The sequence below is a fragment of the Acomys minous genome (genome assembly GCF_964271855.1).
Source record: "Acomys minous genome assembly, chromosome: 12".
NCBI classification, from domain to species: domain Eukaryota; kingdom Metazoa; phylum Chordata; class Mammalia; order Rodentia; family Muridae; genus Acomys; species Acomys minous.
Window position 1 is genome coordinate 27,727,490 of NC_140493.1, and position 277,030 is coordinate 28,004,519.

The window sequence follows — 277,030 nt, forward strand, 5'->3', positions numbered from 1 at the left end:
ATCTCAGAGGCAGGAAGGCCGCAAAGTGACTTCAGAGGCACAACCACACTTGGAATTTTCCAGACACTCAGCCCACGTCTCAGCACCTGCTGATGACTACCCTTCTAGTCCCACGTATCCACACCTGCCAGGATTGTCACCTGCCAGGACTGATAAGCCCTGTGAGGGTGAACAGGGACTCACACAGTCCCTTCGGTCCAAGTGCTCTGAGTCCTCCTCCCCACAGCCGCCCTGGTCTCCAAGAAGTCTGTCTTTATATCCCATGTCACTGTCCTTTTGATACCTCAAGTGAAGGCCCCAGCAATGCCATGGCCCCTGAAGATGTTAGCTTACACCCAGCCTCAACCTCCAAGTGGAGGTAGATCCAAAGGATGAAGACCACACTGCAAAAACACTGCCAGATGTGACCATGTTCTCACTCTCCCCAGGAAATTGTCTCCAGCCTCCAGCACATGATTAGTCTCTCCTCCAAGTCTTCTCATCTTGGTGTCCACCTCCAGGTGGTCCTCCCAGGCTACACTATGCATGCGCCTCATCTCAAGACCTCCCTGAACTGGGATCATATGTCTGAGTTGTCTCCTTGGGTCTATCCACCCTTCCCCAAGTGACTCACATAGCCATCCATAAGGGCATGTGTCGGTCTCTTGTTACTAGATTCCGGCCACAGTAGGAGTCACAAACACATAGGACAAACAAGCAAGGAACTGCTGGGGTCTGTGCCCCTCCAATCATATACCTGTGGGCCAGGAGCCCATCAGATACCTGGCTGAGCCTCCCTCATGGGCCATGTCAAAGTCTATATAGGATGTCCTAAGTGGGAGGAGCTTCTCAATACCTGTTGCCTCCCTCCTAGGACCCTGGGCACAGTGCCCACCATGAGGGTGATAACCACAGCTGTATCATTGACACTCACCCCACCATGGACAGAGTCTGCAGACACCCAGGAATCAGTCTGGCTGTCATTGCTAGAGAGGCAATATGGGAGTCCAGAGCCTGACGGCCTGGAAGTGTCTATACTTACTGTCTTAGAGGCCGGTGCCATGCAGAGAAGGGACAGGCTCTTAATCATCCTCCTTCATACCCTGTGCCCTGCCCAGGCAAGAGCTCTAACGGGGCTCAGGCAAGATGGCTTTCAGTGTCAGCTATGCAGAGACCAATGCATATTGACACACAGGATGGCAGCAGGCAGCTGCAAGCCACCTGACAATTTTTTATCAGAGTCACAGGGTCCTGTGACACCTGTGTACTGTAGACAACAGCACTTGCACCTTCAGGGCTTTGATTTCTTGATGGATTCTGGGGGACAGAGAGCAGCAAGTATCTGCTGTTCTGAGTAGCTCTCATCATAGCTCATCCTTTAAACAAGTGTAGTCCCTTGTGAATGAGACAGGTAGGTATTTCTGGGAACCAAGGGTCTCCATCAGTCTCTTGACTTCTTTCTTAGCATCAGCTATGATAGGAGCCAACCAAACCCCTGTCTTAGCCACGGGTTCTGAACATGGACCCAGGTTGCCTGCAATGCCAGGGAACAGAGCTTGTTAATCTTGATATCAACCCAGTTTCCTGCGTACTTTATACCAAGGACCCTAGCCCCTAAGACCCACACCCCAGGAAGAACATCCAGGGAACCCTTCTACCACTCTGACCCTGATGCCCCATCCTTGGCACCTGCCCACTCTGCTGCAGGCTCAGCCTCTGACTTGTTTCCCTGGTCCTCTTGTCATTACAGGCCCCTTGTCAGCCTGATCTAGCTGAGTCACACGTCCCACTGCCCAGAGAAGATCGTGCCCATGGCTTGCCATGATTTGAGTTCTTACACCCTTGTTTTTCATCTGCTCATGGCCACCTCTTAGGGGATGCAACTTCTCAAGCCAGGGTCATACTTATAAGGCTTAGCATCATCATTGGCCTAGACCTACAAGGTGCCAACACCACTGTCCAACCCACTGGTGACACTAAAACATGTCCCATGACATCAATGGTTGTCACGTGTATGGACAGTTGGTCCTGGAAGTCAATGCCACCCCTAGCTCAAGGCTGACCCTACTTCATACCATCTACTCTGGTCACAGTTAGACTGGCATTTTTCTAGGCATCTGGGTCCTTTGTTCTAGAGACTAGGCACCTACTGTCCCCTCAATTACTCACCATGATTTTAGGTCTTACACCTTGCTTTGCATTCAGCAAGGCTACCTCTTAGGGAAGTCAGCTTTCCACAGCAAGAGCCATCACATACACTGGAATTGCCCATATCCCCTGACACTGAGCATGAGGTATGTGAGCTGGTTCCCACCGTTCACCCTGAGTCCCCACCCCACCCTACCTTGGAAGCTCTACACCAAGGGGCTACAGGAACTCAGGACACGCCCAGTATGGAATACTCCCAAAGTGTTACTCAATCTGCTGCCCTCCCCTGTATATTCACCATCTCTGCTGTTGACTCAGCCACTGCCAGGCCCTCTCCAATCCCCAGCACTGCTGTGTCTTACCATTATTGTCTCTTGCAACCAAAAGCAGTTCCTTGTCAGCCTAGCCTATCAGGGTCATACTTCCCAGCATCCCCCAGGGGTGGTGTGCCACGCTCAGGCAGCAGAGGGATGCAGAGACACACGGGTGGGGGTATTCAACCAACTCTGAAGTGGACCGGGGCTAGGCACTGAGTCCTGAGACAGAGCAGATCATGAGGCCATGGACACCTGAGGTGTGCGACTGAGACTTGGTGAATGGCAGCAGTTGAGAGGCTGGCTGCCCTTGCCCCCACCATCCTGCCACTCCTCAGCCTGCATAGTGTTCACTTCCTATACCAGGCAGCTGGGCCTTAGGGCCTGCAGGGAGGAAGCTGGGCCACCACTGCCCCCCAGAGGCTGGCTGCTAGCCAGGTTGCCCAACACAATGACAATCTTAGAAAGAAAAACCCGCTCAGTCAGTCAAGCCCAAAACAGGGAGCAGGCTTACCAGAGCCCAGCTACTCTCTCTGAAGCCTGGGAGCTTTAAGAGCAGACCTGCATGCCTGAGAAAAGCAGAGTCACCCAAGGAGCCAGCCAATGGGGAGTGTGGCCCAGGAGCCTCTGCCCACTTCCCTGAGCTGACAGTGTTCCTTGAACTCACGAGGAAAAACTGAGGTTCCTCATGTTTCCTTATGCAAGGCAGGCACTACTGGGGTCTTGAAGGCTCCTCTCCCATATGGGGTTACTAACTCTGTCCCAGGACAGAAATCCCTGAAACTCCAGGCAGAGCTAGCTGATGCAGGGCAGAAGCTGGCATACTGAGATATGCAGGCAGCGGACACCTCAGCTGTCCAGGTTCTTATGAGTGGCCTCCCACATAGTCTGAACTCATCAGAGGCCCCCCCAACTCCCCAGTATACACTCACTTGTTTACCCACTCCCCTCAGACCTCTGGATGGGGCTACACACCTCACTCACAGCCCAGCTGTGACTGCTGCTGCAAATCTCAGCTGAGCCTCCAGGTTAAAGCCCAGCCCATACATAGCCTCTAGCTGTGACTGTCCATACAGTCGCCCCCACTTTACAGAACCAGACTCTAAGATCCAGAATGAGTAAGGAGCTCAAAGTGTCCAAATCAGAGACACGATTCCACAGGTGGCTGAGAGAGGACACTACAGACAGTCCCCAGGACAAGCCACATCACCACTGCCCTCCAAACATCTATGCCCAGCCAGGTGTCACACAAATGTAGCTTCCTTGCCCAGGACCTAGGGCACACTTCCTTCCCACAGAGCCTCAGCCTCAGCAGGGGCTACTCTGTGGTTGGCACTGTGCACAGCATACTTTGTGGCTTGAACAAAGTTCCTAGAACCATGAGCCCTAAATGAACTAAGGACCCAGTGCTTGGCAGAGAAGATGGGCAGAGCACAGGGCTTCCTTCCTGTGGGGCTCAATTTGGAAGCCAGGGCAGAAAGGGCCAGAAAAGCTTGCTGATGCAGGTCCTTCAACATGTGCTTACCAACAGAGAATCATGGTCCAAACAGGGGGACCGGGAGTCAGATACATTGGTCTCCCAACTATGATGGTTCACACTGCGCCAGGTCTCCGAGGCCAAGGAACAACAGAAACCCCTCAGACAGGGATGGGTCATGGTACCCCACCAGGATCTATATTGACCACGGGAAGAGGCAAGGGTCTCCTGGTCAAAACAGACAGGGGTTTCAACCAACAGTCACATGTTGGGCATTATGTCCTGCTTTGGAAAGTGCCTTCCTTTCCACCCTCCAAACTGTCTTGGAGGCAGGTCATGGCCTCTCTGGTCACACATGGGGACATCAGCCTTCAGTAAGAAGAGCCAAGCAGGGCCTCCTAGCCATAAGAGTGAGGATCATTGCAATGCCCACTTCACATCTTCTGAAAACCACAGGCATCTCTCCACTGGCGCTGTCCTGCGGTCACTGTAGAAGCAATGCCAGCCTCCCCCTCCCTTTTCTTGCTGCTCAGAGATATCTGCCATTCAGCTCCTCCTCTGCCTATTGATAGGATGGTTGGGGTAACATCCTACAGAGTTGCCTGATGGATAGTGGCACTTTGCTCTCAAAAATAATATTGACAGTGCCAACGTTAGCACACCCCTGATCACACTGCCAGGTGGCATCTGCCTTGGGTCATGGAGGTGACTGTGTCCTCATCTGGGGAGGTCACAAAGGCAGACAACCCCTTACAGTGCTGAAGTGACAGCTTGAGACCTAGCTGGCACCTATCCAGGAGGCTGGCACAGATAAGTCCCATCCAGAAGGTACCACAGCAGGCCACCTGCCAGTCTTTCAGCCGTGGTCAGCTGAGAAACTATCCCCTGAGAAAGTCCTGTGACAGAAGTGTACCAGAGATGAGAAAGTGGCCCTTGCCCAAGAGGAGGGAAGATGACAGATCAGGCAGAAGATGCCAGCACTTTACCCAAGCAAAGATGTAAGAGGTCAGTGACTAGCCCACTTTGCTTTGTAAATGAGAAACTGAAGGTCGGGGTGGGGGGGGAGGGGTAAGGGGGAAGGGAAGCAACATGCCAGAGATCACAGTGGTAGGTGGAATCTAAGCTCAGGGCTTCTATCACGCTCTTGTAATGAGGAGTGTTCCAGCAGTGGCATTACTAGAAAGGTCACGCCCATGCATCCACTCACCCAAGGCCCATTTACTCACCTATCCGCCCATCATGCATCTATACTTGTCCTACCGCTGGTCCACTCACTCACTCATCTATCATTGAGCTCTCCTATACATCCAACCACCCTTTCCTCCTCCCTGCCGTCAATTCATTCCTGTTTTATTTACCCGTCTGCACCTCCATCTCTCCTATTCATATTCATCCACCTATCCATCCCCTATTCACCCTTCTACTGCTCATCCGTTCACACCCCACCCGCCTGTCCATCTTCACATCTCCCCATTCATCCACCTGTCTAACGATCCGTACGCTAGCCACCTGTTCACCCCTGCATCCACATTCCACCTATCTAATCCACACACCATCCACCCACCCACAGACCCATCAATACATCAGCCTATCCACCAACCAGATGCTACCTACTCACTCACCCATCCACCCAACTAACTGTCTACCTACTTACCCATCCATCCATCCATCCATCCATCGACCTGTCTCCCCACCACCCATCCCTTACTTTCCCATCCATCCATTTCTATACCATACAACTATAACTGGAGAAGGCATCTTGCTCAATACTGGCCACCATGATAACGGGGAGCCAGTTTGGGAAGGAGAATGAGGAGGAGGGTGAAAATCATTCTTAGAGACACCTGCCACTCTTCCAGACTCCCCAGACGCCACACATCTCACCTTCGCCATTTCCTTACCAGGATGTGGGTACCATTCCTTTGACTTTTCCTTCCTCTCCGTCCCCAAGCTGTAAACAAAAGTGACCCTGGGATCCACCCTCACACTGACATGACCCTGGATAGCAGGTAGAGGGTATGGTGGTTTGAATGATAAATGCGCCCCCATCCTCTCTCTACTCCTAGTTCACGCTCTCTGCTTTGTGCTTTTGTTTGAGCAAGTGAGCTCTCAGCCTTCTTCCTGCTCTGGCCACCATGCCTGCTGCTCGCTGCTTTGCTTTTCCGCCATGTTGAGCCCTTATGTCTTTAGAACCATACTCACAAATGAACTCCTCCTCTAAGCTACTTTTTGTCATGGTATTTGATCACATCAACAAGAGGGTGCAAGCACCTACATCATAGCACTGTCGTGATCTTCTCTAGGCCTTAGTCTATACATCTCTGTGCCATAAGACAGTGTGGCCAGAGAGTCCCCAGGGCTCAGAACTCCCTGCTTCATAGACCTAAACAGCCCAGAAAAAGAGTGAGGTCTGGATATGTGCAGTGAGCACAGGGGGTGGGTCACTGCCGGGCCTGCCTCTTCCCTGGTGAGGTATGCTGTGAGTTAACAGGCTCCAAACCTACGAGCCCTGCCGCCCTCCTTCCCCATGACTCACCTGTCAATGCTTGATGAGTCAGTGCTGTAAATGGGGCATGGCTCCAACCACCCCCATATCCACCAAGGACTGAAGCTCTGGTGGAGGGTGCCCAGAGTTGGGGAGACTGTTCAGGGGAGGCCCATTCCCTGGCCCATTTCAGCCACTAAGGTCATCAAGGTCCAGAAAGGTGACCTACCTTGTGCAAAGCACACAGATAGATAAGGCCGGCAAGCCTCCCCCACGAGAGAGTCCTGGCTCAGACTTCAGCAAGGCCCTCAGCTGGGTAGGGAAGGCCCCAAACTAGCTTCCTGTATTCTCATCTCTTAACCTTGCTCCCCTCTTCCCCTTTGTCCGCCTTGGAGAGAATGTGGATGGCTGGGCTGGTCCGTGAAGGGTCTCTGCGTCCTCCAGGCTCAGGGCTAGCTTCAGAACTTGAAGGAGTTCCTAGCCCTGGATACGGAAGACTAGGCTATATGAGCTATGGTCCTGTTTTAGCTCATGGATTGGCAGGCAACCTGGAGATCCTGGAGTGGGGTCTGCCTGGTGCACAGCCAGGGTATATTCAACACTATAGAAGGTATGGCTCAGCTGAAGAGCTGCATAGGCCCAGATCCAAGGGTACTTACTGACACTCCATATGGAGGGAGTGGAGACCTTAGTGATCATCAATCTGCTTCAGGCACCCTCGTTTGCTCCCTCACTCCTTCGCAGCAGGTGTGTCTGCTGAGCATGTACAGGGACTTAACATTATATCAGCCCTTTCTGCCCTGGATTCCTGGATGAGGCCTGCAAGGGTGTGCTGGCTGATTTAATGTCAACAGGTCACAAGCTAGAACTATCTGAAAAGGAAGGAACCTCAAATGAGGAAGTGTTTCCATAAGATCCAGCTGTAGGGCATTTTCTTAATTAAGGATTGATGGAGAAGAGCCCAGCCCATTGTGGGTGGTGCCACCTGGGCTGGTTGTCCGGAGTTCTAGAAGAAATGGGCTGAGCCAGGTGTGGTGGCGCACGCCTGTAATCCCAGCACTCAGGGAGGCGGAAGCAGGTGGATCTCTGTGGGTCTGAGGCCAGCCTGGTCTACAAAGCAAGTCCAGGACAGCCAAGGCTACATAGAGAAACCCTGTCTCAAAAAAAGACAAAACAAAATGAACAACAACAACAAAAGTAGGCTGAGCAAACCATGAAAACCAAGCCAGTGAGCAGCACCCCTCCATGGCCTCCGCCTCATCTCTGGCCCTGCTTGCATTTCCACCCTCGCTGCGTTTGAACTGTTATATGGAAATATGAGTGAAATAAACCCTTTCCTCCCCAAGTTGCTTTTGGTCATGGTGTTTCATCACAGCAATAGTAAAGCCAAACAAAGACACTCTGCTCCTCCACCAGATTCCACATGGCTTGGACCCTTTGTCTATTTAGGACTCACAGCCCCGGGTCCTTTGCTTTAGCCAATAGAGTATAGTGTGTGCAGTTAAAACAGTAGAGCGGTTTCCCCTGACATGTACAAGACAGTATTCCAAGTGCTCTGTGAGTGGATACTGGCCACAGAGGGTCTCCATGGATTGGGGGGCACAGACAAAAGCCAGAGCCAGAGAGCAGGATCCAGTATCTGTCCTGGTCATAGATTCTAGAAACCCACTAGGAGCCACAGCAGGACAGTAGCACTCTGAATCAGAGAAACTGGCCAGAGGTGGCAGAGGCCACAGAGGAAGGTCACCTGTAGTACCTCCTCTTGGACAATACCTTGTTAACTAACTACAGGTATTTGGAGGGCAGTGGTGTGGCCAGACCCTCCACATTGCACTCTTCACTCAATTGTCTGCAGCATCCAGGCTGTGGTGGGACCACCGTTCACCCTCCTGCAGGTACCCTCTAGGACCACACCTACCCCTACCTCCTTTGCCTGGTATAGGACCAGGCCCACAGTCAAGGACCACTCAGAGTATGTTAAGCACATCATGAGTGACATGAAGATGAGAGCCCACCTACCGTGCCACAAAAGCCCACTTGGGCTTGGCAAGCAAAGCTATGCTCTGAGCTGGGGGTTCTGAGCAATGTCCTATGAAAACTTGCCTGGAGGCTTCCTCAGCAGAGCCCATGGAGGAGAGAGAGTGCCCCACATCCTGCAGGACACTATCCATCTCCTGCTGCCCTGTGGTTCATTCTCCTCTCGCCTGCTTCCCTTAATAGTTTTTATTATCTGATTCACAGGATCACTATTTTAATACCTAAAGTGGATTTGAATTAGTATAACTGGCCCTAAGTGAAAATAAATGGATGTTAGCACATAAGATGTTTCTCCAGACAATTTGAAACCAAACCAAATGAAATTAATACCTCCCACCCTCTCGGCTACCCTCTCAGAGGCCTGGCTTCCAGATGGCATGGGGTGGCAGGTGGAGATGGACCCTGATGGGCCGAACAGAGAGGAAGATGCTCCAACATCTGCATCAGAGAGGAAAGCTTTCCAGCATCACTTCTGCTCACAGCTTCATAGAGATTCTGGGCTGGAAGACGGAGGAGGAAACTGATCAGCAATCGGCCACCTGAGGGTGGGGGACAGCTGAGCAGGCAGAGGATGACATCAGAATGGCTCCCTCTCCTCAACACAACTCCAGGGTGGCCAGGATGAACTGCTGTTACGGCTTCATCCTGCCTCAGACCCTTTCAGGGAGGCAGAAGCTGTGGGCCAGGTACTTGCCTAAACGTTTCCAGCAAATCTCAAGGGCATGATTGTCCTAACTCCAAATCGTATCTGAAAAACAGACCTAGCTGGGCTCAAGATGGTTGGGAAAGGCCAACGGAGGCAGGCCTCCCACCAAAAGAGAGTCTCCTCATCTGTGACTGTAGACAAGCCTTTAAAAGGGACCCTAAGACCCCTGTGAGGGCAGCAGACCTTCTACCTAGTCAGCAGTCTGGACCCCTAGCCCTCAAGGGTCTTGTGCCTAAAGAGCTGCCAACAGAGGCTTTGGGATGGTCCTCAGCTTGAGCCACGGTGGATGAGCACTATGGTCAGGCTGTGGTTCCCTGAAGAGTCAGCAGCAGATATGAAGATACAGCCACACTTGGGTCCCCAGTCAGAGGAATGGAGGCAGAGGATCCACCAAGGCCTATAAGGACCCCCAGAGCTACCTGCTGCTTCCATGGCTCTGAGTCACCTGTAGTCACTACACCCCCCCATACCTGCTGCTTGGGGTGCCAGGAGCTGAATGCCAAGCCCCCAAGAAGCCTCTATTCCACCCTGCCCTTCCTCCATGCCTTCCATCCCCACTGGCATCTTGGTAGTAGGACAGTTCGTCTCAGAGATGGATCGGTCTGCTCAAGGTCAAATAGGGCTGGCTCTCTGCGGTCTCCTGGCCCTTCCTGCACACCCTCCAGCTCCTTGGTGGAAGATGTTCCTACTCCCAGTGGAGAATGAAGGACCAGAATGGCAGGTGTGTCGTGGTGGGGAGGTGTATCTTTGTTCCAAGGACCGCCTTAGGCATTAGTACAACTCCTTAGAATCCTCTCTACTTCCCAGACCAAAAAACCTCAGCTCCCAGAGGGGGCCCCAATAAGTGTCACCCCAGGAGGACATAAGTCCCCTACCCTGCAGGCAGCTGTTCCCAGGACTCCCCTGGAATGAATCAACTCTCCTGGCAACCGTGACGCATGCCACCCACCCGCGGCTGCCAGCCTCGCACCCTGTGCCCTTGCCATCAGCAATTCTCTCAAAGATATTCAGGTTTTTCTTTTTCCTTTTTTTTTTTTTTCTTTTTTCTGTGGGCGTTGAGGAGAGACGACAACGCCGTCGCCTGGGATGACTTCTACCAGAGATAGCATCATCAACAGGTCCACTCAGCAACCCCCTCAGGTGACCTGTCCTCTGTCACCTCTGACTACCCCTTAGATGCTGCTTCTGGTCCCTCGGTGGTTCCATGGCAACTGCCAAGGTGGCCCTGACCCTCTCCCTTGTGACGTGACAACCACAAGCGTTTCAGCCTCTCACCGCACAGGCTGGGCAGCCAGCGGTTTTACAGAGCACTCTCCAGTGTTTACTGGAGACTGATGTACTGCCCTGAAACCCAGAAGGCTCCATCAAACCTGTCCCCAATTCTCCACCTCCTACCTCTACCCAGATTTTAACAGGTGGATTCAAGCCAGATTCTCAGAAAGCCTGTGTCCCATCTCAGGTGCCCCAAACCAAATCATATTCGCAACTATGGAGCAGAGAAGCCACCCATACCTGGGGACAGAGCCATTCATTTCTGTCTTAGAGGGGGCCTGACATGTTGCTCCAGGATTCATACCGATGTGGATGAGGTGCCTGAAACCCAAAGAGGCCAAGATATCTCGAGATGAGGGGATGGTCAGTGCGGAGCTGGCAGGAGGAGTCCAGGTCTATGTAAGGAACACAGCACCGAGGACCAGGAAGGCAAAGTCACCATACCCCCATGTTGAGAGCCACAGAGGAGCATAGAGAAGAGTCTCTTGGAATCTGGCCTAGGCCTGCAGGACAAGGCAAGTACCAAGCTTTGAAGAGTTCAGCAAACCCCCATTGCAATAAGGGCGAGGAGAAAAAGTGGGTGGAGACAAAAAAAAATACACACCCGAGCACAACATAGTCAGAGCACGCTGTGAGCACTCCATGGGGGTAGCTGAATGAAAGAATCACCTTTAAGGACAGCCTTGAGAACCTAAATGTGGGGCCGGAGAAATGGTTCGGTCAGTAAAGTGCTCGCTGTGTCAGCACAAGGACCTGAGTGCTGGTCCCCGCCATCCACGTAAAAAGGTGTGGGTTCAGCAGCGCATGTCTGTGATTCCAGTATTCTAGGAAGCAAAAGCAGGCAGATTTCTCTGGAGCGTAGAGGCCAGCCAATCTAACTGAATCCATGAGCTCAGCCTCCAAAAATAAAGTGGTAAGCAATAGAGGGTGATTCCTGGGCTTGTGCTCTGGTCTCCACGTGAATAAGCACCTACACACACACACACACACACACACACACACACACACACACACACGCACGCACGCAAAGGGGGGAGCTAATAATGCCAAGGTATTTTTACTGAACTCATTGCTAAACCCCACCTCACCTCAACCCTGGTCTACCTTGCAGGTGAACCATCCCTGCAGTGCAGCTTTCAGAGGAAGGATGTGAGGGCAGGGCAAGAGGTGTGTGGAAAGGTCACCACTCAGCAGAATGTTGGTGTTAACTTGGTTGCAAGAGACAGAGAACCTGGCCCACAGGGGGTCTGAGTGCTGAGCGTGTGGGTGTGTGACTCAGGCACTGTCAGTGTGGACATGTGACTCAGGCATGGTTAATGTGGGCTCGTGACTCAGGCACAGCTGGAGTCAGGGGTCCAGTGGTGCCTCTGCTCACCTCCGCACTGGCCCCTTTCCTAGGCTCTGTGTGGCAGCAACAAAGCCCTGCCAGCTCCAGCCCACATCATGCCCGGCCCAAGTTCAGAAGCAGCAAGCGTTCAGCACAGATAGCACTCATGACCATGTGAGCTATGCACCACATGGCCTGGATGCTTGCAGCCATGATGCCCCACACTGGGAACCACTTGGAAGGTTCCAAGGAAGATTCTGCAAGGATGCTTTCCTTGGCAGAAAGGGAAGAAAGAAGATACCAGATCTCTTTAGCCTAGGCTACACTGAGGAATACCAGGACCCCAGACTGCAGATTTGCAGGCAGATCAAGTCCAAAATCCCTGAGAGTTCCCTCCTCTGAGGAAGGAGGGAAGGTGATGATGGCTGGAGGTCCTCACTTCTTCACTTTCAGTGGAGTGTTTTGGTCAAAAGGAACACATGGCCTAGGCTGCCAGGGAGAGCAGCTGGACTCGGGGGATGGGGGAAGCATGAAAGACTCCCTATTCTTTCACATTGCCAAAGCCAGAAGGTTGAGGGGCCCTCAGGGTATCTTCCTGGGTTCTTTCCACAGAGCCTCTGCTTGGACAGTCTGAGAAACCCCCGAATAGCTCTGTGCAGTTCCTCATTCATTATGGGGTTCATGGCAAGATTTCCATCCGGGAGGTGGTTTGTGCTGCTCATTTAGAAAAAGCATGGATCTGGATACAGAAGGGATTTTAAAAAAAACAAGAGGAATGGGAGGATGCATGGGATGGGATAGCAATTGAGATGTAATATGAATGATTTTGTTTTTCAATTAAAAAATTAGAAAAAAAAAGACAAGAGGACAACGTCAGGAGAGATGGCAGGGACCACAGACACTGCCATGATGTCCTGGGAGAAAGGTGGCCATGGAGACAGGTTACAGCAGGGAGGAGTCTGGGAACGTCATGGCACTATCCAAGTGTGTGGTCTCCATCACGTGAGCCCAGGAGCGCTTGTAAGCCAAGAGCAGGGGTGAGGGTGGGCAGTCACTGTGAGGCCACAGTGCCCACAGAAGCACAGAGGCTGGGAGAAGGTCTTCGAGTGTGTGGCACAACTTTGCAGCAGGAGGAAACTGGTTCATGGTCAAGAGCCCAGGGTGTGGCCTCACCGTGACAACCTGAGAAGGTGGAACACTGTCATATGGCCAAGTGACACAGAAAGCCAAGGAACCGGGATGCGACATCTAGCCATTGCCAGAATAAGAGTCAGCACGACCTCGTGCCAATCTCTCTAGGTTCCCACTCTGCAGAGTGAGGAGAGAAAGAGTCTCATCATGTCCCTGTCACCTGAGCCACCCTGGACGCATGCTCCTTAAATGGTAAAGCCAGTCCCCGCGTGGAAGCTATGAATCCAGCTATATGTTCTTCCATCCGTCAACTCGAGTCAAAGGTGCATGCGCACTAAGCGTAGCTCTGTGTCTCTGTTGATGCAGGGCTCTGCCACTTGAAATATTTTCTAATTCTTGGCCATGTGTGGGCTTTCAAGGAGGCAGGGTGGAGGGGCATGGTTTCATGTTTCCCAAGCTGGCCTAGAACTTGCTATGTAACTGAGGATGACCTTGAACCTGTGATTCTCCTGTCTCTACCTCCCTAGCTCTGGGATTTTCCGTGTGCACCACTGCACCTGGTTTATGTGGTGCTGTAGATGGGACCCATGCACTCACACACGCCGGGCAAGCACTCTTCCAATGAGCCACAGTCCCAGCCTTTATTTTCCACTTCTTTTCTGTGGTTTTGTCCATCTCTTCTCAGGGGTGACTACACCAGTGGCATTTGATTGCAGAGTGAGCTACCATCGCCCTGTTGCTTTCCCAGCCTGTGTGTGCATTGAGGTGGAGTTCCACATCAAAACCTCCTGCTTCCTGTGGATCAAGGAGGGCAGAACAGTGGCCCATAAGCCTGTACGTCCCTGCCGTGTCCCACATGGTGGGAGATAAGGATAAAGCAGATAAAGAGCCAGCCAAGGCCTCTGGCAGGCCTGGCGATGACCAGTCTGAGTGTCCTGAGAAGCATCCAGTGTGTACGCCATGCTCTGGCTCCAGTCAGGCCCTTTCCAGAGTCCTGCTGTCCTGCTGAGGGTGACAGACTTCCAGAAGAGGCCAGTAACAACAAACACAGCTTCATGTACATGGCGATGCTTCAGGCTAGGAAGAGACCCTTGACCTCACATGGGAGAAGAGGGCAGTTCTAGGCAGCAAGTGGCACTCATACTTGGCCTTCCTGGGAACACCCTCTGGACTGAGAGGCTTAGTGGCATGGCTGGGTGTCCAGCTCCCTCTTGCACATCCATCCGGGTATCTAAACATCCTATAGCGAGCTCCTCAAACCAGAACCCTCCATCTTCACACCACCCAGTGCAGGCAGTAGTTTCCTGTGGCTACAGACAGAATCATGCAGTCCTGGATGCCTGTCGTCTTCCATGGACACGGGAAGAACCTATGGGAAGAGCTGTCTAGTGTGCTGTCCATGGAGGGTGTGAAGCTGTGAAAACTAAGCGTGGCTGCAATGGAGACCCCAAAATGTTGGCGATGTCAGAGCTGTGGGATATCTGCCAAGGAGATCTGTATACAAGAAATGGAACCAGCCCAAGGGAGAGGGGTATGTTTCAAGCAGCAGAGCTGGAATGGCAGAGCCATCTAAGCCATCTGACATCAGACCCAGAGCTCAGGATTTGGTCTTTGCTAAGCTCTGGTCTTGCTTTGGTCCACTATTTCTCACTAGGACCCCCTTCCTCCTCTGTAGGATGATAATGCATCTTCTGGGTCATTAACTGTTGGAACTGTGTTCTTTGATTTTTTTTCTTAATTTTATTTTATAGAAGGTCACAGTTAAGAAATTGCCTTAAGACTCAAAAGGAACTTAGGGCTTGTGAACAGGGTTGGTGGCGAGCATGTGATGGACTGTGGGGACTTTTAAAGTTGAACTAAATGCATTTTGCATTATGATATAGCCGTGAGACTATGGAAGGCACAGAGAGGAATGTGGCGGGTTGGATGAGAAATGGCCCTCATAGGCTTGGGTACTGAGTTCAACACAGGGTTTCTGGTTGATATTGCCGTTTCAGAGGGGTTTTGTCCAGCCTTGCTGGAGGAAGTATGTCAACGGGGCAGCCTTTGAGAATATCTAGCCTTGCATACGCTCAGCTCGCTCTCTCCGCTTCCTGCTTACACTGGGCTCCCTACTCCTGCAGCCATGCCTGCTGCTTGTTGCCACGCCTCCCTGCTATGATGGACTCATCCCTCTGGAACTAAAGCCAAAACAGACTTTATACGTTGGCTTGGCTATGGCTTTTATCCCAGCAGAGGAGAAGGAATCAACACGCTGGCTTACAGAATCCGTCCACTTGATGTCTCCACATGATAATTCTCAGCCTGCTAGTTCTTCCCCTCTGCCCAAGCCTGAGGAGCAAGACCTTGATCTCTCTGCCACCTTGGCCTCACCCTTCACCTCCAAGGCAATCCCTTGGGTCCCAGGACATTGGGAGAGTCACTCAGCTTCCGGGATGCCCTAGCTGGGGCTGTCCTGTGAAGGCAGGTGTCCTTTATCCTATGAAGGCAGGTGACAAGGTCCTGTAGGCCATGAAGTCAGAACACTGACTAGAAGGATCTTTGAATGATCAGTTCTTCAGGGCAGGGAGGGGGGACAAGTGTCCCAGAGTCCTGAGGAGAAAAGAGATGGCAGCTAGAGGCTGGTAAACCTCAGCACCAAGGCTTCTTGAGTATGTCACAGACGAGGCCTTTAATCCCAGCTCCTGGCTTCTAAAGGGCCAGACTCTGCCCATCGAAGGAAGGAGGAAGATGAAGCCACAATCTCATCTGGACTTGCCAGGACTGAGACCAGTAGAGGCCAGCATCCAGGACCCTTTCGAGTTCTACTCACACCATAATTTTAGAAACATCATGAACCTCTTCCGTGTTTAAAATTCACAATGGCATGCATTTGCCCTGAGTTAGTGAATGGATTTAAAACAAGGTCCCCTTACACTGGAAGCCCAGGCACAGTACTGCAGTGCCAACAAGCACAAGACACGTGACACTGTCACTCACACAAATACCTTAACTTCCTATTTAGTCCTTCAGGGAGGCTAACATGCCTCTGGCCATCATGCTAAAGAAAAGGATCCCAGAACCCAGGCACCCTAGCAACCCCAAGCAATTGCCCAGAAGTATTACAGCCTGGGCCCTGCCTTAAAATCACACCCTCGCCAGGCTCTCAGCTAGGGAGAGGGAGCCATGTGGAGATGACGCAGTGGGGAGCTTTGAAGTAAAAAAAACGCGAGAGGAACCAACAGGATTCACACTGTAAAACAGAGTTCTCTTGGCATCAGCTCAACTCCATGGTCACAGCTAACAGGCTGGTCACACTTGTCCCTCACCACTGAGAGCTGAAGGAACAAGAACTGGTGACAAGGGGTGATAAGGACAGGCCACAAGTTCTGTCCACAAGAAGGCCTCAAGAAGACCAGCAAGACCCAAACCATCAGAGAGTTCACTCTTCGCTCCTTGTGGCCACATAACCCTCAGCATCCACTCCGTCCTCTGCTCCCTCCCAGCCTGTTTCTTCTCTGGTCCCGCAGTCCTCTCCTACTCTTCTTTAGGGGCTCTGGTGCACTGAGATGCAGGGTTGACAATGCCATGAAAGGGAAGCAGAGGGGCGAGTGACAACAGTTCACATTAACTTGACCTCCAGCTTTACCCAGACACATAGGACCACAGACAGTCCAAGACAAAGCTGAGAAGGAGAGGGTCTGGAGGATGAGGGCCTGGAAGGTGGGGTCCGGTGGGCGTGGTCTGATGAGCCGATGTTTGGTGGATGGATGGGCACCCTGAAGCATTGAGCTCCAGGTGGCAAAGGTAGAAACCCTGAGGTAGACAGTTCGAAAGTGGCTCCTGGGACCAAAGACACACAAGACCTTCCTCTGAACATGTCTGAGAGTGTTTCTTGACATATGACTGGCCAGAAAGGAGTTGGGTTGATGGGGCAAGTCAGGTACTCCACTTACTCACAGCCAACCAGTGGACAGTATACTTGGAGGGGCGGAATGTCCCTCCCTCTGTTAGGAATACTGTTGCAAGACAGCAAAAGGCCCTGTGGTGTCTGTGGAGTGGCCAGTAGCCTGAAGGACAACAGGCATTGGAGCCAGAACATTAGGCCTACAAGACCATAATGCCAGTCAAGAGCTCTGGATTCTATGGGCACCAGAGAGTCACTGAAGGTTTGAGAACAAGAACAACACACACACACACACACACACACACACACACACACACACACACACACACACACACCCTAGAGAGGAGTCAAGTGTTGGTGTAATGTTTCTGTGGTCTGTGTACAGTTCAAATGCTGACTCCTCTACCTCACTATCTAGTGTCAATCTGGACATTGCATTGTGATGTTTATTCTAAGAATCTTCTGTCTCAAGATGCTGTAAACATGTCCACCACTTGTTCTTTATTGTGCCAATTAAAAACACCAGCCAGCCAGTGCTGAGCAGTACAGAGAATAGGGTGGGACATATGGGTCCAGCTAGAGGAGGAGAAAATAAGAGGAAGTAGGAGATGGAGCCACGAGGAGAGGATTGGGAGACATCAAGGGAAATGAACCAGACCAAGAAAATGATTAAAAAGCAAGTATAATGTGGGAAATCGGAATGGGAGGAAGCTCTACTAGCTTGGGGGTTTAAGACAGAGTGATTATTGTTCAGTATTGTGCTCTAGCCTAATTAAATAAATCCTAATCCCTCTGGGTGGTTGTTTGGGTAAATAGCTGGTTAAAGAGTAACCACTGCATTACTAATAATATCAATCAATATTAATTATTAGCAATGTTTCAACAGTCAAGGACAGACAAAAGGAGGGTTGTTGGAGCCCAGAAGCTGTGGACCAGGCCCACACTGTAGAGTTGAGGCAGTGTGTCCTACAGAAAGGGCTGAGTGCTTCCTTCCCTCCCTCAGCTCTTCATCATATACTGACCCCAATAGAAACTCTGTGCACATGAGAGCAGATGTCATAGAGGCCAAGAGAACTCAAGCCTTGGCTGGCAGGCCCAGACTCACCTTTGGGCAACCATCACCAGAGCCTCAGCAGTCCAGACACCAGCATCAGCATCAGTATCAGCATCAGTATCAGCATCCAAACAGGGCAATCCTGAAGACCTCCTAGGAAGGAGTACAATAGAAGATGCTCAGCATCAGGCCTGCTGGAGGTCCACCCATCCACAGAGACACCCCAGAATGTGAGGTGACACAGACACCCCCACCCACATGGCTGTCAGGGCCGGCCAAAGGCCTGGGTTTCATCATCTCGGCCTATAGCCTGGTAGTCATCTGCCCCTTGGCCAAGTGCTGTCAGTGGTGAAAGAGACCACCCTGATGACATCTAGTGGCTTCCCCTTCTCAGGACAGATGTCATAGAAGAGACAGCTGAGATCACAGAGAGCAGAGGTGAGCAGGAGTCAGAGCAACACACAGCCGTGATCTGTTCATATCCTGGTGGGCCTTCCCAGGCCAAGTACCCATGGGTATGTGGTATTGTCCTACACTGCATAGACACTTCTTCACACAGTCACTACAATGCCAGACACTCCTCCTGCTGGTATTCCAGGGCCCTTCCCCATCTGTGCTGGCTAGTTTATGTCAACTTGACATAAGCTAGAGTTATTTTGGAAGAGGAAACCTCAGTTGAGGAAATGCCCCTCCCCACCAGATTGGCCTGTGGCCAAGTCTGTGGTACATTTTCTTGATGGGTGATTGATGTGAGAGGGCCCATATCCCTGTGGGTGGTGCCCCACCCCTGTGATGCTGGTCCTAGGTGCTATAAGAAAAGTGGGCTGAGCAAGCCAGTAAGCAGCAGCCCTCTGTGGCCTCTGCAGCAGCTCCTGCATTCACGTTCCATCCCTGTCTTCTCTCAGTGATGGAGTGGGATACAGAACTGTAAGTTGGAGTAAGCCCTTTCCCAAGTTGCTTTTGGTCATGGTGTTTTATCACAGTAATAGGAACCCTAACTAAGACATCCTAAGTGCCTGCCCCAAGGGTCCAGGGACAAGGGTGGTCACGTGCATTGAAGGGTGGCTCCCTTGGGGTGGGAAGGTGGTGCTGACCTGCCACTTGAGTTCCTGGTGAATTGGGTAGAGAAACCTAAGTCAGACAGGATCATCTCTATCTGTTTAGAGGACACTCATGGTCACTAGCTGTTACAGTGCTCGCTAGACTCCTCTCCCACAAACAGCCCAGCAACAGGTGCCCTGAAAAGCAGGAAAGTGGAAGAGTACAGTGTTAACCCTGGTCACCCCTTTGGCCTTTGGACATCAGACATGGAGACCAGCCCTGAAGTCTCTATAGGTGTGAGGTGAGGGTGAAGTAAGTAAGCTATAGATCCCCAATGTTATCCCGTAAAAGACTCAACCCATAGGCCTGGGTTGACAGTGGTGTCCCCAGGCCTTGGCTATTATTAGGTGCTTTCCTGAGACAAGAGAGGAGATATCAGGACCACAGGCATCTCCAGGAATACAGAATAGCATCCAGATAGCCAACATGCTTGGGTCCTCAGCCGTTCAGGACCCACGGCCTGCAGGCTGATCCCTCTAAATTCTGGTGCCTCTAAATCCAAAATTCTGGTGTCTATTCAGGTTACCGTCACTGAGAGGCAGCCTATAGTGACAAGCAACAGGAATGCATTGCTCATAGCTCTAGGGGCCTGGGAGTCCAAGACCAGGTGTATATTGACTCTGTGCCTGCTGGGAGACACCTTTGGGCTCATAGCCAGACCTCTGGCCTTGTCCTCAGGCAGTGAGAGGGTGAGGCCAAGGGCCATTATGCAGTCTCCCTTAGAGGGATCTCAGCTCAGTGTCACCCTCACCTGCCCAAAGAGCCTCCTCACATTTTTCATCTAACAGTTGAAATTTCAGCATATGGGCTTGGGCACCCATTCAGGCAGCACTCTACCATTGCCTGACCCAACCGGCTTTCCAGGTCATCTTTCCCATTTATGGGTTGCATGTGAGCTCTCCAAGGGCCCTTGTGTTTGAACTCACAGTGACCAACAGATGGCGCTGTTTGAGGAAGTTGTGATCCCTTTAGAGCAGTGATTCTCAACCTCCCTCATGCTATAACCCTTTCGTACAGTTCCCCACATTATAGGGACCACCACCACCACCACCCTCTGCCAACCATAAAAAATATTTTCATTGCTACCTTATAACTGTAATTTTGCTACTGATATGAATTGCAATGTAAAGATCTGTGTTTTCTGATGGCCTTAGGTGACTCCCGTGAAAGGGTCCTTCGGCCCTCAAAAAGGTCGCAACCCACAGGTTGAGAAGCGCTACTTTAGAAGGTGGCACCTCGCGGTTGGATTGTAGAACCATGGAGTCAAGACTAGAGTTTCATAATCCAGCCCCACTCTTGACCCAGATTCTTTGCGGAGATGTGAGCAAGCAGCCACAGAGCCCTGCCATCATGGCTGTGAATGTCTCTCACTGCCACATTCTCACCACGGTAGACTGTGTTCTGTCAAACTATAAGCCAAAAATCACACTTCCCTCCCTTAAATTGTCTCTATAGGCATCCTGTTGCTGAAAAGGGTATCTAATGTATTCCCTCAAGGCCTGAGAACTTTACCAAGGTTTCCAAAGAACCTCAGAGCCCCTTGGGCATGGAGCAGGTGCTACCAGTGGGAGGAGGAGGAAGAGGAAGGGCCTCAGTGAAGGGAAACAGGGTGACCACTTGGCTGGATGACATGGGCCCTCACCCATCACAGAAGCAGCGCATAAATCACAGCAGGCTTGTGAGACAGCCACAGCCATTTTCCCAGCATTCCATTTAGATAGAAAGCCTTGGTGGGGGTTGCAGACAGAGTCGTGAGGAGGAGGAGGAGGTACCTGACTAGTCTGGGGAATAGCTCCTGAGAGCCTTGTTTTTAAGGAGAATATATGAAGAGCCATGTCAATTTCCACTTAAATCCCAAGCCTGGGACGCCTTCGCCTAGAATTCTATTTTAAAACGTTGAAAGCACTATTTCAGAGCAGAAATCAATAAAATACACCGAAAAAGAGAAAGAAAAAAAGGAAAGGGGGTACTAAGCAAAGCATCTCACGGCTCCTACTAAATGCTATTTTTTGAAAACATCAATAGCTGCAGCTTTTAACTTAATTCTCGAGTATGCAGTTGGTTCACTTCGAGATTTTTATGGGGAGGCAATCCCACTCTCTGGTCTCAACTAAAGTAGGCAAATGAAAGCCCACCAGGATCACCAGCTGCCTCCTGCTCCCCTCCAGAATTGGAACCTTGGCCACCTGTAGACCACAGATTCACAGACCCCGACCCCTCTCAAATGGGTGCACGATGCTTAAACTCCCTCAGAAAGATAGGCATGGCTTGCAGAAATGGGCAACCAATCCCTCCTCTGCAAGCTGGACCATTCTGTGGCCTCGTGGGGACAGGAGCAGACAGATAAGGACAGAGTGTGGCCAAGTGGTTCAAGTTAGCCCTCACCCTGCTGATCCCTGGCCCACTGGAATGCAGGAGGCCAAAGCACACACCTCTCCAAGCACATCCCTTGAGCCAGTGACTCCCACAGTTTGTGGAATTTCCCTCTTTGTCTTTCCCATGAACTGGCAGCTTGACAACTGTCCCTGAACCCCAGTGTTGGGGTGGCAGCTACGGTCCACCGCCACAGATATATTTGTGACAGCCTTGGAAAGGGGCTATAACTTTGTCAGGTAGATGCACGGATGACTTGGCAGTAAGTGGAGAGGAGGGGCTGGACCACGGGTTCATGTCGTCCCTGTCTCTGCCTGGCTAGGAGACAAAGCTGCCTCCCTCTCCTCTCTGAGTCCCAGTCTTACTGAGCCAAAGTGTCTACTTGACAGAGATGAAGTTGGACCAGATAATCTCCCAGGCGCCTCTTCAATTCTGGGGTTCAGTCAGGTGCTGGGAGGCTGGAGATGTGTGCAGTGTCAGCATCACGTGTCTCTGCCTCCGCTTTCCTCAGAGCCACTTAGCCTGGACAGGGAGGGAGGAAGACTCAGGGTCAGGCCCAGGAGGACACCTGTCACACTCAACCTGAGAGAGGCCCAAGGCCAAGCACCTGAGGTCACCTGCGACTACATCTCTCAGAGACAAGCATCAGCAAACACAACCCTGGAAGATTCTGGAGTGTCCAGTAAGGGCATCTCTGCCCATTCTTGCCATGATGCTGACAACCTCCCAGCAGGAAATCAATGAACATTAAAATTAAGAGACATCTAGAAAAACCAACAAACGTGCCTTTGCCTAGCTCCTACCGTCTTGCAGTGGAGGCACAGCCAATGAAGAGCAACCACCAGGCATGGGGGCTAGGACAGAAGCTGATCCTGGCCATCCTAGCCTTCTCACCTGGTGCCAGAAAAGAGAGTCAAGGTGACACAGGAAGGCAGGTCTAGAGGCCAATCTGTCATCTATCTCAAATTGGAGCCCTATTACAGTTGCCATGATAAAAGGACAAAGAGACGGTGTCTCCCCAAGGCTGGCAGGGTATCTCTGGGCTTCGGGTCAGCTGCGACCACTACAGTGAAGCCAGATGGACAGACATGTGTTCCAGGCGAGCTTCCAGCTCATCAGCTGCAAGACAAGGGAGGGAACAGAGATAGGACAGGCCACCCCACCCTCCACCCCACAGAAGCAGGCCTGATACACCTCCTTGCTCACCTCCAGACTCTCTCCATTCAGTTCAAAGATCCCAGAACCAGTGCACCTTCCTTGGCCCCCAAAGCTACCTTAACACTGCCTTCCACAGAGCCTTGCTTCTCCACCAGTGTTCTGGATGCCTGATGGGCACACTCCCTGTGCAAGTTCCTTTGACAACTAATCTGCCACTATACAAAGGCCATATGACTTGGCACAAGGAGGCCTACATCTGTGACTCCAGCTGCCTAGGGCTTGGTCTGAGTACCCAGGCTTCTGCGGTACAGGTGCTTACCACCAGGGCAGGTCCACTGGTTCTCTGGGGTCCTGGGTTCTGGCAGCCCTGAGTTTCGTCTCCATTCTTTGTGCCCTCTAGAGGCAGAGTCCCTGCCTATACAGCATCTTTATCTTCCATCGAGCCTTACTCATGGTGAGACCCCTTGGTTCTCACTGTCTGCACACTGCAATGCCAGTTCTGCCCTGTCACCAGAGGACAAGGGGCCATCCAGGCCCAGCATCCTTGTGTCTTCTGAGGCTTCTTCCTGAGATGGGCTGGGCATAGCTCAAGAGATCCCTTTCTCTCCCTGACAGCCATACACCCTTCCAAGGCTCCCCATTGGCCTGCCCTTCCCAAACAGAACTCTACAGACTCTTTCCATATAGGGGACAACATTTTTGGCAGCAAGGTCATACTCTCTCTTCATCTGGGGACCAGAACAGGAATGGGACTTTCTGTAGTGTCCCACAGTCGCCATGGCATTGGTGATGACCACAGCTCTCACCCTCCATGTTTGGCCACTCACCTTCAGCTTCCTGGAACAAGACAGGAACACATAATAGAAATAGTAAAATAAATAAATAAATAAATAAATGTGGGATATGGCCAGCTGTAGTAGACTTCATGGCCTTCTATTACTCTTATATAAGGCATTGCTGTGCAGTGTTGTGCCTGAGGTAGCTGCTCAAAGATACAATCACCCTGTCCTTCCCTTCCCCTCAGCCACCCTCCCTGCTGTCCATTTTGGGCTGCAGCCCACACAGTTTCTTCTCCAGGCCCTGCCAAGCCCAGGGTCTCCACACAGCCTCAAAACACAGATCACCCCCAACACAAGCCCTGACCCCTAGGCTTCCTCACTATTCACCATTATAGGAAGGAGGGGAGGTGTTCAAAGCTTGTATCCCTTTGGCCTGAGGGATGGACAGTGCCTCTGACAGGCTGTGTCCCTGAAACTGCATGAAGCCTAATTAAAGATGCTGTTAACTGGAGGTTTTGCTGGGTTACCCGGGGGAATGCTTCCAACGGCATCTGTCCCCAATCCATAGGAAAAAAATAGAGGCAGACTTAAGAAATGAGAGGGTATGTGAAGACAGAGACAGAGACTGGAGGGACACAACCACAATCACAGAATGCCAGAGGTGTGAAGAAATGGTCTTTACTGCATCTGGAGAAAGCTTGGGATGTGGTGGCCTGTGACTTCAGGTAGAAAGAATCTGAGGGGTTCATTTTTCCTTGTTAACTTTGACCACCTACAGCAACCAATAGCCCGCCCTTCCAGAAAGGGAGCTCTGTCATGAAGAAATGGCATCCAAGGCCCGTCAATCACCCTGTGGCTGTCAACACAGGACCAGCGCACGATAGACCATTCTCTGAACACCAACACTTGCTGGCCCAGTGACCCAGGCATCCAGTCCTGTGTATCGGGCAGATCAAAGAGTCAGGAGTTAGCCAGCACTTTGGGTTCAGCTCCCAACTCCCAGGAGCCTCCACTTCCTTTGTGGCCAATATACACTGACCAGCAGTGGCCCTGCTCTATGGTGTATGTGCCACAGGCTGAGGCAGGGCCCCTTCATTTGGCATTCTTGCTCATGGGTATAACTCCCCGGCCTGCGCCCCCTCATCCATCATTCCACACCATCCAGCATCCTGTGTGGCTGCCCCTCCTCTGGCATTCCCGCCCCCCTGAGGTCCCATGAATCATCTCAAGTTCCTTTCACTTCAAACCAAACCCACCACAGGCACCAGGATGGTCCAAAGGCACCCACAGGAAGTAGCTTTCTGCATACATTCATAGTACATCCCTCCCTTGGAGCAGCCACCATTGAATGCTTCTACCCAGACTCTTGAGAATCAGACCACACTCAGCTTCCCCTGGGCAAGTGTCCAGGACAAGCCCTCAGTGGGCACCAGTGTTAGTGGGGAACAGGGGCTGACTGGTGGGGAGGGGAGAGGAGGTAACAGGGACCAAGTCAGAACCAGGGCCAGGAAATTGACATGCCCTCTGCACTGTGTGTTCTAAGGGGACCAGAGCTCTGTAGCCACATCCATTCACTGCAAGACCTGGAGGGCTGTGCACAGTGTGTCCTCACCTTGGGAGAGGAAAGGACGGTAAGACACGGGCCAAGGCTTGGGCTGCAGGCTGTGTAGGTGGGAATTAACGGGATCCTCCCAGATCAGTGGGGCGAGGATGCCCACGGTGAGGCAGCCCACAGCCAGGATTTAAAGTAAACTGCATCAGTTCAGGGTAGGAGGGAACACCAGCAACTCACTTGTCGCCTCACAGTGCCAGCCTAGCAAGAGAAGGCCCAGGGGACCAAGGAAGCATATTGGTTGTCTCCAACCCCGGAAAAGTAAAGTAAGGACAGGAGGACTTATTCTGTCACAGTCCTGGATAGGACTGTCCTTTATCATGGGGGAAGGAATGACAGCAGAATCAATTGATCACTTTGGCTTCAGTCGGGGAGCAGAGAGAGGTGCACCCTGGTGCTCAGTCCACATCTCCCTTTTATTCTGTCCTGGACCGCAGCCCGGGGAGTTGTGCCAACCACAGTGAACCTTTCATCCTCCAGCAGTGTTTCACTTCAGCTATTTGTTTTGTTACAGCCGCGGAACGCTGACTAACACAAAAGTGAAACTCCATCACACCAGCAGCTAGCATGGGTCTGGCATGTCTCCAGAAGCCATGTGTAGAGGGCTGGGTCCCCCAGCTTGGTACTGTTGGAGATAAGCCCTTTGGGAGATGGGGACTGGTAAGAGATTTTAAGAGATAGACCCACTAGGGGTGTGTTCTTTCTCTTTTGTGTCTTAGCAAACTATGAGGTGGGTGGTTTTGCTCCACCATGAGGTGTTGCCTCGTCATGAGTGCAGAGGCATGAGGCCTTGCAAATTCAGAAAGTGACCCAAAATAACCTGCTGTCTTTATAAACTGATTGTCTTGGGTATTTTGCTACAGTCACAGAAAGCTACCTGATGCACCTGTGAGTATCCTCATTGCAAACAAATCATATACATCCTGGAGCAGGCAAACTCTCACAATTTAAAGACCCACATGACCTCTTCCCTCAACCAATGAGAAAATGGGCGGTTGGAATGTTGATCAGTTGCCTGTAAGGGGGAGTCAGAAAGAGGGAAGAAAGTGTGGCCAGCACAGGTACTTGTTAGGGAACATTTTATATGTGCTGCAGCCTTAACTGTCTCAATACCTTGCCGTCTTTATTCTAGTGGATAAAATATCTGAGGTTCAGAGAGGTTGATACACTTGCCCAAGGACATACAGCTCACAAGGAGAGAATCATGATTAAAATCCATCATGAGAGTTAGATGACAAAGGTTTTGGTGTCACAGGACCATGCTGAAGGCTCCAGAGGAGGCTCCTTCCTTCTCCCACAGTTCCCGGTGCTTCAAAGGTTCTTTGCTTGTGGCTGCATCCTTTCAACCTCAGCTCTGTCTACACAGATCCTCTCCACAGCACTTGTGTGGCTGTGCCTCTTTCTTACATGGGTAGCAGCTGTTGGCCTTGGTGTCATGATAATCCAGATCTGCCTGTCCTCAGGATCCCCGCTGTAATAAAAGCTTTCACTGTGAAGTGCAGGTGGGCATGCCTCCAGAGTGTGGGAAAGGCACTGCAAGGAGAGAGGACAGCCATGTCAGAGCTCTCTGTTGCTTTGGGGGACCTGGCCAAGAGTGACAGGGGGCCCATTGGTAGAAGTCAACTTAGGGGTCCTGCAAGCCCAAAGCCTCACTCTCTCCCTTGCTACTTGGACAAGCACAGCTGACCAGCAAGGCCTGCCCAGACAAATCTGTGGTCTTGCTGGAGGCTTGGACAAGTGCCCTGGGCTCCCTGCAAGGATCCCAGGACTTTCAGAAGGTTTGTATGAATGACAAGGGACAGTCCCTTCCCCCTTCCTGACTATGCCCACCTTTCTCTCATAGACTGTTTAACAGCGACACAGGACCTGTTCATGACAGAGTTGTCTACCTGCATCCCTCACACCTGCCTGGCATTCTGAGCCTGCATCTGCACACAGCCTGTGTTCTGGGGAGAGGAAGTAGGGAGGGTAACTGCCTCTTCCAGTCTACCTAGCTGTGCCACACACACACACACACACACACACACACACACACACACACATCCATCCCATCTAACAGAGATGTGATGGACCCTCAGGTGTGTTCTGTGAGCAGCTAGGTAAGACCAATGACAGACAAAAGAAGCATACAGAAGGTATTTGGGTGACCAAGGAAAGCTATTGTGGCTGAGGCAGTCAAAACCCAGAGACGGTGAACAAACTGCTCAAGAGACAGACAGCCCTGGGTTGCAGAGGCAAGGCTTGATCACACGCCTGTCATGTGTGTCTGAGACCACCATCCAGCCGGATGACCACCACCCTCCCCTCCTGCCTCACCTCTCTGCGTTCCCAAGCTATTTATTCCAGGGGAACCTGTCTGCTCTGTGCTACCCCTCGAATCACAAGCCCTCAGAACAACAGCATGCCCTCCCAGCCAGGTATGTGTCTCTCTGCTACCAGCATCTGTTTATTTGATATTAATGTTCAATCCAGCGCTGAACCCCTCCACGGGCTCCACCACGTTCAGAGGGAATTGCCAGCTGGCGCAGAACAAGATAAGATATGTTAGGCCTAACTTGCTGTGACCTTTCCTTTCTCTCTGAAAACCACTTGCTTAAGGAAAATCTCAACCGTCATAAATCACCATCACTCAGAAGCACATGGGCCAGAGCCGAGAACACAGGGGGCATTCATCACAGTTTGGGGACTTAGACAGCCATTCGCTATGGAGTTTACAAATGGCAGCCCTTCCCCTCTGCCACTACCCTTTCCTTAGTATGAAAATCTCCACTGGTCCCTCCTCCACCCGCCTCCAGATAGCACCCAAATTTCAAGGCTCTGCAGACATGCCTTCTCCAGGAAGCCCTGACCTGCCTGGCCCAGTGCTAAGTTTGCACATGAAAAGAAGCTGTTTCTAGCTGGGCAAGGTGACCTGGTGGGCAAGAGGTTCACCTCTTCAGACCTGGAGAACTATAGAGGAGCAGCAGACTGCAGCCTGTGAGTTGAACATGGCCCACAGCTTGTTTTATAAATAAAGTTTTATTGAAATAGCCACACTGTTCATATGTGCACTGGGGAACTGTTGTCAGCTGACTGACTTGGAACACACAGTATAAGAACAGACTGAGGGGTGACCGCAGGGATCCCACGACCACAAAGCTCTGGTCCTGCCACCCTGCCCGTGTCCTGGATTCCAGCTCTTTTTACTGATGGATGCTCTTTCTACTGGCTGGTGCAGTAAGAGACACTCTCAAGGCCAGGCAGCCATGAGTCCTGAGTCTTGATGGGTGAGATTGGAATTCCAGCTGCTCCCTGTGACCTCCTGGTGGATCTGCACATTTGACAATGACAGCAGGGACAAGGGCAACATCCAGAAGAAGCAGCAGTCTGAGCATTCCCACAGAGCACACAGTGGTAGCTGAGCCCATCCCAATCTGAAGCTGCCTCTCCTAAGCCCCAACCTGGAGACCAGCTGCTCAGAAGGCCCTGGAGCCAGGTCTCCCCAGCCACCTTGCCTGGAAGTGCTTCCCTGACCCAGGAAGGTGTGGGATCCCTTTTAGATCCAGCTTGGAGGCACCAGGAAGGAAGGGGGCTGTAATAATAGCTGGGTAGGCTGCAGAGTGGCAGACTCACAAGGAGACGTCACTGAGCTGTCCCTACTCCCAGATTCCTTCCTGTCTCCTGATCGCCCTCTTCTCAGGATGGATGTGCCTCTTCCTTTGCTTTCTCCAAGCCTATGAAAGCAACCGTCCCCATGATGAGCAGGCAAAGTGCATCCACTGTAGTCATTTCCCATCTCAGTGTGGGATTTGGGGCTCACTCTTCTACATCCTCCGCCCACAGGGACCACACTGAAATGGGACCATCCTGACCCCTGAGGCTGGAGGGCCCAAAAGTCAGAAAAGTACCTCATCACTCATTCACTCAGGAATCACGTGCTGTGTGCCCTGAGGAGTGCCTACTCTTTGGGGGCCGATGAGGATGAAGTGAAGCTGGGTTCTGGCAGGTGTCACCCTACAGCATAGGGACAGTGTGAGGAAACCCATTGCTGACAACATCTCTAATGGGTCTGGCCCACATATATGGAAGAACTAGTTGGAACAGCATACCAGCCAGTGAGAACAGAGGATGCAAAGGGAAGAACCAGGCTGCAGATGGATCATGGGAGCTAGACAGCCCTGTTTCAAGGGTACTAGGACTGACAAGAAAAAGTTTTGTCTCCCCTAAGGCCAGAAGAAGCCACTCGGGGCCTGCAGTTGGAGAATGAGGTACATTACAGGGGATGGTCAGCTTAATATGAAATGTGAGAGCTATTTGGAGGGCCTAAGGTGAGGTGGCAGAGGCAGTACAGGTGGCTGGCTCCTGGGATCCAGGCTTAGCTGGCACCTTGAAGGAGGGTAGATCCAGTGGGCAGTTTTACCCTGCATGAAAGGCCTATCTTTCACTCTCATAGGTACCCAGAAGAGGCTTGCCCAGACAGGGTGCTCCAAGACACTTGATCTGGGTCCCAGGAGCCCCCTTTTTCCTGGAACACTAGGCACCCCTTTGAAATACAGTGGTCTGTGTCCAGCAAGGGTCCACGCCCACTGCCTTAACCTTCCTGATGCTGCAAGGAGACCCAGGTGGGAAAATAGAGGACACAGCTTGCAGGACAGTGCTTGGCAGAGCCACCTCAGGTCCAGGACAATCACAGGCGCAATGCCCAGATCTGTCTGTCGGAATTTTCTTAAGTGCCTGGAGCTAGAGTCTTGTGAAATCTGCATACATATTCATGCAAATCATATGCAAATAACACCTCCCCCAGATCAGCTGCAGGAAGGCGAGGCGGTTGCCTGTCCTTCCTCTCCAGGGTCAGCTTCACCCACACAGCTATGAAGACACTGGGCCAGGGATCCTGTGTCACCTGCCCTTGCAGGGTGTACAAGTGAAGAAACTGAGGCAGGAGAGGGGAGGATGGATGGGTGGACTTTCTCGTGAGCCTCCCATGTCCAGAAGTGGACAGAAAATTCTATGGCCCTGAATGACTCTTCCAGGCCAGCAACTGTCTCCTTACAGGGGGGAGAAAGACTGCAAACTGGCAAAGAGCCAGGCACACATGCCCAGTACTCTTCTGGACAGGGTGAACATCTGTGCAGGGCCACCTCGCGCCTTCTCAAGAAACAGTGACATTTACTCTTAAATCCTCTCCCAGGGGACTCCACGAGCAATCCCTCCCCAATCAAAGGTAACTCCAAAAATAAAGCCTCTGCCAGCCCTGCATGGATTAAATGTCACCAGAGAGTGGAGGAATGATAAATCTAGATTATTGGAGCCAGGGGAGCGAGCTGATGCCTCTGAGGGATTGCCCACAGTCTCAGATAACCATGGGAGCCCCACCGAGCTTGGAGCTATGAGCACCTGGCCCCTGTGCTTAAGTGGAGAAACTGAGGCATGAGAATAAGGTTTGGGGATGAGTAAAGGCTGATATTAGAGTCAGGTCTTGGGTCCCCTGGTGTCTAAGACACTGTGCAGAAGCCCCAGCCTTCCTCTTGAGGTAAGGAACTATTGTGGGAGCTATTTTTAATTCTATTTTGTTTGAGATTCCTTAAGCCTCTACCTCCCTTCCAAGCCCCTGACCCTAGGGAGGAGAGAAAGAAGGTTAGAAGGGACAGGGGAGGTAGTCCTCTTTAGGCTTAGTTCCAGTTGGTTGGTATCGTTGGGTTCTTTGGGAAAACACCAATCTCAGTTGTCAAGATGTCTAGCAGTCCAGCAATGGCAAACACAGGAGGACAAACAAGCAGTCTTCTTCCTCCTCTGCCGGTCTCCTCTCCTGGAAACCCTCACCCCTTTTCTCTCTGGGCTCTCATATTTATACTTTCTCTGAGTCCTCAGAATTACACTAACTGCAACTGGCAAAGACCACACCCCCTCTCTGAGCCGCATGAGGAAATTATCAGCTGTAGATAAACCGAGGAAGTCCCATGTCTCACACTTGGGATTAAAACAAAAGCATACTTGCATAACATAACTGAGTTTTTTTTAAAGACACCAAAACGTTCTACTACAGATGTGGCTCCTCTCCTCTGCAGCCTGAGGCCCTATGAGCCACACAAGCCCAGGCCACTGGAGATGCCCTTTCCGCCTCTCTCACTCTGGCTTCCCCTAGAAGGCCATGGTGAAGAGATTTGTTGTTCATGGTCATGCACCGTGGTGGGTTTGAAAAAGACAGCCTATAATACTGAGGATTTGAACACTTGATCCCCAGTGGTGGTGCTATTTGGGGTGCTTAGGGGCTGTGTTTTTGCTTGGGGAAGTATGTTACTGGTAGCAGGCTTTGAGAGTCTAAGGCCTCTCTGTACTTCCAATTCATTCTTTTTGCTTTCATGCCTGTGAAAGCTCCTAGATCTCAGCTTGCTATTCCAGCCACTGTGCCTTCCTGCACGTCTGATTCTCTGCCATGTTGGAACTAAAGGCTCAAATGAACTCTTTCTTCTATAAAGTGCCTTAGCTGTGGTGGTTTACCACAGAAGTAGAAAAGTAGCTAATACACACACATTCAGGATGTAAGCTCCACAGGGCAAGGTACCTTATTCACTTGTCTCTACTGCCTCCAGGGTCTTGCCCTGCAGTAAACAGGCTCCATGTGTACTGCCAGCAGTACCCTGTGGCTGAAGCCCTGGACTTTGCAGTGGTACCCTCTCCCACTGTACTGAATTGCCACAAGTTCCTGCCAGGCAGCTGGGATGGGAGAGTGCTGTCCTCAGCATGCAGCTCATCACTGGACTGCCCTTTCTCACCAGGACCTCAGAATTTAATGTCTTTCTAGGATCCAGCGGGGCCACCCTACTAACTGTGGGTTCCTTGTGATCCAGGCTGGATAAACAAGGACCCTGAGTCAATGCCTGCAAGCAATAGCACCCTGCCTACCCCTTGGCAACAGGCACAAGCTATAACATTCATGCCCCACATCCACCCACAAGCATGGCCACTGTCAGCCTGGCCCATCCCCAGCAGAAGAACAAAGGCACCTCCTAGTTGAGCCAGTTAACTTCACAGCCAGTGCACAGGACTCCGAAGGGGCTATCCATGGGCCAGGACAGGGGCTTTGGTGAAATAGTGAGGAGATCGGGATTTATAAACCAGCAGGAAGACACTGGAGCAGGAGCTGCCCAGACATGAGTCCCAGAGTATCGCTGGCTCCCATGATGAAAGCCGCTCAGCTCAAACGGACAGCACAGGGGAACCACAGGACAAGGGAGGCCAAGCTGCTTGCACATAGGCCACACTTCAGCTCAAAACACAGAACACTGAGGCTCCAAGCAAGGATTTAGACCAATGAGGATTCTGAGAGGTGAATGGTAAAGACAGATCTGGTTTGCCCAGGCTCTGAGTCAGTACAGCCAGGTGCCCAAAAGCAAGAAGAGCAGCATCTGGCCAGTGTGTTGTTGTGGTCATACTGAACCTAAGGCTCTTACCTGAGTTTGGGATAAGAGACATGACAAAGGAGTATGGGGTTGTTCTGGGGGTGTCAGTATGAAGTTGGGGTTTGTCTTAGTGAGTATTCTATTGCTGTGAAGAGACACCATGACCAAGGCAACTCTTACCGCCCCCCCCTAAAAAAAAAGCAGCATTTAATTGGGGCTTGCCTTCAGATTCAGAAGTTTAGTTTATTATTGTGGTGGGGAGCATAGTGGCACATGGGCAGACATGGTGCTAAAGAAGGAACTGAGAGTTCTGTATCTGGATCCACAGGCAACAGGAAGAGAAAGCCACTGGGACTGGCTTGGGCTTTTGAAACCTCAAAGTCCTCCCCCACCCCCAGCCCCCACCCCTAGTGATACAGTTCCTCCAATAAGGCCACACCTACTCCAACAAGGCCACACCTCCTAATCCTTCTCAAATAGTGCCACTCCCTCATGACCGGACATTCAAATGCATGAGCTTATAGGGGCTGTTCTTATTCAAAGCATCACAGGGTTGAAGGACAGAGAGGGCCTCTAGCATCTACTGCCCATCTGTGACCCTCGGTACTGCACTGCATACCACACTGCAGCTAGCAGGCTTCCCAGGTCCTACTCTGAAGACTCACTGAGACCAGAAAGAGAGAAATGAATAAGAACACACCAGACAAGTGAGGTGGATACTTTCATGAGGAGGATGGTACCAGGAGCACTGAGGCAAACCGCAGCATTTCCGAGGCTTGGAAGTCCAAGGACTGACCCGCCCCGCCCCAGCTCTTCCAGAAGAAGCCCATTGCCATGTGTAGTCACAACACAGAGAAAGCCCATCTACAGGCATATGGGCATCTGGTGGGCCTATTGCCAAGTGGACATAGGCTAGGGCCCACTTAGAAACTGAGCCCTACAATGCCTACTCTACAGGTAGCCAGAATGGGGCCTTAGATCCCCAAGAATATGCATGGTCTGACTTTATACACAATACATGAAATATCTACGGTCTCCAGTTAAATAGATCCTGTCCCTGGAGAAAGGGTAGGGCCTTGAATCAGTGTCCTCTGCCCTGGGGACCCTACCACATCTCACCTAGATGCACTCTGGGTCTAAGAACTTGATTGGGGGGGGGGGGCGTTCTGGACCCTGGCATCTGCCATCAGCAGTCTGCTTGCCATGTCCTGATTCCATAAGATAATATAAATCAATGACTATCTAGTTGGCTGCCCAGTTATCCTGCCTTGGGGATGAGGTGTTCAGGGTGTGGCCACCACCCTACCTGGCCATATGTAACAAGAGCCCTCACTTCATTCCTACAGAGAGGCACAATCCCAGCCGCTGTATCCTGGAACGCATACTCTCTTTCCCCAGGTGCCTCAGCTCTGTGGTGGTGCCTATTGGCACCTCTCCCTGTGCCAGCGAGCCACCATGATCCTCCATTCTACAGGGATCATCCAGGTAGTCCTTGGCCCCTAATGAGCAGCTGATGGATGGCCTGTCCTAGGCAATGGCACCATGATGGCCAGCTCATTCCTCCGCCTCTTGATGCCATCTTCTTGAGGTTATTTTGAGTTACAGCATCTCCCCTGCATTGAACCAGAAGCTTCTGAAGCTGACCCAGGATCCGGGAGCCCATCCTGCCAGTTCCTGGGCAAGAGTTCCTCAAGCTGCAGGAGACAGCACCTCCAAGTGGACAATGCCTCATTCTCCCTTCTGCCACCAGGTTGTGTGCCACACCTTCCACCCACCGGTGTCAATCAGTGTAGCTGCCAGGCAAGTCTCTGCTTCCGCATCCTCAGCAGAGGCCCCACTGTTCTGAGTTCCACCCTGCCCATGGTCTGCTGAGCGGCTGGAAGATGCCTTGGCTGGTGACAGAGACCCATCTTAAGAAATCGAGCTTAGGGCTTTCAGTGCCTCCAGTCCCTCTCCCTACAGGCCCCACTTGGGACATGGACAGAGTGCTCCCTGAGGACCTGCCTACCAGCAACACCAACTCTGGTTCAGTCCTGCTCATCTGCAGAAAATAGGTTTCTCTCTCAGAGCCCCAAGGGGTCCAGTCCCTGGAGATGTGCTTGAAATCATGACTCATGGGTCTGAGCCTGTCATTTTCTCTCCCTCCGTGTATCAATGGCTCTTTGCAGCAGCCGCCCTGATTACCATGCTCCAGGCTATGAAACCTCCCAGACCCATCAAAGCAGAGATTAACAGCAGCTGCAGCATCTCCTACCACCAGCCTCGTGCATTTCCCCTCTCACCTTCCCCCAGATTAATCACCTGTTTCCCTCTCTCTTGCCACGCCTCCAGATCACTCATCTGCATCCCTCCCTCCTGCCCCCCAGCTCTACCATCACCAGCACCCCAGGCTTACCCAGTAGCAGTACTGTTACATTAGCACCCACCTTACCCAGGGAAGGGACAGGAAGGCAACAGAGCCACCACTCCCAACGATACTTTCCTTCATTCCAATTCCCAGGGGAAACCTGTCATATTCAAAGGTGCATTTCCTAAAGATGACTATTCCTACCCAGAGATGGGGAGAGCTTGGGAAGAAGACGTGTAAAGACAAAGGATGGGACAGGGATAAGAGCTACAGCCCCATTGCTGCCCGGCCCACAGGAACCAGGATCTGGCAGTCAAGGTCACAAGTATCCTGGTGAGTGGGGGTGGGGGGGTGGGGGATGTCCTTCTATGGAGCAGGCTGTCAGGCTGGGGCAGATCTCTACTGGAGGAAAAGAAAGTAGGCAGGGTTACTTGCCCATGCACCCTGAGGAAATGGAGCTGGGTGGGCTACGACTCTGAGGGACGCGTGATGTCACTTACAGAACGTGAGTCAGAACCTCTTTGGAAACTCCAGCCGATGCTCTCCTGGGCACTGCTCTCAGTAACCAGAGAGGAGAGGACTAGAGACAAAAGAGGTAACGCTATGTTGGGGGGCAGATAATGTCTGCAGTGGGAGCCAGTGGGCCCCGGAGAAAAGCTTGGGCTCCTGATAGATAGTTCCAACAAAAGCAGCTCATGATGAGCATCTTAGGCCACTCAGCCTGTCTCCCCTCCCTCTGCCCAGCCAGGCCCGATCACCTCCCTCATAAAGGTCTAATAGTTTTCCTGGGGCTGAAGACTGCATGGTTCCCAGCAAAAAGGGGGGCGAACTATGCAGCAGAGGAGGGGATGCAGAGGTAAAGAGACAGCACTCCGAACTTTGCCTTCTCCCAAGACCTTCAGTGCAGGGTTGCCACAGCCCTCCAGAGCTATCCCAAGCCATTCCTTTACTCTCCCTTCCCCAGCTTCCCAGCCCTTCTCCAAAGACCCTGAGAATCATCATCAACCTGTGGAGGATAATAGCCAGATAGGGTGCCAGGATCAGAGAGTAAAATAACGGAATCACAGAGCGCGTCACAGTCAAACCCGTCCAAGCCACCCAGAATAGCTTCGTGGCACTGAAGCCTAACCACAGACATGAGTCACAAGCCATCATGTAACAGGCACAGGAGGCTAAGGGGTAGGCGTGGTAGGTTCAGGAACCACCAGGCCATCCTCCATCCACGACTCTGGATTTAAAAAAAAAAAAATGAAAGCAGAGTCCCAATCTCAGAGTGTAGGCAGTTCTAGGGCCTCCCCAGGAGTGGATCCAGCCTGCTGGAGCTGTGCTCAGTTCAGCTCAGCAAACAAGCTCTGGACGGCCTACATAGGAAGGAAGGGCATCATGAGGACACAGGCCCATAAGTAGGGGAGGGAGAGACAACAAAGCTGGAGTCTGCCCTCAGGAGAGGTACATCATGGCACCTGAAACAGGAACACAAGCTTGCTGAGTGAATAACCAAGCCACCAAGGGAAAAAAACGTGAGAACAACACATCTTCCTTGTATACATTCATGTCCCCAGAACTCAGCTGTCTCCCTTCCCTCTGTCCAGACAGGCCTGAGCACCTCCTCTCCTAAAGGTCTAATAGTTTTTTTTGGGGGGCGGGCTGAAGCCTGTAAAGGAAAACTATACGGCTGGTGAAAATTACAATTTTTGTTAATGAGGCAAAAAAAAAAAAAGCCTGGGCATGATCTGTAACCTCAGCAGTAGAGGGCAGAGACAGGTGGGTCTGAAGAGCAAACTAGCCAGCCTAGCTGCACTGCAAGTCCCTCTCAGTGAAAGATTCTGGCTACAAAGCAATAGATGGAAACATCATATACCACGCTCTGGCCTCTGCATGTATATATGCACCAACATGCCAACCCACAAACTCACATTCATGTAATACACACACACACACACACACACACACACACACACACACACACACACTGGTCGATTATTTTTGTCAGCTGAATACAAACCTAGACATATCCTGGAAAGGAAAATCTTAATTGAGGGAGTGAGAGCCAGTGAGCTGGCCCTGTCCCTAAGCCAGCTGCAGTGCAGCACTTGGGAGAGAGGGCCCACCCTTCACTGGGACAGTGCTGAAGTTCTGGCCCTGGTGGAAAGTGCAAGAGAGCTGGCTCCATGGCGTGAGCATGAGAGAGCCAGTTCTGCCCCTCGCTAGCTGCTGCAGGCAAGAGAGCTGGCCCTGGCCCTGGCCCTTGCCTGGGCAAAGAGGGAAAGCCGGCAGGCTGATCAACTCAGCTACCGCCCAGGCGAGATCCAGGGCTTTGAGTTTGCCCACCACCAACATCTACCCCATCTATGAACTTCTGGATCACATGAAAGGGCCAGTCCTGTAGAACCAAAGCTGCAGGATCTTCATGATTCAGGGCAACAGCAGCATATCTGAGAGGAGTCCTGGTGAGGACCCACTATCGATGGTGCAGCAGAAGGCATAGGTCTCGACCCAGACTAACGACGCATTGCAATGAACATTTGCAAGCAAAGCTGTGCGTGACACACCATGACATACCACAGCTTCCACAGGGAGATCTTTTTTTTTTAACTTATTTTGCTTTCTTTTGCGGGGAGGTTGCAAGGGCAGAGGTCAGATATAGAGGAATGGAGAGATGAGTGGGAGTGGCCTATAGGCAAGTCTTTGGGGGCACTTCCTTTATCAATGATTGAGATGGGCAGCCTCAGCATAGACACGCCCCACAGAAGAGGTTGGCCCACGGAGCCTTCTCACACGGACATCATCCGAGTCTCAGGCTCACTGCACCCACACTCACACAGCCAGCCCCCAACGAAGCTATATGTTCTTTCTGACCCCCCAAGGAGGGTCTCAACACTGTGAGGCCATCACAGAGTGTCCTGAATACATGGCCATCATTGAGTTCCGGCTTATTTCCCTGAGTAGCCCAGTCTGGCTTAAAGAATTGTCTGGAATGCAGCTTGATGTCTGCGAGTTCTTCAGGATAATTTGGTGATAAGTAAGATCAAGACTCAGTCTATGACTAGTGACAGGGTTCAATCAGTGGCCAGGATCAGGATTCAACATATGACCAAGATCAGAACTCCATATGTGACCAGGATCAAGGCTCAGCATGTGGTCAAGAGCAGCAATTGGTTAGTGGCTGAAGTCATGCCTCAGCCCATAGGTAGGATCAAGGCTTGACATGTGACCATTGTAGGTGCTGAGTGTAGGAGGGGATCACAGATCATGGTTCATGACCAGGGTTTAATGTGTGAGCAAAATTGGGCTCAGAGTGTGATGATGATCAGAAGTTGATGTCCATCGCTCTTCCTAGATGTCTGCGAAGCTGGAAGATTCAACAGGGCCTCTCAGCACCCTGTGCCTCACAGACTTTCTGAGCTCACTTCCTTGGAGACAGATGAGGACAGTGGGAGCTGCTTTGTGAGACACAAAAGGAATAAAAGTAGTCAGAGAAACACTGGAAGCACAGTGGGGCTCTGAAAAAAACCGGCGACTCCGTTGTCCAGTGGTCATGCTTGGATCCTGTTCTGGGACATACTGCCTACTCAAGAGTATTTTGGCCCTGGGAGCTTCAAAGGGGTCAACCTCCACTCCCACAGCATTGTGGTTTTGAAAGGACACTTCCAGCGTAAGAAGGCTTTCCAGGAAAAATGCTAGAAGAAAGAGATATCAGCCATGTCCTTGAACTGCCCCAGAGGCTCCAGGAGAGGAGACTATGGACCAGGTGAGCAGGGAACAGGACAGGAAGAGATGGACTTTCCACAGAGGCACAGGAAGGTGGTGGGGGTAGGGACAGTCAGACCTGATGGAAGTTATGGAGGTGAGATATTTGGACATTCTGAGGCTGAGCAGTGTATGCCCACCAAGAATCCAGGCTATGTTGCCATGGGTAATTGGAGATTAGGGCCCCCTTAGACCCATTCCTTATTGGAGAGGTCCCTAGATCTCCACACCATCCCCTCCTTTACTCCTCTGCTGCAGCTCACCCCACACTTCCTCTTAGTGTGGTCTCAGCTCAGAGGCCACCTCCTCCAAGATGACCATCACCCTGGAAGACACATGCCAGTTCAAAACATGCCAGCTGCAACCTGTGGCAGGGCTCCCTCTGCCAAGCTGGTGCTCATTGCTCCAGGGGCCAAAGCCTTGTGTGTGTCTTACCAGCTTTTGACGCCCAGGCTGGGGATCAGGGAGATGAAGGCAAACCATCACTATGCAAACACCTATCCTGTGTGCCCCTGGGTAAGCCATGTGCCCTCGCACGCGCAGCTTCTGTGCCTACAAACCAGTGCCCTCATCCTCCCTCAGAGAGGGGTCACCAGCATTATTATGTTTGCCATGTCTTCTGTAGGAGTACACCTGGGAGGTACATGGTACCCTACCACCTAAAGTGTGGACCACCCTCAGCTTGGATGTGGTGGAAGCTGCAGGTGTCTGGCTCTTGTGCACTGCTAAATCCAAGCCCGCCATTGCCCCTGGCTCACTAAGCTCTCAGAAATAACTCCTGAATGAACAGACAAGCTCTGGCTCTCAGAATCCCGGAGTAGCCAAACCATTATCACACTAGGCTGAGCCTGCCAGACAACTGCTGTGAGCAAGGGACACTGCCTACCCGGGGCTCCCACAGAAGGTAGACAGTGGACAGTAAGCTGCAGCCTTTTTGTGGTGAGGGCCTAGGCTCGTGGGCCTGAACCCTGCAGCACCATCCAGAACCTTCTGCAGATGAGAACTGGCTACCCTCCCCTCTGCACATGCAGCCTGGCGTGCTTAAGTAACGGGCCTCAAGCTGTTTCAGATGACGTCTGCTAAAAAGTAATCGCACCCTAATTTATTCAGCTTGTCAGCTTCCATCTGCCACCCACAACTCCGGGCAAGTGTGTCGGGTTTGGAAGCCAGCGTGAGCCAGTCTCCTCTCATGGGGCTGCCTCCTGGAGGGAGCCCAGCACCACTGTTCTTCTCCAAAGGGAGCACAGTTCCTGCAGGCACTCGGGGTCAACACTGGCAGAAGCAGAGATGAAGCCCAAGGCGCAGAGCTGCCTGTGGCTGGAAAGACAGGCTGGTGCTGCTTGGCATAGACCCCACTGAACACATAGGCTAGTCAGTCACTTGAAATAGGAAAAATTAGGCCAGGGTTGGTGAAGCTTCAGACTCCACATAAGAGCCTACAGTACTTCAGGATGGGGACTGTAACACCTGTCCCAAAACAGTATGGCATCTTCTGCCAGCATCCTAGGTTCAGGTCCCCCATGACACTGTTCAGTCAGTCCAGCACCTTCGTTAAGTCCTATGATCCTGCTGAGCCACAGTTTTTGACGGTGAGGTCCCTGGTGACATCCCCCACAGGCAGGACAGCTGAGCAAAACAGGTTACCCAGGTGCAGGTACCAATGTCCTGAACACACCGAGGCCCACTGACATCACCTGTCACAGCAGCACATGCGCACTGTATAAGCTAGACAGGGGTGCTACCTGTGTCCCTATGAGGTAGGCACCTGCCATAGTCTGACCCAGATCTGAATGCCTGAGCTGAACCGAGATCTTGGAAGGAGACTTCGGAGTCTAAGGGACAAGGACAGATGCAGGAGGTCTGTACCAGTGTCACCTTCTGCCTAGATACAAAGGCAAGACCTTGGAAACACCATGGTGTCAACTAGGGAAAGAGGGGGGCTGATGGAGCTGAGGGTGGGGGTGGAGCAAGAGCACACAGAGCAGAGCCAACACCTCCAGGCTTCCTATACTTCAAGGCCACTTGCTGCCCTCTAATGGATGACACCTCCTTTCTCTGGACTCAGCATGCCTCCTGGGTTAGTTCAGCCGTAGCACTGGTTGGTACCTCACTGATGTTGTACAGGTTGTTTGCTATGACCTACATACACTTCTGTTCCCAACAAAATCCTCAATACCCCACTGCAAGGTCATCTCCACATACAGTCTGCCCTCTAGGCTCCCATGAACCCAAAAGGGACACATAACCCCCATCACAGGACACCCCCCTCCGGGCCATGACCATGACCTCCCCCTCTCTATACAGGACAGGGCATGTCCCAGGATTTCAGCCCTCTGTTAGTCCTTGCACGCAGAAATAGATGCTATGTGTACAGATGAAGGGGTGGGACTTGTAATGTTCTATTTCCTTGAGCCTAGACATCACCAAAGTATAGAGCCTGCTGCTCGGACCTTCCAGAGGCTACTAGGGGCAAGAATTTCTTATCACAGAGCTGTCTGGTCCCCCTGGTCAGGGCTGATCTCTGCCCCTAGCAGTTGTGTTACAGGAAATGATGAGCACTGGTCCGTGGAAGAGCAAGGCCAGCAGAAACAGCTAGGGCAGGGGACCGGAAACTAGTAACAAAGAAAAGAGGGGAGCCTGCAAGGGTTCTCTTAGGAAGAACAACACAGTGACCACCTACTATGTGTCCTACTGAGGACTTAGTCTCTGATGCTTACAACTATGTGACTGGCAGTCACTCTGTAAGTCTGCAATGCCTCAGTTTCCCCATCTGTAAATGAAAGAAGGCACAGCCCCAATGTGGCTGAGGTGAGTCATTGGTGGGGGTGCAGCATGCCTAGTATGTGCCGTGGTCTTCTCTCCTGAGCTGCTAGATTTGATCATCACATCTGTTAGGGCTTCTCTGGGGCCACGAGGAACCAACCACCTCTGTTTCTTTGCTCAGGTCCCTGTGGGTCTGTGGGAGCTCAGAATGACCATTCAGATTTAGGCCAGAGCTCAGCCCACTTCTGCCAGCATACCCTGACCAGCCCAGGATGGTCCTGAGGGGTCCTGAACATCCTCAGGCCAGGCACGGCTAACAGATGTCCTAGGCTCACAGCCTGTCCTGAGGTATTAAATGGTTAGGAAAGCTTAATACTAAAAGCACGTTCTCAGTTGATTAAAATTTATGAGCAGTGCAGGCTCCATAGCCACAAGGCTTCTGGGTCCCAGCCTACCCTCACTTCTATCTCTTGCCCCACCCCCACCAAACACCAAAGAATCTCTGGAAGTTTCCAGAAGGCAAGCCCAGAGATTGGTGCAGGTCTCAATCACTGTGCCCCGAGAGACTTTTATGTATGCACTGACCACTCCCTAGGCATATGAAGAGGAAGCCTGGACCCTGTCAGGAAAGCTATGCTCTCCAAGCAGGGCTGCCTTCCCGACAAAGTCCTGAGTGGTCCTGAGCAATCCGTTTCCTCTGGCAGCAAAGCTACTCTCTCTGTGGAGGGGCCTGGGCTCCCAGCCACCTACTAACTGAACCAGACCTGAGGCAGGCACTGGTGGATGCGTGCGCAGACCTATCAGTTTCCTGAGCAACTCCCAGGCCAGTCGGCATGGCAGATTTAGACATCAAAACAGCACAGAGAAAGTCACCTGGTGTCCTCTCCGTCCCCAGATTCAAGGGCTGCAGACAGCCCTTGGCTTGTAGCTACGTCACTCGCAGCACTTCTCAGTGTTGTGTGGCTGTCTATATCAGGCACTTATGTCCTGGCCCTGGGATAGGGTCCCACAGCTCCCCCGTGCTGAGCCACAACCAGCAGGCAGCACCTGTCAATCCTCAAACTTCCAAACATGAGATCTATGGAGTCTGTGTGGGCAGCACAGCACATAGTAGGCCTTCAACTGGACACCCACCTCTGGCCCCCACCTCTCCCAGAGCATAAGGTCTACAACACAGTGCAGCTGTACACCTGCCCTGTGTGGAGCAGCTACCAGCACTCACGAGACTGGTATTTTATTTATATTTATAACCAGGCCTGTGCCGTGATTTCTAATTTAGACCAGAGTATATTGAGGAGCAAATTCTGGCCCCCATCCCAGCTCCCCACACGTCTATGGGGTCTAAGGGATATTGTATTATTTTGATTCTGGGCCTCCACCCTGTTCATACTTGGCCTGAATCCTATGGATGAGGTTGATACACAGCTACCTCAGGAGGTCCTGGGGGCCCTGAATGGGCTCCTCAACCACCTCATATGCCCTCTCTCTCCACAACCCTTAAGATCTTGGAAGGTACGTGGTCTCATCATCCAGTGAGTCTGAACATACTTTCTACACATCTAAAGAAGCATAATTAGCTGAAGGTCTCTGCTGGCCCATGACCCGGATATCATAGCTGTATCCTGGCCTGGTGCCAGTTTTCTCACCAACGTGAAGCCCATAGCCCTTCTTCTCTGACCAAGAAAGCCTCAAGGTCACCATCTCCCCACCCCACCCCACTCCACCCCTACTATGAACACTCTCGGGAGGTGACTAAGCCAGATAAGCCAGCCTGGGGCTGGGAAAGAACTGCAGGTAGGCTGGAAACCTAGCCAGTGAGAAATGAAAGCCAGAAACCTCTACCCGGTTGCATCTTTTCTGGAGGCTGTGCTCCAGGGAGCATCCCACCCGTCAGGACTGGAGCCTGGATGATGTTCTCAGGAGCAAGAGGCTGGAGCAGCCAGACTGTCGGCCTCTACTCCCTGAAATATGAAGTGAGGCCCTCATGGACTGGCTTATAGTAGGGTCTGGGCAGACCACTTTCTCCTAAGTATCCTGATCCAGCAATCCCATTCAGGCCGGGATATAAACATCTGATTCACTTCTCCCTCCACCTGACAAGCAGAATTCAAAGTGTTCTACCTAAGGCCCCCTTTTGTCTCTCAAGGGATCCAGGCCTCGGAGCCCTCTACTTGCCTGCTTTGCCATGCCTGAGCATTTCAGTGGCTTTGCTTAGGGCCAAGGCCTTGTGCCCACCTGCACTGGATCTTCCAGGGGCCCTCCTAGACCCACAAAGGTAACAAAGTGACCATCACACAGGACAGAGGACACGTTCCTTGGGGAAGTCAGATGATGAATCTCACAGCTGCCTTCCTGGGGTGACAGTCTTCAACTCCAAGCTCCTAGAAAGTGGAATCATCCTAGACTGGATCATAAAGACAAGAGGAATGGCCTTGGCAGCCACAGCCCATCTCAGAGCAAACATACTACACTGTCATGTCAAAGGCATGAAACAGCAGTCGCTACTTCACCACCGCTGCAGGTTCCCAGGGTCTCCACACTGCAGGTGACACCATCTCCCAGGACACCCATGCAGTGGGACCCCTACAACTCCCACCAGGGAAGATGCCAAGGGAGAATGGGAAGGTCTGTGTGCATGCCCAAGGCAGAGAGAGGCGGAGAGAGGTACACAGCTGCAGGGTGAGCTCGTTTCTACCTGGGGCTCCCAGAATTCTAGGATCCAGCCAGCCCAAGAAAAAAAGTAGTTATCCCTTCTCAAGGTCTGTCCCATACCTGGCCATATCAGCCAAGCTGTTTGTTCCTCTGGGTCTCCTACGGCCCCTCCTTACATCAGCACCAAGCCAACTGCCATGCCGTCCTAGCCAGACTTTGGCTGGCTCTGCCGCCCTTAAGGTTACTGACACATTTCTGTGAGAGTCACCACCACTGTGCCCATGGGCCTCAAGAACACAGAAGAATCATTCCTTCCATAGGTGACTTGGAGGGCACGCTGGTCCCCAGGTTCTGTTGGGAATGGGGGGTGGGGGAGAGAATTACGACCTCTTCTTTATTAGTAGTTATAAACGTCCTGTGTGTTTGATGCCCCTAGCTCCCGCCACATGGTTGTTAAGAAAGAGGACCATATTTCTCTGTCTTCCCATGGGTCTCATTCTTGCCAAAGCTGCCAAGTCATCCAACCAATCTGCCCTCCAAGATACCTCCTGTATACAGGCCTGCTGGGAGCCATGCTCTCCACAGCCAACATCCAGAATGGAGCAAGTACAGGACCACAGTTGGAGGCCAGGAAAAGGGAGAACAGGCAAGGACCCTATGTCCCTCCTCTCTCAGTCCCAACCACCAACAGTTACTCTCAATGCTTGCATAAGCAGTCTATTGCAGGGCATTTTCGTTGTTGTTGTTGTGATATTAGTAGCATTTAGGGGGATGTATCCATTGCCAGTAACTAGAGAAGAAAGCTATGGTTCAGGTGCCCAAGCCACCCAGCAGAGGGCAGCAGAAGGACCAGGTCCTCCTGGTGTTGTTGGGGAATCCAGGCTGGGTTCCCCCCCACCCCACCCCCCACCCCCCGACAGTGCACACTGAGAAAAACAATGTCTTGGTCTCATGCTCGGCCTTCTCCATACCGAGTCTGATTTTCAGTCTTGTTGAATGTGCTTGATTTTCAGCAAAGCCCAGGACACAGGGCTTCTTGACTGCACAGAAGCCGACCTGGGAGTCAGAGAGGCAAAAGGTGACCAAGGCTTCCAACAGGGCTTCCTAGGCTGTGAGTCCAGCTGACTTGCCTGGAGAAGACTGAACAAGTTCAGGTGAGGTGCACTGGGACACAGAGCCTGGGGGCTCTGTTTGTGGGAGTGTAACTGGGACCAATCAGGTGTGTCTCCACAGAAATGGAAGGAACCCTTGAACCTAGGGGTAGCTCCATCTACCCTTCTACTCCTATGCATGTTGCTATGGATATTCCATTGCTTCCTCAAGTCTAGGCAGAGACATGATGGTGAAAGGAGTTGGGTGGCGAGGTCAAGGGATACCTTTGAGAAGCCTCATGGTTTCTCTCTCTCTCTCTCTCTCTCTCTCTCTCTCCTTCCCTCCCTCCCTCCCTCGCCCCCACCTCTCTCTGCCCTCCCTAGGACATCTTCAGGCCACCCGTGGTGTTCACCTCTGCCACTCTATCCCCTCCTAATTCTGCAGGGAGTGTGGCTGGGGACAGAGGCTCAACTGGTTGTGGTGTCCCTGGTGCTGAATAGCAGAGCCCTTGCCTACAAAGCAGCTAACCTGAGAAGAGGCCTGCCCCACTTCACTCCTAGAGCTCAAGGTTTGGACCAGTTGTTCTCATGATCACTGGACCTCTTACCAGAGTCTGGTTCCTTCACAGGGATGAAAGGGACAAGCTGAAACACAACACTGATGACCGGGCCAGCTTTTATCTCCCAGGGGTGTGAGTTGAGGAGAGCCTCCCCACACCTGTCTGCATCTCTGAAATCAATATCCTTTTGAGATGGTGTCAGAGTTTCACTGTTTGATCTTACAAAGCCTTGTTCTTCAGCAGAGAGACAGGCAGGTCGCATTTACTTTCAGATCCCCAAAGAGGAGTCCAGGATCCCAGCTTTTAGGAGAAGAACAAGGCAGACCCCAGGCCTGGCCTCAGTGCTCAACCACAGCAAGTTCAGAAAGAGGGTGCCAGATCCTCAACCTGTTCATCCAGGCAAATGCCAGAGCTTGACAGAGGTAATATTCCTAACATATGTGAGTGAGCTGTCAATCCCATCAGACATAGAGATTCCCCAGTGCATAGGGAGAGAATTTGAGGCATAGGGAGACACTCTCCTGAGGTCACACCATCATGAGCGTAGGGCTCAGCACTTGGCCTTAGATCCTAGGTTCTAAGATCTTGTCTTATGCTGAGAATGAACACCAGCAGTGAATTCAAGCTCTGCAGCGGTACCCAGAAAGCCAGTGACACAACCAGCACCAGCAGCCCTTGTGCTCCCTCAAGGATAGAATCCAGGCTGAGATAGAAAGAGGTCTTCCTCAAGCCAAGAGATACCTCACTAGCACTCAGGGTCCAGAAGTATTTCAAACCTGAGGACAATGAGGTCCCAAGACCCCTATGGTGCTGTAAGAAATCTTGCTTCAGAAATAGATTTTACTTCGGATGGAGATCTCTAAACTGAAGTTTGCTGGCGTGAGGCGTGGTTTCCTAGTCTGCAGAGCACACATTTACATGCCATGTCTTGGAGAAGGGAGACACGCCATTACTAGTGCTTTTCTCCTGCCGGTAGGTCTACCCATCTCAGATCCAAATCCGGCCATTATAACTTGAACCTGAAATGCCTCCTACAGGTTCACTTGTTCAAGGTTGGGTCCCCAGTGAGTGGTGCTATTTTGAAAGATTCTGGAAATTTTAGGAGGTGGAGCCTAGCTGAGAGAAGTAGGTCACTGGTGGCAGTAGTTGAAAGCTATAGCCAGTGCCCTGCCCCGGGTTCTGTCCTCTTTCTAATTCCTTGTCTTCATGGCACAAACAGCCTCTGCCACACGTGCACTTCCATGATGGCTCTGAGATCCTGAGCCAAATGACTCTCCCCCCCCCTGAATTGCTCCTGTCAGCCATTCTTTTTTTTTTTTTCTTTCAGTGCAACAGCATGCCTATTGGCTTTATTGTTAGTCAACAAGCCTTATCCAAGCCATTTCTAAAATGCCACTGAACAAATTTTTTCGTTTACATTTTTATTGAAATACAAAATGTGCAAACAGTGAAATATTAATTAAAATCCCCCATGTTTCTTTAATTTGGTTGGGAGTCAAAGACCATTAGCTCATACTCTGACAAAAAGTTTCAACTTCCTTGACATATAAATTCAACTTGTCTTTCATTTACTTAAAAAGTTCTTTTGCACTAGAAATGCTGGCCCCTTGTCCAGGGATACTCTCATACTTAGAGGCTTTTGAGTTCCCACTTCAGTATCTAAGCATTTCTCAAGAATTCCATCCATGTCTTCTCTGAGCCTTTGATCTGGAAACAGGATCTGGAATGGTGCTGACTGATCAAGATCTCACCGCACTAGTTCAACCGGCTCAACACAGCATCTTGAGTTCAATTATAATCATGGGACTCAAGACAGTCAGGGAGGAAGTATGTGTCCCAGGTTCTATGCTACCTCCCGGGAGACGAAAAACCAGAAGGGTCTGAATTCTTGAGGAAAGCCACTGCAGCTTCGGAACAGTGTGTCTGTGGTCTGGAGCAAAAAACACACTTCAGAGAACACGGAAGAGAGAAAGGAACAGACAGCAGTGAGGGGCCAGCCTTGGGTTAAGCTCAGCTCCTTCCCTATTGCACCTCGTAGGCCTGTGACCCTGTCAGCCATTCTTGTCACAGCAGTGCTGTAGCTAAAGCACTGCCTTTTCTCCTCCCTGAGGATGAGCGCAAGATAACTTACAGTCTCTGGTAACCTTGACCTTCACGCCATTTCCCCTTCAGAAATGGCCTCCTTGCTCCTCAGTTGGCCGCTCTGAACAGGTCCTACTCCAGTTTCCCAGGGACTGTCTCCTGCACCCCACCACTACCCCGTCAGTGTTGGGTTTCAGGGACTTATATTTAGCCCAGTTGGCCCATGGGGAAGCAAAGGACATATTCCAAACCTGGTGTTCAAAAAAAAAAAGTGCAGAAACTATAGCAGGCTACATGTTTTGGGATCAGTGATTAGGAGAGCTTGGCCCATTGTCTGTCCCCAGAAGATCTCTGAGTGTATCCTTCATGGTGAACGTCCTCCAACCTTGTTTCCTTAAGTAGATTTGGCTGGGGTGAGACAGACCCTCCAATCAAACTGAAATATTTTAAATGTAAAGGATAAATTTAGAAGTTACATGTGTGTCTCATGCTAACATAGCATGCTCTCACAATATGCCCAGCACCATTTTAAATACTTGACTTGAGTTAACTCTTTCAATGCCCCACTGCAATTCCGGGAGAGAAGGTATCATGACTATCACAGAGACTGCTGGTTTGTCCAAGCAATCGGTATATCCGGCCTTCTTCCCAGACAGAAGTCATCTTATTCATCTAGTCCCTTTGCTTTCATCACACGCACACACACACACACACACACACACACACACACACACACACACACACACACACACGCCTCAGCTGGCTGCAGCACAGAGCCATACAATGGAAGAGAGCATAGCCTTCAGAATAAGGCCATGGGAACTATTTATTCTTGACCCCTCAGAGTTGGCACAATGTGTTAACACGGTGAATATTTACTAAAGGGATGAGATTTTGGTGACTGGGTAATCTGATTAGGGGATGGACAGATTGAGGAATGAACTGACAGATGGATGAAGTAGGTAGATGAATGGGTAGGTATGTATAATGGCAAATGAACGGATAGACGGATGTTTAGGTGAATACATGGTGGATTTCATGAACAGACGGGTGATTGAGAAATGGATAGATGCATGGGTGATGGACAGATGAATGATGGCTGTATGGGTGGATAATGAGTGGTTAGGCGGGCGAATAGGAAGATGATATATAGATGAGTGCTTGCATTTGAAGATGAATGGATGGATAGATAGATAGATAGATAGATAGATAGATAGATAGATTTGTAGGTAGGTGAATAATAAGTGGATGGATGGATGGGTGGATGATAGGTTGATGGGTAGGCATGTGGGTGGATGGGCAGGTAGATAGATGGATGGATAGATGGTGGAAGGGTGGAAGGGTGGAGGAATGGGATGTTGAGTGGGTGGATGAGAGATAGATAGTTCGATCAATCAGTGGGTGAGCAGATGAGTAGATAATTGATTGATTATTTGAATGGTGGGTGGGAGGATAATGAGTGGGTGATGGATGGGTGAATGGATGGATTGATGAATGGATGATAGATAGATTATGGAAGGATGAACGGATGATAGAAGAGTGCATATGTGTATGTCAGCTGTAGACAAATTTGTCCATGGGTGGATGATGGATGGATGGGTAGAAGGATGGATGGGTGGATGGATGGATGGACAGATAGATGGATGGGTGGATGGATGGATGGATGGATGGATGGACAGATAGATGGATGGATGGATGGATGGATGAATGGATGGACAGATAGATGGATGGGTGGATGGATGGATGGATGATAGCTTAGGATAAAGAATCTGATTGGACTGAGGTACAGTGACAGGTAGATATAGCTAGTGCCTGACATACCATGGTGCACATTATCTGGTGTGTGTGTGTGTGTGTGTGTGTGTGTGTGTGTGTGTGTGTGTATGTGTGTGTGTGTGTGTGTGTGTGTGTGTGTGTGTGTGTTTATGAAATGGCATAATTCAGGAATTAGTCACAGTTTGCGCCCCTTGTGAATCATCTGCAGGTTAATTTGCTCCTGTGTTTCCCATACATGGCCATCATTTCTGTACTTAGCAACAGCATCAGTAACCATTGTTATACAGACATGTTATATAGGCATTGCTATATAGGCATGTCTCCCAGTAAGCAACAGCCAGGTCTCCTACTGGACCTCACTGCAGTCCTGATTTTGGACTCTCATGGATCTCCTCACAGAAATGAGGACACTGAGGGCAGAGAGGAACATTGCCCTGGCTTCCTGGTAAAAAATATCTGAGTCTGAGTCACTATCTGATACTACATACATCTGTATGTACACATGTGCCAGTACACACAGGCAGGCAGCTTCATATATTTGTGGTATGTGCAGTTGTGAGGCAAAATTCTCCAGGCAGTGATTGGCTTAATGCCCTCTTGCAATCACTCACGTTTTACTGTAGGCTTCCAGATTCCACAGCTGATTCTGACCACGATGGCTATAATCAGGGTACCCAGGCAGTACCCACCTGCCCTGCACTATGACATCATGGGGCATCAGCATCTCCTGCCCTTTCTTCACAGGAGAAATATGCACAGCACTTTGTGGATGACTAGTCACAGACCCTTGGCACCCTGCCAAGCCTGGCATGACACAGGCTTTGGACACGCACCAACTCTGCTTGCCACCCTCTCCTCCAGCCTGGCTCCTCTATGGCAGGAAAGGACTGTCCGGGAATAACGGATAGTGCCATTAGGAAGTGGAGCAGCCCATCTTTCCAGGAGAGAGAAATGAGGCTGTCAGTTGGTGGGGGCCCCGGGCCTCCAGGCGTGATTAACGGGATCAGGCGACCCGCACGCTGCGGCAGAAGGTGCCAGGAGATGATTGCTTACAAAATGTACCAATTACCTTCGCGCCTTCCCGCCCACCATGCCGCCAGGCAAATAAACATATCAGCTGCCAGCCTGCACTTGCCTGGGCTTGGAGAGGGCCCAGCGTCCAGGGCCATGGGAAGGGCACCCAGGCAGAAGCAGGAGGACCAGCCCTACAAGTTCTTCACAGCCAATGAGACAGGCAATGGTTTAAGAGGTGGTGTCTTTGCCAAGGGAGATGTTTAATGTTTAAGCAAAGGTTCGGAAAAATGCCAGAGGTGCCCAAGAAGAGTTGCTGTAAAGGGCTCCCTGCCCTGCTAGAAGATAGAGCACTCGCTGCATGTGAGTGACCAGTAACCTCTGGCCATTCCAGGCCCATCAGCCATGGCCCATCCAGAGGTGTGTGAATCTTTGTTTGCATGTGTGTCTGCATGCACCTGCATGTGTGCATCAGAGTTTCAGTGCTGTATATGTATGCACCTGTGTGTGAGTCTGGGTCCATGTATATGATCCTGTCTGTGTGTTGTGTGTGCATGTGTGATGCATGCACATGCTTGCATGCATGTACCTTCATGCCGATATGCAGATATATGTGTCACATTTGAGTACCTGTGTTCATATGTATCAGAGTCCATGTGGTATGCATGTGTACCTACATTTGGGTGTATCTCCTCTGTGTGTTGCATGTCTGTGCATCGTGCACCTGTGTGCATGTATGCCCTGGCATCTGTGTGTGTGGTTAGTGTGTTGTGTGGACATATACTTGCACCTGTGTGGGTATAGTGCATGCACATGTAACCATGCATGAACGTAATGTGTACATCTGTGTAGGTGTTTCCAGGCCTGCAGAAGTGGGCAAAGGAAGGTTCTGATGATGACAGGAGATTCCTGGAGGACACCTTTCAACCAGGCCAATCAACTCTGGGTAAAGGTAACCAAAATGAGACCAGGAAGCAAGATGCCCCATGAGGAGGGGGGCACAGGACAGACAGGCAGCCATCATGAAGCTGCCGTGGGGTACAGGGTGGAATGGCTCAGTTCAAAAAGAGCTTACGTCACATTCTCCTATATGTAGGGGTCCCTGTGGCTTCTGTGAGTTCTTGAGAATCGTGGCCCAGGATGAGAGCGAGCAAGTAATCTCTCCCTCCTGGGAGTCTGCCATTCAGATCAGAAAGTGGCTCCTTCTAGTGGGGGATGGGCCACAGAGGAAGCTGGGAAAGGAAAGGATCAAGAAAGTGGGGAGCAGAGTTATACACGCATGCCAACATGTATGTACATGGCCAAGCATGAGCATAATCTGCCCCATCCTCCAGAACCGACTCCTTGTTTTTCTTTACAGTCATGAGGGTACAATTTCTGAGTCACCCTGCTGTCCACAGTGTCAGGGACCTCACTCTCCTTGACGGGGATGGAGCAAGGAACAATCTTTTTGAGGATGTGCCAATTTCAGTCCCACCATCTCTGACGTGGCTGTGACTGCAAGCTAGTCAACCCACCTCTCTGAACTCAGTTTCCTCACTTGGAAATGAGTTGTGGAGTATACAGTCCTTGGTGGAAAGGCAATGAATGCACGGGCTTCCACTAGTCTCTGGCCAGAGCTGGACACAGACACAGACTTTGAGGATACCTCTGCCATCGTCATGGGTCACTCATAAGGGACCTCCTTCCGAACTTCTCCCTCTCCCCAACCCCATTCAGGCTCCCTCCTGAGGGAGGACCAACCAGACCTGAAAGAAAACTATGCCCAGAGCATGGACCTAGCACAGGCTGTGACAGCAAAGGTCTTCTGTGTCCACCCCAAGCAGCCTGTTCTAGTTCAAGATTCTCAACTAGAAAACCCTTCCATCCTTCATACAGACCAGAGCTCATAAAACCCTCCCCTCCGTCAACCTCTCTGCTGGCATTTCCAAATAGGGCATGATGGGAGGCCTGTAAGGACAAGGCAGCAGTGACCAGTCAGCAAGTAGTCTAGCCTTTGCAGCCTGTTCACATAGTGGCCGACACTGCTACAGGAGGACAAGAGGCTGCTGGGGTTTGGCTTGTGATGCCCGTGTGTTGAAGGCTTGGTCCCCAGCTGGTGGGACAATAGGAGATGGGGGAAACACTCAAATAAGGGCCTGATGGGAAGAAGTAGTTGCTGGGGCATGCCCATGGAACCTTAGCCCTGTTTCTCTCTGCCTCCTGGATGCCATGAGGTGAGCAGCTCCTACACTCCCTGCCCCCAGGATGGTGCTTTGTCTCGCCTCGGGCCCAAAGCAACAGAGCCACGTACAGAGCAAGCCCTGCTGGGCCCAGCCAAACTTCCTCCTTTAAGCTGTTTATCTCAGTGACAGAAAGTGACTAACATGAGCCCAGTGGGAGTTGAGCGGATCTGGCAGTCCCAGTAGAGCTGGTCTCCCACAGGCAGACCAGGAAAACCAGCTTCACAGATAGAAGTCTCAGGTTACTGAGACTACAGGCATGTGTCCTGGGAGCCCCAGTTCCTCAAGGATGTACTGGATTCACCATGAGCAAGTGTACATGGACAACTCCAGGCAAGAAAGTGGGTATGGCAGGGAGTCAAGGCTGAAAGGACAGAGAGCCAGCTCTTGGGGAGTGGAGTCCTAAGGAGGAGTCCTAGCCACCTCCCCTCCTATTGAATGGCTGTGGTAAGGGAAGCCGTCCTCTCTGAGCCTGGGATTCCTCTGTGTGGAAATGGATGCAAAAGAATTGCTGGAAGGACTTGCTGGCTTGGGGTAGAGCTGTGGGCCTGTGAGTGTGTCCTCGTGTCCTCTCAGCTCAGGCATGGCCTCTTGCTATCTCTCAGCCCAGATAACACTACACTTCTTAAGACTCAGGTCAGAGGGACCCACTCCCAGGAAGCCCTCCCTGATTGCCTTCCCATGTCACCTTTCCTGCTGACTGCAAAGACTACAGCCAGAGCAGAAACTAGTGCCTTTGTTCCACCCTTGTTTGCCTGCTGTCCATTCCTCTGTCTGTCCACATGACACCCATCCCTCTGTATGCTCACCTGCCATCCATCCCTCTGTATGCTCACCTGCCATCCATCCCTCTGTGTGCTCACCTGCCATCCGTCCCTCTATATGCTCACCTGCCATCCATCCCTCCGTATGCTCACCTGCCATCCATCCCTCTGTATGCTCACCTGCCATCCATCCCTCTGTATGATCACCTGCCATCCATCCCTCTGTGTGCTCACCTGCCATCCATCCCTCTGTATGCTCACCTGCCATCTGTCCCTCTGTGTGCTCACCTGCCATCCATCCCTCTGTATGCTCACCTGCCATCCATCCCTCTGTATGCTCACCTGCCATCCATCCCTCTGTATGATCACCTGCCATCCATCCCTCTGTATGCTCACTTGCCATCTGTCCCTCTGTATGCTCACCTGCCATCCATCCCTCTGTGTGCTCACCTGCCATCCATCCCTCTCTGTGCTCACCTGCCATCCATCCCTCTGTATGCTCACCTGCCATCCATCCCTCTGTGTGCTCACCTGACATCCATCCCTCTGTATGCTCACCTGCCATCCATCCCTCTGTGTGCTCACCTGCCATCCATCCCTCTGTGTGCTCACCTGCCATCCATCCCTCTGTCTGTTCACCTGCCATCCATCCCTCTGTGTGCTCACCTGCCATCCATCCCTCTGTGTGCTCACCTGCCATCCATCCCTCTGTGTGCTCACCTGCCATCCATCCCTCTGTGTGCTCACCTGCCATCCATCCCTCTGTGTGCTCACCTGACATCCATCCCTCTGTATGCTCACCTGACATCCATCCCTCCATCTGTTCCCTTGACATCTAGCCCTCTAGTCACCTACTATCTGTCTTTTTCTCTCATGTCTCTCAGTCCATTTGTCCACTGTCTTCTCTTTATGCATCTATCATTGTCTCCCTATGTGTGTATCTAACATCAATCTCTCTGTCCATCAATCTGTCATCTTCCTCTCAATCATCCTTACCTGTCTATCTGTCCATCTATCACCTCCCATCTCTACCCATCCATCTATCTGTCATCTATCTGTCTATACATCCATGTGCCTGTTCATCTGGAGACCATGAAAAATTCACAACCCACTGGCAAGAAGAGGTTCCAAGATCAAGAGTGACCACATGCAAACAGTATTAACAGGGACATGGGAAACACATTGAACCACTGAGCTATTTGTTCATGGCATGAGCTATCTTCAGTCTGAGGCTAAAAGCATCGTCTGCCCAGGGTGTCATAGCTATGTGTGGCAGAGTCAGTCAGAACACCATGGGGATCTACTGCCAAAGCCCAGCCTCCTAGGGCCCAGGGCTCATTGGCAAAGCACAATCACATCTGGTTTCTGGGTTTTATCTGCCTCCTGCAGCGTATGGCCCTTGTTCCAATATGGGATGAATTTAGCACCACCCCCATACCCACTACAGGCACCTAGACAGTGGCTGGGAGATTGGGTTGAAGTTGCAGCAAAGAGAAGCTAGCAGCCTGTGGGTCGTGCATGGGGATGGGACATTTATCTTGTTTGACTGTTCTTGGAATGCCAACAATAAATGCCAATATGAACGATGCATAAAACATAGTTCGTAAAACAGCAAGAGAGCTGATCGCCTTAGGCAGTCCCAGGGAGGGTCTTGGAGGAGCAGGGACTGGGTAGGGAAGCTCTCAGCCAGGAAGCCTCTCTCCTAGGATGACAGGATCCCAGGGATGAGACAAAGAGTCTCTCATAGGTAAGAAGGTGCTAGTAGCAAAGAGAAGGGGTCTGGGAACTCTCCCAATGCTCTCGCACTACTTGCCTGCCATGCGCCCCTCATCCACATACATGAGGAGGTGCCAGGAATGGTTTCCTCCAGCAACAGAGCAGCCAATGGATACTGCCCCTGCTTGCATTGGCCCCAGAGAACCATGGGGCTTAAGACCTGCGGCTGTGCATGGTGTCTGCCAACTTGCCACTTTGTGGGCCTCCCTGCACCAGGCAGAAAGATGTATTAGTCAGAGCTTATGAACTTCACCTGACTTTAGACGTAGAGTCTCTAGATGGCACCAAGATCGTGAGCTGGAGCTAGCTCTCGTTCCGAACAAGGGTGGAGAATGTGACAACTGTCCTCAAAGGGAAAGAGATATGGACATAGACAGGAAGGGAGGAGGGCCAGGTGAGAAGAGCTGAACGTGGGAGGAAGCATCACATGCCAGGGGCTAAGGGCTTGCAGGGCTGGAGGAGGCAGAAAAGACCTTCCACACACCAGTGACACCTGATCACTCCCTAGTGGGACCTGGGGGCGGGAGATCAGGTAGTTGTTGCTTTTGGATATGGTCGGATGCACAGCCCACTCACTCTTCTACCTGGCTGTGGCCAACAGGGCTTCGCAGGCCACTGGCCTTGACCCATGTTGCTTATCTGTTGGAAGGACCCTGCTGTTTGAGGTTGCAGTCCTCCCAGTCCAGATAGCCGTTCTGACTGAGCACAGTGTTAGATGCAGGACTCCCTCTCCCCAGCACGGCCTCCAGCTCTCTTCCTGACTCCATCTGGAGAGTGTCTTTAGACATAGATACCCTAAGCACATTTGATATATGGCCTTTGATACAGCTCCAACTAGCTCTCCCCTCCCTGAGCCTATAGGATAACTAGGTACTGTGCTCCCATCCATATGACAGGAGCGTGCTGCCAAATGCAAATCAAGCATCGTTAAAGCGCCGAGTTTCAGCCAATTATGTACACTTATCCTGGAAGCCCTCCACCCACTCCCCAAGAACTATATAGCTTTTGTTCTCCCCGAGTAAATATGAGCTGGATCCCTGAAGCGCTGCCTGGAATGTTCAATCTCCGTCCTGCCCGAGGCCTTCCAAGCCCTACACCTTGCCTTCTGCTCCTCCTGCCTTGGTGGGCTGGTGGCTAACAGCCCTCCAGGGAGAAGAACCGCCACGCTTACCTGGGACCCTTCTGTGCTCATAGCTCCAAATTGTGTGCGCCAACTCTCACGCACACATTCACATACATGCTGTATAGTGTTTGGAGGCACTGGGGTTAATGTGTGTACCGCAGAAGTCTCAGGCAGTGAAAGCTCAATTGCTCTTAATGCAGTGTTGGGAGGTAAGCCTGGAGAGAGACTTGGCTTTGGGGGCAGCGGGAGTGGGAGCAGGCCACCCTTCTCCTCCCAGCCCACCCACCTTTCTGCTCCCTGCACCAGACCCCTATGCCCCCTCCCCCACACCATCACCCCCCCAACACCACCCGTGATGAAGCAACCTGACTTTGACCTTCCTGGATCCTTGAACAAATTCCCTTCCTTCTTAGTTACCCAGGCGCAGGTATTTTGTCTCAGCAGTAGAAAATGAAGCTGGGACAGGATGAGGAGGTCACGGGGACTACAGCCTTATTGGTGTGGTTGCTACTGGGAACAGTTTTTTTTTTTTTAATTTCTAACAAGGATGCTAAGAGACTAGGCCCATGAACCCATGTCAGGTCAAGCCAGACTGAGCAAGTGCAAGCACAGGAAGCTGAGGCCACTGAAAGGACACAGTACCTCAGAGGAAGGGAAGTGTTTATTGAATGACCAGAGTGACTAAGTCTCCACAGGAGCTGCCACTCCACCCACTGCACAAACCTCCAAGTCCCAAGGACCTTCTGAAGGATGCCCCCTCCCCCTCCCCTGTGGATAGTTCCGGGGCATTGTGGTCTGAGCCTATGTCCCTTCTGTCCCTGAGGAACTGTCACAGGAGCAGTGGTCGGGGAGGAAAGCTGTAGAGCCAGGGTATGCAGCAGGGAGGAGGAGGACGTGGGAGGAGGAGGGTGCCTTGTTAGCCGTGCTCTTTGCCTCCCGCCGTCCATTTGTTCTGAGTAATTGTGTGCAGGGTTGGCCTGGAGCAAAGCAAACACATTGAAAGCAATTCTGTGTCCTGATCAAAATGAGATGAGGTTAAGCAGGAGACCAAGTCCATGGGAAATTCAACTCGGCAACCCACTTAGTCCACTTCGGCACTGAGGAGGAATGAGCATGGAAGCAGAGACAGAGAGTCCAGCCAGGGTGCGTAGGACAGGACTCCAATTCCAGGGAAGCAGGCGGCTGGATGCGGGAGGGGGCTGGGTTCAGGCAAAAAGGGGGTGGAATGGGTACCGTGCAGCATCTCCATTGGACTGGATGCGCCCAGCACATGTGTCATACATATGTATGTGCTGCATACGTACTGCATGTGGACTTGCTCAGACCTGCGCAGAAACCGAAAGTCCCCAGAGCTCTCAGCATCTGCTGTGCAGTGTCCCTGCTCAGAGTGCTGGCCCTCACCCTTACACTCTCTCTCTCTCTCTCTCTCTCTCTCTCTCTCTCTCTCTCTCTCTCTCTCTCTGTCTCTCTCTGTCTCTCTCTGTCTCTCTCTGTCTCTCTCTCTCTCTCTCTCTCTCTCTCTCTCTCTCTGTCTCTCTCTCTCTCTGTCTCTCTCTCTCTGTCTCTCTCTCTCTGTCTCTCTCTCTCTCTCTCTCTCTCTCTCTCTCTCTCTCTCTCTCTCTCTCTCTCTCTTTCTCTCCTGGCACCAGTGGAGACATTCCTGGCTAGGTGTGTTCCATTCCAGGCCATGCACACCATTTGAATCCCACTGACTCGCCTCCTAACTATGGTGTCCTCCTGCAGAATCTAGAGCTAAGCCATGCAGGCTTTGGGATAAGAAGGCTGACCCACATAGAGTGCCAGGAAGGACAGGATGCCCAGCTTCATGGCACAACTCTGTGGTTGTACAAAGGACAGAGACTCCATAGACACACACACACACACACACACACACACACACACACACACACACATTGCTTGACTACCCTGGGTACCAGAAGCTAGGTTTTGCCTATCTAGATAAGCCAATATGAGAAGCCATAATGAAGTGACCACAGGCCATCTAGACCTCTGGATCTACAGAAGAAGCTGCCTTCATGGAGTCCCTGGTTCTGTGACCTGGATTCTACCACAGCTGAGGCTGCAATAAAACCAGCGCAAACCGGAAGTCAGCCTATGACCCAGATGAGGAAGCTTTCCAGGGGACCATAGCCCAGCCCAACCTCAGAAAGGCATGAGGGACACATGGCGTAAAGAGGGAATGCCCAGGAAGGTGAGATCTGTCCCCAGCTCACAGGGACTCGGCCCATGAGGAAAGAAAGCATGGACAGTTCAGCCTCCTAGAGCTGGTGCAGGGAGAGCAACAGAGGCCTCTGCCCTAGGCTGTGCCCGATCCCAGCTGCATCCACTAGAAGGAAAGAGGCAAGAAAAGCAGGTGAGACCTGACCCATTCCTCAGTCTGTGCCTCTGAGGATGGCCTGCAGGGCTCTCCCTATGGCCAAAGAAGATGAAAATATGGAAATCTTCCCACACAGATCCTTGATTCCCCCCATATACTGCTCCAATAGAAAGGGGTCCCGGGGTTAATGAGACACCACCCAACATGGCCATACGTAGGCCTCTGCCTTTGCCTAGTGTGATGGTTAATCGGGTCTTATATATTTTTTAAAGCCTGGGGGTTAGGAAGCATGCCTCTAGGGTGTCTTTGCATGTGTGCAAAGATTCTGGACCATTTGGGGAAGTGATAGAACTGTAAACAGTGAGGCCTGGGGAGAATGAGTCACCAGGGCACATCTTTGAAGGGCATTACTTGGCCCTGGCCCCTTGTTTCTCTCTGCTCCCTGCCTGCTGTGAGTGAGCACGCTCTCCCACCACCATACTCCCCTTGTTGAAGTCCGGAAGTGACAGAGCCTAAAGGCCATGAGCTGAAGCCATTAGCCAAGCTAAATCCTTCCTCCCTTAATCTGTGTCTGCTGGCTATTTGGTCATCACAATGGAAATCTGATGGACACACAGGCCCAGGGCTGGAGGGACTGATATGGTGTAAGCTATTTCCACCAGATGCGGTGGCTGCTGCTGCTGTGGCTGTGGCTGCTGTGGCTGTGGCTGCTGCTGCGGCTGCTGTGGCTGCTGCTGTGGCTGCTGCTGCTGCTGCTGCTGCTGCATAAAACTACCTCTCCATGCAACACCCCTGATTTACTGAGCCTTGGAGGGATAAGCGTCAACCCAACACAACTGGGCCTAGAGGGTGTCTTGTTCTACCCAGTGATGATCACAGGACCAGCTCTGAGGCCCCTGTGGGTTGGGGTACCACTCACCACACTGTAACTAGCAACAGAAGGCGCTAAGCATCCTGGCCCTCCCATTGGGGAGACACCAGTCTCACATAAACAATTTCTGATACCATCCCCGACAAAAGACAACACTAACCCCCCAGAGCCGTGGAAGTGCTGGGGAAAGGAAAGTGGGCTCTCTGCATATCTCACTCCTATGGAGATTCAGTGTGGACCACTCCTGTGGACTCCAAAGGGATAGCCTGGGTGTGGAGCAGGATATAGAGTTATGCCGATCAGCACATGGAAGAGTCAGAGTGTCATGTGGGAAGATGGGGGACACTGCCAGGGAAAAGAATTGGGAGTATCACCCCTGATCCAGAATCTATAGACAGCTTCAGGGTACCATGAGGGAGGGAGAGTGAGATCCCTCACCCCGACCCCACCCCGACCCCACCCCGACCCCCAGCCTCATACTCTACACATCTCTCCTTCCCCCTGAATGCCCAATGGGTCCTCTGCTTAGGAAGAGAGGATGGGACCTTATCAGTGTTAACTCAGCAGCTGTATTTAGCTCTGAAATCCTGCCTGCACGTCCCACACCAACCTGTGCCAGGTGGCATGTCACTGCAAATGCAGCTACTACTGCCCCTGGGAACACTCGCTGTGACACTCAAAATGCTAAGTGAGCTCCAGGCCGCCTCCTTCAAATGTCACTTTCTGAAGATAATGGTGGTTCTGCTGTGGGGGTCCCACCCACCTCCATCCTCACATTCCCTACGCTGGGACACACGCAGGCGACAGAACATGCCCACCCCCATTCTCCCAGCACATTCTCCCAGCACATTGTGACACAGACGTTCAGTGGAGGCCACTGAGACCCCAAAGATCGGGTAGCTGAATCTGCCATGCCATGCCTCTTTATTTTCTGAGGTCCAGCAGCATCTAGAATTAGGCTCTCTACTGTTCATTGTTTCCCAGCCAAAATGATTCTGCAAAGTAGAGCTCCTGCGTCCACATGTCCCCACCCTGTAGCATCCAGTGTGAACAGGAAGTAGATGCTAACTGTGCACCCTGAGATGAGGGCTGACATCGCATTGATCTGCCCTCTACAGACTGATCAGGTGAGACTGGGTCGGAACAGGCTCTGAAGACCTGGCTGGTCCATAGAGTCCATCAGGAAAGAGTATGACTGTAAGTCTGATTCTTGGCTCTCTCCTGCTCATCTGTCCTCGGCAGCCCATGGTCCCATGGTGGACACCAGCACTGCCCAACACAAAATGGAGAGGAAGGCCTGTTCTGAAGCCGAAAACTCCTCTGAGTAATTTTTGGCACCTGAAATACCGTGTCTGGAGTGGAGAACCTACATACCCTTTCACGGGTCATGGCATCACCCAAGGGTCAGAAAGCGGTCATCAGTGGGTCTTAGACTTCCAGCCTCCAGCACTCGGGAACAAATGTCTGTTGTTTTTGGAGCTCTTGGTCTGTGGTACTTTGTCAAAATGCCAAATAGGCTGATATACCAGCTTATAACACACTTTGCTTGAGCAAGAGACCTGTGTTGTGCTATCTCTAAGGCTGGGCTTGTTTGTTTCTGCAGCCGGACCTCATCTCACTGACTGCTACACCTGTAACTCAGGCTGGGTATAAAACAGCTGAGCTAGGAGTCTAGGGTAGAGACAGGACAATTGAGACGTCTACTGGGGTTTCACTTTCCCCATGCTTTAGAAGAGCCTCACCCATGGCACAGATTCACATTTGAAGGGTCAGACACTGTGGGCCAGCTTCATCCATGCCCCGAAGCCACTCAATCCTTATTTCCACAGCCACCATCACCTTCACACAAGAGAAGAGGCTTTCTTAAGGTTCAGAGGTAGGCATCTGGCCAGCTAGTCACTGTCAGACAAATGTTGGCTGCTCCAGGCCCTGTCCTAAGTGAACACAAAGGCATTAGCCAAAGGCTGGAAGGCCTCAGCATAAAACCACGACGACGAGTCTTATCCTGAAAGTTCTCTCCTCGCCAGGTCTCCACCCATAAACCCAGTGTTTTCCGTTTCATGCCTGTTACATAGATGGTTGGGTTTGTGGGGAGGGAGTTCATAACCGTTAAACCACCTCACGGCTTTCTGGATTTGAGTGGCAGGTCAAGTGGTGGTCACCCTCAGGGAGATACAGAGGAGGGCACAGCTGGGGCCAGAGGTGGGACACAGAACACTTTGGGGGGTTCAGACAGCCTCCTCACGTTGTGCTGCTTAAGCCAACCTCACTACCATTGGTCTGCTTATTTTGTGGGTGAAGAGACAGAGAGTCTATGGACACAATTTTTTTCTTTACTCATGGGGGGGAAGCAGTTGGGGGGAGGGGAGAGGGAGGGTGGGTAAGAAGGAGGCAGGTCTCTGCAGCCTGTGATAGCTGTCTATGCTGTGTAACAAACACATAATCCCACACTTTCAAATATCTACACTTACACTAGGCTTGAGTGTTCTCTGCCACTGCAGCAGCTGAAAGGAGGCGATGGAAGGGCTTCAGATTCAAGGCCAGCCTGGGCTGCATAGTAAGATCCTGTCTAAATACATAAATCTCTGTTTCATGAACCTCAGGTTTTCTCCAGAGGCCAGTGCAGCCCGGCTAGCCCCTGCCTTAACTGCACAGTCAGAAGCCATAATTGTCCTGTCAGCTTCCAGCATTCTTGCAGGAAGAATTTGGGACCGAGGCTGCAAGGACCAAGGCTGGTATGCAGCTGTGTGATCCAGGACTCCTGTTAGCAGCCCCGCGTCACAGGGCAGAACTGTGAGCAGTTTTAGCACTGTGAGGACCCTGCTCTGGGCTCCCCTGAGCACCCCGGCTCAGTCCTTGCGGTCTCCATCATGAGACACACCGAGTGAGGTACGGAAGACAGACAGACTTTATCCCAAGGTGTTGTGGAACATTCTCAAGGGTGAGAGTGGGCAGTGGCCAAGGGGGCCACTGCAGAAGAAACACTCTCAAAGACGGTACCAGCAGGACCACTGTGCCAGCTTACATGTTTACAAAAGCTTTGTACTATTTCCTTGAAGTCTCTAGGCTCTGAGGCAGCTGCTGCTGGAAGAGTATTCTCCCACCCTTGGTGATTGACAAGCCCATTTGGATTAACTCTGAAGGGAGGGGGACATCGGTCTTTATCAGAAAGCCTCTGCCGGATAGCAATCTTATGATCTCTTGGACAATTTAAAATATCCTATCTCCACACAAGGCCAGATATTCAACTCAGACCCCTTGTAATCGAAGTCCTGCAGCTCCTGGTTTTAGGTATTTCAGATTATGACAGGGGGCTGGGTGGGGGTGGGGAGGTCCGTCCTCAGTGACCTTCAGGCCTGCTGATATCTGAGTAACAGCCTAACATAGGGACAAAAATCCCAGCTCTGACTGGACCCAAAGGCCATCAATCCAATTATTTCAATGAAAGAGGTGAGTGGTGGTGAGAGGTGAGACTTCAAATGATAGGAAGAGGAACAAAGGGGTTTAGGGAATACAACCTTCCTTCAGGGTGTTGACACATGAGGTTTGGGTTTAAAGAGAGGAGGAATTGAGGGGTGTGTGAGGTGAGAGATCTGAGTCATTAGGCAGTCCAGGTCAAAGGATGCTCCTTGGCCACTGGACTGCGATTCTACTACATGACAGGGAGAAGTTCTTGTTGCTTGAGAAAACCAGGTGCTTCCTGTTAGATGATCTGCCCCAGAGGTGTGAACATCTCCATCATCAATAAATACCGAGCTCTACAACTCTGATAGTGCCCTGGAATGTGGAACACAGAAGCCATGTCACCCAACAACACAAGGACAGCACCAATGCCATCACTCTGCCTGGTCCACAGGTGGGGAGACAAGACTCCAAGAACACATGACTCACCCTCACAAGGCACAGGAAAACCTGTGTAGACACAGAAACCCTGAGGCCACCTTGACACACACACACACACACACACACACACACACACACACACACACACGCAGAGGCCCAAGAGCTAGAAGAAGTCAGAGCTTGGGTCTCTGGTCTTCCCAGGTACCCACAGCATGGTGAGCTACATGGAAAGGCAGCTTCAGGGGGCTGTGGCCATGGGCTGGGGGTGGGGAGAAGGTTCTAGGTTTGCTTCCTCTGTTTCTATGATCAACAAAATGACCAAAAGCAACTTGGTGAGGAGAAGGTCCACTTGTCTCATCTTACATGTCACAGTCCATCTTGGAGGGAAGCCATGGCAAGAACTCAGGACAGAAAGAAATCTGGTGATGGCGGCAGAAGCAGAGGAAGCAGAGACGGCAGAGGTACCAGCTTGTACTCATGGTTTGTTCAGCTAACCTGCCCAGGGATGATACTGCCAACAGTGGGGTTGGCCCTATCGCATCAATCAATAATCAAGAAAATGTCCCACAGACATATTCCCATGCCAATAGAGACCCCCTCTACCAAGCTGTGTCTAGATTTGTGTCAAGATGACAAGGACGGTGGCAGTTGATTCTGCATAGCATAACCTTGACCCTTTTCCTCCCATCTCTTGGATAGAATTCTGCCAAATGCTTCCAGAGCACTGAGGTAGGTTGGGTTTGGTGTGGTGTGAGGAGGGCGCTACCTTATCTCCTGAGGCAAAGCGCAGCCTCTGTTCAGGGCAGGACCAAAGAACACAGCTAATGTGCGGTCTCATCCTGAAAAACACAAGCTGCCACCTAGAAAAAGACCTGGGAGGAAGGAAACTCCTGCCCAATGCCTAGCTCCCTTTCGCCCCCAAAGTGGGAGCTTCCCACTCACGATTTCCGTAGCTTTGAAGAAGGAAAGCCCATACGCAGCACAAGACTTCGAGGGATTTCCACAGAGCGAGCTGTGCTCCGAGGCTTGGGTTTCCACAGGCCCTGGGGCAGAGGGGCCGAGGGATGTAGGTGCACCTGAGCAGGCCTGGTTGCTACACTCCTCAGACCCAGCCATCCAGGCTTGACACAGGGTGCCAAAGACAGTGCCCTTCGCTCGGCAGGAAAACTCCAGAACAGACTGGGGCCAAGAGACTGGCACTTCCTGCCTGATCCTCATTTCTCTCCCTTTCATGGCAGATTTCCGCCTCAATTTTGGTAATTACTCTCTACTCAGCCTCATTCTTCCCTTCATTCAAGAAGAGGAAAACACACTAGAGTCTCTTTGGAGGAGGAAACTCTTTGAGATGGTGCATCTGTTCCCTTCATGGGGGCGGCAGGTTGGGGGTAGTGCCTCAGAATCCCACTCTCTGTCCTGTCCCTTCTCCACATGGCTTCTAGCCTACTACCCAGGCATCCTTACAGCAGCCTCTAGAGCTGTGGGTCCAAAGGTGGTATGGTGTGGCCATTTCAGGCTGGCAGGCAGGATGGGTCATCTCCTCTGGCAGAAGATGAAGAGACTAGGGTAAGAGAGGCCACAGGTAACCAGCTCCTATCTCTGAGGCGCCAGAACTTAACCCCAGGTGTTGGAAACTGAAGCTTCAGAGCTGCGTTCAACATTCAGATGACCCAGGGTGCCCTTGTGCTCACCATGGGGCAAAGGAGGTCAGGTCATACATCCTCAAGGTTGGCCAAGGTCATACATCCTCAAGTTTGTGGGGAGCAGACTGGGGACACTGTCATGGAGGCTCTTGAGGAACATATGGTTCGGCAGGGGAAGAAAACAGAAATCACAGCCACACCCCCAAGAAAAGGTGGCATCACAGAACAGGGACTACAGGACCCAGGCACAAAGCTAGGAAAAGATCTCAAGAGTAGATGGCATTTACACAGGCCAGGGACACCTTGGCACAGACCACTCAAGGCAGCCCCTGAAGGCACCACACCTCACCTCCCACAGAGACTCAGAGCTCCCGACACTGCTAAATGCAAGAGCACTTAGTATGATTCATTAATCTGCCAGGAGCTTTCTGAGATCTTAATGTGGTGTTTAGAATCTATTTAACTGGGCAACAAAAACCGCCAACACCAGGCAAAAAGTAGAGCACGTACACTGAGCCTTCCAGGCCCTGGCTGCCACTCCCCCTTTTGTATGCTCCATGGCCCTCATTTAAAATAAATGTCCAGTGCATCAAAGAAGGCATCACTGTGGGCTGGGGAGGGAGCATAAAGGGCCCTGTACATCTGTGATTAGAATGCAGGAGGGATGGTCAAGGTAATTAATTGTTTTTAACTTTAAAAAAAAAAATTAAGTCTCCCATCTTCTCCTGCACGCCTTCGTGAATCCTATCTGCTTATGTAAATAATGCTAACAGTGATAACATTAATTAGCAGAATAAGGCTTGTGCTCGCTCAGCTGCAGATAGCAGGTAGTTGGGGAGAGGATTAATTTCTATTTTTAATTAGAAATGTATGGTTTTGGCAGCTTGGCCTCCAGCACCGAACAGTGTCCATGGCCGGGGACAAACTCTGGTTCCTTCCAAGTGTGATGACTTCCTAAAGGATACTGGGAGACATTTGCTTCCAGATGGCATCCCTTGCAAGCATAGAGCTGGCTAATGACAAAAAAAAAAAAAGAGCAGGATAAAGGCAGGACCAGCTCCTCACCTGGTCAGCCTACACTAGCCCTCCTGCAGCAGTTCCCCCAGGTTGCTAAGAGGACTGTGGTGCAGCCAGTCCTGTGGTACCATTATGGAAGAGGAGCAGCAAGGATGTGAAGGGGGTACCAACCTTAAGGTGGGGACATTTGCTTCTAGTGCACCCAACACAAAAAGGAGCCCATGGAACAGATAGCTGCATAGAAGCCCTGCCCTAGAGGGTATAGGGTCAGACCTGCCTCACTGTGTCCCCTTGTCTTGTGACCACATGAAGAGGGGATCAAGTGACTGCCACATGCTACGTGTCTGCAGCACTGCACTGGTGTGAATGCCGGACTGTGGCTTTGTATCGGTGTGACAGGAATGGGTGGTGAGCCTGGAGTGTGTGGGTGCATGGGCGGGGGGGGGGGGGGAGGCGGGGGGCGTCAGGCTTGCTTCCGTTTGAGTCTGCAGCCATACAAAAGGTTAAAGGACACTAGCCAATGGACAGTGGTGGTCAGGCAGAGAGTGTCTCTGCCCTGCCCACCTCCTAGGGGGAGGTTAAGCAAGCAGGTCCCCAAACCTAGAGAGGAGGAACTGCACACTAAACTGTGTGTGCCTCAGTTTCCCACTCTGGACCCTGAACGGCTGATCCCTTAGGCTGGAACTCGACTTTGAAGCTAAGCTTTAAGGTGATGACAGAGGCAGTATGAGGCTATTGGACTCCCATCTGTGACATGTGTCACACGGCCTGCCAAACCACACTAGAATGGGCATCTGCCATTCACAGACCAAAGAAAAACAAGGTGCCGTGAAGCAGAAAGTGGGTCCCAGCCTAGGCTTGCACTCTGCCCCAGTGCAGAAGAACAGAGGCTGGCTGGCAGTGGGGGGGGGGGGGGGGCTGACCTTGGAACAGGACTGGTTGCCAAGATCTAGGGATCCACAGGGACGCTCTTGCACAGTCTGCCCTGGAGCTTGCTACTCCCTCCCTGCAGCGATGAATCTCCAACAGTGCCGGGAACCACTGAGTCAGTGAGTCCCTGGGCCTAGTTAGACCCTTTGATCATTGTCTCTCACAAGATGGGCAGCCAGGAAGAAGACATCCTGAGCCTACTGCCAGGCACACTTGGGCTCTCAGGGATTCATGTAGGTATGTGCAGCCAAGTGTATGTTTGTGTGGTATTTGTATGTGTGTCTGAGTAGGTGTGTGAGAGGTGTGTCAGTATGTGTTGGTGTCTGTTCATTTTGTACCTCCAATGCCTCCTAAGCCCCAAAAGCTTCCAGAATCTGACCTCTTGGTCTCAAGTGGCCTCTAGAGCCCAAGAAAGCCCTCAGGAGCTTCTGAGGCTCGCTTAGACCTAGGAATACAGACCAGCACCCTGGTTGAGGACAAGGAAGAGCTCTTAGAAGCCTGGGGTTGTCTAGGGGTGTCTGGATGCCACCAATTTCCTCTCATGGAGCTGTAACAGCAAGACAGTGAGGGAGTGATGGCACTGTCCCTACCCCACTCTAGAGGACAAAGTAAAGCCTGACCAGGGCAGCCTCGGTTGTGGCAACAGCTGCTTCTTGCTCCTCCCCAGCTCAGCACTGCACCTTGGCAGGAGTCAAGAACACTTTCCCTCCATGACTGAATGGAAGCCCCTCCTACAGCCCTCTCAACCAATCAGGTTCTAGAGGAGGCTGGTAGATACCACAGCATGTGGTATCACAGGGTGAGTAAAAGGAAGGAGAGCTGTCCCCAGAGGGGACCTCAGAATCAGGAAGGGGTGACTGATTAGAGCCTAAAGTGTGCCTCCAACCCTGCTCAGGTCACCCAGACATTGATCATCCAGCCCTGAACACCTAGACTAACCAGGACACTGGCCTCACACCACTAAACCTGAGGTTCAGAAGATGGAGATTTACCACAGCCTCCCTGAGTTCAGCCCAATGTGGTACCCAGAAGATTCTGACCATGATAATAGACCCCATCCCTAGGACTCCCATGTGCCAGCCTCTCTTGTCCCCAGAGTGTTAGCTCTATGGCCTCCTTTCATTTAACCCTTTGCTAATATGGGACTTATTATCCTCCCACTTTACAGATGGGGAAACTGAGTCACAGATAGGTTAGCTTGATAGAGTCAAGAGCCATCTGAGCTTTCTAGGTCCATGTCAGCCCGCCTGTGTTGGGAGTAGGCAGGGATGGAAGGAGAAAAACATGAGAGAGTAGCCTTATTTATTAGTCTCTGTTCCAAGCAGCCCCACATATGACAAACATCCAGGCTGAGGAACTGGGCAGCCACGTGTGTGAGCCAGCTAAGCTTAAAAGGAACTTTTGGGAGAGGCCCACTGACTGAAATCCCTCCATTTCACACATGAGCAAATTGGTTCCTGAGATGGACTTAGCATTTGGCCTCCCAGTATCCAATGAGCCAGGCCAAATATAGGTGAAACTTCAGCCCCCAGCAAGGTAAGCAATGAACAAATGAATAAATAAATGGATGCTTCTGTCCGCCACGCTATCAAGGGCAGTGTGCCCTTACCCCTACCGTACTTCAGGCAGCCCAGTGCCATCCTGTCTTACCTTCCATGGGACATGTTGAACTCTTGGTTTTACTCCCCAAGTTTCCTTACCTAAGGAAAGGACCATACACCTGCCAGGCAAGCCCTTTGGAATGCTCTAGGAACAATGGTACAGCAGCTGACACAGGTTAGTGACTCCCAGCCTCAGGCCCTGTCCTCCCTCCTACTGTTTGAACCAGTGACATGGCCAGCAGTACTCAGGCCCACAGCGCTCAGGCCTGAAGCTAGAGGAAGCCAGCAAACGGCCCAGCCCCTCCCACTGCTGGCTGCCTGCCGCCCCCTTGAGGCAGCATCTGTTCCCAGCAGGGATGGAGCTGGCACCCAGCTGCTATTTTTGTGCACGTTTGGGCGGCTGAGCGCGCTTCAGTCTAGACAGCTCCAGGCACACGGGGTGAGCCCTGTCCTACCTGCCCTGTCCCATCCTGGCAGGAAGAAGGGGCATCCTCAAAGCCAGATTCCCACTCCAGAGCCACCTTGAATACCCAGGCAGTAAAAGGGAATCAGGATACAAGCTCATTCTGCAGGTCACAGGAAGAGCTGGGAAAAGAACCCAGAGAGCACAAGATTCTACCATGCCACCCCCCCCCCAAGTCACAGCCCTTCCTATCCAGCCAGCCAGTCCTCCCTCCAGCATCATGCTGCAGTGAGAAAATAGGTCACATGATGATCAGGTTGCCATCCCCAGATGGGTGTCACCCCACATGTTTCACTGCAAAGGCCTGAGCTGCAGTTGTTTATTATATGGCCCTGGAGGAGTCAGACCCTCCTGAAAAACAAAAGATCTCTTTCTTAAGGTCCACAAGAAGACCGTCACTCCCAGCAGGCACTGGTATCCAACACTCTACACATACCTAGGCCCAGAGAAAATTTGCCAGCAATATAGCAATAGAGCCCCAGTGGTCATGGGGTCTCTTGGATACAGTGTTACCAGACTCTGGTCCATCATTTTAGGACCCAGGAGAGCTCATGTTAGGGGGCAGAGTCATGAAGAAGCAGTGTGCAGGACAATCCCTAGTTCTCCCAGGAAAAGACCTCAGCTGATGCTTGTCACTCAAACAAGCCTACAAGAGCTCTCTTGAGGACCTTTGCCCTCATGGGACACAACAAAGCCTCCTTGTGCTTCGGGAAGCTGGAGACAGGGCTGAAATGTGTCTACACATTGAGCACATATGGGACGGTACCAGGGAGAGGACCTTGCCTTGAGATAGAAAACTGCCCCACAGATGCAGGCTCAAGGTCAGGATTTTGTAAAATGGATTTTTTTTTCTCTCCCCCATGCATCTTCAAAAGCAGCTGTAAGTGTAATGGGCTGCTTTTGGTGTGTTGGATGTTTGCAAGTGTGAGTGGCTAAGGATGTGCTACCTGCCTGAGGCACTACTCCGGGCCACCACTTTGATCTCAGGAACTTCTTCTGCCCTTGCTCCAGCTGAGGCTACAGGGCAGGTGGCACGCAGCATGGACACAGAGAAGGGCAGGTGCAGGGGAGCCTAGAGCATACATATAGAAATTGCCATGCCATCAGGGCCGGCATTCAAACCATGTTGTGTGCACACAAGCCAGAGAGAAACACAAGGTCCTGGGATGTATACAGTATGAGCATCACATGCCAGAGCTAAGCAGAACTTGGTGTGAGGAGACTTGTGTGGTGCAGTTCCCATGGACACTAAGTAGAAAGAGAGTTCCCAAGGTATAAAGATGGAATGGCCCTGGTACTGTGTCTGTCCGGAGAAAGGTGTTCCTGGCAGAGGGGAGAGTACAAACCTCAAAGAGGAAAGGGGGGGATGGAGGGAGATGTCTCAAGTGTAGGTTCAGTTTTCTTAACCAATATGTTTTATTACAAACTTATTAACCAACTGTACGTCCCTTATAACCCGACTAACTGAAACAATAGGAAAAGAGGATTAAAGAATAACAAAACCATAAGGATATCAGTTCCGAGGAACGATTCTCCTGGCGTTGCCAGCAGGATTTCTTCTGCTGGAACCTGGAGTAACCAGAACCCAGAACTTCAGCAGGAGCCAGAGCCCCGAAGCCTTCGCTCTAGTGTTTCTCTCTAGGAGCGTCTCGAAGTGAAGTGATGAACAACCAAAACTATCCCAAGTCTCCAAAGGCCACGCCTCCAGTTTGGGGCTCATTCATATATCTCCTCTCTCCCAGAGTCTGTTCATGGGATCTTTTCAGCTGGCAACAATCAAGCTCTCACACGAGGTAGTTTGTCTTCTAGTGGATTAACCTCATCTGTTCTCACAAGACCCTTCCAATCCCACACTTGGGATCAAAAAAAAAAAAAAACGGGTTTCTTTCTCTTTCACTCAAGTCCTGCACTGTAAAGCGGGAGGGTCGTGGAAGATGTGGTGAGCCCTCTCCAATAATGTGGTTCCATGAACCCGAGGATCTTCAGGAATCTTCAGGCTGCCAGAATCTCACATTAGCATGCTACAGGGATGTCCCAGTTAACTGCCATTCACTCATGCATTCATCCAACAATTATCAAGCACCCCATCAGAGCAAGACTCCCCGGAGGACGGAAGGAGACACGTGGACATTGAGGAGGCTGGAGGAAGAACCCAGAAGCCCAGATGGCAGCACTAGCTTCCTCCTCTGAATCCTCCAAACCAATGACATTTCCTGAGCAAAGGAGAACCACAGCCACTTCACTGTTGTACAACATCATCTTTGGGTATGAAGTCAGGAGACCTGCCAGAAGGCCAGCACCATGGGGGACATGGCTGGGCAGGTCACCTGAGAGTTGGCTCTGCCATGCCCTGCTGCCGACTCAGTTGCCTGGGGGGAAGCGAGTTCAGGAAAACCCTTGGGATTCCATCTGAGTCTCTCCTCTGAAAGGTATCACTTTTTGAAAAATGTGAAAAGAGGACTTGTTAAAGAGTCAATTGCACCAATTAAAGCAGCTTTTCTTTGGGCAAAAAAAAAAAGCCCTCATAAATATGACACTAAAATATGTAATTTGCATAATGTTTTCATTAATTCAGTGTTTTCATTATTGCCACAAAATAAAAGTGACAGATCCCAACAGTGGAGACCCTCTGCTGGGCACCCAGCTGGGCACCGTGCCTGCAGTGACCATCCACCAGGACCGAGTGTCTACAGTCATTGTTGGCTGGAACCAGGCCAGACAAGGTCACTGCAGTGATGCTTTCCTGGTGACAGATAGTGCCATGCTTCTCTCCGGTCACCCACTAGGTAAGGCAGCAAGCCTGGATTAAATAGGGGAAGGGTCATCAACACATCTCACATAGTGGCTTGAGTGACACCCACCAGGGATCCCAGCCCAGCCACCTACCCACATTATCATTCCAGAGCCAGAAGGTCTTCACTGAATGTTCCCTGAATGTCCCACCCACCATGTTTGCCTGCATGAGAGGCACTAGCAGAGGGCACTGAGGCCTTGGTACATATCTGATGTGACCAAAGTTCTGTTCCCCTGAGGTCAGAGCTCAGACCATGACCAGAAACTAGACTATGTTTGCAAGCAAGACTCGGGTTCCGTTAGTAGCCGGGATCAGCTCTCTATGGCTGACATCACGGCTCAGCCTAAGACCAGGCTCTGTGCTCAGTAGGTTACAGAGATCAAGGCTTAGCCTATAAGCAGGGATTAGGGCTCAGGACATGGCCAAGATGGGGTTCAATGTGCAGAGCCAGAGCTCATGCGGTAGCTAGGAAATGCATCTTAACACGAGAGAGCCACCTCACCCTAGCCTAGCCCTCAGCTCCAGACTTGTGCCATCAACGCAACATCTGAGGAGACCCAAGGGAGCTGGCTACACTTCTAATGGCCAACCACACTGTCGTCTGGTTGTCTCTCTCCCTTTCCGCAGCCCAGCCCAGCCAGGCAGCAGGAGAAGGTGTAATTAAAAATCAGGTTTGTTAACACGAACACAACGTACATAATATTTAAAACATCCGAGCGCCTTTAACTCGCTACCAACGTGTGCTCGCTCATTAAGCAGGCATTTTTTTTACGGCAGCAACACTGCAAATAGCTCTTATTAAAATGCTCAAAACACCATCTGGTCCTTCACTGAGACTCCGAAGCTGGTGGAGGTGGCCCAGCATGCTTGGAGACACGGAGATTCCTGGCTTTATCTGCTCCTGACCCCAACCAGCTGTTCTGGGTTCTCATCTGCCACCTCACCCTCCTGCCCACCACATCCTCACAACACCCTGCTTTACAGGTCAGGATACAAGGCCAGCTGGGGAGATGTTTACCCCAGTCAGTCACTGATTGGGAAAGGATGTACAGATCTGAGCCTGGGTCCTTCTGACCTTGGTCCAGGCTGTCTCCAGAAGTATATGAGGTAGCAAAGAGGAAGGAGATGGGAGCCTCACCAGTCTATGCAGCCAAAAATAAGGATGGCTCTGTCCCCTCCGAATGCCGATCATGGAGGCTTGTAGATACAAGGTGGAAGCCCACGTCTAGTCAGAAGGCCAAGCAGACACATGCGGAAGTAGTTTTTCAAACTCTATGATAAACACAAGGGCTCCAGATAGGGCCAAAGGGACTCTAGCCCTGTTCCTGGAAATGAGGTCATACTATGGAGGGTGTTAGGAGGAGTTGGATCTGGCCCCGAGTGCTGGACCTCAGCCGTGGAAGAGGTGGGTAAGGTCACTCTGGAGGTGGATCTACAGGAAGGAAAGAGAGACCTGACAGGACGCAAGAGTTCATGAGACTAGGAGAGCCTCAGAATGCCGTGTCCTGCCTGCTGACTGCTCTGCAGCCTGGCAACTCTGTGCCTCTGTGTGAAATGCAGGTCAGGACCAAAACCCAGAGATCCCAGGCCACATCTTTCTGGGCCAGGTCTCAATACAGAGACCCAGCCAGTCGTCTGGACACTGCCTCAGTCCAGTCTCTCTTCATCATAAAGTTTACAGAGCTACAGTGACAAAGTAAAAGACAGCTTGGGGGATCTAGCACCACAGGAGTCTCCTTGTATGCATGGGATCCCAGAAACATGAGCACACATGCATGTGTCACACACGTGTATATGCACTGATTCTTATGCATGTATGCATACACAAGCAAAACCATGTGTATACACAAAGAAGCACACATGCACACATGCACACATGCAGGTTAATGATATGGCACGATGTACACACATCACAAAAGATACTTGCACACATGTGCATATGTACACATGCTCATGGCACAAGCAAATAGGCAGCAACGCACATGCACATCAGCAAAACCACATGCATAGACATGCATGCATACACAGGCACACATGTGTTCAGATTCATGGCATAAGCAAACACAGCCACACATAGAGCAGCGTTATGCACACACATAGGTGCAGAGTGCTTGAGGTCCATATGTATGTTATGCTCATGTCTCGTGTTCCCCACGTGTATGGCTTCAATCAGTACTGAATGACATCAGGCATGATAGTCTGTAAGAAAATAGCAGCCAAAATTCCAGTTTTAAAAAAAACCTGCTTTGAGACATGCTCCAGTGAAAAGTAAGTATAGGAAAGGTCTTTAAAAGGACAACATGAAGAGTACCCTTCCCCCCATCTGTCCTCTGGGTCCCTCAGGAGGAGGAAGAGGCCTCAAAGCCCACAGGATAAAACTCCTATGTAAAACCAGCCCTGTGCCACTCCACTGTTCCTACTGACCACTTAGAAATCCCATGACCCTGGCCACCAGCTCTAGAGACCCCAAAGATAGAGTAGATCTTGCCTAGAGGAGGCAAATCTGGGACCCCGAACTGGCAAGCATAGGCCCCTTTCCCGCACCAGTCCCTAGCAATAAGCAGAAAGTGTCAACTTATTCCCAGCTGTTGCTGCCAAAAAAAGAAAAGAAGAAAAAAAAAAGCCCTCAGGGTTTCAAGGAAACTCACAACAACTTTAGAAAATGTGAGAGCAAGATGGATGCTCTGTTTCTCTGCGCATTCAGCCAAAGCCAGGAGCCTGAGTTTGTCACAGGCATTTTGGAAACCCCTGGAAGTGGGCTGGGCCAGGGGACCTCCTTCAGGCCTGGCATTGTTCCTCCTCAGGCCAAGCTGCCTTCCTGAAAGGAGACATCTTTTATTTTTCTTTATTCCCAGGAATAATGGTTCGTGACAAGAACAACTCCCACCAGCAATTAGCCATGATTAATGTAGAAGTCCACACTGCAGCCTGGAGGACGCTCTACAGGAGGGGTGGGCGATGCTGGCATATTCACGGCCTTGGCACAGGTGCTGAGCCCCAGCAGGGGTGGCATGGGGACTCCCCAGCTCTTGCCAGTGCTCTGGGCCTGGGACTGGGCAGAAGGCATGATGAAATGGCAGGCTGAGGTCAGAGGTCACCATGGCTCCTCCTGTCACAGACACACACGCTCAAGCCACAGGCAGATCCAAGCCCTGCATGGCTGGTGAGTCTGTCAGTCCTTGGAGTAAGTCAGGCAGTCCTTTCATCTGCACAATGGTCATTCCACTTCCCGGAGAGAATACAACCTAGAGACTCATTTGCCCAGGGCTTTGGGACCCCGAGTTTGGTGCCAGACATTCTATTTGCCTTTGCTGCATGCCTCAGTTTCCACAACTGGGACAGTGGGTTGACACCATGAGGCCTAGGGCTGGGCGTCGTGTCAGACCCTGCTGTCACTCTAGGTTAGTCTGTTCATCCCTGTCTCCTGGGGCCTTTCACAGCTGTGCACACCTGACCCCCAAATGCCTGGAAACCCATCTTATCTGCCCCACCCTCCTGAGGTTCTAACTTCTCTACCAAAGCTCGGAGAGAAAGGACACAGGGTTGTCCGCTCTTTCTCTTAATTGAATTTTGGGGCTCATTAGTACTCAGTAATTAGGGGGGCAGAGAGCACTCGTCACCCCAGCAACAGCCCAGCTATTTGGGTTTGAATTGGCCAAACTGTAAGGAGCAGCCCTGAAGAGAGGAGCCACACAGAGACCACTGTTCGCCAGTCCATTTCCCCAATGAGAAACCCAGGGCTTGCCAACATCAGGGATCTGAGGACAGTTATCCTGGGGCCTTTCAGCTCTCAGCCACCTGTGCGGTCCTTCCTCACAGGGCTCAGATTCCCCACCCCCAAGCTTACCCTAGAAGGCCTCCAAAGCTGAACTTGGGCTGCTCCCCCAGCCTTAGTCTCCCCACCCCATCCTGCACAGAGCCTGGCATCAGGACAACATCCCTGAGCCAAGCATTCTTGTCTTCAGGTAACCCCTGCTGGCCCCAGATCCCTCCCCGACCTGATGTGACAATCCAGAGCAGCTCCTGCCCCACCAGCTCACTAAAGTGACTCACCCAATTCCCCTCACTCCTCGGCCTATTCCCCTAGTCTGGCCTTGCCCTCAGCATAGAGAAATCCTTCCAGTTTCTAGACGTGCAGATCCCAACCTTACATTCACCTCCACTGCCCTACCTCACAAGCCTGCTAGCTTATTGCCCCTACAAAAACTGATGTCACTGACTGTGTGTCTGTGTGTTGTATGGCTGTGTCTGTGTGATATGTTTGTGTGTGTGTGTCTGTGTCTATGTCTGTGTTTGTGTGTTGTTGTTGTGGCTATGTTTGTTTGTGTATGTGGCTGTGGCTGTGTGCTTGTGGCTATATGTCTGTGTGCCTATGTCTGTGTGTCTGTGTCTGTTTGTGCATCTGTCTCCATGTGTGTCTATATCTGTGTGTGTGTGTATGTCTGTGTGTATGTACATGTCTGTGTTTGTGTGTGTTGCTGTGGCTGTGTGGCTATGTTTGTTTATGTATGTGGCTGAGGCTATGTGTTTATGGCTATGTGTCTGTGTTGTATGTGTGTCTGTGTCTATGTATGTGTATGTCTGTATGCCTGTCTCCATGTGAGTCTATATCCGTATGTCTGTGTCTGTGTCTATATGTCTGTGTCTGTATGTCTATGTATGTATGTCTGTATGTGTCTGTATGTCTGTGTGTGTCTGTCTGTCTATGTGTGTGTCTGTGTGTCTATGTATGTCTGTGTGTGTGTCTGTGTGTGCCTGTGTGTATGTGCCTGTGTGTCTGTGTGTCTGTGTGCCTGTGTGTGTGTGTCTGTGTGTGTGTGTGTGTGTGTGTCTGTGTGTGTCTATGTGCACTGTACACAGAGTTTGATATCTTCAGCTCCCAAGACTTCAGTGCTCCCTTAGGGTTGGGACACCCTCAACCTTAGGAACAGTTCATGTCATTGCCAGGTTCCATGCCCATTCTCCATGCTTGAGTGCCTCAGTCAAACTCCTTGGAAAGTGCACATCTTACTTCCGCTCACCATCTCTTGATCTCACTGGCCAGCAGCCATCACCTTACCATTCCTTCCTGCGTTTCCTCTCCTACAGCAGAGCTGTACCTGTCCTCCCGACTGCTCAGGTCTCCACCCACTAGAGCCTGTGGCTGACCTCACTGAGGCAGAGCCTCCTCCAGGAGGATCCTGGCTTCTCCCTGAGGAGCAGGATGGGCTAAAACTTGGGCTTAGGAAAGAGCATCCTGGGATTCTGTTCCATGTGCCTATATATTGCCTGTTCATGTCCTTCCATCCCCAGATTTACAGGTGAGGAAACTGAGGCACAGAGAAAGTCATTTTTTAAAAACTTTCCAAATGATCCTAGCCGTGTGTCAGGGCAGTCTGGCTGTCACACGGAGTTCCAGCCCGGAAGCTGCTTTGATGAGCCCTGTAGACAGAGTGTCCTTGCTCCATATGCCGTACTGCTAAGAAACAACCTCACATCTCAGAAGTTTATTTCCTGGTCTCTCTACAGGGCTCTAACCCCAGTCAGCCCTCAGGACCCAGAATATGGGCAACCTGAGTGCAAGCACCCTCAGTCACCAAGACAGAAAAGAAAGGGGTTTCCACATGCCCACTCTGGCCATGATGCCTTGGCCCCCTAGTGAGAAGGTCATGGTACCCAAATTTCAGTGGTTGTCTACTAACCTCACCTGCCTCATAGCTCAGGAGCAACAGCCACACCCAGAAGTGTCAGTAGATTTAAACAGGCCACTTGTTAACCTGCAAAAGTGAGCCCATAGAGCCCAAATGACTGTTCATAATAGATCCTCACAACTGTCAGTCTCCCTTGGTGTTGAGGTCTTTATCCAGGCATTAGTGTCTTGCTCCACCCCGCGCTCTCTTTGCCAACCCAACTCCCCTGCCTTTGCTGAACACAGGCTTTATCTACAGGGGAGGAACATAAAGTAGGTCCTCACAGCAACTCAATTACGCCTCCATTGGAAAGTCTAACACAATCAATTCAGGGAGCCGGCCGACATCATAACACAGTAATTAGGAACAACTTCCAACTCAGGGCTTCCTTTGAAGATTGTAATTGCAATTAATTAAACATCCTCGCTGCTCCTCAGAATCTGTTCCTGAGGAAACCTGGGGAGATGGGTCCCACCTCTATTCCTAACAGCCTGGGACTCAAAGCATGCCTGTCTCCTTTGAATATAGCAGGGTATGGAGTTACCTGGAGCAGGTGTGAGGTGGGAAGGTCACGGCCTCTTGATTCTGCATCAGTACCCTGGACTCCTCCCTCCCTTTTTCTGACATTCCCTCCCTCCATTTCTGACAGAATGGAAAGAGCCCCAAGGTGCCCTGCCTTGGCTCGGAAAGGTGATGTCCCAGATCATATGACTGCTCAGGATACTAACTGAGCACCTGCAGTTCTACCATGTATGCACCAGGACAGAAATCCAACCGTGGCAAGATGGGTGCTTCATCCAGGAGTCAGATCCCCACCCCATTAGGTTAAGTGCATCCTGAAGCTGAACCAGATAAACAGCTCAGGCTCCCAAGAGAATGAGGGACCCTGGGAGACACTGCTACACTTGGCACAGAAGACTGGCTAGCCCTTAAGATATGATAGCATACAAGCAACAGCTTACAAACCCCAGTGTAGGGGCTGGAGAGATGGCTCAGTGGTTAAGAGCGCCACCTACTCTTCCAGAGGTCCTGAGTTCAATTCCCAGCCACCACATGGTGGCTCACAACCATCTATAATGTAATCTGATACCCTCTTCTGCAGATAAGGTACTCATATGCAATAAATAAAATAAATCTTTAAAAAAAACACTCCAGTGTAGGTCTTGGCTCAGCACCCTAGTTCCTTGAAAGATGGGAGTGATGAGTCACCATCCAAGGTGACCCTAGAAGAAATGGTTTCCCTCCAATGTCTGAACATAACTTAAGGTTTATTTCATTTTGTTTTGTTTTGTTTTTTAGGTGTTTACTGCTTTTTGTTTGTTTGTTTGTTTGAGACAATTATCACTATGCATCCATAGCTACCCTGGAACTCACTATGTAAACCAGGCTAACCTCGTCCTCACAGAACTCAGCCACCTCTGTCTTCTAAGTGCTGGAATCAAAGGCACACATCACTATACTTGGCCTCCTTTGAGGCCTTATGATGGTTAGCTTTGCCAACTTGACACAACCTAAAATATCACCTGAGAAAGGGGGTCTCAATTGACAAGTAGTCTACATTGTATTGGCCTGTGATTTGTCTGGCACGTGGATACATTGTCTAAGTTAAGCTCTTTGATGTGGGAAGACCCATCCCACTTCGGGCAGCTCCATTCCCTAGGCAGGGGGCATGACTGTGTAAGAGGACTGCATAAGAGTGGAGGAGCTGCTGGCTGTGGTGGCTCACGCCTTTAATCCCAGCACTCAGGAGGCAGAGACAGGCAAATCGCTGAGAGTTCAAGACCAGCCTGGTCTATAAAGTTAGTCCAGGACAGCCAAGGCTACACAGAGAAACCCTGTCTCAAAAAAAAAAAAAAGAGTGGAGGAGCTGAGCACAAGCAAGCAAGCAGTTTTAATGCCCTTAACGGTGGATCGGATGCAACTAGCTGTTTTAAGTTCCTGCTTTGACTTCCCACAAGGACGGACTGCAACCTAGAATTGTCCTCTAAATAAACCCTTTCTTTCCTCAGTTGCTTTGGGTTTTGGGGGGAGGTGAGAGGGAGGTTGGGGTATTTTATCACAGCAGCAGAAATTAATCTAGGACATGCCTCATATATTTATGATCCAGACATCATGAGACTTGGAAGGCAGACAGCTGGAGGCAGCATCAGTGATAGAGAAGAGGGGCCAAGAGACCCAGATGATGACGCACAAGGGAGTTATGACAGTGGCCATAGCAAAAGCAGCACTGTGAGTACTTCCCCTGTGTAATGAGGAAAATGGAGGAAGCTGAGGTCAGGAAGAGCTGCCCCAGGCCTTCCCACCTCCACGCCCCCACGCCATCTGAGAGCTCCTAGAGGCAGAATCTACCTTCAAGGCCTCAACACAAGTCAGCACACAAAGTCTGGCTAGGGTTTACACAAATGGCACAGACCCCAGTCTGTAGCTGTTTGGGACAGAATGCTTCCTTGGGAGTATAGAGGAAGGTGGGAGATTTAACAGGAGCTGACTCTGGGCTCACACCCTTGAACTTCTTGCCTACGTTTCAGCTCCTGCTCCGAGGCATGCCCAGTATTTCCATACCTTCCTGCCACACTGACTCGGGTGGCGCAGACCAATGTCAGCTGGGGTGTGACACTCCCTGGGGCATGGGAACGCATTTACCATGGGCCACATTTGAGTTCCTGCAGCTTCTATATATGGGGCTGATCTTCCTGAAACACCTCGCAGAAGCCAGTGGGCTGTGGCCAGGGAGATGGTGAAGGTCACTGGTATGTCAGTCGAGCTAGCCTGGTAGAGAGACCAACCTAAGGGCACAGTCAGGGCAAGCTGTGAGGCAGGGCTTCCATGACAACCCTCATCCCGGGAAGCAAAACTTCCCTGAAGCTTGTGTTACTGGGCATTCCAATTTCCTGATTCCCCCAATTTGTTCTGTGGTGAAAGCTAGCCTGAGCTTGGTCTCTTTAGCCTGGCAGAACTCCTGCTGGGGCCCTTGACCCCCTGGGATTGCCTAGCCTTTGCCTACACTGTCCACTCTGCCTTCAGCACCCTTTCCCTACCTACAAGGCAGGCTCCTCCTCTTTCATTCTTTGCTAAAATGCCACCCCCTTCCAAGAGTCACATCCTGCTTAAAATAGAGTCTGAACTATTATTTTGCATGTCACTCCTGCATCTCCTTGTGATGTTTAATTTCCTGTTTGATAACTCATTTGGGATGCGGGGGGTCTTGGTGCCCTGCATTCTCAGATTGGACCAACGCTCTGTCTCTGAGCTCTCAGCCGCGTGCTTCTAAAAGCTACTTTGAAAATAAATTTCTAGAAAGTGAGGTTAAAAACATAAAAGGCACAGCCCCCAAATTGTCATTATTATACCAAAGTCACAGAATGACTCTTTCTCTTCTGTGAGAGGAGGTGGCGTGTGCTCCATCCCCGCAGGACAAGCTGACCTGGGGGACTTACTGGCCTAGAGGACTCCTCGTGATGACATAAAGGCGGTGATTACATGTTTGGGCTTCCTGTCCCCGGGGGCATGGATTTTTCAGGGTTTTGTTTGTTTCTTTGTGGTTTTGTTTGTTTTATTTGCAGGGGCCCTAGAGGACTGTCCTCCAGTTGCCTCCATCTATCTCCTTCCCTTGCCCAGTTAGTTTCCTTGGTACCCTTGCCTGTGTTTGGAGGAGGACCTCCATCCACATCTAGGGCTGCTTTTAAGGAGCCTACCGTACACTAGCACACAGTCGAGATAGATGCTGCCTTATTAGGAATCAAATGCTGGATAGTGTTACAGGGATGCAGTTGGACATCTCTGTAGAGTCAAAGAGATGCCCAAGGTGAGAAGGCGCCTAGAGCAGAGGCTGGAGTTTGGCCCAGTGTAGTGGAGCAGGAGGAAGGAAGAGATCCTCCATAGCACCAAGCTGTCTTTAGTGCTGTGCTGTGTCCTCCTCCTCTTCCTCTTCCTCTTCCTCCTCCTCCTCTTCCTCTTCCTCTTCCTCCTCCTCCTCCTCCCCCTCCTTCTCCTCTTCCTCTTCCTCCTCCATCTCCTGTCCCTGCTTCTCCCCCAGATGCCCTAAAAGTGAACATTCCGTCTAAGTTGTTCTGCCAGGACTTGGGAAATGTTTTCTTCCCAGAACTGGGAAATTATAAATAACTCCTCGATGAGAAGAAACAAACTAAAGCAGAAGCAAAAATCTCTGAATCCAGATGGGATTCAGATGGGTGGGAATGGGGTCTCCAGCCCACCAGGAACTCAAAGCCCCCAAGCAGAAAGGAGTCCTTTCACTAACGGCCGCTCAGCCTTACTGCTTCCTATCCCCACCAAGTAGAGAAGCCACCAGCGCTAGCCAGTCCTCCCTTGCAGCCCACCTACTAAGTGACACAGTCCCCTGCCTGAAACTTGCAACCTAGAAAGGGACATGCTGGAAGCTCAGGTCACATAAGTCACAATCCAAGAAATCCTCTCTGATTTTCAAGGGAGAAGTGAACAGCACCCTTCTGGGAGGGGACAGGGAGGAAGGCAGGCTGGAGACTGTCAGAACTCCTTCCTGACACTGCCTCCCACATACTTTGCACACTTTATACTCTACCCCTGTGCATCCCTAGCGGCTGACATTGAAACCAGAGACTCTGTGGCACTTGGAGTGAGGCACAAGGACAACCAGCATCCAGCTTACTCCTTGGAGGCCAGACTATCTGCCAGGTGAGGCTAACTTCCCAATCTGGTGCTGCTGCGCAAGAGAGCGGGCAACAGGGTGGAGACCTGACCTCCCAAGTTCCCTGGATCGTCTCCTTCTCCCAGCCTGCCTAGATCACCTTTTCCATCGGGCTTTCAGACTCTATATTAGACTGTTGAGTTCGTACAGGCATCGTGTCCCGCGCCCCCTCCCCGGCTTCCCTGGCGCACGGTGCACGGCTAAGCCCAGACGCAACGCAGGCACGGGAGAGGCAGAGGCTTTATTCGCTGTCGCGGGAGAGGGCGCGCCATGCAGGACAGCCAGCGTCGGGAGGGAAGGCGGCGGCCGCGGGCGCCAACAGCACCAAGCCGGGTGGCCGGCCCGCGCCCGCGTAGCTCAGCGCCATGCGCTCCAGGCGCCGCTTGCGCTCGGCTGCCTGTGCTGTGGCATGCAAGGGTCTCAGCAGCGCGGGGGGCGGCGCGCCAGGGCCGCGCAGCAGGAAATCGAAGCCCGCGCGATCCCGCGGGTCGTAGAAGAGCGGCCCGGTGGCCGAGTCGGGACCCGGCGGCCAGGCGAACGGGAAGGGCAGCGTGAAGTCCTCAGTGAGCACGCGGATAGCGAAGTCGTCCTCTTTGCCCAAAACGCGGTAGGCGCGCCGTATGCCACGAAAATGCGCCTCCCAGAGCTGCGCGTCGCCGCCATAGATGTCGGGGAAGCGTGGCGCAGGGGGCGCGGAGGGACCTGCGGCGGGTGCGACAGTCAGAGGTGGGAGGGTGGGGACATGCTTATCCCCTCCCCCTCCCGCGCGAGGAGGCTGGGGGGGGGGGGTTGGACTTGGAAGGAGAAGCCACTCTGACAGAAGAACCAGGTGAGGGCCACTTGGGAGTGAGACCTGAGCCCCCTCTCAATACCAAAGACAGAGCCTAAGCGGCTGAGCTGACCTGACCTCTCAAACCCAGATCGAGCCTGCCTCCATCCCAGACCCCTCTATCTCCAAAGGGGAAGTTGTCCACTTTGCTGAGGGACAGCACCAACAGACTCTGGAAGCCTGAAAGATTCTGAGAGTATGAAAAAGTCAAGCCTCTGGGCAGAAAGTTCAAGATGGGGAGGAGGCTATTTAGCCAGGAAGCTCAGGGTGGTAAGATTCAGCCAGCAGGTGGTGGCAAATAGCAATAGGGACAGGAGGTATCTGAATCACTCACTACAAACCACCCTGACTATTATGGGTCTTCAACTTCATTCCGTGAGGAGGAAGTAAGGGTAAAAAGTAGAGCCGGAGATATGGAATACAGGAATCTGGAGTGACAGCAGACGCTGTGTCCCCAGGATAGGGACTAATCCCAGGAGTTGGAGGACTCACACTGGAAAGTATGTGGGTCTCCACAACGCAATGGGGAGGGTCAACATTTCATTTTTGCTACAGGCAAAGGACTAAGAACAGGGAAGCCGCGAGGGAGGGCTGCCAATAAGCCCCCCACAGTGCCACACCCATGCCCAGGAGCCTCTTGGTTATAATTCTTACTTAGTGCACTTACTGAGCACCTGCTGTATGCAGTCGGGCTCTGAGCGAGGCACTGTCTGCAGCCGTGAGCCTGACAACAAAGCCCACTCTTCCATCTTCGTAGATAAGCATATGCCTTCTTGAGTCAGAATCTTGGGCAGCAGGAAGGGTGTTACATCAGGAGGAGATATGAAATGGAGGTGACCCAATGAGGAGAGCAGGCCCACAGATGGCTTGAGATGCGCAGGCAGGACCTGCAGGGCCACACACCCTCAGTCTACAGCTCAGAGGACCAGTGAGGTCCCTGCCTCCATCTCTGCAGCCTATCCTATCTCTCTAGAAGCCTTCTGAAGTCCCTGTCTTGGTGTTCAGTACCAAGATGGGGTGCAGCCACAGAAGGGGCCGTGGGAATTCCTCTGAGATGTTGGTAGAGAAAAACTCTGGAGAAGGGGAGAGAGCTGCAGGTGGGTCCTGAGAGAGGAGACCCTAGGCATGGACAGGGTGGTTTTATCAGACTGCGGTTGTTCCGGGTGAGTATAGCTTATAGAGGTAGGGACGACAATGACGGCCTTAGCAGGGAGACCAGTGAGGCAGCAGTCTCTGCTCTAGGTGAAGGCAGCTGGGGCCAGGACAGCGGGGAGAAGAGCCCTGATTCTGAAGATGTCCTGAAGCTTGTCGGAGTGGAGATGTGGAGTGAGAGCCCTACCGAAGATGTAAGCCACAAGGCACCACTGGCCTGAGGACAGGAATGCTGAAAGGGAAGCCTCTGAGCCTGGGGAATAGAAAGTCTGATTTGGGACAGGTTGGGTTGAAGCCTTCAGATGGGCCTGTGGAAAAGATGGATGTGGAGAAACGGTTTTAGGGCCAAAAGAGTGGATGAAATCACCAGGGGGTAGAGGGAGGTAGGGAAGGAGGGAGAGAAAAACAAGGGGAAAAGGAAGGGAAGGGAAGGGAGGGGAGGGGAGGGGAGAGGAGATCCAGAGCCAAGCCTGGGGCCATCTGTCCTTGCCAGGTCAGTGAGAGGAGGACCAAGGAGCAGCGGTGTGGGAGTCTGGAAGCCAGAGAGGGGCTGGGTTACGTGCTGCCTGCCAGCAGGTCACATCAAATGAGGCCTGAGAGCTGACCTCAGATTTAGCATCGTGGAGGTCATCAGTGACCTTGACCTGACTTGCTTCAGGGAAGCACAGAAATTAAGCCTGATTAGAGCAGGTTCAAGAGCAAATGGGAGAGGAAGGTCTGGAGGCAGCAAGGATAAGCAACGGTCTGGCAGAGTTTTGTTACAAATGAGGAGCAGAGAAACAGGACAGGCAGTCGCTAGAAGGGATGTGAGGTTGAGAGAGAGAACAGAGAGCCACTGCCTCTGTGGTCATGGCAGAGGAAGGCGAACGCTCTGCCTGAGGCAGAGGGTGGCTTGGGTGTGGCTGAGTTAAGAGAGAGATGGGTGGGCAGCTGGCCTTGGCTGGGAGTGGAAGTGAGCTCTCAGTTGTGTCGGGGCAAGTACCTAAGTCCTCCTATGATGGCTTCCGTGTGATGGGGAAAGAAGTCCATGGCCAGCAGCCCTGCTGAGGAGGGGCACACAGAAAGAAGGCATCTGGCTGTTGCTAGGAGAGAGAGACCCGGCAACCAAGTGAGTAGTCAGGGGCCTGACTTGGTGGAGGCACCCTGCAGGCAGCTGTTAGAAAAAGAGGGTGAAGATTTGATTCTTCCAGCTGAATGGACACAGACAAGGGTGGGGTAGCATTGGGAAGGGGTGGGGCTTGCCAAGCAAGGACAGGAGAAAGAGAAGGCTGGCTGGGTGGGAGGTGAGACAAAGCTGGCAGTGCAGGCAGATGACTAAAAACAGAGGGAGCTTCCTCGGGGGCGGGGGTTGGGGGGGAGAGGGAGCAGAACAGAGAAGAATCCCAAGATGGATATAGGGGAGCTGTAGTGTGCATGCTGACCGGGCCTTGACCAAGCTGGAGGAACGGGCTGCTTGGAGCAGATGAATCCAGAGGCCTGAGCCAGGGGAAGGCAAGAAGCCAGAGGGATGATGGGAGAAGTCAGTGAACAGAGAGGGTGATGTCCCTACTGGGATAAAGGGCTCAGGGCCTGGGGTCCTGGAGGGCTTCAAGGAAGTGTGGCCAGAATAAAGAAGGCCCTGTCTGCCCTTCCCCGACCAGGGATCTTAGGGCAAAGCAGAGACGGGGAGCAGGAAGGAACTCAGAGAAAAGGACTGATGCTTGCAGCTGGCTGGGCCCCACCCCCACTTTCTGGAAGATATCTGGACTGCTGCTCCTTGTCCCCCACATTCTCAGATACCCACCCCTGCTCAGCACTCATCACCCCCACATGTCTCACCTGGAGTGGTGACAGGGGGTGGGGGCAGGCCAGTAGGGCTAAGGTCCCCAGAACAAGGGGAAGCCATGCCAGAAGCTAGGGTCCCACTTCTGTTTACTTGGCTGCCCAGGAGACTGGGAGGAGCCTTCTGGAAGACAGAACGCTGCATTTAAAGGGGCCCCATCTGGGAGGGGGCCGGGGCCAAGGAGCATGGTTCATGAGAGCCAGAAGGTTCCTACATTCCTGCCTTTTGTCAGATTACTGTAGTATTCACATCACAGTCTGTGCCCACAGGGCTGCCGAGAACTCGACTCCCCTCAGCCACACCAACCTGCCATGGGCACCGCAGGAGTGTTGCCAGAGCCCAGGAGCCCGAACATCAGCTCCCCCATCCTCAGCAACTCTAGTAGAGCCAGACTTGAGCCAGACTAAGTCTCCTGCTTCAAGAAGCCTTCGTGGACTTGTGCCCCACCACCACTGCCACCTCACAGCAGTAGACACAGCACCAGTAGAAGGATCAAGGACTTGGGGCTGAAAAGGTAAGACTCTCCAGCAGGCACCGCTGTGGGTGGCAGGGCTCCCTGAGGTCAGGAGTACTGAACACTGTGGTATAGCCTCCCTGTGCTGCCACCCTAGCATTCATGGTCCGGGAACTAGCCATAACCCCTGAAAGATGCTGAGAGGTTTCACTCCCCCTACATACACGCCTGCAGGCTGGAAGAAGGCTCAGAAACCAAGGATACTTCAGAAGAAGTAAGTGTCCAGGCTTATATAGCTGGGTCTTGAGCCTGAAGGAGAAATGATCCAATCTCCAGCCCTCATGTGAGCAAGCTCATTGTCAGGGGCTGTTTGTTACATGTCCACACTGGCTGATACAGCAGCACTGCAGTGGGAGAATGAGGCCAGCTCCGTGGAAGAGTAGCCTACCCATCATCTCCCACCACCACCACGACCACCCACATCTGCACTGTCACATCTCCGGCAGTGCCTTGCATCCTCTACAGGGAAAACACACACTGGTCCTTCAGGTACCACCTTCTGCCCCCTTCTGAGAAGCCCATCTAGTCTGCTCTGTATCTCCAAGCCCACAAAGACTTCAAGAGAAGCCACCTGTCTGAATTAGTCCCCCCCTTGACTTCTGTGGCTACATGCATCATGGTAAGGAGTGTATCCGGCTCTGGGCAGCCCATACTAAGACCACTCTCTCTCCTACATTCAGTCATAGAGAGGGCTGAAGCCCCCACCCCCACCCCAGTCCCCAAACAGCCGCAGCAGGAGGTAGAATGCAAGTTGCTCCCATGACTTCCCTGACTCTTAGGGAATGCTGGTCCCTGACCGCCCATGACACTCCACCCCATGCACTCTGCACCCCATGCACACGAGCCCCACACACATAAGCTTACACCCTTCATGCCACATCAGTGTACCACCCTGTTCGCCTTCCAAAGCCTTGGGCCAGTAGTCCCTCATCCTTCCCCAGCCCTGGCACCCACCCACCCACCCCCCCACCCCCCCACCCCCACTGCTGGGAGTCAACTGACTTCTGATATGTTGTAGGGATGAGAGCAGCCATATTGCATGCTGTGGTAGATCTTTTCACTTAACACAGTGCCTTCAGGGGCGGCCACACATCCAAGATATCAGCTTTCCTCCTTAGTTAAAGCTGGATGGTACTCCCCTGAGTACCTAATCGTGTGCCCCCCCCCCTCCATTCATTCTAGACAGACGCAGGCCGTTCCCACACCTTAGCCTTGTGGCAGCTGCTGCAAGCAAGGAGTGATACCTCCTGAGATCCTAATCTTGATGTTTTTGGATGTGTGCCCAGAAGGGCGATTACTAGATCATATGGCAATGCTATTTTTAATTTTCTGAGAAACCTCCATACTGTTTTCTTTCCTGGCTGTGCCATGTCACATTTCACCCACAAGGCGGGAACATTCCCCTCCCCCCCCCACCCCACCCCCAACCCAATCCCTTCATCTTGTTGCTTCTTGTCAGTCTGCCCTGATAGGTGAGAACTGACAGCTCACATGGCTCTGATGGCACTGCCTGGGTTTCTGGTGATGGAGGCACCTGTTCATGTGCTTGCTGGTCTGGGTGTCGGTCCATGCTAGAGAATGTCACCCTGGTTCTGCCCTACCCTTCCGTTGGAATTTTCTCTGTCTGTTTATGAGTTGAGCAATTTTTTTTTTTTTTACTGTTTGGCCACAACACCTTACAGGGGGGTGTGCCTTGTGGGGAGAGTTCGGGACAGAGGCGGGGGAGGGGGCGCTGCCTTTTTCTTTTGCTGTTTCCTGTACTTTATTGAAATGTTTTGCTCACGCACGCCATCTCCCCCACCTTTTTCACCTGTGCTTTTGGTTTCACATCCAGGGAGACCAATGTCAAACCACCTGCCCCACCCCTGTATTTTCTTCTAAAGGTCTTGCAATACCCAGCCTGAGGTTGTTGACTCTGGAGGGTGTGAGTTGGTCAAAGGGACCACACTGCATTGCTGAGAAGAAGGGTGCGGACACACAGACACATGCTTGGCCCCTCCATTAGCAACGCAGCTCCTACATCCTGCTCCCACTGGGACCAGCACAGATCAAGGATCTGTAGCTCTAGAACTCAGAGAAACCAAGGCTGACTTCCCAGAGGCCATGAAGACATAGGAAGTGCACCATGTTTCCTTAGGAAGGGAGCAAATTCCAGGGTGCCTGAGTTGCAGGAGGTGAAAACCTGCATGGCAGGAACACTGGGGCCTGGGAGCAGCCAGGGGCTGCCATGACGTGGGTCAGGTTCCTCTGCTAAGGGAGCTGGTATGCAAGGATTTGATAGTGCAGCCCAAGACAAAACTACGCCAAGTCTACCCTGAGGAGCTAAGATGCTGGACTCCCCGCAACATCCAACTGCTGGTCCTGGGATGGAGGAAGGTGCTATAGGAAAGCCGCTCGCAAAGGGCCTCCAGGACTGGAAGGCAAGTTCAGTGCAGTGCCAGCCTTCACATCCCTTCCTCAAACTCCCCCTCACCGAAGCCCTCTGATCACAGTCCTCTCTGTGACCACAGCGCCACCTACTGGCTGCATGGGGGAGCCAGGTAGGTGAGACACCGAGATAAGACTGGCTCCCACACACCCTTGGTCAAGGACCCCCAGACAACTGGTTATCAGGGTCCTAGAAGCCGCCACACACAGAAGCCACAGAACCAGCTGAGCCATGGGAATGGGTAGGTAAGGAGGTGTGAGCCTCCTTGAACAGACCTAGGGTCACAACTCTGCCACTGAGTCTGCAAGAGATGGCAACAATGCCAGACCTGGCCGATGGTGCTGGGTGTCATAGTGCTCAGCCTCGGGGGTCCCTGGGGCTCATCCTCACCCACAAAATATGGCATGCAAAGCAGGAAGCCAGGCCTCAAGGGGGGCTTGGTAGATTTGCTCCCATTTCACGGTGGGGATACTGAGGCACAGAGAGATCGAATGTTAACACTGAGCCATAGGGTCAGTCAGTGGAAAGTCTGAGTTTGATGTGGGGTGGTTTTCCCCACCCTGTGCCTGGAAGCCCAAGTTGGCCTTACACCAGGAGCTGTGTCCGTGAGAGGATTGGGGGGAGGGGTATCTGTACAGTAGCATTCAGACAGGAGAGCATAGTACCTCACGTGTTCAGTTGGAGCCCTCAAAGCAGTCACAGCCCCAGCCTAGGCCCTATATACTGCAAGGTCCTGGACGCATACAAGAGATGACCCTCAAGCCACAGGGAAGGTCGGAGGTCTGAGGAACCGAGAGACGGACACAAGGCCTCATTAGGGATCTATGTCCTCAGTGCATGTGTAGGCCCCAGCACACATCCACAACCTACCATCCTCAGACAGGCCTGGCCCTACAACACTGTCCCTAGAAGGGTGCTGTGGACACTGGAGCCATTGTGACCTCAGGGTGAGGTCAGGGCCAGTCAGGGCACCAGAGAAGAGACAATGCCCAGGACAGAGCTAGCCTTCCAGTGAGGACAGAGCTGGCAACTAGGACCTGTGGGTCTCCTGCTCTGAACCTCAACATGGATGGGCAGCATTTTGACAGGTCAGACAGCTACAGCTCAACTGATGGGATCTCTTCACCCACGTCCCACAACCCCAGGTCAGTTCAGCCCAAAGTGCCATGGGAGAGGCAGAGGGCACCCAGCCCACAGGCTTTTTCACGTTCCAGGGCAGCAACCCCAGAGGGTGCATCCTGGGCTGGCTGTGTCAGCACAGCATCTAGGGGGTCTCACCTCCAAGAGCAGACCAGGAAGAGGCACCAGGGTGGGTCTCCTGATGCTGCTGTCTTCAGTGTGATGGGAGGATGGGTAGATCTGGACCACAAGCTCTATCCTTACAAAGATAGGAGAGGATATAAACTGCTCATGAGGACCAGAGATGAAGATGGGCAAGGGTCACAACACAGACAGCTAGACAGACAGGGACAGGCTGCTGCCTGCTTTGGTGTCATCTTCTTTAGGGAGGAGTGGGGGAAGGGCATAATAGCTTCTGTTCCTACAGACTTGACCCCAGGGAGAGGAAAGAGACACTGCTGTTCACTGTACACACACATGCACACGCACACGCACACATACACACATACACATATGCACACAAATATATATGTACACTCGTGTATATGTGCACATACATACATTTACATAAACACACATAGACACATAGACACACAAGTATATATACATGGATATGCACACGAATACACATGTGTATATACACATATGTGTGTGCACATGTGTATACCCACACACACACATATATACATACACACACATGTATACACACACAACTACATACTCACACGGGTGCACACAACGAGGTACCCATAGGGTAGCTTTGCCCACAGGCCACAGCCTGCATTTGAGTAGACTTCTTCCTCTGCCATATTGTCCCGCATATCTCTGTCCAATCAACAGTGTCCACAGCTCCCTTGTTTGGCCACTTCCCTGTGCATCCCGCCTCATTGCAACGCGATCCCCATGAGGGGAAGTTGAGAGTCCTAGTTGCTGGCCAGCTTTGATCTGTGAGCAGGGAGGGAACAGCTCCCAGATGCCACCTCGGTGAGGACTCCATCCATTCTTGTATAATGGCAGCTCACCAAAGACTGGCCATCTCCTACCACACTTGTCTCCCACAGTTTCAGGGCAGAAGTGTGACGGCTCCTGATGAATGCCAGCTCCTGGCTTCACTGACAGCCACCCACCAGCTGAGTGCTCACATGGGAGAAAGAGATGGCTTCCTAGAACTTCCTCCCATGGAGGCACTAACCCTGTGCTTGGGCCCCATCCTCAGGACCCACCTTAATGTCAATCATTTGGATGGTCCAACCTCCGAGGACATATGGTGCAGTGAAGCTTCCATCTAAACCCTGATGCAAGGGCAAAAGTCAGTCCATAGCGGGGCAGCAGCCTGCTCCACAGCCAGGGTCCCCCCCCCCACTCCAGCCAGGTGCCTGCCCCCTCTCTGCCCCAACTTTATCATAGTTTCTCTCCCAGCTTGTCCTCAGGACCAGGGAGACAGGCCCACCCAAGAGCATCCTGCCAGGTCCGGAGGGAAAAGTGGGAGGCATACAAGCCCAAGGGTGGCCTCCTGGGTTACTACTCTAAAGGCTATTACAGAGCTCTAGCCGAAGATTCAGAGAGTCTGGGGTTGCCTTGGAGATAAAAGCACTTGTCAGTTACACCACCTTACAGGCTGAGGCACGGTGGAAGAAACTGGAAAGGCAAGGTGTTAGAGGGAGGGTCAGGCTGATGATTCTGACAAGTTCATCAAGATGACAGCTAAGTAAGACTTGAAATAACTGGGAGCCAGAGAGAGGGCTCAGCACGGAAGAGGATCTGCAAGGGCCCGAGTCTGGTTCTCAATCAAGCACCTACATCAAGGGGCCACACTGCTTCTGTAACTGACACCCTTTCCAGGCCTCTGCAGGCACATGTACACACACACACACACACCTGTTTAGAAAGCACATCCCCATACTTTGCATTTTTAGCTGGTGTAAGTCAGGCACTATTAAACATTGGATTAAACTATTAAACATTGAATTCACATATGCCTATAAGTCACTTGCGTGAGCACACACACACACACACACACACACACACACACACACACACACACACACACCAAGTAATTTAAATTTAAAAAAAAAAAGAAGTGAGGGACTGGGAGAGTAGTGATGGGGTGGGGTGATCCCCAGATAGAAGGGAGCAGCCAGTGCAAATGTCCTGAGGTTGCGGCTTGCCTGGTGGTTTAGAAACAGCCCGAGCTCAATGCGCTGGGGCGGAGTGAGCAGGAAGCAGGAGGAAATGAGATCCGACAAGGTGGTCTCCTTTCTGCTCTCCCGGGTTTTTTTGTTTCTGTGTTTCCATTTCCTGTAGAGTCTGACTTAGATATGACAGAATTCACTGGTTTAAGTGTGTCCTAGACCAACAGCTCAGCCTCCAAACACTTCCCTTCATAGCCTGGTAGTGAGTGAGCCCTTAACCACATTCAGCTCCGGGGGTCACCAACCAATGACAACCAAATAGGCAAATGTTACCTTTTCTGTAATGTCAGGGGGGAAAAAAAGTAACACGGAGTGTGGCCTTGGGGTCTGGCTTCCTTTGTATAGCATATTGTGTTTTCTGATGTCTGATGTCAGATTTCTAGGGGTGTGCTATGACACGTTTAGAAAGCACATCCGCACACTTTGCACTTCTAGCTGGTGTAAGTCGGGCACTATTGAACATTGAATTAAACTATTAAGCATTGAATTGATATATGCCTATAAGTCACTTGCTTGAGCACACAGGGCTGGCTGGCTAAGTTATAGGTCCACTCTGAGTGCAGCTTCACCCAACTTTTTTCCTCAAGTGTGAAGGAATGACATCCCTACCCCAGCACTGCGTGGACTTCCTGCTTCCACACTCCCAGGGCTTTCAATGTTTTCAGTTTTCCTGATTTTATTATTTTAGGGATGCACAATGCTCCCCTGCTGTGGCTGTGGATTGGTTTCTGTCCTTCAAGAGGGACAGCAGGGCCCCAGTCATGGCTGCTCTGCCATCTGTTTCTCTCCACAGGTGGCTGTCCCATCAACTCTTTTGCCTGTGTTTTGTTCAATTGTCTGTGTTCAGCTTTGGTTCAGAGTTCTTAGTCTATTCATCTCTCTTTTACCTGTATGATCTGCAAGGATTGCTTCCAGGCCTACCACTCATCTTTCCTTCTGGAATAAGTTCTATTTCTGTTAAATAAAATATATGTGTGTGCAATACACACACACACACACACGTATTTCTTTTGTGGGTAATTGCTTTTGGTGTCACATCTAAGAATTCTTTGTCACTCAAGGTCATGAAGATTTTGTCTTGTTTTCTTCTAGAATTTTCAAGAGTTCAGCCTTTCTTTTAACTGCGTGCTGTTTTGAGTGTTTTGTTTTGTTTTGTTTTTGCATGTGTTTGAAATATGGATAGGGGTTGCATTATGAACGTGTGTCCGAGTGAGTGTTTCAGTGTGGTACACGGTCAAATCCAGCCTGCCTTTCCTATTGGAATTGCTTTTGCATACTTGTCAAAAAAAAATAAGTTGCCCTAATCTGGGGAGGTTGCTCGATGGTTGGAGCACTTACCCAGGAAGCGTGAGAACTAGAATTTGAATCTTCAGAAACCCATAGATATGCTGGGTGGTCATGGCAACCTGCCTGTAGTTCCAGCCTCAGAAGGACCGTCTTTGTTGAGAAATTGTCTTGACTGGTAACTGGCTCTGCCCACTGTGGGCAGCGTCATTCCCACAGTGCAATGTGTACTGGAGTGACCGGAGAAGATGCCCTTGCCTCATCTTAATCGGGAAGGAAAGAGTCTGTCTCTCATGGTTAAATGTGATATGAGCTGGGGGCGGGGAGGGGGGCGGTTATGGTCTCTCTGTCCATTTTAGGGGGCCCCTCTAATTGCCAATGCTATTGTAATTTAGTGGTTGCCCTTTTCAAATGTGTCCTCTGTTGTGATTTTCTTCTTTGGTCTGTTGATACGGAAAGTTGCATTGATTTCCTTGCATTCTCAAGAGAAGCCCCGCTAGGAGATGACAGATGAGGAGTTCTCTCTCTCTCTCTCTCTTTTTTTTTTTTTTTTAAGAAAGCTTGTGTCTAGATGAAGCATGCGAGGCTATCCTTTCCTTTTTCGCAAGCTCATTGATGGCCCTGGTGTGGTGGCGCACACCTTTAATCCCAACGCTCAAGAAGCAGAGGCTGGTGGATCTTGTGGATCTTGTGAGTTCCAAGCCCCAGGCCAGCCAGGGCTACACACTGAGACCCTATCAGAAAGAGGAGATGAAGGATACTTGAGTAACTCGCAGAATGAGTTGGACTGTGTTCTTCTGTTTTCTAGATGGATATCAGTATTATTTCTCCCCCTCCCCCCAAAAAGCTCCGTAAAAAGTAAGAAGCTAGTAAGCCTGAATTGTTCATTCACTGTAGGAAGTTTCAATATAAAATAAGTTTTATCACACATGCGCTTTCTTTGTTATTTGCCTCTTGAATGAGTGTTAGCATTTTACGGCCTTAAGGGATTTGTTCAATCTATTTAAGTTGTCATGATAGCTCGAGTAAAGTTATTCAAGTTATATGGTATTTCCTTATCATCCTACAAGCGCCTGTAAGATCTATAGTTATGTAACACTCTATTGTAAATTCATTCTTTGTAGCTTCTCCTCTTTGTTTTTTTTGCTCCAATAATCTCATAAGGGATTTGGCAATTAATTTGAATTTTCAGAGAAGCAGTATCAGGATCCTTTGGTTTTTCTCTATTTGTGTAGGAAGAAGGAGTTTGCTTATTTTGATTTTTTTTTCATATAGCATATTTTGATAATATTCTTTCCTCTATCCTATCTCATTCGAGACCCTCCCCACCTTGATTTGCTACTATTTCTTTATTTCACTTGTTTCCACTTTACTTTTCATGATCAATTCTCTCCTTTCATCATGTGGGTCTCAGGGACTGATCTCAAGATCATCCGGCCTGACGGAAATGTCCTCACTGCTCAGCCCCTCGCCAGCCTTCTTGTTCTCACTGTTTGCTTTCCATGCGTTTAATATGTTCTGTTATATTCTTACAGGTAGAATCCTAGTTCCTAGATATTTAATTTATGTATATGAGTGTTTTGACTGTGCACTGCATACATGCCTGGTACCCATAGAGCTAAAAGAGGGTGTCAAGGACCCCCAAAACTAGTTATAGACAGTTGTAGGCCGCCATGTCAGTGCTAGGAGTCCAATCTGGCTCTTCTTAAGAACCATAAATGCTCTTAAACGTCTGAGACATCTCTCCAGCACCTGTTTTGTTTATTTTTTAAAATAGGATCTCACTATGTAGGCCAGGCTAACCTTGAACTCATAATTCCCCTGCCTGAGTCTTGTGATTACAGATTACAGCTGAGCCTTGCCACTCTGGGCACAGTTCATATAGGAAACAGACCTGAGTCTCGCTTTCGACCTTTCCTTTGTCAGTCTCCGCTGTTAGACTGCAGTGTTTGATTTATTTACATTTGGTGCGACTGTTGATATGACTTGGTCTTCCTGACCTATGTCCTTTATTGTCCTTTTGCAGTTTTGATTTTGCGTTCATATCCTTGTTAGCCACTGCTTAGATATTTATAGTACACAATGCAGCCTTAGTACCGCCTCCCTTTGAGTTGTGTCACACCACTTTACGGTGCCAGAATGGTCAGCTCATCTTTGCAACTTTCCCCTGATCTTACACTGATGTTAAATATTTTAATTCTACATTTGTTATTAACCCACAATGCGTTATTTCACATTAAAATTTTAAAACTAGCCAAGACCTTTTCTACTTCGCTACATAGTTAGCCTTTCTGCTGTTCTTTATTCTGTCATTTTCATACATCCATCAGCCAGTCTCCTGCCTTGGATGGCTCTTCTAACCCTATCTGTGGTCTGGGGAGGGGAGGGTTGCAGGTATGAAAAGCCCTGTATCTCGTCTGAAAGTTTCAGAGATATTTTTGTAGTAGAGCCTTCTACAAAGCTGGGATCCCCGACCTACACTTTCTGGCTTTCTGTTTTGCTGTCCTTGTTTCTTTTCATGCATCTTTCCCCTCCCCCCCCCTTTGTGGGTTGTTTTGTTTTGTTTTGTTTTTGCTTTGGTTTTTCTTGCCTTCTGTTTTAGGTGACATTTTCTTGATGTCATTTGGTGTGATCCCTGTGCTTCTTTGCTTGAGGCGCATCGAGTGTCCTAGATGTGTGGACCTGTAGTTTTTATCCAACCTGGAACATGTTGTATAAAACACTTGTAAGTTGTTCCACAGCTTGAAAACTCCATTCCATCTTGTCCAGTCTGTTTGTGTTTCCATTTCTGGACCTTTTCTGTTTGCCAGTTTCACCTTCCAGGGAGCCTAGTCTCCTGGTCAAGTCACCCACTGGAGTGCCAATCAGAAACATGACTTTCTCCCTTTTTATTTCCTCCCTGTCTCTCCTCAGCATCCCCATGTCTCACTCTGTCATGTTGAGCACAAGACACCCTTGTCTACTCATTTTGTGTTTCCTGTGTTGGCATTGCATCTGCTTGTTTGTGACAGGCTTTCACAATCTGGCCCTGGCTAGCCCAGAACTTACAAGGTAGATCAAACTTGCTGAGATTCCCTCCCCCTACCCCACCTCAGCCTCCCTAATGTTGGATGTACCTCATATTTGGCCCTCCATATTGATTGTGGTCCATTAATTTTCTCTCTTTTTTGGGTTTTTTTTTTTTGAGACAGGGTTTCTCTGTGTAGCCTTGATTATCCTAGACTTGCTTTGTAGACCAGGCTGGCCTCAAACTCACAGCGATCCGCCTGCTTCTGCCTCCTAAGTGCTGGGATTAAAGGCGTGCGCCACTGCCGCCTGGCCTTAATGTTCTCTTTAGGGATTATTTTCTTGCTATGTTGCATGCCTGGGAAGTTTTGAGTGACTGCCAGACACCATGAACTAGACCTTGCTCTGGGTATGTTGCTGTTCCCACGCACATAAACATCCTTCATCTCTGTCTGGAACACAGGCTGTTAAAACATCTCTTTGAGCCTTGTTTTTTAGAGCTTGGACAGGGAGAGCAAGAGCATCCTTCATGGACCATGTGCAGATAGAGATGGGATTGGAGGGGACTCTCTAGACCTTCAGAGTTCCTCCTGGGCCTCTTCTCAAACCCTGGCCACTGAGGTCTCCCCACACTGTCACCTCCAGCTCGGCAGCTCACCAAGGCCACAGACTTTCCTGGTCCCCACTGGGAACTGACTGGATTGTGTCTCAGCAACCAGCTGTCACAGCCGGAAGCTCACCCTGTAGGTTTCCCATTTTTTAGGGAATCACTGTCCTGCACGGATGGTGTCTACTGATGGCCATGATCTTATATATATATATATATATATATATATATATATATATATATATATATATCTTGTGGCAATTTCTTATTTCATCAGGCAAGAAAGAAGTATGGTCCTGATTGTTCTATCATGGATGCACAGGTGGCAGGAATCAGAGACATAGCATGACAAGTGCCACATGTGAAACAATGAATAAATAGTGAATAAATAAAACATTACAGACCACTACCTTCTAGTATAACCATGATGGCTGCTTTATAATATGCCTCGTGGTCTTGTTTAGTTCAGTATGGAGGCATGTTTATCCTCCTCACCTAGGGACCCAAGGAGCATCCTAGAACAGGCCTTCCCCCATGGGAAGTGTGTGGATCTGAGAATTACACATGTGAACAAGCAGATGGGGGTCTTGAAGCCAGGAACAGAAGCCAAGATGGAGTCGTGGAAGAACTAGACTTGTGAAACACTCAGAGCAAGAGTGCTTTTTCTTCTGACCCTTCATGGCAGCTGCCAGTCTAGGGGAAATATGTCCCATCCTTTTGCAAACCATAAAGCCCTTTCCACTACCGCTCCTGCCGATCTGCCCACATAGAGACCCCTCAAGGGACATCTGTGTAGACAGGATATCACCTATGAAAAGCCTGGCTATCCAAGTTAATATGAGACATAGGGCTGAGATAAGACACTCTGAGCCCTTCTGGTCTCCTAACTCAGCCAGGCTGCCTACTACAGAGCTTCAACTTCTCTGCTTATAAGAATCTTTTGCCTGAGTTGAAGGATCCAGAGGGTCCTAGAAACCTACAAGTAGAACATTATGATGGGCAGATTTGGGCCCAGGGGTCCCGCTCAAACTATGGCACCAGCCAAGGACAATACAGGCTGTAAACTTCAAACCCCTACCCAGATCTAGCCAATGGACAGGACATTCTCCACAGTTGAGTGGAGAGTGGGGTCTGGCTTTCACACGAACTCTGGTGCCTCATATTTGACCATGTCCCCTTGATGGGGAGGCCTTATGGCACTCAGAGGAAGGATAGCAGGCTACCAAGAAGAGACTTGATACCCTATGAGCATATACAGGGGGAGGAGGTCCCCCTCAGTCACAGTCATAGGGGAGGGGAGTAAGGGGAAAATGGGAGGGAGGGAGGAATGGGAGGACACAAGGGAGAGGATAACCATTGAGATATAATATGAATAAATTAATAAAATAAAATTTTCAAAAAAGAATCTTTTGCCTAAGAAACTCTTACGAGACCCTGGGGACACGGGTTTATACAATAGGCATACAAACCAAACATCCCTCATAGATGGGTATATACAACAGGCATGCAAGCCAAACACTAGCTGATCATAAACCATAAAACAATTTATCTTAATCAATTATTTGGTATGTAGGATCTTACCATTTATTAAAGATGAAAGCAAATTAGTTACTAATGAGGTGGATGTGCTTGTTTGTCAAACACAATACAATCCAAAGTTGTGCTAATTTGATACTCCCATGCTGAGTAATGCTGGCAAGGAAGTCTTCGATGTCTTTGTTTTCTGTGATACTGTGTGTGGGTGACAGGTATGTTCAGGGCCTAGGCTGTAGTGAAGTCACACAGTGCAGCACAGGCAAATATTTTCAGAAACACCTCCAGTTTACAGTGTGTTTGATTTTTGAATTTGTTTTTGGTGTTGCATGTTCAAACACATTTTACTGCTTTTAAAACTTTTGAGGCTCCAACATGCAGTTACATGACCCTGTGTGGGGTCAGAGCCAGTTTAAGAAGCTTTGGCTTATTCAGCAATGTCCTGGAGCCTCAAAGACACAGAAGGACAGACACGTGGAAGGACATTTCAGATCCTAGGCTGGAGCAAATTGTGCCCCCTGCACTTGAACACACACACACACACAGGTGCACATGACATTTACACACAGAACTTTCTCCATTTCAGAATCGTCTCCCACTCCCACCCTGTTTCTACGAAGGAGTCAGGGTGCACCCAGGAACCTCAAGACTATGCCACCCAGGACAGACAGCCCCACCCTGCTACCGTCCTGCTGTGCACATCCGAGAGCAGCCAGACATCCCTGGTGCCCAAAAACCACCAGATGTTTACAGAAGAGGCCTACACTTCAGGTGAGGCTGGCTCGGAATGATGCAGCCAGGATGACAGGTTCCATCGAGTGCCTCCACCCGAAGCAGTCCTGAGGGCGAGGAGTAGAGGAAAACCCTCTCCAAGACTCTGCGGTTTACAAAGGCTGCGGACATGTGCGGCTGTCTGTGAGCCCCCTGGCTTGTCCTTGGCTCCTGAGGCACCAACAAAATCAATAATCTATGCCCTCTTCTCCTCCTCCTCCACCATTTCATGGGCCAGCCCTTCAGTCTAGACCTGGACTCCTCATTCTGGAATGCTCTCCCCCTCATTCCGGTGCCAAGGAGTGTCAGATGACTAGATGACAGTGGGGGTGGGGGGGGATCCAAATCGGAGTATGTAAGGATAAAGAGATGGTTTTCTTTTTTAGTGAATTCATAACTATATGGATGGATACATACATTGCGAAATGGATCAAAATATGTTTTAGTAGATAGTAGCTTGCTAGGTCTATGAATGGACTTAGTCAGTCAGTGGATTTGGGAGTGCCCAAGTAAATCAGTGGTTAAATAAATATGAAATGGGGACACAGGGAATGAAAGAGCTAGATGACTGGACATACAGAAATAAAGATGAATGGGTGGGGGAGTGGTTATCTAGTAAGTGGAGGGGAATATGAATGAGAGAACAAGAATATGCAGATGAAAGCCGGGCGGCGGTGGCGCACGCCTTTAATCCCGGCACTCGGGAAGCAGAGGCTGGGCATTCTAGGCCAGCCTGGTCTACAAAATGAGTCCAGGACAGTCAAGGCTACACAGAGCAATGCTGTCTCGAAAATCCAAATAGAAATAAAAAAGAATATGCAGATTAAGCATGCATTCTTGTTTTGTCCCATTTTAAACTCCATGAGGGACCAGCTATCAGAATAACAGACGACTTCCCAATGTGTCTAGTTCTTGCTTTCGCTATATGCTTTGCCCCTCCTTCCCCCACCCAATCCTCAGCCACAATATGACCTCCCAAAGGTCCCCCACCATCCTCACGCCCTTCTTGTCATCTTTAGCCATCTGCTTCAAGATGCTCCGGGACATAGGCACCTCAGACTCTCTCCAACTCAAGTCCATCACCAAGAAGATAAAGAAGATGGCTCAGAGGTCCCCCAACCTGGTGATGGAAACCATCCATGACTACTTCAAAGACAACCCACAGGTGGTGTTTCTTAGGCCCCTGGAGCAGGCATGGGAGCATAGGGGAGCACTGGACTCCAAGGGGAGCTCAAACTTCTGAATCCTACACCAGGAAGGTGCATCATTCTGGCAAAATCGCAATCTCTTTGTGTGCCAGTAGGCTAAGTAGGGAGGAAGGAAACGTCCCCACTCACCATGCTCAGAGCACTCCTGTGAGGTTATGACTCTCTAAGATGAGCTATAAGCTTAGGAAAGAGGGAGGATTTGTTTAAGGTCACAGAACCAGTAAATGGTAGAAACTGATGGGTGAATGTGTGGTTGGATGAGAGGTGAAAAAAATGGATGGATGATGGATTGGCGGGTGGATGGATGGATACAGGCCTGGGTGGATAGACTGGCAGGCAGATGGATACAGTGATTGATGGAGAGGTGGGATGATACAGGGAGGGGAGGAAGGGACATGTAGGTGGTGAGTAAATATGGGGATGGATGCATTCATTTATGAATGCTTGGATGCATAAGTGCACTCATGCATGAATGAGGAAAACCTGCCTAAGTGTTGATGAAGAGATGGGCTCCCTTTGGAGGCGGAGTTTTTAAATCCACAGCAGTTCCCTGAGGGTCTGTAGGCCAGGCTCAAGGTCAGCACGAGGCAGGTGTGTCCGCCTGTGCTCCCTCCAGCCTCCTTTCATAATCTCCCACCAGTGTTCTCCTTGGCATCCGCCTATTGTCAGACACCATGGTCTCCGCATAACCTCTGTCTTCCACAGATCTCCAGCAGGCACAGATTCCGGCTGTTCCAGGTCATAAAGGCCGTGATTAGAGCCCAAGACATCTTGGAGGAGACCTGGCAGAAGTATTTCCTGCAGCTGGCCCTGGAGCACATGACTAAGTCCACGGTAGGCCTCCCTCCCATAGCACACAGACTGGCTCCCCAAGGGCTTTTGGGTTCAGTCAGTTCCCTAGGGTCCAAACCGTGCGGATGCAGAGTTCCTGAGCTGTCCCAGGTGCTTTCTCTATGTCTGTGGCCTTGAAATGGCTATTTCAAGCTGAACTGTCTCATGGACGGCCCTCCTAGACTCATATGCAGGAACCAGCCATCTGGCTGCAGCCCCACTCTCTCTCTCTCTCTCTCTCTCTCTCTCTCTCTCTCTCTCTCTCTCTCTCTCTCTCTCCAAATGTTTCTTCCTCACCACCCTTTCCCTGATGCCCACTCACCAGCATCTGGATGGCCTGTTGCCAGTCTCACCCACTCCTCAGGCCCAAATCCAGCTGCAGCTCCTGCCTCTTGGTTTCTTCCTTGATGGAGACGGGCAAGCTTGGGACTCACCTGCCCTGACCCACCAACCAAACCACACGTGCCGCACCACCACCACCACCACCACCACCACCACCACCCTGTAGGCCATAATGGGCTCCAGGGACCTGGGACAGATGACTTTCTCCAGATCCACTGGCCTTTGGAAGGCCCGTGTTGAATTACTCTACATACACTGCACAAAGGATGTTCGGAGAACAGTGCCCTATCCCGAGGTGTGCCACAGGCCTCTACAAGCCTGAGACCAGGCTTATTTCTCTATCACACTAAATAGCTCAGAAGGCCAATGTCGTGGGGAGAAAGTTTGTAGAGCTATCCCTCTCCCCTCCCCCCCCCCCACCCCCACCCTCTCTGCTCTATCGAAACCATCCCCAGCACAGTACCATACAGGGCTGTGCAAGCTAGTCCCACACAAGGGCAGGAGACAGACAAAGAGAAGTTCTGAAAGACTATGGGTAAGTAACTAAATGGAAGTGGCCCTCGGGCCACTGATGAGACACAGGTTGGCCAGGGCCCATGGTTACAGAATTACACAATCTGCTACGCAAAGCTCACACACCCAACAAGATGTAAAGAACTTTGGCTCCTTGCGTGTTTTGCTCAGCCCTGTGCTCAGCCCAGCTGGTGGTTTCTATTACAGGAAGAAGTGCATCTGCTCCCCCCCCCCCCAAGAGGTTCTTTAGAAAGAGGGATGGGGTTCACAGAGGTGGTGGGACTTTTTGTCAAGCCAGGTAGTATAAAGCAAACTTGATGCCTGGCTTACAGGAATGTCTGAACAGCCTTGATGCAGACTGCAGAGGAAAGGGGAGGAGCAAAGGCTGTGTCCAGCTCACTCCTTTTTTTCAAGTTTTTTTTTTTTAATCGTTCACCATTGTGAAGTATATTAGATTCGTTGGAGAACTACACAGCAAAGCTAAGTCTGACAGTGAGAAGCTGAAGTAGGAAGATCATCATGAATTTGAGGCCAACCTAGACCACACAGTGTGTTACAGACCAGCCTGGGCTACAGAGTAAGGCCTTGTCTCAAGATATTGAAAGACAACAAGCAAAACAAAACAAAACAAAACAAAAGTAGCAAACCCATGGATGCACTCACAGGTGTATTGCAGCAATGCTCTTTGGGCAGGGACCACAGCTAAATGTGAGGAGAGCAGGCTCCAGGTCTGCCTGAAGAGGTATGGTCTGGTAGCATCTCCCTGAAGTGGACAGGGTCCCTCGTGACATGGGGCTGGGGTTTGGCAAGCTAAATATAGGGGTAGAAGGGGGCAGGGCTGCTCAGCATTTTCTGCCTCAGAACACATCCGGATGTGCCTCCACCTTTGTACCGGGACTGTTCCAGGACAGTCAGTTTCGGGGCTTATCACAGTGGCTCATACTATCCAAGCAGAAATAGTCTTCAGCCGGTCCAAAGCTCAGGACGCACACATTCCCTGGCAGTTTCCTCACCAAGAACATTTGGAAGGTGCAATTTTGAATTGTCAGTTTCTAGGAATCTCCCCATTCTCCAGCACCATGGACTAGAAATCACCATCCCCTCGTCTTTGTGCCCTCAGTGTGGCTGTTAAAATTCAGAGCCATCTGAACCTGGGTCCTTCATACGTCCTGTTTTCCCTCCAAGAGTGTAATGTGGCTTTGCCTTGCATGCTCCAGACTTCTACCCTGAGTCTGGTCACAGAGCCGTGCTCATGGCCACGTGCCTTACATCTGTCATCAGTATCCTTCGATTCCAGAAAACTGCTCAGCACCCTGTACTGATGGCGCCGTCCCTCTGCTCCATGTCAGTGCTGATCTCCAGAACTCTCTCCCCAAGCTTCTCGCCTCTTCTCCCCTCCTAGCCCAGCTCTCTGCACTGAAAGTTCATGACATTTCAAACATTTCACCAAGCATTGTAGTGTTGCACCTAGAACTTTTTGGAGAAAACAATTCTATTTTCTTAGGATATATCATTGTTGGACACAACACCGGATCTTGCTATGACACATAGAAATGCATGCGTTGTGCATTTGCTTTTATTTACCCTTGCTATTCTTTCCTGCCCAACTGCCACTGATCATCTTCCTTTCCCCCATGCAGTTGTCTGTTCATGTGCATGTCTTCTTATGTATTTTTAAATCTAGATACCAGGTAGAAGATGAAACAGGTGATATTCATCTTTTTCCTTCTGGCTTATTTCACTTGATCTTCTATTCCCTCCATTTCCCTGAAAAAAAAAAATGGAAAATGGAAAATTCATCCTTTGTATGTCTGAATAAAATTCCATTGTGTATTTATGCTGCATCTTCTTTATCCATTCACCTTCTGATGGACGAGGAGGCAAAGCCCATACCTTGGCTATTGCAAGCAATGCCGTGTAAACATGGATGTGCGCATGTCTCTGTGGTGTGTTTACTTAAGACCCGGGAATGGTCATGGTGGATCACATTGCACATCTACTCTTAGTTCTTTGAGGAATGACCATACTTATTTCCACAGATGCTGCACAAGTATACGTGCACCAACCAGCAGTGTATAAGCCCCACCCCTTCCTCCTACCATCCTTGCCAGGACCTGTTTATTTTCCTTATGGTACCCCCTGTACTCCTTAGGTTTTTACTGTCAGCTTGACATAAGCTAGAATCAACTGGGAAAAGAAAATTCCATCAAATTGGCCTGAGAGCCTATTTGTGGGGCATTGACTTGACCGCTGATTGATGTAGGAGGGCCAACCCACTGTGGGCAGTACCATCCCTAGGCAGAAAGACAGCTGAGCATCAGCCAGTGAATGGAGCAACATGGTTTCTGCTTCGGTTCCTGCTTGAGCACCTGCCCTGATTTCCCGGAGTATAAGCCAAATAAACCCTTCCCTACTCTTAATTGATTTCAGTCAGTGAGTGTTTCCTCACAGCAACAGAAAAGCAAACTATAGCACAGCCGTTCTTACTTAGTAGGATGAGAGCAAATCTCAATGTAGTTCTGACTTGGACTTCCCAGATGACTAAAGATGTTGAACCTTTTTTCTTTTCTTTTTTTTTTTTCCCGGAGGCTTATGGACCATTTGTACTACTTCTTTTGAGAACTGCCTGCTCAATTCATTATTGGATGATTTGTCTCTTGGTGTTAAATTTTCTTAGTTCCTTAAATGCTCCCGATATTAATCCCCTGTCAGATGAATAGCTACCAATGATTTCCCCCCCCCATCCTGTGGGCTGACTTTTCCACCCCGGTAATTGTTTCGTTTGCTGTGCCAAAGCTTTTTAATTTCATGCAATCCCATTTGTCAATTCTTGCAGTTGTTTCCTGAGCTGTTAGAATCCTTTTCAGAAAGTCCTTGCCGTGCCTGTGTGAACCAGGATTCCTGGAAAGAAGCTGCGTCTGCAAAGGCTGATGAACCAAGACTTCAGCCGTGTGGACAGGATGGGATCCTGAAGACCCAAAGCCAAAGTGCAGTTTATCTTGGGCTATCTTTAGCCTACTAAAAATAGCCATTCCTGGCCCTCTGCATCAGAACAAATACTGCATCACTGACAGATAAAGCCAGAGCGAATAAGGTGTTATCAGATAGCATCTAAGGCCTGAAGCAGAATTCCATCTTGCTGTGGCTCACCTTCTCGCTCTAACCACCAACTTATTTGGGAAATACCTTGACTATGACTTTCTTTTTCTTTTTCTTTTTCTTTTTTTTTTTTTTTCTTCGCTATAGAAAGTTCATAGAAATGCTACCTCATTGGGACACAGAATTTGTTATAAACTAAATCTATGTTCTGGAGCCATGGTCACTCAGACTTGGGTTCAAAATAAATTCTTTCTTATCCTCTTTGCGATGAGAGCTCTGTTTTAGTGTCAACACCTATATCTTAATGTGTTTCCTTGGGGTTTTTTTTTTCCTAGCAGTTTTAAGCTTTTAGGTCTTACATGAAGGTCTTTGACCCATCATCAATTTATTTTTTATACATGGTGAGAGATAGTGATCTAGTTTCAGATTTCCACATGTGGATGACTTGTTTGTTTGTTTCCAACACCGCTTGTTGAAACCCATCTTTTCTCAATTGTATATTTTTGGCAAATTTGTTGTAAATCAAGAAGCTATAGTGGGTTTATTTCTGGAGTCCCTATTCTATTCCACTGGTTTGTTCATCTATGTTTTGTATCAGCACAATGCTGGTTTTGTCATTGTGGCCCTGTAGTATAATTTGAGATACTTACCAGCATTGCTGTCACTGCTTAGGGTTACTTTGGTAATCAGCATATTTTGTGATTCCATATTAAAGGATGTTTTCTGTTTCTGTGAAGAACATCATTAAATTTTGATGCAGACCTCTGTGAGTTCAAGGCTAGACCTACAAAGCAAGACCAGGACAACCAAGATTACACAGAGAAACCCAATCTCAAAAACCAAGAAAAAAAAGCCAGGAGCCTGTAATCCCAGCACTCAGGGAGGCAGAGGCAGGCAGATCAATGTGAGTTCTAGGCCAGCCTGGTCTACAAAGTAAGTCCAGGACATCCAAGGCTACACAGAGAAACCTTATCTCAAAAAAAAAAATGATAGGGGCTATACTGAATCTGTAGACTGTTTTTGGTAATATAGCCATTTTCATAATATTAATCTATTAACAGTGAAAGGTCTATCTTGTAGTCCCTTTAAATATCTTTTTAAGATGTATTTATTTATTATTATGTGTACAGTTCCCTGCCTGCATGTACAGCTGCAGGCCAGAAAAGGGCATCAGATCACATTATAAATGGTTGTGAGCCACCATGTGGTTGCTGGGAATTGAACTCAGGACCTCTGGAAGAGCAGTCAGTGCTCTTAACCTCTGAGCCATCTCTCCAGCCCCTCTTTCTTTAAATTCTTTATGCAGTGTCTTAAAGTTTTGATGCTATAAGTCTCTTGCTTCCTTTGTAGGTTTATGTTTGGCTTTTACTGTTTTTGAGGCTACTGTGAAAAAGATTTGTTTTCCATTATAAGCTGCTAACCTGCACTTGCTGTCTACTCAGATAATTAATTTTATTCCTTCTCAAGTCTCCGATGGGACTGAAGACCAGATAGTTTAGTCTTGCAATTCAGCTTAGTTATTTTGGGGGTTAAGATGTTTTTAGGTCTGGATAGATGTTTTAAGTTGATAGAGATGAGATGTGATAGATATTGATTCACATTCATAATTTTAAACTCACCAAGATAGGAACGATGTTCTCTTCAAGGTTGCCAAATACAAATAGCCAAAACACTATGAGTGTAGCATTTATATAATTCCTCATTGTTTCCTGGCTTTTCTTGCTGTAGGTAGTTTATTGTATATATGTGTGTGTGATGATATAAATGTATATGTAAAAAAGAAAAAAATTTGTTTTCTTGGTTTCTTTCTTAGCATGTGAATTGTTGATGTATAGAAAACTGCTGGGCTTGTCTGTTGATTTCCCCCACACACACACACCCCGCTACTTAAAAGATTTAAAGCTTGTCAGACCTAAGAGTTTTCCAGTGAGGTCTTTACAGTCTTTAGTGTAGGGAGATGGTTCTCAACCTACGGGTTGCAACTCCGTGGGGGGTCAAACGACCGTTTCACAGGGGTCGGGTATCAGATGCCTTGCATATCAGGTAGTTACATTACAATTTATAACAGTAGCAAAATTAAAGCCATTAAGTTGCAAGGATAATAAAGTTATAGCTGGGGCCACCACAGCATGAGGAGCGGTATTAAAGGGCCGCGGCATCAGGAAGGCTGAGACCCACTGCAGTGGAGAATCAGGTCATTCAGCAAATAGGATGGAGATAATTTGAGTTCTTAATTTCCCCTTTGTGTCACTTGTTTATCTTGTCTTTGTACACTAGCAAGTAATTCAAGCCGTATATTGGATACAAGTGTAAAGAGCAGACATGTTTATCTTGTTCCTGATTTTAGTGGAAATGCTCTCAGTTGTCTTCATTTATTGAATGGTAGCTGGAGGTTTTGAATGTATGGCCTGTGTTATATTTTGTCCTAGCTACTTCAGAGCTTTTATTGTAGGGGGATATGAACGTTATCAATTGCCTTTTCTGCATGTGTTCATACGATCATGCAATTTCCATCCCTGATTCTATTTATATCCTATAGACACTTTATTGATTTCCCATATATTAAACTACCCTTGCATCCCTGAAGTGAAACCAACTTGATGATGGTGTATGATTTTCTTGGTTACTGTTCTATTGCTGTGAAGAGACACCACAACCAAGGCAACTCCTATAAGAGAAAGCATTAACTGGAAGACTGCTTACAGTTTCAGGGAGTTAGTATGTTATCATCATGACAGGAACATGTGGCAGGAAGGCAGGAATGGCGCTGGAGAAGTAGCTGAGCACTTTGCATCCTGAGCCTTACGCAGCAGGCAGAGAGAGAGAGAGAGAGAGAGAGAGAGAGAGAGAGAGAGAGGGAGAGAGAGAGAGAGGAGAGGGAGAGAGAGAGAGGAAAGAGACTGGCTCTGGAATGGGCTTTTGAAACCTCAAAGCCCACCCCCCAAGGCACATATCTCAGCCAAAAAGGACACACCCCCTATTCTTTCCCAGGAGTCCACTGAGTAGAACCAAGCACGCAAATATATGAACCTATGGGAGCCAATCCCACCCAAACCACCACATTCCACTCCTTGGCTCCCATAGACTCATAGTCTTATCCTAATGCAAAATGTGTTCAGTCCAACTTCAAAAGTCCCCATAGTCTACCACAGTCTCAACACTGTTTAAAAATCCAAAGTCTTTTCTGAGATTCAAAGGATTTTTTAAACAATAACTCTCTATAAAATAAAAATAAAAAAGACCACATACCTCAAACATGTAATGGCACAGAATATGAATTACCATTCCAAAAGGGAAGAAAAGGAACATAGTAAAGAAGTACAAGACCAAAGCAAATCCAAAACCCAGCTGGGCACACTCCACATTCTGCATCTCCATGTCCAATGTCAAAGCACTCTTCAGATCTCCAACCCCCTCCAGCATCATTGGCTGCAACAGTTTTCTCCCTTGGGATGTTTCCACACTCAGATCCTTAGCTCTCCTCAGCATGTACCTCATGGCATCTCCAACATCTTGAGGTCTCCCACACTTCACCAGGCCTCACCTTCACAGCTTCACACAATGGCCTCACCAGGTATCCACGCAGGACCTCCCGACACATGCCTGGCTCCAGCAGCTTCCCTTAACCAGAGAGGGAAATTCCACAACCCCTTTCCTATAGTCTTTACTCTAAAGTCAGAACCACGTGGTGAAAGTTGCCAAGTTCTCCCGCTTGCTTTGGGGCTGGAACCTGAGGCTCTCCTTGAGTAGCATTTGCATCCGCTTTTCTTTGTTAGTGGTTTCCTTTGCTCCTTAAGCTTTCCTTCAACTCCTTCTCAACTTCATATGGAAAAACAAACAAACAAACCAGAGTGGCTAAAACAATCCTGTACAATAACAGATCTTCTGGAGGAATCTCCATCCCTGATCTCAAGCTGTACTATAGAGCAACAGTAATAAAAAATGGCATGGTACTGGGCAAAAAACAGACTGGTGGATCAATGGAATTGAGTCAAAGACCCAGAAATAACCCACACACCTACAGACACTTTATTTTTGACAAAGAAGTCAAAACTGTACAATGGGGGAAAAGATAGCATCTTCAACAAAGGATGTTGGTCTAGATGAATGTTTACAAGTAAAAAAAAAAAAAAAGGCAAATAGATCCATAGCTATCACCTTGCACAAAACCCAAGTCCAAGTGAATCAAAGAAACACTAAATCTATTAGAAGAGAAAGTGGGGAAGAGTCTTGAACTCATTGGTATAGGAGACAACTTACTGAACAGAACACCAACAGCTGAGGCTCTAAAACACGAATTAATAAATAGGACCTCATGAAACTGGGAAACTTGTGTAAAGCAAAGGATACAGTCAAAAAAAAAATGACAGCATACAGACTGGGAAAAGATTTTTCACCAACCCTACATCCAACAGAGCGTTAATATCCAATATATATAAATAACTCAAGAAATTAAACACCAACAAACCAAATAATCCAATTAAAAATGGAGTACAGAGCTAAACAGAATTCTCAACAGAGGAATATCAAATGGCTGAGAAACACTTAAAGAAACGTTCAACGTCCTTAGTCAGCAGAGAAATGCAAATCAAAACAACTCTGAGTTTCCATCTTACACCATCAGAATGGCTAAGATCAAGAACTCAAGTGACAGCACATGCTGGAGAGGATGTAGAGAAAGGGGACCACTCCTCCATTGCTGGTAAGAGTGCAAACGTGTACAACCACTTTGGAAATCAAGTTGGTGCTTTCTCAGAAAATTGGGAACAGCTCTACCTCAAGACCCAGCTATATCACACTTGCACCTTTATCTGATTTAGGTATTGTTGTGGGTTGAGTGTGAAATGTCCCTCACAGCTTCATGTGTTTGAACAGATGGTGGTTCTATTTTGGGAGGATGTGGGGGCCTTTATCAGGTAGAGCCTCATTACAGAAAAGGACCATTGGAGAGCAGGCCTTGAGAAGGATGGACTGGACCTGTACTAGCTCAGGTTTTCTCTGCTGTCGAATACACCAAACTGCGAGGAATCCCTCACACATGTTCTGTCATACTGTTCTCACCGTGAGGGACTATGCTGTCCCAAATGGAACCAGAGTCAATCATTCTTCCCTTGAATTACTTATTGATACTTTGTCACAGGAGTGTGGAAAGTAACTAATTCAGTCACCAGGATAATGTTGGCTTCACAGAATGAGGCTGACGGCAGGCCGTAGTCTCCTTCTCTCTGTGGAATGGTACAATCTGAGGAGCCCTGGGGTTAACTATTTAAAGATCCATTCAGCTCTGCGATCTCTTTATTAGGAGACGCCTCACTACTGCCTCACCCTCACGACTTACTATGCATCTATTTAGGTTGTTTCTGGCCGCTTGATTTAATTTGGTCAGGTCATATATTTCTAGGAATTTGTACAGGTCTTCTAAAGTATTCTCTAGTGATCCTCTGGATCTTACTGGAGTCTGGTGTAATGCCCCCTCCTCCTGCACCGCCCCCCCCAACTTCATTTCTAATTCTTTGTCTTCTCTCCTTCTTTTGGTTAGTTTTGCTAAGAGTTGAAAGAGTCTCTGCAACCTTCGTGGCAGCAGAGTAATGAGCTGTGGGCGGCAGCAAGGCCGTTCAGCTCAACACGACTCAGTATCTGGTGTTCACTTCCAACGTCAGAAGCCTGACTCCCGAGTGTGCTTTATTTTGGGCTTATTTAAACACAGCACAATCTGGCGAAAAACTATTTTTGTGATAATCAACTAAATTCCACGCGAACAACAAAGCTTACCTAAATCTCTCTGAGGCACAAAGCAAGACAAGTACAAATCCATGTGACTCCTTGGAAACTCTTTGAAAAGCACCTGTGACGTCTTCCATAAAGACAGGTTCTATAGATTGCCTGAGAAAAACAAGCTCATGAGACGGGTCTGGAGGAGGGGTCTGGTGCCAGCAAGTCTCCCGCCACACAGATTGCGCAAAGGTCACCAGACTAGAAAGCATATCTGTTCCAGACTTCTAGGCCGACAGCAAGTTTTCCATTCTTTTCCTTGAAGGAACAACACTGTGTGCATAGCATTCCAGGTTCCCCTAGTAGTGTCTGTAAGCACAGAGACAGACGTCTGTGCCCCCTACAAAGAGCTTGTAATACTGTTTGTCTTTACAAAGAACCAGCTCATCAATTCACTGGTCCTTTCTGTTGTGTTCATAGCCCCCATTTCACTTATTTCTTCCCCAATCTTTATTACTCATTTCCATCCCTTTACTCTTGTTCTCCAAGACCTTGAGATGCACGGTTGAGTTTTTTTAATTTGGGTTGTTTCTCCGTCTGGTTGTTGTTGTTGCTTTAATATAAGCACTCACCCGTGAACTGCCTTTGCCGCGTTCTGGGACGCTATGTTTTCATTTTCATTTTATTTTTAGAAATTTTTAAATTTCCTCCACAATTTCTTCAGCAACTCGTGTCAAAGGTGTACCATTTAGCCACCATGTGTTTGTATAATTTCTGTAGTTTCTCTTGATATTTATTTCTGGTTTTATTTTTATTATGATCTGATAAGGTGCAATCCATTTATTTCAGGTTTTTAAATAGGTACGTACTGACTTGCTTTATAAACTATAAACAGATTTGTTTTGGAGAAAGCCTTGTGGGTGTTCAGTGGACATAGTTACAGCTGCTCCTGTTTGCTTTAGGTTTCTGTTGCTTGGCATATTAACCTCTGCCCTTTCACTTTTACTCAGTGTGTGTGTTGGCCAGTGAGTGTTTCTTTTTCCTTTTTCCTTTTTTTTTTTCCCAACAGGGCTGCTTTCTTTAGTAGATTGTTTGCTTAGGTTTTATGTATCTCAGAGTTACTAAACTTAACTTTTGAAAATATCATAAATTAACTTGTCAGAATGATCCAAACCATAAAATGTTGGTGTTATTTATAGAGCTGTTTGCTGTGCTCCTGTTTTGCATACACGTATCTATTGGAGAAAACATACAGCTCTAGTGTAGGCCAGCCAACACTATGATATGTTTTTCTGTTTTTCCTCACTGACTATGAAATTAAATCCTTTGAACTCTTTAAAAGTGAATTACTTTAAAACTGAATGGAACTGCTCGTCTCATTGTGGCTACATTGAATAAATGTCCCTTTTCTGGTTTTTACTTTTAAAAAAATTAATGGATAAATTTATTATTTCCTAAAGTAGATATATATATATATATATATATATATATATATATATATATATATTCATTATCAAAGGGAAGTAAACAACTCTGGCAGGTTCTCTTCCCAGGATTGAATTAGCCATAATGTAAACTCTAAACACTTGTCAGTGTTCTCAACCGGCTGCATTGTCTTTAGGAAGAGTGTGTGTCTTTTGGCAACAAATCATTCTTATTTGTAAATAAGTCTGTATCTTTTAATTGGAGAATTGAGATCATTTATATTTAGTTCATTGTAGAGAAATAGTTGATGATTTCTACAATTTGGTTTATGTCTTCATATTTTATTTAAACAGTATTCTTCTCCTTCATTCATATCAGCTTTGCTTATTTATTGATTTGGACATGTTTGATCATTTCCTACTTATCATTTGGTTATCGATTTCTCTGATGAAGCTCACTCTTTTCTGAGTTTCTGGCTCTGTGACTATCTTTATTTTCCTTTAAGTAGTAGTCACTGAATTCCTTTGGTTTGCATTTATGTTGGAAAGTCTTTATTTTTAAAGGTAAGATTGCTGGGTTTGGTAATCTTGGTTGGCAGCTATTTACTCTCAGAGCTTTTTTTAAAATTCATTTTACATCCTGATCATAGTTCCCTCTCTCCTCTCCTCCTGGTCCCACCTTCCCCCTCTCTATCCCCTATCCTCCATCCCCTACCTCTCAGACAAGGCAGCCCTGCCAGAGGGAAGTGATCAAAATATAGGCAACAGAGTCTATATCAGAAACAGCCCATGCTCTCCTTATTAGGGGGCCCACATGAGGAAGGACTAAGCTGCCTATCAGCTACATATGAGTAGAGGGCCTAGGTTCTTCATTGGTGCTTCAGCCTCCATCTACCCACCTGGGCCATGGTTTGTTGACTCTATTGGTCTTATAGAGTTCCTATCTCCTCCAGGTCCTTCTGTCCTTCTCCCCACTTTTCCACAAGGCTCCTGATTTGCCTAATGCTTGGCTGTGAGTCTCCACTGCTTGGTGGAGCCTCTCAGAGGACAACTATGCTAGGCTCCCATCTGCAGGCATAGCAGAGTATCGTTAATAGTGTCAGGGGTTGACTCTCTCCCATGGGGTGAGTCTCAGGTTGGGCCAGGCAATGGTTGGACATTCCCTCAATCTCCCTCAGTCTCTGTTCTTTATCCCTGTACATCTTGTAGTCAGGGTAAATTTTTGGTTGAAGTTTTTGTGGGTGGTTTGGTATTCCTCTCTGTCCATTAGAAATCCTGTCTGAGGCTGGGCGTGGTGGCACACGCCTTTAATCTCAGCACTTGGGAGGCAGAGGCAGGCAATCGCTGTGAGTTCGAGGCCAGCCTAGTCTACAAAGCAAGTCTAGGACAGCCAAGGCTACACAATGAAACCCTGTCTCAAACAAACAAACAAAAAACAACAACAACAATGAAAAGAAATTCTGTCTCTCTAAAAGGTGGCCCCTTTAGATTCTATGACTCCAGTTATAAAGAGTCACCCCAATATTCTCCCAGGAGCCTACCCTGTCATAGGTCTCCAGCTTAACTGAACAATGTCCCTGCTTTCCATATCTCTTCTCTCTCCAAGCCCTCTGACCTTCCACGCACGCTCTCCCCACATTGAGGACAGCACCTACCCTCAGAGCTTAAAGAGGGTCGGAAGCTCCTGCCCTGAGAAGTCTGGTATCAGTCTGATCAATTGGTCTTTGAGATGGTATTTTTCTCTTGACTATTCAGCATTGTGTCTTTATTCTGTGGTCCTGGATTTTTAACAGCAATGGCATTAAGTGATTCTTTCCTAGTCATGTCTATTTGGGGTTCTAAATTACTCCTGTTCTTGGATGCCCTCTCTTTCACTGGATTTGGGGGTTTCCACTATGTATCTCACTGAATAGGCTTTCTTTGTCTTTCATTTGTAGGCTAGCCCCTTTTTCTACCCACTGGTTCTCATATTTGGTTTTGTGATTGTGCCTCAAAATTTCCACAAGTTATGGTCATGCTTATTTGTTCTTTTATTGGTCTCTGAATATAAGATCTCTTCACCAGGTGATGGTAGCGCACGCCCTTAATCCCAGTACTCAAGAGACAGAGGCAGGCAGATCTCTGTGAGTCCAAGACCAGCCTGGCCTATAGGTGAGTTCCAGGACAGCCCAAACTACACAAAGAAACATTGTGTCAAAAGTCCAAAACAAAACACAAAACAAAAAAACCTCTTCAACCTCATATTAAATTCCTAGTATTTTTCCTTCTACTTAGCCTAGTCTATTGATGGCACTTCCTTTCCAGTGTTCTGTATTTGATATACTAAGTTTTCCATTTCCAGCATTTTGTTCAATTATTGTTTTGTTTGTTATTTTTAGACATTCAGCTTTCATATTGAACTCCTCAGTATTGCTGACTTTCTTGCCCAGGTTCTGAGGTGTCTTTCTACTTCTTCATCTGCTTGTTTGAATCCACTTTATTACCACTTAATATTTTTTATTAATACTTTGACATAACAACTATTTCTGTGTCTTTGATGTAGTAGTTGAGTCATGGTCTTTTGGAGTAGTGACGATGCCTTGCTTTTTCATCTTTCTTGTGTTTCTGAGCCATGATATTTGGGATATATTGGGATATTTGTCTCTTCCAATCTTATTTTGGACTCTTCCTAGTCTTTCTCTTTGAGGATTTAATCCCAAGTACCACTCAGATAAGAGGAAACAAACTACTATAACAGCAACAACACCGAACCAAACCAGATAAAGAAGAATAGTTAAAATCAATTAAATCTAACTGCCGTGTCACCAATAGCTGTAGAAAAGTAAATGTCAAAAAATGGTGTAGAGAAAACTGTGTCGGTGCAATGATTAAGGTAAGCAATGAAGTATGCATATAATAAGAATAAAGAATGAAATAAAGCAAGGAGACAGGAGAGGGAAAAGGAAGAAGGAATCTTAAATAAAAGCCGACAAGAAAAAGGCAAAGAAGGTGAGGAAAAGGGAGGGACCAAGAGATGAAAATCTGAACATGAAAGAACAATTTGTAAATAATATTAGATAAAGGTAAGAGGGAGATTAAAAAATACAAAAGCTTTTTAAAAGTAAGATAAAATAGGCAGACCTGGACTGATGCGAACCTAGAGAGATCTGAGTTTTATTCCTGGAACCTACATAGAGGAGAAATAGAGAGCTAGCTCCACAAAACTCCCCTCTGACCTCCACATGCATACCTTGGCACATGTGCTCACATATACAGGCACATACACACAGTAATGATGTTTTAAAGATTTGTTTTAACTTTTTTTTGGTTTGGTTTGGTTTTGGTTTTTCGAGACAGGGTTTCCCTATTTAGCCTTGGCTGCCCTGGACTCACTTTTGTAGACCAGGCTGGCCTCGAATTTACAGAGATTCACCTGCCTCTGCTTCCCGAGTGCTGGGATTAAAGGCGTGCACCACCACGCCCTGCTTGCTTTAGTTTTTTAATGGTGTGTCTATTGTGTGTATGTGTATGTGAGTGCAGGTGCAGGTGCGCGAAGAGGCCAGAAGAGGGCGTTAGATCCCTAAAGCTAGGTGGCTGAGAGCTGCCCAACATGAATGCTGGGAACTGAACTTGGGTCCTCCGCAAGAGCAGAGGACTTAACTGCTGAGCCACCTCCCCAGACTCCAATACCCCTCCCCCGCCTTTTGGTCAAATTTTGTAACATATGTAAATGAGGCTTTATCCTCACGGCACCCTACCCCAGTCTGAGGCTGGGGCTTAGGCCCATTCCTGTCCCCTGTGCAGCTTGTCTTTCTCTGTCCTCTTTCAGAAGGAGCCCAGTGCCTTTTCTCTCTTCCTCTTTGGAATAAAATCCCTCCCTCCATTACTGTGACACTCTTCTCCTTCACAGTAGTCACACACAGGCAGCTTCTAACGTGACACCTTACTTGGAAGTCTCGTTTTCAAGAGATCTCGATTTTGTTCACAGAATCGTTGGTTAGGGAAAACCAACATCTCGTCTTCACTGTCCCACTCCAGTCACTGCAGAAGCCTGTGTGACCTTGGAGGTCACACCACGCAGCTCTCCCCTAAGCCAAGGGGGCTCTCTACTGTTTGTGGTGTCCTCCATGTCCACACGCTGCTCTCAGTCCCCAGGCTGCCTGTCCCCTTTAGACACTGTCACAGCCCCAGCCGTCATGCCCTGTCCCCTGACCAACAGTCACAGATCGGGATTCCCATAACCACCTCCATATCTTCACTTAGTTTTCTCAAGCAGCTAAGAGAACTCGGGGGGGGGGGGCCGGGCTGGGGTGGAATTCTCTCGAGCATATTCACTCTTTAGGAGAGAAATTACAAAGCATTCAGATGAAAAGGTGCATGGAGAGAGGTGTGGGGAAGGCAGGAAGCATCCCTGCCCTCTCCAGGTACTCTCAATTTCCAGAAACTTCTCTGGGTTGAACTGTCAAGGGATCTGTGAACTCTGACCTCTCTGGTTCCTATTTCACCTGCGATGACCTGGTTTGGGGAGAAATCAAGGCCTGCTCAGGTGCTTGTCGCCGTTGTGTGCAGCCTTCCTCCCTTCAGGGCCTTCACTGGGCACTAACTCTCTGGCATAAGGAGGTCACACGACCCCACCATGGGACAAGGCAGGTCCGAGGGTGTCTATGACCTGCTCCAAGACAAAAAGTAGAGAAAGACAAGGGTCTCAACAGCCTGCCTTGGGGAATGTGGTGCTTCATCCTTGCGGTTAACCTGACACGCCTGGGAACAGGAAACCTCAGTGGAGGGCCTGCTTCCATCGGACTGGCCTATGGGCGTGACTGTGGGCATTTTCTTGTTTGCTGATTGCTGTAGGAGATGCCTAGCCCACTTTGGGCAGTACCATACCCTATGCAAGTAGGGCCGGGCTGTATAAATAAGGTAGCTGACTGTGAGCCTAGGAGCAAGCCAATAAACAGTATTCCTCCATGGTTTCTTCTCTGAGCTCCTACCTTGAGTTCCTGCTCTGGCTTCTCTACATGGCTGACTGTGACCTATAAAGTGAAAATAAACCCTTTCCTCCCCCCAAATACTCAGTGTTTATCAGAGCAGCAGAAAGGAAAATAGGACATGGAAAGGTAACTCTAGATATCTGCCCTACCTTGGGAAAGGGCCTATGAGCAAGGAACCATGGGTAAGAACAAAAGGTGTGTGTCACACTATGCACCTGCCTGTAGCATCCAGGGATGTTATCTCTTTTTTGTTCTGATGGTATCAACAAGTTTTCACGTTTTGTTCAGCGTGAGTACATGTTCCTGCGTTTGCAGGTACCCATGTGTGTGCACACATGCACCCACACACATGGAGGCCACAGGTCAACCTCTGGTGACATTCTTCAGGAGGACACTGTTTCTTGAGACACCATCTCTCACTGGAACCTGGAGCTCTGACTAGAATCAGTCTGGAGAGACTGACTGACCAGCCCAATCCTAGGGGTCCATCCCTCCCGGCCTCCCCAAGCACTAGGATCACAAGCATGCAGCACCGTGCCATCCTTCTTTGTGGGCACCATGAGTTGAACTTGGGGCCTTGCACTTTCCACAGTGAGTGCTTTAACCAACTGGGCAGACTCCCTCCCCCTCCGAGTTTTACCCAATGTTTTGTCTATGTTCAGCATCTAGCCTCATCAGTCAGCTGCTTCTGGGTCGTGCTTCCGGGCAGCAGGTTGGGTGATTTCCCTCCTCTCGTGCCCAGAGCTCCGCCCAGTGTGGTCTGTCTTCCAGCCCCTTCCCTGTGACCCCAGTTCCAAAGGTTAGGGAGCCAAGACCACCACCCCTTGCCTCCAGACAGAGGCCGAGGATGGTGCCGAGGGAGAAGGACCTGATCCCATCTCCCTCCCTGCTGCTGGCATAGCTCTAGGTTTTCAGTTCCATTGTCCTTCAGTTCCCAGCTTTCAGCATATGATTGCTGTTGCTCCCTCTTTTTAATCTCCTAAATATAGTTTTAGATGAGGGACTTCTGGGTGGTTTTTTTTTTTTATCGCAAAATCATATTCAATCCAGTGTGTTAACAAGAGGCCCTCACAGCCGTGCCTATAATAAGCTGTAAGTGGTATATTGATTTCATAGGATAATTTCCTGCATCACAGGGAGAGAGGGAGGGGGGCCCTCAGACACCTACCCCTACAGATGCTGCCAAACCATCCAATGCAGGCAGGCAGCTGGACCCTGCTGGATCTACCTCTTTCCAACCCCACCCAGCAGCACCCTGAGTGGGTAGGAGCAGGTTGGGCAAAAAACCCAGCACACTTGCTGAGAAGAACATGCTGGGTAGCACCCAGCTGAGCTTCAGGCACTGGGCTCCTAGCTGTCTGGGGATGGCCCTCGTGCTGCAGACAGGGAGCCCATTGGCAGGACTCTGCTAGGAAGCTTTCCAAACGTTGGCTGTCCAGCTGAAGGTCTTAAGTGGGAATGATAGATGTCCTATGCTGCCTGGGCACCATGGGAAAGGTGACTTTAGCCAGACAGCCCTGTGAGCGAGAGTCCTGAAAACAGCCTTGGGGTGAGTTTACAAAGAAATATAGGTGAATAGAGCATGTGGGATTGGGGCTCCAGGAGAGGGCAGAGTGTTAGCAAAGGCTAGGGAGCAAAAATGGCGCTTGTGTTCTTGGGGCTCAGGAGAACGCAGCATCAGGAGACAGCCCACCTCAGGCTCCCTTAGCCTGTGCTCTATCCAAAAGATGGCTAGGGAAAGGCAATCCGTATGGAATTGCCCAGCTTGATGCAGGCCACTGTTCCTCCCCTACCCCACCCACCACCGCCCCTCCTCTCTGACCCAGGAACTGGATGACACATATCAAGACGCAGCCAGCGATGTGTTACTGGCCCTCTGCCGGCATTCGTGGCCAGCAGTGGCCAAGCACTTGGAGACGGAGCTCCTGACAGGCGTCTTCCCGCACCGCAGCCTGTTGTACGTGATGGGCATCCTGTCTTCTCAAGGTACGTGCTGCCATAGGGACAGATCAAGGCCAAGGCAAAGAAAGAGGCCATGAAGGGCCTCTGCCACCACCCCCTCTCTCCATGCCTATGGCTGCACATGGGTCATGCACCTAAGCTTCTGCAGTGCATGCAACCCTCTCTGCAGCTCTGAGCTCCATGCCCCACAAGGCCTCAGTAACCCTGGCCATTCTAGGGACCTCCACACCACTGTCTGATAGACCAACAGTACTGTTGGTCCAGGAGTTAGCGCAGACCCTGTAAGATTGTTACTCTGCCCTGATAACCTCCGTATACTGGTTGTTTCATTGGTCTCCCTTGGCCACACAAGGCAGATGAGAATCCCAGCTCAAAAGAGTAGTTTTGATGGTCAGGGTCACCCAGGTTGCCTCACCTCAAACCCTGACCTTCTGCCTGCTTCACCCCATTCACTCTTTTCACAAGCTGTCCTTAAAAATGCCCAGTTGGGAAGGTTCTGGCCGTGACGAAGCCAGCTTCCCAGAAGGCCACTGGAGAGGGCTTCCGGTAGGAGACAACCAGTGCGGGGGGGCCCCATCTAGCCAGGCCTTGGAAGCAGCAGGTCAACAACAGACAAGGTCAGGCAGGGAGGAGAAAGGGGGCCGTCTCCAAATATATTCTGGGGAGCTTGTGCTCAAGCCTGGATCTGGCTTAGCTCTGCCTGCCCTTCTCCAAATTAGCAAGCTGGTTGGGGGCTCTTCCAATGCAGAGGGATCCCCAAAGCAAGCCCTCCTTATATGGTAGAGTTTCTAAACATTCTTATTGATGGCCTTCCAAACCCATAAAGTGTCCCTTCCTAGCCTTACTTAAAGGAACCACAGCACATCCCCCAAAGGCCATGCTTCAAAGGGCCCCACCATTTACCAGTGGAAAACAAGGTCTGAAGAAGACAAACAGCCTGCTTGGACACAACATGCAGGCAGTGCCAGGATTCCAGCCCAGCTCTCTGGGCCCTGATCCCCCTTCCAGCTCATGTTCTTCCTACTGGAGGCTGTCCTACCCCTCCCCCCTTCCCTGCGCCTCCCACCGCACAGGAGCAGGCTAGTGTCTGAGGGATGTGCAAGACCTGGCCTTTAGCCTACCCTCTTTTGCCACAGAGGAGCTTCTCGAGAAAGAAGACAGAGAGAGCTGGAAAGATCTGCTTTTCAAGGTACGGAGGGAGCCCACTACCCCAGATCTTCTGAGGGACATCAGCAAGTTCACGTGGGAGGAAGAGAGGAAAGGGGGAGGTGGGGAGAAGGAAGGAGTGGAAAGGAGGAAGGGGAATTCGAGATGGCAGTGGGCAGACAGAACCTCCCCTGACAGATAAGCACACAGCATAGAGGCAGGAGGTGGCTTTACCAAGGTCACTGGGGGAGCCAGGATTTGAATCTTGGTCTCTAGACACTTGGCACAGAGTAGATGCTCAACACAGACAAGCTTGTGGCCACCCACGTTTTGGGGGACTAGAAAAGACAAAAGGGCCAGAGTTAAGACTTGGGGAGAACGGAGACAGGCTGGGGTGGACTGAAAATGTGACAGTCCCAGAAGCCATGTTGGGGCAGGCCCATCTCTGGACCCTCTCCCAAGTGGAGGGGCTTGTATTGAGTTCGAGTCCAAGCTCAACTACTCACAAGTGTGGCCCGGGCTGACTTCCTTTGCCTCTCTCTGTTGCTTAGTTTGCTCATCTGCGAAATGGGGTTAGAGGTGGTTGTGAGGGTCTCGTCCAGTGCAGAACACAAGGGGTCCTGCTCAGTGCTGGTTGTCGGCACTGTGACAGGCAGAGAAACAGGAGTGGGTTGGAAAGAGGGAGCAGAGCATCAAGAAGTAAGTCACTGAGGACTGGAAGACCAGAGACATCACTAGCCACGTCGATCTGATTGGCAATCCTCGATGCTTTGAATAGGACTTGCCTCTCTCAACAATCCAATACATTTAAAGGGGCTAAAACCAAACAGAAGACTTCTAGGACCAAAACTTAAACTAGAGGTCAGTGTTAAAAATATACCAGAAGACATTCCAAATGCTTGAGGATTAAACAACTCACCTCTTAGTAAACGTAGAGAAAGACGTCTGAAGGAAAACCAGAAAATATTTTTAAATGAGTGTTAATGAAAATATATTTGGACATAATGAGGTACAAAAAGTTTTTTATATTAGAAAGGGTATAAAACTTCATTGCTAAAAGCTACCTAGGAAGAACAAACTAAACCCAAAATAAACAAAAAAGAAGAAAAAATGCACTCAGAGGCAAGAGGAGTGCCTTAAGTTTGAGGCTAGCCTGGTCTACATAGCAAGTACAAAGAAAGAAAAGCAAGTTTATTTTTAAAAATCACTATACTCATTAAGAGGGAGATTTTTCACTTTCAGCACAGAATAATTAACAATCACACAAACACTTTAGGTATTAAAGGATTCCCTGCAAAACACAGACCATCAAAACTGAAACAAGAACCAGAAGGTCACAATAGCCCTGTGTCTATTAAAGAAATGAAAATAACAGTGTAAAATCATCCTGTTCTGAGCCAAGCCCTTTTTCCCAGCTATACAGCATGCATGCCAGTCTCTGAACAGCATGTTTGCACGAGTAAATAATTTATTCATTAGCTGCCTAGCAAATGGACACAAGAAAGCAGGTCTGAAGTCCACCTCCAAGCCTGGGGAGAGGTGACTGGAGGTGTCACCACAGTCAGCTAAGGTCTGGAGGGTTTATTCATGACCTCAGCTGGCTTGTTCAGGTTCTTCCCTGAGTTTTGCTTCCATTAAAAAAAAAAACAACTCCCAGTTCTACCTGGAGGAATCTTTAGACCTGGAGGAACCTCATGGAGTTGTTCTGTGGACCCTGAGGAACCCTGTGGAGTCCTCTGTGGACCCTGAGGAACCCCGTGGAGTTGCTCTGTGGACCCTGAGGAACCCCGTGGAGTCGTTCTGTGGACCCTGAGGAACCCCGTGGAGTCGTTCTGTGGGCCCTGAGGAACCCCGTGGAGTCGTTCTGTGGACCCTGAGGAACCCCGTGGAGTCATTCTGTGGGCCCTGAGGAACCCCGTGGAGTCATTCTGTGGACCCTGAGGAACCCCGTGGAGTCATTCTGTGGGCCCTGAGGAACCCCGTGGAGTCATTCTGTGGACCCTGAGGAACCCCGTGGAATCATTCTGTGGACCCTGAGGAATCCGTGGAGTCATTCTGTGGACCCTGAGGAACCCCGTGGAGTCATTCTGTGGACCCTGAGGAACCCCGTGGAATCATTCTGTGGACCCTGAGGAATCCGTGGAGTCATTCTGTGGACCCTGAGGAACCCCGTGGAGTCATTCTGTGGGCCCTGAGGAACCCCGTGGAGTCGTTCTGTGGACCCTGAAGAACCCCGTGGAGTCGTTCTGTGGGCCCTGAAGAACCCCGTGGAGTCGTTCTGTGGGCCCTGAGGAACCCCGTGGAGTCATTCTGTGGACCCTGAAGAACCCCGTGGAGTTGTTCTGTGGGCCCTGAGGAACCCCGTGGAGTCATTCTGTGGACCCTGAGGAACCCCATGGAGTCATTCTGTTGACCCTGAGGAACCCCGTGGAGTCATTCTGTTGACCCTGAGGAACCCCGTGGAGTCATTCTGTGGACCCTGAGGAACCCCGTGGAATCATTTTGTGGACCCTGAGGAATCCGTGGAGTCATTCTGTGGACCCTGCACACTACTACAAGCAGTGCACAGCAGCCATCCTTGCTCTAGCCTCAAACTGGAGACATGGAGGACTGAGCAGAGCAATCTCTCCAGCTGGAGGTCTGAACCCATGACCCAGCGTCCACCTTAGGAAGCCAGACAAAGGGAAGCCTCCTGGGCCCAAACCAATTAAAAACAACCAAATTTTAAGTTAAGAAATAAAATGGAGCCGGGCAGTGGTGGCACATGCCTTTAATCCCAGCACTTGGGAGGCAGAGGCAAGCGGATCACTGTGAGTTTGAGGCCAGCCTGGTCTACAAAGTGAGTCCAGGACAGCCAAGGCTACACAGAGAGACCCTGTTTTGAAAAACCAAAAAGCAAGCAAGCAAGAAAGAAAATGGAGTTTGATGCAAACAGCAGCACGGATGGATCTCAGAAGTACTTCGTGACAAAACATCAGACACACAAAAGCACACACTGAAGGACTCTAGGTACCCACAACTCCAGAAAGGTTGACACTAATTTATAATCAGAAAGAGTCGTGATAGAGGTGAGTCTCGGGAGCTCTGTGCAGATGTCAGCAGCTGACAGCTCATGAATCTCACAGTTCTAGCGTGCGTGCAGACCTCTTGCGCTGTGCTCTGTGAATTTTGCTGTAGGTTAGCTAACTATGCCTGAATGTTTTAAATGATAAGGAAGCTCCATGAATAAAGGTGCTTGCACCAAACCCTGGTGACCTGAGTCCCATCTCCAGGGCCTCTGTGAAGGTAGAACTGACTGCTTCAAGATGTTAGCAGACCACACATATACGGTCACATGAATACACAGACAGATAATAGTACTAATAGTAATGATAATGGTAAATTAAATGTATTTTTATTTTACGTCTATGGGTGTTCTGCCTTCCTGTATGTCTGTGCACCATGTATGTGCAGTACCGGCAGGAAAGGGCAATGGATTCCCTGAAACTGGAGTTACAAATGACTGTGAAACCACCATGTGGGTGCTGGGAACTGAACTCAGTTCCCCTAGAAGAGCAGCCAGTGCTCTTAACCATTAAGCCATCTCTCTGGTGTGTGTATGTGTGTGTGTGTGTGTTATACATATATGTTACATACATGTATATGCATATGTAACATATAGTACACACATATATAATACAATCTATATATTGGTAATATATAGGCTTTGAAGTTTCAAATATTTAGATATCTTCTAAGTAAAATGGTGCCTGCCCTATACAATCCCTGGATGCTCTGGACAGAGTGTACAGCACACACACACAGACAGAAACACTAACAATGCCTCTGCTGTGAGACATTTAGGAGTGCACAATTCCTACAATACATGCCGCAGCACCTTGGGTCAGAAGGGGCCACACACTGAGGAGACTGCAGAGCTATCGGGAGGAAAATGTTTAATTTTGTGAGTTTTGAAATTTGCATTGCAACCAAGAGCCTCTGGAACATAGCACAGTGAGCAGACAGAAGGGAGCGGGTGAGAAGACAGGAACACACACACACACACACACACACACACACACACACACACACACACCTGCTTCTGGGTAACCCAGAGGCTTCCCAGGGGCCACAGTTCTCTGGGATCAACTTGGCATCTGTTCTGTACCCTAGAACACAGGGAGGGGACCAAGAGCTGGACATAGCCCAGACAAGCAAGCTTTTCTCAGGCTCCACCATCTGTGGAGAGGAATTTCCATCTCAGGCATGGAAGAAAAGACTAGAGATGACAGACACAGTCCTCCCTACAGGGGGCGCTCTAAGATGGTCTTCTGCCCTGCAAGACACCCCCCCATTACGTTCACAGTGTCTCTAATTAGGATTTCTTTAGGATAAATCCCTAAAAGTTTAGTTGCTTAGACAAACGAATTTTGGGTTTTAATTGATGTCAATATTGTTTTTTACTTGCTGTTGCCAAAACATTCACGGATACACACACACACAAAAAAAAGCTGTCAATTCAATCACCCTGCCCCCAGAGAACACTTCTTTTTAGTTACAGATCTGTTGGGCATTTTCAGTGCTGTGCAAACAGGGCCTTGATGAAAGTAAGAAACGGAGCTCACACGCTGTATGGGGGCTGCTGCCAGCTGACACTGTTGTACAGCGAGGTGTTTTTGTTTTTTGTTTTTTTATAATCAGGAAGTATATTCAATGATCAAAGGAGGAATAGATGCATAATGCCGGCAACAGAGCCATTTATCATGATCAAGGAGTATATGCCACATCATAATTGTGTGTGTCGGGTTTGACAGGACTGGTGGCGCTTAAGCCTGTTCCCACCAGCATCACCACTTTACCATTAAAAAAAAAAAAAACATGAGCAAGGACACTATGACAGCTGCAATAGCAATCTCCCAGCCCCATTTTAACTTAACAGAAAATTGCCTGTGGCCCACAGTTGATGGAAATGACATTATGCATCCAGTCTTTATGCAGTCTTGACCTAAGTTATATATTACCTTAATTTCCATTTCTCTTTCAATATTCATTATCTATGTATTTGGGGCAGATTGTGGAGCATTATGTGAGTATGTCTGTGCACACACCCATCTGAACATCGGGTGTCTCTTTCTGCCTTACTGACTTGAGGGTCTCCAACTGAGCCTGAAGCTCACCATTTAGGCAAGGCTGGCTGACTAGCAAGCTCCCAGAATCCACCTGCTTTCACTCCCCAACCCCCAGTGCTCAAATACCAGTCACTCGCAATATTGCCTGACTTGTTTGTTGTTGTTGGGTTGGGTTGGGTTGGGTTGGGGTTTCTGTGAAGAGACACTATGACCAAGGCAATTTATAAAAGAAAGCATGTTGCTTGCAGTTTCAGAAGGCCCATGACCATTGTGGCAGGGCACACGGTAGCAGGCAGGCAGGCACGGCACTGGAGCAGTAGGGGAGAGCTGACATCTGATCCACAAACAGGAGATACACATAGAGGGGAGAGGAAGGAGAGGAAAAGGAGGGGAGAGAGGGCGGGAGGGATGGAGAGAGGGAGGGAGAGGAAGGAGAGGGAAAGAGGGGGAGAGGGAGAGAGAAAGAGGAGAGGCAGGGAGGGAGGGAGGGATGGAGAGAAGAAGGGACGGAGGGAGGGAAGGAGGGAGGGAGGGATGAGGAGAGGAGAGGAGAGGAGAGAGCAAACTGGAAATATTGTGGGCTTTTGAAACATCAAAGCCTACCCTCATGGACACACCTCCAAAAAAAAAATCCTTCCTAAAATAGTTCCACCATCTAGGGACCAAATGTTCAAATACATGAGCTGTGGGGGCATTATCACTGAAACCACCACATTCCATTCTTGGTCCCCACAGGCTTGCAGCCATATCACAACACAAAATGCATTTATGCCAACTCCAAAGGTCTCCATAGCTATTCACAGTCCCAACACTGTTGAAAAGGCCAAAGTTCAAAGCCTCTTTCGGAACTCAAGGCAATCTCTTAATTGTAACCTGTAAAATCAAAAAAATCAAATTACGTACGTCCAACCTGCAATGGCACAGAATATACATTACAATTCCAAAAGACAGGAAAGAGGGCCTCCCACTCTCAACTGTATTTTTCAACTCAATATTTTTTTTTACCATTTTTTATTAATTTATTCATATTACATCTTGATTGTTAGCCCTTCCCCTGTTTCCTCCCATTCTTCCCTCCCTCCCACTTCCCCCCTTCTCCCCTCCCCTATGTCTGTGATTGAGGGAGACTTCCACCCCCTATGTATGCTCTAAGATTATCGAGTCTCTTCTTGGTAACTTGCTATCCTTCCTCTGAGTGCCACCAGGCCTCCCCATCCAGGGGACATGGTCAGAAAAGGGGCACCAGAGTTCATGTGAGAATCAGATCTCACTCTCCACTCAACAGTGTAGAGTATCGTGTTCGTCGGCTAGGTCTTGGTAGGGGTTCGAAGTTTACTGCCTATTTCTCCTTGGCTGGTGCCTTAGTTTGAGGAGGACCCCAGGACCCAGATCTGCCTGTCATAAAGCTATCCCACTCCTTGGAATATACCCAGAAAATGCCCTAACACACAACAGGGACATATGCTCAACCATGTTCATAGTTGTTTTATACTCAATAGCCAGAACATGGAAACAGCCTAAGTGTCCCTCAGTAGAAGAATGGACTAAGAAACTATGGTACATTTACACTATGGAATATTACTCAGCTATTAAAAACAAGGAATTCCCGAAATTTGTGGACAAATGGATTGACCTAGAGATTATCATAATGAGTGAGTTCACCCAGAAGCAAAAAGAGACAAACGGTATATACTCACTTATATCAAAACACTAATCCAAGGGATACGTCCCATGAAAAACTTTACTTACCAAGAAAGTGGGTCAGAGGAGAGGACATCCTATTGAGACTTTAGGCGAGAGTAGCATGGAAGAATGGGGAAATAATAGGACCCACAGTGTCCTGGAAATCAACTTAATATTTTTAAACATACTTTTTGAACATTTATCAATATTTTCTAAGATTTGAGGGCTAAGAGGGGTGTCCCTAACACCAAAAGAGTGTTGGGAACAAAAAAAGCTCAGTCTCGTTGACATGTGGCATCTTGGGACATTAGAAATGAAGAGCTCATGGCCATCATTGCAGCCATCCTGTTGAGCTAAGGTACAGTGGAACACACCTGTAATCCCAGAACTCAGGGAAGCACAGGCAGGAGGATTACTGTGAGTTCAAGGCCAGACTAGTGTATAAAGTGAGTCCAGGACAGCCAACGCTACACAGAGAAACCCTGTCTCAAAGGGAGAGAGGCACAGGGGGTGGGGTGAGAGACAGGAGAGAGGAGAGAGAGGAGGAGGAGGAGAGAGGAAAAGGAAAGAAAAAGAAAAAAGAAAGGTCGGTGCATTCATTCACTTGATCACGCATTTCATTAGGAAACTTTGGAGCACCTACCATAGGTTGACTCCATGCCAGGCACTGGAAAACAGACTGAGCCTGACCTGTGGTGCCCACCCTGTCTCAAAGCCACTTTTGCTGACAATGAGCATGTCTGGGCTGTGGCTGGATGCCACACTGCAGCTCCCCAGGCTTGTGGATACCCTGAAAATATCTGGGGTACCTTGAGAAATGTGTTCCCCATCTTGGAGATCCACTCAACTGGCAATCGTGTTGAGTCCTAGACACCTAGGGTCAGAGGATAACAGAGCCTGAGCTCTCAGGCTGGGGAAAGACCAGCCCTGCTCATCCTACCTACTCACAGATGGCCAGAAAGTCGGTGCCATTCCTGAACATAGATGTGTGGTCCAAGGAGTTGCTGTGGACCCTCACCAAGTCCGGCCGGATGCAGCAAGAATACACCCCAGAGAAGGTAGGACCCTCTGCCCCCAAGGGCCCCAGCTCACTCACCACACAGGCCCATGGGCTCTGTCATAGGACAGACAGGGCCCTTGAACAACAGGGCTCTTGGTGGGCCAAAAGGGAGCAAGAACTAGGCCTGGGCAGCTAGACTAGAAGGGTCTCCCTTCCTCACCCCAGGCCGGGCTTTAGGGACAAGATGGGAAGGGTGGCCTCAGGGTGAGGGAAGCCTGGGAAGTTGCTCACAGGAGCTCAGGTCAGGTAGGGCCTGCTCAGGACACGGATGTTGAACCCACCAGGACTTCCTGTTCACCTACTATGGCCTAATCCTTCAAGCTGAGGAGAACAGCACCACCATAAGGACACACCTCAAAACCCTCTTGGAAACATCTCACCAATGGCCTAAGCAAAGGGAGGTGAGGACCCAAGCAGGGGGAGGTGAGGACCCAAGCAGGGGGGGGGGGGACACAAGCTGGGTGAGTGAGGACACAAGCAGGGGGAGGTGAGGCCCTAGTCTCCTTCGATCCTATAACTGCCTAGCCCAAGCCACAGATTTGATCATGGTCACATACTGAGCCCTAATCCTAGTCATAAACTGGATTGTGCTGGTCACCTACCGATCCCTGATTTCCATCACTCTTGCTCCTGTCACACATTGCCTTGACCCTGGTCATTCACATACTTAGCCGCCATCCTGGTCACTCACAGAGCCTTTATCTAATTCTCATACAATGGGCTGTCATTCTAACCATCCTGGCTATATGCTAAGCCCCTGATCCTGGTTGCCTACTGAGCCCCGGTGCTGCTCACAAGCTGAGACCTAGCCATGAGCACACACTGAGGCCTGCTCCTTGCTTTAGACTGATTCCTGGTCCTGGTCATGTCCTGAGCCCAGACCACAGCATGAACTCTGACTCGGTCACAAACTAAACCATAACCTCATCTCCCTCTTCCCTTACGTCACTCCATTGCTACTCCTGAGCCTGTCTGCTCAGAGCTGCCATGAGAGACAACCAACCCCAAACCCCTGTTTACCTCTTTCCTCCCCAACTCTACCCACCAGACTCCACAAGAGACACCTCTTGAGAGTCTGAGCTGCAGGTCCTAAAGTGTGTATGAGTTCCTGCCCCCTAGTGGTGGACTGGGGAGGCACTGAGTCCAGGTGACAGACCCAGGGGACTCTGTCCACAGGGCATTGCTCTCACAGTGGGGCTGGTCGCAGTACGCCACTTGGATGATGCCTGGGCCATCCTAGAGCAGTTTGGGAGGAGCACACCCGTTAAATGGAGCCTTCAGAACTTCTCCCTGAAGGTATCAACTCAGCGCTCCTTGGGGTTGCAGGGTGGGGGTGGGGGAATAGGGGGATGTCACCGAGGCAAGGATTTATCTGAAAAGCGGGACACTTGGCCAGAGAACTGCTTATGAATACTGGAGGGGACTCCACTCCTAAGCCACCTTACTGCACCCTACATGATTTCCCCCTGGAAGACAGTGACTTGGGGCGGGGGCTTTCCATGGGGATCCCTTGGTTGGGGAAGCCTTTGAATGCTCTCGCAGGTCTTCTCGTGGTTAACCCTGCAACCTAGAGAAGGCCAGTGGCCTCCGGTGGGTCTGCACATCCGGCAAGTGGCAGAATTGCAGCGCACGCCTCAGACTCTCAGTGGGTACCTGGCACTGTTATGTAATATCACCATGTACCCTGGTGGCATCTGAGAAGAGGGGTGACTCTAGGCCACACCCAAGCAAGAAATTCCACTTAGCCCAAATCCTGTCTGTCTGGATAGGAGCATGATCTTTCCAGGCTCCCAGCAGCCCACAAGTGTATGATGTGCCCGACTCCGGTCTCATCCAGTAAGAAAAGGGGTGCTGGCCTATGGGGAAAGGGCTATCACAGGAGAGGCCCCAACTCTTCCAGTTCTAATAGAGCCAAGCGCCTGCACATAGTCCTTGGTGTCCCATTTCTAATCACCCCGACTCCCTAAAAATCCAATTATTCCACTTCTGCTCTTTCTCATTTGGTGAACAAAGACCCTCTAGACACCCCCTCCCCCGCCTTGCTGGGATCAGGGTACCCCCCTCTCCCCACTCCCCAAGTAGACTGTGGGCAAGGCCTGACACCAAATCCACTCCTACCCGGCCCCCACGGCCAGAGCCTCGAGGACCTTCGGTGGAAGTGGGCTGGCAGCACCATCCTCCTCTCCTACGGCCAGATGGCAGCCAAGGCCAAGAGCCACATTCTGCCATGGGTGGACAACATCTTGTCCAGGATGACCTTCTACTTCCGCTTCAGCTCCTGGGTACAGGTCACCTTATTCAGAATCCACCCTCCCCCCCCCCAACCCTCCCCCTCCCGCAGGACAAAGCCAGGACTCCACCTCTGCTCGGCCCCAATTGCAGAGTCAGAGAGGCCCATGGCCATCACTGGCCTGTGCCCAATTCCCCACTGCCCTCCCCTCCTGGGGAGGGGGGAAAAAAAGCAGGTCTAGCCTCCCGTGCATTGCCCTGATGCCTTCACTATCCTAGGAAAGGTCTCTGGTCTTTCATGAGGACATCATCCCTCACTTCTTACAAAGCAAATGCTGGATTTTCGCTTGGAGTAGGGGGTATATCCGCCCCCCCCCAAGAGGCCCAGCAGGATGCCTGCCTCTAAGGAGCACTGTACCCTGTGTGTTGTTGAAAGGCTATAGCCACCACACCCCAGAAACCCTCATAGGCCCCTCTCAGGTTTTGCCCAGGCTTACAGAACGCATGCGCCTCTTCCTAAAGAAAGCCCCGCCCACAAGCTCCCAGCCCAATAAGTCCCTGCCACACCCCTCCCGCCCTGACCCTACTGTGCCTGGAGATGGTGGTCTTGGCCTCGCTTCTTGCTCTCTCCCACAAGCTCCTGGGCTCTCAGCCTGATCTGTGCCCTGGGGCCTGACCTACACAGGACGAGACGCTGAAACAAAGCTTCCTAACTGCCATCATGATGCTGGTAGGGGCCATCAGCCGGAGCGAGGGTGCCCACAGCTACCAGTTCTACCAGACTAGAGAGCTCCTCGAGTGTCTGACGGTGCGTGCCAGGCCCTGGGCGCAGGAAGCTCCCCTCCCTCAGACCTGGGGAAGGGCAAGGACTGCCCCGAGTCCCATCTGGAAATACTCCATGTCCCAAGGTTTCTTGGGTCTTGCTGGGATCCTGAGCGGACCAGGTACACCCACATTACAGGCAAGGCCACCGAGGCTCAGAAAAGCCAGTGCTCCATTCTGCATGCTTTCTTGGCTCAGACCAATTTCTTTGGATTTTGGTTTCCTAGATAGATTCTTTGGGATAGTAGGAAATACGCAAGGAACCGGGCAGTAGTGTCAGGAGCAAAGGGTGACAAGACAATGTGGCTCCTGTCCCCTGCCTGGGACCTGACAGCAAAGTAAACTAATTTCTAAAGAAGCAAGAGTCACAGCAACCTGGAACTTGTCCAGGGGTGGGCAACCAGGTCTAGGTAGCCAGAATTCAGACCTGGCCTATCTTACCCCCGAGGCCATGCCAGCTCTCTAAGGTTGGACTAGGCCTCACTACCAGGTGGATAAAGACAGGCAGCAACGTCCACCAAGTTGCATGAAGTGGGGATAAGAGTTGGGGTCAGAGGTGAGGTAAGGCAGGCCTGAGCCTCCGCCCCTTCCCGTGTGGATTTGCAGATACTGGTGGAGAAAGAGCCTCAAGACACACTGTTCACCAACATCCGCCAGCAGGCCATCCATATCGTCTCCAGCCTCTGGTAGGTTACAGTCTATCAGGTCTGCCTTAGCCCAAACACCAGCTCTCTGCCTGGCTGCTAGGAGGATGAGGGGGGGGGGGGAAGGTAGTTAGACATCAAGGCCATGCTGGGCAGAGAGCTTGGTGCTGAGGCACAGCAGGTCACTTGGGGTGGTGAGGAGTCTGAGCACAGCCAACTCCACACAGTGACCTGATTCCCTCCCCCCCAGGGAACTCTAGAAGGTGGCCAAAGGGAAACTGCATCTAGACTCCACCCCAAGCCCCAGGGAAAGGGAGTGAAGCTGGGTCCAGAGAGTCCAGGGGCTCTGGAGCCCGGGATGCAGGAGCCTGCTTATCTTTTCTTTGTCCAGGGATCAGGGAGGAGGTTAGACCAGGGGCCTTAGAGCTGCCTGCTCTCAAACCATAGCAGTCAATCCACATGGCCCTTGGCAGAGTGGCGGGTGGGGCTGGGGGGGTATCCACTCCCATGGCATTTCTCAGATGCTTCGCCTCTGCTAGCGCCTCACTTCCTATTCGCACACTGCACAGTCACTGTTGATCTCTGAGGGCTGGGCACTGTCTGGTCTCTGGGGGACACAGCTGGAGGCCAGCAGTGAACACCCCTGTCCTCCAAACTTGCCCCTGGAGGTGCTGAGAGAGACTGAAACAGGAAGTGAGACAGGGGAGAGTGTAGCATCTTCATGGGGCTGGGATGTATTGGAGCCCCAGCCCTGGGTCAAGGAAGCTGATTGACAGCTGGTGGGAGATCATTGATTTCCTGTAAGCCTGGTGCTCTGCTAGAGTCCAGAGCATGGCCTGAGGCTGACTTAGGGTGGCTCAAAGAACTGTTAAGCAAAGTCCTCCATGGATGAGTCGGTGAGCCCAGCAGCAGCAGCACCTTCAAAGGCCCTTAGCTTGCATGTGCTCCTGTTGATAAGTGAGTAGGAGACTGGGGAGGCTGATGCGTGCACGGACCCTTTAAGAAGCAAAGGGTTCTAAGGTCTGCATTGTCAAACCGATGCAAAGGGGTTCCTGAGCCCTGACCACCGCCACCCTCCCCCCCCCACACCCCCCACGTGTGTGTGTGTGTGTGTGTGTGTGCGCGCACACACACACACACACACACACACACACACACACACACACACACACAGTCCCAGGCCCTCAGGATCCTTTACCTTCCCAACAGTGCGCTGAGGCCCCCCATGGATGTGGACAGGAAATCCCGGCTCCTATCCACCTGCTTCCGCAGCATCTTTACCCTGCCTCTGCTGGATGTCCTGGAGAAGCACACCTGCCTCTTCCTGGAACCACCCAACATCCAGGTGCAGCCTGCACTTAAGCCCAGGGCATCAGGCTCGGTCTGCTCTGTGTGTATGTGTGTGTGTCTCTGTGTGTGTGTGTGTGTGTGTGTGTGTGTGTGTGTGTGTGTGTGTACGCGCGCGTAGGGGAGGAGAAAGAGAGAAGGAGAGGGAGGGGCAGGGGGAGGGGGGAGGAGAGAGAGGGCCAGCATGGGCTGGCCACTGTGGAGGCCCTGGGTCCCTATTTGCCCACCTGGGACATGGCCCATGATCATCATTTGGGCCATGATTACTAATGGTATGCACGGTCTCCTTGCTGACCCACCCACCCCAGGTAAAATAGGCAGAGTCTCCACTGTGTTTCCCTCCCTCCAAGCACCATGGCAACCCAGGGAATTCACAAAAGAGAGGAGATGGCCCTCTCAAAGGGATGAGTTCCCTGATGTTTCAGGAAATAATCCAATCACATGAAAGTGACTTAGGGAGTCACCGTCCCTGTAGATTAGGCTCCATTTTACCACACCTGCTGCCTGAGTCTCACCTGATTCACCCTGTTCAATATTAGCAGGCCCTGCAGCTGGGTTTAATTTAAAAAAAAAAAAAAAAAAAAAAAAGATGGCTGTCATGTCTCATGGTTACCACCAGAGGGCGCATGAGATTGCCAGGCATAGTCCTAGTTCTGCATGTCAATAGCAAAGGGCAGGACAGCTTTGTGAAGAGACCTCCACCTGCGCCAGGCAGTCTGTGGCCCATTCCCTCCTTCCCACAGTGGCATGGGGACATGGGGTACACAGCTCAGAAGAATAAAGTTGACAGTGAGGATCCCAAGATCTGAACCCTTCCCAAGGGCCCTTCTTGTATTATACACTTCTATGAAGCTCTGTTCAGGCTCTATCTGGATAAATGAGCACTGTGGGACAGGTAGTGACAGAGGGAGAATTAGCATCTGCCCCAACATCTTACAAAGCACCTGGTCACCAGAAGACTCCTTGACCCTGCAGAAAATGCAACCAAGGACTGGGTGTCCACACTGGGAGCCAGTGGCATCCTGTTTGATACCACTCCGTATGTCCCCTGTCCTATCACATGAGGCTGGCTGCCCGTCACCCCTGTGTATATTCAGGCCCTTTTTTAAAAAAAACTTTTGCCAGGTGTGATGGCGCACGCCTTTAATCCCAGCACTTGGGAGGCAGAGGCAGGCGGGTCTCTGTGAGTTCGAGGCCAGCCTCGTCTACAAAGTGAGTCCAGGACAGCCAAGGCTACACAGAGAAACCCTATTTCCAAAAGAAAAAAGAAAAGAAACCTCTTAAGAGGGTCAATGAGATGGCTATTGGGTAAAACGGCTTGCCACTCAAACTTAATGACCTGAGTTTGATCCCAGAATCCATAGTAAGAGAGAACAAACTCCTGAGAGTTGTCTCTGATCTCCACATATATGCTACAGCATACATGCATGCATGCGCACACATATATGCACAGTAAATAAATAATAAAATTAAAAATTGCTAAGATCTTAAGGATGAATAACACAGAGAATTATTTTTATTAATTTTATCCGTTTTACCCTGGGCTCCTGGGGGCAAGAGAGCCCTGGTCACACGGCTACATGTGAAGAGAGCCCCCCCCCCCGGACTGAATTTTTTTGTACCCAAGGGTGGGTTCCCAAGGCCTTTCTAGCTACTATCCATACCCGTGTGGCAAGCCCCCCCTTGCAAATGCAGTAATGAGCTCTGTCCACTGTGGGAGCCTGGCCTGGACACGTGGCGAAAGCGGGTGCCACTGGACATTGTGCCAACCTTGGGCGTCTTCCCCACAGAACCTGGCTGACCTCCTCTCTCCCACAGGGACTGTACTGCCAAACCATGGAGGCAGTGGACCACATGCTGCAAAGCTTCATGATGCAGAGCCCCACAGCCAATGAGCTGTACTTCCTGCTGTCGGTGAGGGCTTCCGGCAGCTGGGGGATGGGGCAAGGATACACGGCTCTGGCCGGAGAGCCCCAAAAGGGACACTCCACAGGAAGCAAGACCTGGCCAGTAGGCTTCCCATGTCTAGAGGTTTGGAGCATCTAGAGGGTACAGAGACCACTCGGGCCTAGGAGCAGGGCATAGGCCCAGAGGACAGGCCAGCTGCATCCAGGCCAGAGGTCAGGACCAATAGACGTTCACTAAAGAGCCCTGAATTAAAGCCATAGTCACCCCTGAGATGAGAAGGACCACAAGAGTAGCCTAGGCCAGGAAGAGGCAGGAGCGGGCTCACCCACTGAAACCTGGAAGATAAGGAACGATGATGAGACTCAGCCCAGCAGGGGCGGGGCCTCATGAAGAAGTCAGGAGAAGCAGGGGTTCCAAGCCCTGAGGTGCACGGGTGGAAGTCAGGAGGGAGAACACAGGCAAGGGAACCCCCAAGCTACAAGGCAATGTGCCACTCTGGGAATGTGACCACGTGGGAAGTCTTAATGGTTTCCCCACCCATTCCTGGGCCACTCTACCTCCAAATACCCTGTGTCTAGATCAGCTGACCACACAGCCCTTCACCCATGCAGTGATCTAAAATCAGTGCCCACCCTTTTCCAGAGGCAACCACGTCCCTGTTTGTATGCATGGCAGGAGGTTCTAGGAAGGGCCACTTAGCACACAGCAGGCTGAGAGCTTATGGGAAAAGAAATGTGTCCGCTGCACAGGAAGTAGGCAGTCCTGAAGGGTAGCTCTAGGGATGGAAAATAACAAGAGAGCAGGAAAAGCTGAACCTGGAAGTGGTGAAAACCAAGGAGCCTTGCTGAGGCGTGGGCAGGGATGGCCCATTCCGGGGGTTCTGGGAAAGCACCTATGGCATCCACCCTACAGCACCTGTATGTCTGGCTGACATCAGAGAAGACTCATGAGCGACAACGGGCTGTGCACAGATGCACAGTGCTCTTCAAATTCCTGAACTATAAACGCTGCCTAAATGTAAGCATTACCTCCATAGCCCCTCACCTCCCCAGATCCTCACCTCCCCAGATCCTCACCTCCCCAGCCCCTCACCTCCCCAGATCCTCACCTCCCCAGCCCCTCACCTCCCCAGCCCCTCACCTCCCCAGATCCTCACCTCCACAGCCCCTCACCTCCCTAGCCCTCCCCCCAGCTCCTCAGCTCCCTACTCATATATCTTCAAGGGTGGGGCATCCTGCTCAAATGAACACTTATGCCTCTGCCTCCAGGCCAGGGTAGACCCTGAACACCTTGCTATCTGATTGAGCTCCATGGCAGAAGAGTCTACATAATATGCCATTTTTGTTCTTTTATTTTTAATAGAGTAAATAACTTTTCATTTTAATTTTCTGGGATTAAGAAAAAACCCTCCATAATGAAGATAAACTGCATTTTAATATGATCAGATGTGACTATGGGGTCTGGAGGAAATGGCTCCGCAGTATTGGCTGCTCTTGCAAAGGACCTGGCTTCAGTTCCCAGCATCCACGTGGCAGCTTACAGTCCTTCATAACTCCAGTTCCATGGGATCAGGCACACCAGCATCAGGCATGCACATGGCACACGAATATACAGGCAAAATATTCATGCACATAAAATAAAGATAAATCTTAGACAGGGCTTCTCTGTGTAGCCTTGGTTATCCTGGAACTCACTCTGTAGACCAGGCTGGCCTCAGAGATCCGCCTGCCTCTGCTTACCTAGTGCTGGGATTAAAGGCACCACTACCCTTTGATAAATTTTTTTAATGTGACTATGGTCCAGAGAGGCCACTTATTTTGTAAATAGTTTTATTGGCTTCATAGCTGAGATCAGAATAAGAATTTAGATAATGTCCTACAAGTTCACAGTTGGATCCTGTCCTAAAACCTCAGCACTCCAGTCATCTGGGAGTCTTCTGCATTTGTTTTAAGTTATTGTTATTATTATTATTACACTACCTCATTCTTTCCTTTTGATGATCAAGTTTTGGAGTCAAGTCCTTAATATTTTGCCTAGCCCTACCACACAATTCAGGAGCCCCTCTGGGGGAGGCAGTTCTGGGAAGCTGAGTAGCCATCCAGTGGGATGCTGTAGGTAAGCCCACCAACAATGCCACGCTCTCCACATAGACCAATGAAAACTTCCAAAGGATCGGGCAGCTGGTGGCCATGCTGGGGATCCTGTGCCAGGACTCTGACAGGACCATCCAGTGCTTCAGTCTAGAAGCCATGGGCCATCTCAGTCAGCTCCTGGTGCACCAGAAAGGTGAGTGTTCTCAGCAGCACGACACAGCTGGCCCCTCCCCACCTCAGCCTGCATGAACTCACACCAGCACCCCTGAAATCCACCTTTCTCCCAAGTCCACCTTCAGCCCAGCCTTGACTTCAGCCATACCCTTCTAGTAACACCACCCCCAAACCCAAATAGACACAGGCCTGTGGCCAGTTACTAATGGACCCAGATGGACTCCTGCCCTGTCCCATAAACCCCAGTGTACTCTGCCCTGCCCATACCCCTGCCTGCCCTGACCAGCAGGAGACGCTCCAGAAGTGGAGATGGAGACCCCTGGGGACTTCCTCCAGCCTGATGCAATTGGAGCCACCCTGTGGAGCAGTGGAGACCAGAGGGGCACTCTTCTGATCTCCCAAGAGATGGCATCCAAAAACGACAGCATCTCCTACATGGGCAGCAACTATGCTATCAAGGTCAAAGCCTTTACAGTCTTTCTGGCTGGGTGGGTGCATAGCCAGAGCATCTGTGGGTGGTGATAAACTCACTCTTTTCTCAACTGTTGAAAGGGAACCAAGCAGGCTGGAGAGACATTGGACTGTGTGTACCTTGTAGGAGAACCTTCACGGTTTTTACAAATCCCTTTCTCAAGTTTTTCCGATCTTCTCTGGGCTGTTTTCTCATTTACAGTTCTCCTACCCTTTTCACACCTGTTGATTCAATCAGGTTGAAGCCCCAGCTGGAGGCTATGAGCTAGATTCTGGCCTTACCTTAGCTGGATGACTCTTGCCATAGTAGCCTAGGGCCTTGAGATCAGGAAGTCTGTGAGGTGTGAGCTCCCATTTGCTCAGGCTGGGTGATGGGTGATCCCTGTGATGGGCACACTTGTCAGTCCTTGTCAGACCCTAGTCTTCCACTTCTCAACAGAGTCCAAGTGGGGCCTGGTGGTTAAACTGCCCTTCAGTAAGCACCCATGACATGCTTACCCAGACACAGGGTGGAAAAGTGGAGTACATGGCCAGTAAGTGCCCCAGGAAGACTTGGTCTGATCCCATGGACTCCAGAACTCAGCAGCTGCAATAAACTGTCTGAGTGATGGAGCTCCTTAGAAGTTTAGTACAGAAGCTCTGAACCCCCTGGGGGCAGCACCCCATTGGGCCTGCCTGTAACGAAGAAAACCTAGCTTAGACAGAGAACCTGGGCTGGGGCCAGAGGCAAAGCAAGAAGGGATGTGTTCCACTGGCTGCCAGCCCAGCAGGTGCCAGTGGGAAGGTGAGCCACTGGGAAGTATCACGTCTAGGGTCTGGAGAAAGGAAGCCTGCTCTGTCTACCTCTGGGGGAAAGGCGGAGGTAGACTGGGTGAGAATGTGGGAGGAGCAAGCCTAGGAGACTATGCTAATTGCCAGACACAGACCTAGGAAAATTCCAAAGAAGGAGGAGATATACTAGACCTCATTTCTAGTCCCAAATTTTAGTACAGACTCCTCATGAAGTATTGAAATACACTACACTTTTATTGTGGTCACCATCATCAATCATCATCATCATCATCATCATCATAACCTTCTACCACCTCTATTATCACTACCACCATCATCACCATTTTCATCATTGCTATCATTATCATCCCAGTATCATCACTACCTGTACCATCAGCTCTGTCACACCATCACCATCATCACTAATACCTCCAGCATCACCAAAACCACCAACATTCACTATCACCACTACCAGTGGTACCACTGTCATCACCATGACTTCGATCACCATTATCATCACTCCTACACCAGCACCACTATCCCTACTGTCATCATCACCATCACCACTACCATTTTATTACCATTACCTCCCTTGTCACCACCATCGTCACCATCACCTTTAAACATCACCTTTGCCATCACCACAATCACTACCACACCACCTCACATTCACTCATGGCCTTGATTAAAGCTCAGCATCACTGGGGTCTTTACCATCCCTGTGCCTGTGGTACTCTGGATTCTAAGGATCCCACCATCATCCTAACTTGAACTTCCCATAAGGTTGAACATGATCTACATTTGTGCTGACCAAAGGAGCCACTGGCCACATGGAGCTCCTGAGCTCCTGAGTTCCTGAAATAAATACAGGGCTACCAAAGAGCAAATTAAATGTTAATAGATTTAAGTCTATCATAGATTTAAACTACCACGAGTGATGAGGCTGTTATACTGAACAGTCAGAGTCAAATTCTTTCTAGAAGATTCTGTCTGTGTGTTGATTTATCCCAGGGCATTAGATGAGGAGGACTTAGACAGATCACCTTGCATTTATTCCCTCAAGTGTCCTTTCCAACCCCACTCCCACCCCACCCCACCCCTGAGCATAGCTATAGGCTCAAAAGGCCCTACACGGGACAGTAGTCCTGAGTTCTACACCAGCCTGGCTCCACATAGTCCCACCCTCTTCCATGGCACCTCTCTAGGACTAGAGGTCAGACCAAGTGGCCTGGAAGATCCTTGACACCTCTGAAGTTCAATTCTCTCTTATTAAATCCCTCATAAGGAGGTCTGGGGCCTGACCATGGGCAATAAATATTACTCTGGAGTTAGGGTAACATGTGGATGACCTGGGGCTAAGAGGAAGGGATGACATGAAGCTTCCAGGGCCACCAGCATCCAAGAACAAGGCAACACTGATTGGGGGAAAGAGCCCTGTGCCTGCCCAGTGGTGGGCATCATACTCGCCCTTCCTGTCCCTAGGCATTGGCTTGGACAGAGAGCTGTAGAAGCGATTGTGTACTGAACCCACATAGAGAGCCTAGAGGAGTGGATGTCCAGAGATTTAGGGAGTCTGAAAAAGGAGAAGGGTAAAGGGGGATGGGGCAGCAACAGGGGTTTGAAGTGATAAGGTGACAGGCTTTCCACTTTTACAGGAGACTGTGAGTCATCTTGCAATGGCCGAACTGACAGACCTCATCTGGACAGCCATCGATGGCTTGGGTTCTACCAGCTCTTCCTGGGTGCAGGCGGCTGCCAATTTGCTTTTCCTTGTCATCCAGGAGCATGGGGACAACCTAGAGACTGTGAGGGTTTGGGCCCCATCCAGGGCCAGGGAGGAGAGGGGGCAAAGTTGGGGTAGGCAGCAAGAAGCATCTACTACTACAGGCGGCAGACAATCCCATTAATGGATAGAGGGTGGGTGGCTGGATAAGTGGGTGGGTGGATAGATAGATGGGTGGGGGGTGAATGGGTCGGTGGATAGAAGGATGGGTAGGTGGTTGAGTGGGTAGTTGCACAGATGGGTGGATGGGTGTGTAAGTGATTAGGTGCATAGATGGGTGGATGGGTGGGGGTGAGAGGGTAGGGGGATAGATGGATGGATGGGTTGCTAAATGGATGGGTGTGGGGTAGATGAATGGGTGGGGGTGAGTGGGTGGGTTGATATGTGGATGGATGGGTAGATAGATGGATCAGTAGGTGGGCGAGTGGATGGGTGGGTGGATAAATGGATGGGTGGGTGAGTGGATAGATGGGTGGGTGGGTGAGTGGATAGATGGGTGGGTGGGTGAGTGGGTGGGTGGGTGGATAGATGGGTGGGTGGGTGGGTGGATAGATGGATGGGTGGATGGGGAGTAGATAAGATGGATGGATAGGGGATGAGTGGGTAAGTGGATAGATGGTGAGTGGGTGGGTGAGTAGATAGATGGATGGGTGGGTGGATGAATGGATGGGTGAGTGAGTGGGTGGGTGTGTGAATAGATGGATGAATAGATGGAAGAGTGGGTGTGTAGATGGATGGATGGCTAGTGGATAGGTAGATACAGGGGTGATTCAAGGGAGCTCTATTGGCCCTGATGACAACTGCAGGGTCATGGGGTTTGTGAGGTAAATGTACATTGGTTAAAGTGCAGCTATGGAGCATAGAGAAATGAGGTGACAGAGGAAAAAAAACAGACCAGAACTTCTAAAGCTTGTGGTCTGATGGGGTAACAGAATATAGACAGAGGTGCACAGAATGGTCCAGCGGGTGCAAAGAGAGATTAATGAGCCCTATAGGATGAGGAGGGTGCCGCAGAAGGAGACAGCAGATGCCAGCTTTTCCATATACCTCAGTCTGCTTCAGGCCTGGTGTGCAGAGCAGGTGGGATCCCCATCAGACACCTCCCACTACTCCCTACCCCAGGTTGGTAAAATGGGCCAGGCCATCCACCACCACCTCTGTGCCATCCAAATACCCCAAGCCAAGGACAGTGCCCTGCGTGTCATCACCCTACTGGCCCGGAACCACATCCCAGAGCTGGTGGCTGTCTTCCTAGACTTTTCCACACCCCTGGACAGGTACCTAGCCACACCCCGACCCCTAGTCACTGACCCCACTACCTACCCTCCATCCTCCCCCAGGCCAGGGTCACAGCTTCTGGCCTCTTGTCTGTCCATCACAGCCCAGATCTGGAAACCCAGAATGCTTGGTGTTGGGAGGGAGCGAGCACCCCTGTTCACTTAGGGTTGCCTCCTGTCGGCATTCCACATGAAACATCTGCCCCAGCCTCCACAACCCATCCCAAATGGGTCTCTAATTCCAGAGTGCTCCAGGCAGGACACTGGCCAACCACAAAGCCTCACCATCTGTCAGTGTAGCCCCTCTGACTTGCCTTGCTCTTCATTCTCTTCTTCCTACTCTTCGAGGGGCCTCCGGCAGCCACCTCTGCCCTCTCAGGTGTACCTGGTCTCTCTGCCATGCTTCTGGGGCTAGGCCAGGTTCTCAATGCCTCCTCCCTAAAATCCCTCCTCCTCCTCCTCCATCCACAACACATTTCAATCATCCACCACACCTGGCCTAAATCACCCTCACTTCCCGATAGTGTAACACCTGCTCAAAGATAAACTGCTTTCTCTCCTTTCCAGCTTAGAATTCCACTGTCTCTCACTCCCTCCAGGACCCAGCAAGCTCCTAGGTGGTGGGACCAGCATGCTGCTGTTCTGCCTACCTTCTCACCCTCCCCGGGTCCTTTCCCAGTCCCTCCCCTCCAGGGTTCTAGCCCTGGGTGCTAACTCTGCTCCACACTGCTCTGGGAATGCTGGGAATCTACAGAGAGCTCTCCCAGAGCCTAGAGTCTTCTCCAGGGAGAATTCTCAACCTCAGCAGGGACACATCATGTTTCCGTTGGCAACGTGTACTTCCATTATGTTCAGATTCAAATGTGGTCGTCACATCTCTGGACTTTCTGGATCCTTTACGCTGTTTTTGTGAATTCCGTCTAGGTCTTCAAGAAAAAGAATATCCACCAAGTTCGTGTCGCTTAAAAAAAAAAACTTATATTTTAATTTTGTGGAAATCAGAGGACAACTTGTAGGTGTCCCAGAGCTAGAATGCCTCAGGCTTGTATACAAGCACCTTTACCTGCTAAGCCATATGGATGGCTCAGGTTTTACCTTGTAAGTTATTTGGTCATGTTGCCTGGACGAGATATATATTTTTTCCCTCTGTCTCTGAAATCTAGGTCTTACTAGGTGAGGTACTCCAGACTAATTTTCCCAGGTACCTGATGCATCTTCGATTATGTAATTAAGTCTTTTCGTTCTCCTTTCTGGGAAGTGTGCCTGGCTATGTTTAACCGTGTCTGCCTGAGTCATTGTCTGTCCCAACGCTGTTTCCTTCACTAGATCTACTTCACACCCTCTGATGCTCCTGGCTTTCCCCTAAACCGACTGTCCTCTTCATGTCACTCTGTGCCTTTCTTAAATGGCCCTTAGTAGGTTATCTCCACAGAGAGATGAGGCAATTCAAGCCAAATTAGAGTATATAAATGCAGGCTTATTGGGGGAAGCTCTTGGGCAGATTCCCTGGTCCCAAGGAATGGGGCCAGAGAAGTCACCATGCAGAAGGAGACAGAAAAGTTGCAGGGTTGGGGAGGAAGGGAACAGATAGAAAGAGAAAGAGAGAGAGAGAGAGAGAGAGAGAGAGAGAGAGAGAGAGAGAGAGGAGAGGAGAGAGGAGCCAGGCGGTGGTGGTGCATGCCTGTAATCCCAGCACTCAGGAGGCAGAGGCAGGTGGATCACTGTGAGTTCGAGGCCAGTCTATAAAGCGAGTCCAGGACAGCCAAAGCTACATAGAGAAACCCTGTCTCAAAAAAAAAAAAAGAAAAAGAAAAAAGAAAGAGAGAGAGAGAGAGAGAGAGAGAGAGAGAGAGAGAGAGAAGAGAGAAAATGCAAAGAAGAAGACCACAATGTCTGAATTATATTGTGAAGAGCCTATTGGGGAGAGGAAGCCCCGCCCCTGGGCTGGATAGGGACTGAGGGATGCTGGGAGAACCTGGAGACAAGGTCTTCTTTGGTTAAATGGGCACCTCAGCTGCTTATCCCGGCTCTGAATCTCATCACCCCATATTAAATATTCTTTTGAGTCTCCCCTCACATGAACACCCTTTAATTTTTTTCCTATTTCCAAGATTTTTTAAAGATTATTTATTATTATTTATTTATTTATTATTCTGGCCTGCAGGCCAGAAGAGGGCACCAGATCCCATTATAGATGGTTGTGAGCCATCATGTGGTTGCTGGGAATTGAACAGACAGTGCTCTTAACCCTCTCCAGCCCCTCCAAGAGATTTTTATGTGTGTATTGCACCCATGTGTATGTGCATGTGGAAGCCAGACGTTGACACTGAGTCTTCCTCCGTCTCTCTCCACCTTTACACTGAGGCAGGCTCTCACAGTTAAAACCACGGCTCACTGACATGGCTAGTCTGTTTAGCTTACTCTGGGTATCCCCGCCTCTGCCTCCCAAGCATTGGAACTACAGATGGGCGGCCACCGACCTGGCATTCGTGTGGGTTCTCGGTATATGAACTCTAGTCTATATGCTTGCGAAGCAGGCTCCTTAAACTGCTGAGCCATCTCCTTGGCTTGAAAGTCTGTTTGTTTTTGTTTATTCGGAGACAGGCCTTGCCAGCCTGGCCCTGAGCTTATGCTCTGAATCAGCTCTTGAGTTCTAGAATAACCTAACAAAGGCAGTGCTTTATTCCTGCTATTTTTTTTCCCTGAGTTCGGTCAGTTCGTTTCGGACCATACTGAAGATCTGTCCTTTCTTGAGCATGTTCAAATGCTTGACTCTCTAAGCCCTTGTTCATTGTGGAGTGAGTCAGTCAAAAAGTCCTCTGTAGGAAGTACTACCATTCTCAGGGCATCTTCACTTCATTGACTTACGTCTTCTAGTTTCTGAAATAACTACAGAGCTTTTTGTCTTAGTCAGTGTTCTATTGCTGTGAAGAGAAACCATGACCAAGGCAACTCTTATAAAAGAAAACATTTCACTGGGGGCTCGCATACAGCCACAAAGGGATAGTCCATCATCATCACGGCAAGCGAGAGCATGGTGGCAGGCAAGTGGGGTGCTGGAGAAGGAGCCGAGAGCCGTGTCCTGATCCGTAGGTCAAGAGAGAGACTGACACAGGGCCTGGCTCAGGCTTTTGAAACCTCAAAGCCCACCTCCAGTGACACACACTTCCTCCAACAAGGCCACACCTTCTAATCCTTCTCAAATAGTGTCACTCCCTGATGACTAAACCTTTAAATAGAAGAATCTATTAGGGTCATTCTGATTCAAACCACCACCCTGTCCATTTAGTTGCTACTGTTGAAGCTGTAGGATTTTGCACCAATGGAGTCTCCCTCCTCCTCTTTCTTTTTCTTCCATCTTTCTTCCTGCTCCTCCCTCTTCCCCTTTTTTCTTTCTTCTCCCAATGCCATTTGAAGATGGCAAACTGTTTAACTCCCTCCCCTGTGGCCGGTGCTCTGACCTCCCAGAGCTCTCTCTCCTCTGGTGTATTTTAAGACTTCAAGTGAATTCATCTTACTGAAGGTGGTTTTTGATCCACTCCGAGCTTTCTCTTGCCCTGTGTTCAGTTTCCAGAAGTTTCTCTCATTTGCCTCTGTCTGTCGCAGATCCTTGAGGTTGGGAGGGGGTGGAGTTTGCCCATTAGGCCTGATGGTTTTCCCTCTTTACTCCCAGTGAAGAAGCCACAGTTGCACAGTTCCCTCGCCAGGCTCTGTGCTGTCTTTCAAGGAATCTAGGAAAGTGCAGATCTCTGCAAGCAAGTGCAGACCAATGCCCAGCAGTTTATGGTTCCATTCACCAGTGAAATTTATGTCTTCCTTCCTCGCTTCCAAGCACCGTCCCCATGATAGCATTTATAGAGCTTGAGCGCCTCGCACCGATGGAGTCTTATGGCTAGATTTATCTGGATTTACATCGGCTTCTACCAGTCACCCGGGCATGGTCATTTGTGATGGCTTTAGACATAAAAGTCCCAGCTGGGCAGTTTAGGGGCCACAATGGTGATGAAAATGTGGACATAAAAATAGGCTTTAATGGATCAGATTCCCAGAACAGCACCCTCCTCCCAGCCAGGGTGCTGAAGCAGGGAGGATCCCTCACTCTCTTTCCTGACAGAGCAGAGATTTGTTGCTTCGCTGTTCTCTTCCCTAAACTATGCATATAACTCTATGGAGAGATCACCTACTGGATGCCCATCATGGACAAACTGCCTTTAAAAAAAACAAAACAAACAAACAAACAAAAAAACACTTCATGTCCTAGTAAGATATGGTGGGGAACACCTAGAATCCCAACACTCAACAGGCAGAGGCAGGAGGATTACAACTTTAAGGAGAATCCATGTACAAAAAATCTCAGAAAAAAAAAACAAGTTGCCATCTTGGCTTAGGGGGTGAGAGGAATGCCAGAAGAGGTGAGACAGGAGCTCCCTCCTCCTCCAAGTTCAAAGACAGCCACATCTACATAGCAAGTTCCAGACCAGCCACAGAGACAAGAAAGACTCTGTCTCAAAAAAAAAAAACCATACCCATCTCAGTGGTGCAATAGGCTCTGAACGTGTAAACAGAACCATGCTATCTGCTCTCTTCCAGTGTCTTTCTTCTTGTCTGGCTTTGTTTCTCTCTGACTTCATGTTTAAACTTTATGGTGTCTTACTAAGGCTCCCTCGTCCTTGCTCCTCTGTGGGACTAATGTTGTGAACACCAAGGGTCCTCTCCACTGTAGGTGAACACTTAGTTATTTCTCACTAGAGGCCATGACAGACAGTGCATCTGTGAACTTGCTTGTGTGTGTTCTGACATACTGGAGAACTGGATTTCCTCGTGTGTGTGTGTGTGTGTGTGTGTGTGTGTGTGTGTGTGTGTGTGTGTTTGTAGAGATGGTGTTCCTGGAAGAGAAAACTATGCTGTGTCCCACCTCCACGGAGGGTGCAAGGCACTTCCCAATATGCTCTTGTGGGGTCACACTGCAAACAGAGTGCTGTCCTCTGAGCATCCCTTCTGCTCCGCACCTTCACTGATGCTCAGCACCTGCCTTTTAGTCACTCACCCAAGTTTTAGCCAATCTGGCAGGTGCTGGCCACCTTCTAATATTCATCATTACTTCCATGATTGAGTTTGACTTAATGTCTTCTCATTCCCTTCATTTTTCATTGTGTATGTGTGTTCAGACGTGCGTGTGCATGTTTGCATGTCCATGGGCACATGTGTGTAGCTGGGTATAAACGTGAAGACTGAGGTTGAAGTCAGGGATCACCTTCAATCGCTCTTCCTCCTTATTCTTTGAAGCTGGGATCTCACTCCCACAGCTAATCTCATCAGCAGCTTTCTCTGGGATCCTCTTGGGAGGCGAGGATCGCTGATGGATCACCACACCCACCTGGCATCTCTGTGGTTTCCGGGGGATCAAGATCCTGGTCCTCATAGTTGCCTCACAAGTGCTTAACCACTGAGCCACCTCACCTGCTTCCATTTCTCCTTGCCATTTGGCAGCGAGACTATGCAAAGGTCCTACCTGCCTTTCCACTGGCTGTTCCAGTTATACTAGATCATAAGACTCTTTTCTGAAAGCTGGACGCAGTCCCTTCTTGCCTGCGCTGTTAGGAATATCTTCTCCCATGCAGCAGCTGCTTTCCCACCCCCACCCCCCACATCCTCTCATGAGCAGATGCCAATGCACTCTGTCCTCATGCACTGCCTTCTAAGGATCTCTCTCTTGGTGGCCTTCAGAGATTATCTTTCCAGCCCATTGGGAATGACGCAAATATGGTCCCAAAATCACTGACCCATCCCTCTCCCTGCTCAACTTCCCTCAGAAATCAAGCATTTCCTACCCTTTGAGGGGAGGCTTTACCCCAGGCCAACATGCAGGATTCTAATGTGGCAGCTCTGTAGCAATTGACCTCACCTGTACAGAGCAACCCCTCCCCCAGCCCCCGCTCTCTGATTTTCCAAGAATGCCCTCTCTCCTCTTGTCCTTTCTCCGCTCTTGGCCCTTTGCATTTCAGGTGTGTGAAGTGCCTTTCTTCTCTTCTGCCTTTGATACCTGCTTTTACTTGAGTGCTCAGAAGCGTTGCCTGAGGGGCCAAAGGGATGTCTTGGTGCTTATGAGAATTTAGTGTTCTTTTGGAGGACCACAGTTTGGCAACCAGCACCAGTGTTGGGTGGCTCACAACCACCTGTAACCGCAGCTCCAAGAGATCTGACACCTTCTTGTGACTCTCCTTGGCCACTCAATAGCATGTACACAAACACATACACTCACACCCTGGTGCAGAGGCCACACTGCCTAGTACTTAAACTGTTCGAACCATAGTCTAGCCACACCAGTTCCCTATGGTAGTAGTGCACCTTTGAGTTTTAATATTTCCACATTTTTGTTTCAGACTTGTCTTTCTTTAGTTTTATTTATATTTGTGTGTGTGTGTGTGTGTGTGTGTGTGTGTGTGTGTGTTTGTGTGTGTGAAAATCCAGAAGAGGGCATTCCATCACTGAAGCTGGATTTGAGGGTGGTTATGAGTGACCCAGTGTAGGTGCTAGGGACACAACTCAGGTCCTCTGCAAGACCAAGCAAGGACCCTTAACTGTGGAACCATCTCACTAACACCCAGGCCCATCTACTGTAGACCGAATTTTGTCAAGCTTATTATAGCCGGTCATTGTCTCTGGTTGGAATACATGTTCAATTTGCATGTACTATAATTGTTATTGGGTTTGGGATTGACTTTGCTATTTTTACTCTTTCCCAACAAGAAAAGGACCTTCAAAGTCCTTGAGTGAACCGATATGGCCCTATTAATGCCTAGACTCTCCCCTGGGGGAGAGTCTTGCACCTTCCAAATTCCTCTATACACCCGCCATAACTTCATCCTCCTGCCTGTGCAGCAGGCATCCCACTGTGTGTACTCTATGATGTGTGTGTATATATCACTGTGTGTCTGAGATGCATGCTGTACACCAGTTTGCTGATGATGGACATCTGTGTAGCCTACACCTTCTCTCTGCATGAGTAATCTGCGGTCAACATTGGTGTACATGATCTCTGCCCTCTACATCCTCAGCTCACACATCTATGTGTGTGACAGAACATTCCAGAAACACCACACCTATGCTCACGCAATGCACCATAATGACTGCTTGCATGGAATCTGCCTCATGTTAGGTAGTTCATATAATGGGGGTAGGGGCAAAAGAATACATGAAAAGGGGGTGCGTGTAGGGTATGTGCAAAGAGTGCACCATGTTATACTAGGGACTTGTGCAAGGTTTGTTTCGGTTCGTATTGGATTTGGGTGATAAGATCTCACTGTAGTCTAGACTGATCTAGAACTCACTGTGCATCCCAGACTATACGCAAACCCTTGCAATCCTCTTGTATCAGCCTCCAAGTTCTGGAATGACAGACATAAACCACCATGCCCGGCTGGAGCATACACAGATTTTCATACCCAAGGGAACTCTGAAGCCAACCCCCTGCTGACACCGCGGGACAACTGCATATCTTTGATCTGTTCTGTGGTGTTTTGGGGGGGGCATGTGCATTTAGTGACAGTACAAGGCTGCATGGCAATATCACATCGAACCCCTGAAAGCACTGCTACGACTTTCCAGAGCGGTTCTGCCTCTTTCCACTCCACCAAGAGCAAATGGATTCTGGTTTATATGCATCCTCCTCAAGGCGTGTGCTGTCCACTCCTTGGACCATGCAGTGGACATCAAGTAACACGCGCCAGTTCCCGCAGGGCTCCACGTCTTCCGTGTGCTGCTTCCTTGGATGTGCATCCCTCCTTTTGAGAGGTGTCTATGTGATTCCGTCAGTTCGTGGATTGGGACTGTGTTTCCTCTCTCCTCTGCTCGCTGTTCCCATCCCTCCCAAGCCTGCTTAGGTCTAGCTTCCCACCACAACTGATGTGAATCTTGCTCACACCGGCAGCTTCACCCTGCTGGGACCATCCCCACCTTGGTTATCGGTCAGCAGTCAGCTCATCCTGCATATGTTCTTGTCCCATTGGCTCCTAAGTTTCTCCCCTCCTTTCTCCACCCCCCCCCACCCACTTCATTCTTGCCCTCGGCACGTAGCATCCAACATGTCTGTGTTCCCCACTAGGCTGTCACTCCTAAGACACCGAGGATTTTTGCCAGTTCTGTATGTCTTGCGCCCCGTGAAATTTGCCTTCAAAGGCTGGCGCCTAACACAAAGGTGCAGCTGGAGAGAAAGAAGCTCCAGGGAGCAGACTGAAAGTCTCACCCTCCAGCTTCTCAGACTCAGGGAGGGCTCACTCACTCTGGCCTCTTGATGCAGCCATCCTGGGGCCACACTGTCGAAGACTCCTGAGATCTTTTCTGCCCACTTACCAAGTGTCAACTGGGTTTCCACAGGGCCTTAAGGGTGTCCCCCCTCAGGTCAGCCTTGACATTTATGAGATGAGACCACTGAACTATGTCCTTCCTGGTCTTGCCCTCTAGAGCCCCTTCCGTCCAACACTCAAGTCCAAAGAACACCAAACCAAGGCTCTGAAGACATCATGCTTCCCTCCCAAGACAACCCTTATCTGTCCTCCCTGCCCTGGGCCTCAGATGGCTGCAGAGCTAGTGCCCAGATACCAGACAGGGCTATGATCTGAGCAAGCCTCTGTCTGCAAGCCTCAGCATCCACTTCCCTGTAAAGTAAACACAAGGTCACCCTGTCCTTCACTGGGGCCCTAGGCCAAGAGCCTGCTAGCCAAGTCAAGCCGGTTTGAGCTGCAGTACCGCACTCATGGCACCCCCTCTATCCACAGCCATGCCTTTCGCCTGTGGAGGGCCCTGGGAGCTGAACAGCCTGCAAGCCACTTGGTTCTGACTGTGCTGCTAGCTTGGCTGCAGAAGAGGCCTCTGCCCCCTAGCGGCGACCACGGCAGCTCCTGTCCCAATGAGAAGCCCTACTTACGTTCACTGGCCGTGAGTCTCTGACCCCCATCCCTGGGAGGCAGCTGTGTGAGCACATGGGTCCGTGTACTAGACTTCAGGGACGGAGACTGGTACCCAGTCCACTCCCTATCTGGAGGAGAAGGGCACAGTGCAAACCAGCCTATAGACTGACCTCACAGTCCTTGTCCCCAGGCTCAGTTCCCAATGGCCTGGCTCAGGATTCTGAGCCCTCAGCAAGAAAGTCAGGAGGGTCTGCCCATAGGACTGCTAAGGAGACTATATGAGGGAGCCCTGGAGGGGGAGGGGTCTCTTCTCTGGCAATGTACCAACAGAAGCCTAGAGTTTGGGCCTCAAAGCCATGCCCCATATTGGGGTCATAGTTTCTGGAGGAGCCATACTGTTGGCAGCACACTGTCCCCATAGGACCTCTCTCCGATTTTCTCCATTAGCCCACACCATACTTGCACACCCAGGAACAGGACACACCTGCTTGCTAAGGTGGCCATGTCTCACCTGTCTCCTTTGGCTAGACTCTTGCAAGGCAGTAACTCTGCCAGGCTCCCATGTAGAATTTTCTTAGACAGAGTCCTGGCCCCAAAGGTTCCTGGGTGATAGCCCAGAGCACACAGCTGCCTCTCCACACCCAAATCCTCCCTAGACAGGCAACCACCTACAGACACGGTGCTGACGGTGCTGAGAATGCAGGAGATGCTTAGGCTGCAGCACAGTTTGGGGAGCATGGAGTAGGGGAGCACATCAGCTAAAGAGCACAGGCCAGGGAACACCACTTGGGGAGCACCACAGCAGCAGCAGGTCCAGATGCTCTAGTGGAGACTGCATAGGTGGCACAAGCTGGCACCGGTCAAAGGACATCGCCTAGACACTTAGACTTGGTCCTTGAGGCATCAGAACAGAGAGGGGAGATTGTGTTACAGTGTGAGTTTTGGCTAAACATCCCGGGCCTGGAATCCCCAGCACTTCAGATCTATGCTCTCCCAACTCCCACAGGCCATGAACACAATTCACGAACTCCAGTTCGCCAGAGAGTTCAAGAAAGCCATGCGGGATGTCTTTCCCCAACTGTTCCTGGCCCTTCTGGCCCAAATGCACTATATCTTGGAGTTGAACCAACTCACAGAGCCTGAGCAGAAGCAGGAAGCCCAGGAAGAAGCCGTGCCAAGCCCCCAAAGGTGAGCCCAAGGCCTCAGAGGCAGCAAGCTGCCAGCCAGGCCTTACACACACACACCTGTGGGAACGGCTAGGCTAGTTAGCTTCCTGACCAAGGAATAGGCGTGCATGGGGGAGGGGGAATTTAGCAAGATATCATCGTTCAGTTAAGGGGTCAGAAGTAAATAATCAGAGGGTCTGCAGGCTGGCCCTTTACTACTGTCCCCAGAATGCGGTGGTAGGCGGTAGCCTGAAGCTGCACGGCTTTAACCTCAGTTTCCACCATCCCATAATACTGCCCTCTGCCCGAGTCTAAATGCCCACTTTTTCTGTTTGATTTTGTTTTTGTTTCTCAAGACAGAGTTTCTCTGTGTAGCCCTGGCTGTCCCGGACTCGGTCTGTAGACCAGGCTGGCCTCAAACTCACAGAGATTTGCCTGCCTCTGCCTCCTGAGTGCTGGGATTATGGGTGTGTGCCATTGCCTTACCTAAGGTGCACTTATAAGGACACCGAGTAATGAGTTTGGGCCACACTTACTCTCCATCGCATGGCTGTGGGGGTGGTATCTCCAGCACATCTATTTTGGGGGGGGGGGCAGTGGTAATAAAATGTCTTTTTTTCTTTTGGGTTTTTCTTTTTTGTTGTTGTTGTTTTCTTTTCTTTTTCTTTCTTTCTTTCTTTCTTTTTTTTTTTTTTTTTTTTTTGAGACAGGGTTTCTCTGTGTAGCCTTGGCTGTCCTGGACTAGCTCTGTAGACCAGGCTGGCCTTGAACTCATAGCAATCCTCCTACCTCTGACTCCCAAGTGCTGGCATTAAAGGCTTGCGCCACCACACCCGGCAAAACGTCTTTGTTTTTATGTGTTAGATATTGCTTGACATACAATGTTCATTTTTCATAATACATTCACATTTCAAATTAGATACAGCACACCGTTTTTGGTGATAAGAGAATTAAGTCTCAAGAGAGTTAAATAATTTTGCCAAATCCCTGTAATACATTTCAGATCTAAAGTGTAGACTCAAAGGCAGATTGAGCCTGTTCTTCCTGAAAGACTATGATTCCACTTACTATAGGATATCCTTAGGAGTCAGGACACAGCCTGGCTTGGGGCTTGAGCTGCATGGGTGACTCTGAAATAACGTACTTTATAAATCACACAGTTTATCAGTGTTCCCAACAGTCCAGCACATCTTTTTAAAAAGGACAATGTCATAGTTAGGGTCTCTATTGCTGTGACAAAAGCATCATGACCAAAAAGCAAGTTGGAGAGGAAAGGGTTTATTCAACTTACGCTTCCATATGCTAGTCCATCGCTAGAGGAAGTCAGGACAGGAACTCAAGCAGGGCAGGAACCTGGAGGCAGGGGCTGATGCAGAGCCCATGGAGGGATGTTGCCTACTGGCTTGCTTCCCATAGCGTGCTCAGCCTGCTTTCTTATAGAATCCAGGGCTACCAGCCCAGGGATGGCACCGCCCACAGTGGGCTGGACCCTCCCCCATCAATCACTAGTTGAGAAAACTCCTTACAGCTGGGTCTCAGGGAGCCATTCCTCAACGGAGGCTCCTTCCTCTCTGATGACTCTAGCTGACGCACAAACCAGCCAGTACAATTATTTCATAAGTCATGATCCCAAATGCCACTCGTGGCCAGGATAGCAGGCATCACAAACTGTCCCGAAGAGAGGTGTGTATCTTCTTTCTTTGTCCCCCCTGGGAGGGTACCTGGTCACACAGACACATTTCAAGGGGCCACTAAACACAGCTACCCAGTTATGACACGCAGCATATATTTTTCTTTTTAATTTATTTTTGTTTTCTGTGTTTTTTTTTTTCAAGACAGGTTTCTCTATGTAGCCCTGGCTGTCCTAGAACTCACTCTGTAGACCAAGCTGGCCTCTAACTTAGAGACCCATATGCCTGTGCCTCCCAAGTTCTGGGAGTAAAGGTGTGTACCATCATCACCCAACAGGGCACCTCTTCTTGATCCACATGCTCCTTGCAATGGGTCTAGGACATAGCCATCCCTCCCATGGAACAGCAAGCGTTCAGGGTGGTCCTGACACTTATCTAGCCAAGAGGGACTGAGCTGGACCACAGGTGACCATCCCGCCCTCACTCTTCATTGCCGATGCTGTGGCTACCTGAGTGGACCATGGTCTGTCTCTGTAATGTCATGGAAAGTAATGCCCCACCCCTCAACCCACCTGACAAGGATTTGGGGGACACTTCATCCTGATACAGTAGCCTCCCCCATGGGTTTCCCTTTGCATTTGGCCATATTTCCCAAAATCCAATAAGCAAGTCTTTAAAAAAAAAAAGAAACCACTGGGGCTCGCTCTTTTCATTTGTTTGTGTGATGATGAGCATCACGCAATTTGTCAGTTTTAACAGCTCTCCCCGGGGCACATCACAGGGAAAAAAAAAAATGTCACTTCTCAGATTGCCTCTGAATTCCAATATGCACAAAATCTCTTCTTTATTCACACCAACCATGCAAAATGCATGAATCTTCCCTAATAAGCTAATAAAACATTCTCCTCTCAGAGCACTGCAAGGCGGGGAGAATGCAAAGCCGACTGCCTCCTCCCTTCCACTCCTCCACCCTACTCTTCCCCCACCACCTGCTGCCCTCTGGCCTCTGCTTACCTGAGAGTCACCTGCCAAGGCCTCCTACAGCCTCCCCTAGGAACAGCAACACCTCCCTTAGCCCCTCCCCCACCCTGCACCAGGCCCTCAACATCTAGCAACTACTATCTCGTCTCCTTTCCTGGTTTGTGGTCTCCACCCTATAGATGGAAGGTTCTAGAAGGCAGGGATGTCCGTATCCACACCCCAGGAAGGTACCACACACCTGGGCTCATGGATGGTTTTCTCTGTGGAGGGAAAACCCAAGGTGCATCCCTCTCCACCTCAGCTCCCTGTTCCTCGCTGGCCATCCTGCAGACAGGCCCTAGGGATGGTCCCAGCAGCCAAAGGCCCTGAAACATACCCTGGGCAGAGTCCATGAGCTCTGATTTGCCCATATTCAGACTAATACCCACCCTTGAGCCAGTGGGAACATTCCAGGTTCTGCCTCAAGCTGAGTAAGACTTGAGCCTCTCTCCCCAGAGGAAAGCAGCCCGGCTGGGACCAACAAAAGAGGCCCACGCATAGGCAGGCCACCCCACAGGCACATAAACAGGGGTGACAGAGGGGAGTCAGGGAAGCTGGCTGGCATTCCTTAGGCCTCAAAGGGTTGCTGGTATCAGTGAGATATATCACAGCCTAGGGCCAGTTTGACTGGCATTGTGGATAGAAAAAAATGGGGGTGCTGAAGAGGAGATATGTGAACCCATTGCTGAGGGTATCACCGGCTGTAGGTGTCCCACTGGGTGGATGGCCCAGAACACTGGATAGCAGAGAAGGTGAACCTTGACCCTGGAGACTCCTGATGTCCTGATCAGTTGGGCGGGACCCCAAACCCAGGAGTGGAGTGGGGCTTTAGGTAGAGCGTGCCTTCACCAGGTGTGGGACCACCCTGCTCTGGAGACTTCCTTCGCCCAGGCCATGTGTCCATCCTCTGCCTCTTGGAGGGCTGACCACTTACTCACTACCCCACTCATGGGATATGCTATTTATGTATTTCCAACTCACTCTCATGCTGGCCTCAGTGTTGACCTTTGCCCTGCTGAGCCAAGGGACAGAGACCAGTGATAGAAGAAGAAGAGAAGCAAGTGTGGGGGTACACTAATCTCAGCACCCAGCTCCACACCTCACTCAGGAGGATCCTGAGTTTGAGGCCAGCCTCATAGAGTTTGAGGCTAGCCTGAGCTACATAGTAAGGTCTTATAAGAGGAAAAAAAAAAAAAAGTAAATGGAGGAGGAAGAATCTCACACCCGTCGGGGTGCTTGGTAAAAACAAGACGATGTGAAGGAACAAAGCCCTGCATGGTGACAGTGAGATGTGGGATGGACCTCAAAAAAGCCCACTCTTGCTTGAGGTGCAGTGGCATGTGCTTGTCATATAAACAGATAATTCAGAGGCTGAGGTAGAAGGATCATGAGTTCGAGGCCAGCCTGGTACATACAGAGAATGTATCTCCAGGAGGAAAAATATCCCACTTTTCTGAGTTTATACTTGAAAAACAAAAACAAACAAAAAACCTGAAAGCAGAGACTCAGGAGAGTCTGGGAAACTTACAGAGACACTATTCACAGTGGCCAAAACTGGAAATGTGCCAAGAGTCAGGGAAGGATGGATGGATGCATGCATGGATGGTCAGAATATGGTCCATCCAGACACTACTTTTCTCAGTGCTATGATTGAATACCTGGAAAGCAACTTAAAGGAAGGAATTCTTTACTTTGGCCCATGCACTCAGGCAGAGAACTTCACGGCAGCAAGCATATGTGGCTGGGGCTGTTTTCCACTTCTTGGTGGACAAGAAACAGAGGGGCTGTGTAGCGGGAGGAACCATGGCACCTAGAGGCATGGACTAATCTTCCAAGGTGCTTATAAATCCAACCAAGATGACCCATCACTGACAGTGCTCAGAATTAAAGGGCGATCCTGGCACGTGGAACATCACAGATGGACCTGGAAGACACTACTCTGAGTGACGTGAGCCAGCCATCACATGGAGAGCAGCTGAGCAATGTAGCACACCGCTGTGGACCCATCCACTACAGAGAAAGCTCAAAGCTAGTCTGGGATGCCTAAGATCCTGTCTCAGGGAGAAAAAAAATGACAAAAGGAAAAAGACAAGTGGCTGGGCGGTCGTTGCACACTCCTTTAATCCCAGCAATCGGGAGGCAGAGGCAGGCGGATCACTGTGAGTTTGAGGCCAGCCTGGTCTACAGTGCTAGTCCAGGATAGCCAAGGCTACACAGAGAGACTCTGTCTCGAAAAACAAAACAACAACAACAACAAAAAGAAAAAAAAAAGACAAGTTGAAGGATTCTACTCATGTGAGGTCCCTAGAGAAGTCAAAGGCAGAAAATAGAATGGTGGAGCCAGGGCTAGGGTTGGGGCAGGGGTCTGTGTGGCAGGAGTCAAGGTTTAATGGGAATTTCCATCTGGGAATATGGGTGGTAGTAAGGGTTATTATGGCTGCGCTTACCGCCACTGGCTCATGCCTAATTAAAATTAACTATAATGCCAAACACTGTAATGTGAACTACACTTAACCTCGATTTAAAAAATAAGAATAAGGGACCAGGAGAAAAAAAATGGCTCATTGGGTAAAGAACTTGCTGAACAAGCATAAGGACCTCGGTTTGAATCCCCACTATGGGACACAATAACTCGGATCCGTAAGCTGGGAGCTCCTACAGCAAGACTGAAACAGAATTCCTGGGAGCTCACAGGCCAGCTGGCCTGACACACACACACAGCAGTGGACCTGTCTCAAGGTGGAAGGTGGGAGATGAGCACTGGGGACTGGCACCCTATGGTTGTCTCTGACCATACACATTGTAACATACTCACACCCACATGCACATAGACATGTACACAGGCACATTGCATGAGTGTACTCACATGCACAAACACACACACACACCACCACCACCACCACCACCACCACCATATGCATAATCTATTAAACAAATAAATAATAATAAAACAAAGTAAAACCAGAAAAGAAGACAATCAGGGCTGTGGAAGTGTATACTGGTGTCTGGCTGGCCCTCGGGGAGCACGCAGGCATTGCCTGGTCTTTCTGAGAAGCCTCAGTCCTCTGAGGACCACAGCAGGTCAAGAGTGGCATTACAGCATCACTAGGATCCTGGAGGATGGAGATTGTGAAGAAGAGATGGTATTATCTCCTGGATGGTCAGGGGGACTGCTCTATGGCAGGTGTCTCCTCCAGGGACTCCTCCTCACTGCTTTTAAGGATGTATGTGAGCTTCATATGGCACACTGCTGATGGGGAGTTCGGGACTTGGGGAGCAAGAGCGGTAACGATCTCCAGAGACTGGTTTTCTCCTGGAACCAGGAAGAGCTTCCCAACTGCACTTGATGCTCATCTTCCTGAAACCCTGGTGTGGCCAGGAAGACAAATCAGCCACAAAGAATAAGCCATCCCCATGGGCCCAAGGTGCCCCAAGACTAGAAGATTCCAGAATGTCACAGAATGAACAAAGTACTCTCTCACCCCTTTCTCTTCTGAAAGCCATCATCTCTCTGTGGGTGTGGCCAGTGATATAGATGTTGCTTCTTTTCAGTGCCGGCCTTGGATGAGAGCTCAGCTTGCTAGCCCTTAAGATGGCATCATCGGGGTACTCCAGAATGGAATTTTATCCTCTGGCACTTGGCTTTGCAAATCTTCCCTGAAATGGTGCTGATCTACCAGACAGCCTTGTGGCACAGCAAGCCCACACTTCAAGGTCCTGCACTTGCAGCCACCAGGCCAGGGCTGCAAGGAACAGCCAAAGGGTCAAAAGCCAGGCTACCCTGGGCTTCATGGACCTGTATATCCCAGATTTCTACCTGTGTTCAGTATGACACTGGACACTGAGGCCCCTCACAGGTGCCCTGCAATTGGCAAAGATCAGGAGGTTTTGTTTTTGTATGTTTGCACGTAAGTCAAAGCAGCCTCAGACTCTGCCTGCTCCAGAAGCATGATTCGTCTCCCACTGCAGTGATTTGTACTCAGGCATTTGAAATGTTTGGTCCCCAGTTGGTGGGACTATATGAGGAAGTTTAGGAGGTGTGGCCTTGTTGGAGGAGGTGTGTCACTGAGGTTGGGTTTGAGGTTTCAAAATCTCAAGCTCTTCCCAGTTAGTTCTCTCTCTCTCTCTCTCTCTCTCTCTCTCTCTCTCTCTCTCTCTCTCTCTCTCTCTCTCTCTCTCTCTCTCTGCCTTATTCTTGTGGGACAGATGTAACTCTCAGTTACTGCTCCAGCACCAGGCCTGCCTGTCTGCCACCATGCTCCCCACCACAATAGCCATAGACTCAGTTCTAACTCCATGGAACTCCATGCTTTCTTTTATAAGCAGGACCTAGTGATGAACGTGCTCGGCTGTGCCCTGTGCCCAGCAGAGCCCTTCTCACCTGGGCCTTCGCAGGAGGCAGGTTCCAGGCCTGAGAGAGCCCGGGACCCCATCCCAAGAGCAGGAGGAGACCTAGGTGGCATTTGCATCTCTGGATAGAGCCTGGCCCCTCTGCTTGGCTGCAGCACGGCGTTGGAGGCATTGAAGAGTTTACTGTCCACCACGGGACACTGGCGTGACTTTGCTCACCTGGAACTGCAGAGTGCCTGGGAATACTTCACCTCCATCCACACCTATCCACAGGCCGTGGGCCTCCTTGCCAGGTACTCATGGGGAAGGGGAGGTTAGGTACATGGACCACAGTTATCCATACCACTGAGCTTTGCGAATCACTTGAGGCCACTCAGGGAAGCCTAAAGGCAGCACCCTTTGGACCTACTGTGTGCTTACAGCACTCTGGAGCCCAAGAGACATGTGCTACACTCAGTGTGTGCAGATTCAGACTCCTCCTCCTCCTCCTCCTCCTCCACCCCCACCCTCCAGCCCCATCCTGGGACCTCAGGAACAAAGGCTAGCTCTGCCTTCTCCCATGCATAGCCGAGGCCTGGCACATGGGAGAGGAACACGGGAGAGGAACACACAGAGACACAGGCCTACTCCCAACACGTTGGCACGTACCTGGCTACCCAACCCGGCCAGCCTGGGAAGTGGTAGAAGGTATAGTCTTGTGTAGTGACCACAAACCCAGGCCCTGACCCCTAGGGCCATGGTGCAGAACCACTGCAGTCAGATCCAGGCAGTTCTCAGCTACTTGTTGCCCAGCCTCGAGAGCCAGCAGGAGCGAGAAAGGAAGACTGCCATCTTGCTCTTCGTTGAGGTAGGACAGGGAGGGAGTAGTGGGCCCCACATAGCCTATGTCCTACCCCCAAGCCTCATCCTCCTCAACCCCAGACAAGACAGCCACCTGACTCACCAGACAGATGCCCAGACTGACCCCTTCCAGCTCTGCAGGGACTTCTGCCTCTCAGGACTATCAGTCTATAGCCTTGGGGCAGTGGGGGTGGGGTGGGGTGGGGGGGGCGGCTGTCTCTCCATCTTTCTCTGCCCACAATGACCCTGGAAGAGTAAGTAAATGAGCCCTGCGTATGGGCTCATCAGATCATAGTCAAGTGTAGCATTGTCCTGCTCACACGTAACTCAGGGCCCCACCCACTCCCACCCAAGAGCCTTGAGCTACAAGGGTAATGGTTTGACAAGGGCTGGAAGGTGGCTACTTCATCACTTGAGGGCTCTGGCAGAGGTCACTTTCAAGGAGAGGCCACTTCCATAACTGGTACCAGCTACCTGGTCTTTAAGCCAAGCAAAGAGTCTTGTGCCCCCTTCCCTCCCACCAGAAGGATTTGTAAGCTGTTCTTCCTGGGACCCTGTTTCCATGTGTCCCTAGCATGGGTGGAAGCTGGCCTCAGTTTCACCAGCCATACATAGAAGGGTTTGGCCATTGAAAAGTTCCAAATGCTTGTTAACCCTGGTACCCTGGGGATGCTGGTCAACCGTCCTCCCCCAAGCTCTGCACAAACCCAAGCCTCAGAGACCCCAACAAAGACAGGCTGCCCAAGAGAGGGTGCCAAGCCTGAGCCGCCTGCTCTCCGGGGCCCCCAGTTCCTCTATAGCCCTGTCCTGTTGGAGGTGATTTCCAAACAGGCTGCCCTGACTGTACTGGCTCAAAGCCTCCAGGACACCAGCTCTGAGATCCGTGTGGCCAGTCTGCAGGGCCTTGGAAACATCCTCTTCCATCCGGAGAAGGTGAGGCCCAGGTGGCATGCAGCCGCCGGCACCAAGGGCGGACAAGGTCCATTGGGTTGGAACCCCAGCTCTGTCACCTGGACACTGACTTTCCCTCTCTGGTCCTCAGCTTCAGAAATGGACATATCTTAGGAGCAGACACTTCTGTTTTCCAGGAATATGCCTCCTTGCTCTGAGAAGGGACGAACTCTCCCTGCACAAAGCCAGAGGCTTTGGACCCTGGCAGACAGAACCCTTCACTTGGCACAGAGAGTTCCCTTGAGAATCATGTGTCCCTTATCCCTCATTCCCAACCAAGTTCCCTATGCCATCACCATAGCCCATATGGACAGCTGTGACAAGAAAGACTACACTGCTGCCTTTGAGAGACCTGCCTTTCCATCATTCTGGCTCCCCAGCTCAGGCCCTAGTATCCCTAATACCTTCCTCACTGAGGCACCCTGTCATGAGCAAGGCCTGAGGCCCTGGATAAACCCCTTCTCAGGCTCTAATGAGAAGGCCTGTTTAGCACTCAACATTCACATCTGTATAATGGGATGGAAACTGGACCTGCTTTGTGTAATAGGCAGGTCATGAGACCAGTGGTGGCCATGGTCATCATGCTGACCATGGTCAGCCCCCAAGCCACTGCCATCATAAGCAGCAGCCGCACCCTCTTAGGGCCAGGACCCTGTGGGCTGGTCAGTGGACACCATCTGATTCAGCTGTAGAGATAGGTAGAAGTGTTCTTAAAAGCAGAGAAGTGTCCACTCATCCACCCTAGGTAGTGGCAGATGCACCGCCCATTCTGTTGCTGCTGCAGGAGGCTGTTGTCAACCTAAGAGCTTTCGGAGAAAGTGTGATCATGGGAATGCCACGAGAATGACATTCTAACGAGGCCCCCAAACCACCTTGACCATCACTCCAATTCCATTAAACTTATAGCTCCCTGTATGACTAAGGCAGGTCCAACCATTAGAGTCACCATGGTCAGTAAAGCCCTTTGCACTGCATGTAGCACAGAAAGTGCTATTTAATGGGAGGAAGGGAGGCAATGTAGCACTCGCTCATCACCTGTTAACCCATCCACCTATCCACCTGCCTTCCATCCATCCATCCATCTGTCCATACATGGAGCCATCCATCTACCCATCCACAAACCACACCCATCCATCTATCCACCCATCCATCCATTCACCCATCTGTCCATGCACCGAGCCAGCCATCTACCCATAGACCCACCCCATTCATCCACCCATCCATCTACCCATCCACAAACCACACCCATCCATCTGTCCACCTATCCACCCGTTCACCCATCTGTCCATGCACCGAGCCAGCTACCTACCCATCCATTTGTTCCTAGGGCCCTTTGCCTGACTCAACCTTTCTTCGCGTGTTCATCCTGTTTACTCGGCCACTCACTCCGTTATACATGTGTCCCCTCATGCGTCCATCCACTCATTTCGTGGTCTGTTATCTCTGCACTTGCTCCAGCTGATCTCCCACAGTCAGCACACAGGCAGTCACCATGTACCCTCTCTGTGCCCTGCATGGAGGAGGAGTCTATAGGGAATGAGAGGGGCAGACAGGACACTTTTCTAAACCAGGAGGACTGGGTCAAGGAAAAGGAGCAGGTCCCCGCCCCATATCAGGTAAGGGCAGCTGTCACAACAGGACCAGATGGAAAGGGTAGGTTTATGAGCATTCCCAGTGTCAGGTGTGCTGGGGTGGAGGAAGGAAGGACTGACCGGAGTGAGACAGCAAGCCACTTGCTTCCAAGCAGCAGGCACACCATGCCGGGCGTGCCCAGTTTCTCTCTTGGCTCTTCCTATCATCCTACCAGACTAGACCCCAGATCTCAGCACACTGACTACACCTAAAAGTGCCCAGGCGTGCGCTGCCATCAAACAACTCTGTGAAAATGAATTTAATGTTTCAAACCAAACAGAGCTTAGGAGACAAAGGTTGCTTAAAATGTGTTTAGAAGTTGGGAGGAAAGCCACTCTGATAAAAGGTAGAAATGGCCTGGTGCTCTCTGGCCATTTGTTTGGAGTTTGGGACACACAGCCAAAAAGTGGGGCAGGCAGAAGGGGCTGGAAAAAGAACAAAAGTGTGAAAATGGCCCACAGTGGTCCCTTCCGACACGAACATTCTGGAGACCCACCTTGGTAAATACAACCTGGCCTTTTCTGGTCCAGTTGACCCCACCTGACCTGCGGGGAGCCAGATATGGGAGTAAAACCCACATGGGGTTCAGAGGAAGGGAAAAGTGGCTCCAGGCCCAAGAATGATAAGGAGCCGGGAACCCAAGGGCAAGACAGGGACAAAGACTGAAGCCAGGTGACGGGGGCAGACCTGTGCCTTCCACTCACCGCCCACTGCCTTCCCTATAGGGAACCCTGCTCCAGGGGCAACTGCCAGCCTTCCTTGATGGCCTCTCCCAAAACAACGAGGCAGTGGTGATAGGCATCATGGGCACAGTGTCGGATGTACTGCACCGCCTGGGCACAGAGGGCGCAGGCGCACAGAGCCTCAGCATTGCTATCAACGCCCGCTACTACTTTGATAACGTGAGCACAGAAACGGACGTGAGCACAGAGACGGGCCTGACCAGGCGTGTTCCCCTGGGCCCTCCCCCACACCTCCCTGTGCCTCAGGACCCCTTCTGCCCTCTCACTGCACCTAACACCAAACCCAAGAGAACTGCCTAGCTGTGAGGCCGCAGGTGCACCAGGTCTGGCCAAGCGGCCGCCAGGTAGTGCTCAACCCCTCCTCATGGCTGAAGGGAGCCAAGTGTAACTTGTCCAACCCTTCTGCGTCCTGGTCTACTTACTACACAGCACTCAAAAGCCGGGTCCAAAACAACTGCCACCGCCACCACCACCACCCACCTATAGAAAATTGGGAATAAGTCACCCAGCTGTATTCATGGTCCAGGCTGACAGTGGGCACCAAAGGTTAGGGTGATTCCATGTGAGGATGGCCTGAGGCCTTGTCTGAGAGAAGGGCTGGCCCTCTTCTGAATCTAAGGAAGAAGAGTCAACCTTACCCTGGGTCCCAACCTTACCAAGGGAGTCCAAGGAAATAGAGGGCCCAAGCTGGGAAACACTAGAACCTTTCTACGGTCCCACCTCACAGGAACAGGACAACATCCGAGCAGCAGCTATGGCACTGTTTGGGGATCTGGTGGCAACGATGACAGGCAGTGTGCTGAGTGGCCTGCGGACCCAAGTGTGCCAGAGTATGGTGCCTTTGCTCCTGCACCTGAAAGACCAGTGTCCAGCTGTTGTCACGGTCAGTGCCAACCTGCAAGCCTTTCACCTTGGGCAAAGGGACAGGGCAGCCAGCTCAGGTTGCCTAAGGGTGGGATAGAGGGCAGTGGCGGCAGAGTCTGGCCACCCGCAGGGCTCTCCACATTACTGTCCCTTTCCATGCCCTTCCCGGATTTGGGCCAGCCAGACCTGTGAGTCTACCATCCACAGCAGAGGATACAGGGATACAGACACACAGTGTACCCGCTGATAACACTGGCAGTGCCTTCCTTACCCTGCTGTACTCTCTGGACATAATGTCCACTCCCTGTCATAGCAGGAGGGGACAATAGCAGCCAGCTAAGAGAGAGCTGGGTACCTCCCTGTCTTCCACAGGGCACTGTGATCCTAAGGTAGGAACAGCTTCCCAGACACCAGCACAGCAGGCTACTGAGGTGTTCATTGCAGCTGTGGTCTTGGGGAGTGGATACCCCAGGCACTGGGTGACCCCACCTATGGCTGTCTCCGCAGCAGGCCAAGTTCACTTTCTACCGCTGTGCTGTGTTGCTCCGTTGGCAGCCACGGCACACCCTGTTCTGCACGCTGGCTTGGGAGACCGGCCTCAGTGCCCGCCATTTCCTCTGGACCTGCCTGGTGAGGGACCAGGGTACAGGGTCAGTACTGGGGGGTGGGGGGGCCTGAGATAGCTGAACCCCCATAGACTGCCCTTACCAGGGAAGTAAGGTTGGCAGGGATTGAGGTCAACAGTCTCTGAGGCCCCTGGCAGTGACATGCAAGCTCTCCTCTGGCCAGATGACCCACAGCCAAGAAGAGTTCAGCATCCACTTGTCACAGGCCATCAACTATCTGCACAGCCATGACCGCCATATCAAGACCTGGGCAGCTCTTTTTATAGGTGGGCAGCCTGAGCCAGGCTTGGAGTCCCCACTCACCCCTGCCCGCCCACCAGCAAAGAAAAATGGGGGGTGGGGAGGAGGGCCTGGGGCTGAACAGCCTCCATGCAGCACCCGTGCCTCTCTCTCCATCTTGCACAGGGTACACCACCTGCTACCAACCCAGGGCCGTGTCACAGATGGTAAATGACACGGACAGCAAGCTGCTCTTCTCCAGTAAGCATCCCATACCCTGGCCCTGTCTCTATGGGCCCCACCCCAGCTCCCTGCAGCACAGTGGCACAGACAGGAACCCAGGCCCCCTGAGCAGACCCCACCCCACCAGGGCACTCCATGCTGGCCAATGGATGGAAAGCACCCTCTTAGCCTCCTGCCCAGTTGGAACTGGAGTGGCGGGCTGGAGGGGTTGCTCCCGGGCCAGGGTCACCTCTGACTTGTCCTTTCTCTCCTGAAGCTTTTAAAGACCTCAAAAAAGACCCAGAACCCGGCATCCGGGAATTTGCCACCAGACAGCTGTCATTTCTTCGGGAGGTGTCAGCCAGACCCAAGTAGTGACTTTGAGCCATCCTCCCTACCTCTACCCTCCCCAAAACAGCCCTGCCCCTAACCCTATCCACAGAGCTTGGTTGTATAACATTTTTCCATTTGAAAGAAAAATCTAGACTCAACAGAAAAGTGTGAGAGCCGTTTGCTTCCTGCCTGCCACCTGAGGGCCCTCTCCTGTGGCCAAGCCAAGCCCTTAGAAGATACTGGCAAGACTTGGGGACACATACGGGGACAGACAAGGAGGGGCAGGGCAGAGACAAAATGCAAGATCTCTCTGGTAGACTCCACAAATGACAGCTCAGGAATAGGATCAACTGCAGGCAGCCAGTTGTCATAGGGTCCAGGCCACGGTGCCCACAGCTGAGCAAGCCTTTCAGTGGGAGTTGAGGCCCAAGAATAAAGTCAGCAGCATCCCTAGGTGAGAACTCTGCAGGGGCTGTGGAGCAAGCGGTCAAGGCATCTCTACTCCAGGGCACAGTCCTCCTCCACCCGGGTCCACCAGCCAGACCTAGACGAAGCCCAGTGGTAGGCCCCTCAAATGTGCAGGAGTTCAGAAGAGGGTACCTGACTTGTTGAGAGCATCCCCCGCCTAAACCCTTCTAAGGCAAAGCCCTTCCCCCTGAGCTTCAGTGACTATTTAAGAAATGGCAGACAGGACCCGTGGGTAGAGCGTAGGGAACCACACCACAGCCTGCATTTCTCAGGATCCACGAAACCTGCCAGCTTCACCAAAGGACCCCCTAGCTAGCCCTCCCACGCAAGACCCTTTACACTATACCCCCCTGGCTTTACTGAGTCTGTGCTGGTATAGACCCTGCACCCCCTTACAGGGTCTGCAAAGGCCTGCGGATCACATCCATAAGTGGTGTCGGTGCCATAAGACAGATGCCACATCTACACTGACACATACAGCCAGCCCTATCCCTTATGGTCTCCTTTCCTCAGCTAAGGGAAGAGTCAGCCCACTGCTCAGAACCTGTGAGCTGGATGACATCACCCAAGCCTACCTACACTCTCAGACCTACCTATACCTCACACCACTCTGCTGCCCTGACCCTGTCCTCCTCCTCTGAGCAGTGGAGGTCATTTCCTAGGCTGGTGGCCACTGTGGCCAAAACTCGGCTCCCCCTACCCTTCATTGGTTGCTTGGGGATTTGGGGGCGGAGGGCACTGAAAGTTCCAAGTGACCCCCACTCTGTCCCACAGAGGTGACTCAGCCTCATCTTCTAACGAACCCCCAAACTGTCACCAGTCCAAGTTGTCGCTAGCAGGCACTGTGTGTGAAGAACTTGCAGAAACAAGGCAGGGTGCAAAGCACTACATGGCCACCAGAGGGCAATAGGGAAGCACACAGCGGCAGCAGCAACAACAATACACAGAACAGAAAAGGCGGGGCCACAGCCTGCCAGGATCCACACCCCATTTCACGGCTCTGCACCACTCTTCACACATATCCACAGCTCCTGATTTATTGCCTTGAGAGTCCAGAGCACCTGGTAACAAAGGTGCTGAAAAAAGGTTAGGGTGAGGGCAGCGCCCGCTGAGGCACTGGGCCCAGTGGTTAAAAACACCCACCTGCAATACACAGGCCAGGGAGAAGGCCTGGGCAGGGGGTGGAAGGGTCAGACAGGACTGGCAGAAGGTCCAGGGACAGCCTCAAGAAGACAGTCGTGGGCACAGACAGGGACAGAGCTGGAATGCACACAGCCATTGGACTCCTTAGACACAGATGCCAAGAGGCACAGGAGTACAGGGTGTACAGGGCCAGGACCTATAAGCTACATGACGCAGCATCTGGTCTTGTGCGTGTGTGGGTCTTTGAACCGCAGTCTCTGCTTGGGCCGGTACTTCTCCAGGTAGGTGAGCTGCTTGCTGTTGATAGCCCCACGGCGCTTCCTGCAGACAAGGATAGGCAGAGAGGGTCAGAAAGCCTGGCTTGGACACCTTGCCTGCCCCAGGGTGCTCCAGACCCTGGAGGCCAGTATGGCTGAAGCAAGCCCTTTCTTGTCCTTATCTGTGGGGCCTTGAGTGGATGGACTCACAGGAGGTAGGCTAAGCTGGGCCTCTGGGAGAAACCTAGGAGGCCTGGGCTGCGTGAAGGCTGGGGGATGCATCTCATCCTAGCCAAGCAGCACCTCCTCAGCACTATACCAAGGTACAGAGAAACCGCATGCATGTGTGTTTTCCTGTAGCTCTATCAGTCTGCATACCCCAGGCTCCTCTGAGGACACCTGCAGGCTAGTAGACCCCACATCACTATGGCCATACAGGACCTGCCCCAGGGAGAAAAGAGATGGTCGTGCCTATTTCAGGTAGCACAAAGGTGTCCACATATCCACAGTGGCTATGTCAATGTCACACACGCGCTCGCGCACACACACACACACACACACACACCACAGGCTAGGGGGTGCAGCATCAATTGTGTAGTCCTTGCCCAGAAGGTGAGGAAGATGGGGGTCGTGCAGGAAGGGTTACTGTACCATAAGGCAAGACTGCCCTGGGAGCATCCAGGGAGGGCAGAGAGAGAGAGGGGAACTTCACAAGGAACAACTACAGGAGTGAAAGGTGAGGGACAAGGAGTGACAGCCTAGGCCCCGCCCAGCTGCCAAGACCCCACCACAGACCCCCTAAGCGCCCGCCCACACACGCTGGCCACTCACTGTCGGATGAACTGGATGGCATCCTCATATTTCATCCCGCTCTCGATGAGGGCGAGTGCCACGAGCACGGGAGCCCTGCGGGAACAAGCAGAGCTGAGGTTATCTGAGACCCTGCGGTCCCTTTCTTATCCCTGCCTCGTGCTGCCTGACAGAGACACGGGGCACGAGGGACTGACCACCCTCACCACCACCACCCCAACCCCCTCAGCTGCCCGTGGAGGGGCACAGACTCCAGAAAGCCCAACTGTCTGCTCTAGTCTGGCTCCCTCTTCCCCCTCCTGTGCAACCTGAGGGGATACAGACGACCTCTCTGTGCCTAAGCACCTAGAAAGCGAGCCCGATGAGCATACTAGCTGCTGAGTCCACCCTCTAGCCCTCCCAGGGGTGCGCTCCCCTGACTGGCCCATTCCCATCTGGTGTGGGCGGTTGTTTCTCTGTCAAGCCAGGGTCAGGCCTGGACAACCAGCATGTCTCTGTGGCAGCTCTTTTTCTGCATGAGGCCCAGTGACCGGATCAGAGCGGGAAGCCCTCCCTGCCAGGCTGTGGAAGTCCTTGCCTGAGAGAACCCCTGGTGGCCCCACATCCAAACGCATAAAGCAATAAAGTTAGACCATGGGAACACAAGCTGAGCTCCCAGCCACCACAGGGCCGTGAGCCCCCAAGCGTCACTCACCTTCCCAGGCCTGCCACACAGTGCACGGCCACGCAGCTGCCTGGGTCATTGTAGAACTTGGCCTTCAGCAGGCTCAGCCAGTCCTCCACCACCTTTCCAGGAGGGGGTGCCCCGTCATCAAAGGGCCAGTCCTGCAGAGAAAGAGGGCTGAGGAGCTGCCCTGGAGGTGGTAGCTTTCCTTCCCCTTGGCTCTTGGAGCTCTAGGTGGGAGGGCGAGGCTAGCCCACATGGAGAAGGCTCCAGCCTAGGGTATCCTGGGGCATGGTGTTGGGAAGACAGAGATGGGACGCAAGTTCTTCCTTCCTCTACAAACTGCCGGGCAGTGGATCTGTGTTGGAGGATGGTCTGATGTATTTTTTTTTAAACTAATTTATTCATATTACATCTTGATTGTTAGCCCTTCCCCTGTTTCCTCCCATTCCTCCCTCCCTCCCACTTCCCCCCTTCTCCCCTCCCCTATGTCTGTGATTGAGGGAGACTTCTTCCCCCTATGTATGCTCTAAGATTATCGAGTCTCTTCTTGGTAACTTGCTATCCTTCTTCTGAGTGCCACCAGGCCTCCCCATCCAGGGGACATGGTCAGAAAAGGGGCACCAGAGTTCACGTGAGAATCAGATCTCACTCTCCACTCAACAGTGGAGAATATCGTGTTTGTCGGCTAGGTCTTGGTAGGGGTTCGAAGTTTACTGCCTATTTCTCCTTGGCTGGTGCCTTAGTTTGAGGAGGACCCCAGGACCCAGATCTGCCTGTCATAAAGTTCTTCTTGTAGGTTTCCAGGACCCTGTGGGTCCTATTATTTCCCCATTCTTCCATGCTACTCTCGCCTAAAGACTCAATAGGATGTCCTCTCCTCTGACCCACTTTCTTGGTAAGTAAGGTTTTTCATGGGACGTATCCCTTGGACTAGTGTTTTGATATAAGTGAGTATATACCGTTTGTCTCTTTTTGCTTCTGGGTGAACTCACTCATTATGATAATTTCTAGGTCAATCCATTTGTCCACAAATTTCGGGAATTCCTCGTTTTTAATAGCTGAGTAATACTCCATAGTGTAAATGTATCATAGTTTCTTAGTCCATTCTTCTACTGAGGGACATTTAGGCTGTTTCCATGTTCTGGCTATTGTGTATAAAGCAGCTATGAACATGGTTGAGCATATGTCCCTGTTGTGTGTTAGGGCATTTTCTGGGTATATTCCAAGGAGTGGGATAGCTGGGTCTTGAGGAAGCCCTATTCCCATTTTTCTGAGAAAACGCCAGATAGCTTTCCAAAGTGGTTGTACTAGTTTGCATTCCCACCAGCAGTGAAGGAGTGTTCCTCTCTCTCCACATCCTCGCCAACATGTGGTGTCGTTTGAGTTTTTGATCTTAGCCATTCTGATGGGGGTCTGATGTACTTTGATGTTAACTACTGCTTTCGGTCTGTGGCCCACCTTTTACTTAATAAAAAACCATCCCACCTGGGCAGGGCAGAGGAGATAGGTGGGGCTAGGAGAGAGGAATTCTGGGAAGAAGGAGGACTGCCACGAGGGAGGAGGACAGAGACCTGAGGAGAGGAGAGGAAGGCTGCTATGGGTTAGATGGGGAAGACATGGCCGGTGTGGATGGAGAATCCGGCCCAGATGAGAAACGTTGACACGTGTTTGAGATTATGGATGGGAGGTAACTTGATCAAAAGTTATTAGAAACAGATGACATGGGATTGAGGCAGGGATCCCATGCCTGCCCCACTAAGGGAGGTAGTTTAAAGGATTGATATCTGCCCTGCCCCAGGTTAACTAAGGCTATTTTAAAATATAACACAGGTCTGTGTCTTGATTGATTAATCGCCGGGCCTACTGATGATACATATAACTTATAAACAATAGCTATGAGACCCCATCGTCACAGGGGTCGTTGCCTAGGGTCACTCTGGTACTGAGGACAGGGTACTAGAGCCTCAGGGCAGTCAGCCAGGGTCTGCTCTGCACTGGGAAGAAAGGCCTTGTTCCAGGAAACTGCAACAGGCCAGGCTAGAGGTGGCCCCCTATGGCTGGCTCTCCTCTGACCCTCCGGAGCACTATGACCAAGCTGTCCCTTAGCTGAGAGCCCCCAGGGTTGAGAAGCCAAGGAAACAGCAGCTAGGATCCCTACCCATGGCCTCTGCATGGGGTCTCCTGGGACCTGCTGCTGCCAGGAGACAGGCTCCCACATGACGGGCCATAAGAAGCTGAGGAGAGGCCCTGGGAGCCCTGGAGGAGCCAGGCAGGCACCTGCTGAGCCCCACCTCTTCTCTCCAAGAGGGTCTCCACGGGCCGTCATGGTCTCCAGGGCTGCCAGGGCTCAAGCCTCAACCCACAGTGCCAAATTCAGCAGGCGGGGAATCGGCACAGCTAGGGGAATGCCAGTCGCCAGGTGAGCCCTCCTGCCTCTTGCTGTGGCCTCAGAGAATGCCTGACTCTCATCAATTGCTCCAAAAAGGAAACCACACTGAAACTGAGGCTACAAGCTGCTGATGGACTTGGAGCACCTGGTAGGACCCACATGCCCCAACAAAGACAAGCCAAGTGCTTAGATGCTACGACCAATAGCACCAAGTGTGTGCCACCTCACCTCAGGGCTAGTCTGAAGAAAATGGGTACAGCAGAGATGACTTTTTTCAGTGTCATCTGTCCCACACACCAATGTAGGCACAGGTAGCCCGGGGTGTATCAGGTGACAGCAGAGGCCCCAGATTCCCAGGGAAGAGGGCCAAATCTACTGCCCAGACCTTGCTTGTGGTAGCCACAGTGCCCAGAGCCACACACGCCCCTCACCACAACAGTGATGCCGTCCTTCTCCAGGGGGGTCTTGTCATAGGTCACTTCGCACACACGTACCACAGTGGTAGCCCCATACTTCTTCAGGTCCTGGGATGGGCAGAGGGAAAGACAGGGTAATTCAGAAGGCAGAAGTGGGCTCCAGCCCAGGGTTCTTCCCATGCCTGAGTCGCCACAGGTCTGCCCCTATGGAACTCCTAAACAATGGTGTTCCCTCAAGCTGCCTCCCCTGAGACAAGCGGGCTTCATAAGTCAGCAAGTGGCCTTGGATGCTTAGTGGCTAGCAGGGTAGCCTCTACTGGTGCTTAGGGTCACCTGTCCCTGTCCTACCTCTGTGACTCAACCCCCCCCAACTGTCCCTCACACCCCTGCAGCATCGAGAACAAAGGGTCTGAGCAGCCAAACCTGGCAAAGCCACTCAGTCCCCAGCAAGGGGGCCTAGGCCTCAGATAGCTCCCTTGCCTGTGCACAGCCCTCCCTTCCTGGGCTACATGGGTGGGTTCCACAAAGTTCCTTGGGAGTCTCCAGCAAGCAGACCTCAGGAGTTGGAACCTGAGTCAGCTGAGTGACACCTCTCAAACACCACCAGGGGAAGCCCCAGAGAAAAGTTCACTCAGTTACCAGCCAACGTGGAGTATTTATACCCACAGTCACGGGCAGGCCCAACCCCCACCTACCTGCTCCCAGAGGGTATTTTGGGAATGGTGAGGAATGACTGGGCCTTGCTGGCCATGTGATGGGAGCGCCAGACACAGCAAGGCCAAGACCCAACTATTCTGAGAGTGCAAGAAAAATGAGGGTGTGTCCACCTCAGAGACCACAGGGTCTTTGCTGAGTCCACCAAGGAGAACGCCACCATTAGCTCAGGACTCAGTGTCCCAACCACGCTCACACTCTGATCTCTCACCCTAGTTGTATACTGAGCCTTAATTTAGGTCACGAAGCCCTCACCCTGGTCACAAGCTGAGCTCTCATTCTGGTCATACACTGAGCCCTGATCCTCCTCATACCCTGACTCTCTCTCTTTTATTTTATTTTATTATTTATTTATTTATTTATTTATTTTGGTTTTTTGAGACAGGGTCTCTTTGTCTTAGCCTTGGCTGTCCTGGACTCGCTTTGTAGACCAGGCTGGCCTTGAGCTCATAGTGATCCACCTGCCTCTGCCTCCCAAGTTTTGTTTTGTTTTTTTGTTTTGTTTTGTTTTGTTTTGTTTTTGGATTTTTGAGAGGGTTTCTCTGTGTAGCCTTGGCTGTCCTGGACTCGCTTTGTAGACCAGGCTGGCCTCGAACTCACAGCGATCCACCTGCCTCTGCCTCCCAAGTGCTGGGATTAAAGGTGTGCGCCGCCACGCCCGCATCATACCCTGACTCTTACTAAGCCCTAACCCTCCTCACACCTTGGCCTTCATCTTGATCCTGGTCACTAAGCCCCTCACCCTGGTCACTCACTGAGCCCTTGTCCTGGTCACTCACAGTACTTTTATTTTCTAGTCCCTCATCAGGCCCTGCTGTCATCTCAAAGCTCTCAGCTGTGAGAGGGGCACGCTTCCTTAGCAGAACACCCAGCTATGTGTCCAGGGCCCAGGTTCCCTGACTTAGGGCGCCCGTTGCCTTCATGCAGTCTTTCCTGTTTTGATGCCCACACACCCATGGGACTTAGCCCATGCCACAGAGAAGAGGAGAAAGAACCTACAACTGCCCGGCACACAGCTACAGGCTCTGCAAGCAGCTCCGGGTCTGCAGCAAGGATCTCTGCACAGGATCCCCACTGAGGCCAGGCTGACAGCACCCCAGCTCTATTCACCACACAGGCTCTGGGAAAAATAAATACCTGGGTGGGGGTGGAAAGAAGGTGGCTACAGACACCAGACATCTGGAGATTCTCTGCATGTCACCTCTCCAGACTGCAGTGGTCACTCTCCTTTCCCTAAGGCTTCCTGGCACCTGAGCTTGTGGGCTGGACTAGGCATGAGGTAGCTCTCTGGCCCATCTTCCATCTGCCTGTCTCCAAGCCATTTCCCCACAAGTCCTTGCCTCATCAGCCACTTTCTTGCTCAGTCTGCAGAGGCCAAGGTCACCCAGGGTCTGGACGATCAGAGCCCAGGCAATGTCCAGTGTCCACAAGTCTGACTGCCACCAGCCCTCCAGGAAAGCCAGCAGGCCATCAGCACCCATCACACCTTGAGCCACGCAGGACACCCACCGTGACTTGAAAACCCACTCACCTCGATGAAAGTGTTGAGGGTGGCATTGCTGGGGTTGTGTGTGATGAGGAAGCGCATGTTTCGGTAGCTCACCTCCACAGGCGCGGGCCTGTTCATGCGGGCCATGCCTCCTCCAGGGGCCCAGAGAGGACCAGCCAGCAGGGGCTGCACGGGGGGTCCCCCAGCCCCCCACACCAAGTCCAGTGAGATCCCCGTGCTTATCCAGAAAAAGAAAAAAAAAAAGACTTCTTAAAACCTCGCCCCCACACCCCGCACAAATATTGTGCAAATACTTGGGGGAAGCGAGAGGAAGCTGCCTGGTGGTAGTGGTGGACAACTCCAAAAACACCCAATTCTAAAAAAGAAAAGGAAAAGAAACAAACACCTCCTCTTCCAGCAAGATGGGTAGCTCCAAAGTCCTGTCCCTCAGAGTGGACTAGTTACAGGGAGGCAAAAAATAAAAATAACAACAACCAAAAAAAAAAAAAAAACTGAGCAAAGAGAACTTCAAGTTGGTGACTCTGGCCACGGAGCAGTGTCCTCTATGGGGCCGCCGCTGGGGACACCCTGTCTGCATGGGTGGAGAGAGGAGAGTCCCCTTTTTGCTCAGAGCTGGGTCCCAGCACTCAGGACCAAAGGGGAAATGAACTTGGACTCAAAGCAACTCTGGCGGCCCTGGGCCGTGGTGGGCAGGCAGCCTCTGATCTGGGCGTCTGTCACGTTACCCCATCAGGGAACGGCAAGTCCTGGAGAGGGGCAGCGGGCTCAGGCAGCAGTGCTGGCCTCTGGCCGGGCAGCAGAGGCCATTGGGAGACAAGGGCAATGGTGAGGGCCAGAGGGGCACGGGCCTCCTCAGCTCAGCGGCAGCACCCACGATGTTGGGAACGACAGTAGTCAGAGCTGCCCTCCTGGGGCTCCTCCATCAATCACACACTCGTCTTCAGAAGGCACAGTCTACGGGAGGGAAGAAAGAAACGGGAAGTCCTCCTCAGGCCTCAGATTCTCCCCGGGAAAACACAGAAGAACAGACCGCTCCTGCCAGGGCTGCCCCAGGCCCCTGAGGTGACAGGAGAGCTACAACTCAGCCACCAAGATAGGGTGACAAGGGTATCAGGGCTCACCCCAGAAGCATGTACGTACACCCCACAAATAGAGTACATCTACAGCAACGGAAGCCAAGTCACGGAGCCTGGTCCGCCATCTCACCATGAAGGGCAGTGGTCCTTCTCTTGGGACTGCTGGCCACCGCACAAAATAAAGCTCAGATCGTTCTGCAAGGGCGGGTTTCAGGGACAATGGGTACTGCCAGGGGGACAGGGGGCAAGTGGCCTCAATTGCTGCCCCCCTCCCTTCCTGGCTTCCTGAAAAACTCCACCCACAACCACCACGGACTGGGGCTTGCCAGGCACTAGAGGTAAACAAGATATTCTGCCTTGCAAGAGACCACAGGCCAAAGGGCCAGCTGCCAGGCTCATGCCAAGGAGGTGACAGCACAGGTGGCCAGGAAGGGGGTCACACCCTGGGGAAGGACACTACTGGAGGGCATCAGCCTCAGTCCGTTCATACCATTTTCTCCTCTCCAAATCTACTACCTGCAAGGGACCAAAAGAACAGCTAGCTCCCTGCCACCCCCTGGAGGGCCTGGGAGAACTTAACTTGGGCATGTTCACTGGCCTCTCTGGACCTGGTTCCCACCTACACAGCAAGGGTTAAACAAGATGTCGCCACAGAGCCTTGGGCTATGACCCAGTGGTTAGCAGAGCCTGAGCCCCCGGACTCAGCCCATACCTCACCCAGCATTCCTCTTTCCAAACGAAGGCCCCTCCTCGACCCCATCTGGAAGAGTTCTGCCCATACCTCTTACCTCCCTGCCTCTGCCCCAGCACCCACTTCTCCCAGCTGCCCACCAAGCAAACCAGGTCCCTGGAGCCTCAGCCTGGCTGCAGGGAGGCCCCAGCATAGGACCCCTGGACTCTGGTCGCACTGTTCAAGGCTCAGCGGTGCCAGGCAGCGCCAAGTCCTCACTCACCGCCTTCTAATACCTGGGAACAGCTCGCCACTCCACCCCGAGTCAGTGTCACAGCTCGCAGCTAGTCCTTGCCACCATTCTGGCAAGGGTAAGATGGGGGGGCACCTTGGAGCGGGGGGGGGGGGGAGGGGAGGGGGTCCAAAAGGAGTCCTGTGCCCGCTTTGGTAGGCCAGGGTCTCAACCCCTGTGTGTGCAGAGCCCAGTGTGAGCAAGGAGAGCCTTCCCTCGTGCTATGACACAAACAGCTGGGCCTCCTGGGAGAGCCATCCCATGTGTGCGCACTGCAATGCCCTCGAGTGCATAGAGAAGAAAGGAAGAGAAGGCTCCAGGAAGCCAGAAGACACCAGCAGACTCCTGCAGAGTCCGCTGCACCTATCAGCGACAGCAGGGAGAGGAGGGTACTGTAAGACTCTGGGGACAACAGGCATGGCCTAGTTCTGCTCCCCATAGTTACGGACCGCTGTCTGAGCAAAGGAAGCTTGAACCACCCACCTATAGCGCTCCCCCCAGGCCTGTGGGGATGGAGGCCAGGGGTCCAGGTGTAGGTGTCACCAAGCTGGACGGCATCTTATAATACCTGCACAGTCCACTGTACTCTGGGCCACACTCCTAAGAGAGGAGAGAGGAGCATGCCCACAGCATGCCTCAGTCACCTTTACCTAGGCTCAACCACATGGTGGCTGCCCCCACCCCCAAAAGGAGAGTTTCTCTGTGTAACAGCCCTGACTCCTGAATCTCACTCTGTAGACCAGGCTGGACTTGAACTCACAGAGATCCACCAGCCTCTGCCCCCCAGTGCTAGGATTAAAGGCATGAGCCACAACGTCCAGCTTGACACAACACTTCTATGGGACTGAGAAGCCCAGGGAAAAAGGGGTGTCCACCAGAGCTCTACCTCAAAGGTCCCTACTGCAGTTTAGCACGCCTGACCCGAGGCTTGTAGGCCTATCAGACACCTACACCTCTATCCCGGAAGCTCTAGGTGTGAGCAGAAGCAGAGCTCACCTTGCCTCATCATTGTGGGTCCGGGAACTCGGTCAAGCCACCATGTCCTCATCACCCCTCATGCTTACAGACCCTACTGAGACCTGTACCCTTCCTCCGGCTGGCCCTTCTCCCAGCCTCCTCTAGCACTTATCCTAAGCTCTCAGCTGCTCCCAGAACCCACATGTTTTTCAAGACCCATTTTTGTCCCTGTTTGCCAGATGAGGACATGGGCCAAAGGGGCGTGGAAGGTCCTTCTCTGGACCTTGGCCAACCCCGGCCGTCCAGCGACGCAGGTTTTCTCAACATCGAGCCTAATAATCGGGAACACTTGAACCCCAGGGAAAAAGAAGACACAGAGGTTCACAGAGGCCCCACCCTCGAGTGATGGAGTGGGAGTGCATCTAGTTTCAGAAGGGACCTAAATGGGACCCTGTGTGACACTCGGAACCAGAGGTCGCAGTTCAGAACTCTGTGCTGTCAAGACAGGTATGGCTGTCTTATGGATGGGCTGGGGACCTCCAAGGACTCCTGGTGAGGTGTGGTGAGGGCGCACAGCTCTCGGACCTCAGCGGGGTTTCCCACCCAGCCCTCCAGGGAGCCGCCATCCCGTGCAAGGCCCATCTCAGTAGGGTTAGGGTTCGGGAGTGTCCTCGAGGCCGGGTCCCCGCCGCCCGCAGCCCGGCTCACCCGCGCCCGCAGGCGTGCGGCTGCCTCCATGCGCCGGCCGGCCGGGCCGGGACCCGCGCGCGCGCGCCCTCCGCAGCGGCGCCGGCTCCGGGCGGATGCAGGGCGCCGGCGGCCCGTCTATTTATAGCGCCCAGCGTCACGTGGGGGGCGGTGACCGGAGGGCGACCCGACTCACAGTGGCTCCCGCACCTGCTGCCTAAAGATAGCGCGCGGGCAGAGCAAACAAAGGCGCGGCCAGCAGAGGAAGAGGAAGGAGGAAGGGGGAGGACCACAGCGAACCCGCCAGCCATCCCCTCTGCATCCTGCCGGGCAGGAGACTTCCCTCTGCAGAAGGGCCACCGGTCTAGAGGAACACCCCCACCCCCAGCTCTCCAGTTTCGTATACATTTACTGAGCAGCTACTGTGTGCTGGTACCACTAGCCCTCACTTCACCTTAAGAGCCACCACTCCTAGCCTACAGCTGAGGATACTAAGGTACTGAAATTTGGCACACTCGAGCCACACAGGAGCCGGGAGCTCACCTCGGCTGACACCTACCCAGCTCTCCTGAAGCCTTCCAGGGCACTCCCTAAGAGAATCTTCTTCTGGGCTCCACTGCCCTGCCGGGACAGAGTCCTGGTTCTGTCCTGGGATAGCCCAGGCAGGAGCCCTGTGCTCTCCAGCCCAAGAACGGAAGCAGACGTCAATCCACACCTGCCCCAGTGGCTGCATCGACCTGGGAGCCTTCTGGAAGCAGGGTTTGTTGAGCTCCGGCTCACAGAGTCCCCAGAGGCCTTGCCTTGCTGGGAACCCAGCTCCAAGCCTGGCTCCCAGACAGAGGGCTGGCCCTGCAATCAGTGGTTGGTGCTGTGGAGAGGAATGGGCCCTGAAAGCTGGACTTGGTCCAGTAGAGGGCATGGCCCACCCCATACTCCCAGAGAGCAATCCCATTAAGCCAGCCTTGCATAGCAGAGCCTGCCACCCGGTACTCTTGCCTGGCCCAGGTAAGTAAGGCTGATAATGTCCAGACTAGAGGGTCCCATTGGAGCCCCATCCTGGCTAACCCCAGAAAGCCAGGCAGCCATATGAGATCCCCAGAATATATCACCCTTATTTTTGTTTGTTTTTTGTTTTGTTTTGTTTTTTGAGACAGGGTTTCTCTGTGCAGCCTTGACTGTTCCAGACTCTCTCTGTAAACCAGGCTAGTCTCGAACTCAGAGAGATCCACCTGCCTTTGCCTCCCAGAGTGCTGGGATTACAGGTGTGCACCACCACACCCAGCTATATGCCACCCTTATACACCTGGCACAATAACTGCCCTGATGCTGCCTCCCAGTCCTGTGATCTCACCTGTCCCATCCTGAACACAGACCCTGTACCCTCTCTCCAAGGCACCAGCATCCAGCAACTCAGAGAAACTGAGTAGATTGTCCAAGTCACCCAGCCAGGAAGCTGGACCATGCTTGGAGATTTGCCCACCCCCAGAGATTCTGCTGGTCCCAAGTGGCTAGGAGAAGGCACATCAAAACAACAGTTTGTTAGTGACAGGCCCAGCGATTTCTGAGATGCTGTACCAGCCAGGGCTGCAAACAAGGCTCCAAGTAGCCCCACTCCTGTGCTCACTGGGGCCTCTAGTTAGGCCTGGGGGCACCTGCTAAAGCTGGCAGGGCCCCAAGCCTTTCAGAGAAATCTATATATAACACATCCAGAGCTTTCTTGGAGCCCTCCCAGAGCGCCCATATCTGAGGCCAGGAGGGGAGACCCTAGCAGGCTCCACCCACACCGGTCCCTAGGAAGCCATCCAAAGCTCTTGTGCCCCACAGTTCCAAGGATGCAACCAACCCTTCAGGTACCCTAACCCCATGCTGCCTCCACCCCCACCCCCTTGGCCATGTACCAGTTCCCAGGGAAGATATCCCTAATGGGAGAGGGAACCCAGCACTCTGATCCACACACACACCCCCACCTCCCACCCGGGCCTGGCACCAAGAAGCTCCCACTTGTTTATGGAAGGAACAAATGACCCGGCGTTCTAGGCAGAAGTCCAGATTGGGGAGCTATCCAGAACCTATCACGAGACCTCAAGCCCTCGAGGTCTGGGAGAGCCTCAGAGGAGGGGACACCCAGAGGAACTGCATGCCTTCCCAGAGGGAGCCGCTATGTCACCTGCCCCTTTGCCTCCTGCTTTGGGGGGGGGCTTCCCCAATTCAGTCCCCAAAGGGCTGTGTGGAACCATGCACAGGATGGGGACCACAGGAGAGCCTTGGGTGACAGGCGCTCTGGAAGGCAGGGTGGGCAGGGAAGGGTTCCCAGAGGAGGTGACCCAAGAAAGAAGTGGACACATTCCTGGTGCCTGCATTGACCGTTTGCTCTGATGCCCTGTGCCACCTGGGACCAGTGCTGGCCCCTGCTGAGCCTAAGGCCACCTCTATAAATGAACTCACTGCTAGAGAGGCAAGCCATCTTACAAGCTGGTGCCAGCACCCTGCATGTCATGGGCTGTGACCTGGAAACAGACCTGTGCGGAGCAGACCTGGGTTTCCAGAGGGCAGACACCTGCTGTCCCCAGCAAGGCTCAGTCTGAACAGTGCCCTGTGATCTGCCGACCCAGGCTCCTGCTCTCTGAGGTCACCCTCGTGCCAGGCACCAGCTCCACCTGCAGCACTGAAGACCAAAGGCTACTAACTGTCACTTCTGCAGGCTGGTAGCACACAGTGGGTCCAGGTAATCGTGCATGAGGTCCACCAGGTATCATAGGTCTTAAAACTTGGGACCTTTGACCCCTAGAGGTCCTCCCTGAGCTCCATGCTGTCTAAGAGCATCAGGTGGTCCTGCCTCCCAGGAGTTACCTCAGTTATGGCTGGCAGGACACCCCTTTCCTCCTTCATGGCTCGTATGTCTTCTGCCTTCTACAGCCTATGACCTCCCCTACACTAACCCAGACCTTGGGATGCCTTCCCAGAAACAAAAGAAACTGAGTGTTCATTCATTCATTCATTCATTCATTCATCTAGTCTTCATTCATTCATTCATTCATTTCACTCTCACTCAGTGTGACAAGCATGCTGAGCACCTCCTGGTGCCAGTCACAGAGCTGTGCAGAACAGAGACAGGGCAGGTGGAGAGAGAACAGCTGGGTTGCCAGTGCTGTGGGCAGGCATCACTACTGACTCAGGGTGCCTCAGTTTCCCAGGGTGCCACAGACAGAGTTAGGTGGTGATTTCTCTCACAGGGCTGTCTGCTCACAGGTGAGGCACGCTGGACCAGCGCACCCTACCTTCCTCTCTGCAGTTTTTCCCATCCATGTCCTCTACCCCAGAGCCATGGCTCCTGGATCTTTTCCTCCTGCTCCTATCTTCAAGGTGAACTCTCCTACAGAGTAACCCCTTGCAGGAACGCTGTGCCTCAGTTTCCTCACCTGTAAATTGGGATGAAGGCAGCAACTCAATTCCCTTTCAGAGTCACCAGAAACAAGCACACTCTAAGCTGTACCCACGTCCAGAGCACAGCACAGCCTCCTCCCCGACTCCTACCTGCATCCAGTACGTAGAGGACCACTCGGGCCTGAACATCCCCCAAGGTCACATGTCCTCAACTCCATCCTTTGTTTGGGTCTGGGTCTCAGGACTTCGCACCCTTATTACTTGGCCCCTCCATCCCAACATCCAAGCACCCACAGGAGGCTTAGGATTCTGCCCAGAGACCCAGCTACCTCAAAAGACAACGGCCATGGTGTCTGCCCCTGCCAACGAAGAAGGCTTAAGGGATTCTCCAGGTGTCTACAGGCCTCCCCACTTCATCAGGGACTCCTCCACACCAAGAAAGATGTTAAGTGGGTAACAGACATGTGTGGCCATCTGGGAGGGCAGCTTGGTGCCTCACCTCCAACACAGATTAGCACGCAGGACTGAGAACCCCTTCATCTGTCAAGCCACCCAGTAAGCCACCATGACTGTCCTCAAAGTTTGGCTCCAACTGCAGACTGAATGGTGGCTCCCACCTGCCACAACTCACACGCCCTCCATTGGCTCCTGGAGCCTACAAAACTCACTGTCCTTTGGTCGAAGAATGAAGGAGTCACACCTCCAGGTTCTTTTCTCTCCCACTGAATGCCTCAGACACCCCCAAAGCCAGGGCCTTGCCCTCCAGGAAGCTACCAATAACCCTCAGTATCCCAAGCTCCCAGTTACATGTGTACCTGCCAAACACTTGTGGGCTCCATGCCTCCTTGTTGCACTGGACTAGGGCTGGGGAAGCAAATGTCATAATCGACTCCCAGAGATCACAGAGATGGGGGGGGAGGGTGTGGAGAGCACGAGATACCAGGCTGGCCGTTACAGCACGGGGAAACATGGGCTGGGCAGCGTCACCATGGAGAAGAGGATTGGGAAGGCAGCATTCAGGCAGAGTCAGTTTCCAGGGCAGGAACCAACCACATCCTCCAACAGCAGCAAGCACCAGTGTATACCTGGATGGCAGCTCGCCATCTGACCCATGTCTTTCCCCAAAAAATATATACAAACCCCACCTGAGACCCAGGACTGAGAATCCCTATTTTACATACAGCCAGATAGACAAAGAGGAGCAAGGCTGCCTACATCCTGCTTGCCTCAGTCTAGCCCAGGCCTCCTTCTCGTCTCGTGTGAATTATACAGTCTTGGAAGCTTCACACCCACAGAGCAACCAAAGGAAATGGCAGGAGGCCCATTCTACTCTGGTCATCCGTGGCACCTCCAGAGCCTCCCCAGAGCCTCCCCAGCCACCCATCAGAGCCCAGGGACCACCGCTTTGTATATATCTGGAGAAATGACTCTCCAGAACCTTATAGGGGCCTTTAGGCTGAAGGTGGTAACAGATGGCAAGGCAGGCTGCCATATGTTAGCACTGGAAATTAAAGGTGACATCTGCCACTTACAGGGGACCTACAGCCATCCAGCCAGACAAGATCCTATGGCTGAGGGGATGGGGGGGAGGCTCTGGACCTCTCTGGTCCTTCTGTGCTGCAGGTTCAAAAGAGTGCCTGTGGCTGTGCTGTACCAGGGCTATGCCGCCACCACATCACCACCTACAGTGGTCCTGGCCCACTTTCTGATGATGTGGCTGGCATGGAAGTAACAGAAGACAGTGTAGGATCTGCCTATACTGAAACTGGGGTACCACAGTAGGAAGGGTCAGGTACCCCACAATAGACAGAGAACCGAGAGGAAGGCCCAACTTGGGCCCTGCCAGAAGAAGATGCCACTCTGGCCACAAGAGTGACACCCTTCCGCAACTGCCCTAGAAAGTGCTGTGACACCCTGCCCTTTGTAAGGACTCATGGCTAGTGACACTCACCACCTGGGTCCCCTTCACTGGCAGCTAGTTTTATCCCATCACCTCCCTCCATGCCAGAGGTGGAGGCAGGAGCCCTGAGATACATACATACGTGTGTGTGTGTGTGTGTGTGTGTGTGTGTGTGTGTGTGTGTGTGTATCAGCCCCAAGATTAAGCTCAGGGACAGCACAAACAGGGTAGTGACACAGGGTCCAAAGTCTCAGACTGGCACAGTTCTCCCTGCTGAGCAGGGGGCAGTGGGCAGGCAGTCTTCCAGGGGCCTGTGATAGCAAGAACAAGGGAGGGGTGGATGTCAGGTCATCACAGCCCCAATAGGGTGGATGACCTGCCTGGTGCACCCCTCCCTTCAAGTAAGCAGCCCCAGCCCCAAACCACTGGCCAGAGACCCCATCCCCGGCAGGCAGTGGCCTTGGGACCTATGTCCCATCAGTTCCTGCTGGGGTCCATACTTCCTCTAGTGCCTTCTTAATGCTGCGAAGTTTTAATACAGATCCTCATGTTGTGCTGACCCCTCCAACCATAATCGTTTTCATTGCTACTTCATAGCTGCAATTTTGCTATTATGAATCGTAATGTAAATATCTGTGTTTTCCAATGGTCTTAGATGACCCTGGTCAAAGGGTCCTTCAACCCCTAAAGGGGTCGCCACACAGAGTTTGAGAACTGCGGTTCTAGTAGGAAGTGGGAGGGGAAAGTCAGGTCTACACACCCAGCCCACCCAGGCCCAGCACTAACCCCCACTCCCATTAATTCCCCAGGAAGTGGAAACTCCATAAATAGGGCAGGGCTGCTCCCGACTCCCAGGACCCTTGCCCCTCCTCCACCAGGATACCGTTCCAACCATGGCAGTAATGTACAGAAAGCTGTACACACACCTCCACACATGGGCATACATACGCTGAGACATGCCCCAAGTGGGGATGTACCACACACATGCACACACAGACACGTGTACATACAGGTATGTACCCACATGCCACCACACAAAGACATGCACACTCAAGGACCTGCACACCCGGGATATACAACAGGCAAATTTCTGGGGGGGAAAGTGATCAGTCAGATGCCTGGGCATCCCTGCTCAGCTCCGCATGCCACCCTGGACTCAGAGGTCTCCACTGTGCCATCCATGTACACAGACTCCCAGTGCATTTGAGCATGAGGATTACCTGCATCCACACTTGTGGCCGACTGTGTGGGCAGGTGGGAACCCAACCCGGTTCTGCAGCCCTAGAACGGCAACGCTGCCCTGTCTGGGAAACCCAGAGCTCTACCAATGGGACACTGGCTACTAAAAGCCTGTGGTTCTGGCGGACCAGATGCTGAGACAGGAATTCTGCAGGTCCGGTGGGAGGAGTCAGGTTGGAAAGCCCACCGCAGGCTCGGCATAAGACCTAATCCCTCAGTCTTGGCATTTCCCTTCCTTAGAATGATCCAGGCTGACACCAACTCCTGGCACAGCTCCACCCAAGCTGCAAGGCCCCCAAAGCCTAGGGCCGATGAGCGGGAATGGCATCCCTAAGGGCACAGGCTTTCTTGGACCCACTTGGTGGTAACAGTCCCTGAAGGAGGTAAGGCCACACTCTCACCAAAAGCCCCCACCAGGAACAGAGAAAAAAAAAAGGTCTGGCCCAGAGTCCACCAGGCGACTCCTACCCCTCTGGGTCACACAAGGAACCATCCAGTGGATTTCTTTTTTTCTTTTTTCTTTTTTTAAATTAATGTTTATTTTTATTTTATGTGCATTGGTGTTTTGCCAGCATATATGTCTGTGTGAGAGTGTCAGATCCCCTGAAACTGGAGTTCCGGGTTGGTGTGAGCTGCCATGTGGGCGCTGGGAGTTGAACCTGGGTCCTCTGAAAGAACAGTCAAGTTTTTAACCACTGAGCCACCTCTCCAGCCCAAGTCTTATGGCTTTCAACAGGCACAACCCCTAGGAGGAGACAAGAGCTGCAAGCTGGGGTCTCAGAGAGCTGAGTGGGTCCTTGGGGCTAAGGATACCTCTTGTTACTCTTGGCTAGCTACCAGATAAGTGCATACAGGTGTCAGAGGTCCCAGGGAGACACAGAGACCTGCTCTGAGACGTGCCCAACACCGTCCCCACCTGATGTCCACCAGGCATCGAGACCGCTTGCACAGCCAGGATGCCTGTGGAATCGGGCCCACCTCCAAATGAGACATAAACCTAATGCAGTGTAGACAGAATTGTCGCAGTGGCCAGAAGACACGTGGTACAAGTAGGTACGAACTGCACCAAGGCTGCACCTGCCTGCAAGGTGCCAAGAAGCCACAGCCCCTCTGCACAAGGGACACGAGCTCCAGCTACTGCTTGGGATCCTCCTCCAGGAGTCCAAATCCCAGGATCATCAGCATGCAGCCAGCAACCAGCCGCTGTGTGGCCCCTTCCCTCATGCCCAACCCCCAACACTGAGAACAGCTGCTAGCCCACTCAGCCTCCTCACACACAGATGGAGAGGTCTGCTCTTAGGTGGGGATCCAATGTCCACCCCAACCCCACTTGGGAAATGGGAAGTTAGGCTGGCCTGGCCCTCTAGAAGAGGACCAATGAGTAGGCGACCCAGGAAGCTGTTGTCCTCCAGGATAGCAAGACATCAAGGAATCCTGAGTCTGTGGTGACTGCTACAGGAAGCACAACAGAAGCCTCTGCCAGGCAACAAAGGCATATACACCCAGGCCACGGAGTAAGAGACTGCGGCCAAGCAGGAACTCAAGTATCTAGGTAGTTCATGGTTGAAGGCAGGATTAACCACAGACCAACTCAGAAGCAGGATCTACCCATGCTGCCTCCTCTCTGGGCCCACTATCCACATCTATATGATGAGAGAACCCCAAAGCTTCTCTGTGTGGCAGTCATATGCACCACACCAAATCACAGGATAGTCCTGGAAGGCACTCATCACCCAATTTTCTGGATGAGGAAACTGAGGCACACCCAGAGCCAGTTTAGAGTATCACTTCCTGTGTGTTTTCTCCTTATAGTAGGCAAGCCCACTAGTGCATGGCAGGCTCAAGCCATCCGTCCCTCACCCACAATCTGTCTCATGGGATTCCTCCTCAGTACTACCCAGAACCCAGAACTCTGAGGCCAGACGGGCAGGGAGGGTGGGGGCTGGAGATCACGTAGGGAGCCAGGGCTGCATGCCAAGGCCCCGGGATGCACGTCAGAGGGGCCCAAGGAGGCGCGGGAAAGAGCTCTGACCTGGCCTCAAGAGGCCATGTCCAAAATAGCTGGCCTTCACGGTGAGACGACTTGGCCTGGTGCACGTAGGCCTCTGTTCTCTAGCATTGCCAGGCTGGCCACAGAGGTCACAGCTATTTCTGGTGGTAAGACACAGTCCTGATACCCCCAAAGGGTTAGTGTGTGAGGGACAGCAGAGGTCTAGCTAAGCAAGAGCCCCAGGACACAGGTAGAAAAGACCAGGTCACCACCACTGTCCTTGACGTGTCAAGAGGCTGTTGGGGGGGCCCTCAGTCCCTCAAGTCTCCCTGTCTACAAGACCTCAGAGTATCACCCACTGGCTTCACACGACAAGCATATGCCAGGCACATGGGTGACAAGGCAGCGGGGCCTCCTCCCTAAGACAATGAAATGCCACCTCATGTGGCTCTCACGGCTGTCCCCAGATGCTGTGAACCTGAGCACAGGCAGGGTCAACTGAGAGACCCTGTCTCAAGGAATAAGGTGAAGATAAACTGAGGAAAACTTCTGATGTCATTTGCACACACACACACACACACACACACACACACACACACACACTCCTGGAGGCCACACATTGGCAAAGCCAGCGCTGGCCCCTGAGTGTACAGTTTTTGCTGGGCCCTACTCATCCCCAAATCACTTCCTTCCCGTTAGCCTGGCCAGCCTCTCTGCAACATCATAAGACACCTGGAGAAACTGAGGCAGCTCAGAAAGACTTGACACTCACCCTCTAGCCACCCACACCCAACAAAACTTCGGCTCCCTGGGGTTGCAGGCAAGGGGACTTACTCAGTTGGTGGCTGCCTTGTCCCCCCCACTTCTGGCTGCAGAACCCACTCCTCACAGACAATTGCCAGCTTGGACCTCTGGCTGGTTCCCTGCTACATATCCCTTTTGTGAGCTGTGTGACACTGAGTGACATTCTCTACCTCTCTGTGCCCTGTCCATCTGTGAGGTGAGTGTTCTGAAAGCCTGGCCTTGATGGAGCTGTCATCAGTGCCCAGGATCTAAGAGACACACACACACCTCTTTCCTAAAGCCCGGCGAGGTGACTCTAGGCCAGGTCCCCACTGGGGCTGAGGACCCACACTCAGGTTGGTACTTCTGGGTTCTTCAGGAAAAGGTCTAAGTAACTTCTTTCCTATAAGACTTCCCAGAGACCACATTCTAGACATGGGGACCTCAAGGGACAGACAGCCAACAGGCTTTTCCAGAATGTGTCTGATACTAATTTAAATAAGGGACAGACAGCCAAGAGGCTTTTCCAGAATGTGTCTGATACTAATTTAAATAAGGGACAGACAGCCAAGAGGCTTTTCCAGAATGTGTCTCATACTAATTTAAACAAGGTGGCCCATGCAGCAGCATCAGATTTGACACCCAGCAAGAAGGCACCAGCCATGGCTCACTGCTGCCCATGCCACTGCCTGGTCACCCTGCCCAAACCAACAGGGCCAACTTCCCATACACATAAGAATGGGTCACTCAGCAAGCCCTGGGAGGTGGATATGAACACTGAGCATGCGCGGGAGCCCAGACAACCTACATGGCCTGCATAAGCACCTCCCCAGCTCACAGCATTGAAGCAAAATCCCTCCCAGCATCTGGGGACCAAGTGCAGGCGGCTGGGTTTGCTGGAAGGGACCTGAAGGCATTCCATGAAGCACCGACATCCTTTGGACTGTCCTTTCATCCATGGGTCACAGCAGGAGTGAGTGGGTAGGAGGCACCAATACCAGGTTTGAGGCAGATAGGGAGCCATGCATAGAGGAGATTCCCAGCCCAGGATGCAGGGGACCACTGGTCAGGAGGACCCAGTGCCCTGAGAATGGCTCTCAGGGTAAGCTGGCACCTTTGCTCTATTTGGCATCACTGCATCTGGGCCACTCACAAGTCAACCAGACTCAGAGGCTCCCAGGGATCCAGGACAAAGCCAGGCAAGGACTTATAGAGGCAACACTATTGGCACCTTGGGGACCAGGAGCTAGGGACAAGAGCCCTAGTTGCTCTTGTCATGACTAGACTCTGGGGACACACAGGGCAGCATACAGAAGCAATTACCTGCTACACTGGTCACAAGGACAAAGAACAGGGCCCCCTCATGATCTCTGGCTTCCCAGTGTGCTCAATCAGAGCTCCTCAGGTAGGAGGAGGGCAGCAATCTAGGCCCAGCAGCCTAGCAACTAGCACCAAACCTGCACAATCAGCGACCTATCACGACCACTAGGCAAAGCAAAGGGCACCTCGGTCCTTTCACAAAACTCAGAATGCATGCTCAGCAAGCCCCTAGGCAAGGCTGTTTCAACTTTATCCTCTCTGATAAAATCCAGTAACATGAAAGTCACCACGATATTTTATTATTTTTTGAGGCAAGTCTTGCTAGCACAGGCTAGTCTCCAACTCCCTGTGAAGCTGAGGCGGACCTTGAATTCCTCCTGCCTCCAGGTCACAGGTTCTGGGATGCCAGGAGCACACCACCACACCTGACCCATACCAGGCATGGTGATGGCTGTCTGTAATCTCAGCAGTTGGGAAGCTGAGGCAGGAAGGTTTTCATGAGTATGAGGCAAATCTGAGCTACACCATAAATGTTAAATCAACCTAACCCATAGCACAAGATGCTGTAGATGATGGTGGTGGTGGTGGTGGTGGTGGAGGAGGAGGAAGAAGAAGAAGAAGAGGAAGAAGAGGAGGTGGTCGTGAGAGAGGCCGGGAAGATGGTTCAACTAGAAAAGTGCTTGACATACAAGCATGAAGACCTGAGTTCAATCCCCAGGCCCCAATTAAAAGTGTGGTAGCGTGAGCATATGTTCCTAGCACTTGGAAGACTGAGATAAGCAGATCCTGGGGGCACAGGCCAGCCTAGCCTAATTGAAGAGCACCAGGCCAGGGGTCCCTGCCTCAGAAAACAAGGTGGATGATGGCTCCAGAAAGACTAACTATACCCAAAGCTCTCAGGCCTCTACACATACACACACACATACACACACACACACACACACATACACACACACACACACACACACACACACACACACACACGCACGCACGCACACCCCTACATACTTATACAATACAGAAAGTGTGCAGCACCGTGGCTATTAGTACACTCTTTGTGTTAATTAGTCATCACCACTTCTCAGTTCCAAAACACCTTCATAACTACAGAGACTCTACAGCCAAGTGTGGTGGATACATCTGTAATGCCAGCACTCAGGGGGCCAGCAAGAGGGCTCAGCAGGTAAGGGTGCTTGCTGCAAAACCTGATGACCTGAGTTCAATCCCTGGGACCCACATAGTGGAAGAAGAAAAATAACTCCTGCAAGTTTTAATCAATCAATCAATCAATGATTGAATAAATAAATTGAACTAAAAAAATTAAGGGGACTTTTTCTTTTAATCTTAACACTGGGGCAGCTGAGACAAGAGGACTATTGCCAGTTCAAGGCCAGTCTCAGGAACATAGGAAGACTCTGTCTGCAACTTTAAAACTTAGAAGTCTTGGGGCTGTAGCCCAGTAGCGAAATGCCGGTAGGGCCTGTGTGAGTACCTCCACTCTGGGTACCTCCACTCTGCACAGAGAACAACCATCCGCTGTCCCCTCTTCCCCTGGCCCCCATCTGTGGTTCCCTATTTGGGCTTTTTGGTATAAAAGGGACATAACAGGGAAATGATGTGAAGTCATTTCCGACACAACGATGTCTTCAATCATGTCCCTTCCAGCATGTCAGGGCTTCACCCCTTTTATTAGCTGACTAATAGTCCACTGTAGGAGCACGCCATGTTTTATCTATCCTCAGGCGAGAGGCATTTAGATCATTTGGAGCCCAAGCCGGGGACAGTGCTGAGCACTGCAAGTGTAGGGGAGGTAGGGCATGTCCCCATTTGTTCTGTGACTGCTGGGGTCCAGGAGCAGTGACACCCAGAAAGGGACCAAGAAGCCTAGGGCTAAATGCAGGCAGGGAAGTGAGTCATGGTAACCGGGGCAGGATAACAGAATCTTGCCCACATCTGGGGACACCTAGTCAGCCCCTTCCTAGGTCGGGTGGAATTGTGGCTGCATGCAAGGGGAGTGGGCTGCTGCCCCTGATGAGGTGCCAGGTAAACTGAAACTGAGAGGCAGGCAGGCAGGAGGGCCTGAAGGGCCGGGGAGCAATAGGGACCTCAGGAGAGCCCAGCAGCTCACTCCCCCTGAGGACAGGAAATGTTTGTCTACGCTTTTGAAAGCTGCAACACAGTCTGACCAAAAAAAAAAAAAAAAAAAAAAAAAAAAAAAAAAAGCCCCGGGGTTGTTTACTGAGCTACTGAGCTCTTTTGAACAGAACCAGTAGCAGGCAATGCTGGCTCCTGGGGGAATTTGGCAGCTGAGTGTTTCTCGCTGGTGGACCCTGAGCACTGGGTTAGGAGGGGAAAGAAGAGACTTGGCCAGCCCACCACTGCCATACAGGATGGGATGGTCACTGTCTATTTACATAGGCCTTCTTCATAGAGTCCACCCAACCGTGTCGTGAGGGTGGTCTGGCTTATAGTGGGACTGTCAGATACACAGGACAATGAGGGACATGTCATCCACGCTTTTGTTAATGGAAGAAGAGTGAAGGGTAGGTGTCCACGGGAGGACCCAGCAGGAGCAAAGGCAACAACCAGTGGCCACTGTGAGATGAGTAAGAGAGCACCTACAGTAAGAGCCAGCTGGGCCAGCACCCAGCCCTCAGAGTCATCATGGGCACCAACAGTTCTCAGATCTTCATCCAAGCCTGTCCCCAAGTCCAGGACAAGATGAGGACACAGTCCCTATAGCCCCAGACCGAGGGCAGCCCTGGAACGGGGAAGCTCCTGAGCCCCCTGTCTGAAGGCCAGGCCTCCTGGAAGAGAGCATCCTGGAGTCTGGCAGCCCCCGCTGGGCATGCCAGGTCCTCCATCTTTCCCAACACACCTCAGTCAGACCATGACCTCCTCTGCTCAGTCCTCACAACCCACAAGAAACGCCCAGAACCCATGACTGTCTTCTAACCCACCTTTGCACCTGCGTCCCCCACAGCTGTGCCTGCAAACCACAAAGCACAGTGCTGCCTCCAGGCCTTTGCCTGCACCTCACTGCTCAGTGGCCCTTCCTGCTTCTCTGGGTCTCCCCCTCATCACTTGGACCTCAGATCTGTGGACTTCCGCGCTATCACCCTGTCCATCAGCACAGCCTGCCCTGGGATCTCCGTTCTTGCCTGTCAGCCTCTCTCCCCACTGAGCGAGAGCACCCACCGCGCGGAGGTGTTGTGTCTGTCTCCCTGATTCTGAACACTGCTCCCAGTAGGTGTTCAATAGCTATGCACATGCAGAGAGCGCCCACTGAAATCTAAGCAGGGTGAGGACGACACACCCAGTACTGCAGGAACCGGGAACAAAGATAGGGAAAATCTAAAAGCACTCCTTGAGACTCCCCTGGGAGAGGGACACCCTCAACAAGACCGCGGCCCATGGTGCCCCCCAGGAAGACAGTACATGCCAAGAAAGAACCAGAACCAACCTATGCCTGTGAACGCAAGCAAGGAAGCTGAGTGCACAGGACTGAGCGATCCGGGGGTCTGCACGCAGCTGGGAGAACCAGAGTACCAGGCTTGGGCAGCAGCAGGGACCACTCAGGTTTCCCAGGCTCTCCCCGTTCCCTAGCTGCTGAGCTGTGAGCACCAGCTGGGCCAGCCTATAGCTGCAGCTGGCTCCTTAGAGAAGGGAGTGTCTTGTCCAGCATTTTCTCTTACTGCCTGGACCCTTCAGTCTAGCCAGGGCTCAGTGAAGACTAGCATTGGTGGGGGATAAACGTTGACCTGTACTTCTGAATACAACATGGTCCTACATGGCAAAGGGGAGCTGAAAGGCATGGGGAATGATGAGTTTCTTGTGCATGACTATGCTGGCCGCCTCTCCTCTGGAGACCCTCTAGGGTCCTTAAGGATGCAGGCCCACCCTAGCAAAGACTTTCTGAATGATGTCTCTGGACTCTCTAGGAGGCACACTGGTTAACAGACCTGCTGAGCTATTGGTCAGGAACCACACACACACTCTCCAGTCCTTCCTGGCCTGAATGGCCTCTTGTTATCCATGTCTATGCCTAGAATCTTTGAGGATGAGGACCCATCCTACCATTGTCATGCTCATAAGGCTTACATGGACCCAGCCTTCCATTGCCATGCTCATAAGGCTTACATGGACCCAGCCTTCCATTGCCATGCTCATAAGGCTTACATGGACCCAGCCTTCCATTGCCACGCTCATAAGGCTTACATGGACCCAGCCTTCCATTGCCACGCTCATAAGGCTTACATGGACCCAGCCTTCCATTGCCATGCTCATAAATAAGGCTTACATGGACCCAGCCTTCCATTGCCATGCTCATAAGGCTTACATGGACCCAGCCTTCCATTGTCATGCTCATAAGGCTTACATGGACCCAGCCTTCCATTGCCATGCTCATAAGGCTTACATGGACTATCCTGTGGAGTCTCTGGGTGTTGCCTCCCAGCCCTGCACACATGCCTAGGACTCCCAAATTAGCCTGTTCCTGTACACCCAAATGCCCTTTTCTTGACAGTCAAAAGGAGGGGCAGAGAGAAGAGCCGTGGTATCAGTAAGGTGTCCTAGGCCTCTGAAAAGCATCACAGCTAAAATGGCCCTGCCACAGCCAGGCTGAGGCAAGACAGGGTCAACCTTACCCTAGGCTCCAGACTATCCAATATCTAGCCCACTGTGCTTGGTGCCCATGCTCCTTGGCCACACTTGGAGTTGGCTGCGGTTTTGATACTACAGCCCTTTCCGCTGCGACTTCCACTCCACCTCAGATTCACTCAGTATCTCATGGGAAGGCAAAATTAATGAGCTGAGCCAGGTTGCCCCCACTCTGAATGTCTGGCCTCATGGAGACAGCTGATCCTCTTCCAACCCTGGCAGAGCCTCTGAGGTGGGGTACTCTCAGGCCAGGGCTTCCTGAGGCTGGATCACAGGACGGCATATCACCAGCATACACAGCAAATGCTTTGGACCTGCCCCTGGCCCTCCTGGGATAGTCATTGGCCACCACAATGGCCCAGGGACAGACTCCATCCCCACCCAGACTGGCCAGGTCTCCCAGTTCTAAAGTTTACTTCCTTCAGCACAAGGCAGGGACTTGGACACTTGTCTGGGAAACCCCAGCATATTTAGGCCTTTGACCAGTCTTAAGCCACAGCCTCTAGAACTGGGAGGAGAAGAAGGGGAGGGGACAAACTGAGGATGGGGAGGCTATACCTTGACCTCCCCATAGCTGGCTGGGGCAGGGCTGTGTGACCTCCCAGGGCCCACCCAACTCCCCAAGGCAGAAGAGAAGCCAGGGCAGACACAAGGCTGCCAAGAACTCAGGCCACAGGTCCCACAGGGTTCGAGGTCCCTCCTGGGGCAGGGCAGGCCCAGCTGGCAGTGTCCGTGGGAACAGTCCCCAGGCCCTGTCAATCACACTTAGGCCAGCCACTGGACAGTAGAGCTGCTACCAATGCCAGGGCAGCGGGACATGCATGGCCTGTGGGGCAGAAGCCCAGGCCCCTAGGCCTAAACAGCCAGACTAAAGAGCTGATAGGGAGTTCTGAGAGGACTTGGTCTGAGGAAGGGGCAAAGAGGGGTCTTCAGGGTCAGAACCACCAGGACTGGTGTCATTTGCCCCATGATCTGTCTCCTTCTCTCTCCTCTGCCCCCAGCCCTGAGTCTGAGAAGTCAACTTTCCACTCCCAAGGGCCCCTACCCTCCCAAGGCCACATCCTCTTCCCGTACCCTCTTTCCAGCTTCCTGCCCCTCGACCCCCCCCCCATCCAGCCTCCACCTGGTGGTCTACGCAATGTTAAGTGTCACCTCTTGTTCCCAAGATCCCACACACATCCCACAGACCACCCTGGGCTGCAGCCCAAGTGGCTTTGCCTGTGTCCTGTTATGTCTCAAGAGCAGGGCTACTGGGCCTCCTCTGGGTAGGGGAGGGGTGGATGGAGACTGGACAGACGGACGGATGCCTCCTGAAGGACTGTCTCAACCGCACTCCAGCCCACATACCCAGCTCCCAGGCCTGCCTAGCTCTCTTCTCCTGCCTCCCTGACCTCCTCCCAACCTTCTTGCTCCACCAGGGGGACTCCACATCACAGACCCTAAGCCACTGGCTGTCCTCACAGGCCTGAAGGGGCCCCTGGGGACGGCTCTTCCGGTGACTTCCTGCAAGGGAGGATGGGGGAGAGTAAATAAGCCCTCCAGATGGCTTCCTGCACTGGGCAGTCGTGGGAATTGTGGCTAGTGGGAGGAAACAGGGTTTGGGGGGGGGGGGTTGCTGCGGGAGGAGGGGAAGACAAGGAGGCCTGGCCATGTCCCCAAACAGAGGCTTCACACCTATTGACAGGGGAGGAAACTGAGGCCCTGACAGTCAAATGACAACAGAGGTCAGCCGCAGGACCTCCTAGGAGCTAATGGCATCTCTGTCGCTGAGGGAACAGGAGCCACAGCTGTGCTGGGCTCCTCCCACACACACCTGGAGGCCCCCTTCTCCGGCTCATCACAAGCAACGGGACTAAGAGCTGGGTCAGACCGCTCTGCAAGGGCATACCAACAGCCTGTCTTCTGTTTTTTGCAGGCTGCCACTTCCCAACTGTGTCACCTGCAGGAGGCCAGCGACGGACAGCAGCTTCCTGCCTGAGAAATAGGAGGATGGGGTGGTAAGAGCAGCCACCCCCCCAGATTACCTGGAGGATTAAAGAGGTACCCTGGAGCCAGGCGTGGTGGAGCACAAGTTCGAGGCCAGCTTGGTCTACAAAGCGAGTCTAGGACAGCCAAGGCTACACAGAGAAACCTTGTCTCAAAAAACCAGGAAAAAAAAAAAGAGGTAGCCTGGACCATACAAGTTCGAGGCCAGCTTGGTCTACAAAGCGAGTCTAGGACAGCCAAGGCTACACAGAGAAACCTTGTCTCAAAAAACCAGGAAAAAAAAGAGGTAGCCTGGACCAATGGCCACCACCAACCCAAAAGGGCTCAGCAAAGACCTGTCCAGGTGGCCAGGTGTGGTGGCGCACGCCTTTAATCCTAGCACTCGGGAGGCAGAGGCAGGCAGATCGCTGGGAGCTCAAGGCCAGCCTGGGTTACAAAGCGAGTCCAGGATAGCCAAGGCTACACAAAGAAACCTTGTCTTGAAAGAGAAAAAAAAAAAAAAAAAGACCTGTCCAGGTGATATGGGCTGTACCCGCCCCTTCCTCCATACCATGATGTCACCATCTCCCAGCAGCCACCTGACTCCCTGGCAACGGGGGATTCTGGGGATTCGTTGCTGCCACACAGCCTCTAGCTCATAGAGCCGCATGCTCCTGGAAGGTGATTATTCACCCCTGTCACCCTGGTCACATTGTGTGAGTCCCTCTAGCACAGGACCACCCCTCTCTACTTTTCTATCCCCATGAAGCTAATGCAGACCAAGACAGCTCCCAGGGGGCCTGGGAAGGCAGAACGAGGCCAAAGCAGTAGCCTGTGTCCTCATCCTCCATACAGGAGCCAGGACAGTGGCAGCAGGGTGATGTGGGCTCAGGGCCAGCAGACGGGACTAAAAGATTCACACAGTACCCAAACGCACGTCCCCCTAGCTGTCCAGAACTTCCATTATAAATGGGGGTAGGGAGGCAGGCAATAAACAACAGTCCTTCTAGACCCAGGGACCCAGAGGCCCACAGTCAAGGCCATGGGAAAGTCCAAGTGCAGTGTTGGCATCCTGTTCCTGTAGAGCTGAGCATAAAATGGAAGGCCAGCATACAAGGAAGCTCTTTCTTAGGTTGTTTACAACAAACATGCCCCAATCTACAAGCTGACCAATGAACAATGTTTAACTAGTTCCTCTTCTGTGTGAGCTCTTGATGCCAAGCAGGTCCACGCCAGCCCCAAGAGCATCACCTGACAGAAGGGGAAATGGAGGCACCAGCAGACAGCACCTCCACAGGTCACAGGCCTGAGAGAAATCGGTGTTAGGGGTGTGCCTGCTAACATCCAGTTCAGGTGCAGCAGCCCCACTCACAGCTTTGTACTGACGTGCCATCAGTCTACTGGTCGGGGGGGTGGAGGGGATGGGGCAGGGGGAGTCCTGTGTCCCCCTCCAAGATCCTATCTGCAAATATGAAAACGGAGGTCAGAATGCGCAGGGCAAGCCAAGATCCCTCCAAGGTCAGTATATCCAGGGCCGTGCGTATGTTCCCCAAGGCCAGTGGAGGGGGCAGGGAGATCACTGCTGAGGGACAACTGGGAATCCTGGACACCTCTAAGCCCTGAGCCGCAATTCCCAGCACATGTTGGGCCTCTGGGCAGCCAGCCAGAGGGAAGCTGACCCTGGAGGAGGGGCCTCCTTGCTGCCCTGACCGGGAGATTAGAGGGAACTGCTTGCCTTGGCAGAGTTTCAGGGCCAGTAGGCATTGCCAAGGAGGGCACCCAGGAAGAAAAGGCATCCTCTCTGGGGGACAGGCAGCAGTGACCAGAAAGGGACACCGTAAGCCACTGCAGAAGCCCGGATGGATGGGCCAGGAGGGCATGGTCTTGGGTGGACCAGAGGATCCTCCAAACACAGCTGAACTTCTTCTAGGAGTCCTAAGTCACAGGAAGGCTCCGGCAGAATGGAGTGGGAGTCCTGGTCCCATGGGAAGGAGACGGGACAGGCCTGCCTGCCGCGGTTGGCGTATCTCCTCTTCTGGGCCAGGCCTGGCTCTGGGTGTGTCTGGTGACCCTAAGGCCTTGGGAACAGGCTTCCATAGGATCCCACAGATCCCAGGAGGGGGGCAGAGATAGAGAAGATAAGGAAAGAAGCGCCACAAGACACTACAGAGGGCAACCCGAGGCTTGACAGGAACGTTCTGGCTAGGAAGTGGCCATCCTTCATGCCACTCAGACCTGAAGGCAAGAAGAAGGCTGGCCAGTGAGACCTGGAGACTCTGGTTTCCCAGATCAGACCTTTGCCAGCACATCAGTCCTTTGTTCATTTGAGCCTTTCTTCCGATGCCTCACTCCCAAGGACCTAAAAAAATCTACTGCCCACATACTGGGCTCCAGCCCACCAACGCTGCTAGAGTACTCTGTAGCTCTTGCTGATCCCAAGGAGAAACCAAGGAACAGAAACAACCCTATGAGAGCCAGGGAAGCCAACTTCCCACCTGATGCCACTTGTAGGAGGATATTAGCCTCCCGGAGCAGGGGGGTGTACATCTCAAACTGTCAGATCAATCAGGAATGTGTCCTGATCCACAGCCATCAGTCTGGGGCTGCCTTGGATCTTCAGGGCAAGAAAAGGGACCATTGCCAGGCGGTGGTGACGCATGCCTTTAATCCCAGCACTCCGGAGGCAGAGGCCGGTGGGTCCCTGTGAGTTCGAGGCCAGCCTGGTCTACAAAGCAAGGCCAGGAAAGTCAAGGCTACACAGAGAAACCCTGTCTCAATAAATAAATAAATAAATAAATAAATAAATAAATAAATAAATGGGACCATTAAACTGATCCTTACCTGAAGGCCACTCAGTAGGGAACTTGGGCCCTCCCACACCTCCCAGATGCTGATCACTGACCCACCCAGCCCCTTGTACCTGCTAGAACTCAATAAGCTCTGGCTGTGTCTCAACCTGGGCCTGACCAGGGGCTCCAGGCCAGCACATCCAGGCAGGCCTCCTCCCTTTCTACCCAGGCTTCATGGACTAACACAGGGCCAGGAAGAAATAGCAACAAAGGACAGGACAGCAGGACAAGCCATGTCTAACTTCCTGTTGCTTCCTAAACCATCTCTTCCTAGACTCCTTCTGGCCCCGGGAGCAGAGGAGCTCTAATACCCACAAAGGTCACTGCCTTTAGTTTACAATCAGCACTAACCGCACCTTGGGTAGACCTCATTGGCTGTGATATTGCCACTAAGAAAAAAATGGCCACTTCCTTTAGAAGGGTAAATGGCAGTGTGGGAAGACTGGATAGGTCACCCCACTATGATGCTTGGGCCTAAACACCCACCCCTGGCCTCACTTCACCCACACCAACACCCTCAGCCCTGTCCCCTGTCCCTGTGTGTCCCCCACCCATCCCCCACCCTCCCCCCAGAGATCCAGGTCATGGGATCCAAAAGCCATCACCACTAGGAGCCATTTGGCCTCAGGATATGACAGCTTCACTGACCACTCCCGCCCCCCCCCCAGCCCCAGGCTCTGCAGTAGGTGGGGGATGGGTCCTTCTGTGGCAGACACCACCCAGGACCCAAGAAGACACCCTGTTGGCACTCCATACACTCTAGCTAACATAATCTCAGAACTTCTTTGCTCCCCAGTTGACAGTGGCCCGAGACATCCATGACCCTGAGGGAAAGTGCCAACAGGGACACTGTACACAATGGCTCACTCAAGTGGGAAAGGCAGGGCTCAGAGACAGCCCGCCGCTGGGCACCAGCCTCACCCAGTAAACACCTGGCTTCCCAGCTGTGTCTGCTAGAACCTCAGTCCTCTCGAGACAAGAGTCAGCCGCCTGGTTCAGTCCCTGACTCATCCCACCAGCTGCGCAGTTGCTGTAACATGTAACTGAAGAGCCACTGAAGTGTATGCCCAAACTGGTCCAGCCAAGCTCCTCCCACTTGAGGGGGGGGCACCTCCCGCGCTACCTGTGACCCAACCCTGCTGGCCACTTTTTAGCATTCCTGACCTTTACCCTCCACACAGGTGCCCCCAGCACACCAGGGATAATCGCACCGTGGGCACTCACACTCTGCTAAGGCCACGAGAAAGGAGAACCAGACTGGCTGCTTGGAATTCAACTGTACACACCCGGTAACTTTGGAGCAGGCTGCTCCTGAGGTCCCCACCCAGACAATGAGAGCCCATACTCTTCCATTAACCCATCCCCCCAGAAAGGACAGCACCACAGTAGTGGCCCCAGGCTCTAGGCTTTGCTGGCAACATCTAAATCCATCCTCAACCAGCAGGGCTCCCCAGGGTACCTCTAGGTCCTGCACAGCTGTAGGACAGGGCGACAACCTCACAACCTGGGTGAAAACATGAAAAAAGATGTCCAAAGGACCTTGTGGTCACCACGAATGTCACCAGACAGTACTAATGAGCCCCCACCTTTACTGGCACCTTTCCCAGCACCTGGCAATGCATGGGATGGAGCTTCCACCCGAGGGCCGTCTGCTCGCTCTGAGCAGTACGAAAGGGATCTACAGAGGCCAAGTCAGAACGGTGTGTGGTCTGCAGTAAAGCCCACACAGCGTCATGCTGACTCTTCTAGCAGACTCCACATCTGGGACAGACATCTGGGAGGCACCAGGGCCTCTTGTGGGTGACAGGCAGATGGGCTAGGGGGCGGGGTGTCTCTGAACTTCAGGGAAGGGAGAATCTTCCCAGGGAAGATGACTGTGTACGTACACGTACACACACACACACACACACACACACACCCCTCATCCTAGTGTTCCTTTCAAGGAGTCTAGAAAAAAGACCTGCGTGCTAATACTCGCAAGCTGAGCTCCATGCCACATGGACACCAGGTGGCAGGCAGAGCTCCTGAGTCTAGTTCTGTCATTACGATGACAGCAGAGATTCCCTCACAGCCACCATCTTCCCTAGGCTAGCAGCCTGCTCCTTGTCTGAACTGTCCCCTAGCCCAACAGCCTTGGCCCAGCTCAAAATGATTATGATGAGATTTTGGAATGCTGGGATGAGGTGCCCCTCGACAGAAGACACACAACCTCCACCAGGTAAACTCCTCTGGAGCCTTCAGAACCCCACAACCTCATCTCTCCCTTAGCTCCTCAACTATGCTACACTTATCTTACTCACTGTGATATAACATGGCTTGGGGCCTCAGCAGTCCCCTCTGTGCCCCACCCCCTGCAGCCTGTCCAAATGGAGGGTACGGGACAGGCCCTTTACATGTACACCGCCAACCTAAGACCAGCTCAGTCCACGGCACACCATACCACACCACCACACCACAGCCCTGTCCCAAACGCAAGGCCTTCTCTGGATCCCAGAGCCCCTACTGGGTGGCACCTGAATAACAGGGCCATGTGTGTTCCCTACTGATTGACCCTAATACCCATCTTCCCAGCAAATATACTGCACCCTACTTTTACAGAAGCCAAAACTTCAGGACTGGATCCATCAGAAACTAGGAAGCCTAAGATGGGCGATGGCGGCACACACCTAGGCAGGTGGATCTCTGAGTTTGAAGCCAGCCTGGTCCACAGCATGAGTTCCAGGACAGCCAAGGATACATAGAAAAACAAAACAAAACAAAACAAAACAAAAAAACCCTGTCTGGAAAAACCAAAAGAGGTGGGGGGAGGGGGGGGAGGGGGGAGGAAAGAAAGAAGCCAGATCTGGTGTGCTGGGCCACACATAGCTGCTGCAGATGCAGATGCTGACGAAGTCACTGTTGACAGGGAATATGCATGGACCAGAAGGGGAAGAAATAGTAAAGGTGGCTAGGGTGGAGGTGGGTGGGCCGGAAAAGATTCTCGTAGGAAGCAACAGGTGAGAAGGGCAGGCCAGACAAAGGATGCTCATGTGCTTCCATAGTGAGAACTACTGCTCACCACCCCATGCCAGCTATCAGGTTCAGAGAGCAAAGCAAAGCCAGGGGCTTGGGGGAAATAATCAGCTCTCTGCCAGCTCCAGCCCCAGCAGCTCCTGGCTCTGCCCCCGAACAAACGCAATGGAGCACCACTTCATCCTCCTAGGGAGGTGCCTCCTGAAGCATCGCCGTCACCGTTGGGACATCAGGAGGCTTGTGCCACCACCCCTGAGGCCAGCTATGTGAGCTGTATCCCAACACCATGGCAGTGAGGTCAGGCAGGCAACTTGGCAACGCTCACAACCCAGGAACTAGCCAAGAGTCTGAGTCTGTAAGTGCCGAACTTCCACCGCCAAAAGTCTTTTCGCCATTTTCAGCCCACCACCATCCAAGCTGCCGGACCAACCAACTGCACCGGCTGGCCACCATCAGCCAAGCCATGCGCTGGCAGGAGCCAGCAGGGGAAAAGTCCTCCCCAATTGGTGAGAAAGACATCCTGGTGGGTTCCTGCCTCAACATTCACAATAACCATCTGTCCAGCCTGCTTACCTCGGTCCTAGGCCAGCCACGAGCACCTCCAAGGCAAGCGCCAGGCCTGGCCAAGAAAGGACAGCGGATAAACATCTGTGGCTAGGCAGCTCCTTATCAAGGGGATATTTGGGAACATTCCCCGTGGCATTAGTTGCCTCCCGTCCTTAGGCCCACAGTAAGAGTGCAGGGGCAGATGGAAGGGGCCCCACGGTTCTGTGTGTCGTCCACCCTCTCCTCATTGCAACCCACCAGGTAGAAGGACATCACATTGATCAGGCCCACAGTCTTAGGGGCTAGACCTGACTGTGTTTCTCCAGTGCCTGTCTCATCTGGGAATGGCGGTTAATAACCTTAAAGGAGGATCTGAGGCCAAGGGCACTGTGTGCAGTGACTTCCACCTGGTCAGTACCACCCAAAAAGTCCACACTACACTCCCCTCAGCACAAAGAATTCTGGGTAGTTTCCTCCAGAGCATGCGAGGAGGAGGTGCATCATTGTACCCATGGGACATAGCGCACGGTGACAACCAGCCTGGAGTCCACTCTGGTCCTCATTGATGGGGTCACAGGGATGGTCATTCTGCCTGCCCTGGGGTTAAGCATGACATCCAGTCCAACCATGCCTGCAGCTCCCTGCCAGACCTCAGGCCCATCAGGAGTCACCTGCTTAACGGGCTGCAGCAGCACCCCTGTTCCTGCAGCAGCACCCATAAATAGTGAGGCACTGTTCCACCTGGCCTGGCCCAGAATGCTTGGATCGCTAGGGGCCCAAGACCTGGTGGCCAGCCTCCAACAGTGACCCCACTGACAACCATGCGGACAGCAGGGAAGGCTATGGGGTCTTATGCCCCAAGCCATGCAGAGAAAGAAACTGAAGTGAGCCAAATCCTGGATAGGGACCTCGGGAAAGAATGAGCAGATGTTGGGGGAATCTTCCGCACCCCTAGAAATAGGAGCAAAGTCACCCCTTTCACCCATCAGGTCTGGTTGCCACACCAAAAAAACAGCTGGCTGAGTCCCCATGCCTGGCCTCCCTGCGGCTCCGGCCCTGCACGTGGCAGCTACCGGCCGGGTTCACTCAAAGGCTACAACGGGGTGCGGCCCCCGCCGGGAGCAAACACACAGACCGGCGCGCGCTCCCGCCTGCGCGGCCCCGAGGCGGCGCCCCCGCCGACGGCCCCCTGCGCGCCCCCGCCCGAGAGGCGCGGTGGAGACTGACCTGGCGGTCCGGGTGCCGGCGCCGGCACGACACGGAGGGCTCGGCACGCGCGCGCACACACAGGGGCGCGGCCTCGGCGCCGTCAGGACGTGCGCGCGCGAGGGCGCGGCCTCGGCGTCTCCGCCTCGGGGCGCGCACCGGGTCACGTGGGGGCACGACCCAATGGGAGCGCCCCTGTACACGTTGTCGCTCGCGTGCGCGCGGGCCTAAGGGACCCACTAGGGATCGACCTGGTCAATAGCTTATACCCCATAACTAGGCACCCCAGGCCAGAGGCTCCTTGGAGCTTTTGGAGCCCCCTGTTTTCCCATAGGTCTCGTAAAGCGAAGTCCCTCGCCCAAGGGAGAGTTGACTGGCTCATGGACCAGATGGCAGTAACCATAGGGAAATGAGGACCTATGGTTGACACCACTTGTGCTAAGCGGATTCTGGAGGAGGGGTGCCTCCTACAACGGGCTGGGAGACTAGCTTCCCTGGGCAGATTGTCCTCTGTCTCTGGACTAAATGTCCTGCCCACCCTGCGGAACCTTCAAGATGAGCCCTTCAAAGTGCCACACCCACCCAGCCTGTGCCCCTGTGCCAAAGCCAGCATCAATCCAACAAATCAAAAGTCCAGATTGTTGTCTTCCCGCCCCCAAAGATGCTCATGCACCCACCCTTCTTCCGTGCCAGAAGAGACACCAGAAAACTAAAGTGAGGATTCTCTGTGCAACATCCTGCAAGGATACCAAGAAGCTGGTGAAGGCCAGAAACAACCCCCCGCCTTGTCCCCAGGCCATCTAACTGGGTCCTTAGCTGCTGTTACCTCATGCTCCCCAAAAGCTCTTGCCCTTCACATCTCAGGGTATTTCATCAAAGATGCACAGAAAGGTCAAGGCAAGAGGGGGCACATCCCAGTCTGAGGCCCTAGGAGAAAGGTCACATTCCCAGCTCTTCTATAAACCCAGTACCTACCTCAGCAGCTCGTGGCCCATCTCATCGTGTGTGTCTGTCTGAGTTGCTGATTTTTAAAACTGTTTGATTTACTCTCACCTGTACAGCCCCCTCCACCTTACCTTTCCCCTGCTCTTTTCTTCCTCTCCTACCAAAACCTCAGGGGTGGGGCTGGGGGGGTGGGGGGTGGGGGTTATCCCAGCAACTCTGCTGGGGACAGTAGGTTTGCCTTCAACTCTGACCTCCGGAAGCCTAGAATCTCCATCTCACCCAGGCCCTGGCAGCCAGTGGCCAGGAGATGACACCAACCTGACGGATTCCAGCCAGTGCTCCAGATGCTTGCTTGCAGGTGTCAGACCGTGCGCTTGATCAAATCCAAAGTTCCAAAAGCTCACCTCTTCCCACGGAGGATGCTCTGCAGCCCTGTTCTACCGACTCCCTGGCAGAGGCTCAGGGGACACAGAGTGGAGAGCCAAACCCGGGCCAAGCAAACCAGAACCAGCCACCTGCAGCTAGTAGACTGGAAGGTGCTGGAGTCTGGGTGGGACTGGGAACGGACTCCTGAGGTTTGCTGTGGGGAAGGGAAGCTCAGGCTGGCTTATTCTATACAGGGAATGGTGAGGTGGGGGCTGGGCAAGGAGAAGGTAGCTGTTGAGGCAGAGCCACCCTTCCGGGATCTGTAGATGTAGGCATAGCACCCTGCCCCTCTGTGTATGTGGAGCAGAAGGGCCCAGATCTACCTGCCTTTCCCCACCCCCTGCCCCTGGGGGACAACAGGATCAGCAGATTAGCTCAGAGGACTCGAATGAGGTCAATGCTAAGTGGATTTCCAGGAAGCTACCTCCCCTCCGGCCCTAGGCCTGGCCCCAGGTCAGCAAGGCTACCAAGGAGGGGCCCAGGCTGGGGGAAACGCAGAGCTCGCTCCATGATTCATAGGGGTAGTGTAACGCCATGTAAGTGACTTTTGAGCCCCCAACATGGGCTGCATGATGTAACCTCTGACTTGTCTCAGTCTCCCCATCCATGAAGAAAGGTGGTAACAATTATAATCCTAGGGTCATGGAGAAGACTGAGCAAGACAGCATTGGTCATATTTGCTTGGTTTGCCAGCCCATACTGAGGGCAGGCATAAACAAAAAAGATGTAGACCTTGTGGTTAAAAAAAAAAAAGGTAGAGAGCATCTAAACAGAATGAGGGGCCACCATGGGGTCCAGTTCTGAGGCACTTCACATATCCTAATTAGCCTCAGTGGCTATGGCCATCCTAGAGACCACAGCTTTCCCCTCCCTGACAGAGCCTAACGCGCCCGCATGCGCGCTCACACACACACACACACACACACACACACACACACACACACACACACACACACACACACACCCCTTATAGCATCAAGCCCTGAAGTACAGAGGAGTAACCCCAGGCCAGCCTGAAGGAGAGAAACATGTTCTTTAGGATCCCAAGTGTGGGATCGAACAGTCTAGTAAGAAAACAGGTGATGTTAATTCACTAGAAGAGCAACCACCTCGTGCAGGAGCTTAATTGCTACCAGATGAAAAAGATCCTGTGAACAGACTCTGGGAGGGGCTATATAAATGAGCCCAGAACTGGCTGCTGCGTGGATTGAAGACTTGGGATAGATTTGGCTGTTCATCGCTGCCCTTCAAGACGCTTCTAGAGAAAACCACTTGAGGGAAGGCTTCAGAGCTCCGGCTCCTGCTGAGGCTCTGGGGTCTGATTACCCCCGGTTCCAGTAGAAGAAATCCTGCAGCTCCCGACTGGAGAATTGTTCCTCGGGACTGATATCCTTAAGGTTTTGTTGTTGTGTCAATTAATCTTCATTTCCTACTGTTTGGGTTAATCGGGTTATAACTGACATAGGCTTGGTCAATAAGTTGTTAATAAAATATTTTGGTTAAGAAAATTGTGACTACACCAGCCCCCAACCTGCAGGGATGCCAGAAGTATTAACACACTGCAAGCATCTTGTCCTGCTACCCTGGGGTTTCCCCAGTCTCCTGTTCTGCTGCCCTGCTGTACTTGAACATGTGCCCCGGGAGTTTTATAACCAGTGAACCCTCGGGAGCATACTTATATGCTGGCTTCCTCACTTCAGAGCCAGGCTCCTCTGAGCAGCAGTGTCCCTGATTAAAAAAAAAAACAGAGGCAGTTGGAGGGAAGCAAGGCTTTGGGGTAGCATGAAGGAAGAACTGTAGGGACCCCGCTTGTGTGGCTCATTTCCGGTTCTCCTGTTGTCTAGCGATGGTGCAGTTCTCCGCCACAAAGACGTGCAGTGATTATTCACGATGCCGAATAAACAACATCCAAGTGGCCTGAAACAGCCACACTGTTGTTAGCTGGAGGTCTGTGGCCAAACAGATCAGTTCTGGTCTAGAACCTCATGATAAGGGCATAGCCAGCCAGAAGTGCAGTGGACTGTCTGAGGAAAGCTGGACTGGGGATCAGCCTCCAAGGTGCAGTCTCAAAGCCCCCTGGAAAATTCCCTCCAGGGTTTCATGAGTGTTCTCAGCACTTAGGGACCAATGTGCCCCGTAAAGTGAAGCAGAGACTAGGCAAGAAGCTGGGATGCCCACACATCATCTAGCATCAAGAAACAGTGTCTTCTTTTGATCACACTGGTATGGAAGGAAGCATGGAACCCACACAGGCTGAGACTGAGAAAGCACTGCAGCAACACAGCTAGTTCCCGTGGGGGCACTAAGATGCTTTCCTTTCCAAGAAAGGCATCTAGTGGAAGGCAACTAGTGTTCACGTGGAGCTCCTGAAACTACCAGAGGAGGCACCGTGAGTGAGAGGCATCAGGCCTTGCATCCTTTCACGGAGAGTTACAGAAGTGGCACCCTTTGCAAGCTTAGTACCTGCTGGCTCCCGACACATCTGCTGAGCATTGTACTGGGCTGTCCAGTTCAGAGTATAGATGGGCACTAGAGAGCCCACTCAGATAGCTCAGGTGCAGCAACCATGAGCACATGGGGCCTAGGCCTCAGAGTGGATCGTTCCAGGTGTCTCGACTAGAGCAGAGGCCTGGCTAGCCAGTAGACACAGCAGTAGGTAAGCAAGAAAGAGTACCTGAATGCAAAGGCCAGCCTCTCAGGAAGGAAGATGACACTCAGCAGGCGGAGAGCAGGGAGTCTCCAGAGCGGCCTCTGTGGTCAGAGCACTGGGGAGGGGGGGGGAGGTTAATATGGATTATCTTATAGGAACAATAGAACCTCCTTGAGGGGAAGGGACAGGTGTGTCTCCACATCCAACCTCCTGGTCCCTTGGCCTCATCTGGCACCTGCCACTGTCTTTGGTGACTCCAGCACCCAGAAGTACCCTTTGAAGAGAGCTCCATCCATGAAGATGTCAAGACACACCTAGCTGCCTGCCTGCCCTCAATGGTGCCTCCTTCCAAGGTTAGCGTCAGACACGACAGGTTAGCACCCCCTTGTGGTAGTTCTACTCAGGGTTGATCATGTGGACCATCTCTGCCCTGGCTTTTACTGCCCTTCAGTTCCTGCCCACAAAGGCAGCAGTTCTGTGATTCTGACCCAAAATCTTGTGGCTTTAAGATCGCTGGAAGAGTAGAGCAGTGGTTCTCAACCTTCCTAATGCTGGGGCCCTTTAACACAGTTCCTCATGTTGTGGTGACCCTCCCAACCATAAAATTATTTTCATTGCTATTTCATAACTGTAATTTTGCTTCTGTTATGAATAGTAATGTAAATATCTGTTTTTCTGATGGTCTTAGATGACCCCTGTGAAAAGGTCACTCAACCCTCAAAAAGGGTCATGACCCATAGGTTGCTCAGCTGTCTTGCCTGAGGGCCACTTGCAGCCTGCCTTCTGGGCTGATGAGGACAATGACAGGCAATATGGTAGCGCAAGGTCCCTACCAACACCCACTCAGGACAGGAAGCCAAGGTGCAGGGAGGTACAGCCACAGACCACAGGGCATGTCACCACTGCAAGCACCCACAGAGACCCCAGCCATTGACCCTCTGCCGAACCTCAGGCTACCTCTCACCCAGTCCCCCAAGCCTGAGCAGTGGAAAGGCTTAACCAGGAATTATAAATACTGCATGGCCAAAAGAAGGCCGTGAAGTGTCAGAGAGTCTCTACCCCTGCCCGAGGGCTCCTCAGGCACCATGGAGCTCTCTGAAGTCCAGGCTCCACCGTGGAGCCAGCCAGCGGTAAAGAGAGAGACAAAGACGAAGCCCAGTATGGTCTTAGGATTCCAATGTCAGAGTAGCAGTAACCCACACCTCATGCTGAGGAGAAGCTCTGGCCTGGATGGAGGCCTAACAGTTCAGTTGGGCCGGACTGATACCATAATCCAGCCCTAGGAAGGCAGGCTCCCTTTAAACAATGCTAAACAGATGCGCAGAATGACAATGCACTTTTCCTTCCCGGAATCCCCTTCCCAGTGCACAGCTCACCAGGCCACAACTGTGCAGCATTGGAAGTCTGCCACTTGTCATAGTTTCTCCTCTCTCTGTCTCCTTTCCAAGCACACTTTCCCAACACTCTGAGCTCTTCCCCAACATCTTGGGCTCTCTTACTCTCTCTCTAAAGCCTCCATCCTCCCCCTTGAAGTTGCTCGGCCAGGCCATCCCATGTCTGACCTCCATGGGGCTCTAACTGCATGGCTCGGCCCTTTCTTCCATTTCCTTGCTCTGAGTAGCTGCTAAGATTCACAGCCAGCTCGCCTGTCCTGGCTTTTGATTGGTTGGTTGGTTTGACTTGGTTTGGTTTTTTTAACAGAGTTTCACTGTGCAGCCCTGGCTGTCCTGGAACTCACAGAGATCCACCAGCCTCTGCCTCCCAAGTGCTGGAGTAAAGAAGCACACCCCCGCTGCCTGCCTGTTTTGTTTGAACCCTAATAAATTTGTTCTCAAGCTTTGAGTTTTTCTCACTTTATTTTATGAATGAGACTAAGAATCCTAAGAGGGACCCCCCCCACCCATTTTCCCTGTAATACTGGGATCTCCCCATGGCAGTCTCAGATGCTGGCAAGTATGAGGGAGTTGGCCAGCCCCATCCCTGCATCCCCACCCACAGGGACCAAAACCCTGTCTGGAGCTCCTAGGTATCAGAGCCCCAGATGTCAGCCAGAAACCCTGTTCATTCACCTTCACCCTCTTATCAAGTGACACCGCCACCTGTCCAACCACAGAAGCCAGAGTACTGTCAACAGCCCCACCCCATGCTGTCCACACGTGGCTTTGGTCGGAATACTGAACCCTCATGGGTGTTGGAGGGGAGGGAAGTGAACAGAGGGAAGCTACAATTACACTGGACTCTGAGGGTGAATGGGGTCAGGTCTGTCTTGGATGGGAGCAGGAGGGCTCAGCCTGCTGCACCAGCTAACTGACAGGATCAGGGGGTCCCACAGTCTGCAGAGGGTAACCTTAAAGACTCAGGGAATGACAGATGCGGTGGCACACACCTGTAATCCCAGCACTCGGAGAGGCAGAGGCAGGCAGATCATTGTGAGTTCGAGGCCGGTCTGGTCTACAAAGTGAGTCCAGGACAGCCAAGGCTACACAGAGAAACCCTGTCTGGGGAAAGAAAGAAACAAAGAATCAGGGACTTAGTGGCTAAGATGGGAGCAGCCCAGCCTTCCACAAGGCCTGCTCGCCGCACCACCTTGGCTCAGACCCTCTGTCCTCCTATCCTTCAACCCTCCAAGAGCACACCACCACTACTCCCCACGTTTTAGGTCCCAGCCATGTGACTTCGGACAGGCCCCCTGCCTCCCTGACCTACATTTTTTTTCTCTTCTACAAATGGCATTTCTTGAGCATATACACAGAGAAATATGAGTCAGCACACCACAGAGGCACCTGCTCATCCGTGTTTACTGTCCGTTGGCTGTAATAACCTAGTCACAGCTGAATGGATAAAGAAAGTGTGGCATTTATACACAGCAGAGTTATATTCAGCCTTGACAAAGAACAAATGTGTCCTTTGCAGGAAAGTGGGGGGGGCATCTTGTTAGGAGAAATAAGCCAGGTGTGGGAGGGGAGGGGTTGATGGAAGTAGAAGCTGGGCTAGGGGAGCCCCCCCCCCCCCCCCGTGGAAAGGGACAGATGTGGGTGATTGGAAGACAGGACACAATCAAAGTGGCTTAGATGCATGTGTGTAAATGACATAAGGAAACCAGCTACTCTGTGAATTAATAACCACTACTATAGACTGGAGGGTAAAAACATATATAAAACAAATGGTCTCTGCAAGTTCACAGAGCCACTGCCTGCAGTCCCTGATGCGTCCCGCCCTCAGGCATGGCAGCCCAGGCTTAGCTTGTGGCCTCAGGAAGTGTCATAGACTTGTCCTTGCTTGGTGGTGAGTGGGAGGCAATCTGAAGTAGGCCCTGCTGTCAGCCCACAGCGGCTCCGTGTGGCTGGCTGAGGGAAAGCCTGCACAGAGTAGAGCAGCAAGCTGCAGGGATTGGAGTGGCACAGAAAGCCTCAAGCATCCACATCAGACTCCACGGAGGGCAGAAGGACAGATGGCCAGAAGTCCATTGACCCAAGATTAAGGAGGCCTGTAGTACCAACAATCAAGGCTATCTGATGTCTGTGCCTGCTGGGTGTGGGCAAGCCCTGGAGGAGCCCTGTGGGAAAACCCTGGTCAGCCTCAGGGAACAGTGAACCCCACAGTGAGATCAGGGGACCTCAGCGCTGCTGCTGCCTCGGACATGAAGATCCAGGTTAACGACAGCTGAAATTGTCCCTGGGACAGGGCCACGAGAATCTAGAAGAAGACAAAACTCAACCTCTGGCCTCAAGAGCCTGAAGATGCTTCCCCATACCCAAGCGTGAGATGGACTCCCTGATCCCATCTCCTGAGTCTCCAGCAGAGGGCACTACAGGACAGGAACTGAGGCCAGATGTGCAATGGAGAGCCTCAAGCCATGAGCCTTCTGCACCTGGAAGCACTTACCACCAGGGGGCAGCATGGCTCTCCACAGCTGCGAAGTCGAGAAGGTACCCCACTGATGTCACACCACTGTCCCCAACAGAGCAGCTGATCTTCCATCCTGCCTTTTTAGGGGAGCCTGGGCCCTTGTTTCCATGCTCTACCTATCTTAACCTCTTGATAACTACGATTGCCCTGGGCTAGCAATCAGAAGGTTCAAACTGCCAGGCGGTGGTGGTGCACACCTTTAATCCCAGGACTCAGGGAGGCAGAGGCAGGCAGATCACTGTGAGTTCGAGGCCAGCCTGGTCTACAAAGTTAGTCTAGGACAGCCAAGGCTACACAGAGAAATCCTGTCTCAAAAAAAAAAAAAAGGAGGAGGAGGAGGGGGTGGAGAAGAAGAAGGTGATGAATGTGTGAATGTGGTGGTTCAAACTGACCTCCCCCTTGATCTGTTAGCTTACAAGGCTGGACCATAAGACACTGTTCACCAAGAGTACCCATACAGTCACTGGTTTAGAGAAGGAGTCACCACCAGAGCTGGGGCACAAGCACCCCTGACCATCCAGTATCATCTACGGAGGGTCTCAAGAGTTGACAGGCCATGGACTATGTCCCCCAAGGTGACAGGCTCACAGAACTGGGTGACAGTAGCTCGGAACTCACAGGAGGCTTCAGGCCACTGAAGGTGGGAAGGGCTGCCCCAGGAACAGCGCAAGTAAGGTACAGAGGCATGAAGGAGGTGTACTGGCATCTAGGCATGGTGGAGCTGGTCAGCACCACACAGTTGGCACCCTAGCAAGATACCTACATGGCACAGGGCTTCATGTGTATCAGACTGAACAAAAAAAGAAATAGTAGGCATAGTGGCGCATGCCTTTAATCCCAGCACTTGGGAGGCACAGGCAGGTGGGTCTCTGTGAGTTCAAGGCCAGCCTGGTCTACAAAAGTAAGTTCAGGACAGCCAAGGCTCTGTGTAACAGAGAAACCTTGTCTCAAAAAAGCAAAAAAAAAAAAAAAAAAGAGAGAGAGAGAAAGAAAAAGAAAAAAAAAGAAATAAAGAAGGAAGGACATGACTGCTCCGAGTTATGGTAGAGGAGAAGGTTTATTGGAGATAAAAGGGAGAGTATAGTCAGGGGCAGAGACATCTGGAAGACTCCATAGTGAATATGACCCTGCTGAGCTGGGCCATGTGAGAAGATGGGGGAGGGGAGAGCCAGGAGGGTAAAGAGTAGACACAATAGGCATCTGTGGGGAGTGCAGCCCAGCCCCTGGGCTGGAGAAGTTTAGGGTAGGGGGTATGCAAGCCACACCCTGAAAAAGGTAGGGACTGAGGGATGCTGGGAGAGCTCAGCAGCCAGATCTGCTTCTATATGTTAGAAAGGCACCTAAATTATCCCTTTGTCCCAGTCTTGAGACCTAACTGTGACTACGTGCCTTGCTTTGTTTTCCCAAGAATACGGGAAAACCTTCAGGGTCTGGGAAGCAGTGTGTTAGTCAAGGACCTAAATTTATAGCTGGCATCTGCTGAGGGTCCATCGTGTGCCAGGCTCAGGGCCAGCTGTGCGCCCTACCTCACCTTTCCTCTCTCCTGAAAGAACAATAAACATCTATGCAAAACCAATGTCTGCATTCCCCCCAGTGCCACCCAAGTCCCCCACTGTCTGCCCTGGATGACACCGTGAGAAGGGCCCTAGCGGAGCAGAAGCCAGGGACCCAGAGGGGTCTCAGGTTAGGCCACTGTGTTCTCAGACTCAGAGGAAGCAGATGAAATCAGATTCCAGAAGTTGGCACCGGAGCAGTCGGTGAGCACTCTGTCCTGAGACTTCGCCAAGCTCCAGCAGAGAGACTCACTCGGTAGCCAAAGCCAGAGAGATTCCTTCCCCTGCTGGAAGCCAGATTGGCCTGCTCACCTGGCGATTAAAGCATCCAAAAAAAAAAAATCTTTCCTCAGGGCCGGTTTGAGGTACAACAGGGACACAACTTGGCTCAAGGTGGCCTCCTCTAGCTTCCAGCCTGCTGCAGACAGAATTCTATTGGATTATCACTGGGGGCCTTTGCCCCTAGAATGGCTAAGGAGGCCTAGTGTGAATTTCCTGTCTTAGCATATTTTCTCTTGCAACCCATCCCTGTGGGATCAACACATCGCAGCTACTCCTGGAGAGATGAGGACGCAGAGACAAAGGGAGTTAGGTAATCTGCCCAAGACCAAACAGCCTAGAGCTGGGGAGTGGGGATGGCACTGCGTGTATCCTACACTCAAGGCTACACTCACCAAACCGAACCAAATCAAACCAGTACACGTTTGTTTTCTGTCCAAAGCTGGAAAACGCCTGCTGTCCCATACCCACTGGCTCACAGCTCAGTCTTCACAGACAACCATTCCCATGCCTCCTCCTTCAGGAAGCCTTCCTGGGCTCTCTCTTTTTAACAGACACATCTTAATTCTGCTCCTGCCCTTCGTTGCTCCCACCTCCGCCCCAGACTTTCTTTGTGAGCCAGAGACAGGTCTGGATAAACCCTAAGATCCTCATGTCCGGGATGGGCGGGGGGGGGGGGGGCGGTGAGGGTGAGGGGGGAGAGGACTGCCTTGTCCACCTCCTTCCTGCCTTTGGATTTCCTAGGACAGAGCGCAGTGCCCATGTAAACACCAAGCGCGACAGGAGAGGAGTCGTCAGCAGACTGTAAACCAACACGCCGCAGAGATGAGGTACAGGCAAGCTATCTGGACAGGGTTGAAGCCCTGCGGAGTTTACAGTGGGGAAAAGAATTATCTACAAGGATGGAGAAACCATAACGATGTTTGTTGATGGATGAGCGAGTGACTGGATGAGATGGATGAGGTGCACCTGAAGAATGCTCACAGCTGCTGCAAGCAGACATCCGGGAAGGAAGAGCAACATCTCAGCGCTCGCCCTTCCCCAGCCTCCGTCTGCATGTCAGAGTCACTCTGGGGCTTCTGAAACACTAGCATCCAGTGTTTCTCCACTTGGGACCTGTGCTGGTCCAAGGTGCCTAAAGGGATGTGATACCCCTCCAGCTGCAGTTACACAGCCTAGGGGAACCAGTGCAGAGCATCCAGCAGCTCAGTCACTCCTCGTGCAACCCCCAGATGCTGCTGACTTCATCCTGCTGGGGGCAACTGAGGCTAAGTGACTTGCTTCTGCCATTCCCACCTGTGCCTATAACCCAGTGGCTTTCTTGTTATCTACTCCATCAGACCGGAGTCTTGGGGACAGAGACTGTCACCGTCAAACTCGGAAACCTTAATAAGGATGGTTTCTTCGCTCCCTGCACCTGCTGTACTTTGTGTGCTGTGAGAAAGGGCCCGCATGTAGGACCTAGGGCCTGGCTTTCGGTGTAGACAACTGGGTCTGGTAGCTCCCAAGTATATGGTCTGGGTCCTGCAGCCCTCGGGTGTCTCACCAAACAGGAAGATACAGCAGGTAAGTGGTTCCACAGATGCTCCCAGAGGCTGTCTCTACTGCCTGCCCCCCACGCCCAGACCAGCAGCCCCAATCCTGAGGCTACACTGCCTGCTGTCCTAGTCTACCCACCTGCGACCTGAGGGCCATGAGGAGATCTCTGTAGACTGGATAGAAACAAGAGCCTAATAAATTTGTGATGCTAACCAGGGCCAGCCAGGGGTGCTAACTTTCCTGGGTTTAGGGGCCCTGGTTACCTCATCACATGATGAGAATGAAAGTTTTCATTAAATCTGGAAGGTGGTGGTGCACGCCTTTAATCCAGCACTCGGGAGGCAGAGGTGAGCAGATCTTTGAGTGTGAGGTCAGCCTGATCTATAGTAAGTTCCAGGACAGCCAGGACAATACATAAACTTTGTCTCATAAAGTCAGGGGGAGAGAGAGGGGGAGGGAGGGAGGGAGGGAGGGAGGGAGGGAAGGAGGGAGAGAGAGAGAGCAAACAGGACATTCTGTATCTTGTCACAGAGGGTTCATGTTCATCTTTGGCTTCAAACAAAGCCATATTGCAAGGTTGTAGCATCTCTTCAGGGTCCTGGAGGAAGACAGGTGGATGAGGATAGGGTGGCAGGGCACACAATAGGAGGCTGGATGCCTGGTGAGTTAAGCCAGGCCTGCTCCTGGACCCCTCACAGCCTTAGCTTGGTTCATCTTAGATAGGGTTCTCTCTTACTGTAGCCAATATAGTCCTAGCCCCTGTGGGGTCTTTGAGAAAGCCACACTGCTGTGGCTGACGTCAGTATAGTTGTCCCCTATGTTTCTGGGCTGCTGGCCAGTTCCCACCACATGCCCAGCTTGCGCACCCCACAGAGAGGGACCCGAGTGACAGGGTCCAGGATGAATGCTCAGTGTGGATACAAGGCTCTTTCCCAAAAGAGGAGGGGCCTGTGCAAAGCCACCCTCAAAGTTCAGCTCACCATTCTGTGTGACCTTCACCATAAACAGGCCCAAGGCCACTGCTTTCCTCAGGTCACCTGGGGAGCTAGAAGCTTGCTGGGTGTCACAGGTCACCTGCTGGCCACCGGCACATACGTCAGCCATGGGAGGTTTTTCTGATAGCCTGGCCATAGGCCTTCTTGCTTCCTCACTCCTTCCCAGACACAACTCCTCCACCACCTCGGTCCAAACGCCTTCTAGGCCTGGTCTCTGTCCTTCTGATATGCCTGAGTGGGCCCTGGATATGCAAAACAGGACACCAGCTCTGTTGGGGGCCGGGAGGAAATATCTAGGACCTCCCTCCTTTCTCAGAAGTAAAAAACAGGGGAGGGAGTCCTGGGCTGGAGAGATGGTTCAGAGGCTAAGAGCATGGCCTGCTCTTCCAGAGGTCCTGAGTTCAATTCCCAGCAACCACATGATGGCTCTAAACCATCTATAATGAGATCTGGTGCCCTCTTCTGGTGTACATGCAGGCAAAATACCGTGTATATATGATAAATAAATAAATCTTAAAAAAAAAAAAAACAGGGGAGGGCACAGAAGGCCTAGGAATTGCCTCATGTTGGGCTACATACGGGTGGTATGGAAACACCTTTCTTTTTTCTTTCTTTCTTTTTTTAAAGATTTATTTACTACATATACAGTGTTCTGCTTGCATGTATGCCTGCATACCAGAAGGGGGCACCAGATCTCATTATAGATGGTTCTGAGCCACCATGTGCTTGCTGGGAATTGAAATCAGGACCTCTAGAAGAGCAGACAGTGCTCTTAACCACTGAGCCATCTCTCCAGCCCCCGGAAACACCTTTCTTAAGAAGTATCAGAGTTAGGTGAGGTGACACTGGCCTACCTTTGGAGACAGGTCATGCTGCTTTTCTTAAAAAACAAAAAACAAAAAAAAAACTTTTCAATTTCAGTGTGTGTGTGTGTGTGTGTGTGTGTGTGTGTACATGAACTCACACAACCACAGTATGTGAGTAGAAGTCAAAGGATAACTTACAAAGACTGACTTTCCTGCCATCATATGGGTCTGAGAACTGGAACTCAGATTTGGTGGCAGTCACCTTTACTACTGAGCCATTTCTATGACCCAGCCCCTTTTTGAGACAAGGTCTTGTTGTGTCATCTTGCCTAGCCTGGAAATCTATGTACGTTGGAGCTGGCCTTGAATTTGCAACAATCCTCCCAACCCCTAGCTTAGCGGTAGCCAGATGAACTATAAGCCATGCTCCTGGTCACAGGCTAAGATCTGACCTTTGTCACGCACTGAGCACAGATCCTGTTCACACTCTGAGCCCTAATCTTGATTATGCCCAGAGTCCTAAGCCTATTCACATACTGAGCCTTGCTCTTATTTACACACCGAGCCTTGCTCATGTTCATACACTGAGCCTTGGTCCTGGTCATACACTGAGCTCCTGTCTGGATAGTATTCTGAGCCCCAATCTTGATTATGCTCTGAGCCTTGACTGTTCAAATTCTGATTGTATACTGAGCCTTGGTCCTCATCATAGCCTGAGTCATGATCCTGGTCATGCAATTAACACCTGTCACAGGTTGTGCTATGACTCTCTACATGGCCCCTGAAGGTCACCAGAGAAGAGGTGGTCCTTATTCTCTTTTCCAGTGAGCAAGACAAGGCTCTACAGCTGGGGCTTGAGCCCTGGTCTTGGACCGTCTTCCATCAGAGCCTCATGGAAGAGAGGAAAGGGACGGGGAGTAAGAGACTGGTTCACCTGGAAAGGGAACAAGGACCCTGACACACAGGCTGGTCCTTGTGGGGTTAGGCTCAAGGCTGGTAGCTATGGAGAGACTAGATAGAGCCAAAGCTACTGATAGGACCAACCTCCAAGGGACATCGGAGAGATGAGCAGCTCTGGACACCCTCATTTTCGAGGCCTTACTGTGGGAAAACCCATAGCCTGCCCTATAAGCAAGGCTTTGTGTCCTGGTCTAGTGAAAGAAGACAGATGGCTTCCTCTGAAGGTCACGTCTCCAAGGCTTGTTACTTGTCTGTAAAAGTGAGAGATGGGTCAGCAGTGAAGAGCATCCACTGTCCTTTAAGAGGCTCAAGCTCCATCCCTCGCACCCATACCAGGCAGCTCACAAAGCTCCCTGGGGCCTCTGAGAACACCTGCACTTATGTACACATATCTCCCCCACAGACAGACAGATACACACACACACACACACACACACACACACACACATACACACACATCACACCAAACACATGTACACACAACACACACTCACACCACAGACATACACATGCCACACATACACCTCACACAGACACACATACACACACACACACCACATACACCACACACACATACCAAACACATGTACACACAACACACACTCACACCACAGACATACACATGCCACACAAACACCTCACACACACACACACACACACACCATACCACATACATACATATCACACATGCACCATACACAGACACATACACACACACCACATACCACATATACCACACAGCACACATATACACTGTACACATACCAAACACATGTACACACATCACACACTCACACCACACATACACCACACACAGACACACACACATTCACTATACCACGTACATACATACCACACACACACCATACACAGACATAGACACACACACACACACACACACTCACATCACACACATCAAACACACACACACATACCACACATACACCAAGCACATACACACACACACACACAAATACACATACACCACACACTCTCACATACACACATACCACATACTCACACCACACACACAGCAAACACACACCACACACTCACCAACAGCATCCCTTTCTCCCAGTCACACCACTGCCCCTAGTGCCCCTCAAGGGTGGCACCAGAGCAATACATGGCTTCCCTGTTCTGCACATCATCCATGGAGGCAGTGAGGGCCAGAGGGCAGCTCCAGCTGTGCCACTGGGGCCCACTGTGCAGTCCCACGCAGACTCAGCTGCCCTGTTCCCATGGGACCATCGGAAGCCAGACAGATCCGAAATAGAAAGCAAGTCCAGGCCCTGCGGGGGATCTGGCCAACTCTTGACCCTGGTCTAGCTCTACCAAGAGAGCAGAAGCCCAGCCAACTCAGGGTGGTACACGGCCCCCAGGACCAATCTGCTGGGAGAGACAGAAGTCCACGCTTTGCCCTGGTACTAGACCTGGAGCTGTTGCTGAAGCTTCCATGTAGAAAGCAGGCTGGGCTTTGGCCCCGTGTGTGACTACCATCTCGACAGAAGGGATAAACTCTAGGTCTGGCTCCCCTCTTTCTAACCCTGTACCCTTGGGCAGGGGACTTTACCTCTCTGAATTATCTTCCCTGAGAATGAAACCAAGCAGCTCCTTAGAAGGCTTGAAGGGAGCCGGGTGTGGTGATACAGGCCTTTAATCCCAGCATTTGGAAGGCAGAGGCAGGTGGGCCTCTGTGAAGCCAGTCTGGTCTACAAAAAAGCAAATCCAGGACAGCCAGGGCTACACAGAGAAACTCTGTCTTAAAAAAAAAAAAAAAAAAAAAAAAGGAGAAGGAGAAGAAGAAGAAGAAGAAAAGAAGAAGAAGAAGAAGAAGAAGAAGAAGAAGAAGAAGAAGAAGAAGAAGAAGAAGAAGAAGGCTTGAAGATTGAAACCCAGCAACCGGCCCATGCTTGACTGATCCCACCGTGGGTGCCCCATTCTGCATTTGTTTATTTATTTATTTGTTTATTTTATTTTATTTTTTTGGAGATGCAGTTTCTCTGTGCAGCCCTGGCTGTCCTTGAACTCACTCTGTAGACCAGGCTGGCCTCGAACTCTGAGATCTGTCTGCCTCTGCCTCCTGAGTGCTGGGACTAAAGGGGTGCGTGCCACCACCCAGCTTCACCCTGTGTTTCTTGCTGAATGATGGACTCTGAGACTATGTTTCTAGACGGCAAATCACAAGCCAGCAGCTGAGTCTCTCAGCTGCTCCTGTTGGTGTCCCCGCACCTAGTTAAAGGCAGCATCAGAGCTTGAGGTGCTGTCTCTCAGATCGCCTTGCTCAGGACCTGATTACTGCAGCGCCCCTTGAGACCTCCTTTAGAGACCTCACTCAACCCCCAGGGGCCTTCCTGTAACAGTTCTGTTGTCCCAGGTTCACAGCAGTGCCCTAGGCTTCGGTCACACTTCAGAGAGCCATCTCCGGCTCCAGTATCTCTCTGCACCCACCCATGCACCTGGCTTGTCACCTATGACCCAAGCACACCTATGTCACCCCTCAGACAAGGTTCAGGAAGTGCAGCAGCAGCCAAGAGCTCTGCTGAGGTTGCAGACCTCTGCCTCTGGGCTGTCCTAGGCCCAAGCCTCAGCACCGCCCTTTTCCTCAGGTCTGTACAACCTGGCAAATGATAGGACAGGACCCGCCCAGGTGCTTCCTGGCCGTGGAAGGGCACTAAGGAGGAAAGGCCAGCACAGCCCTTCCTGTGTTGTTCTGGTGTGGAGACAGGGCAGGAACCATGGAGCCAGGCTCTAGCTGGGTATACACTGGCTTGGATACCCAAGTGTAGAAGGAACAGGTGGGCATTGACCCCTAGGAAAGGATCCTGGTTTTCTGGGCTCACCTCTGGCCAGCCTGTGAAATGTGAGCTCCTCCAGCCCTTTTCTTGTCTGCCGGTCAGGGCCCTGCCCACAGAAGTCACATTGACTCCCCACCCTTCAGCCTGAAACCTTCCTTCCACGACCAGGAGTGAGTGCTGACCTAGGGCAGGCCGTCTGGCAAGCCACGGACTACTGCACTCCTTGGCTCTCAGTTTGCCCATGTGGGACAGATCCAGTGAAATGCTAAGAATACTGTGATGGGTGTAGGCTAAGGCTGGGGGATTGATTATACCCCTCTTCTAGAACCTTTTGTTCCCGTAAGACCAAAGCCACCCCTGGGGCCCATAAGGGCTGGTGAGACTCAGTGTGAAAGTGTCTGCTTCCTCCCAGCTTCATCAGGCTCTCCAGGTCTCTGCTCTACAGACCTCCACTGTGAGGCTGCGTCTGCCGTTTGGATGGCTTCTCTTCTCTGTACCCATCCAGGAAGGCCCCTCCTGTTACACCTCCTCTGGCCACTCCAGAGCCCTGCCCTCGCTCCTTTCCAGGGCCGGCTGGATCTGCCTCTAGACACGGGCTTCTTCCTGGAGTCTCTACCATACCCAATGAGAACTGGGGGGGGGGGGGGGGAGCTCCTGTGCACAGCGGGTCCTGGGTCATCAGTGTTGGAATGGCTGCTAAGTGGGTGCTCAGGGAAGCACAGTGCTAGGACTGAAGTGAATGATCCACATGAGGAGCTGAAGACTAGACGGAGCTCCTGACAGCCCTCCACAGCCTCAACCCCAGAGAGATTCAGCCTTGGCCCTGCCCAGAGACCATCCTCTGCCAGCAGTCTGTGGTTGCACCTGCCTGGATGCCCTTAGCCCCTGGCTGCTGGGACAGGACCCACCCAGCAGATCTCTCTTCTCTCAGAAACTGGCCAAGCTGTTCTAAGACAACCCACAGCCTCGGGCCTGAAGCCAACCCTGCCCCCCCCCCTCCTCTTCCTGGTCTGAACAGCTGCCTGCGGGCTCACCCCTCTGTCTAGAGGAGGTGTGGCATCTATCTCTGACCCCTCAGGCTCCCTCTGGTCCCAGCTCCTCCAGTCTGCCAGCAGGGGTGGGGAGGGAGACCGCTCCGCCCCACCCCCACCCCACCCACCCCTCTGTCTGTGTCCAAAAGCAGCTGGCTAGCTGACGTCAGGCCCTGGGAAGGCACTGTCCCTTGTAGAGCTTCAGAGCCCAGTGGGCTCAGCGCAGAGGAAGGCGCAGCAAGAGCCGGTGAGTTCCCCCAGGCACTGCTGCCTCCTGCACCCCCCAGGCAGGCAGCGCAGATCAGGGTATCCTCATTGCCCAGTCGGGTGACTTAGGAAGAAGGGAAAGGAAGGGAAGGGAAGGGAAGGGAAGGGAAGGGAAGGGAAGGGAAGGGAAGGGAAGGGAAGAAGGAAAGCTGTACCAGGAAGCAAGCCCAGTTCACAGCCCTCTGCTACAGAGGCAATCGCAAGGATGGAAAGATTGAGTTGCAGAGGGAGAGGGGGCAGAAGTGGAACCTTCACTCACATTACCCACTCTGGATTTCATTCATGAAATCGATCGCTCTTTCCATCAACACTTTCATATCTGTTCCTGGGTCCAAAGCCAAGGCTTGGTTTTCTCTCCTGTCAAGGCAGTGGCAAGGATGGTCCATCAGACAGGGTTTGGGTACAAAGAACGACCCAAGCAGTACTGGATGAGCTCTCGGTCCCTAACCACTAGCACCAGGAAGCAACAAGGCTTAGGGCAGCATCTACTCTGCAGGGGACCACTTCTGTCTACCCCTGGTTCAAGGCCTGTGCTCTAGCCCAGGCCCTTCCTCTACCTTTTTAGGAGTGGGGAAACTGAGGCCTGTTGCTGGATTTTCTGCTCAGCCCACAACAGGACTTCAGAGTTTGCCCTAGCGTAGCTGCCCTGTGAGAAGGCAGTAGAGCAGGGTCCCGAGGGGGCTGGATGGATGGGAACTGGCTCGTGGCCAGAGTGCCTGGCGGGGCAGACACGAAGCAGCTGGGTAGCCTCAGGCAGAATTGAGACAGAGGCTGGTGGAGGGAAGTGCACAGCCTGAAGGGTACCTGCCACTGCCTGCCTCCCTGTGCTGCCCTCAGCAACAGGCTGCCAGGGGCTTCCTTCCCAGGGCTGCCTGGGAGCAGGTCACCCTGCCAGCACAGTCAGAGTGAAGGGAGCTGGGCTTTCTACAGAGAGCCTTCAAAGGACATCTTCAATCCTGCACAAACTAGTGTGAGATGGGGGTTGGCGATCAGTAACCCCAGAAGGCCAGAGGGGGTCTTTCCTATTTGCTGTTTTGACACAAGGCCTCCCTCATTCTAGATCCCAGGCTGTCCTGAAACTCTTTATATAGCTTAGGTTGACCTTAAAGTTGCAGTGACCCTCCTGCCTCAGCGTCCAGTGCTAGCTTTAGAGATGTGTGTGTGTCAGACCCAGTTCCAGTGTTTTGTTTTGTTTTATGCAGGGGTGGGGTGGGTGGGTTTGGTTTGTAGTTCTTGGTTGTTTAGTTGATTGATTTTAGTTTTTGAGACAGGGTCTCATATCACTCAGGCTCCCTGTGTTGCTTAGACCTCACACTCACAGTGATTCCCCACCCCCCCACCCCACCCCCACCCCACCCCCACCCCACCCCCACCCCGCACCGCTTCCACCTCCTAAATTCTGGGATTGCATGTATGTGCCTCCCTCCACACCCAACTTCAGAAGAGTCTTTCAGAAACACTCATTTGCAGTGTCCACAGCTGTCCTGACACAATGCTGAGGCACCTAGGTCACACCCTCACTAGTTCCAGTCCAGCCAGATGCCACGCAAATAAAAGCAGGAAGGCTGGGGGAACACTGTACTACTCAGCCATAGGACTGCTGCACAGAGCATGAACAAAGAGAGGCAGGTGTTCCAGCCATGCCCCCTGAGGAGGTGAAGTAAGCCCAAAGATGTCTGAGGAAGACTCCTTCCATAGGTCTAGTCAAAGCCGAGGCCACCGTGTAGCTAGGCTGCCCTGGCTTCCCACACTGGCAACCTCGGGACTTTGTGTCTGTCCAGATTTCCCCTACACTGTTCCCTTAGACAGGTCTCCTGGCCTTGCTTCTACTCCAGCTGTGAGCTGTATGAGGATGGATGACCTCAGCCTAAATCCCTTAAGACACCAGTGCTAGAGTTTGAACAGGATGTACCATATTTTTCAGACCATAAGACGCACCTGACCGTAAGATGCACCCAGTTTTTAGAGCAGTAAAACAAACAAACAAAAAAAAAAAACAGTAAAGACAGCAATCGGATCATAAGGCATACCCTAATTTCCTCCCCACTTTTGGGGAGGGAAGTGTGTCTTATGATCCGAAAAATATGGTAGTGCCTGCAAAGCTCCCTCCCAGCTCTATTTGCAGCCTGCAGGGGACAAGAGGCAGCTGAGCTAGTCCTCTTCTGCACAGTGGAAGAGGACCAGTGCAAGGCAGGCAACAAGCCTGAACAGAGCATGTACGTGAGCGAATTGGATGGTGCAGAGTTCAAACCTAGCACTTCTGTCCCTGTAATGTGAGACTGAGCATCAGAACAAACCTCCTTAGGCCCCAGTCTCCTCACAACCAAAATGAGGTCAGCAGCACTGACCTGGGGCTCCCTTGGGAGGTGTTAGTGCAATTCTTGGAAGTATCCTCACAGAGACCAAAGAATTACGGGATTATGGCTCTTTTCCCCAGGGAGGGGTGTCCAAGGTACCAGGAACCAGCTCTTGGTTCCACCCAACACACATTAGGTCCTCAGGGCCATGCTGTCTATGCTGTGTGGGACCCTGGGAAGATGGCTTGCCTCTCCTGTGAAAGCTGCTGCCGCCTTGTGACTGTGGAATGCTCATACTCACTCCCAGCCCATGCCTAGAGCACCTCAGTGCCTGCCCCTCCAAAGGGGCTCAAGGAGAGATGTGTGGGGTAGGTGATGGTGAGTATTAAGAGCTTATGCCAGGTGACCTAGGCACAGAATGGTCAAAGACTACAGTACAGAATGTGCAAAGACTCTACCAGGTAACCCAGGCACAGAAAACTGCATGCCTGGGATGGAGAACAGCAGCTACACAGACCGTGTCCCCAGGCTAAATAAAGATCCACACTTAGAAGAATTAAGCAGATGCGGGTACATCCCAGCAGTCCAGCTGAATTGGTAAAAAGGGTGTCAGGGGCTGGTGACGCTGTACTTATCCAGGTAGAGTTGAGCAAGGAAGCATCGTGGCAGGGAGACATGCCTGGGAATGTCAGGACCCCCAAGTGTGGCCAGGTGTGATTCTCTGAAACATATGGCATTCTCAGAAGTCTCTCTCACTCCCAAGGTCCCAGCTAAAGGCTCTCAGATGATGACTATGAGAAAGTCACAAGAGACAACCAGGGCACTATTGTTAACTGTGTTCACTCCACTCCCAGAGAGGCTGGGATAAGGGGGTCTTACTGTCCTAACAGTGCCTCGGAGAGCCGCCAGGTGACTCCAGGAAAGTCTGATCTTTATACATGACTGAATGAGGGGAAACAAAAGGGCAGTTGATATAAAGAGGATCTAAAGAGAATGCTCCTGAGCCAGGACTTGGGTAACTAAGACAGGAAGATGGTTGTGAGTTCAAGGCTAGCTTATGTTTACACAGTAGGTTCCGGTCCAGCCTGGACTCTGTCTCAAAAAACCATGACTAGTATTAAAAATGCAGGTGCTTCCCCAGTCTTGGCTCTCTTGACCTTAGAAGGCTATGTGGGTCTCGCAAACTTGTACTTGTGACTTCAGAGGCTCCAAGAACCTCCCAGTTGCTGCAACAAGCCCTCAGCCTCAACCCCTCAACTCCCCAACCTCCGTTCCCTGAGTGCCTCTTGGTTCCACCCAACACACATTAGGTCCTCAGGGTCATGATGTCTATGCTTTGTGACCCTGGGAAGATGGCTTGCCTCTCCTATGAAAGCTGCTGCCGCCTTGTGACTGTGGAATGCTCATACTCACTCCCAGCCCATGCCTAGAGCACCTCAGTGCCTGCCCCTCCCAAGCCTGGCACAGGAAGTCAGGTGGAACAGGATCCAGAGCCACCCTTTAGCTTCCTGGTCCCAGGTGGAGCCAGGCAGGGCAGGCAGCCTACAGAAGAGCAATTGTGGGGCCACTAGGCAGCCAAGAGGCCACATGGGAGCATCGGGGTCAGTTTGGGCAGAGCATAAGGAAAAAGCAAGACAAGCCACTCCCCACTTCACAGGTTGAGGAGTGAAGTAGCCATGGCCCCTGGTGCTCAATTCTACACTCCATGGCCATGAACTCAGAGCTGTAAGGGGACAGAAGCAACCACTCCCATCAGTGTTCTGGGCATGGTATATCAACATGGTCTAAAAAGAGGGAATGGAGCCGGGTGACTTGAGAAGAGGTTCCTTTTGTCCCTGGGAGCTTCCTGAGATCTCTGGGAAATCCAGGACTGGCTGACATGGCCACTCAGGATCCTTTAGCATGCTCACTGTAGTGAAACAGCTCTCGTGTAGGTATTGTGGGCATTTCCCACCGAGCCACAGAACACCTCCAGGCCTCTCTGCAGGATTCCCTTCGTTTATGTAGGTCCCCAGAGCCTTGACTCTACAAGACGGAGTCACTTGTAAGGGTTTAGGTGGAAGCAGAGAAAGTTTAAGGCAGACAATTAGGTGGTGTGTGGTGATGTGGTGGGGTGGGGACAAACCCAGCAATGTGGGTGACTGTGAAGGGCTTCTTGGCAGAGGTGTCAGCCTTGCTCACCTAGTGGACAGAGAGGGTACAGTTGGGGTCAAAAAAAACCCCATTAACAGGCCCCCCAGCTCCACCCTTAGTGGAACACTGAGGGGTCTGGGAAAGTGAACAGTGGGTCAGGCAATGAATGTTAGAGCAAGAAGCCAGCCTTACCCTGCAGGCCTTGCCAGGAAAGCTATTCTGTTCTGGGTTCTGACAGCCCACAGCCCCTAAGATTCTCAGACTGGTAGGGAGGTAGAGCATGCAACATTATAGGAATAGCTAAGTCATTGAGTGAGGAGCAGAAGACCAAGCTGAGGGGACACCCAGAGGCTGGGCAGAGATCATGCCTGCAAGAGGGAGGTTGTCTCTCTAGCAGGCAAGAACTCTGGTAGCAGAGGAACGCCCCAACCCTGTTCAAAACCCAGCCTCAGGCCCCTGGGGAAAAGGGGCTGCACAGCCCCCTCTGAAGGTTGTTTGCATGTAATCTGGGGGACCTGACCATGACAGCCTGTCCCCAGAAAAGCCTCAACTGGCCTATAACATGTGAGCTTTGATCACCTGGAGGAAGAAGAGAAGTTGGCAGGGGCCCAAGCAGCCTCCACCACACATGTTCACTCTTTGCAGAGGCCCACAGCAGACTTTTCTGGCCCCCAAAGTAGTGCATTCTGGGTGGGAGGTACCCAACAGAAGCCTCCTCGTTCCTGGGGGAAAGTGTGGCTATGAGACTCAGACAGTTTCCCTCTTCCTCAATGGCCAGGTTGGTGCCTCTCCTTTCGGGTGTCCCCTGGGATACACACCCTCTCCACCGCCATAGGGGAGTCTGTGTGGTCACTTAATGATGCTGTGAGGACTGCACTGTGAGGGGAAGTTGGGACTAGGGGAGAACTTTAGGGAGTATCAGGGGTGGAAATCATAATGGATACAGAGGCACCTGACTCAGCAGAGGGAGAAAGGAGGCAGAGGTCACATGCCCAGTGTGAGGCCCTGGCTATGAACAAACCCAGAGCTCTAGATCTTAGAGGGGGCACAGGATCACTACGTAAGTGGAATCAGGGGTCAGGGACCAGTATGCAACTCTGCCCTGGACCAGGATCCAAGTGATCAGGGTTCTGTCTGGGTATCCGAGTACAACGGAGATGTATCGCTAGGATGAAGAGGATCAGGGTTCAGGATGTAACTAGGTCAGGGTGTGACGGGGATTGTGACAGGCCTTATTGTGTTTATGGGCTTGGGGATCTGTGTACATCAGGTCCAAAAGAGATTCGGGACAAATGGCTACCTGTGGTGCCTATTGGCATACCAAAGTACATGCTGGCCTCCGGGCTCTCTCAGAATCACAAGTACCTGTGACAGAGAAGATGCTAGCACCCTGATTCTTCTCGCTCCCCTCCCCCCTCAGTGTCTCCAGCTCGTGGTCTTTCCTCCTCCAGCTTCTCGTTCATGCATAGCCCTACCGTCTTGACGATGCCCTCTCTCTTTTGTCTTCCTCTCTTGGCCCCCTCTCTCTTGGCCTCCTTTGTCCACGCTCTCTTTATCTTTACCCATCATTCCCTCCCTTGTCTCCTTTCACGGCGTGGTCCATTCTGCTGGTTGTTTTTAGTGTACTACTTTTTCTCTCTGCTTCAGACTCTTCCAGATGCCTGTACAGATGGCTGTACTTTCCTTCATATCTACAATTAAAACAAAACAAAACAAACAAAACAAAACAAAACAAAAAACAAAATAATCAAACAAACAAAAAACAAAACTTATCCTCAATCATACCTTGGGGCAGTCATGCTCTCAGTTTATACATCTGGTGCTGAGGAAACCCTCAGTTTACACAGTACATAATTAGGATCCGGGCTCATTCTCTCTCTAGGATCAAGTTTCAGTATGTAATCAGGATCCAGGCTCAGAGAGGGCTCAGAGCCCTTACAACACAAGAACAAAACAAAGAAACAAAAGTCAGGGTCTCCTTATGTATCTCTGGGCTGGCCTGGAACTCACTGTGTAGACCGGGCTGGCCTCCATCTCATAGAGATATGCCCACCTTTACCTCCTGAGTGCCGGAATAAAGGTGTGCACCACCACACCCAGGAGAGCTCAATGTTTGACTAAGGCCGGGCCTACAAGGTAACATGAATGGAACCTTTTTTGTGTTGCTGAGATCAGGGCTCAGGGTCTGACAAGGATCAGGGCTCAGTGCACTAGTAGGCTCCAGTCTCAGAGTGTGACAGAAACCAAGGCTCATTGATTTTTCCAACACCATGGCTTGGTGAACAAGTTTTAGAATCGGCTGTGATACTCAGACCAGGGCACAGCTTTATTCAAAGCGAGGAGGGCTTAGATTCTTGGAACGGAGCACCAATATGTGTGCCTCCCTCTTTCAGCATCCGACTGGACTCTGGGAAATTCTGACCATGGCTCCTGGCTCTCTCACAGCTCAGAATACCGCCAGAGCTCCACCACAGCACTGTTGTATCCCCAGTATCTCAATAGCATTCCTGGTGATCACAGATGGCCCTGGGGAGTTTCTGGGGAGGCAGGACCCTGAGGGTTGGCATCACTCTGAGACTCAGTCCCAGAGGAAATGCTGTAATGTTTATTGCAAGTCTCTGATTGTGACACCAACCCAAATCCAGAGCAGACAGGGCATGGGGAGAATCCATACAGGATAGTCTGTCCTTGCTATCCTCAAGGTCTTTTCTTCCGGCACATTCTTAGGTGTAAAACAGGAATCCATCAAGCAAGCAGGAAGCTTCTCCTTCCTGGAACCTTCTGTGTCTTTGATCCTAAGGTATAGCCCATAGCCCTGAGGTGCTGGCCCTACCCCACGTCCCCTCTCAGCCATAGAATACCTTTCCTGTTCCCTGCCTGGTACCTTGGAACCATAGGGTCACAGGAAGGCCAAACAGCTTACTTACCAAACACTTGTGCCTAGAGGGACCAAGAGTAAGGACCCTATGTCCTGGGCAGCACAAAGTTTCTCCTAGAAGCCTCAGGGTGGTAGATGACCAGGGTACAGGTGTCTGGGACAGAAGACATTCTGAACAGCCTAAGTAGGCACTGACCTCTCTGAGACTAGAGACAGGGGTAACCGGCAGCCCTGCCAGACGCCACCTTTCAAAGTCAAGGTTGAATCTATCTTCTAGGATAGACACTGGACTCTCATCTTCCATCTCCTGGGAGGCAAGACTTGGTGGCTTGCAACCAGGAGGAACCTGTTGCCTGGAGTCCATGTGGCCAGGCCCTGAGGGTGGACAGTTCTTGGGCTCTTTACAGAAGCCAGCCAACAAGAGGAACTCAGGGAGCCAGCCTATGGGTGGGGAGGGTCTTCTTGTACCCTGCAAGGGGCAGCGGGGTACAGTAGGCACCAGAAATGTGTCATGTTCTGATCTCCTCCCTGCCACTTCCCAGAAACTCCTTTCTCCTGAAAAACTCCAGAAAAATGTCCATATTTGGAGGGTCAGCCAGCTGGGGTAGGGGGTGGGGTCCTGTTAACCCTTCCTCTTTAAATAAAGGGATAAATCAGATCAGAGTTAAACACTATGACAGGCACATAAACAGCGGGTGGCTCCAGCCCAGCCCCCTGACTGCCCCACACCACCCTACACGGAGTCCAGTGTTTATTTGACTCACACCAGAGACCAGGCAGCTAGGCAGCTTCTGCTGCGACCTGCCTTCTGGCTCCAGCTCTTTAGGCAGCCATATCTCCTGTTGAGCACCCACGCTTCAGGAAAGGTCTAGAGTGGGGATCTCGAGCTGACTTGAGAGGAGGTAAGAACAGACCAGGGTGCAGAGGCTGGGACCTTGGCAATGGGTGTGGGGCAAGGGCGTGGCCAGCAGCTTCTAGTCCCCACGTGGGCTAGCTAGACTTTGTCCCAGCAGAACTGGTTCATCATCCACCAGCTATGTCTGCAATGCTCCCAGAGGCAATGGGATTCCAGTGGCATAGAGTAGAAAAGACGGCACAGTAGTTAAAGGACCTGCCTGAGGAGATGCAGCTAGCAGGTGAGTGCTAGCCCTACACTCACATCGCAGCCCTGTGTGTTGTCTTTTCTCTGGAATCTGAGGATGGTCCTCCAGGCAGTTTTGTCTGTCTGGCAAGGTTGGTCTCAGGAACTTCAACATCTCAGTACAGTGTCTGGGTGGAACGGAAGAGAGCTGGCCCAAACCAAAGTACGGTTTGGGGAATGCCGAATACCTGGGATGACTCGTCTGCTTGCTTCTAGGCTGGGGGTGCACTGACCACTGCCATGCCCTCTGCATTCTCCACGAGGCCCTGGGATGCTGTGCTCCCCAATGCCACTGCAGCAGCATGGACCAATGGAAGTATGCCAGAGACACCCCTGTTCCACCTATTTGCCCGGCTGGATGAGGAGCTGCACACAGCCTTCCCCAGCCTGTGGCTGGCACTAATGGTCGTGCATAGCACCATCTTCCTTGCCGGGCTGGTGCTCAATGGACTGGCGCTGTATGTCTTCTGCTGCCGCACACGGGCCAAGACACCCTCAGTCACCTATACCATCAACCTGGTGGTGACTGACCTGCTAGTGGGCCTGTCTCTGCCCACACGCTTTGCTGTCTTCTACGGTGCCCGCGGCTGCCTGCGCTGTGCCTTCCCTCATGTCCTGGGCTACTTCCTCAACATGCATTGTTCCATCCTCTTCCTCACCTGCATCTGTGTGGACCGCTACCTGGCCATCGTGCAACCCGAGGGTTCCCGCCGCTGGCGACAACCGGCCTGCGCCAAGGGTGTGTGCATATTCGTGTGGCTGGCAGCGGGAGTCGTGACCCTGTCCGTACTGGGTGTCAAGTCTGGTGGGCGATCCTGCTGCCGTATCTTTGCGCTGACTGTTCTGGAGTTCCTGCTGCCTCTGCTGGTCATCAGCGTGTTCACGGGCCGAATTATGTGTGCGCTGTCTCGGCCAGGCCTGCTGCACCAGGGCCGTCAGCGCCGCGTGAGGGCCATGCAGCTGCTGCTCACGGTTCTTGTCATCTTCCTGGTCTGCTTCACACCCTTCCATGCCCGCCAGGTGGCTGTGGCCCTGTGGCCCAATGTGCCTCACCACACAAGTCTCGTGGCTTACCATGTGGCGGTCACCCTCAGCAGCCTCAACAGCTGCATGGACCCCATTGTCTACTGTTTCATCACCAGTGGCTTCCAGGCCACTGTCCGAGGCCTCTTCCACCAGCATGGAGAAGAATTCAAGCCCCGAAGTATGGACGTGGTCAGCATGCATAAGAGCACAAAGGGCTCAGGCCCCCATCACATCCTCAGCGCTGGTTCTCACACCCTCACCCGGGCTCTGACCAATGGCTCTGAGCCACAGGCAGCAGTGCTCTGCCAAGAACCAAAGGTCACGGCTCTGGGAGGTTACCAGCCAGACACCTCTTGGGCCTGACCAGGGAGTTAATTTCCTAATGATTCATTGGCCAGGGCTACCCAGTGTGTTGTGTTAACAAACTGAGCCCACTGTGCTGTGATTGATTAGCAATGTCTGCCAAGGGCTCCAGATAGGGTATAATGGTATGCATGCTGGATGCTTGCCTGCCTTTCCTATGGTTATGTAGTGTTCAGTGAATACTCAGCGAAGTAGCCTGGCCAGGAGCTGCTTCTAGCCTCTGTTAGTTTGTTCCCTGAAGACTCTCCTCCAGGGAAAGCACAAAGATTAATGTTCTGAGGACTCACGGGAGGGTTAAACACAACCAGAAGAGTCTCCACCACAGGCAGATGGAGAAACATGAGTAGAAGGTAACCTTCTGGAAGGAGAGTGTTTTCTGCAGGGAGTAGAGACACCCTAGGTCATTGTGAACTATACCACAGGCCAGCATAGCAATACAAGATGGCTCTCTGTGCCAGGACTTGGGTATCTGGTTGACACTTGAACCACCACAACACCAAAAGAAAGAGCCTAGTTTTTGTTTTATCCTCTGTGTGTGTGTATCCTCTGTGTGTGTTTGCATGCACACACACAACGCACACACAAAAAGGGAAGTGACACAGATACCACCATTGGACAAAGGTGGCCTCAAAGCCAAGACTCAGTCTCACAGCCTCCAGCATCCCAGATCCTGCCTCCATGGCTACCTCCCAGACTCCGAAGACCCTGCCCAGGAATGGTCCTGAACCCACTGGTTCCTGCCCCAGACTCTGTGAGGCTGCAGCCCCACCCAGTGGTTGAAGACAGTAGAAATAAAGACACAAAACAACTCAAACTGAGGGCCACCAATCCCAAGGCCTCTGTGTCTCCTAGGCTTTACCCTCTGGGGATCAAATCTCTCATGGGGATGGTCCTCTGATTAAGCTGGACCCCAGGACAACTCCTGCCTGCCCCTGTCTAGTTCTAGGTCCCTGGTGTTTAGGGGAACGGTCTGCAGGGGAGGAGCAGGCGCTGGGTCATGGTCCTCAAAGCAGATGAGATGGGATCTGGGCCCAGGATGTGCACTGATCTAGTGAGACGTCTCCTATGCTCGAGGAACCTGGGACTTGCGTGACTGGGAACAGAGAGTAGTTGGAGCAGGGGCAGGATACAGAGATTCTCACTGATTTTCCAAACAGGGTACCCATATCCAAGTTCAGGGGACTGTGTGAGAGCAAGAAAGACAGTTCGGGCCCCACTTTGCAGCAAGGAGTATGGGTTTGGGATATAGCCGAGCGCTAAGTAGCTAGCACATCATGCATGGTGCCCTGGATTCAACTCCTAGTACAATGACAACGAAACAAAACAAAAAAATGGACAAGGACTTGAGGTTTAGGGAAAAGGCTTTGTGCCAGTCGTGGGGGAGAGGGGGAGGAGCGCATTTTGACACTCAGCAGCCAGTCTTGTTTCCCCCTAACCCCAATTAGGTCTCCAAGACATCATAAGACCACTGAGGTGGGATGACATTGGTTTTCATTTCCTGGCTGGGATGACCATTCATCAAAGATGTACCAAGAAAGGGCCCTGCCTGGGGCTACTTCCTGTCTGTATCCCTGGGTGGGCAGGGGGCAGGGGTGGGGGCAGGCAAAATGATGATGGCACTCTTACTCCCGTAACCACCACAGCCCTGGCCCCCAATAGAGGCTTCTGTTGTGCCTCATACTGGGGTCCCTCTCCAAACACTAGGTCATACGGGGTCAGAGATCCCCCAGACTCCATCCTAAAGCTCTCTCACATTCCTATAGGCTACTCACAGCCTTACTCCCCCTGTGCCCCCAAGCCTGTGCCCCTATGTCCTGAGTCATGATGCCCCCCCCCTCACCATGATTCCTTTTTGTGCTATGAGATCCACAGAGGTGGGAGACTGCAGGCAATGCAAAGGGAGACCAAGGCAGGAGGATGGCCTTCTTAGAAATTACGTCCAAGCCTGCCCTTCTGGGAGCCAGAGATAGACGGGGCGCTATACCAACTCCCTTAGCACCATAAACACATCACTTTAGCCGGGCATGGTGGCACACACCTTTAATCCCAGCACTTGGGAGGCAGAGGCAGGTGGATCTCTGTGAGTTCGAGGCCAGCCTGGTCTACAAAGTGAGTCCAGGACAACCAAGACTACACAGAGAAACCCTGTTTCAAAAAAAAAAAAACCAAAAAAAAATCACTTTAGCCTTCTTCTCTTGCTCATGCCCCAGCTTCCTGCCCCAATCCTGCTGGTCCATGCTGTATCAACCAATCTGTTACCTTTGCCCCTTTTCATCCCCACCAGAGCTTCCTCATCCTGATTCCCTGCTGTTGTCGTTCCAGTTCACACTAAAGAGTGACTAAGTAGGCTTGGTGGCAACGAGGTTGCAGTTATTTATTCTGCGGCAGTCCTTTATGGAAGAAAGGGACCTCTAAAGGGGATGAGTAGATTCCCATCCTAGCCCCAGGTCTAAATCAACACCATCCACCCTGAGTTCCTCGGGGCCTTGGCAGCTTCTCAGACCCTGAGAGCCTTTATTGAAGGATTGTGAGGGCCTAGGCACGAGCTTGCCACCATTCAAGCCAAGAGGACTGGCTGCTATCTCAGGGGGGTCAAGTGCCAGGGCTTGGGACCCATCCTCCCACCTCTGAGAACTCTGAGGGCCTCTCTTGCAAAGCTGTGAGGCCTCAGCTTTCTCACACCCAGCTCCCTTTGCCTCTCCTTGAAGACAGAGAGCAGATTTTCAGGGCAAGGCATCCTGACAGGATTCCCTGGTCTGGGGAGGTCAAGTATATCACCCCACTACAGAGATATTGCCACTAAGAGTGGTTTTCTCCAGGAAGGCTCTGCTCAGGCCCCCTGGGTGCCCAGGCTACGAGGTCTCCGTGACCAATCTGTCTTCCCTCCCGGGTCTTCAAAACACCAAGTGACGCGAAATGTGTATTTATATCCGATGTAAACACCGTTCTTCGCTGGAAGTCCTTGCCCCAAATTAACACTGTTTATTTTCTCTGTGCTCAGCTCGGCTCCCAGATGGCAGGTCAGGGCTGGTAGGGGCACCCAGCCTAAAGGGACCTGTATGCCCCTCCCTCTCCTCTCATGGTCCAATGGGACACCCAAGGAGGGACTTCAGAGATTAAATGAGCAGCTAGATGGCCACAGAGTCTCAGCAGACGCTCAAGGTGTGACCTATCGGCAGGGCGAGCATTGGCCCATCTGTGGGCCTACCAAGTGCCCGGAAGCTATTCTCTCTGCACTGAAAAGTGAGGGTACCCTCCTCACTCCATTAATGGGGACACTGTGTCTGGGAGTCAGCCTGGGAAGGTTCTGCTTGGTCCTCTGGTACCCAGCTTTAGTCTCTCAAAGCAGCCTGTCTGGCCTTGGCCCAGGGAGGCTCAAAGGAGACAGGGGTGCAGGGAGGGACTTTGGCTGTACACTGCTCATCATTCTTCCTGTCTGGCACCCTGGAGCAGCCGGAGGCGTCTAGAGGTAAATATTAGGAACTGTTTAGATTAACCTCCATTAATAGCAGGAAATGTCACCTCGGGTGCCTGCCCTGGCTTCCTGTAGTCCTGAGGCGCAGCTAGTCTGGCTCAAGCTGATGGCCAGCAGAGGTTTGCTGGAGAATGAGTTCCAGCCTCAAGCCCTCCACGCCCATGCTCCCAAGCTCAAGGCCTGACACAGCCCCCCGAACCTCACTCTCATCTCCTTGGGGGATCCCAGAAGCAGGGGTGCAAACACAAAGGAAGGAGACACAGACTGAATGATTGTAGCTACCTCCTCCACATACCCTCTGGGGCTTGGCTTCCAGTTCTCAGAGGAGAAAAGTGAGGCTGGAAAAACAAGGAGACAAAGCAATGTCACCCAAATACAGGACTGGAACTCCCCAAACAAACCATGTCCCAGCCTGGACCCATATACAGAGGAACCATTGAAAAGGTGGACCTGAGCCGCATCCCACAAGGTAACAGGAAAGAACCGAATCCCATGAGTTATCCTCTGATCTCCGCATGCATGCTGTGGCATGCTCACACCTGCACTGTCACACGCACAATAAACAATAATAAGTAAAAAATATTTTAAAAGAAGAAACTAAAGGGCTTGTTTAAGGCTTTAGTTGAAGAAGGGTCCTGTCCACCACAGAGGGGAGGCATGGTGGCAGGATCATGAGGTGGCTAGTCACATTGTGTCTGTAGTCACACTGCCTGTGTGTAAGTGCATCCTGTGTGTGATACATGTATATGTACGAGTCTGTGAATATATGTGCATGTGTGTGTCAGCATATATGAAGCAGTTTATATATATATGTATATATATATGCATGTGCACATACATATGAGCCTGTGAATATGTGTGCATGTGTGTGTCAGTATATACGAGGGAGTATGTGTATATATGTGCACATACATGTGAGTCCGTGTGTCACTCCTTGCTATTCAGCACTTAATAATTAGTGATTCATTTGAGCTACCTAAGAAGACAGGGCTATCTCCAGGAAAGCCCAGCACATTCACTCCTTCACTCAGCCCTTATCCCTCCCCTATGCCTCATATAACATGAGCTCTCTCTCCCAGCACACACACACACACACACACACACACACACACACACACACACACACAGTAGTCACAGTGATACAGTCCTCAGCTGACATTCCTCCTGCACTTCAGACATGATCAGAAATAAAAGAGCACTTCCTGGGTCCCAGGCTAGCTGCAAGACTGCTGAGTTTTCATTCTGACATGAAATGGATCTTGAATGAGGCTAGCTAGCTTGTAGCATTGGTGACGTCATTTGCACCAGGGTATCTGGGACCTGAGACCACCAGGTGGCCCTTGCTGTGCGGGACCAGGTGTCAGAAGTCCTGACAGCCATTTGGAGAAGCTGTGGCTTCCCACCACCTGGGTGACCAGGAACACCAAGTCAAGAGGACAGAGGTCCTTGCATTCAGCCAACTACAGGGCAGGACCTCTCCTGTAGGAGACAAATGTAGGCAAAGGGCAGACCCTTCACTATGAGGAGCAGATGGGCATTCCTCTCTGAATGTGCCCTTCCCTGGGGAAGGACGCCAAAGCTGAGCTCAGCATGGGTAGAAGGCTGCTCCAAGTGTGCATCCAAGAAGGCTTCTATCATAAGACTCTATCGGAGGAGCATCCAGAGGTCACCACTTGAAGAGCAAGGGGACCAGCACAGCAAGCAGATGCATAGAGACAGAGGCAGAGGGGACGGTTTGGCTTTTGATGAAGGGCTGGGGGCTGCACTGGGGTATGAAGTGAAGATTGAGCAGGGTACAGGCTCTCAGAGCCCGACCTCTGGCCCTGGCCCGAGTTGTCCTCATCCTGATGCTCTCGCCAGCCTGTTGTCTGGCATGTAAATATGCAGTGCCTGAGAGAGGAGAGGAGCAGACCTGCCGTGCAGTCAAGGATGCCATCATTGGCCAGGCCCTGTGGCTGGGCAGGCCTGCAACCTTGACCTTAGCTTCTCCTGGTGCCGTACATGAGTAAACCGTGCTGCAGGCTCAGAGGCATCCCTGCCTGTAAACTGTGTACAGCGTCAGCCAAGAAACCAGTTGCCTGTAAGCACTTAAACCCTGGCGCCAGTCAGGAACCAAAGAGATCAGCTGACCCTGGCCTCAGAGCCTGACGGCCCAACCCCACAGTGTGCACACACGCTGTGCCCTACTCCCCGCATAAAGCTAGCACACTGCAGAGCCACTCTCCTGCCCAGCCAGCCAAGCAAATATTGTCTTCCCTATATGACAATGAGGAGATAAAGAGGAAGGGACAGCAAGTAACTTGGCCTGGAGTCACTCCAGGAGCAGTGGTGGGGTTGGACAGGAAGCAACTCCCTTCCCTCCCTTGGGCCATGCCTCCAGGCCCTCAGGGTTCCTGATTCTATGGCCATAGGCTGGTGGGCTAGGTGGACATCACACCACCCTCCTTCCAGATGCCTGCCACTGCAAGTGATTTGTGGGATCAGAAAGCACCCCAAGGTCACCCATGGTCGCTTGCTTTAAGTAGTCTGTTCAGAGCTGAAGAGATGGCTCAGTGGTTAAGAGCACTGGCTGCTCTTGCAGGAGACTCGGGTTTAGTGCCCGGCATCCACACGGCATCTCATAACTGTTTGTAACTCCAGTTCCTAGGGATCCATCACCCTCTTCTGAACCTCCACGGTCACCAGGCACACGAGTGATGCACACGCATACATGCATGTAAACACTTATACACAGAAAGTCAAAATAAATAAATCTCAGGGGAAAAATAATTCTATTCACAAGCCACACTTGGTGAAGCATGCCCATATTCCTAGCAGTCTGGAGGCTGAGGCAGGAAAATCAAAAGTTCCAGGCTATCCTGGGCTACATAGAAAGACCATGAACAAACATGGAGAGCAAACAAACAAACATAATTCCCTTTATATACTATTTGAGAGCCCAGAAAGGTACCTCCCCTGAGTCATGGGGTCTGGCTCGCAGCCGAGCCCACTGTGTGGGCAGGAGAAACAGGTCTGAGGATAAGGGTGGACCAACAAATAGCATCTTTATATATCCATCCAACTTCCCGAGTGCTGGCAACTGCCCTAAGCTAGGCAGTAAAGAAGCAGCAGGCAGACTGTTGGAAAGATGCCAAGGAGAAAATGGCAGTCCCAGGCCTTTGACATCAAACAGAAAGGCAATGGGCCTTAGGGACTGGTAGGCCTTGTCCCAACAGCCATAGCTGTGACACTGTCATAACCTGGCTGCGGAGGGTAGCATGCAACGACAGGCCATTGTAAGACAATCGGCTGGCTCCGTCAGGGTTTCTGCCTGCCACAGGGCTCCTGGAGTCTAGGACCATCTGGAGGCCAGCCACAGCAAGAGCTTGTGACAGGCAAGGGTGTCTACCACCCCTCTTACCAGACTGTAATTCCCCACCCTTCCTTCTGCTGCCCACGGCCTGTCACCATTCACAGGACATGCCCGTCGCCTGCCTCACTACCAGGGTCTCTTTGTTGGATCAAAGGTAGCAATGAAGGTGAGGGTGGGAGGGTGGGAGGGGGGGGCACATGGGGGGGGCTCAAAGCTTGGACTCTTCACAAATGAATCAGAAATCTTTTCTTCCTACTCCAAAGACTTCCTCACACCTCCTACCCATGACTGTGGCTTCTGGCCACGCCCCTGGACCCTTACGGGGCACGAGAAGTGGGAATGGCCTGAGGATGAGAAGGAATGTGGTCACAGGTCATTCCCAAGCTAGACAGTCTTGCTGGTTGGTTGGGTCTGGTGTCAGCCGAGTATAAGATCCTGCTGAGATGGACTCAGGTCCCCACCCCCAGTAGCCTGTGACTCTCACCAAGTTCTTATAGGGCCCTGTGAGAGCAGCCCAGTCCTATAGAGGGGGACTGGGGGGTATAAGGACATTGCAATGAAAGCTGTGGCAGGAAAAGAAGGAAACGAGGCCCCAGGTCTCACCTAAGCTCAGGTCTGGCTTCAAGGTGGGGGTCCTCCAAGAAATCCATGTGGCTGGAGGACTGGGATGGAAGTGACACCCCCAACTCTTGCCTGATGTTACCTTTTGCCAAGTGATTTTTTTTTCCCTCTCTCATCTGCTGTTTTCTAATTTCTATGATGGTCACGATGACCCTCATTCCTCAGGTCACTATGCAAGGGAGCTTTGGCGTGACACGGGGTCGGGGTTGGGGTGCACAGCAATGAGTGAGGCACACTCCATGTCCTCAAGGTACCCCCAGCCCCTATCCAGTGTGAACCCCAGCTATCTGCCAGCCAGAGAGTTGAGGAAGGCTCTGCAGAGATGTGGCATTTAAGTGGACTTTGCTTTTTTTTTCCCCCTCTTTCCTTCCTTCCTTCTTTCCTTCCTTCCTTCTTTCCTTCTTCCTTTCTTTTCATTTTCTTGAGACAGGGTCACATGCTGTAGACCACACTCACTCAAATTCACTCTTGGCAGTCCTCCTGCCTCAGCCTCCCAAGTGCTGAGATTTCAAGTATAAACTACCATACCTGGCTTCGTTGGGCTTTGAAGGATGCATAGGAGATTTTCTTTTCTTGCTTTGTTTTGTTTTGTTTGAGACAGAGTTTTTCTGTGTATCCCTGGATGTCCTGGAACTTGCTCTGTAAATCTGGCTAGCCTTGAACTCAGAGATCTGCCTGCCTCTGCCTCCCAAGTGCTGGGATTAAAGGCGTGCGCCACCATGGCCCAGCATGTAAGAGTTTTTCTATGGGAGAAGTTAATGAAGACATCTCTAGCTACAAGCACTATGAAGGAAGATAAAGAACATGAACCATGTCATAGGACACACAGGTAAGCAACTAGGAGACTGATCTCCCACCTCTGGGCTTTGGGGACCTTGTCTATGAATGAGAATAGAAATACCCATCTCCCAACGAAGCTCACAGCTGTAGATGATGCTGGGCTTGTGCGCAGACTTCCCACTTAAATTTCCATGTGTGTTGTGAAAGCCAAGGCTATTTTTGTCCGCACTTGACTATTTGTGGGTCAGAGCCTGTCCTTTCCCACAGAGGACAGAACTGAGCTGCCACAGCCACTCTGCCCACTCCCAGGCTACAGTGGGAGGGGAGGCAAATGGAACAGGAACTGCATCATGAGGGGGGAGATGAGGGAGGGACTGAACGGCCACCCTAGGAGGTCCAAGGCTCCTCTGGGAATCCAGTTTGAGAACCCCTGAGGCAGACAAGTAATCCAAGCCTAGCCATTTAATTAGTTAGTTGGTTGGTTGGTTAGCTAGTTAGAGTTTGTTTATATTGTGGGTATGGTGTTTAGCCTGTGTGTCTCTGTGTGCCATGTGTGTTCCTAGTGTTCACAGAAGTCAGGAGAGGACATTAGATTCCCCTAGTGTCATGTGGATACTGGGAATCGAACCCAGGTCTTCTGAAAGAGCAACCATTGCTACACTGACTCCGGCCCATAGTTATTTTTTTAAATGTATTTTAATATGCATCTATATTTTGCCTGCATGTGTGTTTGTGTGAGGGTATCAGACCCCTGGAACCAGAGTTACACACACAGTTGTGAGCTGCCATGTGAGTGCTGGGAGCTGAACTCAGGTCCTCTGGAAGAGCAGTCAGTGCTCTTAACCACTAAGCAATCTCTCCAGCCCCTAGTTTTTTGTGGGTTTTTGTTGTTGTTGTTGTTGTTTTGTTTTTTGAGATAGGGTCTCCATGTTAGCTTTGGCTGTCCTGGATTCATTTTGTAGACCAGGCTGGCCTTGAACTCACAGCGATCCACATGCCTCTGCCTCCCGAGTGCTGGGATTAAAGGTGTGATACAAGGATGTTCACATTAAGAACCTTCTGGCCTAAGGGCTAGGGACCTGTGGACACATCAAAGATGTCTAGAGGGACAGCAGTTCTAACTGGTCCATGCCCAAAACACAGCCAGTAAAGCATCCAGAGCCACCTTCCCTTTCCTGCTCAGTCATCTGCTATCCAACCTACAACCTTCAGCACCTCTTCCTGGATACCAGGTCTGATAAGATCCAGGCTACAACCAACCTCCTCCTCCAGCAGGCCTGTCTTCTTCCAGGTTTCCAGCCCAAATTCTCAGGAAGCTGCTGCTTCCCTTGGGTAGGCTGAGGGACCAAGGACTTGAGATGTAAGGGGTCATGTAGCCATGTGTAAGGATGTAGTCATGACCCTAGCCCAGGGAGGGCCTAGGTAGGGTTGCCCTGATCAACAGACTTCCCTGACCAATGGAGCACTGCTACAAGTCAGAAGGCAGAGACAACATGAATATGCACCAAAGGGTGGTCACATAGACATTCTGCAGTGACTATTACTTGGCTACAAATAGAGAGCACTGTGTGTGTGTGTGTGTGTGTGTGTGTGTGTGTGTCTGTGTGTGTGTGTGGTGTTGTGTTACAGTTTGGATGAGACTTGAGTGACAGCTTAGTGGTTAAGAGCACTGGCTTCTTTTGTTTTTGTTTTTGTTTTTTGTTTTGTTTTTTTTTTTGGTTTTTTGAGACAGAGTTTCTCTGTGTAGCCTTGGCTGTCCTGGACTCAATTTGTAGACCAGGCTGGCCTCGAACTCACAGTGATCCACCTGCCTCTGCCTCCCGAGTGCTGGGATTAAAGGCGTGCGCCACCACGCCTGGCTGTTGTTTTTGGTTTTGATTTTGGATTTTGGTTTTTTGAGACAGGGTTTCTCTGTGTAGCCTTGGCTGTCCTGGACTCACTTTGTAGACCAGGCTGGCCTCAAACTCACAGTGATCCACCTGCCTCTGCCTCCTGAATGCTGGGATTAAAGGTCTGCGCCACCACCGCCTGCGAGAACCGGCTTCTTGCAGAGAGCTCAGGTTCTGATCCCAGCACCTATATGGTAGTTCACAACCACCAGTGACTCCAGTTTTAGGGGATTTAATGTTCTCTGACCTGTGAGGACACCAGGCACACAAGTGATGCATAAATATATACAGGCAAACATCCATACACATGAAAATAAATGAACAGATAGATTTGTCTTAAGAAGGAAAGAAAGAAAGAAGGAAGGAAGCAAGCAAAGAAGGAAGGAAAGAAGAAAGAAAGAAAGAGTCAGGCCAGGTGGTGATGCAAAAGCCTTTAATCTCAGCACTCAGGATACAGAGGCGGGCAAATCTTTGAGTCCAAAGCCAGCCTTGTCTACAGAGCAATCTCTATGACAGAGGTACACAGAGAAACCCTGTCTCAACTTGCTCCGACCCCCATCAAGAAAAAAGAAAGGAAGAATGAACGAAGGGAGGGGGTGTCTAGCTAAGTGAAAAAAGCCAGACTCCAAGGCAGCTTTGCTGACTTGACTCTGAAAGAGCAGACCCTGGAGCAGAGCTGGGTCTAGTGGCTAGGACTGGGGGACAGTGCTGGGAGCAGCTGCTGAAGGGGTCCTGGCTTTTTGTATGGGAGATGTTCTTGTTCTAAACTGCGCAATGATGCTGCTTGCACAACCGTGCCCATCCACTGGATGCCAGAAAAGGTCGGCACAAAGCTAGGAGAGGAAACCTATTACAAAGCAGGCTTATCTACTAACAAGAGGGACAACGCCCTGAGGAGGTGTGAGCACAGACCGCAGGTGCTGTTTGTGCTTGTAATGAGCCCCGGATGCTCCAGGCCCAGCCCAGCGCTCACCCAGAGGCCCAGCCAAGTGTGGGAATCCTCAGCAGGAAACTGCTGTGAAAGAGGAGGCACACATCTGTAATCTCAGAGCTCAGGAGGCTGACACATGGGATTGCTGCTAGTTTGAAGCTAGCCTGGGTGACTGACAGAGTGAATCCCGGGCTAGCCTGGAACACATAGCAAGAACCTGTCTCAGCGAAACAGAAACACAGAGGCTGGAGGTACCATTCACTTGGTAGGGTGTTTAACCAACTCACTCAAAGCCCCTGGCTTAACCTTAGCGCCTTGTAAACTGGATGTGGCAGCACATGCCTGTAATTCCAGCGTTTAGAAGGTAAAGACAGGAGGATCAGAGGTTCAAGGCCAGCATAGGCTACCTCGTGAGTTGGAGGCCAGCCTGAGCTACAAGACTTCTCTCAAAAACAAAAAGAAAAGCCGGGCATAGTGGTGCACGCCTTTAATCCTGGCACTCAGGAGGCAGAGACAGGTGGATCTCTGTGAGTTCGAAGCCAGCCTGGTCTACAAAAATGAGTCCAGGACAGCCAAGGCTATACAGAGAAACCACCCTGTCTTGAAAAACCAACAAAACAAAAAAGAAAAGAAAGTGACCCATAGACCGACTACTGACCTTGACCCTTCCAGTGACTCCTAGGCCGTTTTAGACACTGACAAGTTCTACCAGACCCCGCCCCGCCCCCCACACACAAGTACTTGTGCACGTCTGGGTGCCACAGTGTCTTGTTGGTCGATGCCAGCCCAGTGAGTGGACTGTGACTGTCCCCTACTCTAGAAGCAGGTCCCCTGCTCTAGAATTGGCCTGGCCCTCTCCAGCCCACAATGGCTACTGGGTAGCAAGAGCCTGGGGCTCAGCTAGCCAGTAGCCCTAGAAATGCTCTCTACTGCCACCAAGGAGGAAGAATTCAATTATCACTCTGAAGGTCAAGATACAGGTAGGCTGCCTCTTTCCTGAAGCCTGGGAAGGCCTTGCTCTTCCAGAGGCTCCCTAAAGGCTAGAAAGTGGGGCACCTGACTCCACCCATTGGCCTGGGTGCCCCCACCACGGGAGGGTGTCTGCTCAACAACTCACCTAGGAGCTCGAAAGCCTGCCTTGGGAGCACCTACCTTGACCTCACAGTCTACAGAGAACACAGGAGCTCATTCTGCAGCAGATGGGAGCACGCAAGGACGAGGCAGGCTTCTGGGGCCACCTGGTGGCCACCTTCTCGCTCACCCATTCCCACTCTGATAGCCCCTTGACCCAGGCTGGTCTAGTCAAGTCCTGGAGGTCTTCCATGGCTCAGAGCTTCCGTCCTATGCCCAGACCTGCCTCTCTGCCAAGTATAGTTTCCCCACCAAGGCACAGAAGGCCGGTCAAGGGCCCTTGGAGATTCTCGTGCAGCTCTGCTCAGTAACTCTCACCTCCTTGCTCCTCAGGACTCCTGCCTGGGACCCTCCCCTGACTGACTTCCCCCTCTGTCAATCATGCTCTACCTAAGCCCTGGCTCCGGTGTGATGCTTCCTCCCCCTCCCCCCCCTCATCAGACGGCACTCCCTGAAGGTAGCTGGTAAAACATAACTTCTCCAGAACCCAGTGCTAGGTACAGGTCTGGCACCCAGCAACCCCTGAGTTGCTAACCAAGTGCTCTTGAAGGCATGTCCTTAGATACTAGCTCTGTCCCCACCTTGGCACTTTTGACCCAACCTTCACAAAGTTGGGGGGGGGTTTTGTTTTTTGTTTTTTTTTTTTTAATCCTTTGAATCCTCAGCAGAGCCAGCCACTCAAATGAATTAATGTTCCTGTCTCTGCTGACTCACTTCAGAACATCAGCTTCTGCAAATGGCTGCCAGAACTGTCCACCAGAGAACAGGCCAGCCCAGCCGGGACAGGGCCACAAGGCCTTATAGTGTCCTTCCCCTTAGTGTCCTATCCCAACCACCTGTGCCGAGTGTGGGGGTTCCTGGGCTGAGACTCTTTCTGAAGAGCTGAGGTTTCCAGGTCTGTGCAGTCTGTGATCTTGTTTGAGCCCTACAAGGAGACTTCTGTCCCTGGTTTGGTTACAGGTAGGGAAACTGAGGCAGGAGAGGAGAAAGGTTCTGATGCTGAAGGAGCCTAGAACGTAGACAGCCTCCAGAAGATGCTCGCTGGAGCGCGCTCTGGCAGACAGGTCCTGGTCCCACACTGGTGTCCGAGTTGTCCTCTAGTCCACTCCACAGAGAGCTTGTGGGGAGACTTCAGTGCAGAGTCCTGGGCCTAGGGGACTCCAAGTACCTGAAGATTCACCTGGAGCACCCTAAGGAGAGCAAGGCCTTTCAACCTCCCCCTACTTTCCTCCCTCCGCCTAAACCCCAAGCATGTAATTTCTATCTTTTTTTTTTTTTAAGAGGAGGTATTTCAAGACAGGGTTTCTCTGTGTAACAGGACTGGATGTCCTAGACTCACTCTATAAACCAGGCTGGCCTCGAACTCACAGAGATCTCCCTGCCTCTGTCTCCCTAGTCCTGGGATTAAAGGCATGAGCCACTACTGCCTGGCTTTTTTTTTAAAATAACATTCTATTTATTTATCCTGTGTATTTGCCCATGTGTATGGGGGGGGAAGGGCAGGGGTGTGCATATATGCCAGGGCACACAAATAGAAGTCAGGGGATAACTTGCAAAAGTCAGTTCATTCTTTCTACCATGTGGGTCCTGGCAACTAAATTCACGTCATAGAGCTTTGTCGAAAGCAACTACCCACTGAGCCATCCTGTTTGGCCACACAGATCATTTGAGATAGGAAAGTCCACAAAAGCAAAGGAAGGTATAGAGATAAACTTCTCCAGCACTGGACCCCTTGGCTCCTTCCTTTCAGTCCTCATGGGTCTTGTGGGTAGAAGGTCCTGGCTATCCACTGTTAGCTTATAAACAGCTTCACAAGCCTGCCCCCAGGCTGCCTAGCAACCTATGATACCTATGATGTCATCATAGGCTGCCCACCACCAGGTGTGTGCCCCTGCCCAGGATATAAAAAGGGCAAACTCACGACCCCCCCACTTTCCTCTTGCTCTGGCTCAAACTCACCTCTCTCTGTCTCTCTCTCTGTGTGTGTGTCTCTCTCTCTGTCTCTCTCTGTCTCTCTCTGTCTCTCTCTGTCTCTGTCTCTCTCTCTCTTTCTCTCCCTTCCTCCCTCCCTCTCTCTCTACCCCTTCCTCTCCCTTCCCCTCCCCTCTCCTCTCCCTCCTCCTCTCTCTCTCTCTCTCTCTCTCTCTCTCTCTCTCTCTCTCTCTCTCTCTCGCACACGCCACCCCTCCCCCCTTTCCTGCTCTCCCACACATCCACACATCTACAATAAACTTCTCCACATCATATGTGTTGCCGGGCATCTTGTTTCATATTTAACATCCACAGCAAGGACACGAAGGTCTCAGAGCTGGCTTTGACCTCCAAGCACGACTGGGACAGAGGGAGGTGGCCTGCAGCCCCCACACTTCCCTGCAGCCTCAGACACGCACATACCCCACCCTATATCCCTTCATGCCAGTGGCCCGCCCTCATCCTCTCCCCCCCCCCCCCATGTTCGCTGTAAAAGCAAGGAATTAAGAACTCCTAGCTCTCTACTTAGGACTCAGAGGGTGAGGCAGGGAGGGACGGAAGGCAGGCTCATCACTCCTTCAAGCTGGACACCATGCACAGCAGGCTCCCTCACTCAGCGTGGAGGTGAATCTCCCTGAGACATGGGTGGAAGAAAGGACCGACTCTAACTAGGCCACCACAGCCAGCCTGGCCTTACAGGAAGGCCGCCTCTGGGTTTTCCAGAACATTTTGCAGCACGAAAAACTAGAAGGATTTGTTTGGTTGATTTTGTTTTGTTTTGGTTGAGACAGGGTCTCACTCTGTGTTGGGTCACAAACCCCAAACCCCAAACTGAGGTGCCTATTAACATAGCAGAGCTGACAGGTTCTCCCAGCATCCCTTAGTCCCTGCCTGTTCCAGGGTTGTCCTGGCTGGCACATCCCATGCCTTACCTTAAACTTCTCCAGCCCAAGGGATCGGGCTGCTCTCCCCTATGTAACCCAGACATTCTGGCTACACCTGTCCCTTTACCTTTTGGTTTCCTAGTCAGTCTCTAGGCCCAGGCCACCCCCTCCTGGTAGGCAGTTCCTCTCCTGTTCTTCCACCCCCTCTCTCCTCACATGGCTGGTTCCATCTGGCCATGTTCACTCTGGATTCTCCCAGATGTCTCTTGCTTCTCCTTGCTCTGTCCCTTTCATCTATAATAAAAACCTCAGTCCCTTAAGGTCATGTCCTCCTTTGATTTCTTTTTTCATTCATCTGGTGCTGAAACCAGGGATCCATTCACTCTATATCCCAGAGTGCCCTTGAGTTTAGCCTGGCTTCAAATGCTCAGCAATCTTCCAGAGTAACAGACGTAAGCCACCGCACCCCATTCAGCAAGCATGTTGTATTGTTGCCTTTTGAATTAAAAGCTCCTGGCTGAGCCAGGCCTGGAAGCACATGTCTATAATTCCAACACTCAGGAACGAGACAGAAAGCCTGTGAGTTTAAGGCCAGCCTGGCTATATAGTGAGACTCTCAAAACAAAATACATATATATGTAGGCTGAGCATTTTAGCCCATGCCTGTACTCCTACAACTAGGGAGGTAGAGGCAGATTGTTTTGGTTTTTTGTTTTCATTTTTTCAAGACAGGGTTTCTCTGTGTAACCTTGGCTGTCCTGGACTCACTTTGTAGACCAGGCTGGCCTCGAACTCATAGCAATCCACCTGCCTCTGCCTCCCAAGAAGAGGCAGACTGATCAAGAACTCTAGACATGCAAGTTGAGACAAGCCCAGGCTACCTGAGACCCTTTCTTTAAAAAAAAAAAAAAAAAAAGCCGGGCGTGGTGGCACATGCCTTTAATCCCAGCACTTGGGAGGCAGAGGCAGGTGGATCAATGTGAGTTCGAGGCCAGCCTGGTCTACAAAGTGAGCCCAGGACAGCCAAGGCTACACAGAGAGACCCTGTCTCGAAAAATCAAAAAAAAAAAAAAGTAATAATAAACCAGGTACAGTGGTACATACCTGTAATCCCAGCACTCAGGCAGGCAGAGGCAGGTGGATCTCTGTGATCTTGAGGCCAGCCTGGTCTACAAAGTGAGTCCAGGAGAGCCAAGGCTACACAGAGAAACCTTGTCTGAGAAAAAACAAAAACAAAAAATTAACCACAAAAGCAATAATCCAAGCCTGTAATACCAGTGCTTGGGAGGTGAAGGCAGATGGTCAAGCGTCCAAGGCTAGCTTAGCTACATGAGACCCAGTTTCAAAAACCCAAATAACAAAACAAAATCAGCTCCTGATCACTGGGCACAAGAAGAGGTGGGACACAGACGAAAGAAGGCAAGAGAAGTCTCCTCTCAATGGGGCCATGACTAAGGCAGACCCACAGGATTATACAGATGGTGGACTAACTAGAGAGGGAGAGTCCACACCGAGGCGATACTATCAGCGTTGAAATGTTAATTACACACCTGGCCATTGTTTGCAGCTCCGAGGGTGCTCTTTATCTCTAATTTCTGCTCCGTCTGCCCTGCCCAGGCAAGCCTGCCGGGAAGGGCTTGGGGGCCCGGCACAGGAGAACGTAAACAGCTCAGGCAAGCCAAGGAGCAGGTGGGCTGTTCTCATCTGGAGCTTCCTTACTCTCAGCGAAGCGAAAGCAACACCTTCCTTTTAAAAAGTAAAGCCTCCAAAGCCTCCCGGTCACGTCACCAGGATGTCTGGGAAGCCCAAGGCGTTGGGTATGTGTGTCCCCAGGTTGAATTTCCCAGCAGCCAGAGCTGCTAAGCTAGACGCAAACTGTGCCTTTTGCCTATGGCATGGGAGGTGGGGGTGGGGTGGGGTGGGGTGGGGTGGGGTGGGGTGGGGGGCTCCCTCTGCTATATGATTGACTTACAGTGAGCTGGTGTCTTCTCTAAATTAAGTCCAAGAGGGCCAGAGGCCTGCCGCCTGGTACTTGTGTCCCCAGTCCTCACTCTCAAGTTACACCAGGCACATCCCTCTTCTGCCTTGAGCCTTTGTGCCTGCTACCCGTGTGGCTTTCCTGTAGAGAGCTGCTTCTCACTACAACTGTTCGGCCACCTTCCCTAAAGCTTCCTCTAAGTCAAGGCTTCTCCGGAGTCCTGTGCTCCTGTGGTCCCTGTTTTTTGTTTTGGTTTTTGTTTTTGGTTTTTCGAGACAGGGTTTCTCTGTGTAACAGTCCTGGCTGTCCTGGACTTGCTTTTTGTAGACCAGGCTAGCCTCGAACTCACAGTAATTCGCCTGCCTCTGCCTCCCAAATGCTGGGATTAAAGGCGTGCACCACCACGCCCGGCTGGTCCCTGGTTCTTACTGCCACCATAACATGTCTCTGCCGGGTGGTCATCCACCCACTCACTCATCTGCTGCGTGAACTGCATCAGAGCAGAGAATGTGCCTTGTATGTTTCCCTTGTTCTACTCTTTTTATCTGGTCCAGCTCCACAAGAGCTGGGAGCAGCTGGCTTGCTTACCCACCGCGGGGCAGTCAGTCAGCTGCATGGTTGCCGGGAGGAAGTAAGGCAGGCAGGGTCACGAGGTCAGGGTGTGCCCCATGAGAGCACGGTTCCTGCTGACCTCAGTCATGCACACAAGATGCCTGAGAAGAGACACAGATTGGGGGGGGAGGGGGGAACAGGGGTTCAGAAACACCAAAGCAATCCAAGGCATCAGGAGTCAAGCCCTCTGCGAACTTCAGGATGCCCCATAGATCTTCTGACCCCCAACTCCCAGCACCAAGTTCACATTAAGACCAAGGACCATCCCCACCCCCACCCTCTGCCCCGTCTGCAAGCTCTGGTCTCCTTGCCCAGAAACTGCCACGGGAACCTGGCATGTGCGTGCATACCTATGACCTGAATCTTGATCCTGGTCACTGATTGATTAAATATCGGAATGAGCTAATGGCGACAAAATTAAAATATAAGTGCAGGTTTATTGGAAGCAGCGCCTGAGGGGGAGGGAGAGCTTGCCCTGCGGAGGTAGGGGAGGGGGGGGGGGAGGAAAAGGAGGCAGGAAGGGGAGTGGAACCAAATGTCTGGATTATATAGTGAGTCTCTGGGAGAAGGGAAGCCCTCGCCCCCCAGGTAGAGGGCTCGCCCTACATCCCGACCTAACTATCACACCCACTGAACCTGTTTCCTGGTGGTCTCACTGGGTCCTGATCCTTGTCACACTAAGCCTTGATTATGCAGGTCACACCCTGAGCCCTGATCCTATTCACATGCTTAGATCTTGTCGGAGTAATGCCCTGGACCCCTGACTGTGAGGTTCCGAAGAAACCTGGGAAAGTCTAACTTGGTACCTGTGGCTCCTTACCAGCACTTCTTACCCTGCCCGATTGGCCAGTCCTCCCTCTGCCCCAGGGGCTGGGCGTCACCTCCTTTCTCCCAGCTTTATTCCTATATAAGCCAGTCATTTCAGCTGCTGGCTCTCTTGGCTCTGCTCTGGCCCTCTCTTGGTCCCCTCCTTTACCCCTCCCCCATGACGTGGTCTATTCTGCTGGCCACGGTCAGTTTGGACTCTTCTAGATGCCTCTGCTCTCTCCCTCATAGCTATAATAAAAACCTCCTCAGCCACACCTAGGAGTGGCCACGCCCTCATTTTTCATTTACTGACCCTTCACACAATCTAAGACCTGACCCAGACCATACTCTCCGCTTTCATTCTCGTTAGGGACTGAACAGTGTTTCTGGTCATACACTGAATCCTGAACCAGGACAGTCACAGGCTGAACTCTGACTTCACCCATAATGCATAGGAGTTCCAGCGTCGAGCAGCCTCTGAGCCAGGGTTCTATCTCTGTGACCTTCTGGCCCAACTCCTACCTTTGAATACAACTGTACTGTACTGTGTCCCTTCAGGGAACTGTCACAGTCCTGGGGCCTGATCCTGCAGATCAGAGAGAGTTCACAGGGCTCTCTGTAGAAGTCTGCTTTCTCATGGGCCTAATTTGCCTTCTAGACAGAGCCTGGCAAAGGCAGGGAGAGGATGGCATGCAAGAGTGTGTGAGCCATCTGTGTGCCCTACTTTGATTCCTATGTCCTTGCCATAGGCCACTGTGTGAAAGGGTTGCCAGCCTTAGAGAGAGATGGCATAGAGAACCAGCCTGGCCCTAACTTTCTTTCTCCCTGCAGCCCGGGGTGCCTGGATCAGGGACCAGCTGAGTATGTGTCAGGTGACCATGGTATCAGCCAGATATTACGGAGAGTCATACCGTATAAATGGATGACCTCTTCGTTGTAGGTTAAGGGAAAGTTTTTTATTATAAATAGGAAAGGGAGGAGAGAGAGAGAGAGAGAACAGCCAGAGGCATCTTGAAGAGCCCAGAGAACAGATAATAAGTAGTAGACTGAGCATGGGCTAGCAGACTGGATCTGGCCATGAGAGAAACAAGAGCAGAAAAGAGAGGGCCAGGGTTCGAGGAGGACACAGAGAGAGTGCATAGCCAAAATAGCAGAGCTATATGAGAAAGGAGCAGGTGGGGTAGGGGGTCTTCCCTGCTGCAAGAAGGAGTTTAAGATACAGGAGGAGGTAAGGATGCTAGCATGGACTTTGAAACGTCTAACAAGTACTTGTGATACTGAGGGAGCCTGGAGACCAGGAAGCACTTTGGTATGCTAATAGGTACCACAGATCACCATTTGTCCCTTCTGCCTTTTGGAATTTGGGGTGGGAGGGGTGGGGGGTGGTGGAAAGGAGTTTCCTCTGGACCTGACCTAGTGATAGCTGAGACTCCATGGTCCCTTGGAGGCTGGCACATCAGCATATGAAGGGCGTGGAGCCTAGGTGTGGGTGGACAGCAAGCCAGGAACAGACATAGTGAGCCCTGGAAGGGCAAAGGAAGGCCTGGAGAGAGGGCCTGAGCTCAAGAGGCCAGAAAGACTGTGCAATGTAGAACCCATTGGCGCACATGTTGAGCATACAGCATATACGCCTAGCATGAACACGCTGTGCATTTGCACCACGGACCCTTAGAGGGGAGGCTTCCCTGCTGACACTATCTCTGCCTGTCCTGCCCTCCCCCTGCCAGGGCCTCCTCCAGGTCTTTGCTCCCCACTCCCCTACCTGTACCTGCCCCTATTGCCCCCCCCCCCCCCCCGCCATTTCTGCAAAAGTCAGTGTCCCACTACACTCAGTCACTGCAGCCAGGCCTGCACTGGCATGGGCACTTGTGGAACAGATGTTATATTGATGTGGAGAATAGGGGCAAACCTGGGAGAAGGCACTGGGGCTGTCTGGTCCTACAGTGTAAGGAGGAGACTGAGCCGAAGATGAGAAATCCCCCTGGGAAGCAGTTTCTACAGACTTTTATGAAGATGGGAGTAGTTGCCTCTGAGTGTCTGTGGCTTTCTGGGATGTCATGTCTTGCCTATTGCGGGGAAGGCAACAAGATAGGGAATGAGAGAGGAGATCCATTCCCAAAGGGTAGCTTAAAGCTTTCAAATGCAGGCAATCCTCAGACTTAGTTTAAAAGGAACCTGGAAAGTAAGGTGTGGTGATGCATGCCTGTAGAACCAAGTGAGAGCAGGAGGAACAGGGAGGGGCTCACGGTGACTTTGAAGCCAGCATAGGCTACAAGAGACTATGTCTAAAAAACAAAACAGAGGAGCCGGGCGTGGTGGTGCTTGCCTTTAATCCCAGCATTCGGGAGGCAGAGGCAGGCAGATTGCTGTGAGTTCGAGGCCAGCCTGGTCTACAAAGCGAATCCAGGACAGCAAAGGCTACACAGAGAGACCCTGTCTCGAAAAACCAAAAAAACAAAACAAAACAGAGGAGCCTCTTGGGACCCTAAATGGGCCACCAAGCTAAAGGGTAAACTGAGGGGCTGTAAATACCATTAGCTGTGCCTTCCTGACCCAAAGCTAACAAAAGCTAGACGTACACTCACAGGTGTTCAGTCAGCTGTCTCCTGTCTCAGGCACAGTCCTGAGTTCGGGGGCCACACACAACAACAAGGCTTTAGTTAACAGTGGTTAACCACAGGATAAGAATGCAGTTAGCTGTTTCCCCATCCTTCGGCCAGCGGAGCTAGAGCACACTTTCGTAGCCCAGATTCTCATCATCCTGGGAAGAAGGCAGCTTTTATACCCCATCTAGATACACAGCCCTCTTCCAGAACTCTGCTTTATTTTACAGGTTCCCTTGACTCTTCTGGTTCCTGGTGGTTCTTCGTCTGGGAAGGCACTAGGGAAGATGTTCCTAACCTTAAGTTGTCTCTGGGAATACAGCCTGGGTAGTGTGAAGACCCACTCATACCAACACAGACTTTCCTCCCGCCTCCTCTCCACTTCTCCACTCTTGTCTCTTGATTGCAAGGACAGGAGCTGGCTCCCTGATCCCTGTTCCCACCACTCCTCTCCAGGCCTCTGAGCATGTGGGGGGGGGGGGGGCAAGGCCTCAGCGTGATGATGTCTTTTCTCCCATTGCCACATGCTGCCACACTTGCACAGTTATCAAGACTGACAAACAGCCGTTCACACCTGAGGCACAAAGCCCAGTGCTCTGGCCTCACCCCTCACGCTCTCCCTCCCTTCCCCTCTCATCCTATTCCCAGTCTCTACCTCTAGCACTCTTGTTGGCTTGGGCTCCTTTCTAACTCCCTGCCCCAAATCTTCCCCTATGCCTGGTCTTTCCCTGACCTCCGTAAGTCCTGCCTGGCCACCTTTTCCAACCTAGAGTCCCTCCCAGAACCTTGAACCTATTGGCCCAGGACATGCAACCAACAATCTAATGGAAAAAAAAAATTATACTAAGCAACTGCCCAAACCCATAATTAGGCGGAGTGAGCCAGTGAGGGAACAGGTTTAATCTGGTGCGTGTTGTGTCCCAGGCAGCTGGAAGGTCTGGTTAACGAAAGGACAAATTGAGTGTCAACACACAAAAGGCCAAGCTTACATTGGAGAAGGGGCAGGTTAAAGGGTGCAGCTTCTTGGAGGCATTTGGGGGAGACAGCACAGGGAGGGTAGGTAGCTGCACAACCTTCCTGGAGAAGGGGCAGGGGTGGGCTTGGATGACAGCTGCAGAACTGAGAAAGGGTCAAGGCAGCTTCTGCATCTCACTGTCCTGGAATGGAACTCAAGATCCCAATTGCAGGCCACAATGCCTGTCCTCTTCCATAGAGCCAAGAGGCACCACAAGCCTCTTCCTAAACTCTGACCCTGACATCTCCAGAGTCTTCGGGACCCAGAGAGTCAGGATCACATGTACCGTTGCATAGGTTATGCATAGTTGCACAGAGGGACCTGAAAGCTCATCACATCTGACTCAGCGGCCTCCGTCTCTGTCGTGTCCCTTAGACAAACAGCTCCAAAATCAGGGAAAGACAGTGAAAAAAAAAAGGCTTCTTTTTTTTAGTACACTGCACCTTTAAATTACATTTAATGTCCCAGGTGGTAAGAGGGGCTTGGATCAGTAAGCTGCTCAAGGGCACAAACCTCATCCAAGGCAGATCAGAGTCCTGTGCCCTCCAGCTTTACTGTCTGTCACTTGCTGTCCTGCTCTGCTCAGCCTGTCAACAGAGGTGGGGGGTGGGGAAGGTGGGGGGATGGGGGAGGTGGGGGGGCTGCCTCCACCCTTCTCAGGGTATGTCCTCTCATCACATACACTTGGAAATAGGTGATCTGATCTCACTTTCTTGTCTGTAATTGGGCTACTATTAGGAGTTTGCTTGTTTTTTTGTTTTTTTGAGACAGGGTTTTTCTTTCTTTCTTTCTTTCTTTCTTCTTCTTCTTCTTCTTCTTCTTCTTTTTTCTTTCTTCAGTTTTTCAAGACAGGGTTTCTTGGCTGTCCTAGACTCGCTTTGTAGACCAGGCTGTCCTCTAACTCATAGTGATCCGCCTGCCTCTGCCTCCCAAATGCTGGGATTACATGCATGCTCCACCACGCCCAGCTACTATTAGGATTTGTAAAAACCAAAACACTGGGAACAGCCAACTGCCCAGTGTCCACTGTTGGCCACAAGCATTGGCTCAGCAATGGAAAAAACCCAGGATAACAGAATCAGATTACTTGTGACTGAATGCAGAACAAGGGGAAGTTCCATTTTGGTCCTGAGGGGTCATCCTTGAAGATCACCAGCAAACTGGCTAAGGGAATTATGACCCCCCCCCCTTCCAGCCCAGTCCCCAGGATAGATCTGCCACTGACTTTTGGTACATAGTAGGATCAGGGCTTTCGTCTACTCAAGGAATTCATAAGGAGCTTTCGTTTACCTCTGATGAGGCAGGCATGGTGGCACACACTTATAATCCCAATACTTGAGAAGATGAGGCAGGGAGAGCGTCTTAAGATCCAGGGCTGCCTAAGCTATGCACACAGACACATATACTCATTTCTGCCCACGGTAGGCCCCGTAACCCCGATCCTGACAGTACCTGTGTTTCTACCCAGACATCAGCTATGCGCATCCTAAGATGTCACCTCACTATGTTCCTATGGACACATACAACCTCTGTACTGAGAAGCAGGGCCAGTGCTGTGCTAGGCTGTCAGTGGGTCCTGCAGCTATCGCCATAGGCCCCATACCCACCTCACCTACAGATTTAAAGGGACCTCAGTACCTCAAACCCACCGTGAGAGTTTGAATGAGAATGACTTCTCTGTAGGCTCGTTTATTTTAATCATTGGTTCCCAGCTGGAACTATTTGGGAAGGATCAGGAGGTGTGGCCTTGTAAGAGGAGGTGTGCCACAGAGGGTGGGATTTGAGGTTTCAGATCCCACACCATTCCCAGTTAAGCCTCTGCCCTTGTGCTTGTGGATGTAAGATCTCAGCCCCTGCTCCAGAACCATGCCTACCTGCCTTCTGCCATGTTCCCTACCAATTATGGTCATGGACTATAACCCTCTCAAACTGTAAGCCCCCAATAAACACGTTCTTCTATAAGCTGCCTTGGTTGTTGAATCTTAGAAAACTAAGACAGCCGTCTTTATTCCTGGATAATAAGACACTGAAGAGGTGGTCAGGTATGACCTCCATTGGAGCCTTCTTGGTCCTTTCTAGAACTGGATCTGAAGCAATCAGGGGAAGAGGAGGGGCAGGAGAACAAGAGTATAACCCAGGTACACTGGATTCATGCTCCATGTGCAAGGAGGCCCCCCAACATGTGCAGTAGGCAACTGTACCTGACTTCACCTCCACACACTGTACTCCCAGCCTGCCAAAGGCAGGCAGCTCTTACCACTTAATCGGGCCTGGTGCGTCCATCTCGCACCCTTACCCTCTGGGTGCAGTCTTGCCTGTGAGGTCTCCCGTTGTCGCTAGGTGGTTATAGCTCCTTCTCTCTAGGACCCAAGGCACTTCATTGACAAACTGCAGCATCCACTCAGCTCCCCTGGGAGGCCTGCACTCATTGACCCCTCCCCCCTCTCCCTCCCCCCTCCCCCCCCACAACTGCCCTGAAGTAGAGCCTGGCCTCAGGACATCAGTCATGAAGCAGCCACACATTTAGCAATTCAGTGTTCACAGGCATCCACAGATAACTTGGTGCAATCTTATCTACTTGAGCCTGTCCACAGGCCATGAGCCTCAAGAGGGCAAAACTGGCCTTTCACTACCAGACATACTCTAGTGCCTAACACAGGGGCTGGCACATAGTAGACACTCCATAAATGTGTGTGTCAGAAGATGGAAGGAGAGAGAAGTCACCTCAGTACCAGGCCCTGTGAGCAAGCTGGAAGATCCTGGGCACGCGCTCTGAAGGGAAATGGACAAGATACCCAGTGAGTTCACTCCCAGAGCTCGGCTGGGTTTGGGCCCTAAGAACAGAATGCAGTGACAGCAAGAGCGAGCTCACACCCAGAGGTAGGCCCCGCCTACAGCTTTCCTCCCACAGGCTATGCTCTGTTCTGGCCCATGTGCACACACCAGCTCATTGTATTTTCATATAGGTCCACAAGAGAGGCATCTAAGGGTCTCATTTTACAGAGGTGGATTTAAGGCTTGGGAAATGAAAGTTCCCTCCCAGACCACCCTTCTAGGCTGCAGAAATTGAATGAGAAACAGAGCTGGCGTGTATGTGTGTGTGTGTGTGTGTGTGTGTGTGTGTGCGCGCATGTGTGTGTGCATGCACTCACACTCTGAGAATTATGCAATGGTGAGGGGGTACCCTGTCATTGCCCACGCCTAGATGTTGGGAGGGTGCCTCCAGGACCTTGGGCACAGCACTGTGATCCTCCATGCCCCAGAGGCTCTGGCCTCCTGCAGCTGCTGGGGGCCACGCTGGCTGGCTGGTTGCCCACCAGAGTGTGAAATGCTTCCCGAGGGAGTCCCTGGGGAAACCCCTGGCAGACGCCTGCTGCGAAGTGAAGTGTGTTGGGGAGGCCTTCCTTCCGGCTGATCCGCCTGGGCCTCCAGGGTCAGGCCTCAGGTCACTCTCCAGATGGGACAGGAAGCCCATTAGTTTAGATTGGGGGCTGGACGCCGGGAGCTGGTCTAAGGCACATGGCTCCAAGCCTGACAGCCTGAGTTCCATCTCCAGATCTCACACACAGTGGAAAGAGAGAAACAACTCCCAAAGCTGTCCTGTGATACACACACACACACACACACACACACACACACACACACGCACGCACACGAGGAGGCTAGCCACTTGGCCTGACACCACTGGGTTCTGCCATCCCATAATGTGCCTACTGGAAACAGGGCAGCCAGAGCAGCCTCCCCTCTTGTGCAAGGTGGGAGGGGTTGTCCTGTGTCCCTCCTGTGGACCCCGCCTGTGTGTCTCACCTGGGCCACCACCTGAAGGACGGTGCTCCTCCACGGTTTCTGCTTTGAGCACCGGCCTCAAGTTCCTTCCCCAGACTTCCCTCCATGAACTGAGTGAGACCTTACAAGGATAAGATGAGGCAAACACTTTCCTCCTTAAGTTTGCTTTGGGGAAGTCATGGTATTTATGACAGCAACACATCAAAACTAGGACAACAGGGTGGCTTCAACTCATAGCAATCCTTCTGCCTCAGCTTCCTAAGTGCTGGGATTATAGCACCCATTTTTCTTCTTTTTAAAAAAACATGAATATTAAACATTTTTTTTTCTTTTTGGTTTTTTCAAGACAGGGCTTCTCTGTGTAGCCTTGGCTGTCCTGGACTCATGTTGTAGACCAGGCTGGCCTCGGACTCACAGCAATAAGCCTGCCTCTGCCTCCTGAGTGCTGGGCTTGCAGGCATGTATCAGGCAGGCATAATGATACATGCCTGCAATCCCAGCACTCAAGCTACCGGAGGCAAGAAGATCAAGAGTTCAAGGCCAGACTCAGCTACATAGTAAGTTAAAGGGTTGGATAACTTAAATGTGAGCTTCTGTTTGCTTATCTGTAAAAAGGGAGAGATGCTAACAGGGCTTACTTCACTGGGCCAAACACCATGCCTCTCTTTCATGCAGCCCTCCTGCAATGACCCTAAGCTAGGCACACAGTACATACTGGGAGACCTTGGACTGGAGGGATACACAGCTTCACCAAGCCTGTTGAAGGGAGCTGGTGAATTCCAGTAGTTTCTTGAGCACAGCCCCAAATTGATGGAGCAGGTCCTGCTGATGCCCGCCCCTGGTGCTGAGGCGACCCCTTCTCCTCAGGCTGGCCTGGCAAGCCCCAGCTGTGATCCAAACTGGGCCAGCATCTCTTTATATGCCTACCGAGTCAAGAAGTAAAAATGGAGGCCCAGGGAGCTGTCTAGGAAGGTTAAAGCCCTTGTTGCACACGTGTGAGGAACTGAGCGAGGACACGGGACTACAGAAAGCCTGGCACGGTAGTGCACAGTTGTGTTCCCACTGTTCCCACTGCAATATGATGAAAGGCGGAGAGGCAAGACGCCCTAGAGCTGTGGTTCTTGACCTTCCTAATGCTGTGGCCTTTAATACAGTTCCTCATGTTGTGGTGACCCCCCCACCCCCAGCCATAAAATGATTTTGTTGCTACTTCATAACTGTAGTTTTGCTACTGTTATGAATCATAATATAAATATCTGATATCCGGGAGATATGATAGGTGACCACGTGAAAGGTGGTGGGCCACCACCAAGGGGCTCGTGACCCACAGGTTGAGAACCACTGCCCTATAGGCTTACAGGCTAAATAGCTTTGGTTTGTGCAACAGCAAACAAGAGACCCTGTCTCAAGGTAGAGGGCAAGGACTAAAACCCAAGGTTGTCATCTGATCTACACATACACTATGTATGTGTGTGTACCCACACGCACACATAAATATGCACACAACTCATATGTTTACATATACACACAATTCAAGAATAACTTTTACATTTTAAGTGGCTGAAACACTCAAAGGAGGGGACTGTTTCATGGCTAGTGAAAAGCGCATGAAGTTTAACTTTCAGTGCCCACAAATAAAGCTTTATTAGAGCACAACTGATACTGGAGTCAGAGGGTCAGAGCCTGGGCCTAATAAGCCAGGCTTAATAGACCAGTTAAAAGCAGAAAGCAGGGGCAAGAGATGGCTCTGAGGTTAAGAGGGTGTATTGCTCTTGCATGGTTGAGTGGTTCAGAACCACCTATAATTCAGCTCGAGGAGTCTAATCGATAACTTCTTCTGTACTCTAGTGAACCTGCACAGTCCTGGCTATCCTGGAACTTGCTTTGTAGACCTGGCTGGCTTTGAACTCACAGACAGCTGCTTGCCTCTGTCTCCAGAGTGCTGGGTGGGATTAAAGGCATGCACCACCATGTCTGGCAATAGTTTCTTTTTTCAAGACACGGTTTCTCTGTGTAGCCCTGGCTTACTTTGTAGACCAGGCTGGCTTCACAGGCTTCACAGAGATCCACCGGCCTCTGCCTACCAAGTTTTGGGATTAAAGGTGTGTGCCACCATGCCCAACTCCCCGCCCCCCACCCTTCACACCAACATCCCACCTTTATAAGCTAAAAGCAAAGGAGATTTACTCAATGTGGCCACACTGAGATGAGGAAGGAAGAGGTCCCAAATCTGTCTTCAGGGTCTGATCATGAGACTGGGCTTAGATGGAGGCAAGAGGTATGCATAGGTAAGCAGCCCTAGTCAAGGCATGGTCCTGCCCAACATCCTTGTCTGGGCGGCTGTCTTTATTGCAAGTTTGTCTGATAAGCTATAAATCTCATTCCAGGTAACAAACTTCCCCTCTGGCTAGCATCAGGCTCCAATATTTTCCATCTCCAGCAGGAAACACCCAGGGAAATTCCAGTTTCTTGGGGTACATTGTTTCAATACCAAAGGGTGGGTACACATGCCTATAGAACATTTTTATTCTTCCTAGGAGTTTTCTTTTTTTTTTTTCTTTTTTTCTTTTTTCTTTTTTTTTTTTTTTTTTTGGTTTTTCGAGACAAGGTTTCTCTGTGTAGCCTTGACTGTCCTGGACTCACTTTGTAGTCCAGGCTGGCCTCAAACTCACAGCAATCCGCCTGCCTCTGCCTCCCAAGTGCTGGGATTAAAGGCGTGCGCCACCATGCCCAGCCTTCCTAGGAGTTTTCAATCACGCCCCCTCCCAAACCTTTCTTCTGAGAAAAGGTCTCTTTTTTTTTATATAATAGCCCAGGCTTGCCTCTCTAACTTGCAGCTATCCTCCTGCCTCTGCCTTCTGAATGCTAGCATACAGATGTTCACTGCCAAATCCTGTTAAAACTCTGGCCGCTGGGTCCCACAGTCTCAGGCTGCACCTGCAGCACCAAGGTCTTACAGCGGAGAGCCGGAACACACAAAGAGAACACTCGTTGGTTCTGTCTTGGTGATTGTCAATCCTGGCCACAGGTGGTCCTCCCAGGTCCCCGAAGAGCTGATATTGAGGGGTGCAAACCTGAGGCACAGGGCATTTATAGAAGTCACCAGAGGACCCTGGACACGGTCTGTGCTACTAATCTGTAAGTACCATGATGCTCATCTCCAAGATCCAGGGTCATCATCTGTAGCCAGGCTGTTCTGCAACTCACTATGTAGCCCAGGATGGCCTCAAACTTGTAATCCTCCTCCTGTCTCAACCTCCTAAATGCTGGGGTTACAGGCATACAACACTCACCCAACCAAACTCTCCCCACCCCTTTTAACTAATTATTTATTTTTCTTGTATGTGCAGTGGTGTTTTTGGAGGGACTCTAGCCAGCCAGAGCATGACAAACATGGCATGGCTGGCCTTGCCCTGCTCCCCCATCCCCTCTGCCTTGCTAAAAACAATTAGACACATTCCTACAGCTTAGCCACCAAGGTCTATTCCCTTATTTGACCATTTCTTCCTCCTGAGGCTGACCAAAGTCCAGCTATCCAAGTATCGAGGTGTTGGCATATTTTTTAAAAATCTGTTTTGTTTCAGTTCTTATTTCTACCCTTATATTCCAATCCTTAGCCCTTCCAACACCCCAACACTAGGTAGGAGAGAAAAGTTAGAAGGGACAGGGGTGTAGCTACTTCCTGCTGATTAGGGGCATTGAGTTCCTTGGGGCAAATCCAATCTTCATCTTGTCAGGATATCTCTGTTTTTGTTTGTTTTGCTTTTCGAGACAGGGTTTCTCAGTGTAAGCTTGGTTGCCCTGGACTCGCTTTGTAGACCAGGCTGGCCTTAAACTCACAAAGATCTGCCTGCCTCTGCCTCCCTGAGTGCTAAGATTAAAGGCATGTGCCACCATGCCAGGCTCAAACTTTTTCTTATAGTCTCATTTCTTATGACAACTTGACAAACCAGCAGAGACCGTCTTGGGACTCAAGTCTTTTTATACCCTCTCTGGAGCCCCCAAATTAAACTATCTTCTGCTGGCAGAGTCACAAGCCTGCCAGAGCAAGCAGGAAGCAAATAGTCAGCAGCCCCGCATCCTACACTGGGGTTAAAACAAAAACATGTTTGCATAACATAACTGGGTTTTTTTGAAGGCACCAAAACTCTCACTACGTTGAAATTTAGCAATCAAAAGCTCCCTTTGGCTCACCAAATTAACATGCCCACTTAAAAGTAAACACATCATCCTAACATGGGGTTTCCCTTTCTCCTCTCTATCCAGAGGCAGTCCCCCACCTCCCCCAGGACAAATATCCCTTCCCCCCTCCCTTGTTCCTTGCCCCTTCTCCCTTGTCCTCTGTCTCCTGCCGCTGTCTCTTCTTTCCAGTTCTTTGTCCCTCTGAGGCAAATACATTTCTTTTGCACTGAGAATTTGGTCTTGGGGTATCCTGAGCTCATACCAGTCCAGTTTAGTTTTATCTGCATATATGTCTGTGTGAGGGTGTCGGATTCCCTGGAACTTAATTACAAATAGCTGTGGTCTGCCGTATGGGTGCTGGGAATCGAACCTGGATCCTTTGAAAGATCATCCAGTGCTCTTAACCGGGGAGCCATCTTAGCAGTCCCAGATTTTCCCTTTTTTTATGAGGATGAAGCCCACGGGGATCAGGTCTCAGCTTAACAAACTCATATCACTTTACTCTGATCTTCTGGCCCCAGGGGTTAGGGTTCCCGTTGTATGCCCATTGGGTCACAACTCAATCCCTGGCACCCGGTGAGAGTGGAGAAGCCTATGGCCTCCTCCTAACAAACCTGTGAGAGGACCAAGTTCCCCGCCCCCCAAAAACACAGAGGGGCTGCGCTTACTTGGGAAGACAGCAGTTCAGAAAGAGGTGGAGCCCAGCCCTGTGAGGTGAATCAAGTTCATCAGGGCGCTTGTCAGAGCCAAATTTCAAAACCTGGGCCCTTGCAACAGCCTCCTTGTCCTCTTCCTCCTCCCCCAGCCACTGGCTGTAGACACCCATAGGTGGATCGATGTTTCTTCTCCAGGCCCCACCTTGCACTGCTGTAGCCCTGACATCTTCCAGCTAGGCTGCCCAACCTTGGGGGGTGGGTGGCGCGGGTGAGTTTGCTTTTTCTCAAGGCTTTCTTATCTCAGCAGTGATCCCGGAAGAAGGAAGAAGAGTCTCTGAGCCCAGAGTGAGTCCCTGAAAAAAAAAAAAACAAAAAACAAAAAAAACCACCCTGTCACCGCTTGACGGCATGGCTCTGCTGAGCTCCAAAGGGGCAGATGGTTTTAGAGAGTCTCACGAACATTTAGAAAAATTCTGCAGGGTCCATTCTACTAGAGAGAAGCAGTAGACTCGGAGAGGGCGTGGCAGGGCAGAGGTGGCCTGACCAAAAGTTTAGCCCCATCTCCTCCCTCCTAAGTCCTCTCTGTAGAGTCGCATCACCCAGGGGAAGTATTTCCAATGAGGCCCTCTGCAAACATAATTCCTCTCCTGCCCTGGAATCATGCTAGTGGCAGAGAAAGCCTATAGAAACGAGACTGGATGGACAGAACAGTATAGGCCGAGGAACGGGGAGGCCCATCAGCCTGCTGAACTCCTCTGCCCAGGCAGCGGCATCTTTGATCTTTTAGCCATCTGCCTCATTTCTCACATAAGGAAACGGAGGCACAGGGTGCACTACGTCGGACCTCTTAGCAGCAACTGAGAGCCGCAGCTGAGTGGAGCCCTATGCATCCTTCCATATCCTGGGCCCCTGCCTCTTCATCCACACACTGGACAAACCCTGCTTGTACTCCCTTTACCCTGGGGTCTTTGCAGGGTCTGTGCCTCCCACAGGAGTGGAATCCTCTCCATCCTATCCCCGGCCACCAACTGTGCCATGGGAGTCGGAGCCAGGTGTGTCGCTGTGTCCTATTGTGTTTTTGTTGGTCACTGAAGGCATCATACTGGTTGACCAGAGCATTAGAACCTGCCCCCCCCCCCTTTTTTGGCATCTGCTTCAGAGTCTGAGAAGCTTCAGAAAGGATTATGACCTCAGGGAGTTGTGGCTTTTGGGATAAACAGTTTGTCCCAACCCTGCTGTCTCTCTCAACCACTTTTTTTCCTTCCTTCCTTTTTTTTCTTTTCTTTTCTTTTTTTTTTTTTTTTTTTCTTTTTCGAGGCAGGGTTTTTCTGTGTAGCCTTGGCTGTCCTAGACTCCCTTTCTAGACCAGGCTGACCTCTAACTCACAGCAATTCAGGCTGGCCTCAAACTCATAGCAATCCACCTGCCTCTGCCTCCCAAGTGCTGGGATTAAAGGTGCACGCCACCATGCCTGGCTCAACTGCTTTTCTTTACCAAGGAATTCCAGGGAAATAAGCTCCCTACCTCCTCTCCATAAGCCTTTCAGTGGGACTATTGTCCCATTTTACAGCTAAGAAAACTGAGGCTCAGGCAGGCAAAGGGCCATAGCCAGGATAGATGTGTAACCACAGCTCCTCTGTCCCTTGTTGGCAGAATACCAGGAGCCACAGGGATCATGAGTATCCTCAGTCGGCAGGCAGAAGCCTCATCAGATAGCTCCAGCATAGTTACCAGCTCTGGAGTCAGACAGATGTTTTGGGATCCTTAAATGAGAGACAAGAAACCTCCTCACTCTAGGGCAGCTGAGCCTAAGAGGCAAAAGGCTGACAGCGCTTAGCACAGTTACCAGGGTAGAAGGCATTTATACAAGATAACCTTGGGAGGGGCATGGGAACAGGGCTTAATTCCCAGCATACACATGGCAGCTCACAACTGTCTGTAACTCAAGTCCAGTGAATCTGACACCCTTACACAGACATTCGTGCAGGCCAAACCACATTCGTGTAATGCACATTAAAAAAAAAAAAAAAAAAAAGATAACCTTGTTCTTGAGGCCCCCTCACTGGGGCCCAAGCAGGAGGAAAGAGGAGAGAGACCCAGGTCCTGTGCTTGGCAGCTCCTATGATACTCTGGGGCCTAGAATGACTTCTTAGCAAGACTTGAGCAATAGAAGGTGCATCGGAGAACAGGGCTGGGAAGGGCAAAGAAGAATTTCTGAGCCAGCCCCAACAGCATCCTAGGCACTGAGTGGGAAAAGCCCAGAGCCTACATAGTAAGCAGAGTGGGGCATGGAAGTGTGTACACAGTTCTGCATGCATGTGTGTATAGGCACGTTCACCTGTGGGTCTAAAGGCAGCGCAGGTATGGATATGTTTGCACATCCTACTCTTACACCCTATGGTTCCCCTTCTTCATGAGCTCCAAGTCTCTCTTTGACATCAGAGAATCAAATGTTATGGTTGTCTAGGTCAGTGCCATAGCCATAGTCATGAGGAAACTGAGGCTCAGACAGTGAAAGTGATTGATTGTACCCTATGCCCTTTGACCCCATCCTACATTGAAGTAAGGGGTGTCTGGGATCCTGCCTTAATGTAGGCCTGGGATGTGAGCTGTCATGCCAGGGAGATACTGGGCCTGTGCTCAGAAGAGAATCCAGGATCCCTCTTGGCTTTTGTGAGGAGTGTACGTTGCCTGATACTGTGGGTGTGGAGGCCAGGGTCATGGCCACGTGTGATTTGCCCTGACTCAATTGGAAATCCACCTTCCCCTCACAGCCTGTGGTACCTGCACACCAGAGAGAGCGAGGCCTTCCTCTTTCACCCTGGTGCTCTCCAGAGATTAAGGAGGGCGTCCTGAGGGCCTGATCCCCTCCCCCCCCCACCATGGGAGGACTGCCAGCCCAGCAGCCAAATTTTTTTAACTGGTAGACAGAACGGTGAGAAGGGTGTAGCTGCAGGCTCCTCAGGTGTGGGGTGCTGAACCAACCCAACAGGTCGGGTGAGAACTAGGTGGGCCTCCTTCCGTCTCTGTACCCCACCCTGCAGGATGAGGGTGACCTTATTCCTGGCCTTGAGGACAGCCTAGGGCAATGAACAGAGAGACCAGAGTTTTGTGTGCCCTTATGGGTGGCCAGCCGGATTCATGGGACAGGCCAATCCTTCATGGGCAGTGTGTGGGAGATCACAAGGGATCTGAGTAGGAAGTCCAGGACTTGGCATCAAGAAGAAAGGTTTCCAGCAGGGACAGGACCTTGTCCACTGTGTCTGAAAAACTCTACCCCAACCTGGCATGAAGGCACATGCCTATAATCCTGGCACCTGGAAAGGTAAAGACAGAAGGATCAGGAATTGAAGGCTAGCCTTGGTTATATAGTAAGTTCCAGGCCAGCCTGGGCTACAGAAGACCCTGTCTCCAAACAAACAGAAAATCCTTCTAAGAGTTCTGCAAAGATAGTCCTGGAGATGGTCAGGTTAGATTGTAATGTCAGTAGGCCAAGGCCATGCCATAGTCCTGTGGGGGTAACCCACCCCGTATACCCTGCAGAGAGTCAAAGACCAGCACCCCAAGATAAAGCGTTCAAACTAGAAATGTGGAGCTAGGATTGGAGGCCTACGGGGGCAGAGTCAAGTGCTCAAGGACGGTGGCCAGCAGAGAGTGACCCTCATGCAGCGTCTCCACATGCCCCCCTTTCCTTCCGGTCTTTTTCTGCCTCACTTGCGTTGCTGCCTGCATCTTCCCCCACCCCTCCTCCACTGGTCTGGACTTTCCCACCACTAAGCTCTTGCACCTCTCTTTCCTTCTGATCCTCGTGGACAGCCTCTGTGTCACTCACAGTGGACAGCCTGTGGGGCAGGAAGTGCCCATCAGCTACTAAAGGAACAGCCGCCAACCGACGGGACCTGACTGAGGAAAGCAAGGTGCTTATGCTAGTGAAGCCAGCAGGAACCTCACCAAGGAAAGAACATCACCATAGACCAACACCCCCCCCACCCCCACCCTTCACCCCCACCCCTCCACTTCCTGAGCTGTATCGCTCTGGACTCTGTGCCATTGCTGGAACACTGCCCCCTGCTGGATGCCCTCTCAACTCACCTACGCAGGCTTCCCACAAAGCCTTTTGTGGAACCTTCCTGGGTCAGCTGTCTCTGTGTGGCAGCTGATAGGCCACTCAGCCTGGGCTTTGGCTACAGGGTACTTGAGTCTCTGGCACCCAGAATTGAGTCTGGCGGAGCAAATGACTCTCAAGCGAAAGATGGAGGCTATGTGGGCTGGTGCATCTATGTGACCCCAGCACTTGAAAGGAGTTTTGAGGCTAGCCTGGGCTACATTTAAAAACAAAAACAAAAACAAAAAACCATGTCTTAGGGAAGGGCAGGATGAGGTAAGGCAAAATGAAGTTCGTCTGTTCAGATAAGGGAGGCCACTCTAACCTGAGGCCACCTTAGGGTTTAACGGTACCAGTGGCTCCATGCTGAGCCCTGTAGGCGCGATCCCACTCAACAACTAGTCAGAGTCCTAAGGAACAGTGAGCTCCAAACTACCTGGGACTTTGACTACTACTCTCAGCCTGTACCTGGTCACACACTGAGCCTTGAGCCTATACTGCACCACACCGAGTTTTCTCTTGTATGCTCTCGCTGTCTTTGCTTGTTTTTGTTTTTGTGCGTTTGGTGATTTTTGTTTTGTTTTGTTTTGGATTTTTAGAGATTCTTTTAGCTTTATTTTATATGTATATGTGAGCACCTGTATGTGTGTCTGTGCATCACCATGTGCGTGTCTGGTGACCAAGAAGGCATTTGGATCCCTTGAAACTGGAGTTAAAGGCAGTTGTGAGCTTCCCTGTGGGTACTGGGAACTGAACCCAGCCCCTCTTCTAATAAGCATTCTTAACCTCTGAGTCACCTCTTCAGCCCCTTTGGGAATTTTTTTTTTTAATTATGTTTTTTGGATTTTGCAATGGGTCTCCAGGAGCTCAGTCTGGCCTCAAACTTGTTACATAGCCAACGATGAGCTTGACTTCCTGGTCCTCCTGGCACTCCCTTCCAAAGGCTGAGATTGCACCACCGTGCCCACTTCTAGACTGGGCCCTGACCTGGCTCACATGCTAATCCCTGATGCTGGCGACACTCATATACTGAGCTCTGACACTGATGAGCTCTGAGCCCTGTCTTCCTCTCGGAGCCCCGATGTGAGAGCTGTCCTTCGTCAGACATTCGCCCCAAACCTGGCCATACCTCAAACCCTGACTACCTTGCACTCCCCTCTGGGCAGCCTGGAGGAAGGACTTTGCTCAGTTCTGCCTCAGGCCCCAGCCCCGCCCGAAGCTGAGGTGGCTTGGCGTTGTTTCCCAGACCGCTGAACTGTCCCACTCACTCACTGGCAGCCCACAGCCCAGGCGGCCTCCAGCTTCCTCTCTACCTCCAGCGTGGTATCCAAGGGGTGTCCCTGGGAACGAGCCCAAACACTCAAAGTTCCTTGGAGCTAAATAGCTCCATAGACAACATGAAAAGAGGACCGGACAGCTAGCCTGGACAAGGCGGCCCCTCTGCGACCACCGTTTTTTTTTGGGGGGGGTCCTAGACTTCAGGCACTCCTGACATCTTCTCTGACTCAGTACTGACCCTGCCACAGGCAAACCACCTAGTGGAGCCACTACAAAGGAAGCAGAACAGCTGGCCCCGCCTAGTTGCTGTGGCAGGTGGCCTTTGAGTTTAGCTGTGTCCTATCCCAACTCCTATTTTATTTTATTTGTTTCGATAAGGTGTCTTATTTTACAAGCCAGGCTAGTTTGAAATTCTCTCTGTAACCTAGGCTGTCTCTGAACTCAGCAATCCTCCTGCCTCAGCCTCCTCAAAACTGGAATTGTAGCTATGCACCACCACACCTAGCTTCCTCCCTTTTGTTAAGAACCCTTGGATTAGGAGGTAGGGCCTTGCTGGAGGAAGTGTGTCACAGGGGGTGGACTTTAGGGATTCAAATACTTAAGCCAGGACCAGTGCCTCTCTCTTCCTGCTACCTGCCAATCCTGATGTAGAACTCTCAGCTACCTTTCCAGCACCATGTCTGTCTCTGTGCTACCATGCTTCTACCTTAACAATAATGGAATAAACCTCTGTAAAGCTTCAAGTAAAATGCTTTCCTTTATAAGAGTTACTGTTGCCATGGCATCTCTCTCTCTCTCTCTCTCTCTCTCTCTCTCTCTCTCTCTCTCTCTCTCTCTCTCTCTCTCTCCCTCTCTCTCTCTTTTTGCCATGGCATCTCCTTACGGCAATAGAACACTGACTTAGACAATTACTTTTCTTGAGACAGGATCTTATGTATCTGCAGCTGTCCTCAAACTTGCTATGTAGCCAAGGGTGGCCTTGAAGTTCTGATCTTTGTGCCTCTACTTCTGGGATTACATCACCCAAGGTGACAGCTATGTGCTACCATACCTAATTGATGTGACCCTGGGAAGTGAACCCAGAGCCTCATGCATGCTGGGCAAGCACTCTGACAACTAACCTATATTCCTAGGCTTTGATTTTAATTTTTGACACAGAATCTCATGTTGTCCCAGGCTAGGTTCAAACTTGTTAGGTCTCACACTGAGGACAAATGGCTGAGGAGTCTGTTTAACATGTCAAAGCAGCCAGTGGCTGTAGTAGACGTTTTGGTTTCTTTAACAACTCAGTTATTTCATGTAAGTATGTTTTTGCTTTAATCCCAAGTGTGTGATGTGGGACTGTCTTAGTTTATCCACTGCTGATAATTGCCTCCTGTGGCTCAAGAGGGGCGTGGTCTTTGGTACCTGGAGACAGTTTAATTTGGAGGACTGTGAGAGGGTATAAATACAAGAGCTCAGAGAAAAAGGCAAGGGCTTCAAGAAGACAGATGAAGGGAGAAGAAGGCTGCTGGTTCTTCCCAGTTCTGAGTTTGTCGTTTGCTGTTGCTGGACTGCTAGATATCCTGATGACTGAGATTGATATTTTCCGAAAGAACCTGATGACCGTAACCAGCCAGAACTAAGTCTAAAGAGGACTACATGCCGGGTCCCTTCTAACCTTCTTTTTCTCCTACCTAGGGTCAGGGGGATGCAAGGGCCATAAAGGCATAAGGAATCCCAAATAAATCAGAGTTTAAAAAAATAGCACCTACAGCTGGGTGTGGTGGCGCACGCCTTTAATCCCAGCACTCGGGAGGCAGAGGTAGGCGGATCGCTGTGAGTTCGTGGCCAGCCTCGTCTACAAAGTGAATCTAGGATAGCCAGGTGTACACAGAGAAACCCTGTCTTGAAAAACAAAAACAAAACAAAACAATGAAACCAACAAAAAGTACCTACAACTGGCTGGGAGATTCACAAGCATAGCAAGTAACCATTACAGAGTCATCCTGGCTGGCGCACCGTGGCCCAGCCCTGAACCTGTCCAGACCCTGAGCGTTTCTTCTTCTCTTCCCTGTATATAACTCAGCCATTTTGGCTATGTGGCCTCTTGGCTTGCTCATTGCCTCTAAGTCCTTCCTTTGCTCCCTCTCTCTTCTCTTCCTCTCTTACCGCTCACCTCCCTTCTCCCCTTTCATGGCCCCGTTCAGTCTGGACCCTTTCAGATGCCTCTGGCTGTTTTCGTCCTCATTTCTACAATAAACCTCCTCTATCGTATCTTGGAGCAGTCACAGACTCATTTGTTTTTTCTTTCTTTCTTTCTTTCTTTCTCAGAGACAGGGTTTCTCTGTGTAGCCTTGACTGTCCTGGACTCGCTTTGTAGACCAGGCTGGCCTCGAACTCACAGAGATCCACCTGCCTCTGCCTCCTGAGTGCTGGGATTAAAGGAGTGCATAGCGACCTTTCCTTACTCCCTCCTCTTTCAGACATCCCAGCCACGTGAGGCCCTCTATTCACTTCTTGCTGTCACCCACTTAAAGAGGAACTCCTTGAGGTGTTTTGCGTTTGTGGTCTAGCAGCCCACAGGCTCTCTCACCTGCTTGCTCCTTTCTTAGCTATGAACTGTGTGCTGGATATAGGCTGGACACCAGAGGTCGGGGCCAGTGGGTTGACTAGAGTCTACTTTCTTCAGCCTTAGGTTGGTCCATGGCAAGTGGGCAGGAAAGGGAGAGAGGCCCTGGAGGGAGGCAGGAATAAGAGACAGTCTATTCAGTGATTGCTAAACTCAGTTATGGAATGGACACCCTCTTCTCTCTGGTCCCTTCCTTCCTCAGGTTGCTCTTCAGAGCACTCTTGGAGAGAGGCCCGCTATCCCTAGACCTTCCTCTTCTTTATCTTCGGCAGATATTTCTCACCTCTGCCTCCATGGTCAAAGGGATTCCAATAATTGCCTGTTCCCAGGGGCTGCAGGCCCCAGGGGAAGGACTGGTTTGCTTGGTTGTTGCCACTTCCCTCTGTGTGCCTCTGTTCTTCCTTTTGAATGAGTGATTGGATGGAGAGCCAGCCCTTGGTGCCCTGGAGACGCTAGCTATTGGTGCAATGATGCCCTGAGGGTTGGGGGAGCTTGCTTGCTGCCCTTGAATCTTGGGTCTATCTGTGAACTGAGAACATCTGACTCCCCTGGGGATGCTTTGAGTCACTGTTGAGCCTGCAGAGAGGGAAAGAGAGCATCTTGGGAAGTATATATTGGTCTTCTCACGGTCAGGTCACAATCAAAGCTGAGTCTGGCCTTTCTTCTTTTTTGTTTTTAATTGTGTATGTGTGTTTGTGTTCCTGTGTGTGTGGAGGTGGTGGTGGTGTTGGTCAGAGAACAACTTCTGGTGTCAGTCTTCACTTTCCACCTTGTTTGAGACAGGGCCTCTTTTTTTTTTTTTTTTAAAGATTTATTCATTTATTTTATGTATATGAATGCTCTGTTTTTGTATACACCAGAAGAGGGAGTCAGATTCCATTACAGATGGTTGTGAGCCACCATGTGGTTGCTGGGAATTGAACTCAGGACCCCTGGAAGAGCAGCCAGTGCTCTTAACCGCTGAGCCATCTTTCCAGCCCCCCAGGGCCTCTTTTTGTTTATCTCTGATATACCAAACTAACTGGCCCATGGACTTCTGCGGAGTCTCTTGTCTTGATGCAAGAATGCTGGAACCATAGATGATATACAAGGGTTCTGAGGAGATCTGGAGTAGGGTTTATCTTGCTTTGTCTATCTATCTTTTTGAGACAGGGTCTCATGTAGCACAGGCTGGCCTAGATCGCACCATGTAGTTAAGGACGAGCCTGAAACTTGTAATCCTCCTGCTTCTCCCTTCCATATGGGGGTTACAAGTTCATGAAGCCACTTAGTGTTATGCAGTGCCGGGGACCGGCCCAGAGCTCCAGAGTTCATCCACACAAGGCAAGCAGCATCTCCCAGCTTCACTACCCCCTCATCCCTCCCATCCCCCACCTTTTCTTTTTGGTTTTTTTCGAGACAGACTTTCTCTGTGTAGCCTTGGCTATCCTGGACTGGTTTTGTAGACCAGACTGGCCTGGAACTCACAGCTCTAGGCCTGCCTCTGCCTCCCGAGTGCTGGGATTAAAGGCCTGCACCTGGGGCTCCCATCCCCTTTTGAAAAAGTGTCTTATTATGCAGATAAAGCTGGCCTCAAACATGCAGTGTAACCCAGGTTGGCTTCAAATTCAAGAGCCTCTTTCTAGTGCTTCTCAAGTGCATGGAGTATCAGCATGTGCGGCACCATGCCTGGCTCTGAAGTTATTTTGGTTTTTAAATTACATCTATCTGTCTGTCTGTCTATCTATTTGCTCTGTGTGTGTATGTGTGTGAGAGAGAGAGAAAGAGAAAGAGAGAGAGAGAGAAAGAGAGAGAGAGAGAGAGAGAGAGAGAGAGAGAGAGAAAGAGAGAGAGAGAGAGAGAGAGAGAGAGAGAGAGAGAGAGAGAGAGAGAAAGAGAGAGAGAGGCCTGTGAACACACAACACAAAACACAGAGGGCAACTTTTCAGGAGTCAGTTCTCTCCTTCTACCATGCCCATGTCCCAGAAATCAAACTCAAGTTGTGGGAAGTGCCTTTACCCACTGAGCCACCTCACTGGTCCTCAGCTTTCTCCTTGTTGAACGTTGAAGGAGGCAGGAGTTACTATCAGCTACAGTGACTGGGGAAGGCTATTTGGCAGAGTGGGACACAGGGCAAGCTGGCCCAAGGAAGGCAAGGGCCAGAGGATTTTGGTTGTCAAGGTGAGAAGGAGTACAGACAGCCCCAAGAGATGGGGCTTTTCCTAAGAGATGGATGCCTGCCTGAGGACAACAGTGGCCCAACAGGGAGGAGCACTCTGGAGACTGCAGTGTCTTGTTGATGCCAGCCAGTGGGGCGGCTCCATACGTAACCTGCCTTCACCCTTCATTTTTAGAGCTGTGCCAGGTGCCTCACCCTGCCACCTGCTGTGGGTGGCTGGCTCCCTGCCTCCTCTTTGGGTCATCCTGGTCATTTGGTTCATGAGCTGTGGCTCTAGAGTCCAGCTGAGCTGAAGTGACTCTTCCCTTGCCCCGTTCATCTAGACAGGGTGGCCTAGATATGCATGCAGCGCGGTGGTTCCCCTTCTCCACAGTCAGGAAAGCTGCTTGGGAAAGCTTAACAGCCTTCATGGGTTCAGATCCTTGCTCAGCCACTTGCCCACTGTGTGATCCTAGGCTTGGTACCCCAGCTGTCTCTGTTTCTGTTTCCTTTTCTACAAACAGGATGCTAAGTGCGCTTAGAACAAGATTGCCACGTGCATGTGACAGTTTGTTTTGTTTTGAGGCAGTGTCTTAGCCTCCAACCCATGATCCTCCTGCTTCTTGCCCCTGAATGCTGGGATGACAGACCTGTACCACCATGCCTGGCTTGTTGGATGACTTTGATCACACAGGGTCTGAGCTGATTGTTGGTTGCTTGGTTTTTTCTTTTCTTTCTTTCTTTCTTTCTTTCTTTCCTTTTTTTTTCTTTTTCTTTTTCTTTTTCTTTTCTTTTTTTTTTTGGTTTTTGGTTTTTCAAGACAGGGTTTCTCTGTGTAGCCTTGGCTGTCCTAGACTTGCTTTGTAGACCGTGCTGGCCTCGAACTCACAGAGATCCACCTGCCTCTGCCTCCTGAGTGCTGGGATTAAAGGCATGCGCCACCATGCCTGGCTATTGGTTGGTTTTTCAAGACAAGGGTTTCTCTGTGTAGCCCTGGCTATCCTGGAACTTACTCTGTAGATCAGGCTAGCCTCGAACTCATAGAGATCTGTCTGCCTCTGCCTTGATTAAAGGTGTGTGCCACCACTGCCTGGTTTACCCTGAACTCTTAATTCTCCTGCTTCTACCTCTCCAATACTGGGATTACAATTATACAGCACTATGCTCATCTTTTTGTTGTCACTGTCTGTTTTATTGTATGTAGCTCAAGCTAGCCTCGAACTTTCATGGATGCTCTTGCCTCAGCCTGCCTTCCAAGTGCTAGGATTACAGATGTGCACTATCTTGCCTGGTTCATCCTAGGGACCTTCCAAGGCTGATCCTGTCCTGAACTGCCCTGAGCCTCTGTGGGTCCTTCACAATCATTTCCTGGGATCCTCACCACAGGGCTGGAACTATGGGGGCAGATTCTATCTACTCACTTCAAAGGTGAGGAAACGGGCTTAGGGAGGGGCCCACCTGGTATGCAGAGACAGTGGAAGAAATTTGAGTTTCCATGGAAAGCCATGCAACCTCAGGTGTCCGTCCACATGACCCTGGAAAGTGTGTGACTGTACTCCATATGACCCCATGACCTTGGGAGGATTTGTGGACTCCTGAAGTCTCTGCTTTGTGGCTAATTCTGGAACCTTAAATATTGACATGGATCGAGGTTCCTCGTTGCCCAGACCCCTGGACTGATGACCCGCAAGATTTTAGGGCCTGTTGTGGGAGGTTAGGAATCTTTGCCTTGCTGGAGGAAGATCTTGGTCACTCACTCACTCACTCACTCACTCACTCACTCACTCTCATTTTAGGGAGCACTCTGTGGGGCTCCCATCCACTCCATGCCTGGTGGGGTTTACCACAGCCGGGGCTTCCCCGGGGTACATGGCTTGAAGGGCCCTTAAACACAGCTAGCAAGGGAGACAGGTTCAGGGCACACTAGACACAGCTAGACTATTAGTCCCGGGGCAGAGAAAGGGGCATGGTTCCAAGCAGTTGCTCAGAGTCTTTGGCAGTTAAATAAACATGCTAATTGGAAAACAGAAAAATGTTTAAAGTGTTCATTGTTGTTGTTTTTAATGTGTACTAGGCATGGTAGTACATGTCTGTTATGATCTTGGCGCTCTGGAAACAGAGGCCAGAGAATCAGGAGTTCAGTGCCATCCTGGCTTCCATAGTGTGTTTGTGGCCACTCTGGGCCTCAAAGCAAACAAAAGCAAACAGTTGTACCTGCAAAGGTGCTTCCCTAGGCGCTATTCAGCTGGGCCACAGCCTATGTAGTCTCTTTCTTTCCTCCTCAGAGTTACCTGTCCCCTGCTCGGCATGCAGGCTGCGGGTCCCCTGAGCCAACTTGTCTTTGGGATTAAAGTGATCGGGCAAGGTAGGATGGGGCCTCAATTAATAAGTGGGTGTGTTCGTTTCTACTGTTGTTCTTATTGTTGTTGTTTTGTTTAGTTGTGTGTTTCGTGACAGAGTCTCACTACATGGCCCAGACTGGCCTCCCACTCTCTGAATCCTGCAGCTTCAGCTTCAGCCTCCGGGTGCTGGGATTACAGGCGTGTACCTTCCACACCCAGCTCTGTGTTGAATTTTAATCATAGGACAATCTGAACCATCCCAATTTTTACACAGCTTCAATGCATATCACCTCCCTCCCTTCCCAGGAACCCACAAGTCCAAGGTTATCGCTTATCAATCTGACACTTCCCTGGCTGCAGAGAAGCAAGAACTCTCCCAGAAGAGTTCAAAGGTGGGTTCAGAGGGTAGCAAAGACAGTCAGCTGCCTGAAGAGTCAGAGGAGGGCCCACGGGAGGAGAGATGGGACAGGCCCTCAGGAGTGTGTCCTAGATGCACATAGGCGTCTATACCTCTCAACAGCCCTCCCTCATTTCCTTTGGCGTCACCTTCCTGCCCTTTACCCTCAGCTCATCCTGCAAGCAGAGAGGATGCTCAGGTTAGACATGTTCCCTCCGTACTTTAATACCTTTAATACTTTTTTTTTTGTCAGTGAAATGGCATCATACCAGTGCCCAAAGTGTGGAGGACTAAGGGCAGGGTGTGGGCAGATAGGAACGAACTGAATCCATCTCCTTTTCTGCTGTATGCTTCTTGTGTTGCACTGAACATCATCCACTCCCTGCACTGTGGTCCAGCAGGTTTGTTAGGCATTCCAGAGGTGGGAGTCTCACTTTTCTCAGCACAGAGTGAGGAGCAGTTCAGGGAAGACCACCAATTTGTAGCTGTCTCGATTGATGCAGGGGCAGGGTGGGGGGGGCGGTGCAGACGTCCACATTAAAAGAGCCCTCACTCTATCATGTGTAAGACACAAGGATGGACAGGAAAGGAAAGATGCCTAAGGACAATAAACAGAAGCCGCCCTTCCTTCATCTGTCATCCTGCTTACCTGACACCCAGGCAGATATACCCCAGGGGTGAGTCGTGGCCGTGTCACCTACTGCTGCACAGTGGCAGGTACAAATGCTTCTGCCCCAGCCTCCTTGTTTCAAGGGGAGCATACACACACTGGGCCAAAAATGAAAGGAATGCAGCAGGCCTCCACAGGTGAGATGGGGTGACATGCAGGCAGCCACGGAGCCACTGTGGCACTCCAGGCTCCTAAGCAGCTGGGAAGTGAGTGTGTTTTACAAGTAAGGACTCGGGATTTACTATGTAGTTTGTGGCATCCTTGTTTTAAAACACACACACACACACACACACACACACACACACACACACACACACACACTGCTGAGTGGCAGGGTAGTGGAGGTACAAGCCTTTAATCCCAGCACTTGGGAGTCAGAGGCAAGCAGATCTCTAAGTTTGAGGCCAGTCTGGTCTACAGAGTGAGTTCTAAAACAGCCAAGTATACACAGAGAAACCCTGTCTTGAAAAACCAAAACCAACCAACCAACCAACCAACCAAACTGACAAAAATTGCTGAGCATCTGGAGCTCAGTAAATTGTGGTTCGATTCCCTGCACTGACATTAGATAGGTGGCTCAAAATCACCTGTAACTCCAGCCCCGTGGGATTCAACTCCTCTAGCTTCTGTGGGCGCCTGCACTCCTGTACACATACCTACACGCGTGTGCATACATAAACACCTACACACAAAGTTACAGGTAAAAAAAAAAAAGCAGCATACATAAACACCTACACACAAAGTTACAGGTAAAAAAAAAAAAAGCAGCTGCTGAGCATCTGAAGGTGGTGATGGGATGATAAGCCAATTACAGCACTGTGCTGTCTAGAAAGCCAGTGGGGTTCCGGAAGGTTACCCCCAAGATAGGTAAGGGTCCAAGCATTCCTGCCTCTGGAACGGACCAGGTACAGAGCTTGATTTGTTTATTTTTGTTTTGAGATGGGGCTTTGTGTGTCCTGGACTGATCTCATGGTCACTATATAGCAGAGAATACCTATGCGTCTCCGATTCCTCTGCCTCAGCCTCCCAAGTGCTCAGAACACTGGTGTGGGTGCAGGGCTTTCTGATGCTATTGCAAGAGGACGCCTGGTGTTAAGCTCTCTTGGGACAGGATAGAGGGGGCGGCTCTCCATGACCTTGACATTCATGGCGAGTGTGGAGAAGGGAGAAGGCACCCGGGAACTGAGAACATGATAGCAGAGCCAAAGGCTACCCACACATCTTACCTCCTTGGTGGCAGCATTGGATATCAGGCCTGGCCTGGCCTGGCCTGGCTGGGACAGAATACAGTCAGGGTGGCTCAGCCTTGGCCCTTTGGTGTACTCACGCATACCCACATGTACATGCACAGGCACACAAGGTACTGAAGTAAGCACAGTGAGGACACACTTTCCTTAACCTCGTATGTATATTGTAGGATATGTAGTGTATGTGTGTGTGTGTGTGTGTGTGTGTCTGTGTGTGTGTGTGTGTGTGTTATGTGGAGCATGGTATGTTTATGGTGGTGTGTAGAATGTGTAAATATATTGTGGTATGTGTAGATGTGGTGTGGTGTGTGTGTGTATGTTGTGTGTATAGTCTAGTATGTATATGGATGTGATGTGGTATGTAAATGAATGTGTTATGGTGTGTGTGTGTCAGTGTGCTGTGGTGTGTGTGTGTGTGTGTGTGTGTGTGTGTGTGTATGTGTTATGATATGTGTGGTATGGTGCATACATGTGAATATTCAGGTGCACACAGAGTCCAAAGCAGGACTTGAGATATCTTTCTGCATCTTTTTCTAATTTACTGCCCTGAGACAGGATCTCTCACTGAATCCAAAGCTTGTCCTTTCAGGCAAGCTGGCAGACTCAGAGCTCTAGAGAGCTGCTTGTTGATGCTCCCTAGTGCTGGGGTTACACCATGTGTAGCTGTGTCAGGCTTTAAAAAAAAAAAAAGCACCCAGGTCCTCTGGAGGAGCTACCAGGACTCTTAACTTCTAAGCCATCTCTCCAGCCCCATGAGTCAGGCTTTTAAAAAAACACGGGTTCTAGAGATTCCAACTCCGGTCCCCAGGCTTGCAGAGCAAGTGCTCTTATCAACCGAACTGTCTCCCTAGTCCCTCTCGAGCCTTTTACCTGGTACTTTCATCTAGTTCTAGACTGCGGAACTAAAACTCCTGGGCTATTTCCACATGCCAGGCTTGGAAATTGCCTTCCAAATTCCGTTTAAGCAGGCACTACTTTCCTCTTTGTAACTTTCTTCTGAAAGAAGCTTGCCATGGAGCCCAGGCTGGTGGTAGTAAGCCTGCCTCTGCATCCCAAGTGCTAGGATCATAGGCATGTACCGCCGCACCTGGCTTAAGCATGCACTTTCATGTATGCGCCTATTTAGTCTTTAAGAGGTGTTTACTGGGGCTTGGCAAGATGGCTCAGCCAGTAGAGAAATATTTCCTGAGTGCCCGCAGCAGGTCGGATCTGCTGGGCTCACAGCCGTGTTTGCCAACGCTTTGTACTCCACGGTGGCATCCTTAGGAAGAGGAGTTCCCAGCTCTTAGTAGCAGAGTCCAGTGTGGCTTGAGGACATGGTTCCCATGCCCTCCCTA

General features: G+C 51.3%; 4 protein-coding genes and 1 long non-coding RNA gene across 15 annotated transcripts; 2 read left to right on the forward strand and 3 right to left on the reverse strand.

Moving 5' to 3' along the window:
* Positions 1-13,515: 13,515 nt before the first annotated feature.
* Positions 13,516-18,243, reverse strand: LOC311578863. The gene is made up of 3 exons (XR_014772981.1): positions 18,075-18,243; positions 17,868-17,969; positions 13,516-15,468 (listed from the first exon to the last, which is right to left on the reverse strand). It is a non-coding gene; the product is annotated as an uncharacterized lncRNA (long non-coding RNA).
* A 63,971-nt stretch (positions 18,244-82,214) lies between these two features.
* LOC311579928 (uncharacterized protein C8orf90) lies at positions 82,215-89,597 on the reverse strand. 2 transcript variants are annotated; one of them, XM_084750982.1, is made up of 2 exons: positions 85,788-86,063; positions 82,215-82,690 (listed from the first exon to the last, which is right to left on the reverse strand). In XM_084750982.1, the coding sequence occupies exons 1-2, from the start codon at positions 85,933-85,935 to the stop codon at positions 82,230-82,232; spliced, it is 609 nt and encodes a 202-aa protein (XP_084607108.1). In that variant the 5' UTR covers positions 85,936-86,063; the 3' UTR covers positions 82,215-82,229. The 2 variants fall into 2 exon arrangements, 1 of the variants encoding a protein (XP_084607108.1); XR_014773294.1 differs by lacking the exon at positions 85,788-86,063 and adding an exon at positions 89,399-89,597 and having other exon boundaries at positions 82,553-82,690.
* Positions 89,598-89,742: 145 nt separating this feature from the next.
* Positions 89,743-166,673, forward strand: LOC311579927 (maestro heat-like repeat family member 5). Of its 7 annotated transcripts, none has more exons than XR_014773293.1 (30): positions 89,743-89,878; positions 99,061-99,245; positions 100,265-100,410; positions 101,159-101,287; positions 119,171-119,330; positions 120,443-120,495; positions 128,194-128,301; positions 128,588-128,704; positions 129,480-129,599; positions 130,439-130,585; positions 131,218-131,340; positions 131,961-132,040; positions 133,208-133,343; positions 135,164-135,259; positions 136,166-136,270; positions 137,404-137,539; positions 137,807-137,979; positions 140,418-140,567; positions 141,668-141,822; positions 150,600-150,759; positions 151,738-151,919; positions 159,054-159,191; positions 159,631-159,745; positions 160,528-160,671; positions 163,047-163,223; positions 163,792-163,947; positions 164,301-164,317; positions 164,436-164,558; positions 164,718-164,820; positions 164,960-164,991. XR_014773293.1 is itself a non-coding variant. In XM_084750976.1 (30 exons), the coding sequence occupies exons 1-30, from the start codon at positions 89,799-89,801 to the stop codon at positions 165,368-165,370; spliced, it is 3,870 nt and encodes a 1,289-aa protein (XP_084607102.1). In that variant the 5' UTR covers positions 89,743-89,798; the 3' UTR covers positions 165,371-166,673. The 7 variants fall into 7 exon arrangements, 6 of the variants coding, with proteins under 6 accessions (XP_084607102.1, XP_084607104.1, XP_084607105.1 ...); XM_084750976.1 differs by lacking the exon at positions 164,301-164,317 and adding an exon at positions 165,273-166,673 and having other exon boundaries at positions 164,960-165,034; XM_084750978.1 differs by lacking the exon at positions 164,301-164,317 and adding an exon at positions 165,273-166,673 and having other exon boundaries at positions 164,439-164,558; positions 164,960-165,034.
* A 146-nt stretch (positions 166,674-166,819) lies between these two features.
* PTP4A3 (protein tyrosine phosphatase 4A3) lies at positions 166,820-202,345 on the reverse strand. Of its 3 annotated transcripts, none has more exons than XM_084750984.1 (6): positions 202,259-202,345; positions 173,724-174,656; positions 171,494-171,586; positions 168,701-168,831; positions 168,028-168,102; positions 166,820-167,260 (listed from the first exon to the last, which is right to left on the reverse strand). In XM_084750984.1, exons 2-6 carry the CDS (start codon positions 173,826-173,828, stop codon positions 167,143-167,145), a joined length of 522 nt encoding a protein of 173 aa, XP_084607110.1. In that variant the 5' UTR covers positions 173,829-174,656; positions 202,259-202,345; the 3' UTR covers positions 166,820-167,142. The 3 variants fall into 3 exon arrangements, with proteins under 3 accessions (XP_084607110.1, XP_084607109.1, XP_084607111.1); XM_084750983.1 differs by lacking the exon at positions 202,259-202,345 and adding an exon at positions 177,406-177,549; XM_084750985.1 differs by lacking the exon at positions 202,259-202,345 and adding an exon at positions 176,224-176,243.
* Positions 202,346-220,345: 18,000 nt separating this feature from the next.
* Positions 220,346-230,758, forward strand: GPR20 (G protein-coupled receptor 20). 2 transcript variants are annotated; one of them, XM_084749303.1, is made up of 2 exons: positions 220,346-220,375; positions 229,061-230,758. In XM_084749303.1, the coding sequence occupies exon 2, from the start codon at positions 229,085-229,087 to the stop codon at positions 230,231-230,233; it is 1,149 nt and encodes a 382-aa protein (XP_084605429.1). In that variant the 5' UTR covers positions 220,346-220,375; positions 229,061-229,084; the 3' UTR covers positions 230,234-230,758. The 2 variants fall into 2 exon arrangements, with proteins under 2 accessions (XP_084605429.1, XP_084605430.1); XM_084749304.1 differs by lacking the exon at positions 220,346-220,375 and adding an exon at positions 228,415-228,839.
* Positions 230,759-277,030: the final 46,272 nt, after the last annotated feature.

What these genes read in the sequence shown, in the direction of transcription:
- LOC311579928 (XM_084750982.1), bottom strand. Translation starts at nt 85,935, where the DNA reads ATGCAGCGTTCTGTCTTCCAGAAGGCTCCTCCCAGTCTCCTGGGCAGC. An exon ending in ACCCCCTGTCACCACTCCAG is followed by an intron (nt 82,691 to 85,787) that starts GTGAGACATGTG and finishes CACCCGCCGCAG; the next exon opens with GTCCCTCCGCGCCCCCTGCG.
- LOC311579927 (XM_084750976.1), top strand. Translation starts at nt 89,799, where the DNA reads ATGGATGGGCAGCATTTTGACAGGTCAGACAGCTACAGCTCAACTGAT. An exon ending in AATGGCCTAAGCAAAGGGAG is followed by an intron (nt 128,705 to 129,479) that starts GTGAGGACCCAA and finishes CTCTGTCCACAG; the next exon opens with GGCATTGCTCTCACAGTGGG. An exon ending in TCCTCTTCCATCCGGAGAAG is followed by an intron (nt 160,672 to 163,046) that starts GTGAGGCCCAGG and finishes CCTTCCCTATAG; the next exon opens with GGAACCCTGCTCCAGGGGCA.
- PTP4A3 (XM_084750984.1), bottom strand. Translation starts at nt 173,828, where the DNA reads ATGGCCCGCATGAACAGGCCCGCGCCTGTGGAGGTGAGCTACCGAAAC. An exon ending in AGGACGGCATCACTGTTGTG is followed by an intron (nt 168,832 to 171,493) that starts GTGAGGGGCGTG and finishes CTTTCTCTGCAG; the next exon opens with GACTGGCCCTTTGATGACGG. An exon ending in GCCATCCAGTTCATCCGACA is followed by an intron (nt 167,261 to 168,027) that starts GTGAGTGGCCAG and finishes CCTTGTCTGCAG; the next exon opens with GAAGCGCCGTGGGGCTATCA.
- GPR20 (XM_084749303.1), top strand. Translation starts at nt 229,085, where the DNA reads ATGCCCTCTGCATTCTCCACGAGGCCCTGGGATGCTGTGCTCCCCAAT.